The sequence below is a fragment of the Apodemus sylvaticus genome, chromosome X, assembly GCF_947179515.1.
Source record: "Apodemus sylvaticus chromosome X, mApoSyl1.1, whole genome shotgun sequence".
Lineage (NCBI taxonomy): Eukaryota > Metazoa > Chordata > Mammalia > Rodentia > Muridae > Apodemus > Apodemus sylvaticus.
In genome coordinates, this window is record NC_067495.1 from 101,599,998 (window position 1) to 101,888,355 (window position 288,358).

The 288,358-nt window shown below is 38.8% G+C and overlaps 3 protein-coding genes and 1 pseudogene across 3 annotated transcripts; 1 reads left to right on the plus strand and 3 right to left on the minus strand.

The window, feature by feature from the left end:
- Positions 1-7,883: 7,883 nt before the first annotated feature.
- Positions 7,884-58,897, minus strand: Rbm41 (RNA binding motif protein 41). The gene is made up of 7 exons (XM_052171103.1): positions 58,851-58,897; positions 54,950-55,066; positions 53,946-54,138; positions 53,329-53,533; positions 24,857-25,260; positions 13,780-13,927; positions 7,884-11,977 (listed from the first exon to the last, which is right to left on the minus strand). The coding sequence occupies exons 1-7, from the start codon at positions 58,856-58,858 to the stop codon at positions 11,811-11,813; spliced, it is 1,242 nt and encodes a 413-aa protein (XP_052027063.1). The 5' UTR covers positions 58,859-58,897; the 3' UTR covers positions 7,884-11,810.
- Positions 58,898-67,702: 8,805 nt separating this feature from the next.
- On the minus strand, positions 67,703-121,781 carry Nup62cl (nucleoporin 62 C-terminal like). The gene is made up of 9 exons (XM_052170813.1): positions 121,745-121,781; positions 100,036-100,141; positions 95,999-96,155; positions 89,418-89,568; positions 89,108-89,157; positions 88,839-88,973; positions 86,448-86,559; positions 83,015-83,081; positions 67,703-68,763 (listed from the first exon to the last, which is right to left on the minus strand). The coding sequence occupies exons 2-9, from the start codon at positions 100,088-100,090 to the stop codon at positions 68,672-68,674; spliced, it is 819 nt and encodes a 272-aa protein (XP_052026773.1). The 5' UTR covers positions 100,091-100,141; positions 121,745-121,781; the 3' UTR covers positions 67,703-68,671.
- Positions 121,782-129,114: 7,333 nt separating this feature from the next.
- Positions 129,115-163,158, plus strand: Dnaaf6 (dynein axonemal assembly factor 6). The gene is made up of 6 exons (XM_052171000.1): positions 129,115-129,282; positions 132,745-132,817; positions 135,826-135,931; positions 140,418-140,514; positions 159,558-159,643; positions 163,032-163,158. The coding sequence occupies exons 1-6, from the start codon at positions 129,115-129,117 to the stop codon at positions 163,156-163,158; spliced, it is 657 nt and encodes a 218-aa protein (XP_052026960.1).
- Positions 142,602-143,597, minus strand: LOC127675059 (glyceraldehyde-3-phosphate dehydrogenase-like; annotated as a pseudogene).
- Positions 163,159-288,358: the final 125,200 nt, after the last annotated feature.

Genomic DNA, 288,358 nt, shown 5'->3' on the forward strand with positions numbered 1-288,358 from the left:
CTGTGCCTTGCCCATTGCGACAGCATTTCATAGCCATTCTCCCTACACTCTAGCTCTCACATCATTTCTGTCCATTATTCCTCCATATTTTCTGAGCTTTTGCTCAGAAAGAAGAGAAAAAATACTATGTTTAGGGATGAGTACTCTTCCCTCATTCCAGCACCCTGAGAGGCCGACAAGAGTCTCTACATTTACATCCCACTGTTCAATGCAAAAACACACTTGCTTCTCTGATTAAGGCTGAAAGTAGTGTTTGTCCTATGGGTATGGACATAGATATCCAGAGAGTAGTTTGGGGCCATGGCAACTTAGTTAGACAATAATAGTAGGTTCACTTCCTAGGGCCTAGGGCCTTGCCATCCATGAATTTTAAATAGAATTTACAGTACCAAGCATGAATAGTTTTCTATGCAGCCTGTCTCAACTGCAGTCTAAGAGCTGTTGGTTACCTACAAAACAGTTGTGCCACTGTTGCAGTACTAGGCACATGGTGCCTGACGGATGATTATAAGTGTCTAAGGTTCATAGTGAAGATGAGTCATGCCTTTTATCCCCAGCAGCCTGCATGATACCTATGGCAACTGTAAAGGTTAGGAGGAAGTTTCTAGCTTAGATTCAACTTGATTTCTTTATATTTAGCAATCAACCTGTCTAGTAGTGTCTTCAGCAATAGGGAGGGTCTATTAATCAGCTGTAAGGGCAACCAAGAAAAATGGCAAGGGCTAGTATTGTTTCCAGGGACAACAACTCATGAAAAGGTATCTCAAAGCTGGCACTAGGATTTTGTTTAACCACGGCATGGAAGTACCTAAGTTGGGAGATGGTACCTAAGAAGTACCTAAGCTGGAAAGAAAAAACTAGCAAGAGCAACTTTTAGCACTCTCTTGAGCTAAGGAATACTTTGTAGTTCTCCCAGGCACAGTGGAAAAGCCCATAATTCCAAGCTATAAGTTTCAGTGCCCACAAACATATTAGCTCAGTAGTGAAGAGGAAAAAAAAACAGCTCTAGGCTAGAACCAAATAAAGTTTAAAAGCAAGCCTTAGAAGTATAATACAAAATCAAATTAATTGAATAATACCCTAGGAAAAAAAGCTTTTAAAAATTAAATAAATTTTAAAAATTCATCATTCACCACTGAAATGACACAATGGCTGGTATCCAAATAAAACTAGGAGACATTAAAGAGAGTGTGAAAATAAAATCCATGACAAGGATAAAAGTAAATAAATTAGAAGACACAAAAGAAGCCAACAAGACAATTATTAGGCATAAACATTAAGACATACAGTTACTCTTTGTTTTCCAAAAAGGTAGAGAAACATGTGAACACGATAAGAAATGTTGAAGACCCAAGGAATTTGTTTTTTAAAAATGTGAGATGAAAAATATCCTTATATACGAATTAATACTAGATTATGTATTGCAGCAGAAAGATCAGCAAATTTGAAGACAGAAATAGAAAAATCTTTACTGAAATACAGAAGAAAAACAGGGTGAAAAAATTTCATGAAGCATTATTGAGCTCTGTAAGACAACTTAAAGCAGACTAATAGAGCGTCCAATATGAGAACAGAAACATGTTGGCGGAAATAATCACAGAAACCATATGATGACAAATTTATAAATCTCAAAAGCTCAATGAATCTCAAGTACAGGAAATATGAAGAAAAATACACCAAGACATATTTTTAACTGCTTAAAACCAGGAATAAATGGAAAAAACTTAAAAGCAGCCAGAGATCACATTACATACAGAGACACATTACTAACAGAAGAACAAAGAGAAGCACAGCAGAACATTTTTCATGGAAAACAACACAAGCTACAAGAGTGAGGGGCAACATATTTAAAGAACCCAGAGAAATAAAATGTTAGCCTATACTTAGGAAAATTACCTTTCAAAATGAGTGTGAAATAAAAAATATTTGCAGACAAAAAAAAGGACCTCAAAAACATATCACCTATCATTCAGCTAATCAAGAAATATCAAGGAGGAATCCTTCAGATGTGAGTAAAATGGCAGAAAAAATAACTCTAAATAACCAATTCCATGGAAACATTGAAAGAAATAAACAAATAACCAATCCAACACAAATCTGTCAGAAATATCATTAGAATTCTGGATCATGGTATGCACTCACTAATAAGTGGATATTAACCTAGAAAACTGGAATACCCAAAACATAATCCACACATCAAATGAGGTACAAGAAGAAAGGAGGAGTGGCCCCTGGTTCTGGAAAGACTCAGTGAAGCAGTATTCAGCAAAACCAGAACGGGGAAGTGGGAAGGGGTGGGTGGGAGAACAGGGGGAGGGAAGGGGACTGATGGGACTTTCGGGGAGCGGGGGTCCAGAAAAGGGGAAATCATTTGAAATGTAAATAAATATATCAATAAATTTAAAAAAACAACAACTAAACAAACAAAAAAAAAGAATTCTGGAAATCAGTAAACCTTTAGAGAAACCAAGCGAACAGTGAATCTATTCCCTTCCCTGTTCAACACTGGTTTTGAAGACAAGAAGCCAGGTATGGAAACAGTTTCCAGTATGGAAACCTGGTCTATAATTCCAAGGTAAGCAGAACAGATAGACACTATTCACAAAGTAGCATTTGCAACAATGAGTTTCATCATGCTATCTTCATACACCATGTTCAAATTCATGCCCTCCCCCATTTGCCTTCTGCCATGGCTTGGTCGGCCCTGAAGGTTCACTTCACTCCCCTGCCCTAATTCGCCCTTATGCTTTTATGTGGCTTGTTTTCATTTTATTCCCCTTCTTCCTCCCTTTAAGATCTTTTCACTCCCTCTCATGAGCCACCTTGCATTTGCATCCTACAGACACACACAGAGAACTACACACATGCAATACACACATACACACTGTGCATACTGCATCATATTTTCTTTATACACACATCTGTTATGAACATCTAGACTTGTTCCATTTGCTGCTTATTAGGAATAGTGCATTAATAAACAGAGACATGCAAGCATCTCTCTTGTAAGTTGACTTAGAGTACTTGGGTATAGCTCCAAGAATAATACAGTTGGGTCATATGGTCATTGTATTTTTAATTTTTAAGAGGTGTCCAAACCTAATGACTGCATAAGCTTGCATCCTCATAAGCAGTGTCTAAGGACTCTTTTCCCTTATATCCTGCCCCCTCATTTGTTGTTACCTTTTTACTTGATGATACCCATTCTGACTGGAATGAGAATCTCAATAAAGATTTAAATTCCATTTCTCTGATGGTTGAAGACATTGACTATTTCTTTATATATGCATTGGCCATTGTACTCTTTGGAGGACTGTCCACTTAGTTAATTGGCCTGTTTATTGATAGAATGATTTGTTTTCTTTGGTGGTTGATTTTTACAGTTCTTTACATATTCCAGACAATAATTTTACCTGATGTGTGGTTGGCAAAGATTCTTTTCCATTCTGTGAGCTCTCTGTCTTCACTTTGGGAATTGTTTTCTTGGCTGTAGAGAAGCTTTTTAATTTCATATAGTCCTGTATGTCAATTCTTGGGCTTATTTCCCATGCTGTTGGCATCCTTTCCAGAAAAGCCTTGCCTATTTCTGTATCTTCAAGTGTTTTACCCATTCTCCTCCAGCACCTTTACATTTCAGGGCTTATATTAGGGTATTTTGTCCATAATTACTTCGTTCTTCTTATTCTATGTTATTTAGGGTTAAGTTTTTCATTTTTACTACTACAAATTTTAGTCCTTTAAAACATTTTATACTGTGTTTTAATGATTTTAGTGGTTATCCTAGACCAGTGGTTCTCAACCTTTCTAATGCTGCAATCCTTAATACAATTAATTCCTCGTGTTGTGGTGACCCCCCCACCATAAAATTGTTTTTGTTGCTACTTCATAACTTAGATTTTGCTATACTGTTATGAATCATAATGTAAATATCTGTGTTTTCCAATGGTTTTAGGTGACCCCTATAAAAGAGTCATTCAACCCCCCCAAGGATTCTGACCCACAGGTTGAGAAACACTGTCTCAGATCACTGGTTCTCACACATGGTTGATTTTGCCACCCTATATGGCTTCTGGCCATATCTACAGATACATTTTGTCCTCTTATGGGGTAGTACTATTGATACTAGAAAGAGGTTAGGCACACTTCTAACTACTCAGAGAACAGACATTAAGAACAAAGAATTATCTTCCATCATAGCTAATAGTGATAATGTTGAGAAACCCTGATTAGATAGAAATTATGATTAAATTCATACATTCCCATTTCATAAATAAAAAACAATAAAAGTCCCAGGATCTGCTCCTGTCCAGTGTCCTATTCATTTCTACACATAACCCCAGAATCATTGCTATAGTAACTTTAAATAATAGAACAAACATCCTATACAGTTGTCCACATCCTTGTCCTTCTGGTGCTCTTCAACATCTCCTATACTCCTATTCTCCCAACAGTATCATTTTCCTTCAGCCTTAAGAAGTAGTGTTTTTGTTGGCAATTCTTTCTCTCAATGTTTTCATTTCCAAAGGATTTGCAGGGTCCCACAGCTCCGAGCAGAATGACAAACCCGTCAGTTTCTCATAATGCAGACACACAACTGACCATTTTTGATATTTGTTTCTACCTCACAGGACTTTCTAGTTAAAGAGGAAGATATGAAACTCCCAGTCTCAACATAACTAAGTGTGCAATTAACTGATTTTTATTGTTTGGAATTAAAATAATTCAGGCTTGAAGTCGCCCCCCCCCCCACACACACACCTTGAAGAACAATAATGGCTGCTTACAGAATGTTACAAACTAACAATAGGAGAGACGTTTCTTGCTCTGATCAAGTTTATACATATACAACAAATATCACATGGTTTGTGTGTAAAGGATGGAGACAACATGGTCATTTCTCTCCTTTTGTCATGGGTCCTAGGAATTAAAGCCAAGCCTTCAGTAGTTATCCTTTATCCCTTGAAACATCTCATCAATCGGCCTTTACAATATTTATCTATACATCAACTAGTATCTACCTCACTTGATTTTATCTCTTAGCTCTTGTGAAAGGTGCCACAGTGAACACTGCAGTTTTTCCCACATTTTAATTGATATTCTACTTTGTATCTTTATGTTATCTGACTATTAATATAGTACTATAATTAGTAGCTTGTTGGCTTTTTATTCATCATCTTAAAAATATGACTGCTTTATGCACCATGCTTGTAAGAGTAGCACAGTAGCGATTTGGATATTCACTACCAGAGAGCTCTATTACTTCCAGTGTTTTCTTCTTACACACTAGTATCTCTGTTTGAAGCTCCTCTTGTAGGACACGTGTAGTGAGCATACATTAGTTCAGCCATTGTCTGAGATCATCTCCATCTCTCCTTCATGTGGCCATTGTTTAGATTTTTTTCTCTAGCATTGTGAAAACCTGATTTACTTCTAATTGCTTGTAAGGTTTCTGCTAAGAATTTTGTTGCCAGGTGAATAAAGACACATTCATAGGAACTGGGAAGATAAAAAGTACTTGCCCTGCAAGCCAGATCCCTGCACCAGGACCCCTCGAACCCATGGCTGCAGTAGTACAGTCGTCTCTCTATAACATGGGATGCAGAGACAGGACAATCCGGAGAAGTGCACAGACCACCTATCCTGGAACAAGAGGGAAAGATAAGGACCAACACTGAAAAGTTGTCCTTTGACCTCTACACGTGTCAAGGCAAAGGCGCACACTTACATCCAAAAGGATGCTTCTATGAGTTTATTAAAGCCCACTTTTGGGATGTTTCCCATGAGGGTATTTCTTTTTTTTTTAATTTTCTATATTCTTTGTTTACATTCCAAATGATTTCGCCTTTCCCAGATACCCCCTCCCCATATGTCCCATAAACCTTCTTCTCTCCATCCATTCTCCAATCACCTCCCTCCTTTTTTTCTCTGTCCTTATATTCCCTTCCAATGCTAGATCAGTCCTTCCCAGGATCAGGACCCTCTCCATACTTCTTCATGGGAGTCATTTGTTATGCAATTTGTGCCTTGGGTATTCAGGGCTTCTGGGCTAATTAATATTCACTTATCAGAGATTGCATTCCATGTGTATTCTTTTGTGATTGAGTTACCGCACTTAGGATGATATTTTCCAGATCAAACCATTTGCCTAAAAATGTTGTGAATTCATTGTTTCTAATTGCTGAGTAGTATTCCATTGTGTAAATATACCACATTTTCTGTATCCATTCGTCCTTTGAGGGACATCTGGGTTCTTTCCCGCTTCTGGGTATTTCTAGAGACAATTAGTATGTCAAATAACTAAGAGAGGAGGACCAACTTTAAACTGGCACCATCAACAATGTAAAGAGCTTGGGTTGAACAAATGCTAGAGGCGGAAGTATGCCAGAGCAGCGCTCTCCCTGTCTGCGCGCCCTGTCCACTCCAAAGTGAATAGCTTTGTTCTACCCTCTGAAGCCCATCATCTGCTTTACCCAGGGTCCAAAAGCAACAGAACCAGCCAACCGTGAAATAAAGTCAATTGTGAGGACTAATAAATCTTTCTTTATTTAAACTGTTTATCTCAGGTATTTGTTGTTATGGAAACAAAAGGTTTAGCTTAATACAGTTCTCCCTTCTTGGTAGTTTCAGTTTTTGTGGTTCCAGTTATCAGCAGTCAACAAAGTCCAAAAATATTAGATGGAAAATCCTGAAAATAAGTGACTCATACATTTAAACTACATCCTCTTCTGAATATCGTGATGGGATCTCATGATAGTCTACTGAGCAGAATCCATTCCATTCTGCCCACATCATCAAGGGCTATGAATTAATCCTTTGTCCAGGATATCAATATTATATATGCTACCCACCAGCTATTCCCTTAGTAGTCATCTCCGCTAGCAGCTTGTCATAATACTCATGCTTAAGAAAGCTTTACCTTATATAATAATGGCTCCAAATTCCAGCCCCTAAACTAAGGAGGCATATGTTGGTAGTGTATGGCAATGGTTCAGGATATGCAGGAGAAAAATAGAATCAAAATGCAGTAGATAAGGGATTGGTACTATCCAGTGACTCTTTTACTAAAACAAATATTGTACACAAAGGATATTAGTTCTTTGGGCAACATATTATTTCCTAGCCTTTTAATGGCAAAACTGAGTATGCATATACAGATTTGAGAAAAGTTCTAATTTGTAGGATAGGCTGGCTTGTAACTCACCACATAGTTGAAGCTTCCTGCTGTCTGGTCCTGAGTCCATACACCACTTATCTGGATCAGATTTTTAAAATTTAAATTTTAGGAAGTACTGGGGATTAAACCGAGGACCTCATGCAAGTTCAACAAGTGTCCACCTCCTGAGTTATCCTCAGCTGTAGAGATTAGTAGTTTGAGTAAGGTTAGCTGCCATAGGCTCATATGTTTGAATACTTCATCCCTACTTGGTGAACCTATTTGGAAAGGATTATGAGGTGTGGCTTTACTGGAGGATGCGCTTCATTGGAGATGGGCTTTGAGGTTTCAAAAAGACTCATCCCATCCAAAGTGTGCCTCTTTGCTTCCCGTTTACGAACTAGGATGTGAGATCTCAGCTATTTCTTCGATGCCAACCTGTCTGCCTGCTGTCATGATCGCTGCCACAATGACAAGAGACTTGTATCTTTCTACAGCTGTGAGCCCCAAACAGATCATTTCCTTCTACAGGATATCTTGTTTACCACCCCAATAGAAAAGTAACTAATAAAGACATTTTAATTTAGTGGCTTAGGCTCACCTGCGAGACACAAAAGAGAAATACAGTGGCTTTGGGTTTTCAGCAGCAGTTAGAGACCACACAATACTTACACTAATTAATGAAATGATACACTTTCCAAATCTTTAGTTCATTGAAAATTACTTTTATTTTAAAAAATTCACACATTAAAATTCATTCTTTTGGTGTAAATTCTCTGAGTTTTAACAAACACATACACATTGTAACTATAAATAATACACAGAAAGTTCCTATTATTAAAAAGAAATCCCTTTGTGCAAATACTGGTATCTACTGCTTTTTCTGCCTTATTGCTTCACCCTTTCCAGAAAACACACAAATGAAATATAACAGTAAGCAGCCGTTTGAGTCTGCCTTCTTCTACTTAGCAAAATACATTTAAGATTTATCCAAGTTGTTGCATATATTGTTCCTTTGTTTTTTATTGCTGAGTAGAATTTTGTTGTCTGGATACACCAGTTTCTATATCTCTGCACCAGTTGAAAGGTATCCTCTAGTAAATTTTCTCCATTTTAAGTGATCTGCAGGTCTAGTAAGGAGGAGGTAAGGTTTCCCACCTGAGAGGAAGCAGTCCCTTCTTGGAAACCTGGCTGAGAAGTGTATCCCAGGATAACATGTGCAAGAAGCTGTAACCAGGATGGATCCTTCACTTCCCATCCCTTAAATGTTATGAAAAATTGGAGCATTATTTATGTCAGCAATAGAGCAAATGAATCGAAGTTTGTCCTGAGTAAAGTCAGAAATCCTCAGAGTAGGTCTGACGAGTATTTTGGAAGCCAAGTGTTTGTAAGAATAGTTAAAAATTGCTTTAATTAAAAACTAGTGAAAAAGGTAAAAATCACTCCAAATCATACCACCTAAAAATGTTTACAAGGTGGAGGTGTTTTTTCAGCGTGTACAGAGAGCCACTTGCAGGTTTATAGCCTGTTATATACATTTCTTATTTCATTCCTATATTTGTTTGAAATTATCTCTACAAACTATACACATGAACTATTTCCTTAAAAATGTGTTACATACATCTTATACATACATACATACATGTATTTCTTTTATAACTTAATATAAAATCTTGGATATGAGTACAGGTAATAATATATTCATAGATCTAGTCTACTGTTTTAATGGCTTCATAATACCCTACTGAATGGATGTGCCCTAAGTTAGAAGTCACTCATGTTGACAGGTGGACATTTGGATAATGTCCAAGTTCCTATGTTTTTGAGTTTCACTGAGATTTAATTCACATACCACAACATTCATCCACTTGGTATATTCATAATTATACAAACACTGATGCAATTTATGAACATTTTTATCCACTTGCCAAGAAGTCTTATGCACTGTAGTTTTTCCTGCCTATCATTTACCACTATATATATATGTAATTTTTAAACCAACACTGTATTCGACATATATGTGGAATTGTACAATTTGTTATCATCAGTAACTGGTTTCTGTCCCTGAACATACTATCAGGGTTCTCCCATGTGTTACTACTATATCTCAGATTCCCTATTTTTTAATAAACAGTTTGTAGAGTAATTGGATTACTGTTTTATTAAACATTTAGTAGAATTCTAGAATTCAAATCAAAAGCAACTTAAGTATGGGTATTGTTGTGGCTTATCTGTCTTGTTACTTATTTAACCTATTTGTTATTAGGTCTATTCTGGCTTCCTATATTTGGTTCTTGTTCACTTTTAGTAGGTGAATTTATTGACACATGAGCATAATAGTATTTCCTGGTGCACCTTTTAGCTTTCAAAGGTCAGTAGCCACATTACCTCCTTTATTTCTCAAAGTACTGATTACAGTCTACCCTTTTCTGCTACATGGAGCAAAGGTTTGCCAGTTTCTTGCTTGAATTCATTGATTTTCTCTCTTGTACTCTACCCCCATGCATCTTGCATATATTCCCATTTTTTTGTTTGTTCTAGGTGTAGTTTGCTATTATTTTCCTATGGCATAAAATATAAACTGAATTACTGTTCTACGATTTTTCTTCTCATTTAAGAGCCTTATCTCTAATCATGTCCCATATAGACAGAGGTAGCTAGAAACCACCCAGTGTGGATGCTGCAGATCAAACTCAGCAAGAGTTAGTTAGTGCTCCTCTGCAAGAGCACTAAGTATTCTTATGCACTGAGCCATTTCTCTAGCTTCTCTGCTTTTTTATTGAAGTACTTGGTATTTAGGTATCACTAATTTTCACATATTTGTGAGTTTCCCAATTACTGTTACTGATTTGTAACCTGCTTCCATGTGGAAGAGGACATGTTTGACATTACTTTAGTCTATTTGTATTTATTAAGGCCTGTTTTGTGGTTCAGCTCATGATCTAGCCTAAAGATGTTTCATATACAATGGGATAAAAATATATATTCTAGCTGGGCAGTGGTGGCGCACGTCTTTAATCCCAGCACTTGAGAGGCAGATGTAGGTGAATTTCTGAGTTTGATGCCAGCCTGGTCTACAGAGTGAGTTCCAGGACAGCCAGGGCTACACCGAGAAACCCTGTCTCGAAAAACAAAACAAAATAAATAAATAAATAAAATTATATGTGTGTGTGTGTGTGTGTGTGTAGCAATACTCTATAGCTGTCTTTCAGATGTATCTAGGGTCCAGTGTTGAAGCTGGCTACTTCATTGGTTATCAGCTGTGTAGCACTACTTGTATTAGGAAGGAAACACTGAGGATCCACAGTTTCTCCTTTCATTCTTTACTTTGCTACCTTGTTTTAGATTATCTGAGGGCTCTGTAGTTATGAAAATATGTGATTAAAATTCTTACATCTTGACCCTGTAAACACAAAGTAGATCTTTATCTCTCGTATTTTTGTTTGCTTTTCCTCATGCTTTGGAGTCTGACAGCCATGCAGACTCTTCCTACACATTCCAGGGCTAACAGTACAGTGGAATGACCAATAGAATTCTGTTTGTTACTTCTAGGAAGCTGAATTAGGTTTACAGCCTTGTAAAATTTAGCCACCTTATTTCCTTTTGTTTTATCTGTTCCTATGGATTTCCGGTATTGTTAAAGAAACTATAGCATTATTTCCTAGCTTTTAGTCCTGTTATTGGCAGGTCCTAGGGTTTGAACTCAGGTCTTTCTGTTTGGCGGCAAATGCCTTTACTCACTGAGCCATTTTACTCAACCTTTTGCAGGATTTTTATGCTTCTCTCTCCCTTTCTGAATGGAATTCTTATTATAAATTGTTGGATGTACTTAGTGGAGTTCCCTACAGTTCCTTCATTTTTTTTCACCTTGTTCCTTACCTTGGATAATATAATCTGATTTAACCCTTACTCAGGAAGGTATGAAGCAATGTTACTGTTTATGGATGAGATAAGTGAGGCTCAGATTAAGTGTCTTTCTAAGCTCAGGGTGGTAAACATGGGTGACTTTGAGGGTCACAGGTCTGACTCCAAAGCTGGTTCTACTGTGTGAACCATATTAGGTTCCTATTCTTCAACAATTGTAAATGAATCACTAGGAGATTTGAGGCAGGCAGCCTTTTCTCTAAGGAACTTTCTTTCCTTGTCCCTTTAGTATAGATGCAAGTTCATTCCTCTTGAAATTCATACATTAGGCAAATACTCCATGTTTAATGTGTATTGTCTCTAGGACTAAACACTGAAGATTACAAAATTATTAAAGAATTTTTGGATGTAACAGTCCTATGCAATATATCCTGAGAATTAAAGGTTTTCACAAGATCTTAACCCTCAGGGTATTACCTGCCATAAATAGTATTTCGTTATTATCTTTAACACTCAGGACATTATCAATTTTATATAATCTTTTTCAATACTATACAGTATTTAATCATAGAAAATACTTTTATCAATTCTCTCCAAATGCTGAGAGCCATTGTCCTAACTTCTGTCTTTCTTATATTTCCTCTTTAGTTTTCAACAAATTTCTATGAATATACATATTCTTGATCTAAGATATGATAAAAGAAAAGTCATCTGAACATGTATTTACATACATACATACATACATACATACATATATCCCAATGTGCATGTACATGTGTGCGGAGAGAGGTTTCTAGCTGCCACTGCTTTCTGCTCTGCCATCTGTAGCAGATGGTGTAAGGGAAGCCCGCCGAACAGCTGACTTTTGCTTTTTGCTCTTTGAAAACTCTATGACCAATATTTTCCCGTAGAGTTTATATCCATTAATTTGGTGCAGTGCTTGCCATGCTATGTCTTTATCTGGAAAAAATAAGAAAAATGCATCAAATTATATAGAGCTTATTCACTCAATTATATTACAGATTTAATTTGGATTTGTTTGCTATGAAAATCATACTGTTTGATGTTTCTGTCTTGCCTGCAATCCCCAATTTGTATAAGTAAGCAAGATTAAATTAATGGGTAATAAGAGTGACAAAAGACCCTCAAAATGGATATTTGAGTCAAAGATATAGAAGATATAAGGATACATAGGGAGTATATTTAAAACATATAAGTTAAATTTAACTATAAACATGCCTTTACCTTCGATAGCTTATAGATACAAGAAGCAAAGTTTTCTAAATTGTTACACAAATAAAAGAAGTTACCACACTATTAGACACACTTAGCTACTTTTTTCTTTTGAAAGAAAGTAGTTGTGGGACCCATATGGGGATAATGAACTTTTCTTGTAGGTATATAAAAAAGTGTGTATGAGAATATATAGTATATAGCTGGATTATTCAACATATGGGTCTCAGAGACTATATGTAAGAAATGAGGAGGGGTAGATTTCGGACTAGAGTCTATGGAATTATAAGTGGAAAGTGCCATTAGCCTAAGATCACTTTGTCTCAGATATATACCAAATTTTCAAGTGTGCACTATAGCTCTTAGGATTAGTAAACAGAGCTACAAACTCAGAAGTACAAAGCTGGGACTGGGGAGATGTTCTGTAAGTAAAAGGCTTGCTATGTAAGCATGAGACCTTGAGCGTGGCTCCCTGGTACCCATCTACATGTCCAGGTATGGAAGCTCGCATTGGCGAGCCTAGAGCTAGGGAGAGCGCTCCTGCAGCTCACCGAGCAGCCAGCTGACCACATCCATGAGCATTAAGCTCAGTGAGAAAATGAAGGTGGAAGAGCGGCTGAAGAAGACACTTCAAATCACCACATGCATGCACACACATGTGCATACACACATGAACACATACACACATACACTTTACAAACATGTACATATACAAATTTAAAGCCTTTGTATTGCATATCTTTCAATTCGAAGGGTATATATATTTTGTGAGAATACATGAAATTTGTTTTCAAAGGCAATAGGAATTCTCCCTTCAAAAGACTGAAAACCCACTGGTACAGAGAATCTACAAATCTTCAAGGAGACAGAAAAGACAGTACAAGGTTATATGAAAGCAAGGGGAAGGAGATCAGCAATTCTCATGTGTAACATCACTTGCCCACATAAAAGTTGGCCGAGTATTACAATGACAGTTTAGAGGCAATGGAAGGTATAGATCCTATCTGGCTTCTCCATGCAAAAGATATACTAGCTAGTAAAATCAAAATTATAGTGTTTTTCTTGCACTTACATTAGCGCACAAGCCAAATGACATACAAGTCATTTGGAAGAATGTATCATCTTCCAATAATTATGAATTGGCAATGAGTTAATTAATTAGCTTAAAATCACTTAGTCCTAAAGAAATTGGGCATGAGATAAAGATATGTCTTCTTATCACAACACCAACACAGTAACTGAATAATTCTATTATGATACAGTGTAGAAGTAGTACTGTCATCAGAAAGAAAGAAATATTGGTAGGGTAGGAAGGAAATGTCAAAAATGGGGGTAAACTGAGGACCCCAGGGTAAGGTGGTTATGTAGCATTCATAGGAAAGAGGAAGCAAGTGTAGGAAGGAGGGCCACGGGATCCTGGAAATCTATTTCCCACTGGCCCCTTTCCATGTGCTAAGGCTCTACTTAATTCGGTGAGGTAACAAGTAGTCTTTCATGTCCTGAGTAGCTACCTAGGTGAAGTTACTCACTGGGAAAGGTGATGAAAGCCTGTCCCCTCATGCGTCCAGTCATCATTTGGAACTGAATGGGTGGTCCTTTTTTCTCCTGGAATCGAGCGAATAATGAGATAAGGTCTCTTTCTTTCACCCGAGGACTAAGGTTCTTCAGATATAGCACCTAATACAAATTGAGAAATGACAAAAATAATCACATGAGGAAAGCAACTCTTTCATTATAGCTTGAATTACTTTCAGATAAAGATAGGAGACTGAACAGTTACCTAATGCTATTTCCAGAAAACTCTAAAGCTACAAGGCCTAAACCCAACAAGGTTAGAAAGAACTGAGAAAGAAGGCAATAGCAACAATATTCTGGAAGATACAAAAATCAATAGATGAGTAGGAACTAAACACACCAAAGAAGGCTCAAAAGCAGGACGATTCCATTCCACAGGATGGAAAAGTCAAGAACACGTGCAATCTTCTTTTAAAGTCTCCCTAAGTAAGGAATGGGCTAGGGAGGTGGCCCTGTGGGTAAAAGTGCTTGCTGCACAAACATGAAGGCTTGATTTTTAAACTGCTGCTAACCCATGTAAGAAGCTAAGTGGGTCCCCAGAGCTTGCTGGCCAGCCAGACTAGCCAGCTGATGATTTCTGAACTCAGTGAGAGCCTTTCTTAAAAAGTAAAAGGTGGAGAGCAGCAGAGAAAGACACATGACACTGACCTCTGGCCTCTATGAATACACACACACACATACACACATACACACACACTAAATAAATATACCAATAAATAAATAAAATTTCAGAAGTCGGCACAGTGGTGAAAACCTGTAACTCTACCAAATAGGAAGGCAAAGTTGGGACAAGAGTCTAGTCTGGGCAACGTAGTGATATATTGTCTAAAAATCAAATAAATATATAAAATACAAAAATAAGAAAGAAATAATACATACACAAACAGCTTAAGAATTGCTAGCTTTGGGGGGCTCTCGAAGTAGATGTGATTAGATAATGTTGAAATGAAGATTGCAAGTTGAAGACAGTTCAAAAATTAATTATATTTTTAACCCCTCTCCAATTATAGTATTGGGTGAGGGCAACTCAGCGATCCTGGTAGAATATGAAGGTTAATTGTCAGAAAACGTGGAATGTCTTATATAGCTGAGGTCAAGAGTAGTGTTTTTGAAAGCAAGGAGACTGAAAGAATGCATATTAAATACTGGGGACACTCATGATCAGACTGCCATTCCCCCACTAGAATCCTGCTTGTTTCTTCGTAAGAAAGCATAAAGGAGTCTTCTCTAGAGGAACTAAGTCCCATGAAAGACAAACATACTAATTTGGAGTACAGAAGTTCTCCAACAAATGATCTAGCCAGATCATCTGGTTCCTTGTTTTTACTCTTTGCTTATTGTCATTTGGAGCTATATACCCCAGGCTGGCCTAGAACTCAAAATCCTCCTGCTTCAGCCTCTTAAATGCTGGGATTCTAAAACAGCACACTGAATTCAAAGTACACAAAGGGCATGATTTCAGGGCTTTGGAACAACTTTTCATTCTTTACTCAGAAATAAGGACAGGGATGATCAGGCACAGGAGAAAGGCTTCTAATGTGAAAGAAAGAAAACAGAGGCAAAAAGGCAAATGAGAGAAGACAGAGACCAGGAAGAAAACTATTAAAAAAACAACAAAAACTAACCTGTAACTAACACACTCAGTAAAATCCTCTTATCACTTAGTAAAAGAATGCTATTGAAATTTTAATAGAACAAAACAATATCCTATGTTATTTAACTTATATATCATCAGCTTAAAACATCATTTTATTTATAGTAATCACAAAGAAAAGATATAGAGGAAAATGAAAAATAAGGAAACATCCACTGACAAGTGGATGAAGAAAAGGTAGCATATATATAGACTAGAATATTAATCTTTAAAAGGAAAATTCCTATTGTGAAAGAGATTTACTGGAAAGAAACCATGCATTATACTGAACCCTGTAAAAGACTGGAAACTAATTAGAACTTCAATGACTTGTGGAGTTCAGGATAACACAGCTTGGGGCCTAATTATAATTAATTACCTTGGGCTATCTTTAGCCGCCCCAAATATCCATTCCTTGTCTACCACTGTCTAACCCAACATACTTGTGATTAACAAGTGAAATCTATGAAATGTATTAAGAGATCACTAGCTTCCACCCACCAAAACTCTAAGAATGTCATCAAACAACATATGAAGCCTAGAGCAGAAATATCTCCAATTTGCTGTAGTCCAGCTACCTAATGGTTCCACCAGTATACTTGAAATGACTTTGATTTATGATTTTTTCTGTTATTTCATGAAACTGTTACCATGTCGCAACATGGATTGTGGAGGAACCTGAATCGGTGTTACCAGGCCATAGTCACTGATATTTGTCTCAAGAATAACGTGTCTTATTCTCTTTTGAGGTAAAAATTGTATATATTTTTTCATTAACACTATTATATACTGTGACACAGATAAAACTCTAGGAGTATATGTTAAATGACAGGAGGGTAAATAATACCTTATTTTACTTAGACAAACATTCAAGTAGTCCAAATCATTGAAGCTAAAGTATAATGGTGGAACATTATTGGAGCTGGAAAGGGAAAACAGGGTAGTTTAGTCATGGAAGAAAAGAAAGCCCTACAAGCCTACAATAGTGCTTTGGATACTTAAATTTTTTTCCTTAGGAAGGAAGATCCAGTGTATTATTTAAACATAATACAAAAAGAATGGGAGAGGAAAAAACATTTAATATATTTTAAAATAAAACAATATTTTTAAATAGTTTTAAAACAAACTCAATGGTATTTTTGTAAACTTTGTTTGGACATTTTCTAAAAAAATACTGCTAGTCTTTTGCTTATTATATATTATGGTTTCTGACTTTGTGTTCTTATGGGTTTTGTTTGGTGTGTGTCTCTGTGTGCATGTTTCTTGTGCTTTTTCCCTTTTCTTACTCTAGTTTATTTGCTTGTTTGTTTTCTAAAGAGAGAGAGAAAGAATCAATGGAGTTAGATGGGTGGGGAGGATCTGGGAAGAGATGAGTAATGGAAAATAGTAATCAAAATATATTATATGAAAAATATTTTCAATAAAAAATAAAGTTAACGGGCTTTAAAAGAAGTGTGAGAGCAAATCCCAAGTTTCTCAGTAACTAGAAAAGACCCATACTGACTGCTCCATTTGATAAACATATTTTTAGTCTCCAGTATTTAAAAAATATTATTTTATGTGTATGAGTGTTTTGTCTGCATGGAAGTCTGTGTGCCATGTGTATGCAGTGCCTGCAGGACTCTGAAGAGGGCATAAGATCTCCTGGAACTGGAGTTATAGATTGTTTATCAAGTGGATACTAGGAATGAAATCTAGGTCCTCTGAAAGAACAGCCAGTGCTAACTGCTGAGCCATCTCCCCAGTCTTATAATACAACTATTATATAAGAAGAAAAAGGACCTCTGGACAAGAAGTTGTCTTAGGTTTTCTCGGTTCCATGTTCTCTGCATATATGTACAAATATATGCATGTATATATCTAAAACATATATATTTACCATATGCATATATAGAGAATCCCTAAAACAAAATAAACATTCTTATGAAACAGAAAACCAGACTCTCCTGCTCTCACTATGTAATATGTAGCTTTGATTGCACATAGTTTATATTTCCATAGTTTATATTCTCTGCATTCATTTGTAGCCATCCTTTAAAAAGCCTTGTAAATTTGACTTTATTTTTTAAAACAATTTTAGATTTACAGAAAAATGGAGAGTAATATGTCTTTATGCTCCATATTTAGTTTCTGACAAATGATTTTACATTAGCATGTTATCTTCATTATAATTAATAAATGTTACATTATTATTATTATTATTAACACGAGTCCATTGTTTATTTAGATTTCCTAAGTTGCTACCTAATGTTATTTTTCTGTTTAAGTCACCATCTAGGTTACTTAAGTTCCTTTTGACAATTTTTTAGATTGTCCTCATTTTTTATCTTGAAAAGTTTAGGAATACTGGTCAGATTTTTTTTTAAACAGGATACCTCAATACTACCATTTTTCTGTTGATTTTTTTAAATGTTAGACTGCAGCAATGAATTGTTGGGAAGAAAACTATACCAGAAGAGTTCGGCTTTGGTCACACTGTATCAAGCGGAAATACTAACAGCACTGATTGATGGCTGGCTTTTATCACCTGACTGAGGTAGTGGCGGTCAGATTCTCCATTACTTGATTGTCTTCCTGAAGTGGAAAGTTAAGGGTTCTTTGGAAAAATCAGTTGTGTTGGATAATGTTTTGCTGGGATAAACACATGAAGTGGACACAGGGCAAAGACGAAGGCAGACTCTTGAAGGAACATTTGGCTGAAGCAGACACAAGAGAGAGGATGTTCTACTAAAGCAAGCACATTAAAGGACACATGATGGATTCACTGCTAATGACTCCATGTATTGGTCTGTCTTACACTGACAGTGTAACAGTTGACCTCCATTTGTTGGGACTCCATAAAAAGAAACACAGCAAAGAAACTTCTGGCGGTGTGTCGTGGATTCTTGCCACTTCAGCAGACTCAGGCTGATTGGCAGAGAGAGGTCAGCTGAGACAGATGCCCAGGCTGAGGCAAGACCCGTGGAGAGCATGTGATGTTTGGAGGGCGTAAATAGGACTCCACCGACAGGGACGGGGGACTGAGCTTGGCCTGCTAGTACAGCTAGCTGTGCAGTGCTTGTTGGTCTTGTATTTTTGCACATCCTCACTACCCTGAGAGAGGTGTGGTCAAGAACTTCTGGCATCCCTCCCTGGTCCTTCCTTCTGACTTAAGCTGAGGTGGAGGTCTGCTGTGTCTCCTAGGTAGTGCTATCACTGCTGATTCCTGTTTGCTATCCTGACTCTACTGAACTGGACTGCTAGTATATCCATGAAGTGTTTGCAATTGGATCGAGCTATTGCTGCTGACTCCTGTGAACTGAACTGCTCCAGACAATACAGAAAGTATGTAAGAACCTTTCTAAATAGGCCTACTTACCCCATAGCCTGTCTTTTTCCACTATCTCTGGTAGGTGGTGGGCTAAAAGAGAAGTTAAAGCATTTAAGAACCATCATTAAAAATAGGTGTTGAAAAAAATAACGTTATATCTTCCTTTCCATATTGTGCTCTTGGGAAACAAAACAAAACAAGGTGCTTAAAACTAAGCATCAGGGAATTATGTTCCTAAGATTCATCTCTTCTCTACTTCCTCGATTTTTTTAATTCTTAGTGCCTGTATACAGACAGGAATATTCTGTATTTTAAATCACTACTCAAAGTTAATTTGTTTAGTTTATTGCAGCGATAGTTCTTGCTTCAATTATTGGAGTTCTCCTTCAGTCCCTGTGTTTTATGCTGTTATTTTACTTTTCGTACAGAAAGATGTACAAGGCTAATAATCTTGTATATTTCCTGCCTGAGTAATAGGGGCAGCCATTTATTTTTCCAAAAATCTATTGTTACATTTAGTAGAGAATGGTATTAGAAGTAATCCATTCTAAGCAAGATGGGGTTTGTTTCATTGGGGCTTGCTCAACTCAGAGAGGAAAAACATGTTTACAGTGACCTGTATATAAACACAGATAAATACTTCTACATGTGAACTATCTGTTTCTGTATAAGTTAAATATGAATTCACAGTGATGCTCCCAAATTTAAGCTACTACCACATGGATCATTTTAACTTCCTCCCTTTTATTTAACTGAAAATCCATCAAGGAGAACCTTAGCTTCGACTACCTGTCAACCATTTACTTAATGATGCAATATCAGTACTGTTAACCAGGACACACAGCCCTAGCCACCAGGGCACGGTGCTTATATGCACTTCCCATTTACTGTTAGTTTTACACATTACACATTTCCAAAGCCACTTAGGTCAATACTCTTTCTCCCATCTCTTTAGTGAGATTATCATATATAAATGTAATGTAATAAGATTCTCCTTTTATAATCTTTATTTTCTCCTAAAAAAATCACTAATCTCAAATGATTTTTAAATATTTGTATACATTAAGAATCTCTTTATACTAGGTAGCTATATATTTTATATATATATCTATATATATTTTATATCTATCTCTATATATAGATGTTTGACAGAATATATATCTATATTCTGTCAAACATCTAGCTAGCCTCAGCATTTCAGTATCACGTAGAATAATTTTATTCTCCTAAAATGTCCTATGCTTTACTTATTCTCTCCTTTCCTTTAAACATTTGATAATCAAATATCATTTTGATGCTTATCATTCTGAGTTTCCTAGAATATTGCAGAATGAAATAATAGAATGTTTTATTTTCATAGTAGCATCTTTTGCTTACTAGTATGAATCTAAAGTTTGTATATGTCTTTATATGGTTTGATAGCTCAAATCTTTCTGTTGCTAAATTATATTCCATTGCATCAATTTGCCATATCCATCTAATTGGAGGGCATATTGATTAGTTCTACTTTTGGCAATTATGAATACAGCTATTACAAACATCCACATTCCATATATATGTATGTATGTATACATACATATACACAGGCTTTTCAATCAGTTGAATAAATAACAGAGTAAATTCTACATCATAGTGGAAAACAATGTTTTGCTTTGTTTAAGAGTCTTTCAAACTGGGATCTAAAGAGGTTGTCCCATTTTATATTCCCACCAGCAATGACTAAGTACTCCTGTTGCTCTAAATCATCAAAAGCATTTGGTATTGTCAGTTTTATGGATTTTACTTACTTAAGTGGGAGTTTAATTGTAGCTCATTGTTTCATGTTACACTACTTTGGTAACAATGATAGGATTGAATTTATAGGGCTGTCACATTATGATCTTCTCTGAGGAACCATCTACTCTTACCCAATGACCACTTTTTAAAGTGAGACATTCATTGTATTATTGTTAACTTTTAGGACTTCTTTGTATAGTCTAGATACAAGTCCTTTGTTGCATATGGCTGTGCTTTGAACTACCTTTTCCCAATCTATGGTATGTCTTTTTGCATACTTTAACATGTCTCTCACAGAAAACTTTGAAATTTGAACAAATGTTCATGAATGAATGTTAAGGCATTGTTCAAATTGTTTTTCTACATCACATGAAATCAACACATGATTCTTCTTTATGTAATTATTTCTATACATTATGAAATTTCATTTTCTAATATTTTGAGTTAAATAAAAACACTCAAGAAAATATATTAATGCTTCATTAGCATATATTAGTTACATATAATAATGAGTTTCATTATGACACTCAAATGTTTTGATTTAGGATTTTTGTTTTATGTATAAGATAGGAGGTTGCAGTTTTTTTTCTTTTATTGTAATGTTTTTAACTGGTTTCTATAATAAGCTAAGTCTTGTCTCACAAAATGTGTTCTTTCTGTTTTACAGAATGAGAAAATCATTTTCTCTTAACTTTGTGTTTTCCCTTTTCTGTGTTCTTCCTTTACATAGGTCTAGATTACTAATCCATCTGATTTTCTTAGACTCTGGAGCGCAACTTTGTGACAAACTGTCTAGATTCTTGTTTGTCTGAGAAACTGTTACTTTGCTACAACTGTTGTAAAAGGATAGGTTTCCTGGATAAACTTCTGTGTGGGTGGAGTTTTTCTCTCTAAACATGAATATTTCATTACATTTTTTTCTTGCTTATGGTAAGTCTGATGTAATTCTCGTTGATCCTATATAAAGTATTCCTTTTTTCCTTGTCTTGTATTTCTGTAGTTTGACTATATTATGCTTATGTGTAGTTTTTGCTATTCATCTTGCTTAATGTTCTCTTAGATTCCTGGATGTATGGCTAGAAGTCTGCCATTAAGTTAAACAAATATTCAAAAATCAGTAGTCTGAGCCACTCTCTTTGTTCTTGTACCTCCCTCCCCCTTCTCTCTCTACTTCTTCTTTTTGTAAAGATTTTATTTATTTATTTTATGTATATGAGTACACTATAGCTGTACAGATGGTTGTGAGCCATCATGTGATTGCTGGGAATTGAACTCAGGACCTCTGTTCGCTCCAGTCCTGCTCCCTCCTGCCCAGATATTTAGTTATTATTATATATAAGTACACTGTAGCTGTCTTCAGACACCAGAAGAGGGCGTCAGACCTCATTACGGATGGTTCTGAGCCACCATGTGGTTGCTGGAATTTGAACTCAGGACCTCTGGAAGAACAGTCAGTGCTCTTAGGTTGCTGGGATTTGAACTCAGGACCTCTGGAAGAGCAGTCAGTGCTCTTAACCTCTGAGCCATCTCTCCAGCCCCTTCTCCTCTTCTTATACGTCCTTCTTTCTCACACACATTCACAATTAAAAATAAATATAACTCTTTAAACAATGAAAAATAATCCTTATAAATAAGTACAGAAGACAGAAATATCAAATGATGGGTAAAGAAACAGAAAGCAAGCTCACAGAGGGTAGGAAAAAGGCTAATAAATTTAAAAATACATGTGTATCTTTACTGAAAATGAGGAATTTGCAAATATAAAAATAAATTACCTTTTCAAACTATTAAAGTCTAATATAGAATCTTGATTAAGTTGTGAGGGGAATCTCTGAAATACTTGTTAGCCAGGTTGTGGTGGTGCATACTTTATCCTAGCACTAGGGATGCAAAGGCAGGTGTATCTCTGTGAGTTTGAGGCTAGCCTGGTCTACAGAACAGCCAGAATGACACAGAGAAACCTTGTCTCGAAAGAAAGAAAAAGAAAAGAAAATAAAAAAAGAGAAGAAAAGAGAAAAGAGAAAAGAGAAGAGAAGAGAAGAGAAGAGAAGAGAAGAGAAAAGAAAAGAAAAGAAAAGAAAAAAGAAAAGAGAGGAGAGGGAACAGTAGTGGTAAGAGTGCTGCTGGTGGCGGAAGATACAGATATCCTATACCATGGCACCCTAGAAAATCCAGCTCCACTAAGTAAAAAATCTGGTGGGGAAGCCCAGCAGTCTATGTTTTAATAATGTCTTCACATGATTTTCATGTATATTAGAGTGTGTAAACATTACAAGAGAGTGATACATTTTCCAATATTTTGTCTGAGATTCACAGGAAGAACTCTATTGAATACTGTAGCCCACATATACTACTCCTTCATCCTAACATATGCATGCACAAAATACAGTTTAAAAAAGTGATTAACTGTGTGAAATATAATTCTATGGGATACACTATGATCTGTTATTCTATTCTATTCTTCTATTTGTTTCCTTACAAATAAAACCCTACTGGTGTCAACTATGAATTGTGACTTAAGTTTGAAAAATTTTGTCTAGGAGGAATGTTTGTACACGGGCAGTAAGTGATGTATGATATCAATTATTTTAGAAGCCAATGCAGAAAGATTACAAGTTCATGCTTATTTGGACTAGAGAATGAGTTTAGCATTAGCTCATGCAATTACTGAAGTCTGTCTCAACATAAAACATGAAAAAGAAATCTATGGATATAGTTCAACAGTAGAGTTTGCCTAGTATTCACGAGGTTTTAGGTTCAATCTCCAGTACTAAAAAAAAAATATGTACAACGTTACAACTTTATCTGTAGTAGATAATGGGAGGAAACAAATCAAGAAAATGGAGAAATAAATTATAACATATTTCTATAATGAAATACTAAATAATTCCTTGTATCATTAGAAATAAAATTTTAAAATATTGGGTACAATGAGTCAAAAAAGTAAGAAAAATATGTAAAGTATGACATAGTTTCAAAAATGTATAAAACATATATTTATGAATATCTCTGAATATTTATGAATAGGTAAGACATACCTTCAGTTAAGGTAGGGTCATGGCCTTGATGTGCCAGGGTAGGGCCTTCCCCTTCGCAAAGGAGAAGGGGGTGGGAATGGAGGGATGAGGTGGGGGAGGGGTTTGGGAGGAGGAGGGCTGATATTGGGATATAAAGTGAATAAATAAATAAATTTACAAAAAACAAGATAGGGTCATGTCTTGATAAATCCTATTTAAGCTGAAAACATCCTAAATTGGAAACACACTTAATATATATAATCTATGGAGCAGTGCAGCTTAACCTAGTACTCTGGAGTGTCAGTGCTTTCCCTTTACAATATGTAGGTGACTGTGAGCTGTAGGTTACTGTACTGCTCAGAATCTCAATAAAGAACCATAGTACCATAATCCATATTGCTAGCTTGACAAAAATAAAAACAAAATTCAAAATATAGCGTCGGGGTCTCTATTTGTTCTGCCTATTTGGTCTGTACATTGTTCTCAAACCATAAGGAAAATCAAAGTAAATTTAGATATCATCCAGTAGGAACAGTTGTATACAGTTTTAGAGAGTTAATACATAAAAATACCCACAGGAACAGAAGTAGCAAAATTCAAAATAGTATATGTGTGTGTGTGTGTGTGTATGTGTGTATAATAGATAAATGTAGAAAGAAGGAAGAATGGGATTGATGAATGAGATTCTTCAGGCATATCCATAATGTGCTACTATTTTTAAAACTAAGCAAATATGAAAAAATTATTAAATCTTTGAAAAGATAGCTAGCTAAGTATACGAATATTTCCTAATTTACCCATGAGCTATTCAGTGAGAGCTCACGGAAGAAGTAGATGAACTCTTGGAACAGGAGGAACATAAGAGAAGGTCAAAGGACTTCAGCAGCCCTTTATCCATGGGTTTTAAATTAGGGATTGTTATTAATTTTTTACTGTTTTCTAAAATTAATGCTTTAAGGATTTGTGCTGTTAACACTATCCACAACCAGATGGTTAATCACGAAGAAGTCTGTGGTTACATTTCCTATAATTCAGAGATACTAGTGGATATGAGTAAATCTCATTATGATGTTTTAAAATGTCTAAGGAGCTATGAAAGGCACACAGAACATGCTAGGAGATAAACTACTTAAATAGTATGCAGAAAGTAACAGTTAAGGTCAAGGACAAACAATCACTCACTGTACCTATGTCAGAATCTTTGGCATAAGTAAAGGTATTTTTAAAATGCTGCATTAGGAAGAGGGAAATGAAAGTGAAAACAAGCCAGGTTGTTTCCTTGATGTGGCCTATACCTTGTTTGGTTCCCCTGGATTATATGAAGAAAACTTGGGAATGTTTCGGATCTCCTCCTCTGACAAACGATTTCTCTGGATCTCATCTTCTGGGATAAATTCTATTGGTTGCTTCAGCTTCTTAGGCCCAGTCCAACATTGCTCAGGTGGAAAATCAATAACTTTTGCCACATGGAGACTGGGGCCTTTACCCTGTGCTGCCTGTTTTCCCTTGTCCTGGAGGAGTGATGGGTTCTCAGCTGTGCCACTACCACTCACTGATGCAGCTGAGACCAGTGAGTGGGAAGCAAAGGGTTCACCTCTCAAAAGTTGGAACTCTTCAAGACGTTTTTTCATTATAGTCTCGTGGTAAAAATTTTCCAGGTTGTTCATGGGATCACCTTTGTTCTTCTTTGGGGGTTCATCTGGATCAAGACAAAGAGATATGGAAGTTCTACAAAGCCTCCCCAGTACAACTTTTTAAAAATTAATAAAAATTCAATTCTGGATCTCTTTTAGGAAAGGTCTTTATAACATGTAGCAAATACATGTGCGTGCATGTATGTGTGTGCATGTGTGTGAGCATGTGCTTGTGAGTGTGCATGTACATGTATCTTAAGACTGTCCAGCTCAAGCACAGCCTATACATGGCAGAGTAAGTAAGGCCCCCAGAAACCTCAAGCTCATGCAAGTATACATAACTCTAACTCACAACGATATTTGAAGAACAGAACCAGAGTGACATTTTCATATTCATGAACTTAATAATTAATAATTCCTACATATTACTTGATTCCAAGTTTATATTTGAAATACCCTGATTATTTCTGTGACTTTTTTTTTTAAAAAAAAGGTACTAGGTTACATAATCAAGATCTAAATCAGTTTTTGGCTATTAAGGCTTTTGCCTAACTCTTCTGTACCATCCCTTCATCAACTTTTCTCCTCCATCCATTGATATTATAGAACCAATATCTATTCTATGAAGAAATTGGTTTAATGACGTGTTTTCTGGTAATAACTTCTTCCTAATTTCTTGCATTTCTTGACAGTTAAATCTAGTCTAATTCAGTAGTCATTTGTCACTTGTATTTACTATTTTTTAACTATCAATTTGGGTCAAATTTAGTGCTTTTCAAATTCTCAGCAGATATATAATTGCTCTTACATACCAGATTATCAAGAACAGATAGGCACTATTAACCTGTTGTAGAAAGCTACATTAAACATGGTTTCTGTAAAATTTAACTGGATCCATGTTCAATATTTAAGGCAAAACAATTCATATATAGTTGTGTATTTCCCATTATACCATGTCCAAAGGCACATAATATTCACTGAGCACATTTTTGGTGATGTTAAAATTAATTTGTGAATTTAAGTGCCATTTGTACATCCCTCAATTACTATGTACTCGCATACAACTTTTACCTTTTAGGATTTAAATCTTTAGTGATTACTGTTCAGATCTATTAACTTATGAATTATAAAATGGGGCTTCCCTGACTGTTATTTCCTTTGAATTTTTAAATCTGGAACGAGTAATCATCAACTCTTTAGTTTTTCTGAATATAGTTTGTATAAGAAAAGCAGGAAAAATGCTTGATTCTGTTTTTCATTATTCATAAGAGTAAGGAAATACCTAATGCAGAGTGGTTATTTTTCAGTATAATTATGAAATTATGTATTTTTATGATTGCTTGTGTTTTAATTAAATATCATAATTATTTGTGATAGTGGACAAACAGTCCCACTTAGGAGCTATAGGAGTCCCAAGCTGATCTTGCACATTTTCTAACCTGAAACTGGACTAGTTTTCCAAGAATCCCTGGTTTCTTTTAATGAAAAGTACTTGGAAACTACTGTTATTCGGAGTGTTCATTGTTGTTGCTTCTAAGCTTCTGCAGCTGGGACAGTTTATAGGAGAAAAATAGATCTTATATTTAAAACAGAATTTCCAATTCAAATTCAATATGACAAGGTTTGTTCTAAACTCTGATTTTAGACTTGTATCTCTTTTATTTTATTTTGTTTGGAGGGCTGTTTTTGGTAATCCTGAGGATCAAATCCAGGACTGCTTACCTTCTAAGCAAGTACTCTATCACTGAGATTTTATTTCCAATTCCTCTGATTCTAATAATATTATCAAATTGGATTATTAGCTTTCTCTAACAATATACTCACATAATTGAAAAATTTCAAAACAATACTAATAAATAACAATAAAGATACAAAACAAAACCAAAATAAAATACTAATAAAACAACAATAAAATTATTGGGTATACTTTTATATTTGCAGTCCTTAGGGAATATGTTGTTAGTAATAGACATGTATTACTTTAAAGTCACTACAGTATTTCCTCTGGGTTGTTATGCTATTAGTTATGTTTCTCATTGGTTTTATTTGCTTCAGTTATTTATTTATTTATTTATTTATTTATTTATTTATTTATTTTTACTTTTCTAGCTTTCCTCTCTCTTGAGGCTCCAGTGCATGTGATGCTGCAGACTGAACTCAGGGCTTAGTGAATGGGGAGCAGGCACTCGACTGTGAAGAACAGTCCTTCAGCCCTTTTCTGGTTTTGATTGAAGTTTTTATTACATTTGTAATCATGCAAAACCTTTATCTGGCTCTAAATTGAAAAGGATGATACTGTACCTTTATGGAAGAAGCATCATTCTATCTCTGATCCCTTCCTTTCATTCCCTGTGGCCCCTGTAAATACCATTTCTTATTCAGTTTGACTTATGGTTCCAGTGTTGCCTTTTTTTTGAAACTATATGTATACACACATGAAATTCATTAGTTATATTCTTTGCCTATATAAATACTGGTCTGGAGTTTGCTTTTTCTGATTTTAACAATATGCCCTATAATAATTCTATATTGATATAAAAACTATTCTTTTGCCTTCTTACAGTTACACAATACTTTGTGTATATGTACAACAGTTATTTGGATATTTTCCTATGAACAAATCCTAAAATATTGGTTTTATAACTTAAGTCTTATGTTGTTTTGAACTATGCCCTGAAAATTAGCCTTGTGTGTTTTATTTGTATCACACACACAAAATTTGGTATTTTTCAAGCATTTCTTTCAAATAAATTCTAAAAGGTGGAATTGCTGAGACAAAGAGTAAATGTTGATGTACTTCTAATATACAAATTCTACCCTAAGGTAATTGTACTTTTCTGTATTTCTACCAGCAATGTATAAGAATAGTTATCTCTTAAGATACAAAAAGTAAATTCAAGAAAAAGAAGCCACGAATTAGAGAAAAAGAGAAATACATGGGAGGGGCTGGAAGAAAGAAAGGGAAGGGGAAAATATATATTTCAACTTCAAAACTAAAATATTTTATTTTTAAAAGGGTACAAAAGGTATAGTCATTTAGAAAATGATGAACCAATTGCCGAATACAGCAGCATTAAAAAAAAAAAATTTCCTGATCATCGAACGTGTCACAAAATGCATCAACGACAGGCTCAGTGGGTAAAGACAGCTGCCACAAAACCTGGGACCTTAGTTCAATCCTGCGGACCACTTGTGGAAGAAGAGAACTAATTCTTCCGAAGATGTCCTCTGACTTCCACCTATGCTTTGGCACAGGCATGCAATAAATAAAAGAGTCATCAGTAGATAGAAAACCCACAGGATAAGATATTTTCTACACAGATAATTGGTGAGTGCAAATACTGAATGTATGAAATTCCATATATCCATAAGAAACAGAGGTAGGCAACCAAGGGGAAATTGAGGAAAAGAATGGTGAATCTTCCATAAAAGAGGGAAAATATATAACTAATAGATATAGTAAAAGTGTTTAATCACATTAGAGTTTCGTGAAATGCAAGTCAGATGAGGAGGGAGATCCATGGGAAAAACACTGATGTTTGAAAATATATAACTGCATGAGCATTCTAAAGTAGATAATCCACACTACTTAGACCAGGCACTCTTCTGGGTTCTCAGGTGATATCAATGAGCAAAGACCCTAGGAACTTAAAGATGGCTTGGAAACAGGAGGGGAGCACAGCATCAGGAATTAGACGGACATAGATTTCTGTGAGTTTGAGGCCAGCCTGATTTATACAGTGAATTTCAGACTAGCCAAGACTTCAGAATAAGCCCATGTCTGAAATAAAACAAACCAAACCAAACAAACAACCCAAACCAAACAAACAAAAACTTGTTGATCTCACTTAGTACTAGGCACATAAAATACCACACAAATTAAATGCTACCAACCCCATATTCAAGTCTGTCTGCTGTCTGCAAAAATTTGAAGAGAAGAAAAAAAGATTGAAATGAAAAGGAGGAAGCGTCAGCATTCATGGAAATGAGTGATTACATAGGAATATTGTGAAGAACTTTAAGTCAATGAGGGAGAAAATTTATACTGATTGATAAATTCATAAACATAACAATTATCAACACAATTCCAAAAGAGAATGACTTATTAAACTGTAACAAGAGGCTAAATTAGTAATCAGCTAGCTATCCCACAGAAACACCCAGGCTCAATGGGATTCACTGGTGAAATATACCAAATATTCACCTAATCTTCAGAACTATTTTAACAACTTCATCTTAGGACTTCTGACCTCTATATCTATACTAGAAGAAACTTATGTGGCTTTAGGCTATCAGATGTATAGTAATTAATTATAATAACCATAAGAAAGTAATGTACTGCAACAGAGCTTATATAGAAAACCTAGAACTAAGATTAAGGGATTAAAAACAGATGATTCCCCCTGAAGAACGCACTTGCTGCTCTTCCAGAGAAGTTGAGTTTGATTTATAGCAAAGAATTAATAAAAATATTACATTAAAAGAAGATCAGCAAAAACACTAGCTCATATTACTTCCATTGAACAATGTACTAAAGGTTCGGGAAAATAGAAGAAGGAAAAACCAAGTAAACAATAAGTTTCCAGACAAGAAAACACAAGCACAACTGTCTTTATTCATAGGACACACATTTTTTCCTGTGTAGAAGATTCCAAGCAGGCTGGAGAGATGGCTCAGAGGTTAAGAGCATTGACTACTCTTCCAGAGGTCCTGAGTTCAATTCTCAGCAACCACATGGTGGCTCACAACCATCTGTAAAGGGATTTGATGCCCTCTTCTGGTGTGTCTGAAGACAGCTACAGTGTACACATGTACATAAAACAAATAAATAATTCTTTTAAAAAAGATTCTAAGCTACCCATACTAAAACCAATAGAATAAAATAATAGAACATTTAATTAGATCATGATGAAAACAAAAACCAACATATCTCTATATACTTGCAGATAAGAAAAAAATAATAAAACAGAACAATCTTATTTACAAGAGCGTCAAAATGAATAAAATGTTTAGAAAAAATTCATAGAAGTATAGATTTGGGGATGGAGTGATGGCTCAGTGGTTAAGAGCACTTACTGCTCTTCCGGAGGTCCTGAGTTCAAATCCCAGCAACCACATGGTGGCTCACAACCATCTATCATGAGATCTGATGCCCTTGATGCCCTCTTCTGGTGTGTCTGAAGACAGCTACAGTGTCCTTACATATAATAAATAAATAAATAAATCTTTTAAAAAAGAAGTATAGATTTGATACATTATAATATATAATTATACAATATAATATGATATATAAAATATAAATATATGATTATATATAAAATAATGCAGAAAGAAATTATAGCTGATCTGGATAAAGGAGGAGACATTGTGTGTTCATGTACTAGGAAAAACTGTCACTAAATTAAATGACAGAATCAATCCAATCTCCATTAAATTTCAGCATTTATGTAGAAAAATCAACAGAGTGTTGACAAAATTTGCATGGATATATAAGACCTAGGATAGAAGAAATAAAGTTGGAAGAGTTACTCTTGATTGTCAAACTCGCTATAAAGGTCCAATTGGGATTTGAAACATAAAGACATAAATATAGATCAAAGCAATAAAACCGTACAAGGATATTTAAGATGCAGTGTTAATCAACAGGAAATCTTCATATAAAATTAAGTACTTAGATCATACCTTACAAACACAAATTTCCATGCATAATAAACAGATCTAAATATAAGAATGAAGACAGTAGGTATTTTAGAACAAGACATGGGACTATTTTTTTTACTTTGATTCCAGGAAAGATTTTTTAGTTAAGATACCAAAAAGCTTAAATAATAACGGAATAAATTTCTAAATTGGACTTCATTAAAACATTTGGGCTTTAAGACACGATTAAGTACATAAGAAAAGATAGACTATAGATCAGAAGAAAGCATCATGCTTATAAAAGACTTGCCTTCAAAATACACCAAGTAATCTTAGAATATAATATTAAAACTGATACTCCACCAACTTAAAACTTGACCGAAGTCTCAAACACTAAAGAATTTCTTCTTCTTACTGGGTAAGTACATAAAATATGCTTGGCAGTGAAAGTATAAAATCCATATGAATCCCCCAGCTTCAGAATGCCTGTTCTCACTGTACAGAAGTTTGCTGAGATATATAGACTTTGGATGTTGGTTAGACATTGTCTATTTGAGGATAAAAACATAAACGGACTCTATTTTATAATGTAAACATAAATCAGTTCCAGGTAGATTAAAAACTTAATGTGAAGGACAAAAAAGTAAACATTTATAACAAAGAACAAGACCTTCCTACATTCACACTAGGGAGGACTGATTAATTATAATGCCAAAAGCCTTAAGCATAAAGAAAATATTAAAACACTCTGTTCCATGAAGATGAAAATTTTTATTATGTAAGGCAAAGGATATAGTCAACAGGACAAATCAGCAACCTACAGATTGGGAAAAAATCTTCACTAACTCTACATCTGGTATAGGGCTAATATCCAAAATATATAAATAACTCAAGAAGCTAACCATAAAAAAACCAAACAACCCAATTAAAAATGGGGTGTAGAACTAAACAGAGAATTCACAACAGAGGAATCTCAAATGACTGAGAAGCACCTAAAGAAATGTTCAAAGTCCTTAATCATAAGGGAAATGCAAATCAAAACAACCCTGAGATTCCACCTCACACCAGTCAGAATGGTTAAAATCAAAAACTCAGAAGACAACAGGTGCTGGAAAGGATGTGGAGAAAAAGGAACTCTCCTCCTTTGCTGGTGGGATTGCAAGCTGGTAAAAGCATGCTGGAAATCCATCTGGTGGTTCCTCAGAAAATTGGAAAAGGATCTATCATAAGAGCCAGTTATACCACTCTTGGGAATATACCCAAAAGATACCCCACCAGGCCACAGGGGCACGTGTTCCACTATGTTGATAGTAGCCTTGTTTGTGATAGCCAGAAGCTGGAAACCACTAAGATATCCCATGACAAAAGAATGGATACAGAAAATGTGGTTCATTGACACAATGGAATACTACTCAGCTATTATGAACAAGGACATCCTGAGTTTTGCAGGCAAATGGATGGAACTAGAAAATATCATCCTGGGTGAGGTAACTCAGACCCAAAAGGACATGCATGGTATGTACTCACTAATAAGTGGATGTTAGCCAAAAACAGAATGCCCAAGATACATTCAAAAGGTTATTCAAAAAGGTTAACAAGCCAAAGGGCCCAAGTGAGGACTTCTCAATCCCACTTGGGAGGGAGAGAAAGCAATCACAGGAGTGGGGGCTGGGTGGAAAGGGGACAGGGAGGGGAAGAGGGGAACATGATCAGGTACTGGGTAGAGGAAAAGGGCTGAAGCCTGAGAGTTAGCAGAAAGAATGAAAACAGGTAACCTCAGGAGGTAGGAGGTGGGGGGACCCTCCAGAATATACCAGAGACCTGGGAGATAACTCTCAAAGGAAGAGACCTTAGATGAAATGCCTGACAATAGGGAGAGGGAATGTGTAAAGCCCACCTCCAGCGGAAAGACAGGGCGTCAAGTGAGGGCGTCAAAAACTCTAACCCATAAGTGTTCCTGTCTGAAAGAACTGCAGGGATGGAAATGGAGAGGAGCCTGAGGAAAAGAAGGTCCAGAGACAGGACCAAAGTGGGATTCAGCTCAAGGGGAGGCCTCAAGACATGACAATTATTACTGAGGCTATAGAGTGCTCACAAAAAGGGACCTATCATGACTGCCCTTTGAAAGACCCAACAAGCAGCTGAAAGTCAGATGCAGATATTTGCACCCAATCAATGGACAGAAGCTGCTGACCACTGTGTTGAGTTAGGGAAAAGCTGGAAGAAGCTGAGGAGGAGGGTGACCCTGTAGGAGGATTCAATTAACCTGGACCCCTGGGATCTCTCAGGTACTGGGCTACCAACCAGGCAGCATACACCAGCTAATATGAGGCCCCCAACACACATACAGCAGAGGACTGCTCTGTGGTCAGTCAGAGAAGATGCACCTAACCCTCAAGAGACTGGAGGCCCCAGGGAGGGGAGAGATCTGGTGGGGTGGGGGATGGGGACAGTCTCAAGGAGACCAGGGGAGGATGTATGGGATGTGAAACAGTCAGAGGGTAGACCAGGAGGGAGATAAAATCTGGATTGTAATAAAATAAGATAAAAAAATTGTAAGTTAGATCACCATAAAAAAGAGGTATTATAAAGACAGTGAAATGATTAGAAAGAGTGAGAATAGACACTTTAAATACATATAACATAACCAACAAATTAATCCATAGCCATAATGATAAGAATCCATATGCATTTACAGAAAAGTATATAGTATGATTGGGAGATAGAATACCTACACAATACCTAAACATTTGTAGGTTCTTCCTTCCTGTAGTGACAATTAGATAGCTGGAGACCAATGAGATTTACCAAATCAAGGAACTGTGGAGCCAAGCTACATACAGTTTTGATAGAGGCTTAAATTGATTTCTGAACCAAGACTATACCTAACAAGGAACACAAATGAGTACTTAGAAGAAAATAGACACCAGGCAGTGGTGGTGCACGCTTGTAATCCCAGCACTCTGGGAGGCAGAGGCAGGCAGATTTCTGAGTTCGAGGCCAGCCTGGTCTACAGAGTGAGTTCCAGGACAGCCACGGCTATACCGAGAAACCCTGTCTCGAAAAAACCAAATCCAAAAAAACCAAAAAAAAAAAAAAAAAAAAAAAAACCAAAAAAAAAAAAAAAAGGAAGAAGAAGAAGAAAATAGACATTTTCACATTTGTTAAACAAGGCCAATTCACAAAGGAGCCCGCTCATATGCAAGTTGTGAGACAGTGGCCCTCATCACTAGTTATCTAGAAAATGAAACAAATTAAACAGAGACACAGTGAAACTAACAGAAGTTATGAACCAAATGAAGTTAACAGATACTTATAGAACACTTTTTTTTGTTTGTTTTTTGAGACAGGGTTTCTCTGTGTAGCCCTAGCTGTCCTGGAACTCACTCTGTAGACCAGGCTGGCCTTGAACTCAGAAATCCGCCTGCCTCTGCCTCCCAAGTGCTGGGATTACAGGCGTGCACCACATCCGGCTCAGAACACTTCTTCCTAAAGCAAAAGAATATACCTTCTTCTCAGCACTTCATGGTACCTTCTCCAACATTGGTCAACAAGAGAGATAAACCCTTAACCAGACTAACTAGAGAGCACAGAGACAGTATCCAAATTAACAAAATCAGAAATGAAAAAAAAGACATAACAACATAAACCAAGGAAATCCAAAAAAATGATTAGATCAAACTACAAAAACCTATACTCAACAAAATTGGAAAATCTGAACAAAATGGACAATTTTCTAGAGAGATACCAGGTACCAAAGTTAAATAAGGAACAGATAAATCATCTAAACAGTCCCATAACCCCTAAAGAAATAGAACTAGTCATTAATAGTCTCCCAACCAAGAAAAGCACAGGACCAGATGTTTAAAGCAGAGTTCTATCAGACCTTCAAAGAAGACCTAATATGAATACTCTTCAAACTATTCCACAAAATAGAAACAGAAGGAACACTACCCAATTCATTTCTATGAAGTCACAGTTATGGTGAGCATTCTTCCTTGGAGATGGAAGAGTTTCTGTTTAATCAATAAAATTCTTGCCAACCAAATCCAAGAACACAACAAAATGATTATCCACCATGATCAAATAGGCTTCATCCCAGGGATGCAGGGATGGTTCAATATACAGAAATCCATCAATGTAATCTACTACATAAACAAACTCAAAGAAAAAGACCACATGGTCATTTCATTAGCTGCTAAGAAAGCACTTGAAAAATCCAACATACCTTCATGATAAAAGTCTTGGAAAGATCAGGAATTCAAGGCCTATACCTAAACATAGTCAAAGCAATATACAGCAAACCAGTAGCCAGAATCAAACTAAATGGAGAGAAACTTGAAGCAATCCCACTAAAATCAGGGACTAGACAGGGCTGTCCACTCTCTCCCACCTATTCAATATAGTACTCAACATCCTAGCCAGAGCAATTAGGCAACAAAAGGAGGTCAATGGGATACAAATTGGAAAGGAAGAAGTCAAAGTGTCACTATTTGCAGATGATATGATAGTCTACCTAAGTGACCACACCAGAGAACTGCTACAGCCGATAAGCAACTTCAGCAAAGTGGCTGGTTATAAAATTAACTCACGCAAATCAGTGGCCCTCCTCTACTCAAAGGATAAACAGGCTGAGAAAGAAATTAGGGAAATGACACCCATCACAATAGCCACAAACAGTATAAAGTACCTTGGTGTGACTAACTAAGCAATTGAAATTTCTGTATGACAAGAACTTCAAGTTTCTGAAGAAAGATCTCAGAAGATACATTTCCCATGCTCATGGATTGGCAGGATAAATATAGTAAAAATGGCCATCTTGTCTAAAGCAATCTGCAGATTCAATGCAATCCCCATCAAAATCCCAACTCAATTCTTCATAAAGTTAGAAAAAGCAATTCTCAAATTCACTTGGAATAACAAAAAATCCAGGATATCAAAAACTATTCTTTACAATAAAAGAACTTCTGGAGGAATCACCATCCCTAACCTAAAGCAGTACTACAGAGCAATAGTGATTTAAAAAAATGCATGATATTGGTACAGACACAGGCAGGTAGATCAATGGAATAGAACTGAAGACCTAGAAATGAACCCACACACCTATGGTCACTTGATCACAAGGAGTTAAAACCACCCAGTGGAAAAAAGACAGCATTGTCTATAAATGTTGCAGATTCAACTGGAGGTCAGCATGCAGAAGAATGCAAATTGATCCATTCTTATCTCCTTGTACTAAGCTCAACTCCAAGTGGATCAAGGACCTCCACATAAAACCTGACACACTGAAACTAATAGAAAAGAAAGTGAGGAAGAGCCTTGAGCACATGGGCACAGGGGAAATTTTCCTGAACAGAACACCAATAGCTTATGCTCTAAGATCAAGAATTGACAAATGGGACCTCATAAAATTACAAAGCTTCTGTAAGGCAAAGGACACTCTCAATTGTACAAAATGGTAACCAATAGATAGGGAAAAGATCTTCACTAATCCTACATCTGATAGAGGGCTAATATCCAATATATACAAAGAACTCAAGAAGTTAGACTCCAGAAAACCAAATTACCCTATTAAAAAATGGGGAACAGAGCTAAACAAAGAATTCTCAACTGAGGAAACTAGAAGGGCTGAGAAGCATCTAAAGAAATATTCAAAGTCCTTAGTCATCAGGGAAATGCAAATCAAAACAACCCTGAGATTCCACCTTACACCAGGCAGAATGGCTAAGATCAAAAACTCAGGAGACAGCAGCAGGTGCTGGCAAGGATGTGGAAAAAGAGGAACACTCCTCCATTGCTGGTGGGATAGCAAGCTGGTACAACCACTCTGGAAATCAGTTTGGCAGTTGCTCAGAAAATTGGGCATAGTACTATCTGAGGACCCTGCTATACCACTCCTGGGCATATACCTACATGTAATAAGGATACATGCTCCACTCTGTTCATAGCAGCCTTATATAAATAGCCAGAAGCTGGAAAGAACCCAGATGTCCCTCAACAGAGGAATTGATACAGAAAATGTGGTACATTTACACAATGGAGTACTACTCAGCTGTTTAAAAAATGAATTCATGAAATTCACAGGCAAATGGATGGAAGTAGAAAATATCATCCCAGATGGGCAGTGGTGGCACGCACCTTTAATCCCAACACTTGAGAGGCAGAGGCAGATGGATTTCTGTGTTCGAGAGCAGCCTGGTCTACAGAGTAAGTTCCAGGACAGCCAGGGCTACACTGAGAAATCCTGTCTTGAAAACAAACAAACAAACAAAAAATCGTTTGAGCTGGAGAGATGGCTCAGCAATTAAGAGCACTGACTGGTCTTCCAAAGGTCATGAGTTCATATGGTGGTTCACAACCATCCGTAATGAGGTCTGACACCCTCTTCTAGTGTGTCTGAAGACAGCTACAGTGTATTTAGATATATAAATAAATATTAAAAAAGAAATTTGACTACAAAATGTATATTAGAGAAAATTACAGTAGCAATGCAATCATTTCTCAAGGATGATCATAATATTATAGTTGCATTGGAAAATATTTGTTTCCCAGCATACACATCACAGCTCAAAACTGCCCATAACTACAGTTCCAGGAGATTAGATGTCTCCTTGGCTCCATGGGTATCAGGTAAGCACATAGTACAAATGCATATAAATAAGTGAACAAGTGACATACATAAAAATTCAAAAGAATAAATCCTATTTTCATCTGACAGTCATTTCAAATAGTTTAGCAGGTATTCTCCATACTGCAAAACTGTCAAAATAATAGGTTAAATAAAACTTGAATAAGGGTTAAAGTGTGAAGCATAACACTAATAATGTTGATTCTTAATACAGGTTATAAATAAGACAAGGAAACATAAGTAAATATCTATTAACTGGAGTCTGACAGCCCCAGTGTGGATGAGGATATGGCACAACATGAGAATTCTTCCATGACTGCTGAGATGTTAACTTGGGGGACATCCCTTCACATATTAGTTAATATTTATTTATTAAAGTGGAGGATTTGTGAACTTGTCAGCTCTCAATTGTACTCAAGGTATAAATCTTGAGAAACTCGTGTACGTATTTCCCAGGATTTCTGTACAAGAAGCATCATGTAGCAGGACTAATAATGATGCTAAATCCAAATGAAAATATCCCAAAGGTCCCATTGTAACAGAACAAAAAAAAATCAGTGTTCATAAAAATGAATACTATATTTCAGGGAAAAAGAACTTATTATAGCTCCAAACTGTGAAGGGGGCTATGGTTTGTAAGGGACATACAAGGGCTTTTACAGTTTTTCGCTGCTCTATTTATTAATCTCATTGAACATAAATGTCTAAATTACTTTTCAGAACGATCAATCTTATCATTTAAGAAATACAGTTTGTACAAATATGAATGAAAGACAAGGAAGAGGCGGTAATAAACATACTGGGTTGAAGAATATTCCAAAGCTTCAGAATTTCATTTCATAGGAAAAAGAGGTCTTTACAGATACAATTAATCAAGATGAAATCATACTGGCTGGAGAGATGGCCCAGTGGTTAAGAGCACTGACTACTTTTCCAGAGGTTCTGAGTTCAATTCCCAGCAGCCACATGGTGGCTCTCAACCATCTGTAGTGGGATCTGATGCCCTCTTCTAGTGTGTCTGAAGACAGCTACAATGTACTCATATACATAAAATATATAAATAAATTTAAAAAGAAGAAATCATACAGATCAGGGGAGGGCCTAAGTCCAAAGCCTGGTGTTCTTATGAGGAGGCAAATGAAGACACAGTAGCATACTTCCAGAAAGCAAATGCATGTGATAACAGAAACAGTGATGGGAATACTATGACAAGCCAAGGCTTGTGACTAGGAGTTAGGAAAAAGGCATGCAAAGGATCCCCCCACCAAGAGATTTAGAGGGAAGCAACTTAGCCAACATACTTCCATAACCATGAGACACTATATTCCTGTTGTTCTGTTATGGTAACCCTAGGAAGCCAATACATATTTTGGACTGGGAAATGGAATGATGCTGGAAGAATTTTGACATTTGTTGACAGCATAAGCCCAAATTTCCTTTAGGAGTCCACTGGCAGAAACATAGCTCTTAAAAGCAGTCATGGTAAAGGCTTAGAAAACAGGGAACAGCAAACAAAGCTCATATAACCCTAGACACTATGCATATGCATGCATATCCGCATGTATACATTACTCAACATGAATACAATATTGTTACAGATATAAATATTAGCAGAATTTCTAGAGAGACCTTTGGAAAAATTAGTGAATGATAATTGACACTGGAAGAAAGGTGGTGTTTGTTATGCAGTGGCAGAAATTTGGCTGAAATGGTTTCATGCTACTGGGGGTAAAAAAAGCTACCTTGTAAGTAACAAATTTAGATATGTAGCTGATACATCTAAAGTGTGAAAGACAAGGGCCGTTTCTTCTCAATGCTCACAGTCAAATTGTAATGTAAAAGTTATAAATTGAAAATCTAATTATTAGGGAGAAAGAAACCAGCATTTGATAATCTGAAAAATCCTAAACCTATCCAGACAATATGTTCTGGAAAAGGGGCCAGGTCTGTGGCCATATAAACTTCTACTGAAGATACTGGGAATGACTCACGGTTTCAGTCATCACCAGAAGTCAGAGAAAGAGACAAGATTCTCTGAGAAGGATCTGCAGAGAGCCTCCCGTCTAACTGCATGGATCTCTTGACTTCCTCTAGGCTGATAAGGCACCTGATAATTCTGCACCAGAACCAGCTGCAGCCTGGTGGGAGACAGACCTGGGATGAAATGAAGAAAGAATGACTAAGCAAAAAGCCAGTTACAGAGGCCAGAAAAGGAGCTCAGAGCACACTAAGGAAGAAAACTTGCTCTGTTGGGTGATTAACTTGTTTAGTAATTCTTTTATTCTTTCTTTCGTGCCTTTACAGAGTGGGGCTGTCTATCATATGCCTGCCTCACCATTATATATTACAATAGCATGATTTCTTTTTCAGTTATACAAGCCACTGGGTAGGAAGAAAGAAATTTTGTTTCCAGATGTATTATAGCCTGAACCTCATCCACAGCTGACTTAGATTATTTGGAGAGGGCTGTTTTAAGACAGGGTTTCTCTGTTTATGTAGTCCCAGCCATCCTGGAACTTGCTCTGTAGACCAGGCTGGACTCACACTCAGAGATTTTACCTGCTTCTACCTCCTGAGTGCTAGATTAAATGCATGCACTACCACTGCCTGCTTAAATGATTTAAATAATGAAATATGAGACTTTTTGAGTTTACATGTAAATGAGGTTTACAATGGGTTACATGTATATTGCATGTACTGGGAAGAATCTGGATTTTAGAGGACAGAGGACAGAATGTACTATGTTGCACAGAATATCTCTAAAATTTATCTCTACTCAGAACCTCAAAGCCGGGCGGTGGTGGCGCACGCCTGTAATCCCAGCACTCTGGGAGGCAGAGGCAGGCAGACTTCTGAGTTCAAGGCCAGCCTGGTCTACAGAGTGAGTTCCAGGACAGCCAGGGCTATACAGGAAACCCTGTCTCAAAAAAAAAAAAAAAAAAAACCTCAAACTGGTAGTATTTGATAATATTTAAATCTGTTGCTAAACTACTATAAGATAATACTGGGTTCGAGTGCATTCAAAACCTAATGAATACAATACTCAAAAGGTAAAATGAAGATACAGAAACATACAAAGAGAATGCCATTTTGTAGTCAGAGGTAGAAATGAGAATAATGTATCTGTACATATCACAGAAGATCAAGGAGTACTGGCAAGTAGTATAGGTTAGAAAAGGCTAGGATGGATATGCTCTTAAAGCCAACAGAAAGACTAGCCCATCAACACTTTGATTTGCTTCCAAAACTGTGAAGATAAATTTATGTTATACAAAACCAGAATGATTATTGAAAATTCTTCTACAAATTATGTTAGAGAAAGGCATAACTATTGGTGTATATAACAGTGTACCTCAAAAATGTTATGCCGAATTAGGTAAGCTTTATGCAAAGAATAGTTACTATATTGTTTTACTTATAAAAAGTTCTAAAATAGAACAGAACTATTTAGACAGTATAGAAACTAATCTACACTGGGGGAAAAATCAAAGTATAATTCACCTCTGGGTGATTGGGATGGGAGTTACTGGAAAGAAGTGTGAGAATTTCTGGAATGATGGTAATCTATACGATTTGATAAGTGTTGGGTTATACACATGTGCTGTGGAAGGCCTAACAATTGTGTGCGCCCATTTTTATGCTGCGTGATGACAGATTGGTACAGCCTACAACTGTCCACAGTGAAACTATGTAGACCATGGGAACTGGTAAATGATACAAACCAATGCCTGAAGAGCTGATGCATTTTCTTACTAGTATATCATCATTCAGAACCATACACTGTCTATAAATGGGCAGGTGAACAGTTAAGGTTTATATATTTAATAACACGAAAATTTTATGAAGATAGAATCAAAATAAATATTTAACTATAGCTAACAATATGAATGCTGATGTGTTTGGGACTATACATTTATATCAACTTTTAAGATGCATATATAAGCAAAATTTATTAATATATATTTAGAAGTACAAATTAGATATGTGGTAAATTACTTATCAAGGATACAATATAGATTGTGATGTAATGTGTGTTTGTGGGAAATCTTTTTTACTTTTCTGGATGTTTGAAATTGAAAAAAATCAGAAATAACTTCCTATTTAAGATATCAAAAATCTTAACAGATGCATATAATTCTGGCTCTCTAACTGCTACTTATGGTATTCAGTACAGGAAGAAAATCCAAGTGTTCTGTATTTTCAAGAACTTCAAATGCTTAAGGACATCCTTCTGCCCCCAGTTTGCAAGTTCTTTAGAGAGAAGGAGTATATACTCAGGGAAAACTGGCAAACGACCCAATTAAAGTCCTCAAAGGAAAAGAGGGCCATCTGCAGACCCTTGGGAGATAAGAATGGAATCCAGCACTGGAGTATAAAGATTAGCACTAAGTACTAAGAGTCGCCTATCTCTGAGTGAAGTGGGAAGAAAGGGAGAATGAGAAAACACAAACTAGCAGAGTGCTGGAGGACCAAGCAGATGGAAGTTCTTGCTGCTTTGAAACGGGACAGAAAGCTATCTGTTGCAAATAATGAAAGGGTGGGCTGGGGAAAGGAATGAGTGTCTCCAATAGTCCTGATAAGGAGTGAAACAGCTGACTGGGCACTAGGAGATACAGACAGAAGGGGTGAGGGAGCTTTAGATGGCACCAGAGATGAGGAATTTAGTAGAGTACTAATGACCCAAAAGTGATGTGATTTTTCTCCAGTAGAGCTCCCAAGGCTAAAGGAACACAATTAGCTGAAGCTTGTCTAAGAAGGCATCAAATAGAGACAAGAAAGCAAAAATAGATGGATGGATGGATGGATGGATGGATGGATGGATGGATGGATGGATGGATAGATAGATAGATAGATAGATAGATAGATAGATAGATTAGATGGATAGATGGATGGATGGATGGATGGATGGATGGATGGATGGATGGATGGATGGACGGATGGACGGATGGACGGACGGGTAGACAGACAGATAAGTGGTTCCCTGATGTTGAATCTGAATCAGACTAAGAAGGAAGAGGCACCAGGCAAGAGAAGATAGATTACAAAGAAAAAGGTAAAAGAAGTAGAGAACTCAATAGCATGAAGACAGGGCATAACACATACAAGAGAATTATTACAACAGTAAGGTAAAAGAAAAACTGCAGCTGGGCACAGTGCTGCATGACTGACTGTAATATCCACACTTGAGAGGCTGAGATCAGTTGATTGCCAAAAACTCCATGTCAGCCTGGGCTACACAGCAAGTACCAGGCCTGTCAGCATTACAGGGCATGACTTTCAAAACACAAACAAACAAAAATTAACCAAAAAGAGAAAGATCATGGCCAAAGAGTATATTTTAGACTTATTTTCAGGACAATATTTCTAGAAATAATGTATCTCAACTTTTCCATGAATTTCATTTTAAAATGATATTGCATAATTCAGAAGAGAGTTTGTCTCAACAGTTGGAGATCTAGCTCAGTGGCAGAGCATTTGCTTAGTATACAAGAAGGTGAAAGTTCAATGTCCCCTACTGCAAAGGAAAAGAAGGCTGTTTCAAGATAGAGTCCTTTGAAATCATATACACAAGTGCCATGGTCAACACATCACTGATTTTTCTAAAGATGCTATATTTCGGCCTAGTTAATTAACAACTGGTTTAGGGAAAGTAATTCTTCTCAGAAGCTCAGTTTTGTTATCTGTAAAATATGTGTAATAATGTCACATCTTATAGAGCTGTTGCCAGAAGTAAATGCATCAGTTTGAAAAAAAAGGTGTTTAGCACAATGACTGTCATAAATAAGCCTTCAAAAAGTATCAGGTGCTAGAACTTCTGTTTCTAGGTAAGAAAAAATAAAATCCCTTCACTCTGTCTATCCCGTGAAGTACAGTTATAAAGCTTACCTAGTCTAACCCACAAAGTAGAGTTACAAAATTTAAACTCATGCTCAGAACTCATTAAGTTGCTGAAAATAGAAAGACAGCCAGACTTAGCAGCTTAATCCCAGTACTTGGAAGGTGGAAATAAGAAGATCAGATGGTCAAGATTATCCTTGGCTACATAGTAAGTTCAGGATCAGCCTAAACTGCATGAGACCCTTATCAAATACAACAATAATAAACTGAAAGAAAAGTTTATATTTATGGTAAATTGACTTTCTACAATGGTGTCAAGACAATTTTAATGTGAAACGGCAGTGTTTCCATATGCAATGACAACTGTACATTTAATCTATATATAATCTGTATGTATGTATATATGTATGTATGTATGTATATATACATATATATGCAACCAGATGAATATAAATCTCTATCAAATGCCAAATAAATCAAAATGATTCATAGACTTAAATGTGTGTGAGCTGAAACTGTGGTCTTTTAGAAGAGAGGAGAAAATTGATATGTTCCTGAGTTAGAAAGAAATCTTCATCACAAGATCAAAAAAAAAAGAAGTCTCAAAAAGCAGTAGCTTACATGACATCAAAATCACAAACTTCAGAGCTTTGAACTATATGCCATTAAAACAAGGTCAGAAAAAAACAGTAGAGTAGAAACCTTTGAAACATCTCTTCCAAAAAGGCAATAAGAAAATCGTCAGAACCAACTCTTAATTTCTAGAAAATAGTCCAACATACTAGGAAAGATCTCTTAGGAAACATAGCTGGATCTCTCCAAGAATCAGTGCTTTAATCTACCCTACTTCCATTCCATCTCCTATTTTGGTGGTTAACCTTGAAAGCCTCTATTCAAAATCAAAGAACACAAACAAACAAAAACAGCATCAGGGCCACCAGTACAGGGCAAAGAGTGAGGCAGCAGCCCCTTAGAACTACTATTATACCTTCAAGAAATTCAAGGGACACTCCTTTTAGCTGAACAAGCTCAAAGCTCAGAAAGTGATCACAACCTTTTCTTTTAGAAGCTTTTGGCAAAAAATGTTCATAGGCAAATGTTGAATTTCACAGAGGTGAAGATAACAGTTGGAGAAAACACAAGATAGTAAAAGGTTTCAAAAGGCAAAATCTAGGAAATGAGATGTTTGTGAGGCTCTAAAAACATCTAGCATATGTATAGCTCTACCTGTATATACACACACATATATCATCTATACATATACATAATATACATATGTGTGTGTATGTGTGTGTGTGTGTATATATATATATATATATATATATATAGAGAGAGAGAGAGAGAGAGAGAGAGAGAGACAGACAGACAGACAAACAGACGGACAGACTCAGGTTTGTGCATGCTCTGAAAAGACCTGAAAAAGTCCTATGATGTCACTTTTGATTAACCATGAGGCTTTGTGCAAACAAGAAAGGGAAGCTGAGATTGCAAAGTACATAGGTACGGGTTGAAGATATTCTTAGCATGCACACAGAATCACTCAAAAAACACAGGAAAAACTACTTCTAGACATAATGCTCTAGATACAATGAAAACATTATACTGAAGTTGAGAGCACCATATATATTATATGAAACAGTTATATAAAATGTCCCAAATAGGTAAATCCATAGGGATGGATATTTTCTCAGTGGCTGCCCAAGATGCAAATATAAACAAAAACTAATAGCAGTCCTTGAGGTGATGGCAATGTCCTAAAACTAGATTGTTGTTATGGTTGATGAATTCTATAAATTTACTACAAATCACTGAATTGCGTGCTTAAGGAACGAGTTTTACGGTATGCAGTAAATGCTAACTCAATAAAGTAGAAAAAAATGAGCCGACTCCATGCTATAAAAGCCTACTCTTCCCCAAATGCAATAATATTAATAGGGAGAGGTAAACTGATGGTGAGAAGGCAATTCTGGGATGACAGAATGAAAACCCTTAAAGATCTGGGTCCTAAAAGCACAAAGAACACTAGCAAAAAAAAGTCAAAATCAATTCTGGAAGAAAATTAAATACTTACAATAAAACATGGAACAGTGTTTCAAGAAAAAGTAAGATTAGCAAGTAAGGTTTGTAGCATTTCAACTCTCCATAATATCATCTCTTTCTCTACAGCTTCAAAGCCCTAAAAAATTCAACATTATTGTCATTATAGAAGCTGTAACCCAGCAGCATAGCTAAACTTAGAGGGTAGAGCAGTTCTAGAACATTACAAAAAAAAGCTCATCCTCAGAACCTCTGACATCCTGTGGGAAAGCTGCATTTTGAAGATTTGTCTGTTCTTGATCTGACTGATATCCCTCACCTTAGAGTTCATCCCTACGGCATTTGTCAAAATTAATTGGTGGGGGTTGTATACAGTACATCTGCTTGACATGAAATTAACATTGGAGACTAAAAAGGGGCCAACCAAAATATCGCACATAGGATCAAGACAGCCAACATTCCAGCATGCAAACAGGACATGGGGGGGGGGGGGGGTGCGGGAAACAAGCGCCCCGGCCTGAGCTGAGTTCTTGGCAATTAAAGGTTGTTAGGGAAGGCAGAGTCTCTTTTCTGAAAGGGTACGGCCACTGGTAGGTTGCCTAAGCTCTAGTGGACTGCCCTATACTCTATATGCTGCTCATGTGTGTGTACATATGGACAGCGGGAGATTACGTTCATTGCAGTTATTTAAAAAATAAGAGTGCATGAAGATGGGGAGGGTGAGATGTGGAGGAGTACAGGAAGGAGGGGAGGGAACAAAGGGTGAGGATGATGAAAATATACTGAATCCATGTAGAAACTTAAAAGGAAAAGCAGGCTTTCAAAGATTCAGATATGTTCCCAAGAATGTGGGAGGCAATGAACATAAAGAAAGCTGTGTCTGCCCAGGACAGCTGGGATCCGAGAAGACTCTCTTATCTCACTCTGGGCTGACAGTGAGGCTTAGCTTGAGTAGTAAGTGACGTCAAAGGCAGAGGCGGCAAGCCTTTGAGTATTCAAAGAGTGTTCTGAGCTTTTACATAGATCCTTAAGCAAATGATGACCAGCATTCTGGTTCAAGACCTTTACGGAAACTCTTTTCACTCCTTAGATGACGACTTTGCTAAGGAAGCAGAGAGAAGACAACATTCTTAGAATTAAATGTAAAGGAAATTTACTAAGCAATGGCATCAACAAATTTGTGAGGTAGTAGTGATGGTGTACAGATTTTTAGATTTATGGCATTATACTATTTAAAATCTCTTAATTTTCAACAAGATATATAACATATTATAACGAAAGAGGAAAGTATGACCCACACACAGGAAGAGAAAAAAATCAATAGAATCATGTTAGGATAACTAGACAAAAATTTAAAACAGTTATTCTAAGTTCCTTAAACAACCGAAAGAAAAAAAAAACAGACTATATGATAAAATACAAACTAAAAGTAAGCGGAGGACATGAACATGAAGACCGGAGCAGAAACTCCGGAGTAGCATGCAGAGTAACTGATGTGACCACTTCATGAACAGAACTTAACAGATTTGAGCTAGCAGAAAAAAGACCCCACAAACTTGAAGATAACCCCACTATCTACTCAGAGATCAATAATCTAGTTTGGGAAAGAAAAACAAATAAGGACAAAGAAACAGTAACAGCCTTAGAGGATGAGACAAATGATTAACCCACTCAGACAGCGCATGCAGATCACAGGACTCTCAGAAGCTGAAAGAGGGGGCAGGAAAAAAAATTCAAGAAGCAATGGCTAGTAACATCTCCAGTCTGATGGAAAACAGTATCTACACACCAAAGAAGCTCAACAGAATCAAAGTAGAATAGACTCAAAGAAATATCGTCCTACATATATACATCCAAACTCCAAAGGGGAATGAAAAGAGTATATACATATACTTTTTTAATATTTGTTTTTAAATTTGATATATTTTTTATTTACATTTCAAATGATTTCGCCTTTCCTGGCTCCGCAGTCCCTGAAAGTCCCATAAGCCCTCTTCCCCACCCCCCATTCCCCCATCCACCCCTTCCCACTTCCCTGTTCTGGTATTGCCCTACACTGCTGCACTGAGCCTTTCCAGAACCAGGGGCCAAAGAGTAAATATTTGTGTGTATGTGTGTGTGTGTGTGTGTGTGTGTGCGCGCGCGCGTGCGTGTGCGCGCATGTGCATGTGCATGTACACAGATAGGTTTGTATGTAGGCGTGTGGGGGGTAACTCACATGTAACAGAGGCTTGACATGCACATAGGTAAACATGTATGTAATAGGACACAGGACAGGAGCCATCCACTTTGCTGTTTGAGACAGGATCTCTCATTGGCTGGAGCTGCCCAAGCAGTAAGGCTCAGGGATCCACATATCTTTGCCTCTTTAGCCCCAGGATTGCAAGCACCTATCACTATGCTCAGCTTTTTTGTGGGTTCTGGGGTTTGAAATCAAGTTCTCATGGTTACATGGCAAGCACATTATTAGCTAAGCTCTCTCTCTCTCCAGTCCAAAAATGAATTGCTAAAACAGCAACTCATGGAAAGAGGTCCTAGTAAAAATAACAACTGACTCACAGAGACCACAGAGGCCAAGGCAGTAAGATGGCATGTTCAATGTGCTCCAAGAAAGGCTGCGCACCAAAAGTTCTCATCCATCAAAACGTCTTCAGAGAGGAGCAAAAGAGGAACTAGTAAATAACAGGAGGATCACTACAATTGAAGTATCTTATATGCATATAAGATAATGTCATAATGAAATTCATTATTTTGTAGTAATTAATGTATGCTAATAGTGTTCTTTTTATAAAAAACTATAATTAACTGAAGAAGAAATTATCAGATAAAAAAGTAATTACCAGAAGACCTACCCTATAAGAATATAAATTCTTTAAGTCAAAGTGAATCAATAATGCATAGTAGCTCTGATGCAGGGAGGAATAGCACTCATAAAGTTGACTATATAGGTACACAAAAAAACATGATATAAGTGTCCTTTCCCTTCTAATAATTCTTCATCTGATGTGATGTAAAGCACTAATTACAAAAGTGCTATTGTACTTGAAAATCTACACAGATGTAATCTGCATAACGGTATAAGAGAACAGAACAGAAATATAACCACATTTTAGATATGATTAAAATTATGTTGCCATGAATGTGAGCTAATTTGTTTAATCTAAGATGTTAATTGTAATCCATAAGATAACCAGGTAGGGAATAAAAGACACACACACACACACACACACACACACACACACACACACACACACTGGTGGAAGGAATTCCACCAAGTTAACTAAAATGACATACTAGATAAAACTAATTCCATAAGTGAACAAACTAATAAATGTAAACCCTATCTTATCAACATAAGCTAATACTTTAAAATAAGCAAACAAAAAACCTCAATCAAAAAGCATGAGAAGCTGTACCCATACAGTCTAAATAATATGGTTGCCTAAACAAGACCTGTATGATAAAACCACCAGCTGACATGCCAATGTTTGCGACATTAAATGAACTGAACATGTTTTATAGAGAGACCCTGTCTCAAATGAAAAGAAATTAAACAAAACAAAACAAAACAAGACAAAATAGCATGCTACTGTTATAAAGCCAGACACATATGCCACCAAAGAGCCTGGAAATAAACTTTCATCCATATGGTAAATGATCTTTGAACAGAGTAGTAAGATTATTCAGTGCAGAAAGAACAGCCTTCAAAAAATGGTCCTAGGAAAACTCAATAGTAGTATGTATTACTGAAACTGAAGTCTGATCTATGCCATATGCAAAATTTACTCCAAATGGATCAAAGACCTAAATATCAACCCAGAAATGTATCAGCTCAGAAGGTAACATAGACGAAATGGCTTCTGGATATTGGATTTGGTGCTGACTTCTTAGATATGCTAACAGAAGCATAGATTAGATAAAGGAAGGAAAATAGCTGGGCAGTTGTACCTTTGATCCCAGCATGCAGGCCAGAGGCAGGTAGATCTCTTGAGTTTGAGGCCAGTCTGGTCTGCACAGTGTGTTCCATGATGGCCTGGACTACACAGAAAAACCCTGTCTCAGAAAATCAAAATATAGGGAGAAAAATGAGAGAACTCTGTGTATTAAAGGATAGTATGAAAAGCTAAAAGCAGACACAGAACAAGAGAAAATATCTACAAATCATGTATCTGAGAAGTGATTAATATCTACATACTTGAATGGATGTCTATTCATAGATGATACATGGTCAAATAGTATATGGAAAAATATACAGCAGTATTAGGTAGAAAAATGCAAGTCAAAAGTGCAATGAGATAAGTCATGCCTTTTAAAGTAGTAATTATTCAAAAAGAGAAAAGACCAAAAATAACATGTGCTCCTGAGAATTTGGAGGATCTGGAACTTCTGTGCATTGCTGGTAGGAATGCAAAATAACAGTGTGTATAGAGAACAGTAGGGAGGTTCATCAAAAAGGAAACAGAATTATAAGATCCAGCAATTCCATTTCTATATATGTACACAAAGAACTGAAAGCAGATATCAAACATTTGTTTACCAATATTCACATCAGCATTAGTCACAATAAGTACAAAATGGAAGTAACTGAAGTGTCCACGGATGAATGAATTGATTAAACAAAGCAGTATATAAATACAATGGAATATTATGCAGCCTTTAAAAGGGAATGGAATTCTGATACATGCGACAACATGAATCAGCAATGAAGACATTTATGCTAAGTAAAATAATCTAATCATAAAGGATAAATATTACATGATTCTATTTATGTGAGGTACATAGAGTACTCATATTCACAAAAAGTAGAACAGAGGTTGCCAGAAGGCAGAGTGTGTGAGGTAAGATAAAGTAAATTTTAATGTGTGTAACTTTAAAAGATCTGGAGATGGATGCTGGTCATAGTTACAGAATAATGGATATACTTAACACCCCAGAAGTAAATATTTAAAAATGGTTAAATAGTAAATTTTAGATTATGTATATTTTAGCACAATTAAAAACATACTACTAAAAGAATAAAATTACAAGCTCCAGACTGTTAAAAAAAATTGTAAAGCATACATCCTGTGGAGGACTGTGTTTAGCATATATAGAGTAATCTCAAAAGTCAATAGGAAGGAAAAACAACCCAATGAGAAAAAAAACAGAGACATGATGGAAACTTTAACAAACAGAATCTAATGATGGCAGACAAGCAGATGGAGAGATGCTCAGTATCATTAGCCATTAGGAAAAGGCACATTAAAACAACAGCTACCGGAACAATCACAGGAAATGCTGACAAAGATGGAGAGCAAGTGAACTCTCACACACCACTGGTGGGAATGCAAAATGGTACAGCCACTCTGGAAAATGGTTTGGCAGTTTCATATAAAGTTAAATGTGCACTTACCATATGACCCAGTAATCCCACTTCTAGATATTTACCTTAGAGAAATAAAAACTTATGTTCACACAAAAACCTGCACAAGAATGTTAATATCAATATCATTCATAAAGACCACAAGCTGGACAACCCAAATCCACTTCAGTACGTGAATGGATATGGAATATCCACACAATGAAATGGGACTTCACAAAACTGAATGAGTTATTGATATGAACAACAACTTGGATGAGTCTCAGAAGCATTATGCTGGGTGAAAGAAGCCAGCCTCACAATGTCACACACTGCATGGTTCCATTTATATGAGTCTCTAAAAGGTAAAGCAGAAGTCATGGAGATAAGTGAGAGCCAGGGACTTGGGGTGAGCAATGGGGGTGGCTGTAACGAGGATAGTGTGAGAAAGTTGGAGTAATGGAGCTGTTCCCTCTCTTGACTGTGGGAGTGGATACACGAAAGCTACATGATTGACAGTTCACAGAATTGTACACCATAAGAAGACCCCATGCAATTTTACTGTAAGTTCATCTCAAAATAAAATTCTACTTATAATTATTACCACCATCATCAATAGTTACATTGATTAATGATATTCAAAATTATTTGTGCAATGGGATCTAAAAACCAGCAAGGTCAGTAATGTCTGGTACAATAAAGCTATAGAAGTAAAAACAAAACTAAATGTAAAATCTTGACAAATTTAACTCCTCCCTTTAATACTTCATATCAGGCCAGTATGTTCTCTCTGGATCATTTCCTATAAACATTCTCATATAGTGAATATGGAATTAAATAAGTGCTCAACTTAGAAGTCTGGGGCCCTAGTTTACAGTCCTAAATCTAACACTGTAAGAAAACTCTCGACTTGCCTTTTGTGCCTAATTTTATCTTCCTCTTCATTGAGGTCATGTACTTGTCTGCACTTGTCTTTTTGTGGTATGCTGTGAAGGTTTAAAGCAAGGAGTTTCAAAGATAGGAAAGAGAACAGAGACACACACACGCACTCCCCCCAACCCCACTACCAGGCCCTGTCCTGATGCGTTCCCTCAATTCATCCTAACAACTCCACACCATGGCTACGACTGATACTCTCATTTCCCAGAGGAAGCCACTAAATTAGAGAGAGGTAATGTGATCACCACTGCACAGCTAGTAAGTGGGGGACCCAGGTGTGCCCCAGGCAATCTGCTTCCAGAACCCGTGTTCACATTCAGTATGCCCTGTCTCTCCACAGAAAGCCATTCATTCATTGGCTCCTCCCTCTCTTCACCACAGCTCTGGCACCTGCACAGCCTATCTTCACCATGCCATCCCATCACTTAGCATCTCATAAAGCAGATGAGAGCTAGCCCCATGGACCCACTTCTGACTTCTCTCCTCAGCTTCACAGTTTCAATGATGCACCAGAATCTGCATATCCTCATCCCACCATCCTCACAAACTCAACCAGTTCAAATGAAACACACCATCCTTCCTCAAAATGTCCACTAAAGACTTAATGTTACCAAGTGTTAAATTACACAGCCTGGAAATATGTTGCCATATTCCTGTCCACTCCATCCTTAGTCAATGAGTCTCCTCCTGCATCCTCAGTTATATCACCTAAAACTCACTCCACCTCTCACGTCTACTGTCAGCATTCCAGGAAACAAGTTGATAACTCAATGATTTTAATGACACTCTCTCTTTCCTCTCTCTAATTCCCTTTACTGGCCACCACACTGATCATTTCCAAATCCAGTTTTTATCATCTTACTGTATTCAAATGCATTAATTGAAGAAACTTATTCCATATACCTTTGTGTTATCAAACAATTCAGAGCCAAGTATTCTGAGCTACCTTTTTAACCGGATCTCTTAAAATTCACCCAATTAACAGTGCTCACAAACAATTCCTGCAGCGGAAATGCTAGTTCCTCTCTAATAGAAGTTTAAAAGAATATTTAGATCTTACCTCTTCTGAGAGGCCCTCTTCTGTCACAACAATAAAACTTTGAACTTGTGTGGCACTGAGCCAAGTAATCTATCATTACTCCTAAAGGGTACATGTGGGCACCTCTAAGCTGACTTCTTAAACACTTTCCGGTACTTTCTACCATGCAGAGTAAAATTACCTGCTAAACAAATTCTTTATGGTTAAGCACAAACTGTGTATGGAAAGATTTTGCACTCTTACAGTTCAGCCTAAAGACTCATCACAGTCTAGCTATATGTCCCTTTTGTGTATCAGACGCCATTCCTGACCATGACCTGTTTCAGTGCTACACTGAACTTCTCACTGTTCCCTACCCGTACCAGGTCCTTTCACGGTGTGGCTCCTATCCACTCACTAGTGGTAATTAATGTTCTTTCCTCTTTACATTAAAAAAATGCCCACTGCCCTGTTAAGACAGTCCATCATTTTTGTTCTATGCCAGCTTGGTATTTGATCAAACCCTCTATAATAACACTTTCCATGCTAGTAACTATATACATATTTGTATCTCTTGTGGGACTGTATATTTCTCAAGAGTAGTAAAACCTTGTCTTTCACTAATTCCCCATATCTATTGGCCTGATGTTAAACCTTTCTTCCAGTTAAAGAAGATTTCAGTGAGGATCCCATACCTTGGTAATAAAGAGCTTTAAGGAAGGAGTGACGGTCAGTTCCCTGAAATAAAGACTTTTCAATTTCCATTTCTCTTCGGGTCAGCTGTTTGCTCTTTGAAAATCTCTGTGGCAGGCAAAGGATGCGCTGGCGCTCTGAGATTCTTTCTTTAATATCTTCAAGCCGTTTCTGTATTGCTTCAGGAGTTGCCCCCAGCTTTGTCCTCTGAAAGCAGGGAAATAAAGTACTTTATATCAAAAAGGACACAACACAAATGTGAATCTGAGACCTTACATAAGAAAGATGAGAAAGGCCCAGAAATTGGAAGTATTCAGGAAAGTTTTAGATAGGGTAATCAACAGCTTCTCTTTAGCCAATGTTTCTATCTTAAAAATCAAAGAAGATTCAGACCCAACACTCAGTTTTATGAAAACTCAGAACAAAAAGGTTCTGAATGACAAAATGCAGCAAGTGCTATGTTGGGGAGTCCAGCTGGACCCGCTTGTTGATGGTTCCCACACCCCAGCATAGAGCCACAGAATTGGGCATGAGACTTATCTCCTGAGTATCCTGTTGCTCCCTACCAACTGGCATAAATGAAAAGAAAGAAATCTTTTCAAGAAAAGATCCCATTTACCTTTTCACCGGAAACATGGCTTTTCCAGATTAATATTTCAGTTTCATTGAGCCCTAGTTCCCTGAGAGAAGCAGTTTCCTGGTCTTTTTCATGTAGTGTCTGGAACTGGGACAAAGTCATTGTCCCAGCTACTTCCTTCCCAAAGGGCTTGTACATAGTCCCAGGGGCAAAGCTCTTTTTCTTAGAGACACATCTGCAAAACACAAAAGAAGAGAATAAGAACATCTTGTGGTTGAATTCACAGTGATGGGGCCTCCTATTAAAACAAGTCCAATGAAGCTCATAGGCAAAGTCTCTCTTCCACTTTATCACCTAGGTCAAAGTACCGTGGCCGCAAATGGAATTCCCCGACACATCCAGGACTGTAACAAATGTTAACTGAGTACATGCTATACATCAAATGCTGGATTCTGTTCTCACAGTTTAAAGGAAAAAACTCAAGGGGCTAGAGAGATGCCATAGCAGTTAAAGGCTCTAACTGCTCTTGCATAGGACCTGGGCCAGTTCCCAGGGCTCACGTGGCAGGTCACTAGCACCTAAAACTCCAGTTCCAGGGGATCCAAACCCCTTTGGCCTCTGTAGGCACTGGCACACACGGGGTTCACATAAACGAACTAATTCCTCTCCCTCCCTCTCTCTTCTTTTCTGCACCCCCATATAAACATACAAAATAAATCTATAACAATATCAAAAGAGCTGCCACCTATATGAAGAATAGTAGAAAGGAAGCAACTAAATAAGAAATGACCATATAGAATTATAAATGTCACATTAGGGGAAATGCAGGGTGCTATAGTAGGACACAGTAAAAGTAGTTAAACCGGGCTTCGTATGATTTATATTTAAACTTCCAACAGAAAGACCCAAAAGCAAAATCTGATTTTGTCTGAAGAGGTCTTCTGAAGAACATGGTTGGGTGAGAGAGGAGTGCTGCCATCAAGCTTTAAGAGGGATAAACCCACAGGAGAGGGTCTATTAGAATCTGTTTACACATCAATACCCACTCTTCAATGGAGACAGAGGTATCAAGTTGATGTTGAAGGAGGCTCTTCAGCTGCCTCTCACCTTCTGTTTCCAGTTCCTCCAGGACATGTTCTTCGTCCTTCACACAGCTATTTACCCTGGAATAGATGTAAAACAAAAACAAAATCCATAGGAGAAGTAGAAGACACATAAAATCGGAAAATATATTCCCCATTCATATTACCTATTAGTGATCCATTTGTTCAAAGGCATGTCTTCAATATTCTACTGCCCCGAGTATTTGATTATACACTCTCTCAATACCTATGTACACAATCAGCACTGTGTTAGCTATCTATGTACATAATAGGCACTATATTAGCTACCTGTACTGAGCCTATGGTGTGCTCTCTTGATTGATAATTGATATGGGGGAGCCACACTCACAGTGTTCAGTACCACACCTGGGCTGGTGGTTCTGAGTGCTACATAAAAGCAGGCTGGCTGGGTGCTGGTGGTGGTGGTGGTGGTGGTGGTGGTGCACGCCTTTAATCCCAACACTATGGGAGGCAGAAGCAGGTGGATTTCTGAGTTCAAAGCCAGCCTGGTCTACAGCGTGAGTTCCAGGACAGCCAGGGATACACAGAGAAACCCTGTCTTGAAAAAACCAAACCCAAAAACAAACAAAAAAAGCAGGCTGAGCAAGCCATGAGGAACAAGCTGGTAAGCAGAACCCCTCCATGGCCTCCACATCAGTTTCTGCCTCCAGGTTACTGCTCTTGAGTTCCTGCCATGACTTCCCTCCATGATGGAGTATGACCTGAGAGCTGTAAGCTAGAATGAACCCCTTCCTCCCCAAGTTGCTTTTGGTCACGGTGTCTTTTCACAGCAGGAGAAAAATTAACTAAGATACTACTTGTGGAAATTAAAGATATTTTAGGTATAGTTTTGATCACAGTATTTGTAATATATTTAGGGAGAAGACATATATCTTCTTGTGCTGTGTACATGTGCCTATAAAGAGAGGGAATCTAAGTAAATAAGAATAGAGAAACGTGCTCAAATTAGTAAAAGTTTACAAAAGAAAGGGGTAACCTGGGAGCTAAAGTGGTAAAGATGATTTCAGAATGCTATTCTTAAACTGGTATGGGAAAGATTGAATGTGACAAAGAAAAGGAGAAACAGGAAAGGAAATATAATGAGACACACCATGTATTGTGGGATACCTGGAACCTCTAATTAGATTCTCACTTTGAATGGGCTTAAATATATGAATGAACTAAGGGATTTTGGACCAGACCTGAGCATCCAGGAAGCAATTTATCAGTCCACTAGGTATCAAAGAGTAAGCAGTGTTTAAGGCCATGTGGATTAGAAGATAATTCTAATTCGGAAATTATTGAAGTATATGGCAATGAAGGTCCAGACTAGGGCAGTACTAGTAGAAATACAGAGGAGGGAATTCAACGGGAGAGGCCTTTAGGAGAATGATGTTATGAAAGGAAAACAGGCAGACACAAAAATAAAAATTAGCCAGGAAGTGGTGGTGCACGCCTTTAATCCCAGCCCTTGGGAGACAGAGGCAGGCGGATTTCTGAGTTCGGGGCCAGCCTGATCTACAGAGTGAGTTCCAGAACAGCCAGGGCTACACAGAGAAACCCTGTCTCAAAAAAAAAAAAAAAAAAAAAAAAAAAAAAAAAAAAAAAAAAAAGAAAAAGAAAAAGAAAAAAGAAAAAAAAAGACTTTTGATACAGCTTGACAGAATATGGGTATGAAGGAAGGAAAATGATTCTAGATGGAATATATGCCTAGGAAATGGAAAGTCAGTGTCACTAACACCTACACTGAGGGGAGCAGCTCTTAGAACTCTGTAACTCTCACGTGAAGTGCACGTCCAAGGCACTGGGCTGAAGGAGCAGCACACGTGGCTGGTTATGATTCTTACTGGGAGGACAGTCTGAGGCTCAACACAGAGGAATCTAAAGCCATTAGAGAAGAAATTCTAAAGAAGGACAGAAAATATGAAGAATGCCTTGTCTTACCAACTTGTAGCCTAGACACTGTGGTGGAGGAAACTGGATCATGGCTGTGAGCCAACCTCAAATGACTATGAAATCTTATTCAAGTTCCAAGTAATAACACAACCATTTAACCATTAAATGGTTAACACAGTGGAAGCCGGGGCAGTGGTGGCGCACGCCTTTAATCCCAGCACTTGGAAGGCAGAGGCAGGTGGATTTCTGAGTTCGAGGCCAGCCTGGTCTACATAGGGAGTTCCAGGACAGCCAGGGCTACACAGAGAAACCAACAACAACAACAACAAAAAAAACACAGTGGAGGAGACAAATGAACGAACACAAAGATGAGTTAAATCTGTGAGAAACGCATTTCTTACAAAACAGACCTTGTCTAGTGGGGCTTATAATAAAGCATAGAAAATCCCTGTAATTATAAGATTCCTAAAAAAGAGCTGCACCTATATTGAAATATTCTAAAATAACTTTGGAACTCAGTTTTTAAAAACCTTTTAAGTCTCTCTATCTTTATTTACAATCTCAAAAGTTACTGCTAAATTTAATTTGTTAAAAATAAGTAAGCCTGTCAACACACATGACTCTATAGAGAAATACTGTGGTTCTTTTTTTAAAAAAAGCTTATCACAGAAAAAGACAATATAGTACCATTTATATAAAAATAGATGAAACTAGGAATATTTTGTTCAGGGATTAAACTCACATGTGGAAAATTAAGCAAGAAACAAAAACCAAACACTAAACAAACAAAGGGCAAAGGACTAATTGGTGCAAACTCGTAGATAAAAGGGATTGAGAAGCAATCAGAGCCAAAGGTGCTGGCTTCTAAAGGCATGTATGTGAAACATGTCCTACCTCTTAACCTGTAGAGCATACAGCGCTTTACGATCATCCAAGCTAGATTCATGTTTCATGTATAAGGTATCTCATCATAAGATAATTAAAATAATTAAGGCAGAAGAAACATAAAAACAAGACAAACAAACACAACAAAAAACAAACAACAACAAAAACTTTTTTAAAAAATCATGTGCCGGACAGTGGTGGCGTACGCCTGTAATCCCAGCACTCTGGAAAGCAGAGGCAGGGCAGACTTCTGAGTTCGAGGCCAGCCTGGTCTACAGAGTGAGTTCCAGGACAGCCAGAGCTATACAGAGAAACCCTGTCTCGAAAAAACCAAATCCAAAAAAAAATTTAGGCAACTAAGAAAGTAGGAAAAAGCATTCCTAAACAAGTTCTTTGTGCCATTGTTCTAGAGTGAAAATTCTACAGCTGAGTGAAGACAAAACTAAGTGGTTCCTTTCTCAAAGTTTCCGGTCCTGTCAATAACTGTGACTCAATGCTTCAGTCTCAAAGAGGGACCACCCCAGGCTCAAAGGGCCATTTACTACAGAACCAGTAGGGGAAACTGCCCTGAAGCAATACCTTTCTTCTCCAGGAGCACATGGAGCCACTTCTGGGCTCAATTTTGAGAAGCAAACTATCACTCTCTAACTTTAAGTTCTAAAAGCACTACCTGGTGTGGTGGACCCATTGTGTCTTTAAAATCTAGACAAAGTGCCCACCCTATGACCCTCTGGCGGGTGAGACCCAGCAGGACGGGCGGTCCGGGGAGGGGCTGGCTTGTGCATCCGGAGACTTAGGAATGTGAGAGGCCGGGCAGCTCCGGGAGGCCTCTGCCCGGAGGGAGGGAAACATTCCCGTGGAAACCGGCCGGGCTGCGGCCCTTCTAGAACTTCATCCCGGCAGACTGGTCCGGCTGGCCTTCCCTCCTCCCTTCTCCTTTGTCTTCCCGCTGGACAGAACCCGCCCCTCAAGAACGTGACACATCCCAAACAAAAGAAAAAAAAAACAAAAAATTCAAAGTAAATGATAAAAGTTGCCTTCTGCAACCCGGATATGCCCTTACCTCTTCATGTTTCCGCAGGCCCCTATCTCTAACTTGGGTAAATAGGAACCAGACCTCAACTCCCAGAAATCTGTGCGGCAGCCTGGAAAGAGATGGAGAGTGGCGCGAGGAACTCTGGGAATTGTAGTAATACGGGACTGTGTGGTAATGGAAAGAGAAAGCAGGTATTGGGTGATGGGTATATTACAAATTAAGAATTTTTTGGCCCAAGTTAAAGATAGCATCCAAAATATAAAGCTCATAAACCAAGGATTCACTTTTGGCTTCTTGGCTTTTTCTCCAAGTATCATTAAATCCTAGATTGTTTCTAATCATCTTTGTTCTTGTCAGCAAGGCTTCTCTTTTTTTTTTTAAGATTTATTTATTTTTACATGTAAGCACACTGTAGCTGTAGCTGTCTTCAGACGCACAAGAAGAAAGCGTCAGATTTCATTATGGATGGTTGGCCAGGCAGTGATGGCACAGGCCTTTAATCCCAGCACTTGGGAGGCAGAGGCAGGCAGATTTCTGAATTCGAGGCCAGCCTGGTCTACAGAGTGAGTTCCAGGATAGCTAGGGCTGCACAGAGAAACCCTGTCTTGAAAAAAAGAGAAGAAGAAAAAGAAAAGAAAAGAAACCCGTTCTCATTATGGGTGGTTGTAAGCCACCATATGGTTGCTGGGATTTGAACTCAGGATCTCCAGAAGACCAGTCAGTGCTCTTAACCACTGCACCAGCTCACCCATCCCAATGCTTCTCTTTTAAGGATTTATCTGACCTTCCTGTTGTTTGCAGTCAAGCCTCTGGTCTGACCACATGGCTTGCACTGATGTTTTTCTTAGTTGTAACAGAGAGAGATGGCACTTGTTTCTCGTTCAGGGAACCAGAGTTCAGTCCCCACATAGCTGCTCACAATTGTCTGTAGCTCCAGTTCTGAACATCAGACATGTTTCTGGGATACCAAGCACACATGTACAAACTATAGGCAAAATGCTCAGACGCAGAACATGACTTATCTTTTAAAAGCTTCCTATACAAAAGTGTGTAAAAGCATATTTTCTTGGGTTTAGGGGTGCAGCTCAAGGTGCAGGGTGCTGACTTGACATGCACAAAGCCCCTACTGGATTCTCAACGCCACACAAACTGGGAGTGGAATACATGTTCGGTTAGACACTGAGTTCAAAGCCAGCCTGGACTACATGAGACCCAATTTCAGCAATAGCAACAACATGGATTACAAAACAAACAAACAAAAAGGATGTGTTCTTAATGGCCCCAAATGGAAATACAAGTACCTCTAAAGGTAGGAAAATGCATTAATTTATAAGATGGAAATTTCAGGCTACAAAGTTCATTTAATTACATAGTTCAAAGCAAGCCAGGTCTGCATAGAGAATCTCTAAAAAGAAAAAAAAATCAACAACAACAACAAAAAAATCAAAAATATAAAACCAAGGAAGACTACTATCACTCCTCCAAACTATAAAGGGTAAGCAGAAAATTCTGAGACTCTGTCACATTTATGAGGAAACAAGAGAAATATGATTTCTAAATGTATTGTAGGATATTGAAATAGATGGAGGACACACAGTAAAACTAAGTAAATGTAAATAAAGTATATGTTTTATTTAATAAGTTTCATTGTACATGACAAATATACTGTTGTATAAGATATGAAAACTAAGAGAAACAGTGGAGTATATATGGAACACTAGAATATGAAGCTTTAATGTAAATCTAAAACTATGTTAAAATTATAATTTTTATAATTTTTGAGATCTGTGGATTGCATCGGGGTATCGTGTTTTGTTTTTTGGGGTTTTTTGTTGTTTTTCTTGCTAATATATACTTATTAGTGAGTATATACCAGGCATGTCCTTCTGGGTCTCACTCAGAATGATATTTTCTAGTTCCATCCATTTGCCTGCAAAAAACAAACAAACAAACAAAACAGGCAACCTCGGGAGGTAGGAGGTGGGGGGACCCTCCAAAATGTACCAGAGACCTGGGAGGTGAGAGACTCTCGGGACTCAAAAGGAGGGACCTTAGATGAAATGCCCAACAGTGGGGAGAAGGAACTTGTAGAGTCCACCTGCAGCAGAAAAATAGGGCATCAAGTGAGGGATGGGGTTGCCATCCCACAGTCAAAAACTCTGACTCATAATTGTTCCTGTCTGAAAGAATTGCAGGGATGGAAATGGAGAGGAGCCTGAGGAATACAAGGTCCAGAGACAGGCCCAAAGTGGGATCCAGCTCAAGGGGAGGCCCCAAGGTCTGACACTATTACTGAGGCTATGGAGCACTCACAAAAAGGGACCTAGCATGACAGCACTCTGGAAGACCCAACAAGCAGCTGAGACTCAGATGCAGATATTTGCATCCAACCAATGGACAGAAGCTGCTGACCAGTATGGTTGAATTAGGAGAAAGCTAGAAGAAGCTGAGAAGGAGGGCCACCATATAGGAGGACCAAACAGTCTCAACTAACCTGGACCCCCAGAGATCTCTCAGACACTGAGCCACCAACCAGGCAGGATACACTAGCTGATATGAGGCCCCCAACACATATACAATGGAGGACTGCTGGGTCTGGGTTCAATCAGAGGAGATTCATCTAACACTCAAGAGACTTGAGGCCCCAGGGGGGCTGGGGGTGGTATTTGGCATATCCTCTTGGAGACAGAGCAGGGGGTGTATGGGATGTGGAATAGTCAGAGCGTGGGCATGGAAAAGGATAAAATTTGGACTATAAGAAAAAGATTAAATAAAATAAAAAAACTTATGATTTTTTATAAGTACTATAAATAGCTTTTTTTTTTTTTAGATCTTCAGAAAGGTTACCAAAATGACAATACATTTGTTGACTTTCTGGTGAAATAGTCACTCTCAATATTGCTGGTAGGAGGATAAAATTGGTACAACCTCTAATAAGTGCAACTTGATGTCACTATTGAAATTGAACATATCTATAAATAATATCCACAATACAACAAATCCTTAATCAATGTACATTATTGTTCAATTACTGTCTATAACAGAATACTGGGGTGGGGAAGGGTAAAGCTTAATTACCCAAATACATTCAATAAAGTCTATATAATGATGAAAAGGTGGTAAAGTCCTCTGTATTACAATTTTGAAAATATACCTAGTAAATAGCAAGTTTCAGAATAACATAGTACATTTGCATTTGTATATAAGGTGCCTGCATATGCATGTGATATTTCTATGAGAACAAATAACAGTGAGTGTTTCCAATTAACAGAATTCAATGGTTGGGGGACAAGAACAAGGAAAAAATACAGCTCTTTCTATGTTTTGTCTCTTGGTGGCACACGCCTTTAATCCCAGCACTCTGGGAGGCAGAGGCAGGCAGATTTACAGCTCTTTCTAAGTTTTGTCTCTTGGTGGCGCACGCCTTTAATCCCAGCACTCTGGGAGGCAGAGGCAGGCAGATTTCTGAGTTCGAGGCCAGCCTGGTCTACAGAGTGAGTTCCAGGACAGTCAGGGCTAGAAACCCTGTCTCGAAAAACCAAAAAAAAAAAAAAAGAAAGAAAGAAAAAGAAAAAGAAAAAGAAAGAAAGAAAGAAAGAAAGAAAGAAAGAAAGAAAGAAAGAAAGAAAGAAAGAAAAGAAAAAAAGAAAAGAAAAAAAGAAAAAAAAGAAAAGAAAAAAAAGAAAAGAAAAAAAAAAGAAAAGAAAAAAAAAGAAAAGAAAAGAAAAGAAAAGAAAAATTGTTGTGTTGAGACAGGGTTTTGTATGTAGCTCAGACTGGCCTTTAACTTGTGATATTCCTGCCTGAGTCTCCCAAGTACTGGGATTGCAGGTGTGTGCCAAACATACCTTTATGCCCTTTGAATTTTTAACTGCATTACCATCTCACCTAATTGATTATTTTTAATTAAATAGAAACGATCTTATATCAGGGGCACATAAGAAATATATCTTGTAGACTTTGTAGTTCCTAAGATTTGGGTTTAGATTTTAGTTCTCAGTTACTGACATAACATAATAGGGTTTAGGGTTTTGTACCAATCTGGATGTTAAAATTTTGTTTTGGTAAGTTTATGGACTGTGAATTTCAGTAAATTTCTTTAACTAGTTTAATTCAGCTTCCTCTTATGTAAAATGAGGATACTCAGTTTTCACCCTGTGGGTCACTACCTCCTGTGGTTAGAATGACCCTTTCACCGGGTTTGTGTAGCAGACATCCTGCATATCAGATATTTACATTACAGTTCGTAACAGTAGCAAATTTACAGTTATGAAATAACAATGAAAATAATTTTTTGGGTGACCCTCTGCCTCTGGGGATCTTCAGCCAATATCAGTCCACAAAGGCAAAGGGATCGGAGACAATGTTCCGAGGATTTGGAAGCCCTGTGAGTATATATGGAAATGACATATGGATCAGCTATGTGGGGTCAGATCAACTTTACTTGGAAGGCTTATATGGTTTTGGGGACAGGAGTACAAGTATCCAGGAAGGTCAAAGGACACTGGCTGTTAGGGTAATAAGATATCTCATTAGCATTCAGGAATCTCAGGTGCTAGGTCACTTGTTTCTTATCAGGAGAAAGGAAGTTGAATCCTTAATCTTAAGGAAGGCCACCGGACATTCTACAGGTAGAGGCTTGGGGTGGGGACAAGGTCAAAGAAGGTGAAGTCCTGCTAAAGAAAGGATTCCTCCACCTGAAGGGTATTCAGGTGGTAGACTTGAACCTTAATTAGCCGGGTTTTCCCACATTTATGGTTGAGGGTCACCAAAAGATGAGGAATTGTGATAAAAGGTCACTGCCTTAGGAAGGTTGTGAACCACAGCTTCAGAAGAATAGGGAGGCGTTAAGCTGCATGATTTTTAAAGCTTTTGCTTTGCAAAGATATTTAAATATTCCAAGGTTATCCAGTAAGTTCAGACTTGCTCAAACTCTTTGATACCAGGTTGCTGTCCTGTTCAAGTCTGCAAAAGACCAAATTGCTGCTACTGGAACAAAACAGAAGCTTTATACATTTGTACTTCCCGAGAACTTCTAGGTTAGTAGATTAAAATAACATGACACGTATTAAAGTTATCTGCAATCTACCAAATACAAATGTCAGTGGTCTAGAAGCACACTGGTAAATAAATGCAAACACACATTGCTTTGGAGTTCTGATGTAGAATAAAGATTGAGTTTAAGTATAAACAAATTGTGGGCCCCATGAGTCTGTGAGTTAGACATATTTTTTTAAGGAGGTGGGGCTTAAACTCGGGTGCTCAGTTAAACTGTACGCCTGACAAAATTTGTGAATAGGGAAATGGAACACATACCAAGGTTGATAGTGTGCTTGACTTCTTGGAAGGATGGAGCATTTTGTCATCACAGTAAATCTGTCTCATTCTAATAAAACAGTCTATTGATACTGGAGTGATATACACACTACATACAAATCTCCTAGGTGGGAATGATTGGAGAATGGATAGCTAAAAGACAGTTACACGGCTGTGGAATTGCAAGTGGAAAGCTAGGTCGTGAAAAGTGTTCTATGTATCTGTATATAACTGCAGACAGGTTGGAGAGATGGCTCAGCAGTTAAGAGCACTGACTGCTCTCCTGAGTTCAATTCCCAGCAACCTCTTGGTGTGGCTCACGACCATCAGTAATGAGATCTGAGGCCCTCTTCTGGTGAGTCTGAAGATAGCTACAGTGTACTTACATATAACTAAATCTTACAAAAAGAGTGCTGGCCAGGTAGTGGTGGCACACGCCTGTAATCCCAGCACTTGGGAAGCAGAGGCAGGAGGAATTTTGAGTTCGAGGCCAGCCTGGTCTACAGAGTGAGTTCCAGGACAGCCAGGGCTATACAGAGAAACCCTGTCTTGAAAAAAAACAAAAACCAAATCCAAAAAACAAAAAAACAAAAAAAAAAAACAAAAAAAAGGTGCTAGATTAAAGGTGCGTGCCCCTCATGCCCAGCACACTTTTTCTTTCTTTCTTTCTTTCTTTCTTTCTTTCTTTCTTTCTTTCTTTCTTTCTTTCTTTCTTTCTTTCTTTCTTTCTTTCTTTCTTTCTTTCTTCCTTTCCTTCTTTCTTTCTTCCTTCCTTCCTTTCTTCCTTCCTTCCTTCCTTCCTTCCTTCCTTCCTTTCTTTCTTTCTTTCTTTCTTTCTTTCTTTCTTTCTTTCTTTCTTTCTTTCTTTCTTTCTTTCTTTCTTTCTTTCTTTCTTTCTTTCTTTCTTGTTTGATTTTTTGAGACAGGGTTTCTCTGCGTAGCCCTGTCTGTCCTAGAACTCACTCTGTAGACCAGGCTGGCCTCGAACTCAGAAAGCCACCTGCCTCTCCCTCCCAAGTGCTGGGATTAAAGGCGTGTGCCACCACAGCCCAGCACATACTTGCTTTCTAACAGAAGGGAAAAGACATCATTTAAAAAAAAAAAAAACTGCAGACAACCCAAGTGGTAGGTACCAAAGGATATCTAGGGAATTTCACTAGAAGAAATGTCATTGTACTTCTAGCGGTGCCAAGCTAAGGTGTCCTACCTATTACATTTTCCCAGCATCCCTTTTCCTATCTTAAAAGTGTATCAGACAGTCTGTAAAAAGCTTTAAGACCTTTGGTGTCATACACCTTATCATGAGTTAATTTTTAAAATCCACTTCTCAAATTTATGACAAACTGAAAAGTATCCACAAAGGTAATGGTTTTATGCCAAATGTGATGGTTTGTATATGCTCGGCCCATGGAGTGGCACTATTAGGAGATGTGTGACTGTGGGAGCCAGCTCTAAGATCCTCATCTTAGCCGCCTTCCACTAGCAGCCTTCAGATGGAGATATAGAACTCTCAGTTCCTCCTACGCCATGGCTGCCTCGATGCTGCCATGTTCCCACCTTGATGATAATGGACTGAACCTCTGAACCTGTAAGCCAGTCCCAATTAAATGTTGTCCTTATAAGAGTTGCCTTGGGTGCCCTGGTGCTGGTGGCTCATGCCTTTAATCCCAGCCCTTGGGAGGCAGAGGCAGGCAGGCCAGCCTGGTCTACAGACTGAGTTCCAGGACAGCTAGGGCTACACAGAGTTGTCTTGGTCATCATGTCTGTTCACAGCAGTAAAACCCTAAGACACCAATCTACAAGATTAGTTTAATTGAGCCAAAAGTTCCTCTTTAACAAATAAGATATGTTTTCAGGGTGTTTCTGAAGGTGCTTTGTTTGCTGTATGCTTCTGGTAAATACATCAGGAAGTAATTTTAATTCTGCCATATGGAAATTGATTTTTTAAACAAATGTTTTATTTACTTTCCAGCTTTTGCCCCCCCAGTACCCCCTCCCACAGTTCCTCATCCCATTCCTCCTCCCCCTTTGCCTTCAAGAGGGTGATCCCCCCTTCCAGACAGCCCCCTTCCCTGAGGCCTCAAGTCTTTACAGGATTAGGCACATCCTCTCCCACTGAGGCCAGACCAGGCAGTCCTTTGCTATTTATGTGCTAGAAGCCTTGGACCTGCCCCTGTATGCTGCCTGGTTGGTGGCTCAGTCTCTGGGAGCTCCCAGGGGTCCAGGTTAGTTGAGACTGATAGAAAATGTTTTTAAAAATTCAAAATCTTCTCTTGAATCTACCGAACATCTAATATTAAAAGGGGGGGGGGGGAAACCTGTTTGTGGCTTTCAAATTCCTTCTTAAAGAAGAAAAATATCTATGTATTGAGAAAAGGCCATGACATTAGAAATTTAAGAAGTTTCCTTCAGTTAATAGTTAACTATTATTAGCAAAATCGGTTATTTCTGATCTTTAAAATTAACATTGGTTAGAGCAATGTCATGACTTTTAGACAAGTTAGAACCAGAATCAAAGGTTCTTTAGGGGCTATTTAGTGTAAAGCTCCAGATCCCACACAGTACACTGGGCTTACTGGATTAATCTGGGCGCCTCTGGCCACTTTTCTGTGCGGAGGGTCAAAATACTACAAATTCCAGTAAAGATAGTGCAAAGGGACAGAGTAAACAGGACTTTAGCTTCCTCTTTATATAGAAAATTTGCAAAACAAAACCTCTCTGCCAGTGTTAAAAAAGGAGTAAGAAAAGCAGAAAACTATGCAGACTTGAAAAAAACGGTTTTATTCCCACAAAATGGCTGGCAAAGTCCAATGTTGCCCAGGATGAATTTTTTTCTCTCCAGTGAATTAGATAAACAGAACTTTAAAACCCAGAAATCCATATAAAACATTATATTGATTTTACTGAATTTGAAACCTCACTTACATGTGGGCTACCATATGAGAGATTTATCAGAAAAAACACACAAAACAATAAGGATTTTTGTCCTCATTTAGGATATATTGGTAATAATATTGAACCCTAAAAATTAGGGATTACTCAAGATTCTACTCAAAAGCCATGCTTACCTTTAAGAGTCTACAAGATTTAGTAGTCTGCATTATTCTCTCATTACCCTCCCCAACACACTTCAGTATTAAAGCCTGAAGCTTGTGCATTCTAGGCCAACATTCTATCACAAAACTGCAGGCTGACATTGTTTTATTCTTTGAGACAGGGTCATAATTAGTTGAACTCAGGCTGGCTTTGAGTCTGTGATCCCTCTCCCTCAGCCTTCTAGCTGGCTGAGATTATAGGCCTGTGCTACCACGTCCAGTTCACATTGTATACTTCTGAGTGTTGACAGAAACTTACTGAAATAGCTTTCTATTTCATGGAAACATTTGTATAGGAAGTGAATCTATTAAGTTCTAGTGTTTATTCTACTCATAAAACTTAGTACCATTAGTAGTCATTTAAATTTTATTTATTTACTTTTCTGTAACATGAATCCTTCGATGCATCTATGAGTGAGCTGGAGAAAAAAAACTCAGTTCAGTCACTGAAAATCTTTTAATCAGCTTTATTTTTATTTTTTTAGGACATCATATTATTAGCGAGTGGGGTGAAATACAAGAGATGAAGATGCTTTAGAGCTAAGAAGGCTTTTTTTCTTGAAAGACAGAAAACTACACCAAACAGGTCTAAATCATAGGCTAAAACAAAACAAATGATAAAAATCATCAGGACACATAGATATGGTGACACTTGGAAAATTGAGGCAGGAGGATTGCAAGTTTGAAGCCAGCGTAGGCGACAGTGAGGTCTTGATTTAAAAACAAATGTACTGAGGTATCTGTATATTATCAAAAGTAAGTAAATCACTGGACCTTACCCATAATTCAGTGCTGGGTATATTATCCAAGAGTGTGGCACATGGTTTGATCTCTAGTACCATAAGAAAAATAAAAGCCCTAATTAAATCTCTAATCCATCAAAACCATATTACAGTCTGCGAATTCCTGACAGATACTTGCTGTAATTTATGATACACTTCCTTTTCATTGACCATCTTGCCCTTAACAGGTAAAATTATATCTCAGAGAAGATAGTAAATTTCACTCAAGACTTTACGGGATCCAGTACTTTCTGTGAATGGCCACAAACACCTAGTAAAGACTGGGTGACATGTGCATTTTGGCAAACAACTGTGCCCACTATTAAGCTGCAGTGAGAAGTTGGTGTCTACTGGTGACAGTATGTAGAATCTAAGTAAGACAGAGATTATACACACAAAATCAACACCAGTGAAACTGCCTGGGCAAGGTGGTTACTTGATTTCTGGGTAAGCATCACTATCACTGTGTCCAGATTCTATTCCATTCTGAAAGAAAAAAGTGTATCCTTCTCTTCAGGCTATTTAAATGAAAAATAAACACATGCACCAATCATTGCAATTAAAGATGAAGTAGTAACAGAAAATACTACTCTATTTAATATCCTCAGAATCCGGGGTTAATGAAGAATCCGAAAGGAGCAATTTGGAGTGATGGTTATTCAAAGGCAAACTTCGGAGCATCTTGCTCCCTGCGACGGAACTGCTCAAACGCGTATGCGACCTCTTCTACCTTCTTCTGCATCATGCCTAGAGAAGGAAAGGCATGCAATCATCAGTCAAAGTCACATTCTATGGATGCCATAACATACCCTCCCCTCAATTATGACATATGGAACCTGAAAACACAATTTTATTAGGGTTAAGTTTTGCAAAATCCAAAAGAGAAAATTCATCAGTTTGGAAACTATGAAAATAGTAGATGAGAATAGTCATTATTTGTTGTCCTTAACTTTGGGGCAATAAGTTTGCCTTAAATTTGTGTTTTATTGAAGAGAGTATTAACTGTTGGTTTTTACTCATTAATGCCCCAAAGGACAATCAGGGTGGTCAATACATTGAACGCATAGATTTTGGTAGGTCTGAGCTACCTATAAGGCACAAGTCTTGGAGAATATTTACATTTCTATTGTTTCCTGGTTATTTATTTACCTTGGTGGTTCTTAAGTTTGCTCAGGGGCAGTATACTGCAAAATGTCATTAATAGTTACCACATCAAATAGTACTTTTCTGCCAGGCAAAATAAACTGTTGAGGGAAGTATGTTAATCAAAGATTTTCTACAAAAAAAATGCACAAAAAGAACTGTTCATTAGTGTCTAGTAGTGGATAAATAGTAGTTGGCACCCCAAAGGAGAGGAAAGTTTTGCAAAATAAAAACTAAAACTTAATTGGTCCACTTTATTTCTTTCAGCCATCCAGAACAGAGTTAATGTTTACCCAGTTTATTTTTTTAAAAAGCATAATGCCTCATTTTATCATATAAAATACATACATTCTGCAAGATCACACTTTAATAAGAATGGGTAATTTAAATCATGGTTATCTGCTGAAGGGCTAGAACAACAATGAAAAATGAGCTTGACAATATAAATCTCTTCTTTTTGTTATAATAACAAACTGCAGGGTGCAGATTTCCCCCTTAAATAACTGTTTTAATGTGATGGAAGCATAAATGAGCAGTCCGAGCCATTAACTTCAGACGAGAGACTATGTCAACACAAGCACAATTTACTAATTTGCAAAGGAGTACATTTATAACAATCTTAAAGATCAATAAAATGTCAAAAACACAAGTCAGCATTATTATGAGAGGCTTAATATAAACAGTTTGTCATGTCTTCGAATTGAATTCCCAGGACTATTTCTGAATTAACTCACTTTAAATGTTTGAGGCCCTTCATTCATTAAGAGCAAACACTGAACATGGTACTTACTGCTCAGAATTCTGGTCCTAAGACCAGCATCATTGATTGGTTTCTGTCAATATGTTAAGTTAATACATCATAGTAGAACTAGAATTTCAGTAGTAGTCACTTGGAAGGAAATATACCATTTGTCATTTTCCATTCTTAAAAAGACACTCTACATATGAAAATAAAGATTCTATCACTAAACAAAATGTGAGCTATAGAAACAAGTAGATTCAAGGTTTCCTGAGACTTGCTTGGGATAGGAATAGACGGTAACTACCAGTAGGCCAATAGGAAACTTGAGAGCAGAGGAAATGTTAGAATATCTAAATACTATTGGTGTTTGTACAGTTCCACAGACTTATCTAAATCGTCAATGACAATGATTGTATTTAGTAATGAAATTTCAATAATCTATTTTCATAAACACAACCATCCTCCTGCTTCAGCCTCCTTAAACCTGGGATTGCAGACATGAACCACCACATTTGGCCCTTGAATTTACTTTTCAAAGTAAGTGCCTTATCAAAAATCAGTTTGGGGTAAGCTTGAATTTTTGTTCCTGAGGTCTTTATTTTGTGGATCATTGTGTCTTTCCCCTTTAATACACACACACACACACACACACACACACACACACACACACTTGCCTCCGAAACAGTAACACAAAGTTGAATATACTGTGCTGAGTACATATCAGGGAACAAATAAACTGTAACTGTCTACTAAACCTTAAACTAAATCAAAACCTAAGATCAGAGCTACATTTTGAAAATACAGAAAAATTAATGCATAATCTCTACAAAGAAGTTAAAAACTGTATTTTGTATATCATGCCAAGAACAGCTCTTACTGAAAAATCAGGAGTAAGGAGTCTGTAACAAAGGCATAATAATTTCATGAGGATCATTCACACCAAACTGAAGGAGTGTGAGAAGAGAAAGGGGGAGAACATCACTAAGGCTTCTGCAGACTGAACTCCCACATCTGTAAAATAGTTGTAAAGAGGTAGAAGATTAAGTGTACGACAAAAGGCTCGAAATACTTTAAAAATTCCAATGAGTTTTGCACCAAATATGGACTTGGTAGGACTAGATCATTCCAAATGGTGTTCAAAGTGGAGCAGAAAACAGGATGTATGACTCAGAAGCTGACCCTTCCTCTCCTCTATATCTTTACCTCTGGGTAATGCTCCCTATTCAAGCTCTGCAGAAGATTTGCCTTTGACGACTGAATAAGCTAAGCACTAGATCAGAGATATCAGATCAAGTCAAGGACAGGCATTCTGTATTAAAACTAAGGATTAACCAGAAGTTTCGAAGAGCTTAAGTGTGCGCCCACAAAAGAGCATGGAGTGTCTACTTCCTGCTCTAAGGCTGAGAATGCAGGCTTAGCACTGGCCTAACTAATCTACAACCAGGAACTGCAAAATTCTTCTCCAGAGACTTTGACCCCCTAGACAAAAGTCTAAAGATAGTGGCTAGAAGTCCTTCAGTGACAGGAAAAGAGAGGAATCTAATCATATTATCTATCCCACAGCAAGTTAGCAAACCCAGCTACAAGATGTTTCCTGTCGCTTTCTTAAGTATAAGAATATTCAAGAAAAACAATCTGAGAGAGATTCAAACAAAATGGAAAGATGAAAGCAACAAATTAGGAAGAGCAAAATATTTTTTTAAAAAAAATTAACCCACTCAGGGATGACACTGAGTCTAAAAACATGAATGAATTCTCCTAACTTCGCACAGGTCCACTTGTCCTATGACAGCAAGCTCTTGCAACATAAAGGTTACTTTGCAGAAAGTAAAGATCAGCAAAAGTTTGGAATAAGAAGTAGAGAGCAGATCCAGAAAAATTAACAAAAACCATAGAGACACTAAGAAAGAATAAAAATGTAGATCAGTTCAGGGAAGCAAGCATTAGATTAAGCATATTTCCAGAAAGTGGAACAGAGATAACATAAGCAAAGAAATTAGCAGAAAGATCATTTAAGAGCACAGCCTCAAACAGAGAGAACCGAGTTTCTTGACTCATTAATATTAGGCTCAATAGATAAAACAGATTTACATCAAAGCATATCATCCTAAATTTAAGTATTCCGAGGAAGAGCTTAAAATTTTCAATAGGGAAAAAAACCAAAATGAAGAACTTCAGAAAAGGTTCAGAACCACAATGGCCCTCAGAGTTGGAAGACAACAGAATAGCTTCTTCAAAAGTCCAAGGAAAATTTATTTCCAAGCTACCATTCAATACTTAATATCAACCAAGTGAGCTGGTGGGATGCATATCTTTTCAGAGATGCACAATATCAAAATATATGTTGTACACTCTGTAGAGGCTGTGTGTATGTGTGTGTGTGTGTGTGTGTGTGTGTGTGTGAGAGAGAGAGAGAGAGAGAGAGAGAGAGAGAGAGAGAGAGAGAGAGAGATGAGCTATATTGGAACCAAAGAAATGAATCAAGGGATCAGAAATAAGAGGCACAAACATGCTGATGACAATCCTAAAAGGGGGACTTACTTGAAGTCAAGTCAGCAACAATTTCAGAAGTTACAAGAGGAGGACTGAAGGTATAGCTCAGTGGTAGAGCATCTGCTTATCATGCTTAGGTTCTAGTCCCAATCCCAGGAACCACCACCACCAACAACAACAACCAAATAGCAGAAAAAACAGAGTAGAGATTACAAGACTATGGAAGAGACAAGTCTTGGAAGTTGAACTAGATAAATTAAAGGCAGTGATTTGGGTAATGAGTTTACTAATAAGTATACAGAAAACTAAGCAAAAAATAAAATTCAAAAGTAAACAAAAACAAAAAGAAAGAAAATGGAGTATACTAACTAGGCTTTGAACAGCACCGGCATGATCATAATTAAAATAATAATGGTCAAAGTGAAATTTATGATATTTGTGCATTGCAAGGTGGTAGACAGTTAATATAGGAAAACTAAGATGTAAATAGTTTTTGACAAAATTAATTTAATTTGAGGTGCCTCTGGCATATCTGTGTGCAAATGTTTCTTAATGCAGAATTTTGACAGTGAAAATAAAAATAGCCATTTGTGAAATTATGGCTGGAGATGACAACTAGGGTCAAAAGCACTTGCTGGTTAAGAGAAATGCCCTTTTAAAAGAATACCATCCGAATCAAGGAGACGTCTCAAGTCAATATTCTAAGCGCCTACGTTAGAAAAATAGAAAAGGGACAAAGTCAACAGAAAGCAAGGAAAGGGAGGAAGTAATAAAAACAAGAGCAGAGAACTGCAAACCGAATCACCATAGAGAAAAATCAATGAGCTAAAAAGCTAATTCTTTGAGAGAAAAAGAAGTCAATAAAATTAATAAACTTCAGGCAAGAGGGAGAAATTTAAGCACAGAAACCACAAATCGTCAGGATCACAAAAGAAACAGGACATACCAGTGCAAAAATAAAAATAAAAAATAAATCTACAAGACTACTTTGTACTTACAACAGCTTAAAAGAAACACACTGATTATTTGAGAAACAGAAAGTGTTCAAAATGTAACCAAGACAAAATATACAATCAGAATAGTTTTAGAAACAAATGAAACTTCTTCCCTATAAGAATACCCAGGCCCAAACAGTTTCACTGAAGATCTATCAAACATTCAAAGAAGAATCCTAAGAACTAGAAGACAGGGTTGATACCAAAAGCAGGCAAAGACAGTACAATATCAAGAGAAAACTGCAGACCAATCAATCTGCAGAACACCCAAATATCTCATAAATATACATAAGCTTGTAGCAGAGTATTAGAAAAATAGATCCAAAAAGGGTTGGTTTTTATTCCACATATGTATGGCTGACTCTGTATTTAAAAAATAACAATGGGTAAACAAATTAAATACAAAGCTCTTGTAACAATTGCTACCAAAAAAAAAAAAAAAGCATTTGATAAAATCCAGTACCTGCTTATGGTCTAAGTATCAGCTAATTAGGAACAGATGAGAGTTACATGAGCTTGAGGAAGGGCACCCACCAAAACCCTACAGCTCACATCTGCAGATGGAAGACTGAGCACTTTGCATGTATGATCAGAAATGAAAGCACTAGCCGGGCAGTGGTGGCGCATGCCTGTAATCCCAGCACTTGGGAGGCAGAGGCAGGCAGATTTCTGAGTTCGAGACCAGTCTGGTCTACAGAGTGAGTTCCAGGACAGCCAGGGCTACACAGAGAAACCCTGTCTCGAAATAACAAAACAAAACAAAGCAAAACAAAAGAAATGAAATGAAAGCACTAAGTAAACTTAGGGTCGTGTGATATTTAAGGGGAAAGACACAAAAATCCACAAAATAAAGTCCTCAGGAAAAGAAATTCAAGCTTACCCCAAACTGATTTTTTGATAAGGCTCGAAAGTAAATTTAAGAGCCAAATGCGGTGGTTCATGTCTGTAATTCCAGGTTTAAGGAGGCTGAAGCAGGAGGATTGCTGTGAATTATAGATGAATTTGGGTTACAGTGTCAGCCTGTCTTTCCAAAGGAAAGACATTTGGACTACAAGATGACTCAGCAGATAAAAGTGCTTGTCACCAAACCACCACGGTAGAGAGAACTGACTCCAGCATGCTGGCTTTTGACTTTGACATGTGTATTGTGCCCTGTGTTTGTGTGTGAAAACACATACAATATAAACAAACAAACATAATAACAAAAGAAAATAAACTCATTTGACCAAGGATAGCTTTTTCAATGTTGTTGCAAATTCAATTTTTCAACGGAATAAGTGCAGGCAAAAATCAACGAACAAAAAGTCATTGATCTAAACCTAGTATACAAAACCAAACCAAAATGCATCACAACCTTAAAATATAAAATGTAGAAAGATAAAACTTTTAGGAAAAAAATGAGAGAAAAACCTTTGGGATAATAAAAGCAAAACCAAACAATGACAAATTGCCTATCATCAAAATCTGTGACAGGCTGGGTCAAATGTCAGTATCCTGATTACGGTATCATTATACTACAGTTTTGTAAGATGTTATAACTGAGAAAAATAAGGTAATGATGAAAATAAGGTAATAAGAAAAATAAGATAATAATAAGTAGGGTTTCTATATTATTTCTTACAACTCTGTGAGTCTGAGCTGACCTCAAACCAATTTTCATAACAAAAAGCCCAACACATATGCGTAGGCTATTTCGTTATTGCTGTTGAAACAGGTTTTTGTTCTCTATAATTGAAGCTGGCCTGGGGAACTCACTCAGAAGCTCAGGCTAGCCATACACTTAAGGCTCTCCCACTTTAGCCTCCCTAGGTATTCCATATGTTAAGGTTTTAGGTATTGCAGAACATACCCTATATATGACGTTAGGTTGCTTTTGACAATGACTTTGACATTTTAGAAATAATCTTTCCTTGTAATTCAGAAAAGGAAAGTGAAGAGAATAGGGTGGAGGAGAGGAGAGAGGCTATGACATTACCCTCTGACTAGTCATAGCTACTTTCAAGACATTCAGTTTACTAAAATTCAAGTAACAGCCAACTATACTTATGTTCTTGGTATACACTTCTGGATAGAAAAAGTATTTCCCGAAGTAAAACTCCGCGACCCCCACTAGAATGTATCTGCTCTCACTGCGATAATTAAAGCAATGAGAAGACACTATGCTTGCTGTAACACTGCTCTTCACACGCAATTGATGGAAAAATACAGTTCAATGAGAGATTTAGAAAAAGAAAAGAAGAGCAAATGGCAAAGGGGCCCTGAATTGGTGCAGTCAGAGGTGTGTTTCCATGCAGAACCCAGCTTTATGTATCAGTGCTGGGAATTGGAACTCAGGTCCACAAGATGGCACAGCAAGCACAGATACCCACCGAATCATCTCCTAGCCCCAGCAGGTGAGGTTGCCAATGCCCATGGATGCTACTTTGAGTCTCATAATATTCTGTGATGGTAAATAAACATGGAGGACTGTTTAAATAACTTCTCAGAAGCCAAAGCTTATGTGGATTCATAGTTGACTCCTCTCTAACAGTGCTTTTCCTATTACTCTACCTGCTTGTCAGATGCTGTGAAATTTTTGAATAAACAGTGCATAATCCATGTATATATTGAAATATCACGCTGAACTTCACTGATGTGTAGAATGGATACATAGTAATGCTGGGCCAGCAAGATGGCTTGGCAGATACAAAGAACTTGCCACCAAGACTAATGACATAATTTGGATTCCCAGAGAGAGCTGACTTCCTCTCACAAGTTGTCCTTTGAAGTTCACAGAGTCACTATGGAATAGACAGAGGCCCTCCAAATTAATAAAAGTAATTTAAAAACAGCTAAACTAAATCCTGAGCTAAGCATGGTGGAAGACTTGTAGTCCCAGCACGCAAGAGGCTGAGGCAGGAGAACCATCATGAATTCAAAGGCAGCCTGAGCTACAAAGTGAGACCATGTCTCAAAAGTAAAATTACAATAAAATAAGCACTGTGCTTAGCTATAACTAGCACCATAATGGTATCTGTTGTTCCTTCAAACACTAGCATGCTTAATTTCAGGGCTGTCTAGCAGAATACTATACAGGAGGCTCAACTGAAGAAAAGCCATCAGGTTATTTCATATTTGAGTTGTTTATTGAGCATGAACTCCAAAACAGCATTATCATGAGGTTCCAGTGTGTGTGTGTGTGTGTGTGTGTGTGTGTGTGTGTGTGTGTATGTATGCATGCATGCATGCATGAATGAATGTATTTAATCACTAGCAGGAGGAAAACTGCTTTGGAGAAAAAAACCCTATCTTTTTCACAAACAATATAAATTCTGGTGTTTGTGAGTGATTTAAATTATGTTGCATATAATTCATGTGGGGAAGCTCTCCAGCTTGAGGAAATTCACTTGGGCACAAAATGTACAGAAGTAGGATTAGTGAGAAATCTAATTTTGCAGGTGTATTGAGGGTATGTCAAGTCTGGATTTACATATAGAAAAAGAATTCTGAGAATTCAACTCAGAGAATGTTAACCACCATACACTATTTCTTAACAGGAACTGAAGATTTGCTTAATTCTAATGTTAGTCCCCTAATCTAAAGTACAGGACATTCTTTGGAATTAAGGGAAAACATCTGTTCTGTCTATAAAGAATAGCAGAGATGATCAAGTGGATCATTTAAATAGTGGAAAGACACAAAATACCATTCAGCTAACCGCAATGGGAAGACTTAAGTGTCCCTGTGGAGTTTAAAATACACATTCTACATGAGCAAAGTCCACTTGGGTGGCTCTGTGGTGCTGTCACAGAGATAGCAGAAACCATTTAATTCTCAAGTATCTGAAGTGGAATGTTCAGTTCCAGAACATAAGAGATGACCTTATCCACCAATGTCATAAAGAATATAAGGAAAGGCAGAGGCAAAATGATTCTTCCATCTTTACCCCCAAAGGTGCCTGGATTATATGTTTGCACCACTGTGTCTAACTTTAATAAAAAAAATGTTTGTTTGAAACAAAGTGTCACTATTAGACTTGCTTGACCTGGTACTCACTGTGTAGATCAGGCTGTTCTAGAACTCACAAGAGATCCACCTACCTGTGCCTCCCAACTGATGGTATTAAAGGTGTATACCACCATAGGTGGCTAATAAAAATATTTATAAAACCACTTATTGGCTGAATCAAAACCACTTTAAAAAAATCTAACACTAAAAAAAAAAAACGTTTAATTTGAAACTGTCATGTCAAATTATAACTATTTAATATTGGGCAAAACTAAAGCATAATTATAACACATTACGTAAAACAGTTGTTCTAACATGACCCTAAAAGCATTTTATGCAAAAGTTAGTTAGATGCAGTTGAGTGTAAGTTAGTCACAGACATGGGACCATAGTTTGGAAATATAACAACACTCAAAGCCATTTTAATTACTCTAAGGAGTAACTCTTTCTGCTCTAAATAACAATAAAAATGTGAGAATCCATAGGATAACTATGCGGCTCTGCTTTAAGAGCCTGATATAATTATAGATAAAACAGATTTAGTCTTAGATCCTTAGGACACCTCATGAAGGAAGCCAAATGCCACGATACTACTAAAGTTTTAAATAATAAAGTGTTTTTCATGGCCTGCTCCTTTATTATTGTGCTATTTGGTGATTATTAATAGACATGGTGATGATCTGGTGGCATACGAAGCAACAGGAAACATGCATCTCTTATCCCACCTCCGTCCCCCGCCACAAGTAGCTCTGCATACTTAAAACAGATAATAAATGACCTTAGATGGATTGCCAATTCTGTTGTAAGTGGTCCCGGAAGAGCTAGAGTTGCTGCAGCTTCAGTGGCTGCCAACTCAAAAGACAGATGTGGGGCTGCAGCACTATCATCAGGCCAACCTTGAAATAATGCTGTACAGTTTTACAAAAAAAAAAAAAAAAAAAAAAAGGAAGACAAGAGAGGGAGAGGGAGTACAGACTTGCATCTGTGGCTTCCTTCCATTCTCAATCATACTTCTCAGTTGAAAAAAAAACCCACAGACAAGGTCTAACAGTAAATAAGCATCACATTTTAGACCCTGCATGTGTTCAGACTCCCCTTAATTTGATGGTCTCTGATCCCCTTTTATTTCTGCCCTATGCCTATGGACTGTCATAGGAGTTAGCAATCTGAAGGAGCCTGGCTTGCCAAACCTTTGTGGATGTTGAAAAGTTCATTGGACAACGAATGCAATGGGTTCGCATTTAACACACTTAAAATGTATGTGATGTTTAATTTCCAGTTCATCTTTATTTATTTATTTTTCTTTTGAAATACAATGGACTCTTTTGGAGTAACTTGAAATTCATGGAAAATATTGCTCAGATAAAGAGAGTCCTCGTATACTCACTAGACTCAAAAATTCTGCCCTCACAAGCCTCTCCAGCTACCGACATCCCACACCAGAGCAGTGTATTCATTATCACTGATAAACTACCATTGCCACCCAAGGTCCATCCTTTATGTGGAGGATCATGAGCAGTGTTGTGCATCCTACAGGTTTTAGCAAAGGTATAATGATGGGGGATCCATTATTAAAGTACCACAGAAAATATTTGTACAGCTCTGTGACTGTCTAGTCATTACCACACATACCCACTACTTATTTTTTAACTATCTTTACAGTTTTGCCTTTTGCAGAATGTCATATATTTGGAATCACACAGTCTACACAGTCTTTTCATTTTAGCTTTTCTCAGTTAATAATATTCATCAAAATCGCTTTTAAAGAAATGATTTTCAGTTAAATATGTGATCTTTTTCATGTAACAGCTGCCATGTTTTATGATGGAACATTTTTGTGCCAATATTACAGATATTAAGTCACAAAAACATTTCCCGGGAACCTTTTAAAATAAAGATTTGATTTTTATATGAGTTAATGATTTCTTTTTAGTAAAATATAATATTTGTATTGCCAGAAGAATATACTCATTCATTTTTCTATAACTGCTCTCTGGAAGTGAAAAAAAAGACTAATTTAAACTTTCAGTCCACAGACTGTTTCAACAGACATGATTCAATTAACTATTAAAAAGGAAAATAAAACAAAAAGAAAAAATCGTCTCCTGGACAACATAATTAAACCCTGCCATGCTGCCTACCTTGAGCACCTCATTTCCTGATATGAAAAGGAAAGGCTTGTTGAGTGGGGATGGCAAAAAGAAGCTTGTGCTATCAAGAGCTAACAGGCTTTTCTCATGTTTTAGCAGAGCCCGTCTCAAATGAAACCCTCCAGACCAGGGGTTCTCCGTCTTCCTAATGCTGCGACTCTTTAATGCAGTTCCTCATTTGTGGTGACCCCCCCCGCCCCCAACGATAAAATTATGTTACTTCATAAATAATTTTGCTGCTGTTATGAATCAGAATACAAATATTTTTGAAGGTAGAGGTTTGCCAAAAGGGTCATGGCACACAGCTTGGGAACTGCTGCTCCGCAACATTTCTCTGGTTCTTTAGCTCAAATGACTCTTTTGGAAAAAAATAAAAATAAAAGGAATTCTCATTAATCATCACTCTCTCCCGTCTTATTCTTGCTACTAATTTTGACTGAGAGCTTCACCCAGACACCCAAAAATTAACATCCCATCCAAAATATTATCATATTTTGACAACCCTGTCCTCTATTGTTTTGTACATGGTTAAAATTTGTTTTTCTATCTAACGATACCTACATTGCTCACAAAGTACACCAGAATTCAAAAGACTGTTTTCCACATAAGACAACCTGGGTCCAGATCCCAACTGTTCCATGACTGGTCTTAGCTGTGTGTTCTAAAGAAGTCATTAAACCTTTCTGGGCCATAATTTCTTCATTTATATAAAGTAAATCCCTTGCGACGCTAACAACTTTTAATTTTATAAAAGAAACACTGGCTGGGAACCTTGCATTTTCATTTATGACAAAGAGGATCCCTGTCAAGAGAAAAAACACACCAATTTTTCTTTATAACCTAAATTACCTTGTTACACCCCTTCAACTCCACCACAAAAGTACTGTTCACTGTATAAAAATAAGGTACACACAGGATAACTTTGAATAATCTCATTCTTTGTCACTGCATGGTTATTAATATTTTCCTACTTCTTAGCTACTCTATCAACTTCTCAATGTAAATGGTATTTAATGAGAACCTACCTGGAACTAACTTCTTTAGAGCCAATTTAATAGCTACCTTTGAATCCCATGACCTTCCTTATCTCCACTCCCATGCAGAAACAGCACAAATTTTAACAACCAGTAAGTAGTTCTTCCCTCTATCATTTACTGACTACCAACTATGGATTAGACACTATTCAAAGAAAGCTATACACTGCTTCTTTTAATCTTCTAAAATGTTAAGGGTAGGTATTATCTAGCTTTTGGTTTTGAGAATGAAAATAAAGGTTCCAAGAGACTAAGTGTATGCTAAAAAGGAGTAATAACTTGACCTCAATTGTGTATGTATGTGTGTGTGTTATTAATCAATACATGGAGTGATAAATTTTAGGAGTACATAAGTATCTTATTCCTCAATTATCTTAAACATTATAGTTTTACCATTTATTGATGACCTTTGCCTGAATCAGTTACTACGTAACACAAATGCATAATCATGATTTCCCCATTGACTTAAACAAGTAAAATGCTGAATTTCATGGTATGTAAGTTATACCTCAATAAGATATTTTTAGAAAGTTAACAGAATAATCTGCAGTCTTTATTTGGTTCATTTTCTACTAGCATACTTTTCTGCCAAGAAATGACTATCAGTTGAAAGAGTTTATAAACAAGGAAGGGTATTCAAGATAAAGATGAACTTAAACATATTCCATGGAAAACTTGTAATTATAGTTTTCTAATTTATCACTTTCTACAATTATTTGTTGGCGTAATTCTGCTAAGATTTGCCCCCTTACATTTCTCAATTTTCTTTTAAAAGGTATAATTATGACTTCATGAGGTTTGGCCTTTAAAGTATTATAATCTATTATTGCTATTATTTTTTATGTCCAAAACATCTTAACATAGTGTGTAGTGACTCCCATGCAGTAATCTTAATGTGTTAGTGGCTTTTTATAAGTGTGTTGCCATTTCTCTCTTAACCCAGCTGAGCTCCCAAATAATTGAGACTGAACTATCATATTTATTTTACAGCTTTAAGGCACAACAGCTAAGCAGTATTACTGTATTTTAATCCTTTACGTTTATCTGGCTATTTCCCAGCCAAAATCCCCAAGATACTTGGATTTTATGGGTTTCTCTGTTCCAGATGTTTTACCATGGTCTCTCCTGGACTCTCTCCCCAGGGTAAATCCCCACTTCCTTTCTCTCCTTCCTCTGTCCCCTGGCTATGAGGATGTCTAGCCCTATTTTTCCCCTGGTCAGTCATTGGCTGACCAGCTTCTTTACTGACCAATCAGGGAATAATTGGGCAGTAAAGGTTTGCAAGTAGATATGGTGGTACAGAAATGAGCATTCGAATAATCCAGGGATAATCTTTACACAATGCATGATAACCTTATGCCTACACTTACGTTCTATTATAACATTAGTATTAGAACAATGTTTGCTTTCTTGCACACCCCAAGCCTCCATATATCTCTCTCCCTCAGTCCTGAGATCAAAGACCTCCAAGTAGAATAACATCCTTTTAATAGGAATTATCTATAGAAACCGAGATCTCAGTGCTAGATATGCTCATTTATCTGCCAGTGCTTCAAAGCCTTTTGCATGCATACAACAAAAAGAAAAAAATCTAAGTTCATTACTAGAATTTGAATTTTAAATTTATATGAAGATATAAGAAAAATTAGTTATATCTCATTTCTCAATATAAATTCTAATTTCTATTGACAGTAATATATGTATACATTTGGCTTAGTTTGCTATATCTATAAAGTGGTCATGATATGTGTTTTATAATTCTGAAGTTGACAATAAAAGTATTAAGAAAGTTTACTCACTTTTATATCTAATTTTTTCACCTACTAATAACACACTATCAAGAACACTATGCTCTGGGATGCTGGCGATGGCTTAGTTGGTAAAGTGCTTGCTGCTAGTATCACAAGATAAATGACATGCTCCAGGCTCAGAGATTGTCAAAAAATAAAGCAGAGAGGCATAGAGGAAGATATCTAACTTTGATTTGCCCAGTCTCTATGGGCATGCACACATGTGACCTAAACACACATGAACATATACATACATAACCTCAACCACAAAACATTCAAAAAAGAATGTTGTGTTCGATGGTTATCTTCAGTGAGCTAGTATGCTATAAATTGTGTAATTTGGGGGTGAAGAGGGCTTCAGTATTTGTCTTTCCATTTTGGGTCCAATTCTGAGTAATATAAAACACATATGATTCACCAAGATAAAAAATGTATATAAAAAATAAATGTAAAAGTCGTGTTTCATTGATATTGTCAATACCATACCTGTACCCACTCCCTGTTTTCATTAATTTCTAGTTAAACTGTAGAATTTCTTCAGAGCTCAAATGGGCATGAGCTGAACAGCTCTTGAGCCAAGCACTTAAGTCAGTGTGGTCATGAAAGCACAATGTGTGTTATACATTTTCATACCTACAACATTATGTATAAAACAAACTCCCACCTGAATTCTGAGTAATCCACTGCAGAGATTCCATATGAGCATTCAGAATTTTGCAGATCTGTTCCAGCTGAAAATACACCAAAGACTTTTAGATTACGATTATTGTAATGCAGTAAACGAAACAAGAAAGCAACACAGGGAATTGAGATCAGTAAACAACATTTAATTTTGTTCTGGTAAGTGGTGCATTGACAATGAACTGTGTATTAATGGTGCTTTGCCATTTCATACTTATACACTAATTACTTTTATGCATTAGTTCAATCTACTCATTTGGCAACTGTCAAGAAGTAGATTCCTATAAATCGATAAAAAAACTGATACGCACAATATAAAAATGAAGGACATTAGCCGGGCGGTGGTGGTGCACGCCTGTAATCCCAGCACTCTGGGAGGCAGAGGCAGGCGGATTTCTGAGTTCGAGGCCAGGCCTGGTCTACAGAGTGAGTTCCAGGACAGCCAGGGCTATACAGAGAAACCCTGTCTCAGAAAAAACAAATCCAACAAACAAATAAACAAACAAACAAAAACATTAAGAAATGTTTCAAAAGGAAACAAATTAATAAATCCATTTAAAATCAGTAACATCAAATTTGTCAATCAAATCTGTGTATTTTGGGGGACACGGGCTTGTTATGTAGTACAAACTGGCCTGGAATTTAATCATGTAGCCCCGGCCCTTTCTGAGCCTCCTGAGTGATATAGTTACATGCATGGCCCCTCAAATTCACTATTTTAAAAATAATAGCATTCAATAGTCAAGCATAGGTTGATTATTCCTTACTCAAATGCTTGGAAAAGAATTGCTTCAGATTCTCTTTTCAATTTTTGGAACATTGCATTACATATAATGATATATCCCAGATTTGGGAAGCAAGCTTAAACATGGAATTTGTGTCATACATATCTTGCACATAGAGCCTCAAGGTGATGCCATATAATATTTGTATCACACCTGCAGTTTTGTGTGTATGTTGATTTGTTTGTTTGATCATTTGTTTCTCATGTGCTACTTTGACCACTGAGCTACACCCCAGTCCAGCTACGCCCATAGTTTTTGACTATGACCCATTTCATGGGTGTGGACTTTTTTCCACTTGTGCATCATTTCTTCACTGAAAGAGTTCTAGATTTTGGAGCATTTAAAATGTCATCACTGCAGATTAAGAACACTCAATTTGCAAGTAGGAAAAAATCCACATATTAATATATACTAAAGAGTAATGGAAATAGGCCCAAATTTCCAAATGTAATTTTTTATGTCATCTGTCAATAGTTTTAAAATATTTATAGCATTTTACACAGTATACTCTATATCCAGGAGCCTACCCAACTCTAAATGTAACTGATCATTACAAGGCTATATTAGCCCCAAATTTGGAAATAATATCTCTTTCAAGTAAAATGTTAAATATATTATGAAATTCATCTCCTGTGAAATATCTTGGCAGCATTAAAACTTACATTGTCAAAAAATGACTAAAATTTTTAGAAAGGACCCTGTAAACAAGGTAAAAACTCAATGTATTTATGTTTCTGATTTTGTTTAAATAGAAGTACTATTTTGTGTGTGTCAGCAGTGTAAAAAGACCAGAAAAAAATACATCAATGTAAAAGGGAGGGATTAGTAATATCAAAGCTTTAATTTTCTTTCTGGATTTTATAAAAAATATAATTGGGTAATAGACATAATATGTTTGACAAAAATGTAAGTATTATGTGGTCTCTCCTATTCATCGAGACGCACACACAAACCCACACACAAGGGTAATAAGAGTCATTAAATCCCAGCACCGTGAATACTGGAACACCAGAGCTCCTATTTTTGTACCGTGATTGTGATGATCATCACATTATCCATAGGAACATTATCATTCAGTAGGTGTGATTTTTCTCTTCAATGATTTATGCTATCTGAAAAGAGGGATGATCTCTCACTTCCTTTGTCCTGCTATCACACAGTAATTACCCTTAACTCACTCATCTTAAACATCTCCATTATCCCTACCAGGAAAAATGAAAACAAAATACTGTTTCCTAGTCACCAGCGAAACAAAATAATCGTGGGCCAAGGTGAGAAAATGACAAAGATAGATTTTACTAACTCTGTTGACAACACTTCTCAAATTAATTCAGCACTCCAGGACTAGACATCAGTTCTGTGCTGTGTCTAAATCTGCTTATATTTATCTATGCATCAGAAACCTATCACAACAAAACAAGTTTTGAATCTTAGAATCACATTCAGAATCTAATAGAAATGTACTTTGTCGACTCGTGATCATCTTTGTGAACACAGGGCAGATGGAAGCATTGGTTAATTCCAGACTAATTTATATTTGTCATTGTTCAATTTTAGATTGATGCTAAGTAGAGAATAGCACTGTTTTATGGCTGAAAGGGACTTACAGATCATTTATTCTATCCTTGACATTTTGCAAAAGAAGGAGCTGAGACCCAAGGAGATTATGTGTCAAAATTCTAATAGTTTCTCAACTATAACTGGCTGTCTTTTCACAATTAAAAAATTCAGTAATAATATGCATGCACAGAAAGAACTGTCTGCATCTAATTGGACAAAGAGCTTGCTAGAGAATAATCACCACTTATGTATATGTTATTCATTCTCATCTGCCCAGATCTAGCCTCACTCCTACTTATAATTAATGAGAAAAAAGCACAATAGAAGCTCCTACAATGGGAGATTCCTCTTAGCTTTAGTCCCATTGAGCGGGAGTGGGGGAAAGAGGACTTCATTTAGGCTTCCGAGACAATAGGGAAAGATAGGGGAAACACGCTCTTTATAATTGGAGTATAGAAAATTGAAAGAGAACCCCCTACTTCTTTCTTACTGCCAAATTGAGTCACAGAATCTCAATTCTAACAGGATCCTCCAGCCATACATTCCAATAATAAAATGTATTTGCTCTATGAACTCAGTAGGATGCTGTGAAGCAGTTAGAAACATAATGACATTTAACAAAAAAAAAATTCTATGGGAAAACGTTGTCTTAATAGCCAAGTCACCATATTTTAAAGATTAAATTAGAGTGCCTAAATATGTCTAACAGATCTAGACATATCTGTTCATATTTATGAGTATGTAAATAATTATATGGTATGAAAAATTAACTAGTAAGTGAAAAAAAAAAGTACCAGGATCTGTTTAATTATGCAGAAAGTAAACTCTGAATAACATTGAGAGTCATTTATTTTACCCTCCTGGGAATAACCACAAAAACCTCACAACTGTAAAAAGTAAATATTTACTAAATATTTACTGTCCCATTAATCATGCCTAAGGGCTTCATATCTCTAGAGGGCAGATCAGGAGTACTCTGGAGAATAGGAAAATGTGACTAATTAAAAGACCCACAGAGGGCTAATTTGCTATGAAATCCTGGCTGTCTAATCAAAAGAGCAGGGACCATACCGGTTCAGTAGCATCAGCCGGATGCACCAGTGAATTCAGGTAAGTAATGATGTCCTTGAGATCTTGAGACATCCTTTTCAGCTCAGCATCTATAATTTCTGCCAATCTGTAACTGCAAATGGAAGTGGGAGAGAGTAACAAGAAATGTTTTCTCATGTCTACTGTTACTGACATATAGAGATGTAATTGTCAACTAGATCTGCCCTGACTCCCCTACATTCACATTAGTTTCCAGTTATGATCGAGGACATACAGTCTCACAGATTCAATGTTACCACTCTAACATAAGACTGCAAAGGCAAAGGCTTTAGCCTCTGGCTAAATTTCTAATGAGTGTCACAGTAAAGGAATCCTTTGGTAGAATCAAAATATATTTATAGGATGTTTAGATAGATAGAAGACCATTGCTTAGCAATAGTTAGTGAAAGTTGAGATTTCATCAATAATTGAGAATACATTAACTTTTGTAGTAAAACCTTACATGATACACTATAGCAAGTAACAACAGATATTTTGAGAAACAAGCTTCACAACAATAAAGGTAGATATATCTAAGTTTAGTTACAAACTGATCAGTGGCCTAAATTCTCAAATATTCTACTCAAACCATTTATGAGACAGAGCAGGGAGGTGGGAGTGATGGAGAAAGGTTGCTTGCTTGCTTGCTTGCTTGAGTCTGGTCTATTGATATATTTACAAGAATTAAAAGCAAAAAGAAGATTCCTCAACCTTATTATCTATAAAATTAAAGGACTCATTTAGATTCCTTGGTAACTATCCATTGTTTTCTGTGCCAAATCACTTATATGTAATTGGTTGCCTAAACTGTTGAAAATTCTAGTGAAAGTATTATTGCAATGTAAATTTGAGCACAAAAGAGCAATTGGAAAGGAGTTAATGTTTCTAAGGTTTTCTTCTCCAAATCTACAATTAATATATTCTAAAAACATGTTTTGAAAACAAAACAAAACAAACTATAGAATAAAGTTGAACATGGTGACACATTCCTATAATCACAGCACTTGCAAAGTATAGATAGGAGGGTCAAGCTTTTCAGGCCAGCCTTAGCTGTTACATAGTTTGTGCTAGATGAGACCTTCTCCAAGAACAGGTGATAAAAATACAGTATGTGTCAGGTGTAGTGGTGCAGGAAGAGGTAGGTGGATCTCTATGAGTTCAAGGACAGCCTTGCCTATGTAGGGAATCCTTGGCCAGCTTGGTCTATATAAAGAGTCCCAAGCCACCCATGGATATGTAGACAGACCCTATCTTAAACAAGAAAACAATGTGTGTGTGTGTATATACACACACACACACACACACACACACACATGCGCGCATGCGCGTACCTGCCCATGCATGCGTGTTTCACAGAAACAATGCCAAAGAATAGAGCAACAAAAGAAGTAAAAAAAGGAAAGAGAAAGAAAACACAGACAGAAACAGGACTAGAAATAAAATGGAGGTCAGTACAGATTAGCCATACTTATCCACATTTAAGATTCCTACAAAATGTCAACTGCAAGCCTTATAACAAATAAGTTCAGCTGAGCACTTTGCAAAAGCTCAGTTGGGCACTGTGATGTGTGCCTGTAGCTCCTATTACTCACAATGATAACGTGACAGAATTACTTTAACCCAGAAGTCTGACATAAGCCTGGGCAAAACCGCTAAGAACCTGTCTTAAAAACCAAGAAGAAAAAAAAAATCAAAACATAAAAGCCACATCTCAATTCACTAACAAGCCACTGACAAAGTGAGCCCAAGTTAGTCGCAATTTAGATTATGTAGTTTGTTCACACAACGTCTCTTAATGCTTTCTAAAGTGGCCTGATTATCAAATCACAGGTCCAGGGACAGAGTTACCATGGGAACCCTGACAGCGAACAGACACAAAGTAAAAACTGAACAGTACACAAATAAAACATACCTAGCCTGAAACCCTGACAAAAATCATACCATTTTCGAAAGCCATAGTTCAACCTCAAATTGCCAGTCTGTCTTTGAAAAATCAAATAATGTATAACTAAAACCACTGTATGACTATTAGGTTTAATGTGCCAATATAAGGCCAAAAATATTCCATAATACTATGACATCACAAGTGAGCTTTGTATTTCTACTTTAAGTATACACTTGACAAAAACAAAAACTTTATAGTAGACAAACATGAGCCTGAGATTAAAAATAGTAAATGAAACGCTATAAAACAAAGCTGCCAGAATGATTTCTTCATTTGCAAGCATCCATTAAAGAAGAACATGGTACAGCCAAACAAGCTAATGAATACCAACTAGGCGTTGTCCTTCTCTACCAATACTTATTTTCTGCTTTGTTATTCAATTTCTCCCTCCTTTGGCCCAGCTCTTCAATCTTTATGTAGTTACTTACATCATCTCATACTCCTTATTCACATACATCATATTAAGAGGACCATTCTGCTCCTTCAAAATCTGCTCTATAGGAGTCAACATAAGTTCCAGTTCCTTCTGCTGGAACAGGATAATATCCAATTCTTGTTCCAACCTGAATAAAACAAGCCAACAGAAGGGCAAATGCAAGCAATTTTGGGTAACAAATTAAATGCAAATAAATAGCAAGGGGAAAAAGCAGAACAAAAATATCTTGAATTTTTCAACCAAAGATATCAAGGGTCTTACCTGCTCTGATCCATTTTCACTCTTTCCACTTCGTTGTACAAAAGAGCAATCTTTAAAGAGAAATAGGAATAAAGCTATGTTGATGTTCAAGTTTTCTCAGATAATTTAGAACAATATACATGTTCTCAAACATTACTCAACTCCCAAACACTTACTTCCTAATTCAGAGAGCATATTAATTCAGGAAAATTTTTTAAGGTACTCATCAATATTGCAACAGGAAACTAATCACAAATCCAAAGTCTATTCTTATGTGCTTATCTGAAAGTTCTTGTACAGTACAGAGAGATTAATGAGAGTATCTTCTTACCTCATTACCAGACTCAATCAGTGCCTGGTTCCAAACATTGAATTGGTGGGCCTGATAAAAATAGTGTTTTTCTTGTTCTTGTAGCTGATAGTTCCAATTGTTTGCCATGCTATCCAGAGGACCATATGTCATCACAGGAGTGACTATTGAGCTAAAAAAATACCCATAAAAATATGATCATATTTATTAAAGTATAATCATATTTTTAAACAAACAATACAGGAAGACTAGAGGAGAAAAGCCTGTGGAGAGATTCCCCAATCTGCTGTCCAGCAAAATTATAACATGTAAAGATGATTTTAAAACATCCAGTTGAAATCTCTGAAAATTATCCTAAGGATCTAGAACAAATGAATACTTCTTAAGATGGCTACTAAATCAAGATATAAAGAGCTAAGCCAGGGCCACAGTCTGCTTCTGCTTTCTGTGCTGTCAGCACAGTATGATGGAGGCTCCAGAAATTACTCATCTAAGTCAAAGTGTGCTTCTGAGTATTACTCACAAAAGATAGGCATCCCTTACCCTGTAAGGAGTTACTGTAAGGAATTGTGCAGAACTTCACTTCCCCTGCTGATTGTATTAAAAGCTGATCGTTCATATTATGTGATCAGGACAACTAGGCCAAACTCTGACTATAGCAGGAGTAGTATCCGTGGAGCTCAATGGGGGTTAATACTTTGCTGGCAGAAGCATGTAGCATTATCATTTCCTACTGGGTTATTAATGGTGACATATAATGCCAGGGTAAAGCTAAATCCTCTCTCAGACGCAACAAGATTTAACAAGAGTGGGTAAATCTGGATTGATCAGTAGGCCTCTCTGTTTGCTCTGGTATCACGGGGACCCAGTAGACAATCTAACCTCTAAAGACTGAACACTCTAAGACAAATTTGGACTGGTATGGACTCTAATTTCCTCCAAAACCAAAAGTGGAGGCCAATCAAAGAAGGACTATCCTTTCTCTTCCGTGAACCTGTGTCAGCTAGGCCCAGCAGAGGGCCAAGCCACCATGTTAATAGAGTATCCATGAGGCTAAACAAATAGCATAAAGGTAAAGCAGTTGGTATTCTGCGTCCTCTGTCAGCATGGTATAAATCGCTGAAACTTTGCTTACCCCTATATCAACTAAGTATTGAGTTAGCTCATCACTTGTCTGTTCCTCTAGTGCTCCTGACCCCATCTGCGGGCTGGGCTTGCATTCCTACAAGAGCTAATGACTTGGTGTGATACAGTGTCCCACTTTCATGGGGAATGAGTCAGCAGAGCTCAGAGTTGAACTTCCACACCACCTGTGTCCATTGACGCAGTATGACTCAGGCTTCCATTTTTTGCTAGGATGCTTGGGGCAAGGGCCAGCAGGAAGCACAACATAAAAGCACACCCACTCTTCACACTACGTCTCAACAAAGGGGCTATCTAATGAAAATAAAGAAGATATAAATAGGATACAAACACTCCTAAAACAATAGACAAATGTCCCTGTCACAATAAAAAGAACCCATATCAAGAACTAGGAAAATCACCACTCAGAAGAGAAAAGACTAGCGACACAGATGAAAACATTAAGAGGCATCAGATGTTGGAAACTATCTGAAAGGAATTTTAAAGCAGCCACTAAAAATGTCTGAAGAGGGCAATTTTTAATCCTCTTGAAATTAAAAAGCAAACAAAGAAAGGAGGATTATTTTTAAAAAGTGGAAAATATACAACTCAACAATAAAATAACTGGAATAATAAGCCCTCCTGAAAGGTTTTTGACACTACAGCAAGCTTACAGAAAACAAATAAATGTAATGGCAGGTAATTAAAATGTACAGAACAAAGAGAAGACAGACAAATGAAAAAAAAAAAAAACTCCTCCAGGGCACAGGAGGGCAGTAATAGATGAGATAAAAGTATATATGCAAGAGAAGTTCTAGAAAGAGAATAGGCCTGAAAAATTATTGGGAAGAAAACACTGCAAACAGCCTGAACTTGGGAAAAGGCATAAACATGCCAAGTCAAGAGGGCCAGGATGACTCACAAAAACCCACGGTGAGACAGCTGGGATAGCCACTCCATTATGGAAAGGGCCCTAGAAAAATCCATGGTAAGACACAGGGTGATTGGACTTTTGAAAAGTAAAGATATATATATATATATATATATATATATATATATATATATATATATATATATATATATATATATATTAAATCATGGAAGCAAAAACTAGACAGAAAAAATGTGCTTAAAATAGAAGAGCAGTGGAATGACAGCTGGCTTCTCATCTGAAGTGGATAGGTTAGGACGAAGTTGCACACTTGCAAAGTACTGGAAGGAGGGAAAATGTGCTCATCATGACCTTCACATCTTCATAAATGAAGAGGAAATAAAGGTACCTTATGCAAGTGAAAAACTAAAGGTAAGGCCTTGCTCACAAATCTACCCTTGAAGATTAACTCTGCAGAAAGGAATGGCAAGTCTTAGAATGTCACCTTGAAATGGCTGCAAAGAAGGGCAAAGCGTCATTCACTTTCAGTAGGTTTCTGAGATTATACTTGGAATGAAAAAACAAAATCTTCTGTGGAGTTGTGTTCAATGTGCATGAAAGAAATACTTGCGCCAACAACACTAACAAGATAAAAGCAGGAAAAGTAAGAAATAGGTTTCTCTACTTGAGCCAAAATGGTAAAAAGTCAATATGGATAGACCGTTTTAAGTGGTAGATGCATACCGTACTATCCACAGCAACTAGTAAAAATTTATATTAAAAAAGTATTAAAAACACCATATATACAACAAGGTAAAAACTCCCTAAAATTTTCCATCAATCATAGTTAGATTAAAAACAAGGAGAAATAGAACATGTCAGAACTAACAATCAAATAACCAAACAGCGGAGTAAAGCTCTGATAGTCAATACCCACTTTACCTATAAATGGGCTAACTATAGCAAATAAAATACAGTGATTGTTATTGTGATTTAAAAACATCCAACAATATATATACCTACAAGAAGTCACTTCAAGAATATGGAAAAGCTAAAGGTAAAAGAATTGAAGGTGCAAAAGTATTTATTATTTTTTTTAAAGAAAAGACTATGTTCCTATCGTATAGGGTACATTACAGAACAACAAAAAATTACCATATACAAAGTCAAGGGTAATGCTAGAATAATAAAGAAATCAAGGTGCAAGGAGAGAGCTGCCAATCTAAATGTATATGCAACCAAACAGAAAAGCCTCGAAGCCAGTAAGAAAAGATACAGTGCAGAGCTTGAAAAGAGAGGAGGGAACTATTTAGGGGGAAGGGGGGACTACTAACAAGATGTAAATGTGAGAAAGGAGGGGCGAGCAGCAGGGCTGCCCAAAAAGAAAACAGGAATGATATGTATGTATGGAAATGTTTCAGTGGTGACCATTTCTTTGTGTGGTAATAAAAAAAAATTAAAAAACTAACTGTAAAGGGCACTAGAATTTTCTCAAAAGAAAAACTGATAAAGCTAAAAAGAGAAAATAAGACAAATCCAAGATTATTTGGTTGAGAACGTCAAAAAGCTACTTTCCAACAACCAAAGGAACTACTAGACTGGAATAAGACAAAACTCCAAAATCTTTACATATAATAACGGAAATACATAGAACATTAAACTTGATAAAAGAAAACAGAATATTTAGGTTTCTATGGAACAGTATGTAACACAGAGCATTTCTTGATATACAAGAAAAAATGTGAATGAATATAAAATAGCTAAAATCATACAGAGCATGTTCACTGACTATAACTAATTCAAGAAGAAAAGAAGACAATCTCAGAAGACTTGGAAATTAAGTAACATGCTTCCAAATAATCCACTGCTCAAAATGAACTCAGAGCATAATGAAAGATGTGGGCCGCAGGAAAAGCAGTGCAGAGGCTATTTATAGCAGTGCAGGCTGGCGTGAGAAGAAAATGCCTCAAATCAATAGTCTAAGATCAGCCGTTAAGAAACTAGCAAAAGAAAATGAACCCGATACAATCAGGAGAAAAGAATCAGCAGTGGATAACAGTGAACCTGAAAACAGGCAAGTTTTACAGATTAATCAATGAAACAAATGCTGGTTCTTTAGAGAAACATCAATAAAATTCATATAAGAAAGACACAGGCCACCAATATCAGAAACGAAACGAGAATATCTCTCCAAAGTAACAAAGACAATAAGGGAGCAGCACAGACAACTTGATGCTCATGAATTCTGGACCTATTCCTTTAAAAATCACACACTGCTGAAGCTCATTAAAGATGAACCAGACAGTCTGGCTGATTCTGGATCCATTAAATAAGTTAATTTTTAATTTAAAGGATTCTACATGAGATGTATCTGGGCACGGAAATTTTCATTAAAGAAACATTTAGTGAATCAGTACCAACTTGACCATTTCTTTGAGAAAACAGGAATAAGAATGCCTCCCAGAGCATTTTATAGGTTGTAAAACTGGTACTGATTCACTGAATGTGAAATCTGTTCCATTATCAAAACTTAAGAGGAAAAAAACCAAATCCATAAGTATACATACAAATACAGATATAAAAATACAAAAATATGTAAAATACATGTCATTATATCTCTCCAGGATGGAGAGTGTAAGGGACAGAGGTAACAGATGACTATAAGGTCATAGCAAGGCAGCTTCACAGAGCTACTCCCAGCAGTTATGACAGTATACACAAGGCCTGTGCAAGCCCAAATTAGTCGGAACCTCAACATAGAAAGGGTAGGTAGGTATGAAGTCCCATCCTTATCTAGGCTGCTGGGAGAAAACCAGAAAGTATTCTTCAAGAGTAGAGCTGGAAAGGAAGTCCACACTCCAATAATATATAATCAGGATAGATTGGACTTAAAGGAGAAACAAAAGTCGTTTGAGAAAGATTGGGGTGGATCTGGGAGGAGTTGGAAGAGAGGGTGAATATGGATCAAAACATAGTGTATTAAATTCTCAAAGAACGGAAAAAAATTAACTATGTACAACATCATCAGACATTAAAATTCAAACCACAATAAGACCACTTCACATCTGTACATTGCCACTACCGAGCAAGTAAATATGGACAGTCTGGATAAGTGACACACTACTGGTAAGTATACCAGAATGGCAGAGCCCCTCTGGGAAAGTGTCAGGAACCTAAAAATAATAAATAGACAAATGTCACACTGACAAGCACCTACATGCCTAGACATTTACCCAAGATACAAAGGACTTAGGCTCACAAAGGAACATGTTCATGCCAACAGCCCCAAACATGGAACTACCTTAGATGCCTATCAAAACATCTATGCTTAGAAAAACTCCATTATCCCCAGTATGCAATACCACGCAGAAAAAGACAAGAACAAACTTTTGTGTAGAACTGAAGGAATTATGCTGAATGAAAACAAAAGGTCATTTCTTAGAAGACACATATGCCATGGCTCATCTATTTAGCATTTTTAAAATATTGTAAATATGGTAACAAAGAACAGATTAGTTACTGCCCAGTTAATGAAAGGAGAGATGTACTCATAAAAGGGCACCATGTGGACTCCTTGTGATGACAGCTATTTTTCAAATTACTTCTACTTATTTTACTTATTATAAATAAAAATATTTATATCTTATTACACTGTATATTTTTTAAAAATATTTTTATATTTTCTTTTACTTTTATGCACATGTTTCTGCGTGAATGTGTGTACATGTGTGCAGGTGCCCATGGAGATCAGAAGAGGGTGTTAGAAACCCTGGAGCCGGAGCTCTAGGTAATTCTGCACAGCTTGACATGGATACTTAGGCCCAAACACTAGTCCTGCAGAATAGCAGCAAGTCCTCTTAGCTACTGAACTTTCTCTCCAACTCCCTCTGTTGTATCTTAACTGAATCAATGTCAATGTTCTAGTTAGTCCTACCCTACAGTAATATGATTCTGTCATTGTAGGAACTGTACAAAGGACACATAGGATGTTTGATATAATATGCAAGTTTTATATAAGTTCTAGATTTCAATTGCTTGAATTTTTGGTGGCACACACATTACAAAGTGTGTGACCATTAAAGGATTACCTGATCTCTATGTGTTCTAGTCTTCCATAAAACAGGACCTCAAAATAGTATCTATTTCATAGGATAATTATGAGTATTAAATGATGTGATGTTCTTTTGTTTTTTTTTTGTTTGTTTGTTTTTTGAGACAGGGTTTCTCTGTGAAGCCCTGGCTGTCCTGGAACTCACTCTGTAGACCAGGCTGGCCTCGAACTCAGAAATCCGCCTGCCTCTGCCTCCCAGAGTGCTGGGATTACAGGCGTGCACCACCACTGCCCGGCTATGATGTGATGTTCTTAAAGCATTGTCATCTTGCTAAACATGCACAATTGCACAATAAATTATAGCTATTAGTAGTACTAGTAATAACTGTATTGTAACAGTATTACAGAAGCTTGCAGACTGTTCACCTTCTAGAACTACATTAAAAAAAAAATCCTTCCCTGTTCCCTCAACTGATTTATAAAACATTAGTTTAAAGCTACCCATGCAATCATGCTTGTGACATGATAAAACAGAACATTTCAAATAGACAAACTTACTTCACAGTCATGGTAGCAGGCATTGAAGCCACATTGATCAAGCCAGTGTTATTCATCCAGGGTGATGCAGGTGGTCTCACATACAGGTTGAAGCCACTTGTCATTGTGGTAGTGGTATTGGTGGTAACCGTGGTAGTCGTAGTCGTTGAGGTGGTTGCTAGAACATAAAATAGATAGTGTTGGTGAAAATTTATAGTGCTAATAAGGAATGAGAAACTTGCCTCAGTCATTCAAGATTTAAAAGGGGGGGGGAGTCCCTTGTTAATGAGAATTTGAAATCAAAGCCATGGATTTGAACCCAACACTGTTGCAATATGAAGTGATATACTGCACACCACGCATCTAAATTAACCTCTGTGCTGAAAATTAAAGCTCCTGGAGAGATTCATTAAAATATAAAACAACTTAAGGAGCTCTATAACCATTAAGGGAATTCAATCAATTTTCAAAACTCTTCCCATAAATATTGAAAACTCCAGACCCAGATGGCCTCACTAGTAAGTTATACTAAACTTTCAAAGGAGAAAAATAATTGCAATGTACACAAAATCTATGTGCATATTTTGCATAATAACATGACTGTATTTGAGAAATTAATTCTTCCAAGAAAAATTGCTATATCAAGAGGTTACTATGCTTTAAATCATAATGTATCTTGTGAAAGAACCCTACCAAAGTGACTTTGAAAAAGCCGTGGTCTTGTCAATAGAGAAAAGTACCCAATTCTCTACATCTTTGTTAACACTAGGCTTTGCCAATCTCATCAACAAAAAGCCTCTTGAAGTTTTACTTCCATCCAAGAGTTTTTTTTTAAATAACTTTGTTGTTGTATTCTGTCTAGAACGCCTTGCCCTCTCATAGATTAAATCTGAATAAACATCCTAGCTTAAGTCCTATGTTTCCTCTGTTTGTTGCTGACATCTACTCATAATTTTCATAACTTTAATAGCAGTATTGATCCTTACTCTATGCCAAGCATATAAAGAACAATGCAAGAAAATTATCCCTGGTGGGGATTGGGAATGCATTATTGTCTTCTTGTTGATTCTCTGTAGTTTCAAATGTTCTTGGCAACTGAATGGTTCTAATATAACCTAAAAATTATAATAAACATTATACACAATGGTTTATGTTAGTGTAACTTTCCCAATTAGCAGTATGTTCAGGTTAATGGCTGTACTATATATCCATAGAAATAATGGTGCCTGCTAAATGCACAAACTAGTCTAAGAGAGCCCAGTGTTCTCCATTCCTGCTGGGGGAACAAGCTCAGACACCCTTGCTTTATTCCAGGTAACTCTGTCTGTTGCTCGTTGTTCATAGTGCATCTGGCCAGCAATGAGGGTGTGAAGTACAGGAAGCTTCCCTGTACGCCACTGGCTTAAGAGAGGACCCAACGTCAGAAAAAGCTCTAGTTAGACAGGATAGATCAGAATCTCATTCTCAACAATTGAGTGACAAGACTCAAACTCTATGTAGAAATATAGGAACACATACAGAAACATGGAACCAGATGAAACATAAACAGAAAGTGAAAAATGTGTCAAAAATGGGGGAAAAAACAACTTCAAGCGGGGAGAGGGGAGAAGATGGACAGCTGAAGAGCATAACCTGGAATAAACGGGTCATGAACACATCAAAATTAGAAGCAAGACAAAATACAAAGTCAGAAAAAGAGGGAGAGAAACCAGTGAGAAACTTAAGTCTAGATCAAAGGGGAATAACTGAATGAAATGCATGCAATACTTGATGTAGGCATCCCCCAAGAATGCCACATGAATGCTTAACGGTCCACTTTCCCTGAGGTAACAGCACAATGCAAAGTCTGTATGAGATTTTCCTAAAACTCAGTATCCCTTTTGGCAGAAGGAACCTTATGGTAATATTGTATCCTTTGTATTAGCCCTCGTGAGAGGGAAATGAGCAACATGCAGAAGACTGTGTCCAATCACAAAGTATTCTTGGGGTTAGTATCAATAATAATACTGGGAGCTTGGAGGTGGGGCCCCAGGTGGTGTTCTGTATAGCCAGATAGCATTAATTTCTTCTTGAGAACACTAGTAATTATACATTAAAGAAAAAAAAAAGGAAAATGATTCCTAGGGAAGAAGTCTATCTTGTCCAGAGGAGATCATCTAATAAAGTAACTTGAATTTCTGACCTGGACAGATATACACAGACAGAGACCTAAGAGGAACGATAAATTTTGGGACTGGAAATGAAGCCTGGCAGTCTTTTGTCAACTTAAAACAAAGCAAAGCTATCTGGGAAGAGGAAACCGCAACTGAGGAACCGCTTCCATCAGGGTGGCCGAACTTCAAGTACGTCTGCTTCAGGATTTTCATTATTGGTAATGGATGAAGGAGGGCCTAGCTCAGCATGGGAGGTGTCATCCCTCGGCAGGTGGCTCTGGGTTGTATAAAAAAAAAATGTAGCTGAACAGGAGCCTGAGAACAACTTAGCAAGCTGTGGCTCTGCTTCAGTTTCTCCTTCTGGGTTCCTGACTTGAGCTCCTGCAAGCAAATCTTTTCCTTCCCCATGGTGCTATTGGACCATGTTTTGTCATAGTGATAAAGAAAGCAAGCCAGTACAGATAAAATGGTTTCCTTCGTACAGAAAGCAGGTCATTTAATATATTTATAATTTTATATATGGGATTAAGTCTGGAAGAAAAACAGCCAAAATTGTCTTCCTAAGGAAATACTGTATGTGTACATGCATGCATGTGTACATACATATATGCATGGATGATTTTTATAATAAAAAAGCAACCATCTTCAGCCAAAACATTAATAGCTAGAAAAAGCAAAATATCTCTTCAGAGATGCTGAATGATACCTTATAGAAGTAATATCTGCCAACCCAAATGGAAAGGAATCTTGAATCTTATTAAAATGCAATAATTACTTTTTATGACTTTTTATACAATATTTTTAATTTATTTTCTACGCTATTTTTAAAGGTGTAAACTAGTTCTGACATATTTGAATAGCAGTAGTACTACAGTTAGTACCAAAAGAAATAAATAATGAATTTCAGACTTCTATTTTTTTTAAGATTTATTTATTTTATTATATGTAAGTATACTGTAGTTGTCTTCAGACACTCCAGAAGAGGGCATCAGATTTCATTACGGATGGTTGTGAGCCACTATGTGGTTGCTGGGATTTGAACTCAGGACCTTCAGAAGAGCAGTCAATGCTCTTAACTGCTGAACTCTCTCTCCAGTCCAGAATTTTAGACTTCTAATAGACAAAATATGAAGGGCATCAACTGGGCATGTGCATAAAAATACACTATAAGAAGATTCTAACACTTATTATCGTTTTTAATTTGTTACAAACACAATAAAGATTTCTTCTATTCAGGTGTACTTGGAGACCTTCCATTCTTATTCTTTAAAACATGATAGTGTTAGTGAAATAGATTAAAATATGTCATTATAAGCTATATTTACTATGGTGGTCTGAATGAGGTTAGCCTATATAGGCTCTTATATGATTGACTACTTGGTTCTCAGTTAGTGGAATAGTTTGAGAAGAATTAGGAGGTGTGGCCTAGTTGGAGGAGGTGTGTCACTGGAGGTGGGCTTTGAGGTTTTCAAAAGGCCATCCCATTCTCAGAGGGTACTCTCTCTGCCTTGTGGCTGTGGATCATACGTAAGCTCCCAGCTACTGCTCCAGTGTCATGCTTGCCTGCCTGATGCCATGTTCCATGCCATGATGCTCACTGACTCTAACCTTCTGAAACTCTAAGCAAACCCTAATAGACTCTTATTTTTCCTATAAGCTGCCTTGGAAATAGTGTCTTGCCACAGTAATTTAAAGGTAACTAAAACATTAACAATCATCATCATCATTGCTAAAGCCATGATAATGAGCTTTATGGAAAACTACTACTGACATCAATGGTGGTAGATGAATTCAAACATAGTGATTATTTATAAGATTCAGGAAATGTGTAACTTTTATTGGTATACTGAGTTAAGTGGACTCATGCAAGATAACAGTAATTTCTTTAAAGTGAGTAGAACTTACTTGAGAGTTCCTGAGAAGCCATGGAGGCAGGAACAAAGGGCACTGAAGGAAACATCTTAGCGCTCAAAGTCTCAGTGGTGTCCACAGAGTAGAACCTGGGGTAGACCTAAAAATAAGAATAATAAGTAAAATATAACTCTGCAAAAGTAAAACACCAGGTCAAGATCCATGGACATGGGGGGGGCAATAAAAACAGAGAATGTAGAAGCAGTGTACACTGCTGGAAATTGTCCTAAGCATCTACACTGAGTGAAGAAATATTTCTTCAGGAACATCTGCTAAGTCCAGTGATCTAACAGTGATGGTCTACATATGGCGTGTGAGCCATAACTCACTGCCCTTCCTCCCATCCCCTTGCTTGACTTTGTACAAGTAACACCCCAGATAAGAATGGCTTGGAAGGCTGGATGCCCTCTGGCTCTGACTCTTAGTCAAGGAACACAAGCTTTCCATGAGAAAGCCAGCAGCCAGCATTCTCATCACCTCCAGCAGGGATGGGAAGGGCAAACTTCCTGACAAGGACAGCCATAGCTTCTGGAGCTTGTTTCTTTTAGCCAGTTGCCATTCATAGGATAGAAACTCCATGATTCAAAGGGTTGAGCACAGTAGGGATCCAGTCACCCCACTCTGATTCCCTTTGCCTAAACTTCTTTGCAGTTCTTGGTTCCCTGCCAAGTGAAGAGGCGATCAAGATCAGCAGCTGTTACCACTGCCCAGCACCCAAAGTCCCTGATGGGTGAAAGATTTTGCCCCAGAGCTAACAGCTGCTCCTAAGAACAGAGAGCTCCCAAACTGTCCCACAAAGAATTGCCTTTATGTAAAACAGAACTTGAAGTTGTTCCAGTTGAAGGATTTCCTTTTATAAGTGAAGATTGGGTGGTGAGCAACTAAAAGGTGACAGGTAGCTTTATGATAACAAGAAGTCTCACTCCTTCAGTCTACCAGAGATAATATGGAAGCATTAAGCACTGATTTAGCTATAGCACGAACAAATCTTGGCACTAGTAAGCTAAATAAAGAAAACACACACAGAAGGCAATGTGTTCTATAATTTCAATTATATGAGATATCCAGAATAGGCAAAGCCATTGACAGAAAGTGTGTTAGTGGTTGGCATGAGCTGCGGGGTGGAAGGGGTTGGGGTTAATGGAGGATGACCACTAACTGGGCCCAGGGTTTCTTTTAGGGGTAATGAAAACGTTCTCAAGTTACATGCTGGTGATGGTTGTATACTCTGTGGCTATATTAAAAACCACTGAATTGAACAATTTCAAAGAGTGAATTGCAAGATGTGAATTATATGTCAATTATACTGTTATTAAAAAACACATTATCATCTCGGCAAAAGGAAAAAAGAACATTTGATAAAAATGCAATGCCCTTTCATGATAAAAACACTCAACGAACCAGAAAGAGAAGAGAACATCCTCAACTCTTACTAATGATTTTTAATAACATGAAATAGCAAGGCTATTTATTCTGCCATATGTTGTAAATACTCTCCTACCCTAGTTTGTCAATGACTTCTAATTTTCTCACTGCTCTAATAAGTGGCCAAATCTTTGTGTCATTTTTCCATTTATGGTCTAATCTAGGACTCAGTATCACATTTTAAAAGGCCTTCCCTTTTAAATATGAGAAAGTAGTCAATCTAATTTTTAAGAGAAAACTACAAATTGGACCTACATTGAGAGAAATTTCACATAGCAGATGACAAGAACTCAAAAACTAACACACTCTATTCAGGACATCAAGAAAAAAAAAACAAAGCAAAAGCAGGCAGCTTCATGGATTCCTAATGAGAGTGTAAAGTGTCATGGCTTCTGTGGTCATAGTTAAAAATGTGTCAAAGGTATCTACCATCTGAGATAGAAATACTTCTGGAGATGTATCTACAAAGAATGCATTATATAGTTCTGTGAACTATATTCCTAGAAGTGGACCACTGCATAAAGTGATGAAGAGTTTGTTTGTTTGTGCTTTGTTCTTGTTTTGGTTATTTTTTGTTCTTTCAGAGACAGAAATTCTCTGTGTAGCCTTGGCTGTCCTGGAACTGACCCTGTAGCCTAGGTTGGTCTCGAACTCAGAGATCTACCTGTCCCTGCCTCCTGAGACTAAAGGTGTGTGCTACCACTGCCCATGCTAATCTTTTAATATATAGTTTACCACAGCAAATATATAAGATGTTCTTGATTTTTTGTTTGTTTGTTTTTGTTTTTTTCAAGACAGGGTTTCTCTGTGTAGCCCTGGCTGTCCTGGAACTCACTCTGTAGACCAGGCTGGCCTCAAACTCAGAAATCCACCTGCCTCTGCCTCCTCCCAAGTGCTGGGATTAAATGCGTGCACCACCACCGCCTGGCATAAGATGTTCTTGTATACTTGTGAAATGCCACATAAAATGATACCCAAGACTAGAGAGGTGGCTAAGCTGGTGAAGATGCTTGCCATCAATCCTAAAGACCCAAGTTCCATATCCAGTATTCACATAGTGGGGTGGGGCATTTGGTAGAAGAGAAGAATGCCCACTTATCTTTACACAGGAGCTATGGTGCACACATATACCCACAAATAAATAAATGTAATAAAATACTATCCACTACATTACTGTGTGTATCAGCAAAGAGAAAGCTAATGTATCAAATGCCAAGGGGGTGTATATACATATTATAGTACATCCAGACTATGGAATACTATGCTGATATGGAAAAGATACTAAAGGATCTCTCAATGGTGCAAAAGCTTTTAAATAAGTATAGTAAAAAAATTACAAGTTGAAAAAGCAAGCTACACACTGGTATATAGACTATATTATCTACATCTAAAAAAGATGGAAGTTCGGAACCTGTGGGATGGCTCAGTGTCACAAGACAATGCAAGCCTGACAACCTGAGCTCTGCCCCTGCAAACCACTTAAAGGCAGAAAGAGATAACAGATGCAAGAAAAGTTGCCCTCTGAACTTTATATGTAAGCCATGACTTGTGTGACAAGCACATCTCTCTTTCTATTTCTTCCCCTTCTCTCTCTCTCTCTCTCTCTCTCTCTCTCATATATATATATATATATATATATATATATATATATATATATGTATGTATGTATATGTATCACATGCACACACATAGGAATAATAACTATAATAATCATAACTTCTAAAGGTGGGTGGCTAAGAACAAAGATTTTGTCACTGAAAAGGCTCTGGAAGGAGGAACACAGTGACAGTGGTTAGCAGCTGACCATGGAAAACAGAGAGGGATGCAGTGCATGGGAGCACAGTACATTTATTTATAGAATTTATAGTTTTATTTTGAGACCATTAGCCTATATTATTTACGAATTAGAAATAAGTACATGTTCTTGTAGCTGGTGTGGGAAACATTACTTTCATAGTTTCATATTCACCTACACCTTTAAAATATTTATACACTATTTTCCACCTTTAATTCATGCAATATTTCTTATGATTAATATTTTAGGCAAACAACAGTTACCCAGCTATTACAATTCATTTATTCATTATTTTAGCCTCTCCCCTTACGGATTTGAAATGCCAGACTCGTAAGCACGGGTTTGTTTCTCTGCCTTAAAATATTTCACTGATTATTACTTTTTCTTCTTGTGCCTGTTATATGATAGAATCTCAATTATTATAGCCCTCTAATTATTTTTACATTACATAACATTTTAAACTTACAGAAAGAGCATTAACTTATGCATTTTGATAGTGTTTCCCAAAAGCATCCCATCATTACCTGTCTAACACATCAGGGATGGCCAGTCTCATGCATTTATTCCTCCATTTTAATTTTAGAATCTTTTCAAGTTCTTTTCTCCTTTCTGTCTCCCCAAAGAACAACCATGGCTCCACCAGAATTGCATTAGATTTACAGATTAATTTGGAGGTAAATTTTGTTTTGATATTACTGAGTCTGTGCATACATTGGTCCTGTTAATTATTCAGTGTATCTTTTATATGTTTCATTAGAAATTGTGGGTATCTTTCCATCTAAGGCATGTATATTTTCAAAATTTTATTCCTGGATATTTTGTAATTTTGGTTGAAATTGTTAATGGGCCTTTTCTCAGCTGTATTTCCCAACAACTATTGCCTAAACATAGTGAAAATATTGATTTTTTTATATTATTTATTTTGTAAATGGCTGTATTACTGAAACCTCTTCACTAGCTCTAATTAAATTTCTACTTGATTTATGCCCATATTTTTTAAATCCTGATCATTTATCTCCGATACTGGCATAATTTCAGTGCCTGTCCTTACATCACATACCTGAAGATAGCTAAGGAAGCAAATACCATTTAATATGACTTAGTTTTAAGTTAAATGAATCTTACTCTAAAATAGAAAAGGGTTTAAAACACAAAACCTTCTTTTCCTTAATTATAAATAGGATTTCTTAACTTGGCACTATTAATAGTTTGCATCTGATTATATTGTGTCAAGGAAGAATGTCCTGTACAACATGGGACATTTAACAAGCTCTACTTAATACATTCCACTCCTGGGTATACACTCAAAGGACTTTATGTCCTACTACAGTTACTTACACATCCATGTTTACTGCTGCTCTGTTCACAAGCTAGGAAACTGTATTAATATAGATACCCACTGTCTTGGTTAAGGTTTCTATTGCTGTGAAGACACACCCTGACCATGACAACTCTTATAAATGAAAACATTTAATTGGGCCTGGCTTTCAAATCTGAGGTTTAGTCTATTGTCATGGAGGTAATCATGACGGCATGCAGGCAGATATGGTGCTGTAGAAGAAACCAAAAGTTCTATACCTGGATCAGCAGGCAGCAAAAAGAGAGAATGATACTGAGTCTGGCTTGAGTATCTGAAGCCTCAAAGTTGGCCCCCAGTGACAAACTTCCTCCCACAAGGCCACACCTCCTAATAGTGCTACTCTCTATGAGCTTACGGGGGGGGGGGGGGGATTTTCATTCAAAGTTGATTCATTCACATCAATCAACTGACAAATGGATAAGGAAAATGAAGCATACATGATGGACTATGAGTTAGATATTTTAAAAAGTACATAGAAATGGATAGTACTGGAAAAGTTTTACTGAGTGAGGTCACCCAGACATAAAAAAGAGAAAGAAGTTGGGAAGAGGTCCTGTTGGAGGGCTTCAGGGAAATGTGGAGGGGAGAAAAGGTAAATGGCTATGCTCAAAATACATTGTATATGTGTACAAAACAGAAATGGAAAGCAGAACAAGTGAAAAAAGAAAGTGTGGTGGCACATATCTGTGATGCCAGCACTTGGGAGATGGAGGCAGGAGGATCAAGAGTTCAAAGCCAGGCTCAGCTATGTCGTGAACTCAAGCCAGCCTTGGATACATGAGACTATCATCTTTAAAAAAAGAAAAAGGAAAGAAAAGAAAAATGACTATAAAACAAAATCACAGAGAACAAAAGAAAAGAAAAAGAAAGAAGCTACAAGCCAGGCATGGTAGCACATACGTTACATGCTAACACTGAAGCAAATTTATAAATTCCACTCCAGCCTGGCCTACAAACCCAGGCCCTACTTCAAAAGCAAATAATGAAAAAATGGAAATGTCAGATTTCAGCCCTAATAGAACAATAATTAGAGATCATGTTAAGTGATCTGTGTATACCAATCAAAAGAGAGCCTGGTAGAGGGATTTAAAAAGCCATGAATGACCATGTCTATAGTGTATAAGAAATTCATTTCAAAAACAATTACATCTGTAGGCTAAGAATAAAGAGATGAAAAGATGTGTCCCATGCTACATTAATCAACAGACAGGAAGATTCAGTGTATTATTATTAGATAAGTAGACTTCAGATTAAATGAAATTACCATAGAAAGAATGGAAGGTTACATAATAATTAAGGGTCAATCCTGTACAGCATCTAGCAGTTCTGTCAATGCACCAAATAATGGAGCTTCAAAACACAAAAGGTAGAAATGGAAAATACAGCAGGAGAAAATGTCTACATGCAGACTTCAGCACCTTTCTCTTACCAGCTCATATAACTAGTCAGAATATTAGCAAAGATATAAAAGAATTCAAAAACATCATTAACCATCAATTTGCAGTTGGTGTTTGTAAAACAAAACAAAGCAAAAAAAAAAACAAAACTAAACTTTGCTCCCAAATGGTATACATTCTTTTCAATTGTCAAGGTGTAAACAACACACACACACACACACACACACACACACACACACACACACACACACATACACACACTCACAGAGTGTTCTCCAATGGCAATCCAATCAAACTAGGATATAGGTCAGGAAACTAGAAAGGAAACCATAAAAGGCGAAAAGAGATTTTATTGGGGAGGAAGAGGTTAGAGGAACAGATATAACAGGAAAGCAGAGAGAGGGCCTTTGGGAGGAGGAAGTGGAGCATCAGGAAGAGGCAGGAGGGCAGCAGAGGGCAGGGAAGAGGAGGATTAACAAGAACAAAGTATGTTTGGTAAATGCTATAATGAAACTCAGTACTTTGCATGCTAACTCTAAAAAAAACCAATAAAACTTAAAACTAAAAGAACTCAATAACAAAAAGATAACGAAATTTCCCAAACATTTGGAAACCAAGCACACGTTAAATAATTGGTGGTTCCAAAAGGAAGAAATTAAAAAAAAATGCTGGATTGAATGAAAATTAAAATATGCCCTATGAAAATTCCTGGAAAACAAAGCGGCCTGGCAGATGAATTTGAGGTGTAAAATGTGAACATTAAAAGACAAGAAAAGCATAATCAATAGTATAAGCTTCCAACTCAAGAAATGTCAAAACAAACCCAAGGCAAGCAGAAGAAAACACAGGGCAGAAATCAATGACGTTAAACACAAAAGCAACAGGGAAAAAAAAAATCAGTGCTATAAAGTTCTGATTGTTAAAATACATCGATACTATTGAAAGCAAAAGGGATGAGATCGCTTTAGTGGGCACAAGTGCTCCTTACATTACATAGGCCTAATGACCTGAGTGGACACCCCAGACACCAAGAAAGAGACAACTGCATGGTGTGTCTCTGTAATTCTAGTCCTCCTAAGTGAGCCAGCACAGGGAGAATTGACCAGAAGCTTACAGGCCAGTTAGAAATAGCATATGTAGTGTTGAAGCAGGGTAGAAAAGTAAGGACACTGAAGTTGTACTGTGACTTCTACACATACTGTACTACACATAGACTGTCACACACAAACATGTGCACATGCATATCATGCACCTACATACACACTCAGATGTATGTGCTGTATGTGCATGTACACACATAAGTAAACAAACAAACAAATAAATAATAAAAATTAAAAATCCCACTGAATAGCAGCATTTCTGTCTTTTGTAAAATCACATTATGTGCTAACATCCAAGCTCCTATGTAAAAGTATCCATGTAACAATACATTGCCTTTTTTTTTTCTGGCTGAAGCAAGATGTCCACAGACAAGATATATAGATGAGACATTAGCATTGGAAAAGATATTCAACATCATTAGCCATCAGGGAAATTGCAAATTAAAGCCACAATGTGGTATCATTATCTGCAAGGGAATAAAATTTAAAAAGCAAGATAACACCAAATTATAGTGACAATGCAGAGAGACTGGATCACACACATATTGCTGGTGAGTATGCAAAATGGCACGGCCAACCTGAAAATAGTTTGGCAGTTTCTTATAAAACTGAATATGCAACTACCATATGACCCAGCAATTACACTGCTGGGCATTTGTCCCAGAGAAATGAAAGTTTATGTTGGGAAAATGTACAAAAGTATTCATAGAAGCTTTATTTGTAATAGCAAAAGGGTGATTTTATCATTTGAGTGCTCCCCCCCCCCCAAATTTATGTAGTAGAAAATACCTGATACAAACCAAGTGGTGGCCCCTTCAATATGTCATTAGATTTGTCCTTATGAATGGCTTCATGGGTTTTTTTTTTCTAAGAAAGGATCCATTATGTCAAGATGAGCTTGATGCTATTCTGTCTGTCTCATGTCTAGTATTGTGACTTTCATTCTGGGATATCACAGCATGAAAGTCGTTGTCAGATATAAGGTCTCAGATTTCTCTGTTTTCATAATTGAAGGAAAAGCATTTACTATAAATTTCCCAGTTTCAAATACTGTGTAACAATGGGCAAATAGTTGAACTGCAATGCATGTCCATGATGGAATAGTATGCAGCAACAATCAAACAAGCAAGCAAGCAAACAAAATAAATAAATAAAAAAGCCAAAGACTTAATGTACACAACAATCATGGAATTATTATATTAAGTGAAATAAGTTATTTGCGAAGGATGATATACTATGTAGTTTGATGTATATAATTGTGTATACTGCCAAAGATTAAAAAACCATAACCTGTTTGAAATGACAATCATTAATATAGAATAGCTTCGTGATTATTAGGCTTAGTGAGTTGGGGCAGGAAAAAAATAGATGCCTCTATAAAAAGGCACACTGAGGAAGATATCCTTGTAGTGAGAAGGGTAGATATTTACAAAATGACATCTCATGTATATATGTAAGATGTCAGTAATAGACCTAATATTTTGGCAAGAATATACTACAGTGTTTTCATAGTAGTTTAGAAGCAGGGTGTATTGACATATACCTGTAATTCCAATATTCAGGAGGTGACCTAGCTTATATGGTGAGTTTCAGATCAGCCTAAAAAGGGCTACATAACAAGACCCTATCTTAAAAAAAAAGGAATTCATAAAAATGTTAATTTTGGCAGATAATAAGTCTTATAAATCCAGGGGGTGTGCAGCACATGTCAGTTTCTAAGACTGTCTTGGGAGTGAGCAGCATAATTCCAAATGTCCCTCCATCCACACTGTAACCTTACATCCTCTTTCTAAAGATGGAACTGGCCACAGCCCTGAAAAGAACCACAGGCTGTTTTGCTCTCACTCAAAAGAAATGGAGTTTCTACTAAGGTGGGGACGGGATAGCACTCGCTCACTCGTGGCACCATCCTGTTGTCTAAGTAGTTGAGTAAAGGATGATGGGAAATGGATGGGACAGTATCTCAAAAGGAGAACCTGCTGGAGGAAAAGGCAAGCCACCCTGTAGGTGAACTGAAGAATGTTGTCCCTGCAGAGCAGAAAGGGAAACTACCTGGAGGGCATAGCAGGCTCCTCCTAAATTAGACTTAGTGACTCCATACCCTAAAAGGAGTACAAGAGACTGGGGAAAAGAATCACAGGCCTTCATGGTTGAGTATTTAGGATGGAAGCCAAAATGGAATCACCTCCTCTTGATTGAGACACAGAAAGAGACACACAGAGAGACAGAGACACACAGAGAGACAGAGACACACAGACAGACAGAGACACAGAGACAGAGACACAGAAAGAAAGAAACATTCAGGGGCCAGCGAGGTCTTCAATACCTAAATTACATGTTTTTACAGGTCCCAAAGATGGATTAATATAAAGTCAAGTCACAGAACATCCAAGTCAACAGTCTTTAGGACATAAAATGAGAGAATACTCTTCCAATGAAATAGAGACAAGACAGTAATCAAAACAAAGCATAAAAATGTATGGATTACACCCCAAAAGCCCAAGTAAGAGTGTGTCCATATGACAAAGGAGTGTGACAAGACATGGAAGGCATTCAAGAAATGGACATTAGCACTAAAGGAAAAAATGTTGGCTCCAGAGAGCTAGCTTAGCATTGCACAACACCGTAGGCTTGATCCCCAGCACTAAAAACATTTCAAAAGATAGACTTAAATGATAACTCCACATAACTGAAGAGAATATGAACTCACTGAACTGGACAAGAAAATTGTCAAAAGACTGTCAAAATATGGAAATGAGGGAGAAATGAAAAGACTGGGAAAAGGGCTACACACACTTATGACCAGAGATCACACAGGGAATATAGAAGGAATAAACCAGAATGGCTAAGACCAGTATTCATAGCATTAATAAACGTGTTAAGTAGAACGAAAGAAAAGTGATTCCTTAGATTCAAATGGCAGCTAAGTACAAGCAAGCAACTTTATTCCAACACACACTCTCACATACAGTCACACACACATACACACATACACACACACACACACTCACCTACATACATACACTCACATAGGCGCACACACACTCAAACATTCATACATGATACCTTGAAATGCTAGAAAATTATGTACACTCTGAAAAAACAGAAAAAAATGACTTATCTAATATGCAACAACAACCAGATTACAATACATAAGCACGTTCAAGCGCCAGGAGAAGATCATTGTGCATTTGTAATCTTATCGTAGTCGTAAGAGCGGGATGTGCCTAAAACTCTGCTTTTATACAATAGCTATAAAAGGTAGTTTAAAGTAATCAGGTTTAAAAATACTCCATCGAAACTAAGAGTCCCATTATTTTACATGCCGCTAAGGAAGGACAAAAAGCAAGAAAAAAAGGAGACACCAACCCGTCATACTTTGTTAAATTTTACTTTTTCAAAAAGTTCTTTTCATTGATTTTTTTTTTTTTTTTTTTTTTTTTTATCAAACGCAGTCACTAAATAAAAAGTCAGGCATGGTAGCACATGACTGTGATCCCAGAAATCTGGTTGTTAGAGGCAGGATGATCACAAGTTCAACACCAGGCTGGTCTACATAGTGATACCATGCTTCCAAAGAACAGAAGAGAAGAAAGAGGCTGAGGGAGAGGGTAAGCGAGGACAGGAGAGGAAAGAAAATAATACAAAAGAAAAGTAAAACCAAAAAAATATGAAACCACATAGATAATCCCACTTTCATCGCAAATCTCCTGGTACTATTCCAAACTGCACTGTTGAAAATACTAATTTATTTATATTCTCTCTTCTCACCCTCCTTCCTCCCTATGTCCCTCCCCCCTCTCTGTCTCTCCCTCTTTTCTCCCTTCTTCTCCTCTCACTTCTCATCACATTGTGAAATAGGGTGTCACTATGTAGCCTAGGCCGGCTTTGAACTTAAAATCCTCCTGCCCTGGCTCCATAATATTGGGATTAAAAATGTGTACCACCATGCCTGACTGAAGCACGATTTCTCCTCCTCCTCCTCCTCCTCCTCCTCCTCCTCCTCCTCCTCCTCCTCCTCCTCCTCCTTCTCCTCCTCCTCCACCTCTTTTACAGAACTTCACATACTTTTATTATGCACAGTTGTTACTAAAGCAAAGTTTATACAAAATATTTTAGACAGATTAAAAACAGTCCTTGGCTACAAAAGCCATTTATGTATGTGGACATGTGCACAGACACATACACTTACAGTATTTTCTATCATAATATTGTATATGTATACAAGTATGCTGTTTAAATTATTTTACATTTTTCCAAAAGGAGAGGCAATTATCAAAGCAAAAAAAAAGTGAATGGAAAGGTGAAGAAAATAGACATTGCATTTAAAATATCACAAAACTGATCTTTAGAGAAAATGGAGTTATTTCGTTCAGCTATCAAAGCTAAGGTTTCAGTATTAGGTCCCTGTTGCTGGTATCCTTTTAGTTTTGATAACAATTTAAAAATAGATATTCTTACCAGTAGCAAGTGAGGTCAGACCATTGATCTGAATAAGATGAGCATGTAGACCAGTTGAGAAAAAGAATATAGATGGTCATCTAGCTATCAAAACCGAGGCAAAACTCCACCCAATTCCCCACTTAAAACCAAGGCTTCCATGCAGAATGAAATATTAATCGAACTCCATAAAATTGAGTAACTTGTATACATTTTGACTTCCTCATCATGAAGCAGGATTTCTTTCTATCTTTCTTTCCTTTTCTTTCTTTTTCTTTTATAAAATGGTCTAAAAATCACTTTGCTATATTCTTTAATCAACTTCGCAAATAGAAACTAGCATTCCTTTGTCCCCCATTTTATGATACTGATAATTAATCTGTTCAGCATATGCTCCACTCCCCACAGTTGCTGCTTCCTGGGAGTCAATAAGCCATTCCCAGCATCTTGGAGCTTTTCACCCCAGCTGCCTACCATGCAAACGGTGATCCTAGAGATTTTCACATTGCCTGTGTGCACAAGGAGGATTAGGATAGCAAGACTACCACCTGGACAGCAGACAATCTCAACTCATTTCCATTTGTGAGGTTAAAATATGAAGCAGTACATACTTCTTAAAATTGAATATTATTCTCATGGGTTTTAGAAGAAGACAATAGCTCAGAAGGACCATGTTGAAGGAGCTAGTTACCGGATGCTTATTTTAAAGTCATCTATATTTGCTATGACTTTTAAAATGTGATCTCCATTTGGTAATTCCATGTGGAATAAATCAATCTCGGAGAAGGAGATACAATGAGCAGAATAAGAGCACTTGGTACTGTATTTAATTTTATTTCCCCAAATGTACTTCTCTCCTGGGGCTCAAGTGCTATGCTGCTATAAATTATATTAGATTTTTATAGCATGTAATTATATGCTTTTATATTTATAGATTCCCTTTTACTGTCGTGAAATACAGCTATCTATGATAAAATTACAAAAGCTGATGGAAAAAGTCAGCATTGTTAATCGTGATGTTGATTTTGTAGCAGAAATCTGACATATTTTCTCACAAGGTCTCACTCTGCAGCCCAGGCTGCCCAGGGACTTAGATGTATTCCCAGGCTGCCCTTGAATTCATGGCAATCCTTCCATCTCAGCCTCCTGAGCATTGGGATCTAGGGTATGAACCACTATGACTGACACTTTCAGGTTTATGTGCTGTCATTAGTAGCTACAATACACACTGAAAGGAAAAGATAGTGGCATAAAAAGATGGCCTTGCAACCACAGACTTCCTATTCTTTCACAAGTAAGCGAAACGTGATTTTACTAAATTACAGCATTTACCTTTAAATTCTTTCTAGTTTAGAAGCTTGGGGTATAAAATCTTCTCCAAACCATTACTTTGGGGGTTGAAAATTGACTTTTGTCACTAAAAATTGTGGACCAAAGATTATTTCCCTTTCATCTAATATAGATCTTAATGATTATTCTGAAACTGACTTTACTCAACTAGTTTCTGATAAGGATTTTTTTCAGAGCTACCTTCATTATTAAGATTTGTCCATTCTCTCTATAATTCCACTGTGTTTTGTTTCATTTATGTCTGTAAAATCTATACTGTTGAGAACCTACATTGGAACCTGTGCCTATGAGTCTCTTGGTAACAATTTTTCTCTTTCATCAATATGAAGTATCTCTATCTTGCTAAATTTCATTAACTCATATCATATCTGATCTTAGTGTTGCCTTACTTTTTTTTGGTTGATATTTGTCTAGTACATCTTATTCTAACTTATCACTTTTAGGTGTCATTTTAAGATTTTTGTAAAGATCATAGTTAATTTATTTCAAAGTATTTAGAATGGAGTCAGGAATTGTGCTGGTTAAATAAAGTAACAGTGGGAGAGTCTCCTCAAAGATCCAGACTTCACTAGCCCTACTTAGTTGGCTAGGTTTCCAGTAACAGGCCTGATTTCCATGGAAAGGGGGAATGAAGTAATTACATTGTATGATTATTTTTAATTATATAAAATAATATTAAATACATCATGACTATCTCTTAATGAGTGAATATAACCACTTTACATTTAATGAGACTGACACAAGTGAGCTCTTTCTTCAATATTACTTTCTGTTTCTTAGTTGCTAAGACTTATGCACCTTTTATCCTTTCCTCAAATTTGGGTTGGTGGGATTTTCTTTACTTGATTAGTTTTCCCAAGTTTAGAAGATATATACTGTAGTTATATTACTTTCTTTAGGTTCTCCTAAATTCTTTTAATGGGAAATAGTTCCATTTATGGTTTTCTAGCAAATCCTGAAGACAATCCAAAGGTCCTACCTCATTTTGATAAACAAGACAATGGCACACACACTTTGCTGTCCCTGTACAGGTCAGTATTTTCTTTAAAAGGGAAAACCAGGCCTGTGCTCTTTATCTCTGGCCATCAGTGGGAAAACCTGTCTGTCTTCTTTGAGTTACCTTTTCCATGCTGCTCATTTCTCCCCTTTCTGTGCCCACCGGCCCACCAACTTTAAGTAAATTACAGCTTTGCCTGTTGAGCCCAGTTTACAGTTCAGTCTGGGATGACTCACTCAACAGAAGCACAAACATTCAAAGTAATGGTAAACACCTTCTGCAGAAGCCAACTATGCCTGGAGAACTCACCACAGCTCCCTTAGGAGGCTACTGGAAACAGGCAGATGTTCTCGGCCTGGCTATACAATCTAAATAAAGCTTCTAAAATCAGCTAAATTACTGGAGGGAAATGAAACAGCTTCATTGAGTGTAAATACCTGCCAGACTCTGCAGACCCAAATGCATGTGTGCATCTCTTTCCTCATTTCTAAATTTTGCTGGTTCCACTAGGTGAGAAATCAAAATATTTTTTTAAAAATAAATTCACTAAAGACGACATAAACTACCTTAGCTAATTCAATTTAATGTGAAGTGCTATGTGAAAGCTTTCCAAAGACTAATACCGAGTTATCCTGATGTTGTCAGTAAAGGATCAGCAAATCCAGGGTAATTATAGAACACTTTCAGCTGGGCAAGAAATTGAACATAAATTGAATTTCAATTATAAAAATCATCTTATTTATCAGCATGCAAATTAACTACACCATAGCTTACCAACTGTCATATATTGACCTTAGGAACTTTTTAGGGAGTAGGACCCAGATTGAAGATCAATAAATGATGGTAAATAAGACACTTCAGAAAACAAGTCTGTCACTCAAACTCAAGAATCGCCTATAAACAGAGACCAATTAATTATAAAAGGGATAACATAAAATATTCCTTAGCTTTAATAACTTGTAGAAGGGAATTCCGATCACAATTCTATAGCTGAGGAAACTCAGACACTGTAACACCACACACGTTTCCCAAAGGGAAGCAACTATGAAGTGAAGGAAATGGCCATACTAATTGTCTTTTGATAATAACATTAGGAAGATAAATGTGTGCCTCAAATGGAAGAAAGGTGAATTCAAGCCTGGGTACCTATTAGAAGTCATTTTGGCACCAATGTGTAGGGCCTTTTGTCTCTCCAGGTATAAACATTTTGTTTTGGATTATTTGTACCATTATTTCCCCACATCTCTTTGATGATAACTGTCGAGAGGTAACCACCATAGAAACTCGGTCATATAATTTATTAAAAATTGTCTTCACCTTCTTAGAAGCAAATAAGCTATTTTCCTTGGAGATAGCATTTTCTCTAAAATACCTAGTTACTTGACAACCTTCGAGTTCCATGAATACACTTTTCCTCTGCCTCGGAACATCATGATGAAAGGGTCTGGCCAGAAAATGTACAAAATGTGACTATCAAGTAATAAAGCCGTTTCTATGAATAGCCAGCCACCTCTGATGCAGTGTATGATTCTTTAGCATACCATTCATTAGAAAGGCGGGAAGGCAAAAGAGCACAAATTTGCAGAAGAAAGCTCTGATTCTAAGATATAAAGCCTTATAGAAAAAAACACTGAAGAAGAATGTCAGCAAACCTAATTCTCGAAGCAAACTTAAAACTTTATTTACTTCTAATAGTCTGATGACAACTCTGAATATTCTAGAGGATATTTTAAACCCGTCACTGGTAAGCAATGGCTGGAGAAAGGCGAAATTTGTACACACATTTCAAAGGAAATGGGGAAGAATCACATGTATAAAGTTGTCATTTTACTCCACGTCAAAATAAAATACAGGTTTCTGAAAATAGTGTGCCAGTTCTGAGTTCATATTAAATATCTTATGGAGCAGAAGGTTCTTATGATCTCTGGCTCACAAAGTACATTTCCACTCATTTGTACTGGTATGTCTGAAAGCTCCGAGACCAGAACTTAATTTCAAGAAGTAGAAAATGTAAAACAAAAACAAAAGCAAACAAAGCAAATCAAAACCCTAAAGGCCAAGACAATAGGAGAACTATTTCAGGGGTGAAAGGGAGATTGGGGGAGGGGTACTAGGAAAAGAGAGGCTAAAGGGCATGTGTGATTTGAACAAGTTATAATAGGATGGCCATGGAAAAACGTCACAATGAAAACATAAATTGCATGCTATGTATAATAATAATAACAATTTTTTTAAACCTCAAAGAACGAGTCTTCAAAACTGACAAGTGTGGTGCTGGTGGTGTGCCTCAGTGCTATACTGCTGAGTATGTGTAAGGTCCACCTGCACACTAAAAACTAACAGGGGCAAAATGTGTGATATCGAAAAAGCTTGAAAATTGTTATGAAGCAAATCTCGTGTGTGTGTGTGTGTGTGTGTGTGTGTGTGTGTGTGAGAGAGAGAGAGAGAGAGAGAGAGAGAGAGAGAGAGAGAGAGAGAGAGAGTGAGTGAATGACCCTAGCAGTTAGAATATTAGAAAAGGAAAGAACAAAGTAGTACATATCAAGGAAAGGTGGGCAAAACTCAAAAGAGGGAGGTCTTGGAAGAGGGGAATCCACCAGAGACTTTGTAGAGCAGGAAGACCCAGGAGTGCTCTGCAAAGGGATAAAAGGATTGAAGAGAGTGGGCACAGCATATGAAAGGGAAGAGGATGAATTATGAAAAAGCTGGGAGGAGGGGAAGAAAGTAAAATATTTAACAAAACTGGTAAATAAATCAAATGATAAAACACATTAAATAAAGCAAGAGTGCTTCAGAGATGTCTAAATTTAGAAAATTAGTCCCAAAAGTTTGGAGATATACAAAAAGTAAAAATGAAAGAATGAAATGAAGGTAGAGAGTAGGAGGAGAATAAGAACAGACAAGGGAGGAAGAAAGGGAAAGAAAAACAAAAAATGGGGAAGCATGTAGCATTTAAACATCTTAAGAATATCATTTTACATCTGACAAAAACAAAAAGATCAAGTTAATAGAACTTCTTAAATAGGAATATGTATATGGATGCTTTGCCTGCCTGTATGTCTGTGTACCACTTGTGTACCTGGACTCTATGGAGGCAAGAAGAGGGAATCTGATCCCCTAGAATTGGAGTTACAGATGCTGTGAGCTATGACATGGGATGCTGCGACTTGAACCCTGGTTCTTTGCAAGAGCAGCCAGTGCTCTTAACTCCTGAGGCACCTCTCTAGACACAACCCTCATTAAAAAAAAACAGGGTTTTATGTACCCAAGGCTACCCTTCAACTAGACAGCCAAGGATAAAGGTGTAGTTCTGATTCTTATGCCTAATACCTCCCAAGTGCTGAGGTGACATGAATGTGCCACCACATCCATTTTTTTTGTTACTTTATGTGTATTGTCTGGCTGTGTACCACATGCATGTAGTTCTCATGAAGTCCAGAAGAGAGGGTCAAATACCCTGGAACTAGAAGTAGAAAAGGCTGTGCACAATCCTGTGCATCCTGTGGGTGCTAGATATAGAACCTGGATCCTCCGGAAGAACAGCCCATTCTTTTATCCACTAATCCATCTCTCCAGCCATCTCTAACATATTTATATCTAACACACACACACACACACACACACACACACATACATGTATATATGTATGTATATACATACATATACACCCATATATTTATTTACTTTTATTAGCCATCACACCATTAATAAATAGAAAATTAAAATAAACTTGAGGTTTGTTTTTAATTTTAAAAAGAGAAAGGTTGGAGTTGGAGGGTGATAGGTTTGATCAAAATACAGTGCACAAAATTCTCAAAGAATAAAATAAAACAAAAAAATGCATTTTGGGACTTGAGCGATGGCTCAACAGTTAAGTTAAAAGTTTGTACTGATCTTAAAGATGCCCTAAGTTTGGACACCAACACCCAAGTAAGAAAGTTCACTGTTACCCCAGCTTCAGGGTACCTAAGGCCTTTTGGTCTCCTTGAAAATATGTGAGTCCTTGGTGTCATTCAAATACAAAAAAAAAGCATCTAAAGGAAATATGTAGCCTAACTTTAGACATTATTACACAGTGAGTGTGCCTGGGTGATGGAATATCATTGACTATTTTTGCTGTTTGAAGTATCTCATAATTTTTATAAGAGGGATTAATGTTCTAGAATATGGAGGGACAAAAAATATAGTGTGTGTAGTCTGAAAAGGGAGGTGTGCTCTAAGATCAATTATAGTCTTTCTTGTAGTAAACTTAATTTGCTACTTGGTAAAAAATTAAATTAAAAATTAATAGACATGTAATCTTTGAAGAAGATAATTCGTGAATAAAGCTAATCAGTGTGAGTGTTATTAAGGCACTTGAGTCTCCTTGAGTCTTCTATGATTCATATATTTTAAAAATCATTTTGAAAATGTCTATTTGGTTTTTAAAAATGCATCCAACCTAACTCTTCTATAAAAAAGACACCATAGATGATCTGTGCTTCTTGAGTATAATAAACTAGATGGCTAAATTCAAACGTCCGAGGGGGACAGACACTCCTGTGCAAGTTCAGACATCTAGCCTTCCCTGCTGGCTTCTTCTTAAGTCCAAACAGAATGGAAGGCTCAAGTTGTATAAAGAAGCAAGATGCTATACTGTTAGTTTGTAACACACACACACACACAAACTGGAAATTCTGTTGCTGGCTTAGACTAAATAAGTTAAAACCAAGTCACTAATTAGAATGTTGTTAGATTATTAAGGCAAAATTTAAAGAATATTAAAACCACTAAAATATTCCCCCAGGACAATATTAAATAAACAAGTAAACACCAAACTTGTAAACAAGGCTCAAAATAGTGTATAAAATCTGGAGTTAGGTGGAGAAATGTGGGGAATAAGAGTATGATATTATGGTACAGGGACATGAGAAATTTTCATCCTTAATTTCATTGAAATGTTGGTAGTATCAATTATAAAGTGGTTACATATACTCTGAAAAAAAAAACATCTAAGTGATATCCCATTTCTTTAGCTAGAAATCCACAGAAACCTTCAGGTGTATTTTGCTCAATCTTTTATGACATTCAAATTTCATGACTTTAGAATAGAATTAGAAGTCAAATTCAGCTAGCAGTGCTCAGGCTAGGCAAGTAAGGGTAGCAAGCACTCTGTGCTTCTCTCTCCTCTAGATCTGATCTACTATTAAAGCAGGCTTGAAGAGGCAGTGAGTCAAAGGAGTCCTATTCTCTGAGAATCACCCATTGACATCAAGGAATCTAGGCAAGTCACTGAGTGTCTGTCTGTCTCAAGTCACAGAGTTTCGCAACCTTGAAGTTTCTGCCTGCAAGTCCCAGGAGGTTTATCTCAGATCTGGGAGCCACCATTTTCTATGTCCTCAACCTTTCAGAAAACAGTGCTAGGCACTGGACTCCATCTTGCAGGGGCAAACCAAATCTTGAAGAGTTCTTTAAGTCCCTAAAATAAACAGCACTTACTTTTCCAAGTGGGAAGAGGGACTGAACACCTTTACATCTGCCACTGTGTTGTAAACACAAAGAACCAATTTCCAGAGTATTCCAGAACAATCTGCGAGTTTGATAAATTCAGTAAGGGCATACAGAAGTCTCAAATCCAGTGGTGTAAGGCCAGTTTTTTTTTACATTGAAATACAATGTATTAATAGATCATGGTTTATATCTAAAACATATAAATACACAATACTCATTGTTTTACAGACATGCCAATTATATTGTCTATCTGTGTACTACAGATACAATATAAAGTTTTTTTTTTTTTAAAGAAAGCAGCTTGCTACTTAGTCCAGGCTGGCCTTGAGCTTGACTCAGTGTCAAAAGATTTCCAAAATATTGTCTGAATATTACAAATGTAGAATTAATGGAGAAAGGGGCACTACAAAGAGCAAAGGAAACCAACCGAGATAGCAAAACATATATAACACTCTGTAGAAGTACAAAATGAAAAGCATTTAATCTGTGATCATCCACAGTAATAAAGGGAAATATGGTATTGCTTATTTGGCTAAAACATCAATAATTTAAGTACCCCACTCCCATATTTTTGTTTATCTTTCATCAAAACAGAATAATAAATTACTAAAACTTCATTATCACTTCCCCTTTGCCATATGCAGTAAAGTTATAAAAAGCATAGTACCTGAGACAAGGGCTGGGACAAGTTCAGTACCTTCGTACTGATTCCATTCCCTGAGCAACCTGAAATAGTATTAAATTCATCCTGTCTCCTAGCTTACAGCTGGAATCATATATCTAAGTTCATTTTACATCATTTTTCCTACCTTTCTCCTTTACTTAAAATCAAACCAAGCAATTCGTGGGAAATTCCTCTAACATGAAGATACTTCCCTATCAGCGACTAAGGGTACACACACCTAGGCTTCCCTACTCCAGAGCAGGCGAAGCTGGGCTCTTTACCAGAACTTTCCTGGGACTTAGGAGGTATGGTGGTAGCCTCAGGCGATGTTCCCTGGGAGCATTCCCCGGGCTTTTCCCCACCCCAGGCTCCTGGACAGACAGGCTTTCTCCAGGGCACTCCAACAGATGGACAGGCTTTCTCTTGAGCTCCCCCCCCCCGTCCCCCCACCCAGGGCTCCAGTACGGACCCACTTTCCCTCCGGACTCCAGGACAGACCCGCTTTTCTCCCGTGGTCCCGGGACAGACCCTGGACCCGCTTTCCCCCGGGCTCCTGGATGGACCCCGGACCCGCTTCCCCCCCCCCCCGGGGGCTCAGGGTCTAGCTGGCTCTTCCCTGGGCTCCCGGAGAGATCCGCTTTCCCTCCAGGCTCCCGGACGGACCCCGGACCCGGTTTCTCCTGGGCTCCCGGACTGACCCCGGACCCGCTTTCCCCGGGGCTCAGGGACGGACTGACTCTTCCCCGGGTCCTCGACGGACCCGCTTTCCCTCCAGGCTCCCGGACGGACTCCCGACCCGCTTTCTCCTGGGCTCCCGGACGGACCCTCTTTCCGCCCCGCCGCTCCCGGACGGACCCGCTTTCCGCTGGGCTCTGGGACGGACCCGCTTCCCCCCACCCCGGGCTCCCGGATGGACCCGCTTTTCCCCCGGACTCCCGGACTCCCGGACTCTCGGACGGACGAGCTTTCCGCCCCCCACCCCCACCCAGGGCTCCCGAACGGAGCCTCTTTCTCCTGGGCTCGGGGACGCACCCTCTTCCCCACAACCCCCGCGCTCCCGGTCGGACCCGCTTTCCTTCCGGGCTCCTGGACGGACCCGCTTTTCCTCACCCCGGGCTCCGGGATGGACCCGCTCCCCCAACCCCCGGGCTCCTGGACGGACCCGCTCTCCCCCGGGCTCCCGGGCACGCTTTCTGCCCACCGCCCCTGGGCTCCGGGACAGAGCCGCTTTCCCCTGGGCTCCGGGACGAACCCGCTTTCTCCACGGGCTCCCGGACGGACCCGCTTTCTCCACGGGCTCCCGGACGGACCCGCTTTCCCCAGGGCTCCCGGACGGACGGACGGGCTTTCCCACATACGGAATAAAAAGCGCAATCCCACCGCCACTGCCCAGGACTCCGCGACCGCCAAGGTACAGGCTCCCGTGGAACGAGTGTCTAGCAGGGATAGAGTCTGCACAACACGTGTTTCCTTCACGGGAGGGGGCGTGAAGAGCCGGAGCATCGCGGAGACCTAGGCTTTTCCATCCCGGCCCAGGAGTCCTACCCTTCCGTGTCCACTGCTCCCGAACCGCTGAAGGTACTGAGTTCTCAGACCCAGAATTCGCGACCAAGTAAGGGTGGGAGGGGTGCGGAAAAGCTCGCCGCGAAAAGCCTGCGGGACAAATGTTAACGTCCTGCTCTTACCTCCGTGGCTGAGCTTGCTATCCCGTCCACAAAGTGAAGGCGGAGGCGGGGCGAGAGGCAGTCCTAGAGAAGTGGGCGGGCCCTTACTAGGCGGAGTAGCGGAGAACTCCGCAGAGCCAGCAGCCAGAGATCCAGCAGCTTAACACTCGACCTACTTAACTGGAAAGGGCGCCAGAAACCCCGAACGGGACGCGTTGGGATTGGTTGCTGCTGGTATTGTTTCAAAGGAGACTCTTTTGTGATTGGCTAGTAGAGTCAAAGAGGACACTACAGGTGGAAATGGGGGTGGAGTTCAACAAAGTTGTTACCCAGGAAACAGAGAGACGCACAGCAAGCCAGTGGCAGTCTATTTTCAGCGCCTAGGCTGTGACCAGAGTCCTGACCAAGGTGAGGAAAACTGAAACTTAAGGAAAACAGAGGAGTGTGCTCAAAGCTGTGACTGTCAGAGAAACGAGGTAGGATTTAAAATACTTAAAAGCTCAATGAGATAGCTTTGAAAAGCCCTACGTTGCTCAAAATGGAGGCAAACATTCCCAAAGCCCCTCCCACCCTCCTCAACATCCCCCCCCCCAGCAGAATATTGTTTCTAGAAAACTAGAGAAGGGATAAGTGCTAAACCTCTAAATATTTCCCAAATCTCCTTTCTCAAATCTCACACTCAGTGGGTTCCCTCCACACACAAATTTTCATTAAAAAAAAGAGTTTGTAGGTAGGTCTGGTGTTCAAAGTTGAGAGATTCACTGTACCTTCTGTTTTGTGGGAACAAGCAGTATTAATTCTGGACCATCAGGCCTTGGTTGGGAAATGGAGGAAGAGAGACCTCTGTAATGTCTTTCAGACATGAAAAGAAGAAAATAAAGTGGTTCCCACCACTCACTATAGAAAAGTGTATCTGTGGGAGGGCATTTAAGTGGCCTGAAAGTTCTGAGGCTGTTGGTCATATCTTTAAAAATGGAGACAATGGTCACACTCACATTTACTATACCTTAAAAATATTATTACTCAACTAACAACTGATTAGAAGAGTATTTTGTCATTTGACTATAACTTTGAATACTTAGGCAATAAGTTATTGGGATAAAAACCGAATCTGAGAGATGGAAAAGAACTGAGTTTGAGCTTAAAGATAAGGATATTAATCTTAAGAATTTTCCTGTTATGATAGGGATTCAGAGCAGACTACAGAAGTAAACAAACCGTCTTTTTTTTTTTACCTTAGTAGTACATTTCAAGAACAGAAAGAAAAATTACCAGTTGACTCTCTTTTTATATAGGAGTGGAATACAAACCTAAGAACAACTTACTGCCAAGTATATTAAGTTTGTCTGAAATATGATATATAGCACCCCATCCCATTTACTATTTAGGATCCCCTAAACTTAAGATCCTTGTGCCACAGCCTCCCAAGTGCTAGAGTTGCAAGCATACTACACAGCTTTTGGTGACTCAGGATGAGTCCCATAAAAATGAACTTCTCCATCTTAGAATAAAAATTCACTTTCAAGCTCATGTGAGACCAGCTACTAAGGAGGCTGAGGTGTGAGGTTCCTTTGAGCCCAGGAGTTCAAGATCAGCCTGGTGGAGCTAGGAAGATCAAGTCTCAAAAACAAAAGCAAAGCCAACACATCTTTAAAAGGATGGTAGAGTTTAATAGGCAAAGATGATAGTTCTTTGCCTATTAAAACTAATTTGGTTATGGAGTGGGGATGCAGTTTTCAATAGTTGTGTTCTTACGCATGCCGAGAGTTCTGGGTCTAATAGGAAACAACAGTGTTTTATCTTTAAAATATCAAAGAATAGTTTCTTTTTTATATTTTTGACATTTACTACCATAAAAATATTAATAAATGTGTGAGCTTAACAAGGTTTCTGTCACAAAGTTAAAACATAGTTATTGGAAATTGTTTTATTTTTTTTTAAGTACCTGGAATCTTATATACAAATACAAGCCAAGACTTAAAGTACAGCTACTCAGAAGGCTGATGCACTTCAGGGAAGTTTGGGCTACAGAGAGGTCAAAGCCAGTCTGGGCAACTTAGTGAGCCCTTGTCTCAAAATGAAAAATGAAAAGAGGGATAAGGCCTATTGGGGATATTTGTATAGGAGTGAAGCTGCTCATGGAGGCCTGAGCTGTTGAATCTTACTGGAGCTAGAATCACAGGCATTTCCAAGCTGTTTGATGTGGGTGCTGAGAACTAGAGTCTTCTGCAAGAGCAGTAGGCACTCTTAACCACTTAGCCATTCTATCAGTTCCCCCTCCCCTCCTTTACCTACCACAATAATTTTTAAATAGTAGGGTAGTTAGTGTACCATAATAGAACACTTACTTATAATCATAAGGGCCCAGAGTCAATCCTAAGCATCACCAAAAATAGAAAAAAAATAGGCAGAATATTATTATTTAATTCAGACATGGACAGAGATGATACTTACTTTTGTATTCTCAGAAGAATATCAATACCAGAATTGATAAATAACACACTATGTAAGCAAAGTTGTGGAAGAAATGGCAAAATTCATTTGGAGAATAAACAGATTTTGAAATATTTAAAGTCATTCAGTCACCTATTCACGAAAATCCAAACAGGATACTATTTGAGGATTTGTTGTTCTTGCAGCACCTGAGACCCACTTCAGGCCTTCTTCTACATTTAGCATTCTACCCTTGAGCTACACCCCTAGCTATATTTGGTGAGTTTCTTTTCCACTTCCTGGTTTCATTTACTGTGCGTACTTTGTAAAATATGCTGCGGTTGACTCTTCTCCAAGCCGTTAAAAATTAAACAACCATTCTTATTAATGCCATGTATGGAGGCAGAGAGAGAGAGAGAGAGAGAGAGAGAGAGAGAGAGAGAGAGAGAATGATGATGATGATGATGATGATGATGATGATGATGATGATGGTTGTCTCACTCTCAAAGTCTGACTAGATCCCAAGTCTGACTACTGATACTGCCTCAGTGCTATGGATTTCTTGAGCCTTCTTGGAAAACCTTTTTAGTCTCTAACTGTTCCTGGTGTTTTGGCTTGAGATAGTTTCAGACTGTCTGTTCTTTTAGCTGGTTAGCCAGACAGGTCCCCCAACAACATTTTCACTTACGAAGGCTCCAAAGGCTCAGGCTGAAGTAAGGAAATCAAAGCTCTGTCTGGGAACACTGCCTTTGGTATTGGCTGGTCAAAATAGACTGGGAAGTGGAAGAAAGAAAAAATACAATCTTAAAAATATTTTCTGAGTGGCCACATCTCAAGAAAAAGATTCTTTGCTCTTTCTCATGATCTTACCATCCTGCCCCAACCTCCTGCTTGCTGAGAATCAAGCTAAGGGCCTCATACAGGATTTTAGGCAAGTACTAATATTGGCCTATTTAAAATATTCCTATCATTCTTCAGGTATGTAAGGAAAAAGGACTAGGGAGCCCCAATTCTCACTGCCAAACTATTGGATAACTCAAGGAGGGGGAATTATTGATTTTGTGTACCCATTGATGACTCTACCAAACTCCAACAGTTAGTTCAAATTCAGTGGTCACACAGATGGCCCTGGTTAAAATAAAGGCTAAGAAAACATCCCACCCCCCAAACTCATGAAGGAACTGATAGAGAGGAGGAGGGGACGTATAACAGGGATAGGATCAAGATAAGGAAAGATATTGAGGAAAAAGTAATCAGGATTCATTATGTGATCGTATGTATAGAATTGTCAAAAACTTGATAAAAGAATTATAAATGTTGCATTGAAGCATAGGCTCAATAGCTTTAGAAATTTTTACTTTTAAAAAAATCACCACACTAGTCTCCCCAAGTAGTCTAGTAATTAGAAAAACATATTGTGAAATTTAAAGGCTGCAAGAGAGAGAATACATCATTAACAGGATGTAGAACACACATACATATGTATGTATATATGAGAAGATTGTGTGAGAAGGGGTGAAAATTAGACTGAGGCTATATCCTGAAATCACTGATTGCCAGACTTGGAGATTGTATTAAGCTGACAAAAAACTAAAAAGCATGTTTTCTTTTCTAATATGATGATCATGACAAATGAGCTTTGATAATTCTCTTTTAATTTAATATTATTTTTGACTTGCTGGACTTCTAAAAGGTTAGTAGCATTTTCATTTTCATTTTATTTATGACTTTTCCAATATTTCTATTTCATATAATTGATTTCTTTTTGATATTTTGAGTTATTTAGATATTCTCAAAACATTTATGATTCTTTTTTGTCTCAAATTGCATTGTCAAATTTATTAGGACTAATTATTTTCTTATAGATTATTATTACATTTAATATAGTAAAATATTATTTTTGTAAGTCTGTTCATTTTATCACATAGACTCCAGTTAGCTATAATGTGAGTCTATGTGATTTTATGCCAATGGAATTTAGAAGTCCAATTGCAAGTACGTTTCATATATATATAATATTACTAGGAATTCTTGTGAAGGAATTTTAAACACAGACCTATACCCCAAGGTGTGCCATTTCTTCAATGCAGTCACTCTGAGTGGCTAGTGTACTATTCTAATAATGTTGCTATTACTCCAACTGCATTTAAGACCGATATCTTTAGAACCACCTTGAGGCCTGCATCATATTCCTTTTAATATTATCAGGAAAGCAAATCTTCATATTTTGAATGTAGATATCTAGATATATCTGGAGAGCACTCAGAGACAAATCTGATGTGTAATCAAACTGAATGATGCTGTAATGATATCTCTTTTCTTAGTAATATATATGAAGGAAATGCCAAGAGAAAAGATAATTTCTAAAATATTTTGAGCATTGATGGTATAATTTACATCAGTATGTAACCTTCCAAGGTTACTATTTTGAAACACCCCATTCCTGTGAATTTAATCATATTTCATTCACTATTCATCAGCTGCTGGCTAAATTTCACCTGTGGTCTTGAGGATGCTCTTTTTGTGTACATAGCATCTCAGTGCCCTGGCTTCCCACCCCAAAGCCAGTCAGAGCCTTCCCGAGGAACTGGTAGAAATTTAGAGTTCATTTGCTTTTCCTCAACCCTGTATTCCATACACTTTCGGAGCTCTAATCTTCCTTCATCACCTCCCCTGTGGGTGCTGAATGACAGAAAGCCCCTGATGTAGGGTCTGGCTCAGTTACTAGTTTCCCTCTAGAATTTTGATCCCTGCCCTATTCTGAGTATGTATCTAGTAGCTTCCAAACCTCGGACATTTCTCAATAACTAGTCCCTTCTTATACCCCTACATGAGCTGGGGTCCTATGTCACTTTGAATATCTCTCTATATCCAGAAAGTCCCACTAGACAGAGAGGACTATGTGAGTAGCTCTTTCTATGGGTACATCAGATGCTGTATTTGGAACTTCCGAATATCTTTTATATGGCTTGCTTTAATGGTTTGTTTGCTCTTTTCTCTCTGGTTCCCTATTTAAGTCTCAGAAAACTCATGATCATACAAATATATGTAGGTACTATGTTTCAGATAATAATGATGCTGTATATTCATATCTAAGCAACCACTGTCATTATGACTGAATAATTGACCTTCATTTTAGAAAGTTTGTAGAGTAAGTAATGCTGATGTAAGAAACAATTCCATTATATTTGTTTCTTAAACACATCATTGTACAATTTCTAGGCAGGATCCCAATTATATCTGCTATTGGGTGTGTTTTTCCCCTTTAAGTATCAAAGGTAAAAAATATTTCAATAAACACTTTGCTTTCTATGTTGGCTAAATATTTAATGAACACATAATCAAAGAAGAATTTTAAAATATAAACAGAAGCCTTTTTGTTTAATTTCATGTGTGTCAATTATTCATTTCCTAGCAGACCAGACTGTGAGAGAGATTGCTTTGTCACCTTATATTTCAGCTTTTCTGATTTAATGAGTTTCCAATGTAATGAGCTTTATCACTAACTTAGTCTACATCACCATTAAAAGTGAAATTCATGTCCAGGAAAATGAAACTTTTAAAGAAATAATAATAGCTAATGTAGGTTGAGTATTTACTATGTACCAGGTAGTAAGTAGTCCAGACTCCTTTGTATGTATTAAGATACTTAATACTTGTAACAATTCAAAAAGATAGACACTACTATATATTATCCCCTACTTTCCAGATAAAGAAATTTAGGTAGAGAGAATTAAAATAATTGCTCAAAGTCAAAGAGCTAAGAAGTACATGATGGATCAAATTCCAAACATCATAACCCCAGCCCTCTTATTTTTAGCCAGTATGACATTTTGCCTCCATATTAGAAATAGAAGTAGCTAGCATTTCTTTCACAACTTGAATATCTCTAGTAGGTATCCAAATCAGTTATATATTCAACAAAGAAAGTAAAAAATATTTATAAAACAAGATCTGGAAAATATCTTCACTACAGGTCAATTTTGACAATTTATCAGGAGTGTTATTACCCCTCTAAGTAAAATGGAAAATTGTTCATTTATAATTAAAACAGCTAGAGAAATGGTCCCTGGGAGTGAAGTTTATAAAATGATGTTTCAAAAATATCTGTAAAATTGTGGGAAAGATACCTATTTCAGTTTTGCCCATTTTACCAACAATAAGCACAACGCTACAGTTTGTTTCAAGCTCCTCATTAAAGTCTGACACCTCTAAGATATAGTTTTTAAAGATCTTAACTGTCCTGCTGTGGATGTAACTGCAGGGATTATTTTCAAAATTGCTACTAGGATGACAGGATTCAGTATTACTGTTATACTCATAAAAACATGGGCTTCTTTGTTCATGGATTTCACTAAAATAAGCCAGTGCTCATTTCAAATGTCGTAAGGCTAGATCTCATCAAAGGTTAATTAACAGTATAAATGAAGCAAAGAGGTACACACTTACCCGAGGCAAATATATGAAATAAGTAAAGCTTATCTGGGTATATCTCTGAAGCCAACTCTTTTTTGAGGTCACAAATTGGAATATACAGCACATATAAAACATGTTAAAAATAGTCTAAAAACTGTGTCCCCTAAACAAGTACACAGCTTATAACAAGTTGTACTTTTAATCAAATCACATGGTTCAAGTCAATGCTTGAACATGGTAGTCAAGCATTTTGCAGCTGATCCATATCTGATGCTGTTACCCCTAGTCACGCTTAAGCGCATTAGAGATACAAGAACCACTTAGGTAGAAATGCAGTGTGTGCTCGTGAGACTGAATAAGAAGTTTCAGTAAAGCAGGATGAATGCTTGGGTTCTGGGTTCTGGGACTTAGCAAACCACGTGTGTCCAGGAGTTTATAAGCTTTTGCAAATATGACAGAGGCAGTGGAGTGACAGTGAAAGAAGGGATACATGAGAAAAGTAAAAAGTGTGTCTGATCACCCCTCCATCTCCCTGCCAGAATATGGAATCGAAAAAAGCAGAAGCTGAGAAGGTGGAAACAGGGAATTTGGAAGCAAAAAGCGTGGAAGCTAAAAATATGCAATTTGAGATGCTGTCTTCTGCCTCGGCCCTGCAAGCACTGTCCAGACTCCTGAATCCTGATGAAGAGGATGATTTTGATTTTGAACAGGTGATCATATACTTAAAGATACATTAATTGTATTAAAGGAAGTTATGGAACTGTATTTGAACAATGCCTTCCCATCTTGCTGTGGAAACAGAACCGTGTCATCTGATACACGCATAGGAGGCTGGAAGGCTTATTATGCATGAGAATATAACCTCTAGTACATTTCTAGCAAACGTAATTATATTTTTTTCTACACCACCTGAACACTGAATAGGAAAATAGTTCTGTAACTATGGTAGCGGTAGCCACATTTCAAAATGTTTGTCATTTATATTTATGGTCAAAGAATGCTTGACAACCATTGCAAAGAGCAGTAGCTAGGATTGTTTATACCTAGACAATATTTCTACAAAGCAAATATTTTCAATTTTGCAGAATTAATGGATCTTCCAACCCAAGTCTCTTAATTTGTTTTAAAAAGTCTGCATATGAAAACAGCAAAATACTTTGAGCCAAATAATAGGAAAAGTAGCGTCTGTCTACATGCTTAAACAAATATATAGAGTTTAATCAAGTGATTTTTCATTTGGGGATCTGGACAGGTAACACTTTCAAGTCTTGGGGCAGCAACATGGACCTCATTTAGGATAGAAGAGTTACCAATCTAAGACTACTGCTATTATTATTTCCTGGATAACCAAAACAGTGATTGATATATAATGCCCAGTTTCCCCTCCCCTCCTTAAATAGACCAGCTATGATGATGTAAATTCAGTGTATGATTATTCTAATATGTCAGAATAATTCAATTTGTATAAAAGCATTTTAATGAAAATTTACTATGACCACAAATAAACCATGTTCTATGAAAGTATATATCAATTTATTCCCTCCAAATTTTTTGACATAGTATGAAAACCGAGTATTTTATGAAAGGGCCACAAAAACAATGGCCCATATCAGTATCCACCTTCATTAGGAGAAACAGATCAGAATTAAATAAGATATGAAATGGAAATAAAATTTGTAGGAGAGGACTACTAAGTCAATTTGGAGCCAAGGTAAGGAGACATGAAGTTTTAGAGAAAAGCCTTAGTAGAGCCAAACAAAAAATCAAGAAATTGATAATAGCACTAAATATATACAACAAATAAGACACAAAGGAAGTGGGGGAAACTGTTGATTTTGATATCTAAGTTGAAACAGAATGCTAAATTTTCCAGAACACATATCCTGGGAAAGGCAGGCTTATACTACATAGAAAGAGCATATTAAGTATTTGAAAAACAGAAGCCCTTAATATTGTTGAGCAGAACTTGCAATTGGCACTGATGCAGAGATAAAGATCAGCACTGGTTACAAAGCCTCTTGTCTTTGGTGTTTATGTCTAGGGATGTTTATTTGCATCTAGAGGTATTTCCAGGAGGAAAGATGAGTGTTTATGAAAATAGAGAGTCTATAACATCATTTTACTGAATTGCACAATTCATAATAGAAAATTACCATAATAATATATGATTGTGTATATGTGGGTTATAAGCAATTTTGAGATAATTGGTCATTCAGACATCTCAGTACAGATAGCATTAGAGGGTATAGAATCAGAGATTCAGTACGGTGGGAGAATAATTAATGTTCCTACTGAACTATTAGATTTCCCTGGATGGAAAATGCCTTTCATTTTTAACATGTATTAATCCTGAGAACCAGGAAATGATTGCAAGAGTGATGTGTTTTCTAAAATGGATTCTGAAAACAGCAAGAGATCTGTTGCATACACATTGGTTCATTCAGACTATCCCTCTTCTAAATGAATTGTTAAGTTTCTGGGAGATTGAGAAGAGAGTCTATTGTTTTTCAAACTCCTAAGGGGATCTCAAGACTTATGGGAAATAAGATCCCACCAATCTTCAGACACCGTGACAAGGATGTTCAAAATCTCTCCAGTATTATAAAGAGACATGGATTGGAATGACAAATTTCTCTGATAATTGGCTGTGGGTATATGGTACAGACTTAAATGGTGCCCTTATAGAAAACAATTACCAGGTGATATTTTATTATTTCACTCCACCTTCTCACTTGAAATTTTATTTTAATCAGTTATTTCCATTAAGTTAATAAATTGGAACTCCCCTCCGCTTTGATATGCTCATCCAATCATAACTGCCCATGAATAGCATATCAATTTTTGCTAAAATGTTCTCGGTTTCATTTCTACTGATTTAAATTTTCTGTGAAAAGAGACACTGCAAAATAAGAGGCCCTTATGTTCCAAGAACCTCTTTGCTCTGATTGACTATTAGTATTCTGATGATTAATAATTTAATAAAAGTACCACACATTCATGTGACCTCTGTGATTAAACAGAGAAAAAAAAAAAAGGTCCAGAATACTATTGGGATTTTCACATAAAAATATCTGCAGTTTGTTAACTCGTCACACAGAGCTTTTAAATCACCTTTCTGAAAAATGGTAGTTACCATCTCACATACTATAGAGGTATTGCATATTATTTTGTGATTTATAACTGTTGGAATAGTTTAACATCATAAAAACCCAGATGAGCTTTTTTGGCAATATCCAAGGACAGATGTTACTCTTCTCACCCAAACAAGACTTTGCAACTTCTCTACATATCTGAAGTCCTGGATGCTGAGGACAAGAACTAAAAAACGAGTCAGGTAGAGGGGGTACTTTGCCAGGATCCAAGGAAATAAGGATATTTTGACTGTCAGTAGTGAGTACTTCAGAGTCTGATGTTAAAACGAACAATTAGGAAGAATTTAAGTTTGTCTTGAAATATCAAAGAATCCCTGAGAGAAGCCAGTGAAGTGATGAGGTAAATATACATGTGATGTTGACTTGAAAAGAGTAAAGATTGTTCTGTAATGGTGTGCACACCAAAACAAATGTAATGGCCATATGAAAACAGAAGTGGTTTGCCATTCATCTGATACAATGACAGTGGGAGTGGCTTCATTAGGAAGTGTTGGAAAGAGAAATAGTTCATCCCCAAAATAGGAAGAGATAAAAACCGTTACTGGGACTTTTAAATGGTTTCTTTGATGTCAAGCTTCTTAGCTTCTGTTTACTTTTATTTCAGTAGAATGCTCCCATAAGTTTGTCTTTCATCTTACTATAACCAAACACTGAACGCCAAAGTGCCAATGCTTTTCTGCTAACTCTTGGTTCTAACCTTCATAACGATGAATGTGGCTCATTCCTCCACTCCTAAGGGACACATGATTCACTGGGCTGGAACCAGGGATTTAGTTCAACAACAAAAAAATTCTGTTTGACCTCAGAGTCTATTAAGCCAAATACTTTTTTTCAAAAGGACAAGGAAGGCACGTTGAAAATAATAGTTGGCATCTGTGTCTGTATTGTATAATAATAGTGAGTAATTAAAGCGGAACATTTTTTAGAGTGTTTAGAAAATTTAACAGCTTTAAATTATTAGTGATATGTGTTATCCAAGTAGTAGTTACAGAATATTGGACTTCTGTTCTTGTTCCCAAGGGACAATGCTCATCTACTATTAGAGCCATGGGCCCTGGGAATATTGGACCGCCTAAAGCAAAAGAGTCCAAAGGTAAGTTATTTAATAAAGTAATAGAGATAAATAGAATCAATATAGCATTTTCCTCAGCAAAGTCAAAAAGTAATAAAAAACTAATATTTCATAAGAGGAATTCATTAAATGACATTGTATTAGATACTTCAGATTACTATGAAGGTATGTTGAATATTTTTTAATTAAGTATATTCTTTATTTACATTTCAAATGATTTCCCCTTTCCTGTTCCCCACCCCCAAAGTCTGATAAGCCATCTCCCCTCCCCCTGTTCCCCAATAAACCCTCTCTAGCTTCCCTGTCCTGGTATTTTCCTACACTGCTGCATCAAGCCCTTCCAGGACCAGAGGCCTCTCCTCCCTTCGATGTCCAACAAGGCCATCCTCTGCTTCCTATGCATCTGGAGCCATGGGTCCCTCCATGTGTACTCTTTAGTTGATGGTTTCGTCCCTGCGAGCTCTGAGAGTACTGGGTGGTTCATATTGTTGTTCCTCCTATGGTGCTGCAAACCCCTTCAGCTCCTTGGGTCCTTTCTCTAGCTCCCCCATTGGGGACTCTGTGCTCAGGGGCTGGCTGAGAGTGTCCCTCTCTGTATTTGTCATGCACTAGCAAAGCCTCCCAGGTGACAGCTATATCTGGCTCTAGTCAGCAAGCACTTGTGGGCATCCACAATAGTATCTGGGTTTTGTAACTGTGTATAGGATGGATTCCTGGGTGGGGTAGTCTCTGGATGGTCTTTCAGTCAGTCTCTGCTCAACATTTTGTCTTTGTATCTCCTTCTGTGGGTATTTGTTTTTCCTTTCTACTAAGGACCCAAGGATACATACTTTGTTCCTCCTTCTTCTTGGACATCATTTGATATGAGGATTATGTTTTGTGTATTCCAAGCTTCTAGGCTAATATCCACTTATCAGTGAGTGCATACCATGATTGATCTTTTGAGACTGGGTTACCTCACTTAGTATGATGTTCTCCAGCTCCATCCATTTGTCTAAGAATTTCATGAATTCATTGTTTCTAATTGCTGAGTAGTATTCCATTGTGTAAATATACCACATTTTCTGTATCCATTCCTCCGTTGAGGGACATCTGGGTTCTTTCCAGCTTCTGGCTATTATAAATAGGGCTGCTATGAACATAGTGGAGCATGTGAGTATTTTCACTAAAGTGATAAATACATGAAATAATACATATACCTTGACTTAGTCATTCTAGTTTAAAACATCATGTTACACTTGACAACTAATTAATTTTTAATTTGTCAATTCAAAACAAGCATGAGATTTCTAAAAGTTAAAAAGGTGAGTTGAAGCAACCGTTCCCATGGTGAGCTGCAGGTTACATACAAACATATCATTTTTATTTCGGCTGCAGGTTAGCAATTTTCTAATAAGGAAAATAATTTTGCCTCCAGCTGTCTGCATTCCTTGGTAAATTTTTGAAATAGAAGCTTGGGGAGCTCATACATGAGTAGGTTTCACTGTAGGCACATTGTTACTCTTCTGTGGCAACCGTAAGAATCTCAAGCCCTTTAGAGTCTTCATTTTTTCATTCCACTATAGTGTAGCAATTTCCCAAAACCACTTTATTACTACAAGTTCAGTAAATATTTATTGAGAATCTGTTATACACCAGGCAATATGATAATCTTTGTGACTACAAAGGAAATCAAAGATCTGTTCTGAAGAAGAAAGTAAAACAAATAGCTATGTAATTTTACCTTACATGCTTCCAAAGGGAATTCAAGGGGTTCCTTAAAAACATTTCTGGTCCAGGGCCTAGGATTGCAGTTCAGGGTTAGTATTATTAGTCATCTAACACGGTACAACATCACAATTCATGCAAAGAAGAAATTAATTTTTTTCTGACTCAAACATTTTTGTTTATACATGGTTAGAGAACTGAATCTTTTGCAAACCTTTGAGAATATGAAAGCATTAATTTTGTTGTTCCTCATCCAAGTTATCAGAGAATGATCAGAAAGGGGAAGCACATTTTTGCTCATCAAATTAGCTGATTTAAAAGATAATATATAGAAAATTGTTTAAAATAATGGATAAAATGAAGTCTGAGTATGCTTTTAAAATTTCAGGTATTATTACTGTATGTACTCAAGAGGCTCTTTGCCCTCCTCCAGCTATATTCACTACATGGCCGACTAGTTCACATCTGGACTTCTGTACTGCCATATTTCCAGTAATGTGGGCCTAATAATCTCAACAATTGGAGGGCAATGAGTCATATGTAAAATGCTATGTATGAGCCTGCACTTAGGCTTTAAAAAGCTTATGCTAGATAGAAGCAGATGATTTACAAAGAACTGTGGAATTGAAAACCTGACCATCAGGTGCATTTCCAGGAAAGCTTAAAAGGACTAAAAGTAATGTTCTGAACCTAACATAGGTCTCCAATTGATGTGCCAATGAGACAAATGCATGCCGCCTGGGGTCTGTATATTTTTAAACACTTAAAGATACATAAAAAGAACTTGCTCAGCACTGCAAAAGGACAAGTGACAGAGATTTTCTTTAACGTGCACATGTGTAGTAGGAAAATACTGCATTAAAAAGTTACGATCTTAGCCACCGTTTTCTGTTTCTTTAATTGGCATTGTTTTGTAAGATTATATCACACACTCATGAAATACATCAAAGGGCTTTTATGGTAAAACACAATGCATGATAATATAACTCTGTCCAAATTAGATTCTTGAGCTTCAGTATTTTTATATAAAAAATTTACACAAGACCATATTTGTGCTTTGGAAAAATATGTATACCACCACCATAACTATCTGATTATCTCCATGCCATCTATTTAGAGATTATCTTATTTTCTTCTTTTTCCTTAGGTGCTTTTTTTCTTAAGTTATTCTTACATTTATACAATGTATTGATGTATATTGATATTAAGGGTAAATTGCAGTTTAGTTTATGTGGACCAAAAATAAGTTAGTGATTACAAGTAACAATGCTTCTGATCAGCTTTCCCAACAGCTGCAGTCATGTCTTCTCTTTTCTTCACAGCCATTCCTGAACCCAGGAGTGATGAAAATGAGAACATCTGGAATCCAGAAGAGGTTCCGGAAGGAGCAGAGCATGATGATATATGGGATGTTCGAGAAATCCCAGAGTAAGTCATATGACACCAGGAATGTGTCTAGATACTTAGGTTGATGTGTCATCTGATGCTATTATATTTTTATAAAATTCATTAATGACTTGTACCACATAATAGATAAAAACTACAGTGTCATACAGAGATTATGCACAATTGATTGTTTTTCCTGTCCTTGAACAAAAACAAATAATTAAACACAATGCCTTCCTATTAGTTATTATCTAGCAATAGCGAAATTTATATTCAATTTTAGTTTTGTTTAATGAAGAACTAACAGTAATAGAAAAAAACAGCCATTAAATTATAAAAATTCATACGAACCAAATTACAATACCATGTTTGTGTGTCAAAGCCCTACTTTTAATTACTCAGTATTCTGTAGTTTCAGTAAAAGGCTATGTCCTCACTCCAATTATCAATTATTATGCAGACATATTCACTAGATCTTTCAGGGCTATGCTCAGTATTCAGTATATTCTGCAACTGCAATTCAAGCTTTGCTTTGCAGCTTTTTTATACAAAGTCTTTTCATTCTGATAAAAATTCACTCATTTATGGAACTGAAATAATATTTACATACATAGATAAAATTCATGGTTAGGGCATCTTTAAACATTTATGTTTTATAATCTTGAGCATTTAAAACACCTAGAAATATAAAACAAGTATTGCTGGCTTATAATGTATTGTGTTATAGTGCATCACACTAGTCTTATATAGTACATTCTACATATACATAACACGTTTGCATTAGTTTTAGGCATTTTGTTTTAGAGTGGATAAGGCTCTTGCCCCTGAGCTAACCTCAAACTAAGATCTTCTCTCTACCTCTAAGTGTGCATCTTCATGTCTTCCCTACATGATTGTGAAAGACTTTTATGACAAATGGTCTGACAACATTTTTAAGTCTAACTATGAAACGGTCCAATAAATATTTTTAAAATTACGATTTAATGTTCGTTTTGAAAATAAAAGCAATGGTATATCACACATAATTACCTGAAAGAAAGGATACAGCTTTCAAATAAGTAAATCCATGATTTAAAATCATTTATCTGACTAGTTTTTTTCCCTAGGTCCATGTCCTAGGGTTACTATTGTTATGAAGACACAAGATGACTAACGCAGCTTATGGAGGAAAGGCTGCACTTGGCTTACACTTCCACAGCACTGCTCATTATCAAAGGAAATCAGGACAGGAATTGTAGGACAGGAACCTGGAGGCAGGAGCTGATGCAGAGGCCATGGAAAAGTGCCATTTCATAGTTTCAAAGCTTGCTCAGCCTGCTTTCTTATAGAACCCAGGCTACCAGCCCAGGAGTGATACCACCCACAATGTACTGGATCCCCCCAAATCAATCACTAATTAAGAAAATACCCTGCAGGCTTGCCTATGGCTTCATTTTATGGAGGCATTTCCTCAATTGTGCCTCTCTCCTCGCCAGCAATTCTACTTGCATTAAGTTAACATAAAACTAGTCACCCCCACATGAACATTCTTTAAAACTTGCTGATAAAGGCATCTTAAAATTTACAGATAATCTTTTTTATTGAATGTATTCTTCATTTACATTTCAAATGTTATACCCTTTCCCAGTTTCTCCCCTCCCCGTAAACCTGCAACCCATCTTCCTACCCTCTGCCTCAAAAGTATATGCCCCTCCACCAGAACCACTCCTACAACCCCCACCTTGATTTTCTTAGTAATTGTCAACACGTTCAAGAGGAATAAAGTTTTAAAAATGTCAAACTTCTTATCCTCCTCTGGATACCCCATTTAAAAAAAATCTAGATTTTCAATTGACAAAATTTACTTTAAATCTTTCAAAAGAAAATTTATATTTGGATACCTATATTGTAAATCCAATTTTTAAAATTGAAAGCTCATTTTTTTCATATAATATATCCTGATTACAGTTTTCCTTCACTCTACCTCCCAGTTCCTCCCAACTTGCTCTGCAATCCAGATCCATCCCTTTCATATCTCTCATTAGAAACCAAACAGCCTTCTAAGGGATAATATAATATAAAATATAATAAGATTTTAAAAATGTAAACACAGTGGAATAGGACAAAACAGAAAAAAATGCACGAGAAACATACAGACACTGAGACCCATTGTTGACACATTCAGGAGCACAAAGCTGGAAGCCATAATACACAAAAGACTTCTGCGTAAAAATGAGAAAAACCATTCAAAAAATAAAAGAGGTAAAGTTAAAAGAAAAGAAAAGGTCTTGGGTATGACAGGTTGAGACAAAGAACCTCCAGAGACACCACCGAGTTTGTTGTCTGTTAACTTCTATCACTGGGCATGGGACATATTTCTATGTCTAAAGAATGATAAAGAAACCCTGAAGTTTTGTGGTACCCACATATCTATATAAAAGCCACCCATTTGTCATATTAGAGAATAAATGTCTCACACCCATATGCAGCCAACTCCAAACTAGAGTCAATGTCCACTTTTTATCCAGACATTTGAAGTTCTCCAGAGAGAGCATCCATCAAAGGTCAAAGTGACTAATAACTCCAGGTGCTCTACAAGAACTTTTATCTTGATTTTTTTTTACCTTGTGGATATACACTTCAAAAATGTCCTAATACAGAAAGAAGAAAATGGATAACGAATATGGAGGTCACAAAAAGAAGAATGGCAAGTGACCAAGGGGAAAATAATAAGGGCCTAACCTGAGTCACTGGCTTGAATGGAGAAATATAAAGGTCAATTACTTCAGGGAATATGAAGGAAGATTTAGTGATTGATTAGATATGACAGATGGGAAGAAAACATTTAAGAGGATGAGAAGTTTATTATTTAGGATTATAGATGGGACAGTTTGTTGTTGGATATATAAACTCTGATGTGCCTTTGGGGCCTCAAGGCAAATCTACATTGTATGAACTAGGAAAATGTACCTTTTGCTCAGAGTATGTGCAGAAACTTGAGAAATTTCATTTTGAAGGCACACACATGCAATTCAGTTTCTTCCATTTTATTTTCACCTGGATGAACCTGTATAAATACTTGGTAGACATTCCAGCTTATTAAGAGATTGCTACTCTCATTCAAAATTGGGAAGATCTACTTCATTCCTGTGCTTTATTTACAAACTGTTAAGAAATTAAACATAGTTTGCAGCCTTATAATGTGCTGTCACACTATTTCACTGGGTGGAATTGACGATTCAAAATAGCATATAGGTTTCTTGCCCTCTTGTTCTTGCTCTCTTCTCCTCTTGTTCTTACCCCTTCCCCTCTTCCCCTCTTTCCCCATTCCCCTCCCCACTCTCTGCCCACATGCTCATGGCCTACTTCTACTCTTCTACTTCTCTCTCTCTGCCTCTGTCTCTGTCTGTCTCTGTCTCTCTGTCTCTCTCTGTCTTTCTGTCTCTCTCTCTCTCTCTCTCTCTCTCTCTCTCTCTGCCCTTCTCTATCTCTATTACCCCCAAAACTCCCTTCCCCATTGCCCTAAATAAACTGTTCTATACTATAAAAACATATCTTATAGATCTGAGAGTATAGGTACTTAGTAAAACACTCTCTACCATGTGTGTATGAGGCCACCATTTAGATCCCAAACACAGAAAGGAAAGAGGGACAGGAAGGGGAACAAGAAGGAACAGGAAGGGAAGAAAAATAAGGAGGGGAAGGGGAGAAAGATGAAAAGAAAAGCCTTGTAAATCATTGTTTTAGTCTATTGGAAGAACTAGAGTACCTTCTAGGTGGGAGCTTCTATCCATTTTATCCCTAGAACAAAGGAAGTGTTTGTGAATTGTGTGTAGGGGGTGTGTGTGGAAAGGACAGCCTTTCGTTTATAAAGAATTCCATTGGACTTGAATCTCAACCCCATAGTCCAGCTGCCACAACTATACTACCACTGTTTCTCTTGTAGAAGCTTAGAAGCACAAACAACAGTAGAAATCAGGTAGCTCACACCTGTGTCTCCTGTAGAGAAGCCTGTGCATTTGCAATGTCACCAAAGTCACATAGTGACTGACACAAAGTCACATAGTGAATGTACTGAATCTGAAGTGTCTCTACATTGTAGTTTAAAGTGAGCAAAGGAAGTTTTCTATCTATACATCAATCCTGCGGGTATGGGACTAGTATTTTCTTGAACCAGTATATTGAAAGAATTTTGTTTTGTTTTGTTCTGTTTTGTTTTTATTTGTACTATTATTGGGCATGTACTACAAGTTCCTTCAACCCACTTATTTGGGGTTGAACTGAAGCAGGTAAGCTTTATTTTAGAAAACAGTATGCACAGAAAATACAGCCCTACCCCTCAGTGTTTTGACTGAATTTCTAGACTTCTATTCCTTTGTGAGCTACTACATATTTGAAAAATACTGAGTAATTAATCCATTTTAGTCCTTTGCATTCTTTATGTTTTTGTGCTAACATAACCTCAAAAGTCTTCTGTTTGTTTTGTGTGATGTGACAGGAAATTGTTTTTTCACCTGAATATTGTCATTGAAAATTATATTTTTTTCAGTTATGAGATTGTATTCCAACAAACTGTGGGAACTGAGGACGTATACCTAGGGTTAACAGGAAAGGATCCTTCAACAGCATGCTGTGAGGAGCTGGTGGTAAGCATCACCTCTTTTTCTCCATTTTGTATTGAACAGTATAGATAATTAACTACTATTTTCATAATATTGTAAGCAAATATATAAACTACAAATGGTGTTTGCTATGCTTAAGATACCAGGACATTAATGAGTTAATTTAAAATGAATCACTTCCAAGAATCACCTAAGCGCATATATGTTAGACAAAATTAACAAATAGACAAGATAAAGTCATATAACCCAATATGCCATTTCTAGTCCCATTGACACTATTTTAATAGTACTGAATATCCTTCCATAGTTCTGTCTGCTTATCTGACCAGTTACTACCTTCTGATGTGCTGACAATCCAAATAGGATAAAAGATTTCCTTTCCTGAATTGGCTTTTTCTGTTATTTCTCTATTCTTGGGATGACTCAGTGTGCAATGAGGAGCTTTGAAAGGTGTTTTCTTTGTGATTTTCAGATCTGACATTTACTGCTAAAAATAACTGTAAAATGTTGCTTAGTTCCATTATTTGAATGATGACATAACACATAGGGACCATGTAACCATTTCTGTACCCACAATGGGAATGCCGGTAATAGGAAATGATTGTACTTCAGGGTTGCCTGTTCGATCCTCAAAATGATTTTGTTGAAAAGTCTGACTCAACCCTAGAATGTGAAATTCAACTCACTTTGGCAACATGTACATGTAATTGGTGTTTTAATTTTATTTTTCAGAGCAGGGACTATTCTTTTTTTTAATCCTTTTTCTTCTCTTACATGATCGAATGCTGAGGTACCCTCAGGAGATGCTTAATATCTTTTCTCAAGAAAATGATAAATGGACTCTTCTTTTGGCAGTAGCTTCAAGTTTTCTCTTATTAACAAAATCTAAGACATTCAATTGAATCAAGTAACATAATGGGAATAGTGACTTTAAGTACCTCAGGAGAATTTTCAAGCTCTAATGAGTTAAGATTTCAAGTGATCTTGAAGAAATTAGCTCCCAGGGTCTTACCAGTAATATTCAAATTTCTCTCCCTTAAATTACTGTAAAATTATGTTTTTGATGTCTAGTGTTGGGGATAGCCCTAAGCACTGGAGAAATTCTAGGCTCTAAATAAATAAAACTGTTGCTAGTCTATCCGTTTTTCTTATGCAAATTGCTATTAGTTTTAGTATTAAGGATATCCTGAATAAAGGATCTTGGAAACAAAATCACATCTTCTAACAGGAATATACAGTTTACCTAAAAGCAAATAAAAATATGTAGAGAATATTTGTGCCTTCCCTCAAGTGAATTTATAATGTATAATCAACTAGGGATAAAACCTAATAGAGATAAATTGATTTTATTATTAGCATTTAAATTCAATATAGGCATAGACCCCAGTGAAAAGCAACATCACAACATGAACTAAAACATTCTTTGTGTCATGGCCCCCCCCCCTCTCTCTCTCTCTCTCTCTCTGTGTGTGTGTGTGTGTGTGTGTTGGAGGGCAACAATTGGTGGTGTCATTCTTATTCTCATCTCAGGAACACCATGCACTTCCTTTGAGACAAAACTTTCATGGCCTGGATTTTACCACTTAGGCTAGAGTGGCTGCTAAGAGAGCCCCAGGGAGGCCTCCTGTCTCATCAGCACCTTCAGCCTTGGAATTAAAAGCATGAGCCACCATGCTTGGCACTTCTATGTAGGCTCTGGGGAAACAAACTCATGTCTTGGTGTCACCTGAGCCATACCACAGCCCCACTCTATGCCACTTTCCTACTTCTTTTTTCTTATTTCCCTTTCTTTTCATATTTATTCTACATCTTTAAATACCAAATGAATTCTACTACATACCAAACTTTGTCCTAAGTGCTAACATACATATAGGAAGCAGAAATAGTCTATATATTGATTTTTTGGGGGGTGCAGCAAACTTTTATCAATGATATTCAGGAGAGTAGGTAGGACTCCCTAGGCCCCTCCTGTTATTATGGGGGTCTGGGATGGAAATTGTGAGGGAGATGCTCAGTGTTGGGGGCAGAGTTTGGACAGGGACTCCTCAGCAACTGAGGGCTTCTCTTGGGCTCTCAGTGTCCTAGCTGGTGGGTGGGTGGTCCAGGACTTCTTACTCCTTGGAGGCAATGTAGGCCACAAAGTTTACCACCCTGTTGCTATAGCTGTATTCATTGTCACACCAGGAAATGAGCTTTACAAAGATGCCATTGAGAGCAATGCCAGCCCTAGCATCAAAGGCAGAAGAGTGGGAGTTGCTGTTGAAGTTGCAGGAGACAACCTGGTCCTCAGTGTAGCCCAGGATGCCCTTTAGTGGGACCTCAGATGCCTGCTTCACCACCTTCTTGATGTCATCATACTTGGCAAGTTTCTCCAGGCAGCATGTCAGATCCACAATGGATACATTAGGGAGTAGGAACACGGAAGGCCACGCCAGCGAGCTTCCTGTTCAGCTCTGGGATGACCTTGCCCACAGCCTTGGCAGCACCAGTGGATGCAGGGATGATGTTCTGGGCAGCCCCACTGCTATCACGCTGAGCTTCCCAGAGGAGCCATCCACAGTCTTCTGAGTGGCAGTGATGGCATGGATAGTGGTCATGAGCCCTTCCATAATGCCAAAGTTGTCATGGATGACCTTGGCCAGGGGGGGCTAAGCAGTTGGGGGTGTAGGATGCATTGCTGACAATCTTGAGTGACTTGTCATATCTCTTGTGGTTCACACCCATCATAAACATGTGGGTATCGGTAGAAGGGGTGGAGATGATGACCCTTTTGGCCCCACCCTTCAAGTGGGCCCCGGCCTTCTCCATGGTGGTGAAGATGCCAGTAGACTCCACGACATACTCAGCACCAGCATCAGCCCATTTGATGTTACCGGGATCTCGCTCTTGGAAGATGGTGATGGGCTTCCCATTGATGACAAGCTTCCCATTCTCAGCCTTGACTCTGCCATTGAACTTGCCATGGATGGAGTCATACTGGAACATGTAGACCATGTAGTTGAGGTCAATGAAGGCAACAATCTCCACTTTGCCAAGTGCAGAGCAGAAGGCATCCCTGGTAACCTGGCACCCAATATGGCAAATCCATTTATACCAACCTTCACCATCTTGTCTATGGGACGAGGCTGGCACTGTATAAGAAGATGAGGCTGTCTCTGGAACAGGGTGAAGCAGAGAGTTTATATATTGATTTTAAAAAGATATTTACAGTGACAGTAATAGATGTCTTTTTTTTTAAAAAAAATCCTTGGAGGTCTGTATGGTTAGTCTATATGTGAAGGAATGTAATGGGTGCAGAATTATGATCAGAAAAAAAAGATCAGTTAAGTCCATTTGGATGAATAGGATTCGGACAACATGCAAAGAAAGGTCTCCTAAACAGAGATAAGAGCATTTGAGAAAGTGTACAAGCATGATATATTTGAGTAAATGGTGACTATAACAAGAATCAAGAATAAGTGTGGGCAATATTATATTGGTACACTGACTCTCAAAACAGACTTTTTTAAGAAAAAAATTTAGTTCCCTGTCTTGGGTTGGAAATGCTTATGTCATAAATAATAAAAGAAATAGAAACATGCAGAAGGTCATGGGTTTGATTTGCTGCACAGAAAATAATCAGACTCCCAAATTTTAGCTTGTATTTATTTCTGTGAGTAAATGAATAGTGACCTCCATTTTTATTGCTTAACTCCACTGTCAAGACTCAGAGTAAAGAAACTGTTGACCTCATCTGTGCTGGTTAGATTTTTTGTCAACGTGGCACAAGCCAGGTTCATCTGAAAAGAGACCTTAGTTAGAAAAATGCCACCATCAGATTGGGCAGCAGATAACTCTGTGTATGTATTTTCTTCAATTGATGATTGATGCTGACAGGCCCACCCCACGGTGGTACCAACCCTAGGCAGGTAGCCCTGGGCTGTAAAAGAAAGCAAACTGAGCAACCCAGAAGAAGCAAAAGAATAAGAAAGCACTCCTCCATGCCCACTGCATCAATTCCTGCATACAGATTCCAGCTCTGACTTCCCTCAATGATAGAATCTGACACACCTCTTGCAACAAGGCCACACCTCCAAATCCTTCCTAAACAATCCAAAAAGTTGGAACCATATATTCAAATGTATGAGCCCCTGGGGGGCCATTATCATTCAAACAACCACAGAAATATTTCTCTATACCTCATGAGTCCCTACTTTTTAAAAAATTGCCCTTTCCTTTCTTTCTTTTTCTTTTTGAGACAAGGTATCTCTGTGTAACAGCCCTGGCTGTCATAGAACTCACTATGTATTAGGCTAGCTTCGAACTCACAAAGATTCTCTTGCCTCTATTGCCCAAGTGCTGGGATTAAAGCCATGCACCACCACTTCCTAGCTCCTTTTCATTCTTGATATTCTTTATCTTTTCCCTCCCTATGGTCTCCACTATATGGATTTTCTATAAATATCACTGACTATATTATCTTAGAATACTTGAATATCATTGTTTGCTATAATTTCTTAATTCAACAAATACTCAGAGACCTTACTATGTGCCAGATGTTATTGATAGACCACACAGTGGATAAGTAATGTTGAAAATAATAAACAAATTTCTCCTTCTAGCTTACTGACAAGACCAAGCAGTCCCTAAGCAGCAGTGTAGTTGGAGCTGCTAGGCAGACTGAACAGATTTTTCACAGATTCATCAACAGGAAAACAATGACACCACCCCAAGGGAAGGAGATTATTACTTATGCAGACAGTGCTAACAAGATCACTCTTCAATCAGTTCCTCAAATCCTTTGCTCACAGGAAAATATCAAACTAAAAGTGTCCAGATGGCAGGTAACCTGAGCGGTAGGGTAGACTGTTGCTGTAGGGGCAACTCTGCACTATAGCCAACTACTTTATAGCCTGCCTCTGTACTATATACTTGGTGTGTGTGTGTGTGTGTGTGTGTGTGTGTGTGTGTGTGTGTGTGTGTAAAGTATGTATATATATTATATTTGCTATATAATAAAGGCTATAAAGTATCTGTATATATATATACATACTTATGTATATATACTGTATACTTGTTATATACTGTATCTGTATTCAAAATAAATAAAATGGGAACTTCTGTGCTTTTCTAGAACTAAGAAGCACTGTGAAAAACTGTCTCCTGGCAACCTCCTACAAGACTGAGGGCCTCCTACAAGGTAGAGAGACAGATAAGAAATAGCAGTGGGGCAATTCCTCAAAGGTTACTTATCATCCCACATTTCCAGAGGATTCTAATGTGTTCTGCCTAGACCTAGGTCACCCTCTAGTCTTACCTTGCTTACAAGGCCTATGTGGATACTTCAAGGTCGCTAGGGTGGCATAGTAGAGACATTTCCATACACTATAAAGAAATGATTTTTGTCTTGCAGCTTTCTTTTACTCAATAGTAGGAGAAATAGCTCATGGTTAATACAATGTTTATTATGTGCTAGGCATTTATTTCTCTAGAAGTGTCACATACTGCCTTCTTAATCACCACACCACAGCTGACATAGATGTTGTTATTAGTCCCATTTTTACTGATTAGGGTATGGAAACACAAGCAGTTAATTTGTCTAATATCACACTTGTAAGGTCTGGCGGTTCTAAGGCTGTTGGGATCTGATTGATGTAAGGGCAGAGTGATATGAGTGCAAGGAAAGGAAATGCCACGTTATTCAGCATGGAGAAGGCATGGAAAGACAGATAATGTTCTGTCAGGCAACAAAGGATGGAATGCCTTCGGAACAAAGTGATAGGTAAGAATAAAGCCATGACACAATGAGAGGAGGTGGTGTGTTTTCTCTTACTTTTTTTTTTAATTTTTCAAGTTATAATATAAACATTTCTCCTTTCTCTTTCCTCCCTCCAAGCCCTCTCATATACTCCTCTTTGCCACTTATTTTCATTATCATTTTCAATTGTCATTGTATACATATGTGCTTTGAGAACTATTTGTGAAATTCTTAGCACTCCAGAATACTTGTAGACATGGAGAAAATAAGACAGTATAAAAGATATGGAGCTAGATGTAAAAACCCTTGAATGTCATTCTAAGTGCTTTGGCTGAATAATGTACCCCTCGAATTCCTATATGGAAACCCAGTTTTAAGCATGAGAAAATTTGAAGATGATGCCTTTAGGAAATAGGTTCAGGCCAAATCGTGGGCTGTCAGGACAGGCTGAGTGACCTTGTAAGAAGAGACACTGGAATGTTTGCTCACTGGTTTTCTACCATGTTGTGACACAGGGACCACCTATATATTAGGAAGAAGCCCCTCACTATAACCAACCCTACTCTAATTTCTGATTTCCTGGCTTTAGACTTGTGAGAAAATAAAAAGTATTTTTCTACCGTTTAAGTTACCAAGTTATTTCGACATGGAAGGGAAAGGAGAAGAGCCCGTTAGATTTCAACTTTCCTGTTTAATGAATAGGGGTGTTACAATGGGTGAGTTCAATGGTGGCAACTGTATTTCAGAACTCCAGAGGCGGTGTGAACATATACCTCCCTCAGTTTGGTGATGGTGATAGGGAAAAAGGGTGACCTTGGGAAACCTGGTGATAGTGTCTCAGCTGTGACAGTGAGGTTGGAAAGCAAAGAGTTCAGTAAACGTTCCGATGGTAATATTAATAAGGCATAGGCTGGGCAGTGGTGGTACATGCCTTTAAATCCCAGCACTCAGGAAGCAGAGGAAAATGGATCTATGTGTTTGAGGTCAGCCAGGTCTACAAAGGGAGTTCCAGGACAGACACGACTACACAGAAAAACCGTGTCTTGAAAAACAAACAAGCAAACAAATATTTTTAGGACCTGAAAAGTGGTTGGTGCAATATTTAAGGGAGAAATAGGAGCCAGTTTTCTAGCTTGAGGGACTACAAATATGATGATGGCTTTAACCAAGGTATAGGATAGTAATGAGTTATCTGGAAACGATACACTCAGACAGTGATACCTCTTTCTCTTACAGCTCACCTGATTTTTCTACAGTTTAACAATCACCACCCATTACTTTGTACTATTTTGTTTGCATGTTGCAAGGCGAAGTATGGAATGGAAATCGAAGGAAACAATGTTCTAAGACTGAGTTATATTAAGCTCTTCTTAGTTTGAATTTAAAACACAGTGGGAACTCTTGTTGTGAGTGAGTTTCTAACAGGCTATTAAATGCAAATCTATATGGAACTCAAAGAAGAAAGAGACTGGAATTGTTGATTTTCAGACTTGATTTTGATCTCATATATTTCTCTTGATCTCATATGTTTCTCTCAATATATTTCTCCTTGGGTGGTAGAATGTGTGATCACATGTGCAGAAGTATGGGTAGCTGTGATATGTAGGGAGATAGTCTGACCTCCGCAAAAGAAGTAGGTGACTACACTGGCGATTTAGGTCCATAAATTCCCATTTTCACTCATCTCCATTTTTAATGTCCCAAACTGAATAGGCCACAGTTATTCAGCTAAGTGATTCATTATTTGTTCCAGAAGAGGGAAAAAGTCTGCTGGTAGTTTAATATTTCTTTTGAACTAGAATCGATGCAAAGTCCTTTTGTTCTCCTATTTTGAGGGTTCTATTTGCTTTGTTTTTCATGGTCGTCTCTTCAGAGCTTGAACTAGGAGTCTGCTTCCCATCCACGAGCCTCACTGAGAACTGAGAGGGATTCAGGGGTAGACTAAAAGTCAGTCATCATCCAGTCGATACAACCAGGAATCATATGTTTATCACATGCACTGATTTTTACAAATCTGTCAATCATTTTAAACTGTTTACTGAGATTTTTTGAATAGTGTACTTCTTGAATTCTTAAGGTTAAAACAGTCGTATTCATTTACTCCTAATAAATAAATAGATTTAGTCTCTTTAGTAATGAAGTTGATTATCTTTTTCCATTTAAGATTCTAGAGGACAGAAACCTATTTTGTCTCATTTTGTTGAGCTTCCTGATTATGCTGACCTTGTTTGATTAGTTACGTATTAAGCCATGTATCAGGGAGAAGGATATTTGAGCTGTAATAGGATTCCTTATTATCAGCTTGAGGCAGCACAGTAAACCTTCAATTAAATTTCTAATAGTTCTTTCAGTAACATACATGCATTTATAGTTAATATTATAGCATTACTTTATAATGATCATGGTGGTGGGAGAGGATAACAAATATCTTCTTAAAAGGTAATATAATTGTATTGACTTAATATATTTCTGATTATGAAAGTAATATATATTTATGATGATAAAAAATACCAGTATTAGCAATGTGAAAAATAAAAGCCCTTCACAGTGAGATACATAATAACTCCAAGAAGGCCTTAAAATCATGAATGGAATAAGGGTGCAAAATGTCTTATACATATTATGTAGTAATAAGAATCACCAGTAATTTTACATTTCAATGAGGCCCTTTTGATGTAGTTTCATCAAATGATCAAAATCACATGCCCCATAATTATTGTGGCAGAAACATTTGATTACAGACAAGCAGTTTCATAACTTGAAAAACATCAATGCTTAAGGTAGGGATGAACAAAGGAAGATACATAGAATATAAGCAATTTTACTGTAAGAGTAGAATAGTTATTTACCAGAGGCTGTAGAGAATGGAGGGGGAGAAGAATGGGGAAAGGATGGTTAGTGGGCAGTAAATTATAGTCACACAAGAGCAAGGAACTCTGGGATCCTATTGCACAGCAGGGCGACTACAGGCAATAATTACGGACTGTACATTTCAGAAGGTTAGAAGAAAGGATTTTCAGTGTTTGCACAATAAAGAAAGGATATGTATTGGGGAAGAAAGGTTTAACTTGATTTAGACATCACATAGTGTATAAATGTATCAAAACACCATGTGGTACCTCATTAATAGGAATACTTTCTAAACATTTGTGTGTGTGTGTGTGTGTGTGTGTGTGTGATTTGTATGTATATGCTGTGTATAAGATGGGTGAGGAGGTGTGGTGTCTGTGGCACACATGTGAAGATCAGAGGACAATCTCCCATGTTGGGCCTTACTTTCCACTTAGTTTGAGACAGGCTGGTCTCTTTGTTGTTTGCTTCTGCATCAGCAGGCTGGAGATACTTGCCTTTGTCTCCCATCTTGACATAGGAGCATTATGATTACAGACATACTTCTGTACCTGACTGAAGATGGGGGTCTAAGTATTTGTACTCAGGTTCACATGAACCCCTTTGCCCACTGAACCATCCCCTCAGCCTAATATGTACATTTTTGTTCATAAGGTAAATATAACGTAGTCAAAGTGGAAAAAAGGAGAAGGGTTAAGAAGGATACTTCGAATTACAGGGAACACCATTATATTGGTTAGATAAAAAGTGGTCAGCCAAACAGAAACAAAATAAAAAGCTCACAAAAACCAGGAGTCTGCTTTCTGCTGGCCAACTGCTTCTTGGCATTTGACCTGCTTTGGGGTGTGGTTGACATAGCAAGTGACACTCTACTGGAGAAAATTGACAATGAAACCAACTACAAGTAGGATTAAGGGTGGGACTTGGTGTCCCCTTTCTCCTTTCCCTTCCCATTCCCCATGCAGTAATTTTGTGAGTTTGGTGTGTGCTGCTGCATATTCTATGAGTTCATACATGTATCACGTCTGTGGTGTCTGGATGACATTGTTTCCTTGGGGTCATCTACAATCTCTGACTCTTACAGTCTTTCCGCCTCCTCTTTCACACAGATCCCTTGAGCCTCGAGTTTGACAAGCACATCCCATTTAAGACAAAGTGCTCCAGAATAGCTCAGGCTCTGCACATTGTTAAGGTGTAAGTGTCTGTGCTAATTCTCATCTACTTTGAGAAGATTCTCTCATGAGGGTTGAGCAAGTCTGTCGCTTTGTTATTAGGAGCCGGTTCATTGCTATGATCCTTCAACACAGTGGATCTCAACCTGTGGGCTGTGACCCCTTTGAAGGTTGCCTGTCAGATATCCTGCATGTCAGATATTTACATTATGATTCATAACAATAGCAAAATTACAGTTATGAAGTAGAAATGAAAATAATTTTATGGTTGTAGGGTCGTCACAGCATGAGGAACTATATTAAAGGGTTGCAGCATTAGGAAGGTTGAGTGTTAGGATTCTGTCTAAGGTCTACCCTGCAGTTACCTGGCAACAGCCAGGTATGCCTGGCCTACTATAAAAGGGGATGCTCAGCCCCCCCTTATATCTTTTGTATCTCTTATTCTCACATTCTCCTAGCTCTCTCTTGCCCCCTCTTGGGCTCTCCTCCCCTCCCCCTCTCTACATGGTCATGTCCGGCCTCTGTTTCTCTACTCCCTCCCCCTCTCTGCCCCTCTCTGCCTCTACTACCCTATTAACTCCCATCCCATGCTCTGAATAAACTCTATTCCATACTATACTGGCATCTATCTGGTCCCTCAGGGGAAAGGGATATCTCAACATGGGCCCGCAGAGGCACCCCCTTCCCCCACTCTGCTGTAGAACATATTCTCTTAGCCTCTTTCTCTTTTTATGATCACAACATAGAGTACCACTGTTTAAGCCCAATAAAAGTAGTAGGTTTTCCCCTAGGGGACCATGACCAATCTGGTCTTGAGGGTGCTTGGTTTTTTGTTTTGGGGTTTTTTTTTTGTTAATTTGTTTTGATTTTTAATTGGGTGTGGTGTTTTTGATAGAGATAGAACACTGAAGCCCATGAAGTTGGTTAGGTAGTGAGGTGGTGAGGATCTGGGAGGATTTGGGATACAGGGAAGAATATGAGCAAAGTATATTACATGGAAAAATTAAGAAGTGGCCAGCTTGCCAGGCAGTGGTGGTGCATGCCTTTAATCTCAGAACTTGGGAGGCAGAGGCAGTCGGATTTCTGAGTCCCAGGACAGCCTGGTCTACAGAGTGAGTTCCCGGACAGCCGGTGCTACACAAAAAAACAAACAAAAAAAAGTGGCCAGCTCTCAACACATATGCATATGAGCAATACTAAGTGGACTCAGCAGACCTATATTCACAGGCATACACATATGTATAGGTTGTGTGTGTGTGTGTGTGTGTGTGTGTGTGTGTCTGTGTGTTTGTAACAGTAATAATTAAAGAAGAGTTCGTGAATTTGAGAAGGAATGGGGAGACACAGGAAGAATTGCAGGTAGAGAGAGAGGATGGGGTATAAATTATGCCAACTCATGGATGAGTCTCAAGAAAAAAAATAAGTGTGAGAAAATAAATAAATAAAAAGAACCATTTGTTGGTCTTTGGAAGACAGCAGCTTCAGTGTCCTGAGCAATGGCCACTTGAACAGAGCCATGGAAGCAAAGACAAAAGGACAGCAAAAGCCATACTATTCTATAAGAGAGTTTGGTATAGAAAAGGGAAGAGAAGTGGAAGCATACATAGAACTTGGAAAACATTCTAGAAGAGGATTGTTTTAAGTATGATTCAAGCTAAAGACAAATATCTATTCTTTTATTAACATGTATTTTTTCCCTATTGTGTATTACTGGGTCAAATAAACAAACTCTAAAATGTATTCAAGGATGCCTAGGAAAGAACAGATGCATTTTCACTTAAGATTCCAGGATATTATCCTTTGTACTCGGGAGGCCAGGGATTATTAACTCCTGCCTTAAGAAGGTCAGTCTTGAGTGGGTAGTACTCGCTGAGAACATGCCAGGCCCTGAGAGCCATCCTTAGCAACCAGCCACTAAAGGATAATCTTGAAAACTAAAGAATTTCTCTACACAAACACACCAAAATTGCTTTCCTCTACTTTAGAGACCCTGATTAGAAACGGACAGTTTGTCTGGGTGTGGTAGTGCATGCCTGTAATTCCAGCACTTGGGGAATGGAGACAGAAAGATCACAGGTCTGAGGCCAGCCTGATCTACATACTGACCATACTTTGTCCCTGAATAAATAGCACAGTGGGAGAGAGTTTGGAGCTACTACGGGGTGACCACACAGAGAGAGTTTGGAGGTATGGGGTAACCACTCAACAGAATTCCCTGCTGGTGGCTTTTTCCTCTTTGAAAGAACTTTTCTCTCTCCGTTGATGATCTAACTCCTGGTTTTCCTCTCGCATCACTGCATTCCTCCTTCCCTTTGCTCCCATATCACTGTTTGCAGTTCCCTTGAGCTTTGACCTATGTCCTTTTCCCTCTATCTGTTCTCCTTCGGGTTAGTCCCTTGGCTTACTTCCTGCTTTTTTAGTAGGTGACAGAAACCCAACATGTCCATAAAAGAACTCATAATTGTGCTCTCTGACATCCGTCTCTTCTGGCTTTCTCATAGCAATACTATTTACTAGAGCTACGAGATAACAGTCCTTGCCTAGCACATAGCAGGCTCAAGCTAAGACCCTGACTCAGCACTCATTCCTCTTTCTTTGATATTTCAGGGTCAAGGCATCAGTGAGTCTTATTTGTTGTACTTCCAAAATATATTTTAAAGCCCCACTAGTTTTAATTACCACAGCTATTGATTTTATGTTCCAAAGGACCACCAATTCTTGCCTGGTCCATTTTTGATTTTCCTCTGACTCATCTCTGTGCTTCAACTATAGCCTTTTGACACACATTGTAAGAGATCTTTAAAAAGTAAGCAAGTCCCAGCCCTTTGTAAGATAAACTGGGAGAATGGTGAGTTCAAAGTTAGTGTAAGCTACTCAGTACATTTGAGGCTAGGCTGGACTATATAGCAAAATTGGTTTTTTAACAGAAGATAGCAAACAAATACAAAACTAGATCATGCCTTTCTTTACATAGGTCCCTAAATGCTGTCCTTTTGCACTTAGGTCTTTATCCTGATCTGTGAAGTTCTGTGTGTTCTCAGTTTTACCTTCCTTTAGTTTCATCTCATGTTCCATTTCCTTACTTGTTCATTAGTTTCTGCTTGCTCTAGCCGTATGGTTCTGATGCTTCTGTATACCAAGTTATTTCATTCTATGTGGAATGTTCGTTTCTCATATAGTGAGTTTATTTCCCATGTTTCCATCATTTTACCACCTATCTCTTTTTTGTTTGTTATAGCAATAATACTCCCAGATCCATAGTATGGAATAGTAATAAATAATGGACACAGCTTCTTATGAATAGCTCCTTTTCTGTTTATTTTTTAGCTTGTCATTTAGCTGTGATGTTTCTCCCTTCCCTTCCCTCCCTCTGAACCCTCCCACAGCCCCCACACTCTATGAAAGAGAGACAGAAAGATTGTTAGATCACGGAGTTTCCTGAGAGATTGTGTCTCCTAGCAACATCAGAAGCTGTGCTACCAAAGTCTCACCAACAGGACTACCCAATTGTGAGCAGAGTAAAGATGACACCAGGGAACATGCCAAACTGGGCGGGGACAAACCCACAAGGCCTCAACCCTACATAAAGAACTACAGCAAATGAATAAAGCTGCTAGTGGGAGAAGTGATCATGCTCAGGAAAGAGCACATCAATTAGGTGTCTGTCCCTTGCCAACAGTCAGCCCTTTTGTAACATTATATGGACTAAATAGATTTTATTTAGGAATATATGCATATACACAGTATGCACACAATAACAATTGATGAATAATTCCTTGATTGGAATAGTTGTAGTATAGTCAGCAAAGGCCTCTCAGGAGGCACTATTTGAGCAAAGATTTACAGGAGATGAAGGAGTGAAATTTGAATATCAGAAAAATCTGAGTAAACGTTTGAATCACTAAGGTTGAAGACAGGAGGTGCTATTGGAAATATTATAGAGAAAAAAAGAACTATTTAGTGAAATCAAAACCGTCCTGGAAATTGGTAAATGATTTGAATATAAACAGTAATGTGCAGTATAGTGCCACGATATGGAAATTTTAATGACATATATTTAAGATGGTTTGCTATCCATACACATAATGAAATGATTACTACAGTCAGTTCAGTTTTTATATACCTCATTACACATGTTACATTTTCAGGTGTGTTTGTTAAGGGTACCTAAAGTTGAATCTCAGGAAATATTTGTTATTAATTATAGTCTTCATGCTGTATTTCAAATCTCTAGGTTTATTCATCTTATGTTATTGAGACTTTGAACTCTTTTTACTTGACTCTCGCATTCCTCTATGTCTGGTCCACTATTCTCTCTCTACACATTTCCTTTTTGAAAGGTTGCACCTATAAGAGAGATCACACAGTACTTTTCATTTTTCTGTCTGGTTTTGTTACTTGGAAGGCTATAGGGCATGGAATTCTTTTAATGAAACAGAAGGGACAGACAGTCATATAAAGGAGATATGAGAAAATACACACAAGACAAACAAACAAACAAAATAGGAACCAACTGAAAAGACCGTGGGGAAAACAGTGCCCTCATTTTGTCAGAAAATGCTGGGAGTATTCAAGGAGATAAGCAATGAAGAAAGAGTGAGGCACTGTGTGGTCCAATGGACCTAACAGAAGGCATTGCGGAATCCTGGATGTGTAGGACACAGCAGCAGAAAGAGATAGGAATAGCCGTATGATAATTATTAGGTTACAAAGAAGAAGGCTTCTTATTGTTGTGAGAAAATGGAGATAGAAGCAGAATGGCTTGGCTTTGGGTTATATCAAGACAGATAGTGGTGAGGGACTGACTGATAGTGGCGAGGGACTGACCGCTCAGGGGACAATTGGGCGACTGTGTGATTATGGAAGTCTGTGGATGAACTGAGCTTTTTTTCTTTCTTTCTTGTCTCATTATGTTCCCTACTCTGGCCTTGAACTCCCAATCCTCCTGCCTGTCTTTCAAGTGCTGGGGTTACAGGCTGCCCCACCACACCTGGGTCCAAGCTTGACTCCTATGATAAGAGAGGAGTTGTATTTCTCGGACATATTTTAAAAAGAAAAGGAAGGAGTGGCAATGTCATACTAGAATGTTTCAAAAGATAATGACATTATAGAAAGCATACATTAATTAAAACTATGCTTTATTGACTTTTGTGCCCTTGTTTTGGAGAACACGTTTCTAAGTACTTATTCTTTAGAGATGAATAGTTATGTAAATTCAAGGTAGGGATCCTTCATCTTTGTTTTGTTTTGTTTTGTTTTATTTTCATTTTCTGTGGATTACTGTTGTTCAAGAGGTTTTGTTTATAAACTACTGTGGTCGTCTGGAAAAAAAATCTCATCTGTTTTCATAGGTCAACAAGGGGAAATTAAATTGTTCAAGCAATTCAAAATAAAACTCACCAAGCCTCTCCAAACACAATTACCTGATGTTATTTTGTTTCATAATGAAACTCAATTTTAACTTTTTTAAAGAATCAAATATATCAGGAATAGTGTCTATATTTTTGAAAATTGAAGTATTTTGTTATATCCACAGTCCTTAAATTAATTTAGAACAGTTTTCAAAACACAAACAAAATCATCTGTATATACTGAGTTTTACTCAAATTTCAATAAATAGTATGTACTAGCCAAGTTGCAAAAAATAATTTAAAATTATTCTTTGATTCAAATTTGTTTTTAATTGAAATGTTTTACATTACTTTGCCCTGCCCCTTCCCCCAACTCCTGCCATGTGCCCCCTGAATTTGCTAGCCTCTTTGTCTATTATTAATATTGTTGTTGTTTATTTTTAATTATTGTGTGTGTGTATGTTTTTATCCACAAATATATATAAATACAACATGCCGAGTCCATTTTCATTGTTTGTATGCATATGACTTTAGGGCTGACTGTTTTGCATTGGGTAGCTAATTAGGGGGCACATCCTTCCCTCTCAGCAGTCATTAATTGCTTGTAGTTCCTTGTCTAGGGTATGGAGCCGCATAGAATTTCCCCTCTTAGCATTAGCATGTCTATTGATAATGTTAGGATCTTCTTTGGTTAGTCCTTTCTAAATGAATTCAGTTCCTACACTATGTAAAAGAAAGATCCTAAATGCGTTTGTTTGGTCAGTGGTATTCCATACTTGGCAATTTTTAACAAGGTAAGTCTTTCGCACAATTGGAGGTCAACTATTTTCTAAGTATTTATTGACAAAACCAATTATTAAACAAGTCTAACTCATGTTTCAGTAGGAGTTTACTGTTAAGATTACAAGAGATAATTTCTTTCTTTCTTTCTTTTTTTACTTTTAAAGATCTAAACAGTTCAAAGTAAGAAAACAGTTGTATCTCTTGATCCCCATGACAAGTACAAGCCCTTCCAGTTTTCAGGAGGGGATTTTCTGTTCAGAGCCCCATGGAATCCTTATCTTGTGAGATATTGGTGTGCTCCATCCCACTTAAGCTGTCTTTACTCTTGTCCCACCTTTGAAATATTGTAGCAGACACTTTTAATTTTCTTAAGAGGAAAAATTAGTGGGCTGTTTCTTTGAATTATCTTTCAGTGGAACCACAGGTTATTATAATAACCACTTTGAAGTTCTGCCTAGGAAGTCTATCTAAACTTCCCATACATCATCATTCTTTCCTTCCTCGATTATCCTTTCGACATGCATGAGATACCATTTTATTCTCAAGATCTAAACATTTCAAAGTCAAGAAACAAATAGTTCTATCCCTTGATCCATTTGGCCAGTACAAGACATTAAAGGGCATCTCAAATTGACTATCGACTGGAAAGTTATTTCAGTAAAAGTGAGACCTTTTTGTCCAATGTAATGCTCATTTGTTTTGAGTCAGAGTGCCTCTAACTGCTTCTGTGAAATATGTGCTATTTGTTTCACTAAGGCATCTCTAATTAGGAAGATTTAATTACTAAAATGTATTTTAGAAGTTAATTGTTTGAGTAAAAAGTTAAGCACTGCATGTATGAAATGCTATCACCTCTCAATTGTTATCTCTCATACAGATTTAATAAAGAAAATGTAACTCAGAAGCATGTATTGATCCTCATACCTCACACTATGGAGCCACCGTTGTGTGCATTGAGCATGTTAGGAGGAAATGACAGTATGTCACTATTTCATACCCATTTCCTTTAAAGCTTGCATTTACCCAGGCAATTACAGCAATTGGACTCTCCAAATAACTAAAATGTCAGGTATCCTAGGTTATCTTAGAAACCTTATGAAGAAAAAGCTTCATAATTTACCTGAACTTTGGATACAATTTTTGTTCCTTTTTTTTTTTTTACAGAAATTATATGTCCTCACACATTTGTGTGTATATCATAATTTATGTCATCTACCATTACAAAAAAAAAGTAGATGTTCATCCGGCTAGTTTATGTCACCTTGACACAAGATAGATTTTTTGAAGAGGTAATGTCAATTGAGAAAAAATGTTCCCACCATATTAGCCCTTGGGAAAGCCTGCTGTACATTTTTCTCTATTTATTATTGACATAGGAGGGCTCAGCTCACTGTGGATGGTGACATCTCTGAGCAAGTGGTCTTGGGAAGCAAAAAAATAGCCAGCCGTGTGGACCAAGCCAGTAGAATCCTTCCTTATGGCTTCTGCACTAGTTCTTGCCTCCAAGTTCCTGTCCTGGTGAATAATGAACTACAGAATCTAAGATGAAATAAGCTAACATGTTCTTGCTCAAGTTGTTTATGGTCATGTTGTTTTGTAACAGCAATAAAAACTCCAACTAAAATAGATGTAAATTAGAGAAGTGCAAATTTGTGGTAAAATATACATTTATCATTGGTGACACTTGGTGCATTCACAGTGTAATATAACTTTCATTAATATCTATTTCAAAATTATTTTCATATACCTAAAAGGAAACCTCACACATGTTAAGCAGACACCAGTCTTCTCTACTCCCCAACCACCATCAAACCCCAGTCTACTTTCTGTCTTCTGGATCAGCCTATGCTTAACACCGCCATCTAAGTAGAATACTACAAAACACACCTTTTAATGCCTGGCTTCCTTCCTTTTGTAAAATGTTTTCAGGATTGATCAATAAAATGTACTTTGTCTGGCTAGAGAAATGACTCAGCAGTAAAGAGTACTGGTGTCTCTGGCAGAGGACATGGGTTTTATTTCTAACAGCCACAGGGAGGCTCACATTTGTGACTCCAGTCACAGGAGATTCTATATTTTCTTCTGATGTCTAGACACAAGGTATACATGTGGCGCACAGACAAACATGCAGACAAAATACTCATACACATTTAAAACACATTAATGTACTCTGTCTTTTTTTCCAGCAGAATAATATTCCACTGTATGGACATGTTACACTTTCGCTATCCATGTATCAACTGATGCATATTTTGGTTTTTCTACGCCTTTCAAGTATGATAAATACTGCTGCTATGGACAAAACCATGTGCAAATTTTTGAATATATTTCCTTTTCATTGCTATTGTGTTGAGGCAATATCTCATGTAGCCCCAGATTTCCTCATATTCAATATATAGCCACAATTGGCCCTGTGTTCTTGTTTTCAATGCTTTGGGATATACCATCTGATATGTGGAACTGCTGCTGGGCCCTCTGGTAATTGTGATGAGACAATTGTGTAAGTGAAATCTTGCTGAACTAGTAGGTAGTCCTTGGGAGGTGGAGATTATGTTATTGTTTTTCTTTTGTTAATTTAACTTTTCTAGAGACCAATACTTTCATAGGAAATGTGGTATGGGTATTTTCTCCAGGAGACTACAAATTGGCATCAACAACCTACACCTAACATAGTTTATTCATTTATATGAAACCCACTTACATGAAGGTGGTCAATGATTACCTCCCCAATCTAATGGTAAATCAGAAGTTCTGTTCCATTACTGATGGCTGCCCTTTAGCCACTTACTAAATTCCTCAGTCTCTCCACTAGTAAAACGGGCCTAATAACCTGTTCCATAAGATCAATAAAAGGGCCTGGCAGTGGTGGCAGCGGTGGTGCACGCCTTTAATCCCAGCACTTGGGAGGCAGAGGCAGGCGAATTTCTGAGTTCGAGGCCAGCCTGGTCTACAGAGTGAGTTCCAAAACAGCCGGGGCTACACAGAGAAACCCTGTCTCAAAAAAACCAAATCAAAAAAAAAAAAAAAAAAAAAGATCAAGAAAAGGAAGGCACAGAGCCTGGTACATAGTTGGCGCCTTCTCGAGTAAATATTATATTGCCACTCCACATACATTCTAATGGTTTTAAAAGTATCTGTTCTCCAAAATGACAGTATTTTCTTATTTTATCTTAGGTGAAAATTAAACTGCCCAATACAAGCCCTTCTGAAATTCAAATTGACATCCAAGAAATGCTCCTTGATCTTCGTACTCCAAAAAAGTGAGTGAGACATAAGATTGAAATAGAATATTATGATAATAATGACTCATTAGATTGTTGCTTTTTAAAGTAGGGCTAGTTTTCCTCAAGCTTAAAACTCTAAGGAAGGTGAAATTTCCATTGATAATTCAGAAATTTGATCTATACAATAAATTGAATGTGGGGGGCTAGGATGGAACTCTGGGTTTAAAATACTAGCTTGGAATGCAAAGGACTCAGTATTCAGTTCAAAGATGTTTGCAAATACCTAGCTTTCATATTTTGCCCCTGCATGTTAGATGAAGGTTGACACCACTGAAACATAATCCTTGACAATCTAATATAGCTCTGGCTATCAGAAAAAGTTTAAAAACAACTAGAAGTGAAATTCTGCTGAGCTATAAGTCTTGCTTTTATACTAATATGGAATTTGGTTATATAAAAGAAGCATTATCCTTAAACATTTTGAATGGTAGTAGGTCTCTATGATAAAATTTGAGTGTGTGCATTTTTAAAAAAATGCACAAAGTCTTTCTTTGCAGTATATAGGCTCAAATCATGTTCCTTCAACTACATACACAGGAAATTTCTTACAAAACATTTCATCTGACGCATAGATGAACGAGTCCCGCTTCTCAAAACTCTTTACAAAGGACATTGCTGGAACCAGATGTGTATTAAACAAAATATCTCACTGTCTCCTTGTCTTACGGACTTGCCTCATTTCCATGTGACTACACAGTAGTGAGCACCCCCAAGGGAGCATCTACGAGTGATTGCTGTGGGCCCTAGCTCTGGAACTCATCACCATTCCCTACTGGGATTGGGAAGCAGGTAGTTCCTAGAACATTCTTTCCTTTTATTATCAATATTTTCTTTTGTTGAGCTTGAGACTTTGAGAAGGTTTCAAAAAGGAAAGTCGTCAAAAGACTATTTTATTTGTGCAGTAGATTCATTTAACACAAAATGATCTTCGGTTGAATACTTATCAAAAATTTCTTCTGATCATTCCCACCACTTAAAAGAATGTATTCGCACACTCATAAACATGTTATCTTACAAAAACTAGATTCACTATTCTTACTATCATTCTAAGGAGTGGTTAAGCTTTATGCTATGTTTTGTATGTATTCATTCTCCCTACAACCTTTGTAAGGAGACTTAGTTAAACGAATAGCAGTCTTCTGCGATATTTTCATGCTTGCTGACATCACACGCATATCTACAGCCTGTGCAGTTAATTTCCGTTTCTCTAGCAGTTCTCCCTGTCTCCATCAATCTTGAGGCAGCTGTTGTAGCTCTGCCATCACTCCAGATACCCATCAGAACTCACTAAATGAAAGTCTCTCACAGAAGTACTTTTCCACATAGAACTTGGGCTGCACTAGGTCATTTGTATACTCCATTTGTATGTTAAATTATCTAAAGCACATGTACAAATAAAGAATAGTATATATACTGCCTGAGTTTGCTTTCTGTTGTTGCAGTAAAACGCTGACCAAAAACAACTTGGGGAGGAGAGGGCTTATTTCATCTTTATGATTCTCAGGTCATACTCCATCATTGAGGAAAGCTAGGCCAGGAGGAGTCTAGAGGCAAGAACTGAAGCAGAGGACACTGGACACCGAGGAGTGCTTCTTATTAGCTTTTTCTGTATGGCTGGCCCAGCCTACTTTCTTATGCAAACCAGGACCACCAGCTGTCCAGGGGTAAAACCACCCACAAGTGGACTGGGCCCTGGGCTCTCCCCCATTGATCATTAATTAAAAAAATGTCCATAGCCATGCCCTGGGCCACTCTGAGAGTCAATTCCTCAACTGAGGTTCTTTCTTCTCAGATGACTCTACTTTGTGTCAAGTTGACAAAATTAACTAGCACATGTACTGTAGTTATATATAAAATATTCAGTAAAGGGAGAAACATATCCCCTATGCAAACTTAACTAAAATAGAGATAACTTTAGAGTTATTTGAGTATATTTTAAATTTTGCTTACATATTGAGGATTCATTAGTTTTATGATTTAATTCTTTGAATATTATAAATTCTTTAAATATGATCATCAAGCCCATTATAAAGAGACTTATAAAATTTAGTATCCAAGTAGTATTCCACCACCCCCAAGAGCCAGAAGCTGGGGAGAGAGCATGAAGACCTCTGATCTGATCCCACATAAAAGCCAACGACAGAACTTGCAGGCCAGTTCTAGGCACAGTGGGAAGCCTGTCTCAAAAAAAAAAAAAAAAAACCAAGCAAAAAAACCCCCCACAAAACCAAAAACAACAACAAAAATAAACTGACCAAAGAAAGGAAGGAAGGAGGGAAGAAAGGAAGAACATGAAAAGCAATTGAGGAAGGCACTTGATGCCAACCTCTAGTCTCCATATGCATTCCCTTGCATGTGCACCACCACAGACAAACACAAATACATACACCATACACACACAAGCACACACATACAAAATGCCAGGTTTCTTTACTGAAATGGATCCAGGAGAGTTTTTCTGTCAGCCTTTTGAAAAGACACTCAAGCCTTGTCTCTACTGTGTGTCTGTACTGAGAAAGTGAGGGTATGTTTCACATATTTAAAATTGCACGTTTAAATTTGCATATTTAAATTACATCTATTTTGCATATTTGAATTTCTTCAGGCATCGGCATGTACTGACCCTATGCATAATTCGAATTCATACCACTATGACAGAATTATGATTAGCATATTGCAGTGATACATCTAAAATCATACAACTGTCCGGCAACTGAGCCATAAACAGCAAGATAAACTCTGCAATCTATCACAGCAAATTTTTGTCAATGTGTAGTAGAAAGAACCAGAGGCAAGCAGAAAGAAATATTTTCATTGATTTGGCATTGAAATCATTCCAGGCTAAATATCCAAAGTCTGCATTCATAGTAGAGTCTCAGCCTAAGGTGGTATTCAAAGAAGTGTTAAAGAACCATTCCAATTTCAGATTTGTATCTGCTGGTTTCATTCCACCTACATATAAATTAGATTGACACCAGATTAGCCCAACAAACTTAAGAGGCATGGATCTATTTCTATGCCTAGAGGCATACCCTGAGATTGTATACAATGTAAAATGAGCCAATTTAAAGAAAGAGAGACGATCGGTCAAAACAATTGCTTAGATGTTTTAAAAAAAATGAGACAGGTTCTTATTTTGTTGCCTACACTGACCTCCAACTTGGGGTCTTGTTGCTTCCACATTGAATGGGTTTAAATTCCACATGAAGCTGGCCTGCTTAAAATTATAAGGATCCAAACTGGCATATGATATGCGTTACATAATTATTTTTTATCACACACTGCCTTATTGAAAATTACCATTTACTTTAGGAAGTTAATCCCAGGTTCTAATCTTATTTTGTTTATCTTATCTCATTTTTAGGAAGTTGTTAGTAAACTTTCCCAAGCCTGTGGAACGTAACAGCGCTAAAGCGTCCTATATCTGTGAAGCTGAAACACTTGAAGTCAGGATGACCCTCCAAAGGGATTTGGATTTTAATGTTTCCTGAAACAACATGATTAAGAAGAGATAGAAAAAAATCATGACGGGACTTTTTTTTAAACCTTTGAATACTGGTTGTTTATTCTCTTTTTTTCACCCTGACATAGAAAGGTTTAGATTTTTAGTGGTGTTTTGATCATATACAGTCAAATCTATTACTGTTAGAATATGTGGTTGTTTCATACAATAAGGTGCTGTTCCATTTTTATAGTGAGAGCTGAATAAAATATTTTCAGGTTAGCCATCCAGATTACTACATGGTCAATTGCACAGCAGAGCTATGATCATAAAATAGGTGATTCACTTAAATCAGCAGTTTGAAGATCTTAAGCTAATTAATTACACTACTATACAATCTGCTACATAGGGATTTGTCATTATTATCACCAGAAAAATTCATTTGGTTGCTTTTTCATTGATTTTATCAAATGATTTAGGATGCTTTCAATCTAGGTCCTCAATATTGTTCTGGAACATACAAGTAAGAAAACTATAAATAATTTGCTCTGTCCTATGAGACTCATGCTTACTTGAAAAAAGTAATACTTATAAATATATTTGTAGATTCATTTTTCTCTCATTTTTATCTTCCTAACTGGACATTCTTATTTTTTTAATAAATTATCCCAGTGTTCCTTGAAGTTTCTGTACTGTTGAATGAGTTTATTTCCTTATCATTTTTTTAAAAGTTATGTTTTGTCATTGTTGTAACTTGACATCATTGTATATCTGTGAGATTGATTGGGAGCAAATTTTGAAAAAGAGATAACGAATTGAAATGTGTTAACCATTACAAGACTATTCAGTAAGATATTTCCTGGAGTCAATTGTGTATATGGCTACCAGACATCTAGTTTGTGACTACTAATGGAAAAATTAGGCTAAAATCTTGGAAGAATTGATTATCAAAGCACAAAACCAAGAGACTCTAAGTGACCACCATGACTGTGTTCTGGGAGGGAAACATTGAAGAAGGAAGGGAGGGAGTTAGGAGGGAGGGAGGGAAAAAGGGAGGGACCCAAAAGAAGTTAGTGTCACCCAGGCCAGGTCTGGTGGCATATGCATTAATCCCAGCACTCAGGAGGCAGGGGCAGGAAGGGACACAGGCAGCCAGGACTACATAGAGAGATCCTGTCTCAAAAAAATATTTAATATCACAACCTAAAATTTCTGGGGCAAGACTAAGTAGTAACCAATATTTTTCTTCTCTAGAGAGCACTGGTTACTCTGAAAAGCATGTCGAATCTCTTTTTGTCCCTGGAACACTGGCACTAATTATGGAGACAATTATTACTCAAACTAACTAAATGCATTCATTTGTCCCAAGAAGAGAATATAGAGCATATTTAGGCTGACATGACTTGGCCTTTGGTTATGTTGTGCTGTATCAATTATATAATGAAACAGAGCTCGAAGAACAGTGAAATATGCTCTATAATTATGCTTATCTAGAAACCATCCTCCTTCACTGTCCTTGGCCTTAGAGTAAAAATGGCATTGGTAAAACTGTTACTTTGTTTTAAAGGAAGTTCGCAAGACTTTCTTCATCTTTTTTCATTATTCTTTTTTATTATATGTGTGCCAGTGTTTTGCCTGCATGTATGTCTGTGTGAGTGTGTCAGTTCTCCTGGAACTGGAGTTACAGACAGCTGTGAACTGCCCTGCGAATGCAGAGAATTGAACATGGCTCCTCTGGAAGAACAGTCAGTGTTCTTAACCACGGAGACATCTCTCCAGCCCCAAGACTCTCTTACTTTAAATAGAAATAGCCCACTAAATAAGATAGAGAAGTGACAATACAAAAGCACAAATTATCTTGTCTCCATTTTTTTTTAGTAACTCATAGTTGCTTTTACAACTATGATTTAAAGCCACAACTGTGACATGGCATAGCCTACTATGCTGGCTTGCTTTCTCTTGCTATGATGAATCACCATGACCATAAAGTAACTTGGCAATGAAGGGGTTTATTTCATTTCCACTTTTGCATCACAATCCATCATCTAGGAAAATCAACGTAGGGAATGAGGCAGGAACTGAAGCAAATACCATAGAAGAAAGTGCTTACTGACTGGCTCTCCACTGGTTACTCAGCTTGCTTTCTTCTGCCATGAAGAACCACTTGACCTGGGGTAGCACCACCTAGAGTGACTAGACCCTCACATCAATCAGCAAGCAAGAAAATGTCCCCCACAGACATGACCAATCTGAAGGGCAAAATCCCCAAGGTTCCTTCTAGCCAGATAACTCCAACTTGTATCATGGTGACAAAAAAGTCAGTGCAAATACTAATACAAACACAGGACTCTCAGGGTCTTGAGGAAGGGATAACAAGAGTCTTTTCAACACAATGGATAGCAGATGTGAATACCTAGACCAAAAGAGCAGTGTGCTGAAAGGTAGGAAAGACATGGTCCTGGGAAACTAAGATTGGAGAGAAGGCTGGAAATGTAGGCTAGGGAAGTGTCTTGTAGACCTTTAGAAGCTATGGTTAAGAATTTAGATTCAGTATATTAAGAGATAAGAGCAGAAAAATAAAAAGGCAGTTGGGATGCTATTGTAGTAGCACAGGGAAATTATTATTGCATATTTTGTAATTTAAATAGAATAAAGCACTGATTGTATTTATTAGGAAAATATACATGATGATATATTGCAAGTAGGAAACTTTAATAATATACGAAACACTTTGAAATTAAAGGAAAACTAGAAAGTACGCCTAAGATGGTGCCGCTCTCCAATTTATTTTCCTCAGTGCATAAGACAATGGTTTTCTCAAAACAGAATTTTCAAAAGAGGAAATTCAAATGGTTGAGAAGCACTTAAAGAAATGTTCGGCATTCTTAGGCATCAGGAAAGTGCAAATCAAAACTACTTTGAGATTTCATCTTATACCTGTTAAAATGGCTAAGATCAACAAAAAAGTGAGACTATTGCCTGTTGTTGGTGAGACTGCAGACATGTGGAATCACCATGAAAACCAGTGTGGCAGTTCCTCAAGAAGCTGGGAATTGATCTACCTCAAGATCCAGCTGTACCAGTCTTGGACATATAACCAAAAAACACCCTATCCTACCACAAAGACACTTGCTCAACTATGTTCACCGCTCCTTTATTTATAATAGGCAGAAATTGGAAATAATTTAGATGTCCCTAAACAGAAGAAGAGATAGAGAAAATGTACATTTACAGTTTGGAGTTATTACTCAGCTATTAAAAACAATGAAATCATGAAATTCACAAGTAAATGGGTAGAACTAGAAAAAAATCATGCTTAGTAAAGCATCTCAAACATAGAAAGACAAATATGGCATGTATTCACTTATATGTGGATATTATCTATTAAGTCAAGAATAACCAAGCTATAATCTGTATTCTCAGATGTAAAGGGCAGGGGGGGCCAGATTTCATTAAGAAAGGGAAATAGAATGGACAGTTGTGGTGGTGGTGCTGGAGCAAAAGGATCTAGTAGGGAGGGGAAAGAGAGTGGGATCAGGGAGTGATTATAGAGAGAGACATCTATAAGTAAGGGTCATTTTCAGGATAGTATGGAAACCTAATCCAGTATAAGCTTCCTAGGATATGTATACATATAAAAGCAATCTAATTATCAAATAATGTGGGAACAGAGCCCCAACTGGCTATCTCTTATCACTAAAAGCAGTTTCCTGTCCCCAGATTGGGAAGGATTTTATTGAGGTTTTGTCCAAAAAAGTCCAGTCAGAACTTACAAACAACCTAGGCTGTTGTTGCCAAGACTATAGATTGTTCTCCACAAACTGACCACAAGGTCCCAATGAGTATGGAGAGGTTGAGCTGGTGCCTACATAGATTCTTCATCCATCTGTTCTAGCATCTTCTGTATAGGAAAGTACCCTGTAGACAACCAAAAAGTGAAATGTAAACCCCAACCCAGTCACAAGCCCTTGAATCAACAATGCTGTCCTGCCAACAAGATATGTCAATGCAATGCGTGCCACAAAGCTTTCAGGAATAACCAACCAATATCTGATTTGGGTTAACTCCCACACCACCAGATAAAACCCATAATTGATACTGCTCAAGTGACCACAAACCTGAAACTAGATAGCCAAGAACTTAGGGTAAATGGAATAAAATGACTCCTAATGACATTTTGTTATATCCATAAACCATAACGTGCTCAGCCACCATCAGAGAAGCTTCCTCCTGCATCAGATGGGAGACTCACAGCCAGACAATATTGGGAAAATGAGGGGCCTTGGAACGCTCAGCCCTAAAAGGAATGTCTTCAATAATTCTCTTTTCTCAGGGCTTAGGAAATCCTGCTGGAGAGGAGCCAGAAAAGGGATTAACAGCCAGAGGGGATAGAGGACACCAAGGAACCAAGTCTCTCTTAAACCAACATGATCAAAGCACTTCTGCACCATGTCCTTTATGTATATATTATAGCTTCCAGTTTAACGTTTTTATGGGATTCCTGATTGTGCGAACAAGTGAATCTCTGTTTCTCGTGCCTTCTCTTGGGTTCTTTTCCTTCTGTGTTTGTGTTACCAAATTCCAGTGTGTCAGTTTTATCTTATATTTTATTTTATTACTGTCCTTGAGAAGCGTGTTTGGTTGTTTTTATTTTATTTTTTACAAGAAAAGGAAATGGAATGATCTGAATGGGGAGGAACTGGGAGGCTTAGGGGGAAAGGAAATCTTAATCCGGATATATTATATGAGAAAAAAAATCTATTTTCAATAAAAGAAAAAAATAAATGCATAAATAAAGGATGCACTGCTAATTATACTTATAGTACAAGGAGTTAAGTCAAGCACATAGTCTGATGACCTCACAAGTCAACCACATTTAATTCTAACTTACCCAGCAGGGCTCAACAGCCTTTCCCTAATGCCCCCTACTGTTTGAAACCCAGTGATATGTACAACTCTCAATGTGTAAGTTTTGATATGACATCCCCAGGAGGAAACAGAATTTTTTTTAATCCATAAACAAAGTTAAGTCATTGGAGGCATCTCCTTAAAAATGATTTGGGTTTGTGGCATCTTCTGTCATTTCACTTTCCAGCTGCCGTGAGGCCAACAGCTTTCTGTCACCATATACTTGCACCAGGACTTATCACAAAAATGCAGCAAGACCAAGCAAACAGACTGAAAACTTACCAGTTTTCAAGGTGAGATGACTTGTAAGTTGATCATTTCATATATTTTGTACCACTGACAGAAAACTAACACCCCCTTCGGTCCCCTCATTCCTCACTCTGCCTTCTGCTTATGGATCTGACTTAAGCTCTGAGTTACTACTCCAGAGCCATGCCTGCCTGCTAGCATACTCCCCACCATGATGGTCATGAACTCATCCTCTGAATCTGTAAGCCAACCCCCAACTGAATGCTTTCTTTTATAAGTTGCCTCGGCTTCTTATTTATTATGAAAATCAAACAGCAATCTGTAACATATTTTAAAACTTTTTTTCTGGATATATTTTGCTTTTAAAATTTGTTCATACAATTAATTTTTGTAGGTCTGGAGATTAATCGTATGGCCTTATGTTTGCCAGGCAAGTCATTTTATTTTTTACATTCCAGTAGCAGTAGACCCGATAAGCTCTGTGTTTATATGACATTCTTTGGTCTGTTCACTTTATTTTCATCCTAGCATCTTAAGGTTTTTATCTCTTATTTCCAACTGTATCCATCTGGAATTTATTTTGGAATAATTATTTTTTGGCCTCCTAATTCTAGACCTGAGCATAATAAAATATGTTTAAAACATTCACTGTCACACTCTGCCTTTTTCCCATTTATTTTTACCATGAAGTCACCCATAAATTTTGCTGCTAGAAGAGCAGTTGATGATTTGTGATGTATAATTTGTAATATATTATAAAGCAAGGGAATTTGAGTGCAATACACTTTTAGTCAACTCCCCTGACATGATAATTTTTAAATGTTTTTATTTGACTTTAAAATAGATTGCACCCATACTCATGGGTGCATGCGTGCGTGCACGCACACGCACGCCACACACACACACACACACACACACACACACACACACACACTCCCATGCACACATTCCCACCCGCACCGTCACCCCCACACGAGTAAGTCTTACAATACATTTGTACAAATCCAAATTTTAGAAGTATCATTGACTTGACAGATGCTAAAAATAGAACTGTTTGCCTCATCCTGTCAATCATTTAAATGGTTATTATTTCAAATATATTATATGAATAATACTGCATGAATGTGCACTGAGGATAACAGAATACAGAGAAAGGCAATGGCAAAGTTAACATATAAAAGGCCTTCCTTCCTTCCTTGTTGACAAAAGGTCACCATTCACCAACAAATTACAAAAAAAAGATCTTCTACCATTCCAGAGAGGTGAACTGAGGGGAGAGATAATCAGGAGCAAATGCAAGGCAATTTTGACTGTGCTTCTCCATCTCACTCAGATGCTGTTCATCCTATGTGACCTTCTCTGTAGCCTCCTTTTAAAATGTCTTGTTCAGTGCCTGCTACACTCTAATCTTTAAAGGTCAGTTGAGAAGTTTGAACAAACCTGCAATTTAGTTACTGGTGTTGTAATGATGTGAATTTTTCAGTTTTGACTATCATTTTATGGTTATTGCAGATATTGATAACAGGGTAAGCAGAGTGAGAAGAATATGACAACTCTGTATATATTTTGCTAATTGGTGTCAGTCTGATATCATTTAAAATAATTTTTGAAAATTAATAGATGAAAATAATCAGCTAGAAGATTTTTTGACTCCAGGACCACTGTTTCCTTTGTAGAGCTGAACTCTATCTTTTTGACATCCTCACCTTTCATATAGGGCATGATGCAAGGAGTTTGCTTATAAACCAGCTAACTTTACTTTCCAAATGGTCTATGCAACCTAAAGATGTAAGCATTAGATACAATCTCAATTCCAATAAAGTTCCTTAATCAACTTTGCCAAACACTGTGAGAAGTATGCTGTCAAACAATATAGTCTGGAAGATGTGATTAGTGTACAGAACAAAAGAAATCAAGAAAATGTGTAAATGGTAAATTGGACACTGTATGGAATTAGCCAAGGTGGGGGTAAGAATATCTGAAAATCTTTTCTTACATAAAAACAAATAGAACACTATCAAACTCTAAAGTCAGTTTTAGAACTCTTGAAGTTAATCAGAATCTTCTCACAATGTGGAGAGTGTTAACTATAGATAGATAGATAGATAGATAGATAGATAGATAGATAGATGGATGGATAGATAGAAAGAACCAATCAGATCTGAGTAAAAAGTCAGCAATATTCATGGATCCTCTATATTATCACTTCAAACCCTCTCAGTTCTATGGCAGCTCAGGAAAAGGGTGGACCATTTTTTGTGAGAAATCAAGCATGCTGGAAACAACTGTAGGGAGCAGGATGTGATGACCAGATTGATATTCATATGTTGAACCAATATTCACCCAAAACACCAGCAACCAAAGACAAATTTAAATTGGACGTCATCAAAATTAAAAATATTTGTGTTACAAAAGACATTAGCAAGGAAGTAAAAAGATGGGACCAGGTAATAGAAACACAAGACTTTAATCCCAGCACTTGGGAGGTATAAGCAGGTAGATCTCTGAGTTTGAGACCAGCCTAGTCTACAGAGTGAGTTCCAGGACAGCCAAGGCTACACAGAGAAACCCTTCCTCAAAATAAATAAATAAATAAATAAATAAATAAATAAATAAATAAATAAATAAATACTACAAAACAAAAAAGAACCAAACAAAAAATACAAAAAAGTGAAAAGACAACACACAGAATGAGTGAGAGTATTTGCAAACTATGTGTCTAATAAAGAACTATAATCCAGAATATATAAGGGACTGTTATAACTCTTTGCAACATATGGAGACCATTATAGAAAACCACTACCAGTCAAAAGGCAGAAATGTGAAGCACAATCCCAATACATCTCCAAAACAACTCCAGCACCTAAGGCTCAGAGATGATTGTAGAAGACCGGGGAAAGAGTGCAAGAGCCTTAGGAAGAAGAGTTTGCTGTGATATTGCGTCTCCTTGTAATGTCAGCAGTTGTACTCATAAAGTCTCACCACCATGAGCGCTTAACCTAGGCTGAACAAGGGTGGCACCAATACACATGCCAAAGTGGACAGGGCGAAAAACAGGAGGCTCGAGCCCTAAAAAGAACTACAGGCAGGTAAGCAACTCTGCGAGTAGGAGAAATAGTCTCCCCTAGGGAGACTATTGGTAACCCAATATCAAATGGTCAGCTCTGAAAGCATACATACAGATAACATTATACAAACTGAGCAGATTGTATTTATGAATATATTTACATACATATATGCTTGGAACAGCAATTAATAGAAAAGGGGCCATTTTTTGAAGGAGCTATTTATATGAGAGTTTGGAAGGAGGAAAGGGAAGTCCGAAATGGCATAACTATACTAATCTCAAAAAGTAAAGGAAATAATAATAATATCTAGAATAACAGAGACCTGTTACTGAAGTGTGACTCAGACTATTTTTATCATGATCACAGTACCTTTCCTACTTCAGAGCATTGACATTGCATCTTTGCCTTTTAGTAGGGCAAAGCTGTATCACTTTCTCAAGCTAACTATGCTTTTTGCTTGTTAAAGATATTTTTCTTGAAAACTGGGACTAGTTCTACCTCAAGACATTGCTATACCACTCCTGGATATAGACCCAAAAGATGCCTCACTGTACAATAGGGACTTGATCAACTATGTTCATAGCACCTTGGTTCACAATAGCTAGAAACTGGAAACAACCTAAAGGTCTCTCAACTGAAGAATGGACAAAGAAAATGAGCTGCATCTCCACAACGGAATAATATTCAACCATTAAAAACAGATATCATGAATTTTGTAGGCAAATGTATGGAACTTGAGAATATCATCCTGCGTGAGGTAACCCAGACACAAAAGGGCATGCATGGTATGTGCTTACTTGTAAGTAGATAGTAGCCATAAAATACAGGATACTCATGATACACTCCACAGACTCAAAAGGAACTAAACAAGAAGGAAAGCCCAAGTGAGGATGCGTGAATCTCAGAACAGTGAATAAAATAGTCATAAGAGGCAGATAGAGGAGGGAGGGAAATGGGTGGGGGAGGAGAGAGGGAGGGGGATAGAGTTTGAACAGATTTTGGAGTTTGTGGAGGGGAGAGAGATGTAAATACAGTGTTCATATACAAAGTTCTTAGTATTTTGAAAAAAAATGTGTGCATTTTGAAAAGGGGTAAGTTAAACTGAGCTAAAAATTTACCTCCAATTGATTTTCTAGAAAATAATGATAGGAAAATGATATGATACACAAGAGTACTGGGAAATTAACTTTGTGATTTAAATTTTTTAAAAAACTTTTATATATGAGTATTGTATTTGGATCATTTCTATGTCATCCTATATTGATTTGGGAGCCTTTTGAACTCACATGACCAACAAGGGAAGGTTCCCAAACCAGGAAGGTAAAAAAGAACAGGTGGGGGCAGGAAAAAGGAGCTCCAGAGATAGAACTGGTGGGGCACAGTGCTGGGGGTGGGGGATGGGAAAAACAAGAGGACTTTAATCAGGGAGGAAGGTGGGAGTATTAAGTCAGGAAAAAAAAGGGAGGATAAATAACACTAAATGTCATAAGACAACACAATTTTTATATTTATTCAGAGTGTGTGTATGTGTGTATGTGTGTGTGTGTACATATGTATATAGTTTAAATGACAATTCTCTCCCCAAAAGCAACAGACTAATGAAATTCCCAGTGTCATACAGGGATAATTTTATGAATATTTTTGACACTATTTTTATTTTAATGTGAAAGGTAGAACTATATACTGATAGCTTCATTAAAAGATACCAAGTAGGAAGCATTTTCATAAATCTATGTCAACAATAAAATATGTAATATGGATAACCACAGGAGTCTCCCCTTTATACATGAAAGATATTTCCCAAGATTCCTTCTGGATCCCTTAGACCCCCATAGTACCTAACTCTATACAAGCTATTGTTGCTGATATGTCAATTCCTATGATAAAATTTAATTTAAGAATAGTGAGATATTAGCAACAATATTAATAAAATACTGAAGTTATAACAGGATAATAAAATTTACATGAACATGATTGTTCTCTCAAAATATATTAATGTGAGTGGGATAGACTATAATAATGTAAGATTTTATCATGCTACTCATAACAGCAAAAAATTGAAAACTTTTGAGTTGTTTCCTTCTATAATTTTTCGTTTTTGCTATATCTCTTTTTTATTAATTAACTAATTTTTTATACTCCATATTTTACTCCTCTCTCACCCCCGAGATATCTCAAACACTGGACCACAAACCAGGTAGCATTCACCAGCTGATATGAGACCCCCAATACATGTATAGCAGAGTAATGCTGGGTATGGACTCAGTTAGAGGAGATGCACCTAACCTCAAGAGACTGGAAGCCCCAGGGAGTTTAGAGGTCAGGTGGGGAAGGGAGTGGGGACATCCACGTGGAGATAGGGGGTGGAGAGGAGGTATGGCATATGGACAATCAGAAGGAGGATGGAGGTGGGGAGAATAAAATATGGGCTGTAAATTATTAATTAATTAAAAAAGTTGAGAAGTACCACATGTTATAGTCACACCATGAAACTGAAAACAGAGACTATTGCTTGAATGAAGGGATTAGGTAATCACCTTAGGGAAATGCTGTGGGAATGGACAGGATAGATGAGTAACAAGTCTGAAGTTTGGAGAAAATTGGGAAGAAAAAAGAAGGGGCCAAAGTTTTGGGGAGGAAAGTAGAGTAAGGTTTTGGGGGGAGTTCCTTTTATAATTTTTATTTTCTTTTGTCTTGGAATATTTTAAAGATGGATACTTGAATACTGACTTGAGAACAGAACTTGAACTAACTGCTAGCTCTCATTGACATCACCATGACAGTATCTCTGTCACTCTTGTCTATAAGGAATAAGCATCTGACTTTAACTTCATCACTAACATTCTCTTGAATTCTATTTCCTTGAATATTAGTATCTATTTGTTCTGTATTTCTGATAGTAGGTCAAGACTATCCTGGGTCTTGTGTGCTCCCATGGGATATTTAAGATTCTTTTTTATCAATTTATTTTAAGAACTATATTGGAATTTTTATGGAGATTGTACAGAATCTATACATTGCTTTTGATAGGATGGATATTTCACTATATTAATCCTACTGATTCATAAGCATGAGAGGTCTTTCCTGTTTTCTGGTATCCTTTCCAATATTTTTCAGTGTTTTAAAGTTTTTGTTGTATAAGTCTTTTACTTATTACAACGTAGACTAAATCTACCTTGGTTAGATTCCATCTAAGATAATTTATGAGGCCATTGCTAATTGTATTATCTTCTTGATTTCTTCTCAGCCTTGATATATACAAATGATAAAACCTCTGGTAGTATCTTTAGGGTCTTTTATAGATACAATTTTATCTTCAAATAAATATACATAGTCTTCTTTTCCTATTTGTATCACCTTGATCTCCCTCATTTGACTTTATGCTCTAGCTAAGAAATCAAGAAACAAGTTGAACAGAAATTGGGAGAGTGAATATCCTTGTCTTATTTCTGATTTTACTGGAAATACTTTGATTTTGTCTCTAAGCAGGATGAGGTTGGCTGAGAACTACCTATATATATTGTCTTTGTTAGGTTAATATTCATCCCTTGTATTCCTAGTTTCTCCTGGACTTTGAAGAAATAGATACTAATATTCAAGGAAATAGAATTCAAGAGAATGTTAGTGATGGAATTAAAGTCAGATGCTTATTCCTTATAGACAAGAGTGACAGAGATACTGTCATGGTGATGTCAATGAGAGCTAGCAGTTAGTTCAAGTTCTGTTCTCAAGTCAGTATGAAACATATGGTATTTAACCTTCACTTAGGCCCTTGGAGGATGAGAAGATGGACCGACACCAATAGATGTGGTTATCTGTTCAATATTACAGGGCTAATAAGCATGAACAGAGGGACTGAACAACAGACAATTGGCCTCAACACGTATAACTAAGAGAAATAGGCTGCATATAGCCTTGCAATTGTGGAATCTGTGGGGACAAAGTGAGATCAGTAAGAATGGTATTGGAAGCTCAAGAAGAGTGGAAACAGCTGCTCAAAGTCCACGAGTAAGGAATGGAAACACTGCTATGGAAAACCTAAGGTAGAAGACATGAAGCATGCACTGGGCCTGTCACTTGTTTGCAGTTTTCTTCAGTAATATCCCAGGAGATAGGATTTGGTTGCAAGAGCCAGGAAGATTAGAGGACAAAGGATTCTAAACTGTTACTAAGTACCATTGTTGAAAGAACTCAAGAAGTTAGACTCCAGAAAACCAAACAACCCAATTAAAAAATGGAGTACAGAGTTAAACAAAGAATTCTCACCTGAAGAAATTCGGATGGCTGAGAAGCATCTTAAAAAATGCTCAACTTCATTAGTCATTAGGGAAATGCAAATCAAAACAACCCTGAGATTTCACCTTACACCAGTCAGAATGGCTAAGATTAAAAATTCAGGAGACAGCAGGTGTTGGAGAGGGTGTGGAGAAAGAGGAACACTCCTCCACTGCTGGTGGGGTTGCAAATTGGTACAACCACTCTGGAAATCAGTCTGGCGGTTCCTCCAAAAACTGGGCACCTCACTTCCAGAAGATCCTGCTATACCACTCCTGGGCATATACCCAGAGGATTCCCCACCATGTAATAAGGATACATGCTCTACTATGTTCATAGCAGCCCTATTTATAATTGCCAGATGCTGGAAAGAACCCAGGTATCCCTCAACAGAAGAGTGGATGCAAAAAATGTGGTATATCTACACAATGGAGTACTATTCAGCCATTAGAAACAATGAATTCATGAAATTCTTAGGCAAATGGATGGAGCTAGAGAACATCATACTAAGTGAGGTAACCCAGACTCAAAAGGTGAATCATGGTATGCACTCACTAATAAGTGGATATTAACCTAGAAAACTGGAATACCCAAAACATAATCCACACATCAAATGAGGTACAAGAAGAAAGGAGGAGTGGCCCCTGGTTCTGGAAAGACTCAGTGAAGCAGTATTCCACAAAACCAGAACGGGGAAGTGGGAAGGGGTGGGTGGGAGGACAGGGGAAGAGAAAGGGGCTTATAGGACTTTCGGGGAGTGGGGGGCTAGAAAAGGGGAAATCATTTGAAATGTAAATAAAAAATTATATCGAATAAAAAAAAAGTAAAAAAAAAAGTCAAAAAAAATATTTGCTGGGATGATGTCAATGAAAATGACAGAGGTGGGAATCTTGAAAACTCCACCTCTCCATTAAAACAATGAAATACTGGGAAAAAGCAACAACCTCAGAAATACACATTCATCACCCCAGTAAGAACAGTGCAACTAATCTGATTTTAAAATGAGCAAAAGACCTACATAAACATTTCTTTAAAAGATGCACAGTGGGTGGTGGCACACCACCTTTAATCCCAGCACTTGGGAGGCAGAGGAAGGCAGATCTCTGAGTTACAGGCCAGCCTGGTCTACAGAGTGAGTTCCAGGACAGCCAGGGCTACACAGAGAAACCCTGTCTTGGAAATAAACCAAAACCAACCAACCAAACAAACAAATAGATGCACAGATAGCCAGTAGTTATACAAAAAGTTATTCATTATCAGTAATCATCAGGGGAAAAAAGCTAAACCAAAGCATAAAGAAATAGGCCTTACACCTCTTTTTTTTTATTTTATTTATTTTCTAAATTCTTTTTTTTCCTTTTTTTTATTCGATATAATTTATTTACATTTCAAATGATTTCCCATTTTCTAGACCCCCACTCCTCGAAAGTCCCGTAAGTCCCCTTCTCTTCCCCTGTCCTCCCACCCACCCCTTCCCACTTCCCCGTTCTGGTTTTGCTGAGTACTGTTTCACTGAGTCTTTCCAGAACCAGGGGCCACTCCTCCTTTCTTCTTGTACCTCATTTGATGTGTGGATTATGTTTTGGGTATTCCAGTTTTCTAGGTTAATATCCACTTATTAGTGAGTGCATACCATGATTCACCTTTTGAGTCTGGGTTACCTCACTTAGTATGATGTTCTCTAGCTCCATCCATTTGCCTAAGAATTTCATGAATTCATTGTTTCTAATGGCTGAATAGTACTCCATTGTGTAGATATACCACATTTTTTGCATCCACTCTTCTGTTGAGGGATACCTGGGTTCTTTCCAGCATCTGGCAATTATAAATAGGGCTGCTATGAACATAGTAGAGCATGTATCCTTATTACATGGTGGGGAATCCTCTGGGTATATGCCCAGGAGTGGTATAGCAGGATCTTCTGGAAGTGAGGTGCCCAGTTTTTGGAGGAACCGCCAGAATGATTTCCAGAGTGGTTGTACCAATTTGCAACCCCACCAGCAGTGGAGGAGTGTTCCTCTTTCTCCACACCCTCTCCAACACCTGCTGTCTCCTGAATTTTTAATCTTGGCCATTATGACTGGTGTAAGATGAAATCTTAGGGTTGTTTTGATTTGCATTTCCCTAATGATTAATGAAGTTGAGCATTTTTTAAGATGCTTCTCAGCCATCCGAATTTCTTCAGGTGAGAATTCCTTGTTTAACTCTGTACCCCATTTTTAATAGGGTTGTTGGGTTTTCTGGAGTCTAACTTCTTGAGTTCTTTATATATATTGGATATTAGCCCTCTATCTGATGTAGGATTGGTGAAGATCTTTTCCCAATTTGTTGGTTGCCAATTTGTCCTCTTGATGGTGTCCTTTGCCTTACAGAAACTTTGTAATTTTATGAGGTCCCATTTGTCAATTCTTGCTCTTAGAGCATACGCTATTGATGTTCTGTTCAGAAACTTTCTCCCTGTACCGATGTCCTCAAGGGTCTTCCCCAGTTTCTTTTCTATTAGCTTCAGAGTGTCTGGCTTTATGTGGAGGTCCTTGATCCATTTGGATTTGAGCTTAGTACAAGGAGACAAGGATGGATCAATTCGCATTCTTCTGCATGCTGACCTCCAGTTGAACCAGCACCATTTGTTGAAAAGGCTATCTTTTTTCCATTGGATGTTTTCAGCCTCTTTGTCGAGGATCAAGTGTCCATAGGTGTGTGGGTTCATTTCTGGATCTTCAATCCTGTTCCATTGATCCTCCTGCCTGTCACTGTACCAATACCATGCAGTTTTTAACACTATTGCTCTGTAGTATTGCTTGAGGTCAGGGATACTGATTCCCCCAGATTTTCTTTTGTTGCCGAGAATAGTTTTAGCTATCCTGGGTTTTTTGTTGTTCCAGATGAATTTGATAATTGCTCTTTCTAACTCTGTGAAGAATTGAGTTGGGATTTTGATGGGTATTGCATTGAATCTGTATATTGCTTTTGGCAAAATGGCCATTTTAACTATATTGATTCTACCGATCCATGAGCATGGGAGGTTTTCCCATTTTTTGAGGTCTTCTTCCATTTCCTTCTTCAGAGTCTTGAAGTTCTTGTCATAAAGATCTTTCACATGTTTGGTAAGAGTCACCCCAAGATACTTTATACTGTTTGTGGCTATTGTGAAGGGGGTCATTTCCCTAATTTCTTTCTCAGCCTGCTTATCCTTTGAGTATAGGAAGGCTACTGATTTGCTTGAGTTGATTTTATAACCTGCCACTTTGCTGAAGTTGTTTATCAGCTGTAGGAGCTCTCTAGTGGAGTTTTTTGGGTCACTTAGGTAGACTATCATGTCGTCTGCAAATAATGATAGTTTGAGTTCTTCCTTTCCAATTTGTATCCATTTGACCTCCTTATGTTGTCGAATTGCCCGAGCTAGTACCTCAAGTACAATATTGAAAAGATAAGGAGAAAGGGGGCAGCCTTGTCTGGTCCCTGATTTCAGTGGGATTGCTTCAAGTTTCTCTCCATTTAGTTTGATGCTGTATATTGCTTTTACTATGTTTAGGTATGGGCCTTGAATTCCTGTTCTCTCCAAGACTTTAAGCATGAAAGGATGCTGAATTTTGTCAAATGCTTTTTCAGCATCCAATGAAATGACCATGTGGTTTTGTTCTTTGAGTTTGTTTATGTAGTGGATTGTATTGATGGATTTCTGTATATTGAACCAACCCTGCATTCCCGGGATAAAGCCTACTTGATCATGGTGGATGATCGTTTTGATGTGTTCTTGGATTCGGTTGGCAAGAATTTTATTGAGTATTTTTGCATCGATGTTCATAAGGGAAATTGGTCTGAAGTTCTCTTTCTTTGTTGGATCTTTTTGTGGCTTTGGTATCAGCGTAATTGTGGCTTCATAGAAGGAATTGGGTAGTGTTCCTTCTGTTTCTATTTTGTGGAATAGTTTGAGGAGTATTGGTGTTAACTCTTCTTTGAAGGTCTGATAGAATTCTGCACTGAAACCATCTGGTCCTGTGCTTTTTTTGGTTGGAAGACTTTCTATGACTCCTTCTATTTCTTTAGGCATTATGGGACTGTTTAGATGGTCTAGTTGGTCCTGATTTAATTTTGGTATTTGGTATCTGTCAAGGAAATTGTCCATTTCCTCCAGATTCTCCAGTTGTGTTGAGTACAGTCTCTTGTAGTAGGATCTGATGATTTTTTGGATTTCCTCAGTTTCCGTTGTTATATCTCCCTTTTCATTTCTAAGTTTGTTAATTTGGATACTTTCTCTGTGCCCTTTGGTCAGTCTGGGTAAGGGTTTATCTATCTTGTTGATTTTCTCAAAGAACCAGCTCCTGGTTTTGTTGATTTTTTGTATGGTTCTCTTTGTTTCTACTTGATTGATTTCGGCCCTGAGTTTGATGATTTCCTGCCTTCTACTCCTCCTGGGTGAAATAGCTTCTTTTTGTTCCAGGGCTTTCAGGTGTGTCATTAAGCTGGTAATGTATGCTCTCTCCATTTTCTTTTTGGAGGCACTCAGGGCTATGAGTTTTCCTCTTAGCACTGCTTTCATTGTGTCCCATAGATTTGGGTATGTTGTGTTTTCATTTTCATTGTGTTCTAAAAAGTCTTTAATTTCTTTCTTTATTTCTTCCTTGACCAAGGTATCATTGAGTAGAGTATTGTTCAGTTTCCACGTGTATGTGGGTTTTCTGTTGTTTCTGTTGCTATTGAAGACCACTTTTACCCCATAGTGATCAGATAGGAGGCATGGGATTAGTTCGATCTTCTTATATTTGTTGAGGTCTGTCTTGTGACCAATTATATGGTCGATTTTGGAGAAGGTACCATGAGGTGCTGAGAAAAAGGTATATTCTTTTGTTTTAGGATAGAATGTTCTATATATATATCTGTTAAATCTAATTGGTCCAAAGCTTCAATTAGTTTCATTGTGTCCCTGTTTAGTTTCTGTTTTCCTGATCGGTCCATTGAGGAAAGTGCAGTGTTGAAGTCACTCACAATTATTGTGTTAGATGCAATGTGTGCTTTGAGTTTTAATAAAGATTCTTTTACGAATGAGGGTGCCCTTGCATTTGGAGCATAGATGTTCAGGATTGAGAGTTCTTCTTGTTGTATTTTTCCTTTGACCAGCAAGAAGTGTCCCTCAGAGTCTCTTTTGATGACTTTGGGTTGAAAGTCAATTTTATCTGATATTAAAATGGCTACTCCAGCTTGTTTCCTGAGACCATTTGCTTGTAAAATTGTCTTCCAGCCTTTTACTCTAAGGTAGTGTTTGTCTTTGACCCTGATGTGTGTTTCCTGTAAGCAGCAAAATGTAGGGTCCTGTTTACGTATCCAGTCAGTCTGTGTCTTTTTATTGGGGCATTAAGTCCATTGATGTTAAGAGATATTAAGGAATAGTGATTGTTACTTCCTATCATTTTTGACGTTATTTTTTAAATTTGATTGCTTAACTTCTTTTGGGTTTGATGAAAGGTTACTATCTTGCTTTTTCCAGGGTGAAGTTTCCCTCCTTGTATTGGTGTTGTCCTCCTATTATCCTTTGTAGGGCTGGGTTTGTGGATAGATATTGGGTAAACTTGGTTTTGTCATGAAATATCTTAGTTTCTCCATCTATGGTGATTGAGAGTTTTGCTGGATATAGTAGTTTTGGTTGGCATTTGTGTTCTCTTAGAGTCTGCATGAGATCTGCCCGGGACCTTCTAGCCTTCATAGTCTCAGGTGAAAAGTCTGCTGTGATTCTGATAGGTCTTCCTTTATATGTTACTTGGCCTTTTTCTCTTACTGCCTTTAATATTCTTTCTTTGTTTAGAACATTTTGTGTTTTGATTATTATGTGACGGGAAGTATTTCTTTTCTGGTCCAGTCTGTTTGGAGTTCTGTAGGCTTCTTGTATATTCATGGGCATCTCTCTCTTTAGGTTAGGGAAGTTTTCTTCCATAATTTTATTGAAGATATTTGCTGGCCCTTTAAATTGTAAATCTTCAGTCTCATCTATGCCTATAATCCTTAGGTTTGGTCTTCTCATTGTGTCCTGGATTTCCTGGATATTTTGGGTTACAAGCTTTTTGCATTTTGCATTTTCTTTAACTGTTGAGTCCATGGTTTCTATGGTATTTTCAGCATCTGAGATTCTTTCTTCTATCTCTTGTATTCTGTTGTTGATATTTGCATCTCTGTCCCCTGATTTCTTCCCAAGGCTTTCTATTTCCAAAGTTGTCTCCCTTTGAGTTTTCTTAGTTGTTTCTACTTCTGATTTTAGATCCTGGATGGTTTTGCTTAGCTCCTTCACTTGCTTGTTTGTGCTTTCCTGTAATTCTTTAAGAGATTTTTGTGTTTCCTCTTTCATGACCTCAGCCTGTTGACCAAAGTTCTCCTGTATTTCTTTAAGTTTTTTTTTGTGTTTCCTCATTGTTGGCTTTTGTATTCTCCTGGATTTCTTTCAATGATTTTTGTGTTTCCCTTGCAAGGGCTTCTAACTTTTGATCCATTTTCTCCTGAATTTCTTTAAGTATGTCCTTCACGTGTTCCTGTACCAGCATCATGACCAGTGATTTTAAATCCAAATCTTGTTTTACTGGTGTGTTGGGGTATCCAGGACATGCTGGTAGAGGAGAATTGGGTTCAGATGTTGCCATATTGCCTTGATTTCTGTTAGTGACGTCCCTGCGTTTGCCTTTTGCCATCTAGTTCTCACTGGTGTTACTTGGTCTTGTCAGTGCTGGACTCACCAGTGCAAGCTGCCCCTTCCCCGTTGGCCTCTGGTGCACAGCTTACCCCCTGCACTGCCTGTAGACAGGGTACTGCTGCCCAGGCAGTTCAGATCCCGAAGCAGGCACCCGAAGGCTCCCGCTGGGGCCCGCTGGATTCACCGGAGCACACTGACTTCTCCCAGCTGGCCGCCTGGAATCCCCTCTAGCCTCTTGCAGGACCTGGAGATGTGGTGCCGCCGCCCAGGCTGATCTGGATCCGGAAGCGGAGAGAGTTGAGCTGAGGTCTCCCGCATGAGGCCTTGCCCCAGATTGTGTCTTTGGACCAGATGGAGCCCGTGTGCACCCACGGGGAGCGCCGACGGTGTATGCTGCTGGGACCTCCCCTGTGTTCAGATCACTCTGCTCGGCAGCTGATCCTCCAACCGGGCTGGCGCACACAAGGTTAGCCTGGTCGCCCAGGCCTTGAGTCCAGGCAAAAGCCTGGGAGGCCAAGGTCCGAGCAAAGTTCCCCTAGGGCTATGACTGTTAATTGGGTCCGCCAGGTGACCAGGATGGCGGGCGTGTGCGGGAGAGTCTGCTGGGCTAACAACCTCCTGGGCAGGTTGACTCACAGATGGCCAACCAAGCCGCCCAGATCTTGGGGTCAGTCCTGTGCCTTTTGGGGCCTAGACCCCCGCTTTGTTAGCCTCAGGCTATGCCTGTTACCGGCTTGCCTGCTAGAGCTCTCTGTAGTCCTGCAGGCAAAATGGCGGCGCGCGCCTGCAGGCCCGGGCAAAAAACCTCCTGGCTGGGTTGGCACCCCGATGGCCCCCCGAACAGCCCAGGGCCTGGGTGCAGGCCAACACCCGTAGGGCTCAGACCCCCGCGGTGTTGGCCTCGGATTATGTTTGTGTACCTCAGACGCGGTGTTGGCCTCGGATTATGTTTGTGTACCTCAGACTGTCCGATGTCACTGGAGTCGAAATCAAGATGGAGAGGCCGAGTTCTTTTTTTTTTTTCTGCAGTTACTTTTTTTTTATTTTAATATTTTTTTATTCGATATAATTTACTTACATTTCAAATGATTTCCCCTTTTCTAGCCCCCCCACTCCCCGAAAGTCCCGTAAGCCCCCTTCTCTTCCCCTGTCCTCCCTCCCACCCCTTCCCACTTCCCCGTTCTGGTTTTGCCGAATACTGTTTCACTGAGTCTTTCCAGAACCAGGGGCCACTCCTCCTTTCTTCTTGTATCTCGTTTGATGTGTGGATTATGTTTTGGGTATTCCAGTTTTCTAGGTTAATAACCACTTATTAGTGAGTGCATACCATGATTCACCTTTTGAGTCTGGGTTACCTCACTTAGTATGATGTTCTCTAGCTCCATCCATTTGCCTAAGAATTTCATGAATTCATTGTTTCTAATGGCTGAATAGTACTCCATTGTGTAGATATACCACATTTTTTTGCATCCACTCTTCTGTTGAGGGATACCTGGGTTCTTTCCAGCATCTGAGAGAGGCCGAGTTCTGAAGTGGCTTCCGTGCAGCAAAAGGCGCCGCAAAACCGCAGCTGCTTGCAGCCCGGCTGGTCAGCGAAGGTCAGTGGTCGTGGGCACAGGGCCTAACTGGACCCTGTGTCGCCTAGGTTCCACTGCTGATGGCCCTTCAGCTGGACCAGCCACTGCTGTACTGCAGCCGCCACCGCCGCCGCTGCCGCCCGGTTCCGACCTTACACCTCTTAAAACTGCTATTATCAAAAAGTCAGGCAATAAGGGTGTTAGTCCAATGACTGGTCTAACTTGAGGCCTATGTCACGAGGAGGCCATGTCTAGCACTGACTGGATTGCCAGGAATCCGAGGCTGTATAGCAGAGAAACATAGGCTAGAACCAAACACAGACAGACATAAAAGGCCAATGAAATGATTCCGAATGATATTCTGCTCTACTCAATAGACTGGATGGAGCCTAGTGCAATCATTATCAGAGAGGCCAGATTCTCCAGTTGTATTGAGTATAGGCTTTTGTAGTAGGATCTGATGATTTTTTGGATTTCCTCAGTTTCCGTTGTTATATCTCCCTTTTCATTTCCAAGTTTGTTAATTTGGATACTTTCTCTGTGCCCTTTGGTCAGTCTGGCTAAGGGTTTATCTATCTTGTTGATTTTCTCAAAGAACCAGCTCCTGGACTCGTTGATTCTTTGTATGGTTCTCTTTGTTTCCACTTGATTGATTTCAGCCCTGAGTTTGATGATTTCCTGTCTTCTACTCCTCCCGGGTGAAATAGCTTCTTTTTGTTCCAGGGCTTTCATGTGTGTCATTAAGCTGCTGGTATATGCTCTCTCCATTTTCTTTTTGGAGGCACTCAGGGCTATGAGTTTTCCTCTTAGCACTGCTTTCATTGTGTCCCAAAGATTTGGGTATGTTGTGCCTTTATTTTCATTAAATTCTAAAAAGTCTCTGATTTCTTTCTTTATTTCTTCTTTGGCCAAGGTGTCATTGAGTAGAGTATTGTTCAGCCTCCATGTGTATGTGGGCTTTCTGTTGTTTTTGTTGCTATTGAAAACCACTCTTACCCCATAGTGATCTGATAGGAGGCATGGGATTAGTTCCATCTTCTTATATTTGTTGAGGTCTGTCTTGTGACCAATTATATGGTCGATTTTGGAGAAGGTACCATGAGGTGCTGAGAAAAAGGTATATTCTTTTGCTTTAGGGTGAAATGTTCTATAAATATCAGTCAAATCCAATTGGTCCAAAGCTTCAATTAGTTTTACTGTGTCCCTGTTTAGTTTCTGTTTTCCTGATCGGTCCATTGAGGAGAGTGGAGTGTTGAAGTCACCCACAATTATTGTGTTAGGTGCAATGTGTGCTTTGAGCTTTAGTAAAGTTTCTTTTACGAATGAGGGTGCCCTTGCATTTGGTGCATAGATGTTCAGAAAACAGAGAGACCTTCTTCTGGCAGCTGATGAAAGCAAATGCAGAGACCCAGAGCTAAACATTAAGCAGAGCTCTAGGAGAATCCTAAAGAAGAGGGTAAGGAAGGACTGTGGGAGCCAGCGGGAGCCAGCGCACCAGGAGAACATGGCCTACAGAATCAACTAAGCAGGACTCATAGGTCTCCCAGAGACTGAAGTGACAATCACAGAACCTGCATGGGACTGTGCTAGATCTGCATATATATGTGTGGGTGTATAGCTGAGTGTTCTTGTGGAACTTCTGACAATGTGAAGAGGGACTGACTGTCCTTGACTCTTGCCTGTGCTTGGGAACTTTTTCCTCTTGCTGGGTTGCCTCGTCCAGCCTTGATATGAGGGTTTGTGTCTACCATGATTGCATCTTTCTATGCCATGTTTGCTTGATATTCCTGGGAGCCCTGCTCTTCTCTGAAGGGAAATGGAGGAGGAGGAGTGGATCTGGGGGAGAGAAGAATTGAGGGTGGGGACTGGGTGGAAAGGGCTGTGGTCAGGATGTATTGTATGAAAGAGGAATTATTTCAAAAAAGGCTTATGTGAGGATAAAAAAAAAATAAAGGTGTTGGAAAGGTTATGGACAAAAAGAACCTTTGTATTCCGTGGGTGGGAATGTAAATTGGTACAGTCATTATGGAAAACAATATGGAGTTTCCTCAAAAATTTAAAAATAGATCTACTATTCAGCAATCGCACTTCTTAGTATATATTCAGCAATCTCATTTCTTGGTGTACAGCCAAAGGAAATTAAATCAGTACCTGCAAGAAATATGTGCATCCTTATGCCCATTGCAACATTATTCACAATATCCAAGATACAGAAACAACCTAAGTGCCCATCAACAGAGAAATGAATAAAAGAAATGTAATATATAATGGAATATTATTCAACAATAAAGTGACAAGTAAGGCATTAAGGCAGAGTAAAACAGTAATATCCAACATCTGGGGAGAGGAAATAAAAAATGTCTGCCAACGGGTGCAGGCTTTCAGGGACAAGATGAATAAGTTCCAGAGATTTTATATGCAGCAGGATGATAATAGTCAACAATACTATATTAGTTACTTGAAATTTACAAAGAGGGTCTTAATGGTATTTACTGCATGCATGCACACATGTACACGCACACATGCGTGGGCGCAAGCACACACACACACACATACACACACAAGATTAACTGAAGGTGGTAATATGAACCTTGGTGTAGGTTTAATCCCAACATTCCGTGTACTAGAAGTTTGTTATCCCCAATATGGCAATATTGGTGGTGTGGACCATTAAGAGGCGGGGCCTACTAATGATCACTGGATAATTCAAGGATGTGCCCTGGGAGAGGATTAATGTGTTATTCAATTGAGTGTTGTCATGAAAACAACAAAACTGGGTAGGATGTACCTCAGTTGGTAGGGTGTTTGTGTAACACGCAAGAGGCCCTGGATTCGATCTTTATTGCTGTGTATACTAGCATGGTAGGCCATGCTTGTATTACCAATACTCAGGATGTGGAGGTAAGAGGAACAGGAATTTAGGATCAACCTTGGCTATATAGTGAGTTCAAGAATAGCTTGGGATATATGAGTCTGTGTCTCAAAATCAATAAAAGTAAAGAAATAAAAAGCAAAAAAGAACAACCCCACCTAACACTCAGCTTTTTTGTCTGACTATAGATTTCCTCATTTGCCCACTAACTATAGCCATGATAACATTTACCATTAAGCATTCACCAAAGTAACTATTCACCGTTGGACATTCAACCAAACTTATGAAGTAAATAAGCCTTCTTTTCTTTATATTTATTCCACCCTGGTTATTTCAGTATAGTAACAGAAAATGGATAGAATGCTAATTAATTCTATGGTGCTGTTCATGTCACTATGTATGTGTATATACGTATATATGTATATGTGTATATGTGTATATGTGTATATGTGCATATGTGCATATGTGTATATGTGCATGTGTATATGTGCATATATGTATATATGCATATGTACATATGTGTATATATGTATATGTGTATATGCGCATATATGCATATGTGTATATATGCATATGTGTATATGTGTATATATGTGTATATTTGTATATGTGTATATGTTTATATGTGTATATGTATATATGTGTATGTGTGTATACGTGTATATATGTATATATGCATGTATATATGCAAGTATATATGTATATATATAATATGCATATATGCAAAGATGCATGTGTACATACCTGTATATATGTATATATGTATATGTGTATATGTACATGTATACATGTATATATGTATATATGTTTATATGTATATATGCATACATTCATATATGTATACTTGTATATAGGTATGTGCGTGTATATATGCATATATGTATATGTGTATATATGCATACATGCATATATGCATATATGTATATATTATCTGTATATATGTGTATATATATACATATATGTATATGATTTGGTTATGGTGTTTCATTGCAGCAGTAGAAGCCATAACTAAGATACCTCCTGTATAGTAGGCCTCAAATCTGATTAAGAGAACGGTGTCCCCTCTTTTTGTAGGAAAGAATAAGATGATCCTAAAATTTTACATGGTAATTCAATTTTAAAATTCCAAATAACCCAAATATTCTTGAAAAAGAACTAAGTTGGACAACAAACACCTCTCAAAACACTACACACCTGGGCAGATGTCACAGTGGTTAAGAGTACCTGCTGCTCTTCCAGAAGACCTGGATGCAGTTCTCAGCTCCCAAGTTGGATAGTTGACAACTACCCAAAAACTTCCCCAACATCCTCTTTTTCTTTCCACAGGCAACTGCACTCATGTGTGACACCCATGCATGTACATATACACATATATAAAGATGTTAAAGTCATTAAAAGTAAATATTTTAAAACTGATTACAAAGTAATAAAAATAATATGATCCTGACTTAAGAACAGACATAAATATGAACAGAATATAACTGAGATTCAGAAAACCATATATCTAAGGTCATTTGATTTTCAAAGAGGTACCAAGATCATGCATGGATTAAGAATAGTCCCTTCAGTAAATTGTAGCTGGAAAAATACACAGAGAAAATATTTGTAAATCAAATATATGATCAAGGCATAGAGTGCATATTATATGAAGAACCAGTATTACTAAACAGGAAAAGGCCAAGCAACTCAATTTTAAAATGTTAATGAGAAAGCCAAATCCAGGCTTCTGATGGTAAGAGTCAAGTCATTCCATGCTTCTGATGCCCAATATCAAGTCAATCCATACTTCTGATGGTAAGAATGAGGTAGAGTAAAACAGTAGCAGGGAATTAATACTGACATTTGAGAAGAGAAGGCAAATCTGTTCATTGGTACAGCTGAAATTCAAACTTTTTTCAAACAGATTTTTAAACTTTAAAACCTGTGTTTTTCACCACTATATCAAATGCTCTCAGTTTTGGTGTGCAGTAACATTACCTGGGTAGCTGGATAAGATGCACTTTCTTGAGAATTTATATCGGTGTGTAGAATTTGGGATGCTAACAAGTTCTTCAATTGATTCTGAACCCAGTGATCCAAAGATGACATGGTAAGTGAACAAACTCAGGCACAAAATTTTGATATAAAGCCTTAGGTCTTGCCAAGTCTGGTACTCTATGTTTATTAATCTTCCTGGAGAAGAAGAGAAATCAAAGATAGCTCTACAGAAGTGGCTGGGATGGATGAAGTGACTGCTGAAGAAAAGAGTAAGATTTTCAAATATAGCAATAGGAAAGACTGATTTTCTTTTCTTTTACTGAAAATCTATTCTCATGAAATATATCCTGATTATAGCTCCCCTCTCTCTATTCCTCATAGTCCTTCCTCACCTCCTCTCTCCTCTAGATCCACTCCCTTTCTGTCTCTCGTTAGAAAAGGCTCCTAAGAGATAACAACCAAACATAATGAAATAAAATATAACATGAAGCCAAAACTTTCATATCAATGTTGAACATGGCAAACCTACAGGAGGAGTCCCAAGAACAGGCATAAGAGTCAGGGACCCACTGGATCACACATACAGGAGTATCATAAAAATACTAAGCTAATAACTATAATACATATGCAGAGGACATGGTATAGACACATGGAAACCCCTTGCTTGCTGTTCTAGTTTCTGTGAGCTCATATGCACCTTGCTTAGTGGATTCAGAGGGTCTTGTTCTCCTGGTATCTTCCAACACCTCTGATTCTTACAATGTTTCTGCTTCCACATTTGTGGGATTACCTGAACTTTGAGGGGAGGGATTTGATAAATACCTCCAATGTAGATTCTCTCTGCATGGTGTCTGGGTGTGGGTCTCTGCATCTGTTCACATCTAATGTCATAGGAAGCCTCTCTGACGAAGACTGAATAAGGCACAAATCTATGGGTATAGCAGACTATCATTAGAAATCATTTTATTGATATTTTTCAAGACCAGTTGTGTTTGGTTTTATCCTGGGTCTATGATTAGCTAGTCTCTGGTTCTTGGTTTTCCAAGTAGTGTCAGGTATGAGTTCCTTCACATGGAATGGGCCCTAAGTTAAATCAGACATTGGGTGGCTATAGCCACATATTCTGTACCAGCATTGCCCTAGCATATTTTGCAGGCAAGAAAGAGGTCAAAGGTTTTGTGGCTGTGTTGGTGTTCATGCTTCCCTTTCAGTTGCCTACAGAGTTCCTTCCCACATCAGACACTCAAATGTAGTGGTGAAGGCTCCATATAGCCTCTTGATTTCTTGATGTTCAATGAGTTGTGTGGGTATTGTCCCTAGCAATGGGGCCCAGCTGTCAGATTTCAGGGAGCAATCCTCTGTCTTGGCAACAACTTCAGTTGTTTGAGGATTTCCATGGGACCACTTTGGCCAACAACTTAATTGGATGTAACCCAGCCCCACCACTGGAAACCTTGCCTGTCTAAAAGAGTTGGCCAGTAGAGACTCCTTATCCCTCATTACTAGAAGTCCTCATTAGGATCACCTTCCTACATTCTAGGAGTTTTTATTGCACTCCTGGAATAAAAAAAATATTGTTTTTATTGTAGGTTTCTACAGCACCCATCAAATCCACCCCACCCCTGCAATTCTAGCAACCTGTCCTTGGGCTCTCTCCTTCCATCCCATTTCCTGGCCCCCCACCTGATACCTCTGTCTCCTGCCCCGATTCACTGCCAGTCCACTTCCCAAATCTATTTTATTTTCTATTCTCAGGTAGATCCATGTGTCTGTCCAAGACCTGTCCTCTTATCCTGACCTCTCTGGTTCTATAGATTGTATCTTGATTATCATCTACTTAATGGCTAACATCTACTTATAAGTGTATACACACTGTATTTGTCTTTTTGGGTCTGAGTTACCTCAGTCAGGATGATTTTTTTCTAGTTCCATCCATTTGCCTGCAAATTTCATGATGTCATTTTTTAACAGCTAAGTAATACTCCACTGTGTAAATGTACCACATTTTCCTTATCCATTCTTCTGTTGAGAGACATCTAGGTTGTTTCTAGTTTCTGGCTATTAAGAACAAAGCTGCAATGAACATGCTCGAGGAAATGTCCTTCTGGGGGGCTGGAGAGATGGATCAGTGCTTAAGAGCTCTGACTGTTCTTGTGAAGGTCCTGAGTTCAAATCCCAGCAACCACATTGTGGCTCACAACCATCCGTAATGAGATCTGACACCCTCTTCTGGAGTGTCTGAGGACAGCTATAGTGTACTTACATATAATAAATAAATAAATAAATACATAAATAAATACATAAATATCCTTTTGGTGTTGGCATATGCCCAAGAGTGGTATAGCTGACTCTTAAGGTAGATCAATTTGCTACTTTCTGAGGAGCCACCATATTGATTTCCAAAGTAGCTGTACAAGTTTGTACTCCCACTAGCAATGGAGTAGTGTTCCCTTTGTTCTAAATCCTCACCAGCATAGCTGTCACCTTCATTTTATCTTAGTCATTTTGGCAGGTGTAAGATGGAATCTCAAAGTAGTCTTGATTTGCATTTCCCAGATGGCTAATGATTTTGAACATTTCTTAAAGTGTTTCTCAACCATTTGAGATTATTTTATTGAGAAATCGGTTTAGATTTGTACTCCATTATAAAAATTGGATTATTTGGTGTTTTGATACCTAGTTTCTTGATTTCTTTATATATTTTGGATATTAGTCTCCTAAAAGATGTGGAGTTGGTAAAAAAAAAATCATTTCCCCTTCTGTAAGCTTCTGCTTTGTCTGAGTGACAATATCTTTTAACCTACTGAAGCTTTTCAGTTTCATAAGGTCCCATTTATTAATTGTTGATCTTAGTGCCTGCCCTATCACTGTTCGGTTCAGAAAGCCTTCCCTTGTGCCAGTTCATTCAAGGCTATTCCTCACTTTCTCTTCTTTCAAGTTCAGTGTATCCTGTATTAGGTTGAAGCATTTGATCCATGTGGATTTGAGATGTGTGCATGGTGATATACACATGGATACATTTGTATTCTTTAAAATGGAGACATCTAGTTTGAGCAGCACCATTTGTCAGAGATGCTGTCCTTTTCTCAGTGTGTATTTCTGGCTTCTTTATCAAAAAATCAGGTGTTCATATGTGTTTGGATTTATGTCTGCATCTTTAATTCTAGTCCATTGATCAATGTGTCTGTTTTGTTTTGTTTTTTGACAATACCATGAGGCTTTTATTATTAGAGCTTTGTATTACAGGGGTGGTAGTAGTTCTTATATTCAGGTTTTAGCCACTATGGGTTTTTTGTTTTTCCATATTTGAAGTTCAGAATTTTCTTTCCAAGATCTCTAAAGGGCTATGTTGGAAATTTTATGATGATTGCATTGAATATGTAGATTGCTTTTGATAGAATGACCATTTGTACTATGTTAATCCTACTGATACATGAGCAAGGGGGTACTTTAGAACTTCTGATTTCTTCAATTTCTTTCTTCAAAGACTTGAAGTATTCATCATCAAGTCTTTCACTTGCTTGGTACGAGTTACCTCAAGATATTTTATATTATTTGAGGCTATTGTGAAAGGTGTTGTTTCCCAGATTTCTTTCTTAGTCCATTTGTCAATTGTATATATGAGGGCTACTGATTGGTTTTTTTCTTGTTTGTTTGTTTGTGTTTTTATTTAATTTTGTATTCACCCACTTTGATGAAAGTGTTTATCAGTTTTAGGAGTTCCCTGGTGGAATTTTTATGGTCTCATATGTGTACTATCATATCATCTTCAAATTATACCTTAACATCTTCCTTTCCAATTTATATATCCTTCAGTTGCCTTATTGCTCTAGTTAAAACTTCAAGTACTATATTGAGTAGTTGGAGAGAGTGGACAACCTTGCCTTGTTCCCAGTTTTAGTGGAATTATTTTGAGTTTCTCTCCATCTAATGCTGGCTATAGGTTTGCTGTAAATTGCCTTTATTGTGTTGAGGTATTTCCCTTGTATCCCTAATCTCTCTAAATTTTTTATCATGAAGGCATGTTGAATTTTGTCAAAGGCATCTAAGGAGATAACTGGTCTTTTTCTTTTAGTTTGTTCATATGGTGGGTTACATTTAGTGATTTTCCTATGTTGAGCTATCCCTGCAGCTCTGTGGTGAAGCCTGCTTAATCATGGTCAATGATGTTTTTAAGTGTTCCTGGATTTGGTTTGTAAGTATTTATGTATTTTTGCATCTATATTCATAAGGTAAAGTGGTCTGTGATTCTCCGTCTTTGTTGTGTCTTTATGCTCTTTGGGTATTCAGGTATCTGTGACTTCATAAAATGAATTGGGCCATTGGTTTTTTGTTTTGGGGGGAATTTTTGTAGAATAATTTGAGGAGTACTGATTTTAACTTTTCCTTAAAATTCTGGTAGACCTCTTCACTACAACCTTTTGTGTGTGTGTGTGTGTGTGTGTGTTTGTGTGTGTGTGTGTGTGTGTGCTGGGAGACTTAATGACTCCTCTTTCACTGGGGGGTTAGAGATCTATCTAAATTGTTTATCTGATCTTGGTTTAACTTTTAAGTGGTACCTGTAGAAAAATTATCCATTTCTTTTAGATTTTCCAATTGGGTGAAATACAGGCTTTTAAAAAAATATGTCCTTAAGATTCTCTGGATTTCTTTAGTGTCTTTTGTTATGTCCCCCTTTCAGTTCTGATTTTGCTAATTTTGATATTATCTCTGTCTTTTAAGTTCATTTGAATAAGGATTTGTCTATCTTGTTGATTTTCTCAAAGAACCAGCTCTTGTTTCATTGATTCTTTGTATTGTTCTCTTTGTTTCTCTTTGATGGATTTCAGCCCTGAGTTTGATTATTTTCTGCCATGTACTTCTCTTGGGTAAGCTTACTTCTTTTTGTTCTAGAACTTTCAGGTGTGCTGTTAAGTTGCTAGTATGAGACCTCTAATATTTGCATGAAAGTACTCAGTGCTATGAATTTCCCTCTTAGTCCTGCTTTCATTGTGTCATTGTGTTTGGGTATGCTGTGTATTCATTTTCATTGAATTCTAGAAAGTCTTTAATTTCTTTATTTCTGTCTTGACTCATTTTTCATTCAGTAGATATTTGTCCAGTTTCCATGAGTTTGTAAGGTTTCTGTTGTTTCTGTTTTTGTTTATATCCAGCTTTAATTCGCAGTGTTCTGATAGGATGCATGGAGTTACTTCACTTTCCTTGTATCTGTTGAGACTTGCTTTGTGACTGAGTATGTGTTTAAATTTTGAGAAAGTTCCCTGAGGTGCTGAGAAGGTATATTCTTTTGTTTGGGTGAAATGATCTGTAAGCATCTGTTAGGTCCATTTGGTTTATGATACCTGGTAGCTCCAGTATTTCTCTGTTTAGTTTTTATCTAAATGACTGGTCAAGTCGTGAGAGTGAGGTATTGAATACTTCTTCTATCAATGTGTGAGAATCAATATGAGATTTAACCTATAGTAGTATTTCTTTTACAAACTTGAGTGCCCTTATGTTTGGGCTATAGCTGTTAAGAATTGAAATTTCATCTTGATGGATTTTTCCTTTGGTGAATATATAGTGCCCTCCTTCTCTTTTGATTTGATGTCTATTTTGTTAGATATTAAAATTGTTGCATCAGCTTGGTTCTTAGGTCCATTTGCTTGGTATATCTCTTTCAACCCTTTATCCTGAGGTAATGCCTATCTTTGATATTAAGGTATATTTCTTGGATGCAGCAGAAGGGGGTCCTTTTTTTCCACATCCTTTCTGTTAGTCTACATCTTTTTATTGGTAAACTAATATTGAGAGATATTGATGACCAATGATTGGGCCGTGTGTGAGTGTGTGTGTGTGTGTGTGTGTGTGTGTGTGTGTGTGTTCTTTTGGTTTTGCTGTTATAATATTATTCCTGTGTTTCCATGGGTATAGTTAACCTCTTTGATTTGGAATTTTTCTTCTAGAAACTTCTGTATGGCTGGATTTGTAGATAGCTATTATTAGGATTCTATCTAAATTCCACCCCACAGTTACCTGGCAACAGCCAGGTAGGTCTGACCCACTATAAAAAGGGATTCTTGCCCCCTCCTCCCTCTCTCTCTCTCTCTCTCTCTCTCTCTCTCTCTCTCCCTTTCTCTGCCCCTGCTACCCCCTTAATTCCCCTCCCCTTGCCCTAAACAAACTCTCTTCTACACTATACTGTTGTGTATCTGGTCCCTCAGAAGGAAAGGATACCTTGGCATGGGCCCGCTGAGGTACCCCCTTCCCCCACACACCCATAGAACATATTCTTACGCTGCTTTCTCTTTTTATGATCACAACAGATATTATTTAAATTTGACTTTAGTGTGGGATATCTTATTTTTCTCCATCTATACTATATCCAGTCTTGCTGGGTATTGTAATCTGGGCTGGCATCTATGGTCTCTTAATGTCTGTAGAATGCCTACCCATGCCCTTCTGGCTTTTAGAGTCTCCAGTGAGGTATAATGATAATAGTTCTCCCTTTATATTTTCCTTGGTCTTTTTCCCTTGCAGCTTTTTATCAGTCTTTCTTTGTCCTGTAAGTTTAGCTTTTTAAAAGTATTATGTGGCAAGGGGGACTTTCTTTTCTAGTCCAATCAATTTGGTGTACTGTATGCTTCTTGTACCTTTATAGCTATCTCCTGTTTAGGTTTGGAATTTTTCCTTCAACATCTGGGATTCTCTCTCCCATATCTTATATTCTGTTGGTGAAGTGTGCCTCTGTATTTCCTGTTAGGATTACTAAAATTTTCATTTCTGAAATTCCTTCAGTTTGTTTTCTTTTTATTTTTAATGATTCTATTTCCATTTTCGGGTCTTAAACTGTTTTTATCCATTTCCTTCCATTGTTTGTGTTTCCTTGGATTTCTTTAGGAGATTTATTCATTTCCTCAAAATTTTTTGTTTGTATTTTCCTGGATTTCTTTACAGGATTTGTTCATTTCCTTTTTAATGACCTCTATTATCTTCATATTGAGGGCTTGCGTCTGTGGGAATAACAAGCAAGGTTTAATGTATTTTGCTTGTGTTCATGCATGTTGAAATATTCTGTTCCTGTTATGTTAGGACAGCTGGGCTCTAGAGGGAAAAACTTGCCCTGGCTATTACTGATTGTGTTTTTACACTGGCATCGAGGCTTCTGAGTTTAGGATGATTACATGTCTGGGTGCCAATTTCTGGATTTTTTTGGGGGGGGATGGATGTCTTGCTCCTTGGTTTTTGTTTCTTCTCTGGATTTATGGAAAGTGTGATGGCTGTGTGTTGCCCATTTTCCTGGTCTGCTCAACTGGTGTGTTCACAGGAAATGGCTGTTGGTGTTTGCATCTGGAATACGATGATGAACTGAGTTAGGGGAAGGAAGGTTGGAGGAGAAGGTCTTTGTGATCCACTGGGGATGGTATCAGAGAATAAAGGAAGATCACAGCAGGTTTCCTGCTACAGAGCTGGAAATGAGACTGGGGAGTTGGGCCTGGGAGAACAGAGAGAGGAGTAGTTCTTTAGGCAGCCAACATGGGTTTCTGGCAAGTATGGCGGGTAGTGGAGCAGGGGGTGCCTGCTGGAGTTGGAGGCTAGGATACAGCAACAAAAGGGGGAAGGAAGGGTAGGGGGAATGGTATGTGGGATCCACTGGAGATGTGGATAGCCGGGAAGGGAGACTCCAGTTGGTGCTCTGTCGCAGTGCTAGAGGTAGAATGACTGGGGGATTGGTCTGGAAGAGCAAATAGCAATAGGAAAGATTGTTAAAGAAGCAAGCATTAGTGTGAGTTTAAGGGATGGTTGCTACATGGTTTACATTTGCCACTTGAGACAACCAGGGGACTGGCCTTCAGTTGTATCTTCATTGCTTTCTAGTTTCCTCTCAACCTGTACTATTTATTCATTTATCTGACCCATCTTGGCTTTCAACCTCATCTCCTTTTGCTATTGGCTTTCTGTGCTTGCTGCATCCCCAACTCCAGTGTAGACAGTCTTTGTGCAAATCTGTGATCCTTCCTGACCTTTCCAGACTAACTGCCCCAGTGATCTTGGCAATGATAATTCTATGTTGAACTGCTTTCCCTGCCCCCCCCAACTTCCAAACTGTTGTTCACAGTAGTTGTGCCACGATACAATCTCAGAGTCCTGTATGAAGGTTCTATTTTCTTCACTACCACTTACTGTAAGGCACAGACAGAATATGTACTGAAAATAAGCCTTTAGTTAGTTGACCCCCATCACCCTGGCTTATTTAAAACTAAAGGTTATGTTCTTAATTGTGTACATTTCAACCATGAAAGCTAAAGTGCAGAAACCGGACTGCATCTTAAGCTGCAGTGACAACTAAGAGGAAAATCTTTGAAAGAATTGGGGATGATTGAGGAAAGAAACTGGCATCCTTTGACACCCTTTCATTGACAGAATTCAAATTTATCCCCGTGACAGGATCTGTAGCCTTGACAGAAAGGATAACATTTCATAGATCACTTAACAACATTGGCCATAGCTATTGAATGAAGAGGTCAGCAGACTGAGAAGAAATGACACTATGCCGCTCAGTCTGAGGAGCTCCTTTTAGTTGATTATTTTAGAACTTTCTGGGTGATACAATTTGGCCATTTCTCCCTATTTTTAAAGTACTCAAGCAATTTAGGCATTTAAATGTTCTTCCATCTGTAAGAGGTTTAATCACTTAGCCCTGCATTTTCAATCTTCTTGAATCAATTGAGGCCTTACAAAGTGTTCTTTTGAGCTGAGGTTGGAAAGAGAACAGCAGCAGCTGAGCCAATGCTATTATTTGGGATCAGAATGGAGAACAGCTACTAAAGTATGTTGGGGTGCCACCAAGCCTCTAATCCATGGTGCATGGGACTCGAATCCTAGCCTGGGATGTGTATTAAAAACACCTCAGGGTCTTATCTTAAAATTATTCACCCCAGAAGTAAGCTAATCAGACATCAGGGTTTCCCTAGAGCTGAGTGATTGCTTTGTTCTTAGTCATAGAACTGGGAAATACCTGGACACAGCGAGATTCCTGGTTACCTTACCTGGATACCCTACCACAGGCTTACAATGAGTCAGAGTCACTGTTTCCTTATAAACATTAAAGTTTGAAAACTACTCCAGTGACCAAAGAACCCATTTCCCCTCCCCATTAAGAATCAGTTTCTCAATGTCATTGTTATCCTACAGTTTCCTCTGATATTGCTTTCTCTAACTACCTTAACACTTATCATCTTCCATTAGCTCACGTGGGCAGCATGTGTTCTTCATTTGGAGGGCAGTAGATTTATAAATGTACTCTGAAATTGGCTAAGCAGATAACAGATCCATCACTGTTGTTTGTGTGTGAGGCAATTGTAGTGAACTCTCTCTTCATAATTCATTCCATGGCCATTGATTAAGAAACTTTCTCTGTACTATATAAGTTGCTTAAGTGTAAAAGGGGGACTAATGTGAAATGTGAGCATATGCATGCATATAGGAACATATAGCTAGTATATGGTGGATGCAGATGAATACAGATGGAGAAATAGACATATTCCAATGGTTTTGAGGGATATTTTCAACTCAGTCAGTATATATTCACTTTGTGTCTTCTGTGTGCCAGTACAGTTATGGGTAGAAGGAAGTAACAGCATACCAGTCAAAGTCCCTGCTTTCGCGGAGCTTGAATTGTGGTATAGAAAGCAAGATAAGGATGGGAAGAAATATATAATGATACATACCTTGATAACTCCTATTAGGGTGGGAATATGGAGTGTTGGGGATGGAGCTTGGTGATAGAGCATTTTCCTAGTATGCATAAGGCCTCAGTTCAAATTCCAACACTGACAATACAAAGAAAAGGCAACAAAATGTTGATGTGACTGAAATGATGAATTTGGTAGGTACAGGAAGGAGGTGATGTTTGGGTCAAGATTTGGATGATAACATTGAGCTATTTGAAATCCCCTAAATAGTCTATGGCATAACTACTACATGAGCATGAAGGGAGAAGAGAACTTGATATACTTAAGAAATTTATGGAAGGTGGGTTTGAAAGAAATATCAGGAACAGTGGGGTAGCTTATCAAAGAAGAGGTTAGAGAGGAAAGTCTTCATCGTGGAAGTCTTGTGGGTTTTCTTCAGGGAAGCTGCTGGCAGTCTTTTTCAGAGCATTTATTCAGGGGAGATCCTGGAAGGTCTCAGGCAGAAGAATATGGTAACAAGCTTTAGATGTTTTAAGATCTCCCTGATACATTTGGAGAATAGACTGTAAGAGATTGGAAACAAAAGTAGTCTTTGGGAGACTATTGTCGGTGGACAGTAGACAGATGGTTGTGGCTTTGAATAGGTGGTGGGAAGCACAGTGAAGAAAAAGTCTATGTGCATTTTGGAGCTACGTCATTGGTTTTTAAATGTAGGGTATATAAGGACAGAAAGGACCTTAAGGTATTCCCAAATTTGGGGAAATTGTGGGGTTGTTTGCTAAAACACAGAACACTCAAGAAGAAGTGCCTTGGGAAAAGCATAGCCAGGCACTGAGAATTCAGATTTAGATAAGGAAAAATTCAGATGCTTGAAAAAAATTCCCAAACTGAGATGTTAAATAGTGAGGCATACTATTTCAAATTCAAGGTCATCTGCAAACCAGAGATATTAATGACTTTTGAAGTCTGTGGCATATACATAGCTTTTAAACTATGAATTGAAGAACATTAAAGACTTAAACAAGGAAGACAGTTCTACAAGCCAGACTATTATTATTTCCATTATATGGCTAAGGAAACCAATTCAGTAGCCTAAGAGTACAGCTCATAAATGGCAAACAAAACCTTAATTAAAACATATCTTGGAGGATTAGGGATATGTCTCAGTGGTTTAGAGAGCTTGTTGCTTTGGCAGAAAACCTGTGTTCAGATCCCAGCACAAACAGTGGTTCACAATACTCCAGTCCAGAGACTCTAATACCCTTTTCTGTCTTTTGCATGTGCTATGTGTCTGCAGTCCACAAACATACATTTAGGTTAAAAACCTCTCATACACATCATAACAATAAATGTAAAGAAAAGTTTAAACCTGTGTCTGCCTAATTCCAAAGCTTCTGTTCTCATTAAACATACTCTAAAAATGACTAATATAAATTAAATATGGCATACACCTTTAATCCCAGCATTACAGAGGCAGGAGCAAACCAATCTCTGTGAGTTCATGGCTGGCGTGGTCTACATAGTGAGTTTCAGGACAGCTGGGCCTACTTACGGAGACCATCAAAAATGATTAAAATAGAAAAAAAAATTGGCCTGGACAAGTAAGTTTTACCAGATCCAACCTGAGCAGAGTAGCCATGCATTTCCATGAGATAGTATTTTCTGTTTTTGTTTTTTTGTTTTGTTTTGTTTTTGTTTTATTTTGCTTTTTGGTTTTTTCAGGCTAGTATTTTCAACACTGATATTATTTTCCATGTTTCCTGGTTTTATTTCTTTAAAAAATAAAAAGACAAACAGATCACCAGTATGAATACCAAAATCAAAGTAAGTGTGCAAGGTTATGGAAATGAGTTTTAAAATGTTGTATATCCAACACACAATAGCAAGTTAGACTAACATTGGAAAGTGGGGGAATGAAGGAAGAGAAATTTGTGGAGAAAACCACCTGTGCCGAACCATCAGGACATCTGGAGGAAGCGAGGCTGTTCAAGGTCCCCACTAGTGGAGGACTGGTTACTGAAGAACTCTGGAGGCAAATGGGATCCAAGATCATCCTCCCCACTCCTGATATATTTTTACAGCTTTTTCCTAACCTTTTATTTTTGTTGAGATTTTAATTGAAAACCCATCGCTTTGTATAGTTATAAGAAAACAATAGAGCACACATACACTTTACCCAAATGGTAACAACTTTCAAAGATGCGGTATAATACCACAACATTGATATAAAGCCTGCTTTGAGTTTTCCATTTTGCCTGTCATCGTTATGTGTGCCAGTTTTGCCTGCCTTCTAACCTTAGAACTTGTGTAGGTCCATGTATCACCACTATGCAAAAGAAATCTATTATTTGCAAGACACGGTCTTGAGGTTCTTTTTAATAACAGCACAAAACAGGTGAACACAGTGCCTTATAAGCAACAGAGACTCTTTTCTCATTGTCCTTAAGGCTGGACATCTGAGGTCAGGCTGTCAGGATTGTTGGGTACTGATGAGCCCCTATCTAATTCAAACACTGCCAACTTCATGTCTCCTCGTGTACTTATAAGGCAAAAATGCATGCCTCTCAGGTGCATACATCTTATTTATTTGAGGACTACCCTCATGACCTAATACCTGCCAAAGGGCCCATACCTCTTAAAATCAGGGTTTTAACATACAAATTTGGGGGGGCCTCATACATTTATCCCCTTTTCACTCCCCCCTTGGACCCTTTCCCCCTTGTTGTACTTTAACTTTCCAAGGTGACTGTCCCATTTTCCATCCTTCCCAGAAATAAGGGATCCAGTTTCCCTCCATCCTTGCCAACATTTTCACTGTCGCTATTTTTAAGGTAGCCATTTTGATTGGTATGTAGTGATAGAAATCTGTTTTTTTTAAAAAAAAAAAAAAAACAGAGGCAAATTGGTGAAGAGAAACTGTTTTGAAATTTCTTTAGATTAAGATCTCTTGTTGTTTTCAATTTAAGCTCCTCCAAACTGGTTTTGCCTGGAAAACCATTTTGAACTTTTGTAATAAAAAGATCTTCATTCATCTGGGAGGCAGTTGCCCTAAAACCACAAAGCAATTACTTAGCTTTACCCAAGACTACAAAAAAAGCCAAGAAAGCTAAGGAGATTCATCTGAGGAATCTAGAGAAGGGATAGAAAAACTTCTGGGACAGTATTTGCAAATAATAAGGTATTATTATTATTATTTACATTCCAGTCGTTATCCCTCCCCCCCACCTTCCCCCCTCCACCCCACCAGACCTCTCCACACTCTGGGTCCTCAAGTCTTTTGAGGGTTAAGTGCATCTTCTCTCACTGAGGCCAGACCCAGCAGTCCTCTGTTCTATGTGTCTTGGGGGCCTCGTATCAGCTGGTGTATGCTGTCTGGTTGGTGGTCCAGTGTCTGAGAGATGTCAGGGGTCCAGGTTTGTTAAGACTGCTGGTCCTCCTACAGGGTCTCCCTTCTCCTCAGCTTCTTCCAGCCTTTCCCTAATTCAACCACAGGGGTTCCCAGCTTCTGTCCATTGGTTGGGTGTAAATATTTGCATCTGACTCTTTCAGCTGCTTGTTGGGCCTCTCAGAGGGCAGCCATGATATGCCCCTCTTGTTGAGCACATCATAGCCTCACTAATAGTGTCAGGCTTTGGGGTCTCCCCCTGAGCTGGATCCCACTTTGGGCTGGTCACTGGACCTTTTTTTTTCCTCAGTCTCTTCTCCATTTTTTTGTCCCCACAGTTCTTTCAGACAGGTACAATTCTAGGTCAGAGTTTTTGACTATGGGATGGCAACCCCATCCCTCGTTTGATGGCCTGTCTTTCTGTTGTAGGCTCTACAAGTTCCCTCTCCCCAATGTAGGGCATTTCATCCAAGGTCCCTCCCTCTGAGTCCTGAGAGTCTCTCACCTCCCAGGTCTCTGGTATAGTCTAAAGGATCCCCCCACCTCCTACCTCCCAAGGTTGCCTGTTTCCATTCTTTCTACTGGTCCCCAGTGCTTCAGTCCTGTTCCCCTCCCCCAATACCTCATCATGTTCCCTTTTCTCCCCCCTGCCCCCTTTCTCATCCAGGTCTTTCCCTCCCTCTGCCCCCCCTCCCCGTGATTGCTTTCTTCTCCCTCCCAAGTGGGATTGAGGCATCTTTACTTGGGCCCTTCCGGCTTGTTAACTTTGAATTCTGTAGATTGTATCCTAGGTATTCTGTACTTTTTTGGCTAATATCCACTTATCAGCAAGTGCATACCATGCATGTCCTTTTGGGTCTGAGTTACCTCACTCAGGATGATATTTTCTTGTTCCATCCATTTGCCTGCAAAACTCAGGTTGTCTTCATTCTTTTTTTTTTAATTCGATATATTTTTTTATTTACATTTCAAATGATTTCCCCTTTTCTAGCCCCCCACTCCCCGAAAGTCCCATCTTAATAGCTGAGTAGTATTCCACTGTGTCAATGAACCACATTTTCTGTATCTATTCTTCTGTCATGGGACACCTTGGTTGTTTCCAGCTTCTGGCTATCACAAATAAGGTTACTATGGAAATAGTGGGAAACATGTCCCAGTGGTCTGTTTGGGGTATTTTTGGCAAATAATAAGTTTCACATTCTGTTCTATGACTTTATTTAAGGCTACAGCAGTATGATAGAAATGACCCAGGAACAAGCTGAATTACAGACACGGAGAGATGAGAGCTGATTATGCACATCTGTTTCCAACTCTGAGTTCTGTGCTCACTTTAGCAGCATGTATATCAGCTCTGTGTTCAGTGACCATACATTGGTAACTTGACATCTGCAATGATGACAAAATTTACAACATGGGAATTGACAAACACTGCATATCACTGAACTTTATCTTTTAGGTTCAAGAAGTTAGTTAGTAAATATTTACTACTGCATTGCTGTGCAGTTCATCCCATAACACTAATATTCCCTATAATGATAACCCAAATGAGGATGTACCAATAGCCATACTTCATTGACCTCAGAAAGCTCACAGGGACTGAACCCTAGACAAAGAACTACAGGCACCCAGGGACTGCTCAGAGTGGGAGAAGTTATCTTCTCCTTGGTAGAACATACCAAGGAATAATCCAATACCAAATGGTCAGCACTGAGATCTATACATACAGCTAACATATACAGATGAAACTGGTTTTATTTTTGTGTTTAAAAATATACATGCACACGCTCACACACACACACACACACACACACACAGTACCAGCAGCAACAACAACAACAATTAAAGAAAAAGAGGATATGAGTTTCAAAGAGAGCAAGAAAGGACGTGTGGATTTAGAGGGAGGAAAGGGAAGAGGAAAATGATATAATTTTAGCATAACCCTGTCCAAAAGTTTTAAAGGGTGAGGGATTTATTGGGCACCTATTAGGTAGATTGCCGCACATAATTCTCCTGACAAATTTGTAGATGTTCTTCTACCCATATTGTAGATGAAAAAACTGAGATTCAAACCCTTAAGTATTTTATCAGTGTTTACTATCAGACAAATGGCAAAGCTCATATTTGGTGTTGGGTTTGAGCTGGATATAAATCTTTTCTTCCCTGTACACTACATTGGCTCATTAAAGGGGAGGAAAGATTGAGTCAGAGAAGGAATGGTTCCGAGCTTGTATTTTAATGGCTGAGCCATCTCTCCACCGTGAACCAAAACCTTAGAAATATTAATTTGGCTAAAAAGAAAGAAAACTTAATCCTCAAAAGAGGTCATTGGCGTTATGTAGCACCTTAGCTTATCTAAAGTACACTTACATTTTTATCTTAATTACATTTACCTATGTACAATCTGTTTACTGTACATACTGATTTTTGCCTTTCACATATGGTTTCCTAATTCCTCTCTAAGTGACTCTAGGAAAGTTTGCAATTAGAGAGCTCTGACCTCTGCAGCTTCAGGTCCCACCATCACACACGCCAATTAGGATTCTCTCTTGGAATTGTCTGCAGAAGCTGGAGGGCGAATGAATGTCTGATTTTACTGTTTGGCTTGCTTACCTAGGGCACTGTGAGTCTGGGGCTCAAACAGAATCAGGAGTATTCAGGCTGTCTCTATTCTTCATTTGTCATAGTATCTGAGGTGGCATCTGAGAGTTTCAGATCTGTTATATAGAGGTGTCAGTTATGTGAGCCAATAAAGTCCCCCATCTTTCTATGCACACCACACATGCGTGTTTGATGAAGCTGGACTATATTGTTTGCATCCTTTGTGAACAAGTTTCCCATCTCCTCTGGGATTTTCCTAGTTCATTAGATTTTCTTTATTTGAATTCCTATAACACATTATTCATACAAGCTCTGTTCAACAGGATGATCATGTGAGCCATATAAATATCTTTATCTAATAACCACATTTTAACATATGAAATGGGTGGAATAAATTTAATAGTATATTTTCTTTAATCAAATATGTTTACATTTATTATTTCAGCATAAAATTAGTGGAAATAAATCTGTTTGTAGTCATGGTGATTCAACGGAGGGCTATGTGCATGCTAGGCAAACACCATACTATTAAGTTATACTCACAGCTTTGTTTTTTAATAAAAAAATTCTCATCACGAAGTTCAGACTGTTTTTGAACATAATAGGCAGTAGGGAACTCAATGTGTACCCTAGGCTGTCCTCAACCTCTTGATCTCCCTGTCTCAACTTCCTAAGTGAAGCCACCACACCATCAGCCAATATAAAAATCTTAATATTTCTATGTTCACTTATTTATTCTATTCTACGTTTGAAATCACCCAAGTATTTTACATATTTTACCGAATGTAGTTACATTTCAGTTATTATTTAACTATTTAGTGGTCAAGGCTGTACAACCTGGTCAGCAGATAAAAGTTAAACTGTTCTTGTAGAAGACTTGAGTTCAGTTCCCATCATCTTCATCATGTAACTCTAGCTCTATGGAATCTGACACCCTCTACCAGATACTGCAGGTACCTATGTTCACATATACATACTCTTACAGAGACACACATATACACATAATTTAATAATAATAATAATAATAAACATTTTAAAAAATTAGTGTCATTCATGAAAGCATAACAAGCTTTTATTTGAGAACATTGCAATGGTACAAGTCTAGAACAAGTGGATTTTCAGTGTGTATTGGTGGAGAGATTAGGTTTGACTGCGAATACAGTCTGGGAATTTAGATCCAGAAAGCAAAGGGACAATGGATGGAAAATTACTCGGTTGAATCATCAGAGGTCTGGAGGATTCTGGCCGAACCAATATAACAGGATTCTTGCTGAAGAGGATTCTTGCTGAAGAGGATTCTTGCTGCAGAGGATTCTTGCTGAAGAGGCTAGGTGATCAGACACTTGAGTTACCAGGTTACTTTGCTGAAACTGTAGTTTACACATAGGCAGATGGGCTGAGAGAGTTCAGAATTCTGTCTACAGTTTGCCAGGCAGAAAATCTTTGTCAGTATCTGATGTAGAAGGTGGCTACTGTAGATCCAACAGATTTACGCTGTACATATGGATTTTAATGATTCATCATTATGTTCTATTGTTAGAATTGTTTGTATATAAATGTCTGCTGTTCCCACCCAACATAAACCTGTGTGGAACAGAAATATCACCTTTAAATTCTTCTGTGACCCTCAAATTTTAGTATGGTATCATACAAATAGTAATTCTATAAATATGTGATTTCCATTACTGCATTCTATAAGCAGAGGATTATAATCCATGCCTTAGTAAAGAAATGTGACTGATCAGAAGAAAACATTGCACATCCAATGGAAATATGTCAGGTATCTGCATATGACTTTAGCAAATATTTCTCTGAGAGTAAACTATTACACTCTCAGCAGAAGAAATAAGGACCAAAGTACTAAGAATGCCTGACATGTCTCAAATGAAAAATGTTAAATTCAAAGTGTAAAATGAGTACAGGTTTAGTACCCTTTTTCCAAAATGCATGGGACCAGAAGTGTTTTAGATTTTGGAATAATTGCATAGGCTTTGGAGCCTTACATCATTTTGCAAACAAACAGTTTTGGGTTCCAGAGCATGTCAGACTTCCAGATTTTGGAATGCAAATGCTATTCCCAGTACCATTCTGTCTTTCAGATGATAATATTAATGTGTAATATGAGTGATTTCTGCCTCTGGTAGCATGTAACCATTAAATAATTAGCATCTTAGCAGAATCTCTTTTGCTATCATCTAGTCACTGCTCTGTGTGTGTGTGTGTGTGTGTGTGTGTGTGTGTGTGTGAATGATATGGAACAGTGAGAGATGGAGGGGGAAGAAGAGGTAAGGAAAGATCTAGGAATCATCTTTCCAACCTTTACCACAAAGTTCTACCTCCTGTCCTCACTCCAACACACATAAAACACCAGCATTTTATCTGAGTATAATGGAGATCTCCTATATCTAGAAATCTTTCTGAATCCCCCCCAAATCCATATACCCACTCAGTGTCAAATGATCCATTAAATCTCTTGGTCTCTCTTTCATTGAGTGAGTATTGTGTGCAAACCACTCTTAAGGGATAGAGAGATGAAAGACTCAATATTTTCCCACATAAAGTTCAATCTATTGTGACCATATGGGAGATAATAAAAAGCAAATGGTGGAAGAGTGGATTGCTACCTAGAATGACACAAGGTAAACATGATAGATTGGCAATGTATAAAAATGCTACTGTGGAATGCTATCCAGCAGTTTTAACAATGTAAGGTATTCACAGAAAAATCTCCAAGTACTCTGTTTGAATTAGTCAGCTGTTCTGGAAGTATAGTCCTTGGACCAGCAGCTCCAGTTCTCTGGAGAATATTTATGAAAAGTCAATTCTTGAGCCCTAAGCTAGACCTACTGAATAAGAAACTCTAAGTGAGAACAGCTTTAGAGCTGCAAGACACCGAACTGGATAAAGAGTCTTGCTGCTAAGCCCAAGACATGAGTTCTATCACTGGAACCTCTATGATGAAAGGAAAGAATTTGTCCTCTAACTTCCACACACAGATTCTGTGATATTCTCTCTCTCTCTCTCTCTCTCTCTCTCTCTCTCTCTCTCTCTCTCCCTCTCTTCCCTCCCTCCCCTCTCCCCCAGTCCTATACACACACACACACACACACACACATGCACTCACATGCACACATAAAGTAAATAAATGAAAATTTTAATTAAACAATAGAAATCTGTTATTTAACAAGTAAGTCTTCCAAGTATTTCTAAATCCCACTAGCATTTAAGAATCACGAAGTTTTTTTTGTTTGTTTGTTTTTTGTTGTTTTGTTTTTTCAAGACAGGGTTTCTCTGTGTAGCCCTGGCTGTCCTGGAACTCACTCTGTAGACCAGGCTGGCCTCGAACTCAGAAATCCACCCGCCTCTGCCTCCCAAGAGCTGGGATTAAAGGCGTGCACCACCACCGTGCGGCAAGAATCACGAAGTTTTAGAAAAGGGAAATGTTGTAGAATGAAATGTGATAGTATTTATATGAAAAACATTGCAATATAGCTAGATATAGATGCGTGTCTGGATAAACATAAAGAGAACCTTGAGGGATATATACCCAACTAATAACAGGGGTTGATCTAGAGAGGGCTTCAGGATTCTGGGGCAATATAGAAAGAAGGAAAGTGCCATTACCTCTTCCAGAGAAAATCGGCGTTGAACCTGCCTTTGAGGGCAGCCTTAGCCTTGCTTCTCATCCGCCTCTATGGGTTGCTCGTGTCCAGGACATAGGTTCTTCCAGATAAAGGAGAGCAGCTCCAGAGAAGCTGCTTTCTGGTCTCTGAAATGTAGGCTATAAACTGCTTACTCTCACCTCCTAGCCTCCCCAGTCTCAAGCCTCAGCAAGAGCATTACACTGAGATGCCGAGGTAGACTGAAAGGAGCTGGGGTGAAAACGTGACCATCTTTCCAACACAAAGAATTTGCCTTCCTCCTCCTCCTCGTGTTTTAACAGCAGTGTTGATCTGAGAAGCATATTAGGGCAGCTGAAACGCATGAAGCAAAGATCACTATTGATTCGCCAGCAGTCAGGCTCATTCAAATTCAAGCTACAAAGGCCCTGGAGAGCCATCCATGTCCTTGTCTTCTAGCATCCAGTGACAAACCATTTTTGGTGAGGAAAAAAAAGCTATGTCCTTTAGAAGGCCAAGGCTGCATGCTATTGACCTTCTCTCTCAATCTCTCTCTCTCTCTCTCTCTCTCTCTCTCTCTCTCTCTCTCTCTCTCTCCCCTCTCTCTCCCTCCCTCCCTCCTTTCCTCCCCCCCCCTCTCTCTGTTTGGATCTTTTTAGTTGATGACACTGGTGGGAGGTGACAGAGGAAAAATAAGAATAGTAAGATTCAGCCAGAGTCAAGCAGAACATGTGCATGGCCTTTTCAAATTATAAAGATAAATAACTCTCTAAGCAGCATTCTGGGGAGTTTGTTTCCAGTAAAGTGAATCTGTGGAGAAGGAAAAAATAGTCACATTAACCTCTGACACAACTTTCCAGGCAAAAGCTTTCATAATTAAGGGCCAATCTTGTGATGGTAAGAAGAAGCACTGTAGAATGGGCCAGGTTGCCCTAGATAATCAAAAGGGGGTAAGGAAACTAACAGACTAGGGAGCTATCTCTATCATTACCAGTCACTCTCTGACAGTCTAGAAACTGGAGGAGTGGGTTGATGTGTCCCCATGATTACTGAGTTGAAAGGCTGTAGAGAACTGGTGAAGTGCAAAGTTTCTGTTTCATTCTGTAAGGTCAGAGATGAAGAATCAACACTTAATGTTCCAGACACGTTGACTTTGAATCCAGGGTTCTTTGGGCTGAAAGAGCATCCAGGAATTATGATCTAGAAGAAAGCATCAATGGGTTAATAGAGAATAGTAGAATTTGGAGATGTAGTTCTTCTTTGAAGGAATGTATTTTTATTTAAGAATTTTGCTGCACTGTAAGCATTATATAGGACTTTACTCTGTGCTGAAGCATGCCGAAGCCTGTAAAAGAACTAATGGTTTGCCTTTACATGGAATTTCTGGAAGAATTACACAAAATTATGGCAGGCATAGGGATTTTTAACACATTAACTATGTGCTGTGGGTAATCTTAATAGTCAACTTGACAGGACTTTAGGATCAGCATGAAAACACAAGTCTGAGTGTGTCTCCAGAGACGTCTAACTGACCAGACAAGATCCACCCTAAAGAGAGATGCCACTATCCCATGGGTTGAGGTCCTTTCCTGAACAGGAAATAGAAAGAGAACACATCTTCAAATTCTTTTTTTTATTACATATATACTTTATTTACATTTCAAATGTTATCCCCTTTCCTAGTTTCTCCTCTGAAAACCACCTAACCTATCCCCCCCTCTCCTCACCAACCCACCCACTCCTGCTTCCCTGTCCTGGCATTCCCCTACACTGGGTCATCAAGCCTTCACAGGACCAAGGGCCTCTCTTCCTTTTGATGCCCGACAAGGCCATCCTCTGCTACACATGCGGCTGGAGCCATGGGTCCCTCCATGTATACTCTGGTTGGTCGTTTAGTCCTTGGGAGGTCTGGGAGGTCTGGTTAGTTTATATTGTTTTTCCTGCTATGGGACTATAAACCCCTTTAGCTCCTTGGGTCCTTTCTCTAGCTCCTCCATTGGGGACCCTGTGCTCAGCCTAGTGGTTGGCTGGAGAGATGGCTCAGAGGTTAAGAGCATTGACTGCTCTTCCAGAGGCCCTGAGTTCAATTCCCAGCAACCACATGGTAGCTCACAACCATCTGTAATAGGATCTGATTCACTCTTCTGGTGTGTGAAGACAGCTACAGTGTACTCATATAAATAAAAATAAATAATATTTGAAAAAAATCTTCAAACTCTTATGACTGTGATTTCTCTGCCATGATGGACTAGAACCTCTAACGTGAGCCCAAAGGAAACCTTTCCTTCGTTTAGTTACCTTTGTAGGGTATTTTGTCATGTAACCAAGAAAATCTAGATGTCTACCACATGTACATCACATCACTGAATACAATAACAAAGACAATGGCATATATGTCAAAAATACTCTCAAGGAAGTTGTAGAACAAGAATCGAAAAACAGCACAGGGTGAGTCTCTCTCTCTCTCTCTCTCTCTCTCTCTCACACACACACACACACACACACATTTACAGTGATGGAAGAACCGTTTATAATTTAATGACAAACTAGTAATACAAACAAAAAGGTAAAGGAAAGAGAAATTTTTGTTGGTTGGACAAGCCTGAAAATTTTGAAGAGGATGTAGGAAATAAAATGTCCCCCTAGTAAGCAAAAATGTATATCTTGAGTCGTTGGGTTTGTATTTGAAAGGCTCTCTATGAAGTTTGGTCATAAATGATGGCCACCGGTGATTGATCTAGGACATGATTGTAAAACATGAAAGACTGTTTTACTTGCCTTCTCATCCTACCTCTTTAAAGGGTACTTAGTAGTGTTCCTGATGTGGCGGATATAAGGATTAGTACCCAAGTTGTCCTCTGCTTGATCCAACTTACCTCTCCCGTATCATGCTCCTCTCAAAGTCTGCCTTCTACTTAAAATACAAGTTTATGCTTAGATGATAAGGATCCATGATGTCTTAGCATGAACACATTTCATGACAACCTGGGGGAAATACACTGTATTCCTTCCATGTGCCATATGAACAGAAAAGTAAAGTCGACAAGTTACAGGTAGGGTTTTTCCATTGACAACATTGCTTCAATGACTTGACTTACCTGGCCTGGAACATTCCAAACACTTAAATATTCACATTAGTTTTTCCAAAGAAGTTGCAAATGTATCTCTTAAATAAGGAAAAAATATTTTAATTAATTAATTAAATGATTAGTTCATTTGCTTTTTTTTTTTCTTGAGACAGTCTTACTCTAGCCCCAGCTGGTCTGGAACATACTATGAAGCCCAGGCAGGTCTCAAAATGGCTGTCATATTCCTATATCTCAGCTCATGAATTAATTACTAGCAGTCAAGGCTCAATCCATATTAAGCAAACAGACAAAGTTTATTAATTTAAATATAAATATATTTTATTATTAAAAAAAGACTTTAAAAATCCAAATAACGACAGTGAAAATGGCAAAAGAGCAAGGGACTCTAATGGCTCTTTCCCTACATACAGGAAGAACAATGAAGAACTGGAGAAGCTATCCTAAGTAACTTGGTTGGACCTCTAAAAATTAAGCAATTGCTCGTAAATAGCAAGCAGGCCAGTGTTTAATAGAGAGAAAGTGGCTGCATTGTGAAAGGAGAGTTTAAAGATAATTGTCCTCACTAACTCAACATCAAGATAACTTAACAAAGCCTTTTGTTGCCTGTAAAGCCAAAAAGTATAGACTTCACAAACTCTAAAGACGAGCCACAAGAAACAACAACAAACCATAAAAATTAAGGATAGTATGAGTCTCATAATTATCACATAATTTTTGAAAAAGACAACAAAGAAACAAAGTAGTAAGATTCATACCAAAGGGCAAAGAAACAAATTGAGGCCATTCTTGCGGGTGCCCAAATATTGTATTTCGCAGAAAAAAATTTTTTTAGTCAATTATCATAAGTATTCCCCCCAAAAGAAGGGGGGCAATAGGATTCAAGTGACATTGACAAAATGGCAAGATAGAACATTTAAGCAATCTCCCAAAACATTGATTTAACTAAATATGCACAATATATTCTTATGAGAAGTCCAGAATTTAATTAAGATGCTATGATACCCATCAGGTTGGTTGTGATAGAAGACAAATATCAAAACTCAGGAGGTTGTGGCAGGTAGGATATTAAGTTCAAGGCCAACTTGAACTTACATTCATGACCATACATAACCCTACCCTGTCTCAAAACCCAAACCAAGCCAACAAACAACATAAGTCATCAGGTGTGCTATCCCAGACAAACACAAAACAATGAGCAGCCACACTGAAAGAAGTCATTAGTGAGAAGAACACTTTAACTTGTCCTGTGCCAGCCCTGTCTCAAGACAGAAAACTGAACATCAAGACAGATCAGCTGGGCCCATGCTTTCTCCCTCAAGGGAAAAGAGGCTGTTGAGTAGGTGTTCGGTCTTTTAAGTTGCTTCCATAGGGACATACACACACAAACACACACATATATTTTTCATATATAGTATCTAAAATGACATTGATGCACCTTGAAACTATTATGGGAATGAAATGAATCCAGATACAAAAAGGCACATATTGTGTGGTTCCAGGAATTGTTCAGAAGAGGCAAGGCCGTAAAGGAAGTTAAGCAGATTGGGAGGCTAACCCAGGCTGTAGGAAGAGAAAATTGAGAACAACTGCTTAGGTGCACAGGTTTATTTGGTGGGTGATCAAATCCTTTTGAAGTCTGTCTTGGTTGTTGCACAACATTGTACCAATCCGGGAAACCACTAGACTTGTACACTTCGGTGTGGCTAAAGTAGAAAACTCCATCTTGTGCAAAGTTTTCACGTTTTCATTAGCGTATTTTTATTGTTTGAAGTGATAGGATTCATAACGCTTTTTATTCAAGTATTTTATAGACTTCATGTGAATCTTAACCCCAGGAGATGTGTAAAGATGCAGGGCCTTCTTCTGGTTACCGTGCTGAGGGGCTAGACTTTCTGACCAAGGAAATCTTTCCAGACACGGAAAGAGGAGCTCAACAGTTCCAAGGTATGTTAATCATCTGGGACAGAGGTTCACCATCTGCAGCCTGCAGGCCAAGCCTGTCCAGTGGCTTCCTTCATCAGGCCTATGAGCAGCAGACAGTGTTTAACTCTTTCAATGGTGGGGAAAGGCAGTGAGAGTAACAAATAAGGCTCTATGATACAACCCTTTTTTGGGGGGGGGGGGCACCAACATTTCTTACTATCTATCCTTTTACTGAAATCAATTGCTGCCACTGGCCTTTGGTAATGATAAACAGTAAGTCTTTATATTATATTAAGTATTTCCCTTTCTAGGTGCTTCTATTTTTTTTTTTCTCAGCTGACTTTCAAACCAGGCATGTGAGGTGAATGAGGCAGTGTTCCTCCAGGTGGCAGGGAGAAAATGATGCCTTGTCACCTATCAGAATCCACATGGTCTGTGTGTTAGTCCATGTTCTGCCCTGCAGGCCCCCTCCCTGCCTGTCTTCAGGAGAGTGAGTAAAGACTGAAAAATGCAATATGATTTCCCCTCAACAGTTGCTTCCAAGGCCGGGGGAAAAAAAGGCCAAGAGAGGTTTGCCTAACTGTCACTGGGATCTCTTTCAGTTTTATATCTCCTCTGCCAAGGGTCATATTTTTTTTTCCTAAATGAAATGCCACCCATATTGAAAAGCTCCGGCACTGTCAGGCCAAATCTTTCAAGTGCCATAGAGTTGGACAGTTAGCTATATTTCAAACACGTCAGGACAAACACTATAATAAAAATGGACTCATTTGTGATGTGCCCCTCTGTCAGAGCTCTGACACTCACTCCGTCCCTTAATATCCTGCATCCAACCTGCAGACAGCTTATCCACCGCTTGCTAGTCCGGCTTCCCACCAATCTACCGGGTGTCATGTTTCCTGGCCTAAAGAAGCAAGGCCGATCTGTGCAGTTGGGAAAAGAGCCCTGCTGCGTTGATGCAGGCCATCTCTCAACAGCTGTTCGCACTGGCCTCCAGGGCAGAAGGAAATGCCTGGTCAGTCCCACGACTTCAGAAACGGTCTCTTCCCCTGAAGAGCCACTGTTTTCTTCCTCTGTTGTTCATGCCACAAGTACCTGGCTTAGGACAGTTTCCATGTGCGGCTTAGATCTGATCTGAAGTGATTTTCAGACAATTTTACAGCGTGGTTTCATTTGGAGGGACTAGAAGCAGCATATGCAAAGTTGGTTCAGGGGCTCAAGGGCTATGAAATAAAAGAACTGTCCCCGCCGACGGCACTGTGATCGAATTGGAGGGGACTTATAATTATGTCCTTCCATACAATCCAGTTAATTAATCAGCACCTTCCCACACACTGCCATTATTAGGTTCTCACTAGGCAGGCCATTTTACTCGCAGCATGTAGCTTCTACATTCTGTTCCCTTCCTGCCCTCTTCCTGGGGCTCCTTTTCACTCAGGGACCAACAGAAGCTCTCTCCAGGCATTCCTTTAAAAAAAAAAAAACTTCAGAGATGCCAGATTACTGGTTAAGGCCCTTGTGTTATGATTTTAATCATGTGGCCAAACTCTGATACAGCGACTTCACTCCCCTGATTCTGAAGAAGTAACTAGCGTTTTAACCGCATCCACAGCCTGCATGTTAAAGAAATGAGTGTTAAGCCATTGCCTTGCCTTTACCACGACACCATAGGCCCCCTGGCCAGCACACTGCATTCTAAGTGTCCATAGGGAGGCAAAATATTAATGGCCCCCTTCTTCTAGGATGCAGCTCCGAAGCACGGCCTTTTTGCTTCCTCTTTTTTTTTTTTAATTTATTGATATATTTATTTACATTTCAAATGATTTCCCCTTTTCTGGACCCCCACTCCCCGAAAGTCCCATCAGCCCCTTTCCCTCCCCCTGTTTTCCCACCCAACCCTTCCCTCTTCCCTGTTCTGGTTTTTGCCCTATACTGCTTTATTTTACACGTAAAGACCCTATCTCACGACAATCACCAGTACTTGTTTTTCGACCTATTACCACAGATTCCTGGCTTTCTGCTTTCCAGCATCCACCTGGACTTCCTGCTTACTGTTTTTAAACCCTGCCTTATCTGTCAGGGCGTGACTCCCTTTTTGAGTAGTCATAAAGCTTCTGTCCTTGCCCCCCCCCCCCCCATTGGGGGCTTGGGGAACAGTCTACATATTCCCTACTCAGTGATATTCTATCTCGCTTTGGCTCCAGCAGATAACAATCTTTTTTATTTACTCTAAGCAAAAAAAAAAAAAAATCATAACGCTAAAGTAATGTTCCAGCAGGACTCCATTCTCATCTCTCCTAAGACTTATTTAAGAAAAATTCTGTGTTGCCCCATAGAGCACACAGACTTGTTCTGGTGGAAGTACAGTTGCCAGGGTGTGAGGCCACCTGGCTGAGACGTGCTAAAAACAAGACCAGGTTGTTGGACTGCTTTTTTCTGTAGTGATTTTTAGAGGAGAAAGAGATGCACTGTGGACAACTTTCTGCTTAGCGTTTTTCTCTTCCAAACTCCCAAATCTCAAGCAATTGAGCAAGAGATTTCAGGCAAGATTATTGCCCACTAGGAGTGAGCAAAAAGTTAATTATACCTTACTTGTGAAAAGCTGTTCTAGTCCATTTGTGGATGGCTCTTCTTCCCTCCACCCTTCTTAAGAATCCAGCTGGGACCTAGCTTGATTCTTTAGGTTAAAGGTCTCTTTTTAAAGGGGCGTGGCTTCCCAGACCATCTGGAACTTTATGCAAACCTTTCTCAAGGATATGCTGCAACTCTGGTTTTTTTGGTCACTACCCCGAGTGTGGCCAAAGTAGTAGGTTTCACGATAGCTTTAAATTTGCATTACTGATAGGAATTCTGGTTGCTAAGCTTGTAACAGGCTAGTGAGCTTTTAAAAACATAAATCAAAACTGATCAGGCTCCTACTGAAAACCCTCCAGGGTCTCTCTGATATAACTTGAAGAGGATCCAAGGAGCTTGTCCTGGCTCTGCCTACCTTCCAGAACTCGCAAATTCTTCAGATCCACAGAACCAGTTGTCCTCAGCAGCCTGCCCCTGTTTCTACCTCATTGACTTTGGACATGTCCAGTGTCTGCTTTGGACTTGTGCTTCTCTGCCTTGTGCTTTCCTTCTTATTTACATATCTGAGCCCATGCTGTTCTTTTTTTCCTCCAAGGCAACTAAAAGTTTTAGTAATCACATACATAGTTGATTTACAGTATATCACCATATAGAATATAGTATATCAGCCAGTTATTACAGCAAGCACCCCAAAATTGCCCGGAGACATCCATAGTTCTAGTAATGTCTACATACTAACCTATTTTTTTCATATGTATTTTTTATTCGATATATTTTTTATTTACATTTCTAATGATTTCCCCTTTTCTGCCGCCCCCCCCCCACTCCCCGAAAGTCACATAAGCCACCTTCCCTCCCCCTGTCCTCCCATCCATCCCTTCCCACTTCCCCGTTCTGGTTTTGCCTTATACTATTACACTGGGTCTTTCCAGAACCAGGGGCCACTCCTCCATTCTTCTTGTACCTCAGTTGATGTGTGGATTATGTTTTAGGTATTCTAGTTTTTCAGGCTAATATCCACTTATCATGCCATTCTTTAAAAAGACTTTTTCTGACTACCCAATCCAAAATTTAAAATATGCCTTGACTCAAGATCTCTACCTTTATGTTATCCTGTTTCATTTTCTTTGTAATAATTGTCACCTCTGGCAGTTGTTTTTGCCTTGGGCTTATTGTCCCGCTCTATCTGAGGAGGAAAGTAGAGATCTGGCGCGCATTGCTCATGACTTTGTGACCAACGTTTGGCACATTGTAGATCCTCAACAAATATTTATTGAATGAATGGATGAATTGATCAAACATGATGTTACGTCTTACCTCACTATAAGCTTGACTAAAGGACTATTGATTTTATTGTCATATAATTTTCAAGACTACAGGGCTTTTGTTGTTGTTTTTAGTAACAGTTCCTGGATGTTTGTCTCTAGGCCTTTGGATAATTCACTTATTCAAATATTTACTAAAGATCGGGTGCTGTGCTAATCTCTGAGAACAGGAAAGTAAATAAGACTATAGTCTCTGTCCTTGAGAGTCTGTAGTTTACTGGGAAAATGAACATATGCTACTATAGTAAAGTGGGGTAGGTGCTGTGCTAGACAGTTGAATTGAACACTGTAGGACTGAAGAAAAGAGGTCTCTTTTTGGTGGATGTTGGAACATTAGGTGAGGTGGCCATTGAGTTGTGGCTTTACTGAGACATAGGGGCAGGAAGATATTCTAATATTGTGAAGTATGGGACAAAGAGAATATGGAGGTGAAAGGTTAATGGGCAGACTGGACTGCAGAGAGTGGTGGTAGTAGACAATGTTGGGAAAGGAAGCAGATACCTCTTAAGTTGAAAGTAAATTCCATTCATCTTTACAGGAAGATGACAGCTATACAATGCTCCCTAAACAAACTCCACTATCTCACAGAAAGGGAAACAAAGTCAGAGGTAATGGTTACCAGTTTTGGTAAGACTTAATTTTTTTATGGAAATTAACCATGACTTTGTACATCCGTGACTGAAAAAATCTGAGAGCCCTCATAACTCTGTTCAAGGAGAGCTAGGGCAAATCTGGGGAAGCAGAATTAAAATGCAATTGTGATTTTGTAAGGAGAAACCAAATTAATTGTACTATAGACTGCTTGCAATAAATAGAAAGTAGTTGGCTAGCTAAATGCAAAGTTACCAGCCAAATTCTATCCAAAAGAACGATCTTGGCTACGTGGACTCAACATTATGGGTTTCTTGGCAAGGCTGGCCCTGTAGTTGATGAGAGTGCTTCAAGTTGCCTAACATGAGAGACCATTCTTAAGATCAACTAAATTTCCCTGTTCTGATTTTATGCTCACCAAGCAATCTGTACATAATTTGTTTGGCTCACCATACAACTTGCCTACAATGAAAGAGTGCACTGATTGGACTACTTAACAGTTTTGGCCTGTTTGACCATTACATTTCTCATTGTAAATTAACAAACTAGCAATGACATATTTTTTTCAGAGACTCCTTACATATCTTGACAATAGACAGATTATAAATATATGAACGTGAATATAAACACACACACACAATAAAATAAATGTTTTATTGCATTTATTCCGTCCAGGCTCTGCTCTTTAGCCTTGAAACTCAGAAATCCATTTTGATGTCTAACTTGAGAGGCTAGCAATCACCTCCAAGGGTTTCAGGAGGAGCCAACTAGCATAACATTCCCTAGGTAAATGAAGCCTCAAGCTATGCTAAGTCCTCCCTTCCAACTTTACCAAAGGGATAATGTTCACTTCCCAAAATGTCATCAGTATTAGGCAGTTAAATTTGAGAGAGAATGAACATTGCCTTTAATAGGTGTGTGGATAGAAAACCTTTTTGCTTCATTTTTTTTCTGAGACAGGGTCTCTCTGTGTAGCCCTGGCTGACCTGGAACTCGCTCTGTAGACGAGGCTGGCCTCGAACTCAGAAATCATCCTGCTTCTGCCTCCCAAGTGCTGGGATTACAGGCGTGCACCACCACCGCCTGGCTATTGTTTGCATCATTTTGATTGTGTGTGTGTGTGTGTGTGTTGTGAGATTTCAGTTCTCAAAATCAGGCCTTAAGTAAAAGATTTAGACACAAGAAGATGTTTCAGAAGTAACTTCAAAAGCACAAGAAGGAAACAGGGAAATTAAAAAAAAAGAGAAAAGAAAAAAGAAAAACCCTAATGATCATTGTGTTAAAGAAGGGACTACCCCTCCCATGCATGCTGAGAACCTACTTTGAAGACTTAGGATCATTCTACAAAATGATGGAGAGTTTCGAGTACTTAATCTAGTACTTACCGATGGAGTTTCATCCCCAGTTTTTATGCCAGCCCTCAGCCCTTGGAGTGGTATAACATTGCCTTTCTAACACTTCCAAGTTGTAACTGGTGATAAGAACCTGGTATTGCTCCCCAAAAAGCCCTCAGGAAAAGAAGAGAGTCTAAGCACCTGAGATAGAGCACAGTTGTGGGGATGGAAACTGAAGCAGGAAGTAGGCCAAATGAGTAAAGGGTGGCTCATCTACAGTATTCAGTTCATTATTAGAGACAAGCACAATGCCCCCAGAGGGTATTGTAGACAAATAAGCAAAGGACATGGCCTGCTAAATTGTACACAAAAAATAAACATGGCCAACAATTAAAGTTTTAAACACTTAACCTTGGTAGTAATCAATACGTTATAAATAAAGATGAGATAATATTTTTTGCCTGTCAAGGGTGCAAAAGGGTAATTTTAATTAATAAAACTCATATATTGAATGGGGTACACTTTCATTAACTGTAAATGAGATTGTCAATTGGCACAACCTTTCTGAAAAGCAAGTTTTCAATACAGCAATCCATCAAATCATGTTTCCAAATATCCTGTGGCTCTGAAAATGCTCAGATTATAATATTTAATTAAAGTCACAATACAAAACTTATAAAATGGCCTCAATTGTTTGTTAATCCAAATATGATAGAGATTGTGGGACATTGATTTATCCGTAGCTTTTGGGAAAAAATACTACTTGTTTGTTTGTTGAGACAGGGTTTTTATGTGTAGCCTTGGCTGTCCTGGAACTCATTCTGTAGACCAGGCTGACTTCAAACTCACAGAGATCTCCTTGCCTCTGCCTTCAGAGTGCTAGAACTAGAGATGTACATCTCCACTGTTCCGTGGAAAATAATAAATTTAATGCACCCAAGTTTTATTAAGCTATCAATAGCATATATTTGTGAATATATACACTGACATGGTTATATTACACTTTCTTCTTCAATAATGTCACCAAAACTAGAGTCTAAGCTTTCTTCATATCTTATGGCTGATGAAATAAATATTTTTTTCAAAATTGATTCAGCTCGCTGAAGGGTCATGTGGATCCTTCTCAAAACCCTGACTAGTGATGATATAGCAAAATAATATCAAAGTATACAGCAGAATCCCAGGGACTCATCAACCTATTTGGTTAAACTCATAATTTCTTTTCTTTGTCTTGTTTTTTGATTATTATGTATTATTCAATTAGATTAGCTAGAAACAAGCCCATTATTCTTGAAAGTTACCAAGAAGCTTCTGACAAATAGCTATTGGTGCTTAAATGATAGTCACCCACACTGCATGCAGTGGCCATGCCAACCTTCCCTAGGTTTGAAATTTTTATGCTCTCTTCTAAGACATTTGACAATTTCTACTGCCTTTCATTGCATTGTGTCTTGTATGTGACAAGAGATCTCCCACAGACAACAATAATTTTTCATTTCAATGATGCATCGCAGTGTAATTTTAGAAGACATTTTAAATTACAATTAGGGAGAAGGCAAAATTAAGTTAAAATTTTAATAATGAGAATACCTCCCAACTCAAATAACTCAATTGAAGTGACAATCAGATTGCAAATTCTCTCTCAGTACACCTAAGCCTGCACACATATAAGCAATAGCAATAATATCACACTAGGTTCCACTATTTGCTGGTCATTTTTGCCATCCATTATGAAATTCATACTGATCTCACATAGGGAGAATATGTATACTAGAATGCAGGAAATGTATAAAATATGTATACACAAATATACAAAGAACTCAACATAGTTATCTGTGAATGCTTAAACTATTAGTTGCATTTATTTTAACTCATTTTTAGTGTTAAGATCTCTGAGATAAGCCTATATTAGTGTTATATTGTGAAATCAAGAAAATTTAGAACGAGCTTTGTATTTTAGATGCTCTTTTTCTATGTTGATGGAAAAGAGGTTGAAATGAAGAATGAATCCTACTTGCAGGGCCATAATAACCTTTGGATCAATTGCCATCGTGCCTGTAAATGGAAAACTACTGTATATCTTTCCTCGTCTTTACTACGGTAAGAAGGGGGTTGAAATATTTGCTAAAGTTTTTAGATATTTATTTTTCTTCTATGCGTATGGGCGTTTTGCCTGCATATATATCTGTGCATGACATATGTGATGGCCAAGAGAGTGAGTGAGTCCCATCTCCCAGAACTGAAGTTACAGACAGCTGTGAGCCGCCATGCTGAGAAGGCCTCCGGAGGATCAGCCAGTGCTCTTCACCACTGACTCATCTCTCCAGCCCCTTACAAAAGATTTAAAAATACAGCTCTAAAAATCATTTCATAATCATGTGTGGCCATAAGCAATTCAAATGTCTTAGAAAAATCTTATCAGGAAGGATAAGTGGGTGTGGGTGGCAGAAAAGAGGGAAGGAGGGAGAGAGGGAGAAAGTATTAGGAAGATGATGCCTAGAGAGACACAGACTGACAATCTGCTTTGGGGGCTTGGAAGAAATGTTATAATTTCTGCTTCTGGGCACAGGTGAATGGGTTCTATACTGGTAGCCCTTAGGGACATTATCCAGCTGACAGAACTTCAATTTCAACTAATTAAAATGGTCCTGGACACCCTCTACCTACTGATGGGGAAAGGGACCTGGGGAATGGCCTCTACTGTGCACACATTGCGTTTTTACTCCCAGTCCTGACTTCCAAAAAGAAAAGAAGAAAAAAAAAGAAAAAAAGAAAAAGAAAAAACCCCAGGTGACAAGGAGATAAGCTGTCAGTGAGACACAGTGACTAGATGGAGTGCAGCTGCAGTGGGAAGTGATGCTCCCAGCGCCTCGCCCCATGCAGCCCTCAGGAAATACATGTTGCAGGATCACAATATCTTAGTTCACAAAATCTTCCCAACAGTTAGAGGAGAAGCATCACGGAAGTTGGAGCGGCCTAAACTGCTAACATGGTAGAAACAGTGAGAAAGCAGGAGTTACTATCGTTCTCATCAACAGCATCATAATTGCCTCTAGTGAAAGGGCCTGGTGATCAATACTTCTTCTAGGCCCCTGTGGATGCAATGACTACCCTCGCTATTGCTTCTTCATCTGTACTCCTCAGACCTTAAAGGACTGTTTTTGAGATAGAGCAGTAAAGACTCTGTTAAGATACAAATGCTTTATGAAAGATGACCTATCTCAAGCCTTTCTTATACAACAGATTTCCAGGGGGAAGCAGTAGGCATGATTTTTTTGTTTGTTTGTTTTTTGTTTTTGTTTTGTTTTTTGTTTGTTTTTGTTTTGTTTTTTGTTTTGTTTTGTTCTTGGCTCCAGAAAACCTGTGCCTCAAGACAGAGAGGTCAAAAAAATAAGGATGCTTGGACGCAAGACCTCACAACTCAGCAAAATCAATCTAGACTACAGGTAGCTGAGCAGTGGAGACGACTAGACCAAGATTGCAGTCCAGATTGGCTCATTGCCCCAAGATATAGGGATCAGGAGGAGGAGAGAGGGGAAACTGTGTGTCAGGAGAAGCCTTGGTTCTAAGCTTAAAGTCAAGAGAATATATGCAAGCTACAAATCTCTAATCCCAACACTCAGGAGGCTGAGGCAGGAGGATCACAAGCTCCTGGCTACATAGTGAGTTCAAGGCCAGCCTGGGTTAGATAGTAAGACCCTGTCTCACAAAATAAACCTGACCCAGAGAAAGTAAATTTCCTGGGTTCTCAAGTACCTTGAGGCCTGGAGTCTCAGTCTCTCTCTCTCTCTCTCTCTCTCTCTCTCTCTCTCTCTCTCTCTCTCTCTCTCCCCCCCCCCCGTGTGTGTGTGTGTGTGTGTGTGTGTGTGTGTGTGTGTGTAGAAGGGGATGTCAGTGGGAAAGGAGGTTTATATTCACTAACAGCAAGCTGGATGGAGCTTTGGACAGGCTGGCAAGACACAATAATTGATTGCCTTCTTGCTGCAAAATCAAAATGGCTTTTGATGCTCAGCCATTCGTTGCCATAACTGAAATAATAATACAATTCATTTTAGCTGCAGCCCTGCAAATGGATGACTTTAATAATAGCTAATTTGGGATGATGAATGTGCCATTTGGGGGTGACATTAGTGCTGAATAAGGAGAAGGGTGTACAAGGCATATAGGAAGGAAGGGATGAGCTATACTAGATTAGCCATGTTTGCTGACTTTTGAGACTGCCAGTTCTTCCATTCTACTTCTCAAGTATTAATTCAGCAAGGCCCTATTCTCTACCTAGGATGAGATTCAGGAAAGGCTCTGAAGATACATCTACATGGGTGACCACAGGTTCTGTTTCCCAGGGAAAGCACTATCTTATGCTAAGATCTGGTACAATTATTAATAGCATCTGACCCCTGCTGTCAAAATGGTCTTGGTTTGTATAATAAATTATATTGTCATTTTGTGTGCTTCATGTTATTTTTCTGGGTACACAGCTTTTCTGGGAAGATGTTGTATGTGTGCCCCTGGAGCAAAGCTAGCATATCAGACAACACTATATAATCCTTGAACTAATCAAATAAGCCCAAGCATATCACGTGGAGCTTCTGAGTTCCAAAACATGGTGGCTGTGATTTGATGCCGACGTTGCATGTTTGGCATTGATGAACTCCAATCTTTCCAGAACATCACAGCTGTTACGTTATCTTACAGATTCGTGAAAGAAGCCCACAAGATGAAGATGAGTGTTTATGGTTACATAAGGAGTTTCAATTTGGAGCCAGTATTATTTGAATTGAGTTTTTGTATTCCTCCTTTAACACGGCCTGAATAGGCATTTGTGATAGTCATTTCTAGAATGACTAAGGAGACACATAGAAAAAATGGCTTATTTTCAAAAGATATCCTCTAGTAAAGGTGAATAAAGAAAAAAGTTAAAGGTGTAAAATTGACAAGAAATGATTAAAAAATTAAGAGTGATGATGATAACAGGGATGAATTGTTTGCAAAAACGTTGGGTTTTTGCCCTTCAAATTATTGATGAGTATATATTAGATCTAAGAAATGGCTTTTGTATACTAGGAATGATAAATTAACTTCAGAGTGTGATTTTCTTGGAACATGGAATTAGATGTGAACGAGCCAAAAGGAGATAATTAGTAAGGTTTTCATTCTTAAATATAGTGATTTAAAACAATGAGGTTTTGCTCATCTATTTTCATGGATGCTCTAGTCACAAGATAGAAGCAACCAAGGTGCCCATCAACAGAGGAATAAGGAAAGTATTGTACCTATACATAATGAGATTTTATTTAGCCATAAAGACAAGTGAAATTGTGAAGTTTGAAGGTAAATGGGTAGAACTGGAATTATACTGGGTGAAGTAACACAGACCCAAAAGGACAAAAGCTGCATGTTTTCTCTCATACGTAGGTCTTAACATCAAAAATTTAGATTTGTGAGTGTGTGTGTTCACTATGTACATCCCAAGTTAAACACAAAGACACACACAGAATCTGAGAAAGTAGAAAGAGAACGTTCGTGAGAAGGACAAAACATATCAAGAAGCGTGGTTTAAGTCAGGGAGAGGGACAGGAAATCAGAGCAGAGGAGAGGAAGGAATAATTAACACTAAAGTTGTTTGAAAAATCCATATGGAAACAAGCTGAGTGCTTTCTCTACCTCTCTAAGCTAGCAGACTTTCACTCCAGCATCTGTAGAAACTTGTTTTGTAAGCCACACACACACACACACACACAGAGAGAGAGATAGAGACACGCATGCATGCACGCACACACACACGCACACACGCATGCGCACAAGCACACATTCATATAGAAAAGTATTCCTACACAGGAAATACCATACCTCTGCAAGAAGCCATAGATTGCAAAATAAAAACCCCAGTGCCGGATGTGGGGTAGTTCCACTTGAGTTTTCGATCAGGGGAGTCCCAGAGAGTTCCTACAAACATTATAGGTTATTGCCATTGCTCTTGGTTCTTCATCAAAACTTGATGGTAGGACCCTAGTGTTGAAGGTACTGCATACCTTAGTTATAAGACGTAGAGACTAACGTAAGATGTTAGTATTAGCCAGGAATCTTCCAATGTACAGGCTAGCTTTCATAGTACCTGAGGTGCTACATAGTATCCTGAGAGGGAGAGGTCATCAACAGTCCTGATCCAGCTGTGAGCACTGTGAGTTACAGTAACTACCAGCAGGCCAAGAGATGCCCATGAATACAATAGTAGCAGGAATGTTAGGAAAGTAACCAACAGCTTTCTGGTTAATTTAACTTCCAGCTCCAAATTTACTAGTGCTATAAATATGACCCCAAAAGCATAGTTGAAGGGTTCATATAGGTCCTAGGGATGAACCTACTATTATTATTTTGCTAACTGGACACAGTTTCAGACTGCCCTCTAAATTGGAATCTTTACACCCACACATTAGTGTAGTTCAGACTTCATCAGAGAAATTTCTTTGTGCAGTGGACATTGTTTACCCTAGAAATCCACAAATGGTCAAAGTTCAGAGAATAAGTCTGTAAAATGTTCAACCACAGATGAGATGTTTATATCATACTCCTTCACCCTAAGGCTCAAAGACCATTTCGAAAGAGGGGATGGGAAGATTGTAAGTCAGAGGTCAGGGAGGACTGAAGTAAATTAGTGTCTCCCAGACCTGGCAGGACCCTTGCATTCATGAACTCAAAGCAGCTGTGGTTTTTCTACAAAACAATTTTATCAATGAACTTCCAGGATAGGGGGTTGAAGCGACCTTCACCCCTAACTGGGGAGCAATTCACAAATGATGGCTTCTGGAGAGGGAAGAGTCTGTTTACCTTTAGGGTGTGGCCCAATAGTTTCGTGACACTCCACTAGATAGCTGTACACTCATTAGTATGAAAGCAGCACAAACTGAATTCAAGGAGCGGGAGAGGCTGGAGAGCTGTCTCAATGGATAAGAGCATTTGTTGTTCTTGGAGATAACCCAGGTTTAATTCTTAGCACCTATATTGTGGCTTATAGACAACATGACTGCTCTGTGGTATGGTTACGGGGAAGGTTTTCATTGTAGATGAGAGAGGGTTGGGGAGAGAGGCAGAGACAGAGAGACAGAGACTGAGAGACAGAGAGACAGAGAGACAGAGAGACAGGGAGACAGAGACAGACAGAGGCATCTTGAAGAGTCCAAAGCAGAGGAAGAAAAGAATAGACTGAACATGGCCAGCAGACTAGACCCAGCCAGAACTAGCTGCAAGAGAAGGGAGAGTAGGAGGGGATAAAGAATAAAGAAAACCTAGTGAAAGAAGCAGGAAGAGAGCAGGGAGATATCGCAGTGGGAACAGCAGGGTTATAAGGAGAATGAGTAGCTAGGGGGTAGGAAGCCTGTGAGCTGGAGGAAGTTTAGGATAAGGGAGGAGGTGAGAGGGTAAAGGCCATAACATGGGAAGACTGGGAAGATGGCTCCGCAGTTAGGAACATTGACAGCTATTAGAGATGACCCAGACTCAATTCCCAGAACCCATGTGACAGATCACAATCATCTGTAGATCCAGTTCAAGAAGACCCAGTGTCTGCTTCTGGCCTCCCTGAGCACCACACACAGACACACACACACACACACACACACACACAGAAAGAGACACACACACAGACATACATGCGAGCACTCGTGCACATCCAAAAAATAAATTAAAATTTAAGAAATTAAATCCATGATGTGAGAGTCATTATTTCCTTTTGCCAATTTCAAACCAAAACAGTCTAGGCTCCTGCAGCAGCTGGTATATTTGCTAAGGAAGATGGAATCTGGAGTAAGGGGTTGGCTACTCTGTTAGGACCAGGAAGTGTTTCTGCAGTGTGTGTTTGAGCCCTGGAGAACCTCTGCTAGCCTATGTCCTGAAGCCAAGCTGTAGGCATCGAGGCTCAGCTTCCTCCTGCTTCAGGGCCTTGGATACTCTGAGCCATCTACTGCCGGTTACAGCTTTCAATTCCCCAGGTTAAAAGCTGAGAGAACTGCCCCATGGGAGCCACACACAAATGTTGGCATTCACAAGCTAAGCCCCATGGTGTGGGCAAGTTCTTCCTATCCTGGACTGACCCACTCTCTAAGGTCCTGTGTCCTGTATGAGTGGACATCCTGAAAGCAGAGAGGTATCAGACTGGGACATCAGCCTAGGCTTGGTTCAAAGGTTATGAGTTCCTGTCTGGGCTCCTCCCCTGAATTAGCCTGTGAGCTTGGAGACTTCTCACAGGCTATATTCCCAGGAAAGCAGGCTAAGCCAGAGCTCTATGGGTAGGAGACTGCAAGGAGTCAAGTTGTGAACTCTCTGAATTCTCTGAATTGAGGGCCAGTTTCTCCCTCTAGCCTCATCCTTCCTTACATCAGCCACTCGATGAAGATTCTGTTCCCATGACATCATTCTCTGAAATCCCCCTTCCTTGGCTCTGTTCTTTCAAGCAGGCCATGTCTTTTTGTGCACTCAGGAACAGGTGTGGGAAGAAAAGCTTTGGAGCCAGGTCTCAGCTGAAATCCAGATCCAGCTTTGATAAACAGTGTGGCAATTGGCAGGTGACTGACTGAAATTCCCAGAGGCTGTCACAAGAAATGCAGCTATTGATGTGTGCTCCCCACTGGGTTGGTGGGAGAAGCAAATGGGGTAACTTTGGGAGAAGCGCCCCCCCCCCCACACACACACATGTGGATGAGTACCACATGTAGGAAGAATGTCTTGTTCTCCCTACCTGAGGAGAGGGTGGTAGAGGAAACTGAGGCACTGATCGTCCCTGGAGCCCCATAGTCCTGGAATCCCTGGAGACCCTTAGAACTCAGTGAAAGGGAAAGCATAGCCTGAGGGAGGGACAGCTGGGAGACTCAAGAGTAGACTTGACCTGAAGTCTTGTGAGGTGGGGCAGGGAGAGGAGACAGAGAGGCACCAGGTGCAGGAGACATAAGGGAAAAAGGTGAAAAAGAGTGAGGTTACCAGATAGCTAGATTCGATAGGAAAGAGTCTACTGGGGCAGGGCAACATGACCGGTTTAGGGAAGAGGGTAGGGTGAAGGGACTCTAGCCAGCCCATGCATCGCACACATGGCTCTGAGAGGATCATTGTATGCTTTGGCCACCTCCTCCTCCTGAGGCTGACTACCAAGGTCCAGCTATCACAGTATTGAAATCCAGCAATTAAAAGCAGCCATTAGCTCACCTAATTAACCTGTCAAATCAAAATTAAACACCTCATCCTAACATGGGATTTCCCCTTTTACCTTTATAAACGGCCATCTTCCTATGGGCCATGTCTGTCTCCTCTCTATTCAGAGAGGGTCCTTTGTCCTTTCCCTTCCTCCTCCCCCTTTCTCCCCCTCCCTGTCCCCTTCCCTTTCTTCCACTTCCTCTACTTCCTGTCTTTGTCTCTTATGCCTGCTCTCTGTCCCTATGGGGCAAATAGTTCTCCTTTGGGTGGAACACTTGGTCTTGAGGTGTCTTGTGACTCTGAGGGTTTCTACATAGGGCATACCAGTCATGCCCTGTAAGAGGGCGAGACTGGGGGATACAAGGAGATCCTGGCAGCCAGGTTCAATCTAATCTGTTCAATAGGCACCTCGGTTAGCCTTTGTCCCAGGTTTGAGACCCAACACTCAGTAACTCCCAGTTCTCTTCTCCTCTGAACCCAAACTACCCAATCCAAACAGTGAATTGAAGACTAGTTTGCAATGAAGAAATGTTGTACGTAAATCGGCATAGTTCTTAGGAACTCATAACTTTAGAAAAATGAAGTCACTTCAAAATCTGACCCATGGCAATGAAATCCCTAGTTTATATTCAAACTGTTCCCGGTCTGCCTGTCTCTCACTGTCACAGGCCCCTCAGCCCTAAGGACACAGATTACTTCATATCCCCCTGTGTCAAGAAGCACCAGTCAGCACTGGTTGGGCTTTTCAAGGACACGTGCTCTCAGCCACCACCACTTGGGGCCATCAGCCTGAGAGTTACTGTAGGGAGTTCTCAACTGCTACTGCTCTGAAACTCAGGGCTCATCATGGACCACTGGCTCCAGGGAAGATTGGAGCTACAGTTTCCTTCACCACTCCCTCCTCATGTGGGAAGAATGAGACATGACAGCAAGAGTTAGAATAACTCCACACAGAGCGGGGCTTTTGCCACGAGGCCTTGAATGTAACTTGTACTCTACAACTACTGAGACCCAGGAGCGGGCAGCTGAGCCCTGCCTGTAGCCAGCTGACTCTTCCTTGAATGATGCAATCCTTGTCTCTAGCACGAGTTCCCCTGGGTCCAGAGATCCTTAGCCTTCCTGTCTCCTCAGCACAACCCTTAAGGCTGTGGTTCTCAACGTGTTTACACCAGTCCAACAGCACCTGTACCACCTGGGGAAGTATGTCACAAGTGCACATTCTTAGACCCTCTCCACATCATTTCATGTGCTTCTGATAAGGGTCCCAAGTTTAGGACTGGACACAGGCTCTAGTTGTGTAAATCATCCTACAAGCACAGGGTGGATATAATTTGCTTGCTTTGGGGTGAAAGAGGAAAGGCACTTGAGGCAGGGTCTCTCATAGCTCCAAGACGGCTTGGAGCTTGCCACACAACCAAGGATGACCCGGAACTCCTGATCGCCCTGCCTCTACCTCCCAGGAGCTAGAACTATAGTTAGTCATGTACTTCCACCACGCCACGCTATAATTTGCCTCTCCATCTTCACATTTTCTGGCACCTTCTTTCTTAATACACAGAAGGAATTACAGAAGATGGAAATACACTGATGGAGAGGGTTTCTAATGCCACAGTTCCTAATTAGAAAGCAATGCCTTTCCACTTTATTTCAAATTTATGTCCTGACCAGTGATTCTGTATCAGGCTGGTGGCTGATGCAGCTTGATTTGTACTTAATGCTTATTTCTCCAGTGGCTTGTTGCTACTGGAAAAGCTTTGGCATCCAAAACAGAACATTTGGAATATAATATAAATAAACACTTTGAACAGAGATTTAAAGCAGTTTTATTACAGCCACTGATGTGGTATGTTTTACAGCTTTGATTTCAATTCTGGCTGTGAAGACTCAGAGAAAGCAAACATATCTCAGAACAGAAATAAAATCACAGGCAGACATGGGATAGATACCTTCTCTGCTAACCCTTCCACTCTGCTGAGATAGAACTTTATATACTTCCTCTGCATGAACACATTCTTGGGATCAAGCCAAAGTTGAGGTACAGAGAATGAATTGTGACTTACACAAGGCAGATCTAAATGAGGAAGGTAAACCCAAAGGTTCCACAGGGTAGATAGAAGAAGTAGAATCTAGCAAGGCAAGGAAAACATGGGCAAGAATGATAGTGAAAAGATTATTTAACATGGGCCTTTCTCCGTGGGACAATAGGCCTTCTTACCTATGCACAATTTCATTTACCATCTTCTCAGTTACTCATGGGTATCTGTAGGCTGAAAATATTAAATAAGAAAGTTCCAGAAATAAAAAAAAATACCTAAGATTTTTTTCTTCACATCAATCTGAGTAGCATGAGGAAATCTCCTGGCATCCTTCTATCTAGTATATCCATTCTATATATGTCCCAATAGTCATTCAGCAGCCCTCTTAATTATCAAGTCTACCATCATGATTTCACAAAGATCAAATATTGGGTTCAGAACTCTCTGTGGTTTTAAGCCTCTACTGAATGTCTTGGACCATATGCCCTTAGAAAAGGTGGAGGGATAGTGCATAGAAGAAAGCATGGGTCAGATCTCAAAGGACCTAAATTCTAGCTTGTCTGATGTACTTCAAGGTTCTTTCAATTTGAGATAATACGTTTTCTGGTTCTTAGTTTTTTCATATCCATGGCAGTCCCTGGTCTCCCTGCCTCACAGAGCTACTCTAAGGTTCAATCAATTTAAAACAAAACAAAACCCAAGGTCTTACATAGAGTGCTTGATGCAGTAGCAGTGAACAGCTAGCACTACCTTTTGTAGGGCTTACTCAGGGATGTCCTCTACTGAAGTACAATTATAAAAACTATCATCTGTTTATAAAATATGAGAGTTGGTTTTTAATAGGCATGGACCAAGTCTATTAGTGTTCCTGAGTCTGAGGTTACAGCATTCTCCAGATTTGCCTTCCAACACTCACCAGTCAGGTAGCAGCCTGGTTTCTGGGTCTAGCAGAATATTGAAACACGTTCAACAGACTGATGAGATTTGATCTTTGTATTGATTTAGGAGTCAATTCCCACTCACATCTTGCCTGCTGTAACCATCTCCTGTTTCTGCACTTGGCTTATGACTTTGTCTATATTTTCAACCTCACTTTGCAAAGGTTTTCCACAAACTTGAGAATCTAACTCCTTTGGGTTATTGAGTCACACAGGTTTCTAAGACACTATTTGGATTATGGTGTTCTAAGGACTTAGGCAAGATAATCTCCAAGTTAACAGCATCTGGATATCTCCCTACCCCGTCCTACCAACTTTTAACTCTCTTGCTTCTATTTCTCTTTCTAGTATAAGTTCTTACATCTTCCCTTCCTTCTGGAAGCACTCTGCTCCTAAAGATGGCCGAGGTGTCCCTCTTCTAATCTTACACAGTCACGTGTGCCTGTTCCTGTCATGGCAGTGGTCATGCTATATCAATGTTTTCTGTTCTTCTAAACCTTGCACTTCTTAAGGGCAAGACATGTGCTTTATCCCTGTCTCTGTTCCCATCACCTTCCCCAGGAAACTGTTGCTGGATGGACCTGCATTCTGGAACGTGAATTGTACAGCTGGAGAACTTTGGGAGTGTGACTATGACTCCCCTGTCTCATACCCAAAGGACACGGTGCTGATTTAATTACTCACATGTGGGGGTTTCACACAGATGTTATAACAGCTCACTTAGCAAAGGACAGTGATTAGGGTTTTCTTTTATTAACTAAATAGACAGCACCCAAGTGGAATATTAAAAGACAGATGGCACAACTTTAATCTTGTGTGTATCTGCAAGGGAAGCACAACGTGCCAGCATTGTCCTGTTTAACCTTAAAAAGATATACTTAGCCACTTGTAGGTCACTCACTCAACATCCATATTCTCCCTATCAAAGTTGGGAGAAAGCCAAAAGAAAACACAACTGGAGGTCTGTTATTAGCTGAATTGTGTTAACCCAAAATTCATATGTTAAAGCCCTAACCTATCAGTACTTCTGAAATGTGACTGCATAGGAAGATCAGGCCTTTTAGGAGATAGTTAAATTAAAACAAGGCCATTAGGATGAGCTCTAATCCAATTTCTCTGGTGTCCTACAAGATAAGAAAATTGGACTCACAAAAGAGACACCGGGGGCATCCGTGCATAGAGGGATTATCATGTAAAGTGAGAACAAGAGGGCAGCCATTTACAAGTCAGAAGGGAGGGTTGTGCAGAAAACCAACCCTGCCAGCATTTTGATCTAGATCACAGGCTTCCAGAATGGTGGAATCAATGATGTAAACCACTGTGCCTGTGATATTTTGTTATGGTTGCTCCAGAAAACAAAGGGATAGTCTGTCTTAGTTATTGTTCTATTGCTGTGATGAAACTCCATGACTGAGGCAACTCATAAATGGAAGCAAGCGTTTAATTAGGGGGTTGCTTGCTTACAATTTCAGAGAGTGAGTCCATAACCATCATGGCGGGGAAAGTGGCAGCAGGCAGGCATGGCACTGAAGAAGTAGCTGATTAGGAAAACAGGATGCAGAGGAGGAAGGGAGGGAGGGAGGAAGAGAGAGAGGGAGAGAGACAGACAGACAGACACACAGACAGACAGATACAGAGACAGAGACTAGGTCTAGTGTGAGCTTTGGAAACCTCAAAACCCATCCCCAGTGACACACCTTCTCCAACAAGGCCACGCCTCCTGATCCTTCCCAAACAGTTTTATTAACTAGAAGCTAAACTTTCAAATATATGAACCTATGAGGGCCATTCTCAATCAAACCACCAAAAACTTTAATCACAATGTAGCATTGAGATGTCTGGCATATCTTCAGACAATCTCAGCCTGAGTTAAATGGGTCCAGATGTGGAGCTTCATCGGAATTATGCCTATCCCCTTAGCCTAGGCCCATTGTCAATTTCCTTATAGTTGAAGTCATTTGCATTTTCTCTTCCTTCAGTCTTTGCTTCACTCATTCACTTCCTTAACAGTTACTGAGAGATGCTGACAGGGGATATTGTACCCTGCCCTCAAAGAACCTAGCGTCATATAAAAGGCATGTATCTACCGCAGTGAGGTTAGAGACCGCCCAGGTGTGTGGCATCCTTTCTAGCATGGGCAATGAAGCCGATCAGTAAAGGAAGAAAAACAATCTGCATAAAAGAAGATTCGAGGCTGGCAGTGCAGTATAGCGGGGCCGTTAGGAGCTTAGCCTCTGAAACCAGAGTGGATGTCGCAATTAAGAGAATAGGCTCTACTCAGTGCATAACGCCACAAGACCTTCTCAGAATACTAAATCTCTCCATTCCTTGGTTACCTCATCCAAAAGTGAGACTAAACAACAATGTTTATACTCAATTTCATGAATTCATACAAACTTCTTAGAACAGTGCTTGGCAAGGAGGAGTTACTTAATAAATTTGCTGTTTTTAGATTGGGGGGAGGACAAATTTTGGATTTCAGTCTTTTGTTTATTTGATATGTATTCCTAGGACAAATACACATCACCCCAGCTGGACTATCTTTCTATCTGACAAAGTGCTTGAGAGAGTCAAGTGAAATAACCAATATTTAAGTGCACTGAAAAACAACACCGGCACAGGGATTTTATTGTTGCTGTTAAGTTGAACATTGAAGGATGGTGAAAATTTGATGTGAAAGTTACTACTCATTGAGCACTTACACAAGTGGGGTGTGTGTGTGTGTGTGTGTGTACATGAAGAAGTGAGGGCAGATATTTCCCGATTTTCTTTTCTAACTCCCTAGTTCCCAGGGCAGCAGTATATGCCACATACTGGCAGAGGTAATGTTCTTCAGAAGGCTCTAAATTTGGAGGGATTATCAGAAATTCAGATGCAAGTGATGAATATCTAGCTGGTACAGTGAAATGGTCCCATAGGGTGGTGACATTTTGGCTAAACTGAGCCTGGGGGTTAAGCTAGTTGGCAGTCACCTTATACAACCTCTGCTGATGCCTGATCACTTTCTCCACTCAATAGCCAGTACTACCATTGATTTGATGAGCAATCTGCTATTCCCAATAATAACTTCTTCGGAGCAGGCAGGATAGCTCAGTGGATAAAAGACCTGCCAACCCTGATGACCCAAGTTCAATCCCTTAGACCCACATGTTGGAATAAAGAAATTGTCCTCTGATATCCATGTGTGCAAACTGAAGTTTAGTGGAGGATGATAGAACTTGCCCCCATATCCCTCTAATAGTAAATGAGATGTGTGGAGTTGACTCTTGGGATGTTTTTACTAGTACTTACCACTGCCGTACAGTAGGGGGCGAAACTGGCAAAAAATAGTTGACGTGGGAGGAATATCTAGAAAAACCCAGATGGAGGAGGGCCTGAGGAAGGTTCAGAAGATTGTGAATGTCCAGATGGGCAAAGGTAAAATGATCAGAGCAGAGCCAGTTAAAAATGGGAAAGGCTAGGTGTGATAGTATGCACCTACAATCCCAGTACCTGGGAGACTGGGGCAAGAAGATTGTATGAAATTTTAGAGCATCGTAGGCTATGTACTGAGTTAGAGGCTAGCCTAGGCTACAAAGAGCAGAGCTCTGGGTTTCATTCCCAGAACTGGAGTGGGGGAAAGATCCTAATGTTAATGCGGAGACTCACACCTATAATCACAGCTCTTGAGGCAGGAAGCAGGGAACCCCAAGTTCAAGACCATCCTGGTGTACAGATTGAGACCTTGTTCATCTCACAAACAGAAGAACAAAATTAGGATGAGACCTTGAGGTCAGCAGTGTGAATTTCATTTACTGGACATGAAGAGCCACAGGAGACATCAGGCTTTCAGAAGCTACTGTGTTAGTCTATGTTTGTTTGAGGTGATGGGAACTTAACTGAGAAACATGGCTTTTGTGGAAGGAAAAAGGTCACGACTAATGAATGATAATTGCTAAGGAAGAGTCTGATGACTGCGAAGCTGTTGACATCCTTGACCAAAATAGTGAAATCTGGCCCTGCAGTGATTTGGTGGTGACAGGAGGATGGGGCAGCTGTCTCTTTAGAAAGAAATGCCTTCTTTCTGCTGTCATAATTCCTAGCTTTTCAGCCTCTTATTTCAAAGCCGCTTTCCATTGGCCTTTTTTTTCCTCTGACACTGTTTGATCGGACTCTGAGTTCACTCTGGGAATGACATGACTACTTACAGATGTGAAAACCAATTGCTCATGTGAAGGGAGAATCCTAGCCAGCTGGAAGCAGTCACTCCTTTGGTCCCGTGGCCTGCTTCTGGTTATTGATAACTGATGGTTCTGCCATCTTTGGTTCTGAGCAGCCCAGCAGGCTCTCATCCTCTTCTATTCTTTTTGCTACAACTGCCACTGGTGTCTCAGATGACAACCACTTAGCCTACATTTCTAGCTATCTCCAAGGGTTTCTTCAACCCATTCCTTGATCTAGTTCTGCCATGGAGATGAACAAGGGCTGAACTCTACTCTCCCTACTTTCTTTAAATAGCATCAACCTAATGTGGAACTTATCCTCTCTCTCTCTCTCTCTCTCTCTCTCTCTCTCTCTCTCTCTCTCTCTCTCTCTCGCTGTCTCATCTGTGTCTCTTCCACATTTACCCTCTTGTTTGTCCTTTGCATCCTAGCCTTCCTATTATTGCTTCAGCTTTTGCTTCCCTTCCTTTTTTTCCTGCATGCAATAAAAATTTCTACCTGCAAGACCTGTACTAAGTGTTGGAAGAATACAAATAAATAAAATACAAGCTCCATTCTTATGCCAGATCGAGTACTTCTAAAGAACATATAAAATAGTAGCAATAAGACCAGGATATATAATGATAACCCACTGGACACGTTTATTCAATTAGAAATAAGCAAGAGCACAAAAAGTTTCTGTAAGGAAATTATGCCACAACCGATTTTGAATTTTATCCTGGCACACATTATTTGTGAGTATGACTGAGAAGAAGGTATTCCAAGCATAAGGGGCCTAAGCAAACACATATGGGGTAAGAGAAACCCCCTGCTACATAGACAAAACATATAAAGTAATGGCATTGGGATGAAAAATGCCAGTAGATGAGCTGTAGCAGAAAGCAGCATCCTTGTATGCCATTTTAATCACTTGGTCTTTGTCTAGTAGAGGGTGGAGAGTCACCAAAACCATCTAGAAGAGAGAGCACAAGAATGGTCATGTATGTTTCTTTCTGAGACTGAGTCTCACTATACAGCCCTAAGTGGTCTAAAACATTCTGCAGACCTTGTTGGTCTGGAACCAATAGAGATCTGCCCCCCCCCCTTCACTCTCAAGTTGCTAGGATACCTGGCATCATGTATGTTTTTAGGAATACAGGTCACTACCCCTTTCTAGCGGTGTGAAGGATGTGTTACACAGGAACAGAAGCACACTAGGGGAACCCAATTGTTATTGCCATCCAAGTGAGAGATGACAGTGGCTTAAACTGGAAGAGGAAAAGGTATAATTAAGTTAAGAAAGCAATCTTTGTGATGAATTGGCTATAAATGATAGGATATGTATGATGGAGATATCAAGAATAGCACTTTACTCTTTTGCTATTTAGATAGGAATACTAATAAAACGAATGAAATATTCTTGAGAATAGTGGTGTCATCAACTATGAAAAAGGACTCAGGAGAGAGTGCAAGTGCAGAAGAAAATGGATAATTTCTTAGGACATGTGAGTTGAAGGTGCCTAGCAACATACAATAGGAGATGTCTAGCAGGGATATTGAGAGTTTAAGACTCTAGAGAGCTTTAAACTTAAGGGTCGGTGCTAAAGGTTTATAGGGTTTTGATTTGGGATTATACAGAGATATCTGTCACAGCCTGCTGGGATCCTAACATTCCTCCGAGAATCACTACACCCGATCTGCGTGCTGCTCGCACACTTTCGCCCTACTCCTTCCTCTTGCCTTTGTTTCAACTGATAAGACCTCGTCTGTCCACAATTCAAAGGCAGAGATATATAAGGAAGATATGCCTGGAATTTTGAAAGTTGATAGATGAGCTGGACCATTTAGAATCCTCTCATTGTTTTGAACTAAGAACTGCAGAAATAACAGATTATTTGCCACTGACTGGAAGTTGGACGACTTGAAAACTTGAGACATGGGCACGTGAAACCCTTTGAAGCCTAAGTAAGGAGGAGATACAAACCATGGGTTAAAAAAAAGGGTTGGAAGTGGTAGACAAAGAAGAATGAAGATCGGAGATAAAGAAACAAAGCAAGACCAAGAAAGGTAACTACACTGCAATAAAGATGGAGAGATTTTCCGATTGTGAAGCAGCTCCACTACCCGATAGAAGTGCCTCCTCTGTCTATGTGGTCTCTGTTTGAAGGCCAGCCATCTGAGGATAGCATAAGTGGTGGTATTTGTTTTTCCAAACAAAAGAATTGCCAGAGTGAGATCAGTCAGGAAGAAACAATCATGAAATAAAAGCAGTAGGCTGAATTGCAGCAGTCTCTCTCTCTCTCTCTCTCTCTCTCTCTCTCTCTCTCTCTCTCTCTCTCTCTCTCTCTCTCTCTCCCTCTGTCTCTCTCTGTGTGTGTGTGTGTGTGTGTGTTGGCAGGAAGAAGAGGAAGAGGAATCTACACATATGCAGAGGGAGGGACATGGCTCATAGAACACTGGCCATTAAAGCCAAGTTGTCTTCTTATCTCATTGTTGTCTGTTTTCATTAGAAGAAAGAACACACATGGAATGCACTCACTGGTAAGTGGATATTAGCACATAAGTTTGGAATACCCAAGACACAATTCACGGACCATTTGAAGCCCAAGAAGAAGGAATACCAGAGTGTGGATGCTTCAGTGCTTCTTAGAAGGGTGAACAAAATACCCACAGGAGGAGATACAGTGTGGAGCAGAGACTGAAGGAAAGGCCATTCACAGACTGCTCCACCTGGGGATCCATCCCATATATAGTCACCAAACCTGGACACTATTGTGGATTCTGGAAAGTGCTTGCTAATAGGAGCCTGATATGACTGTCTCCTGAGAGGTTTTGTCAGAGCCTTACACATAGAGTGGCCTATGCTCGCAGCCAATCATTGGACTGAGCTGCGGGGGTTGGAGGGGTGGGGGGTGGGGGGTGGGTGTCTCCAATGGAGGAGTTGGAGAAGGGACTGAAGGAGCTGAGGGGGTTACAGCCCCGTGGAGGGAGCAACAGTGTCAGCAGACCAGACTCCCTGGAGCTCCCAGGGACTGGACCACCGGCCAAAGAGTACACATGGAGGGACCCATGGCTCCAGCTGCATATGTAGCAGAGGATGGCCTTGTTGGACATCAGTGGAAGGAGAGGCCCTGGGGCCTGCCGGTATTAGATGCCTCAGTGTAGGGGAATGTCAGGGAAGGAAGAGGAGAGTGGGTGAATGAGCACTCTCATAGAGGCACGGGGACAGGAGATTGGATAGGGGGTTTCTGAAGGGGAGACCTGGAAAAGAGAAAACATTTGAATTGTAAATAAAGGAAATATCCAATAAAAATATATATTAAAAAATCTGCAGATGGATCTGATCAGGACTTCACTGTGTCCACAGGGTTGAATATTAGTAGGTAACTGGTGATTTTAGTGAAATCATTTAATAAAGTGGTAGGAGAGAAAAATCAGGCTGAACATGGCTACAAATTCTATATATACACTAATAAGGAGGTAGCCAGTGTCAAATGCTCTTGAAAAAAAATTTGATGATGACCAAAAGGGGAAATCATTTGAAATGTAAATAAAGAAGATATCTAATAAAAAAATCATTGAGAAGGCATGGGAAGCCAGAGGAGGTTTTGCTTTGATTCTGCTTTCATTTTTAGAGAGAGAATTGAATTTGTATATTAAGAGAAAGAATTTTGTTGAGAAGGAAAGAGGAGGAAGGGAAAGAGAGAGAGGGAGATAAGGGAGGCAAAGAAACAGAAGAAGGGAGGGGAAAGGGAAGGCAAAGGGAGGAAGAGAGGCAAGGGAAAGGGAGACGGGGAAGAGACTGTGCACAGTGCAATGGTGCTTGCTTATATCAAACAAATAAACACACCATACAGACACCCCTGGCAAAGGGTGAAGAGACACACTTTGCTGGTAGTGTTATTCTTGTATTAGTCAGGGGCAAAACAGGAGAGGGGAGAATCTAATTTAGCAAGGATCTTAAGGAGGGGAGACAAGGTCCAGCTGAACTGATTGTGTTAGCCTTAAAGAGGAAGAGAGCACCCCATCTTCTGAAACTGCGAATAGGAAAGATGCAAAGATCCTTGCAGTTCAAAGACTGCGATCTTGTATTCTAGTCTCAGGTCTACCATCAACAAGCTGTACACATCTCCTTCTCTCTGCGCTTCTTGTTCATCTATAATCAAAGGGGAAGATTGCTGGCCAGGCTCTCTTTTTGAAGGTGGCTGTGAGGGTGAAATGAAAGCAGGAGGGGTCAGTGTGTGAAGGGGGGGACGTATTTACAGACCTGAGGAGTCTTCACGGGTGATCTAGAAAGAGAAAAGTGTATGGTGGGCAGGATGGATCGCTCTTTCTAGGGTATAGCTAGATTTACCCATGTCTATTTTTTCTATATTTTGTGACAACAGAATCTTCCACCTGCTTTCCTCCTCATTCCCAGTCCCCACATGCTGCAAGTTCCCCAGAGGTCAGGCGTGGTGGGAGCTGAAGGTACAGCCTCAGCAGCTCTGTCTCGGATGATGAGCTGAGAAATCAAAGGTTCTTTGTTTGCCAAGGAAAGGGCTTTCTTTGCTTTTTCCTTCTCTTCAATAAATCTGTCTGCCTCCGCTGTTCCATGACGAGGCTGATTGGCCTTGCCCTTGGGACGTGCAACTCAGCATGGGAGAGAGAGATGCTGCGAAAGTTGGCACCTCCCTTTTCGATACATGTTTAATTCATTGCTGCAAAGACTTGGATAAGTAAAACACTAAGCTCCTTCTGACCGGGCTTCCTGGAGAGAGGGATTCCAACAGCTTTTAAAGGAAATGTCAAACTGTTAAGGGTTCAGGCTTCAAGCAGCTTAATGCTTCCCAATGTTTTGGAGTGAGCAGTCTTGTGGCTTCTTAATGCCTGGGTTATTTAGAATTGAAAATTACTGATTTGGATTGTCAATCTGGTAAACACAAGACAACCACAGCCCACTCTGGAGAAGTGTTCACCCATTTTACTCATTAGTCTATAGCTTCTTCCTCAACAAGCCTTCTAGCCCGTTACTAATCAGTCAATGAATATGAAAGAGCAAATGAGACATCAGCAATATGTTCATTTCAGTGTAGAGTATGATGAAGCTCATATCAAGATAAATGAAAAAAAAACCAAAAAAAAAACCCCAAAAAACAATGTATGGACCCCCCGCTGGCAATGGGTAGAGACACCTTGTTGCTGCTGGTGTTGTTCTTCTATCAGTCAGGAACAGAGCAGGTGACAGTCCTTTGTTCATCCTAGCCTGATGCCTGTCCTGGTGTCCAAAGCTGTCTTATGCCTAGGACTCATACAAATCAAATCAAATCTAGGCAGCACAGCACAGGAGGAGGAAGACGGACAGCAACTTTTGGACCACCATGCCACCCCCAGACCTGCCATCCAGCACACTGCACAGGTGGGCCATAGATACCTGCTTGCCACCACGCCACACAACATAAATGGAGGATGCTACTCAGGGGCTCTCCAGGCGCATGGCCAGCTTGCAGCAGTAGCCAATGTCCATGTGCAAATATGTGGTGGTCAGGTGGGAGAGAAGAGAAGTGGACAAGTTTGAACATTATGAAGAGGGATGGAACTGGAAACTTGAGGGTACAGAGGAGTAGCCAGTTGTGAGTGGCCAGTCCTGCCACCTGGGGCCATAGTGATGTCCAAACCCAAGCTGCCGCTGAGGGTCATGTCTGAGTCTGTGACTACACAGTGGCAGGGGTTGGTGCCATTGTTTGTGGCTCATATTACACTATGGTGATGTCCCTGGTCAGGACAACCATGTGGATGTCCATGGGCTCTGTAACTGGCCCTGACCCTCAGTGGATGCAGCACTCTGGAGAGCAGGTCCTACACCTCATCTGGGCAGCACAGTAGATCTGGCCCTGGTGGAGGGCTTCCAGGTGAGCCAGCCGCCGAGCTTGACAACATGAGACAGCTAGGCCCACCACTAGCCCAGTATGAGGTGGGGTGGGTGTGATGCCTCCCTCCCTCTGTCCTCCTCAACACCTGCAATAGCCATGAGAGCTGGCCCTGGGGACACGAAGGTGGGAGAGCTAGCAGGGGCTGTGCTGGAGAGCTCAACCTGTCTTGTAGATGAAAGCCAAAGGGATGACCAGTTCAGCTACCTACCATCCAGGCCCAGATACAAGGTTCTATATTAGCCTACCCAGAAATCTCTATCACCTACAAATGGTTGGGACATGTAAAAGAGCCCATTGTGCTGATCTCAAGCTGTAGGATCTCCATGATGCAGGGCAGCAACAGGATAACCGGAAGTCCCTATGAAGACCCAATATTGATGGTGTCACAGAAGCCACAGATCTCAAACCAGACCAGTGACTCATTGCAATGAACATGTTTGGACAGAGGGATATACATACTATGACATACTACAGCTTCTACTATGAGGTGTTTTCTATGGTGTTGTTTGTTGGTTTGAGTTTTATTTTGAAAGGGAAGTTACAAGGGCAAAGGGTGGATATGAGAGGATGGGGATATCAGTGGGACTGGGGTGCATGATGTAAAGGTCACAAAGAATCAATAAAGTTTAAAAGAAGGCCACCTACCCCACCCCACCCCCCAAAAAAACCCTGCATACTCTTATAGGCTCATTTGTACCTCTCCTGTTTCATAAGTTAAAGCCTTAACTCCTAGTCCCGCAGATTGCAGTCTACAGGATCTTAAGGTACTGAGTTAATATGATATCAATCAGGTAGGTTCTAATCCCACATGGGTGGCATTCTTGTAATAGTAAGATATTAGGACATAGACAGAAGCTATCAGATACTTCAGAAAAAAGGACAACTATATGAAACTAAAAGAAGACAGCATCGTCTACATGCAAAGCAGTGATCTCCTGAGAAACACCCCCTGAAAATTCCCTGACCTTAAACATAACAGTTTCCAGAAGCGTAAGAAAATACCTGTCTGTTGGTTGAGCATCCAGTCTGTGGAATTTTCTTGGTAATATCTGGAAGGTTATAGATACACAGATTTTCCCCACAGATTTTTTTTAAATTACCAATCACAATTAAAATGGGGTCAAAGGATATAAAAACAATTCTTTGACATTCTCATCACCATGATTTAGGGGCTTCAGGCAGAGCACATGGGTGACATATGGTCTGTCAGTCCAATCTGTCTCTTTCCTCTCCTTACCCGTGGATCTTTTGCTCTTTTTCTCAGCCTCAGGTTCCTGCCTCCATCAGGAAGATTCTGGTGACATCCTTTAAGTACTGTTGGCTCCTTAAAGACTTCAGAACTATCTGGGGTATCAAATGTAAAGTGCACTTAAGAGACCACATGCACCACTAATAATTCAGGCTCAAGAGGCCTGCACAGAACCTAGACAAGTACCCTTGAGTTTTATCATTGGGAGATAGGTATACAAAAAGAAGTGTTCATGATACCTATTCACAATTAAAATAGTAATAAATTAAATATACAGGAGCTGGAGGAAAAGAACCCACATGAGATGGTAACTCCAGCTCCAGGGGCTCAGATGCTGACTTTTGGACTCGGGAGGCACATATCTCCACACACATACACATGACACATCCATCATACATATACATAAAACCGAAAAAAAAAAAAAAAACTTCTGTTAAAAAGGAAAGGAATGTCCGTAGATACAAATATCTGAGTACTCCCTCCCCTGTGGCACAGCCCTCTCCTTCAGTGACAAGCCTTGACTGACTTTTACAGCACTCATCTCTTTGCTTTTTCTTTATTGTTTGCTATATGTGTTTGTGTCCCTGAACAAGAGCAGGACCATTTTTAGTTTGATTGCCTGCTGACTTCATATAATGTGTCACGCTGTGTGTATTCTTTAGCAACAGAATCTTTAATTTAATTATGAAGCACCGGTTCTCAGTAGTAAAGGGGTTTGGTAAAAGAGGAAAGAGAAGGTAGCTGGGAGTGTAGGAAGAAATTTTCCATATGTCACATATACTACACCAGAGAGGAGGACCATATGTTACAAACATTCAACTATGTGGTACAGCTTATCATTTTATAGATTCTTAGGTGTGCATTTTCAGGTGCCACGGTCAACTTGGTCACATAATAGGTGTCAACTCAATCACTCAATGTTGAGAACATTTGAGTAGATTGAACCAGCAAAGACTTCCTGGAGAAAATCCAGCCAGTGGTGGACTGGTGGACCTTGACTGATGGGAAAAGTGGAAATTGGGACAAGAAATAGAGGAGGTGTCAGTTTATGGCTAGAGTTTGCTATAGAAATGGAAAGCCAGGAGTACAAGGCAAATTGGGAATGCAGAAATGTGGATTTCCAGATTGGAGGGGGGTGAGTGCCAACAAAAGCCTGCCAAAGGCTGGGGTTGCAGCTCAGTGGCACAGTGGCACGCATGTGCAAGGCCCTGGGCTCTATCCCTAGCACTACAAAAAAAGCCTGGTAAATGTAGTTCTTTTCCGAAAGTACTGAGATTCCAGGGGATCCTATCTTGGGAACTAAAAAGGAAGGCACAGCTTGAAAATTTTAAGATGGGAGATCTTGAGAACATCAGAGCAGAGTCCTTGTAGAAAATAAACCATGAAAAAGTAGTCAGACAATAAGGCACCCAGGAGAACAGGGCAGCCAGAAACAAACAGGAAATTACTTCAGACCAGTAATAGAGTTCCTCTCAGGTGTCCAAGACTCCTTTTCGTTTTTCTTGTTCTTCAAAAGTCCAGCTTCTTTCTTCTATGTATCGTCTACTGTTGTTGTGAGCCGAATGTGAAATGGCCTCCTGGGCTTACATGATTTAAAACGTGGTCTCCAGAAGACTTGATCAGAAAAACTTTGTCTTGGCTCCTTATTTCTCCCACCCGCCCTGCCCAACCATTCTATTTCCAGCCCCAGCTTTCCTTCCAGGTGACCTCGCTTCCCCATAGGCGCAGGCAGTTACAGATCAGCGCCCAAACGCAGGGCTAGGAAACGGAGAGAGCAACCGAGGGACGCTGTCTCAGGTACAGCTCCACAGGAACGAAAAAAGTTATGTATTCAGCACGGTAAGCAACATATAGCATTAATGTTAGCGCTATAAATGTCATCTTTTGAAGGCTGTTGTTGCAGGGGTGCAAAAGGGATACGGGCTAGACTGAATCAGCATAGGCCCAATGCTGAGATCAGCTAGGGTGTGACAGTGAATTGGGGCAGTAAATTTTATTAGACAAATTGTCTGCAGTCTAGAACTACATCAGGCGAGAGGAATGGGGCATAAAATAAAATAAAATAAAATGAGTAAAATAAAATGTGGTCTCCGGATGGTCTACATTAGATTAATTGAGATGGAAAGACCTGTCTTAACTGTGAGCAGCACCAGTCCATGAAATAGGATTGTGGACTAAGTAAACAGGAAGACAGGAGCTGAGCACTAAGCCTCCATCTCCTCACCCCCCACCTTCCTGTTATCCCTGCTTCCTGATAACTCATACAATGTTGCCAACTGTCACAGTCCTAAGACTCTGACCTCTCCAGGTATAAATGACTGTACCCCAGAACTATGAGCTAAAATAAACTTTTCCTTCTTAAAACAAAACAAAACAAAATAAAATAAAATAAAATAAAATAAAATAAAATAAAATAAAATAAAATAAAATAAAATAAAATAAAATGTGGTCTCCAGTTGATGGCACTGATTTGGAAGATTTGGCATCTTTTGGGAGGTTGAACTTTGCTAGAGGAAGTATCAAGTATAATGCATTGCCAGGAATAAGCCTTCACATTCTAGAACCTGACCCTACTTCTTAATTGTGCTGTACTTCCCGACTGTAGACAGATGCAATATGACTAGCCACCTCACACTCTTGTTCACCAAGTCTTTCCTGGCTCACTAGACTGTATTCCCTCATACTGTAAGGTAAAAAATAAAAATAAAAATAAAAATAAACTCCTCCTTCTTTGAGCTACTTCTTTTCAAGTGTTTGGTCACAGCTATGAAAAAAGTAAATAAGATAAGCACCCATCTCCAGTCTCAGCCAGAGACTCCCTACCTCACTGAAGAGAGCGTAGTGACCTGAGAATTCTACCCCACAGGCACCGTATACTCCTCTCCCTATCATTATCCTTGCCTTTCTGTTAGCTATGTTGAATGAATTATTCACTGTCAACAGCTTCCACTGCTTCTCCAGATGCCATTCCAATCAGCCAGGATCTAATCTAAGATCAACAGCGATTCAAAATTATAGTGCAAGGAACGACAGCACTTAAGTCCTCACACATAAGAAGGAGGCAGTCTGAGCTTGGTACGATGACCCAGATTTTCAAAAGCCTTCAGGAGCCCAGGCACCTCTCAATTCACCACATCTCATCTGTATTGTCCTTGTCTCCAAGGTCCAAGATGGCATCTAGAGTTCTGGTTATTTCATTCAAAATACAGGCAGCAGGATGAAGAAGAAAGGACAATGCGCTCGTGCCGGTCATCTTTCAAAGGAGGTTCCCAAGAGCAGACACAGGATGCTTCTGCATACATCTTACCAGTCAGAGGCAGTTATAAAGTCACATCTAGCAGCAAGAGATATAATGTTTGTTCTAGAAAATGGCAAAGCTGGCTATGAATTGGCAATTTCATTGTTATGGAAGAGAAGACAGAAATCTACCACACCATTATTTCTTTCCCTCATAATGACTTTATTTCTTTTCTGTCTTAACACTTTCCACGAGTAATCCATACTATCGCACAGACTGATTTTAGCATTTACTATTCCCAAATAAACCATATCGTAACACCATTAGCAGCAAATATTCTCCAAAGAATCATGTATACATGCAAACTCCTCTTCCTCGCCTCCTATTTAGTCTCCCACCTACTCCAGGCTGGGTTCCATACCCATCAATTCACTGAAAACTCTCTTGTCACAATCCCCTAGAGTCCTCTGTGTTGCCAAATCCAATTATCACACTTCTGTCCTGAATTTAATAGCCCTCTCACCAGCATTTGACATAGATGGTCTTTAAAATCCTTTAAAAAGTACTTCTTTAAAACAGTTCCTGGCTTAGATTTGTTAATGTCATCCTTTTACTGCTTTCTCTCCCAATGTGTTCCTCTTGAATCTAAAGACTCAAATTATTCATACTGTACCCTGAGACTTCTCCTTTTCAAAACCTTCCTTGAGAAGCCTGCTCCACTCCTATGGCTTTCAGCACCATATTTATGCCAATAGCTCCTAAATAAGACTCCAAAAGGAGTCAGAAATGGATAACCACATGTCTGCATCTTATTTGTTTATTTAAATTAGCCACTCGGATACTTATCAGATATTTCTAATACAATACCCACAAAAGAGGACTAGGGGCTTAGAGTTCATCCAGTAAAAACTTGCCTTAAAAGAATGAGGATCCAAGCCAGCTGTGGTGATGCCCATCTGTAATCCCAACACTCAGGACACAGAAGTACCCAGGTCTCTGTGAGTTCAGTGCCAGCCTGGTCTATAAACTGAGTTCCAGGACAGGTATGGCTACAGAGTGAGATCCTGTCTCAAAAAAGAAAAGAAAACAAAAAAAATAAAAAGAAAAGAAACATGAGGGCCTGAGTTCAATCCCCAGAACTCACACAAGTAGACATGGTGATAGCTGCTTATAATCCCAGCACTGGGGAGGCCAAGACTTATAGATCCTTGTGTCCTGGTCAGCCAAACTACTCAGTAAAATTCCAGGCAAATAAGAGAGTCTGTCAAAACATTTAGGGTAGGACTTCCTTCCTTAGTTAAAATTTTTCAAATGCAAAAACATACTCAGAAGTGGATTTCCTAGGTGATTGCAAATTCAGTTGATAATGAAGATTAAACATCACAGTAAAGTGATCTCTTAAAAATAATATCTATGTTATGCAATTTTCCCGATCTAAATTCTCTAGTGCATGGTCGAGAGAAATAGCTATGTGGTTACAAGTACTTATTGCTCTTGTAAGGGATCTGAATTTAATTTCTAGCACTCAGATGGCAGCTCACAAACCATCTGAAATTCCAGTTACAGAGGATCTGGCGCCCTCTTCTGGCCTCTATGGGCACTGATCACTCACAGTACACTGATAAACATGCAGACAAAACACTTATACACATAAATGTTTACACACACACACACACACACACACACACACACATCCTTTTCTGCTTTCTCATCAATCTGTTAAGAAAGAAAGGCTCACATAATTTAGACCCAAGGTCTGTATGATCCTTGGTCCAGTCTTTTTTTTTTTTATTCGATATATTTTTTATTTACATTTCAAATGATTTCCCCTTTTCAGCCCCCCCCCCACTCCCCAAAAGTCCCATAAGCCCCCTTCCCTCCCCCTGTTCTCCCACCCACCCCTTCCCACTTCCCTGTTCTGGTTTTGCTGAATACTGCTACACTGAGTCTTTTCAGAACACGGGGCCACTCCTCCGTTCTTCTTTTACCTCATTTGATGTGTGGATTATGTTTTGGGTATTCAAGTTTTCTAGGTTAATATCCACTTATTAGTGAGTGCATACCATGATTCACCTTTTGAGACTGGGTTACCTCACTTAGTATGATGTTCTCTAGCTCCATCCATTTGCCTAAGAATTTCATGAATTCATTGTTTCTAATGGCTGAATAGTACTCCATTGTGTAGATATACCACATTTTTTGCATCCACTCTTCTGTTGAGGGATACCTGGGTTCTTTCCAGCATCTGGCAATTATAAATAGAGCTGCTATGAACATAGTAGAGCATGTATCCTTATTACATGGTGAGGAATCCTCTGGGTATATGCCCAGGAGTGGTATAGCAGGATCTTCTGGAAGTGAGGTGCCCAGTTTTTGGAGGAACCGCCAGACTGATTTTCAGAGTGGTTGTACCAATTTGCAACCCCACCAGCAGTGGAGGAGTGTTCCTCTTTCTCCACATCCTCGCCAACACCTGCTGTCTCCTGAATTTTTAATCTTAGCCATTCTGACTGGTGTAAGGTGAAATCTCAGGGTTGTTTTGATTTGCATTTCCCTAATGACTAATGAAGTTGAGCATTTTTAAGATGCTTCTCCACCATCCAAAGTTCTTCAGGTGAAAATTCTTTGTTTAACTCTGTACCCCATTTTTAATAGGGTTATTTGGTTTTCTGGGGTCTAACTTCTTGAGTTCTTTGTATATATTGGATATTAGGCCTCTATCTGATGTAGGGTTGGTGAAAATCTTTTCCCAATTTGTTGGTTGCCGATTTGTCCTTTTGATGGTGTCCTTCGCCTTACAGAAACTTTGTAATTTTATGAGGTCCTATTTGTCAATTCTTGATCTTAGAGCATACGCTATTGGTGATCTGTTCAGAAGCTTTCCCCCTGTACCGATGTCCTCAAGGGTCTTCCCCAGTTTCTTTTCTATTAGCTTCAGACAGGAGAAACCCAGCCATCCAGTGTTGTGGAAATAGTCCTAGAGCCTCACAGGAGGCTCAAACACCAGCCAGAGACAAGACCAACTAACGCCAGAGAAGAAGATGGCAAAGGGCAAACACAGGAACGCTACTAACAGAAATCTAGGCAATATGGCAGCATCTGAACCAAACTCTCCAACATCAGCAAGTCCTGGTTATGCCAACACACCAGAAAAACAAGATTTGGATTTAAAATCACTGGTCATGATGCTGCTAGAAGAACTCAAAAAGGACATAAATGAATCTCTTAAAGAAATACCGGGGAACATGAATAAGCTAGAAACTCGTATAATGGAAACACAAAAATCACTTAAAGAAATTCAGGAGAATAAGGCTCAAGAGATAGAAGCCAATAAAGAAGTAACACACACACACACATACACACACACACACACACACACACACACACACAAAACTTAAAGAAATGCAGGAGAACTTGAGTCAAGAGTCAGAAGTCATGAAAGAGGAAACACAAAAATCTCTTAAAGAATTAATGAAAACACAAACAAACACATGATGGAACTGAGCAAAACCATCCTGGATCTAAAAACAGAAGTAGAAACAACTAAGAAATCACAAAGGGAGACAACGTTGGAGATAGAAAACCTTGAGAAGAAATCAGGGGCCATAGATGCAAATATCAACAACAAAATACAAGAGATGGAAGAAAGAATCTCAGATGCCGAAGATACCATAGAAACCATTGACTCAACAGTCAAAGAAAATGCAAAATGCAAAAAGCTTGTATCCCAGAACATCCAGGAAATCCAGGATACAATGAGAAGACCAAACCCAAGGATTATAGGTATAGATGAGAGTGAAGATTTACAACTGAAAGGGCCAGAAAGTATCTTCAACACAATTATGAAAGAAAACTTTCCCAACTTAAAAAGAGAGATGCCCATGAATATACAAGAAGCCTACAGAACTCCAAACAGACTGGACCTGAGCAGAAATACCTCTCATCACATAATAATCAAAACCCCAAATGTACTAAACAAAGAAAGAATATTAAAGGTAGTAAGAGAGAAAGGCCAAGTAACATATAAAGGAAGACCTATCAGAATCACACCAGACTCCTTGGTCCATTCTTATGTCCACTGCTCTTATCCCTCCAACTTACTATGTTACACCCACTTTGGCCTTTCCTATTCACTCTGTGTGACACATTTTTCACACTTCAGAGCTCCCATTGTAGTTTTGCCTGCCTTTGGCTCTTAAATCAAGTCTTACCTTCTTACAAAGGTATTTCCCAACTACCCCACCTAATATTTCTTCTTACCATTTCATTTGGTTTCCTTCATTAGCTTTATCTCAAATTTGCAAGTCCACGATGTGAAGGGACCTTCATGTTCCTTACTGTCCTTGTATTCTTAGCATAGTAGTCCCTGACACTGTTACCTTCCACTAGAATTAATAATAGGCATATAATAATTATCTGCTGAGTGTCCTCTTGATAATTGGGAGCTAATAAATCCATAGGGTGGATCCTAGTAAGGTTAACAGTACAAGGCTAAGAATAGAACTAAGGTCCTCACAGAACAGATGGATGGAATGTGGTGCATCATGCTTGAGCCAAGATCAGCTGAGGTTGAAGACTGTGTCAACAATCTACAAGCAAGCAGCAGAGAAGATAAGTCGTGGGACTGCTTTGGGATCAAAGCTCGCAAGGCAAGTGTAGCCAGGTCTAGGAATATATGTCAAAAACATAATAGACATGAAAGGTAGGACCACATACTGTAAGGATAAAGAATGAAGTCAGGAATTTCAGAGGTAACACAATTCTGGTGGTGATGAGGCTTACAGTGTGGCTAAGGCAGTGGCTGAACTGGAGCAGAGATAAAGATAACTTGAGATGAGATCCGGGAGTGCTGAAAACAAGCCATAATTCCAACACTTTAGAGACTTAAGCAGGAATATGCCTGTGAGTTTGAGGCTAGCCAGAAATAACAAGTAGCACCTTGTCTCAAAATACCAAACTGTTTGGAGCAGATAAAAGAAACTTAAGTACTGTCATTTTGACTTTAGACTCCATTTTACCTTAAGCTGACCAAGACTCCATTTTACCCTAAGCTGACCAACTCCTCTCTGAAGCAACAATAGTTCCCCAAAACATGCCACGTGTTCAACCATCGTTACTCAAAACTTACTGCCCATTCATAACAACAGAAAAAATAAATAAATTTGATTAGTTGGGCAAAAACACTCATCTTCAATGTCAGTTCCCAATGATGGAACACTGGAGAAAGTCCCTAATCCCAGAGTTCTGGTAGGTGGAAATTTTAACTGTATATTTGACTCAGATGTTTGCAGAGTCTATGCTTACAAGCCCTGCTTCAGTCCCTCAGGGCTTGAAGCCAGGCTCCTGAGTCCTCTTCTGGTGGCCCTGAAAAATCAGCAACTATGCTTTTTTTGGGGGGTGGGGGGGTTTGAGACAGGGTTTCTCTGTGTAGCCCTAGCTGTCCTGGAACTCACTCTGTAGACCAGGCTGGCCTCGAACTCAGAAATCTACCTGCCTCTGCCTCCCAGTGCTGGGATTATAGGCATGCGCCGCCACTGCCCGGCTTCAGCAACTATGCTTATTTGGTGAGAATAATAAATGATTTTGTTGTTTTACAAGTCAACTGGTGTTTTGTCTTCCATCCTTTGTGGAGCACAACGGAGATACTGTAACAAAACTAAACCAAGCCAAACAAAAGTAATTCTTGAGGTAAGACCAGTGATATGAGAGACTTCCATATGGAAATGCTAAAACTGACAGGATTGGGAGTAGAGAAGTTCACCAGAACCTTCTGTAAGAATGGATGCCCCAGTATAGGGGAATACCAGGACAGGGAAGCCGGAGTGGGTTGGTTGGTGAGCAGGGGGAGGGGGGATGGAATAGGGTATTTTTGGAGGGGAAACCAGGAAAGGGGATAACATTTGAAATGTAAATTAAGAAAATATCTAATAAAAAAAAAGAATGAGGTAGCAAACAAGATGTCAATAAATCAAAAGGAGTAAGCAGAGTAAAGGAAGAAGGAATGTTGAATGAGCATACAACTAGGACACTATGAAATTCTAGAATTTGCTCTCGGGGAAGAGATAAGGAACAATTCCCACAGCGGGCGGAGGGCTCCATGGAAGGGGTGGTAGTCTGGACATCCCCAAAAGCAGAACTGAGATGACCTTCCAATGTGTGTACATAGTTCCGTTTGGGATGGGGCTGCAAGAAATACAAAGGAATTGGGGAATGAGACAAAGGAGGAGTGAAAGCCAACGGGTGTGCTGAAAACCAGTTACCGCTGTGGGTAGCTCGAACTCAATCCTGCTGGAGAACTCTAGAAAGTGGCATAGAACGTTCATCTCTGAAGTACCCTCCCCCTGTGGGATAACATATCCATAGAAGTTAGTGCTTCAGAGCTGTCCTAGGGAATTCTTTACGTATCTTTCACGTCTGGACTCCTCTAAGCCTAAGAAAAGTGGGCCCTAGAAGCTGGGGTGGGGGATTCCAGCCAAAAAGACACAGGTGCTAGGGATTTGAAGCCAGGCTGGCCTGGGTAAAAATGATCCTTGTAATCCTTATCAAGGATTACATCCTTGTCATATGCTCAAGTGAAATCTAAACTTTCTCAACTGCACTGGAAATGTTGACTACAGCTGGTTTGGACTAGATTCAATCTGAATTCATTCCTTGGTCTGGGTATAACCTTTCTATTTCTAGAACTTGAGAATAACTTTTTTTTTCTATTTTTCAATATGCTAACTCAAGAAAACAGATTAGTTGTTCTGAAAGATGGTCCGCTTTTTAGACTGCCTAGATACTTGTTGGTTTGTCAACCTCATAAATTCCCTGAAAATTGGAATTTAGACTGGAAAGCTTGATACATTCAAGTTAAATACCATTAGCTAAAATGCATCAACACAGCAGGTATTGAATACTGCGGAACATCTGAAGACACATAATGGTATGTGGTTGCCTCCATTTATAATATTGTACCTGACCATTACATCAGCACAATGGCAGAAAAATCATTTGTACAGTTGCTTTGTGTGTGTGTGTGTGTGTGTATGCACACCTATGTGTGTTTAGTCTGAATTATCTTCAAAGCAGCCTCTTTGAGGTAAGAGTTCCATCATGCACAGTTTGAGAGGTGGTTGCAAGAAACACAGAGGAGTCATTAAGTAAGACAGAAGACAGATGAAAGCCAACAAATGGGTGTATTTTAAAGGAAGTTACTGTTATAAGTAAGTGGAACTTAATCATACTGGATTGGGGGTGGCGGTGGGGGTGGTAGTGGTAGTGTGTGTGTTGGGGGTGGGGTTCACAGCCTCAACAATCTTTCTCTCTCCACTATAGTTTTTGAGGCACCGTCTCTCACTAAACCCGCCATTTTGGATAGACTGGCTGGCCAGTGAGTCTTTGTGAGCCTCTTGCCATGCACACCCTGTGCTGGGTTTGCAGGCATATACAGTAACGCTTGGGTACAGAGGATTCAAATACAGGGTCTCCTGCCTGGGCAGCAAGCATTTAACCATCCTCCCAATCCTCTGGAGGCTTCCTCCTGGCAACCAGGAAGGAGTCTGTGCTGGTATGTTAGCAGCTTATGACCCACTCCCTACCGGTTCGGTTATTCATTCACCTAACAATTTTAATTTTATCTGACAACTCTTGTCTGAATTGATGTTAGGTTTAAAAAAATGATTTTTACCTCAGTGTTGGGAATTTTAACCTGGGGCCTCATGTATATTAATTAAGGATACTGGACAGTATCCTGAGCCACTAAAATAGCTTTTGAAAACTTGGTGAATTTACTAGCCAGCATGGTCAGGAAAGCAGAGCTTACCTTGTATAAACAGTGACTTAGCACATCTGGAAGAGCATGGATTTTGGCAACTGCCTGAATTTGAATCTTAGTCCCATCTCTTGCTGCCAGTGTTATTATTCCTTGGGGTGTCAGTTCCTAATCTGTAAACTGTGGTTGCTACGAGAATGAGAAAGAGGTAATATTGGTAGAGCTATCAGAATAAGGCCTGCTGCCTGGTAAATGCTATGTAAGTGTTAAATAAATAAAGAGCAAAACTATGGCAATTTGATTATACTGAAATATAGTTCCTACTGGAAAGGCAGGATAAATGGTTAATTCTTTCCCTTTAATTACCAATTCTCAAAGTAAGGATTTGGTTTAATAGCTGCCACAAGGGGTGACAAATAAGCGGAAAGCACATTAAAGAGCTCAGGGAAAGATTTGGGAGGGAGGGGAGCTGGGAGGGAAGCCCAGAATGAGGATCTTTAGAGCAGTCAAGGCTGGGAGGCACAGAGGCCTGCAAACAGCTTGCCTTGCCTTTTCTCTCTTTTTTTTCCAGAGGTTGGACCAAAACCACATCAGGCCAGGGAAAAGAAAGAGGAAACATCTCCCGCATAAATTAGTGACATTTACACAAATCTGTAAATGTCACTAATACTTCTAATACTTCATCTTCATTTGCTGTTATGCAGATCCCATTATAACATTTTGAATATGATATAGACGAAGCAGACAGCAGAAGGACTGCAAGTTCTATTCATAGCAAATTCCAGGCCAGCCTAGGCTATGAGACCCTGTACAAAACAATCAAACCCCACAACAAATTGTCAACCATCTCAAACCAGAGAATCCCACATTTTTATTTCGCATGAACTTGGGTCCTCCTCCTAGAACTTTCTTGAGCTCAAGCCCAGCCATCAATCTGCACGCAGTAGAGAAGAGCGGAGAGAGAACGCCTGCATCTCTGTTCTCATTAGGAAGTTTTTAGCATAGTTTGTGAAGCAGTTCTCAAACTGTGGGTTGCGCGGCCCTTTTGGGGGTCAAAGACAGGAGTTGCCTAAGAGCATTGAAAACCATGATATTTACATTAAGATTCATGAATGTAGCGGTATTACAATCGTGGAGTTGCAACAAATATAATTTTATGGTTGGGGAGTCAACATAACATGAGGATCTATATTAAAGGATGGCAGCATTAGGAAGGTTCAGAGCCATTGTTATAAACTCTTTGTGGGGCAGAGGGCTTCTGTAAGCCTTGGTCTTTTTTAAAAATATTTTTATTGAATATATTCTTCATGTACATTTCAAATGTTATACCCTTTTCCAGTTCCCCCCTCCCCCAAAACCCCCAACCTACCCTCCCACCCCCTGCCTCCAAGAATATACCCCTCTGCCCAACCTACTCCCACCTACCTCCCCTCAATTTCCCCACGCTGGGACATTTATTGAGCCTTCATAGGATCAAGGACCTCTCCTCCCACTGATGTCTGATAAGGCATTCCTCTGCCACACTTGCAGTTGGAACCATGTGTACCCCTTGGTTGATAAGCCTTGATCTTCTTCCTGGCAGCTCTCCAACTCAGCAGATTTTCTAACTTCTTTCACCCACTGCCTGCCTCCTCCTGGGGTTCGTTTCTTCTCCAGGCCCATTGAAGAAATGCACTTCTCTGTGGGTGATATGCTCCCTTGTCCCCCAAGAATACACTCGTTCTTGAAACTGCAATGATTGTCTGTCATGTTCTATCTCCTCAATCTGAGCATCCTCTGTATTGCTAGTTGCATGTTATTAAAATAAGATGCATGTCAAGAAAAAGACTGCCCAGGTTCCTACCAGAGAGTTTCATCTGAGGCTCTCTGAGTATTTGAATAATGATGGGGGCCAGGTTTGGGAGACAGAGAAAGCCAAAAATAAATAAATAAATAAATAAATAAATAAATAAATAAATAAATCCAGGCTCTCTTTCCTAGCTCATCCAAAATCAAGCAGTAATCTTTAAGGAAAGCAACACTGTGAGGATTTCATTTATAAACGGGTGAGAATGCTCTGTGACCTTAAAGTTAATTTCCTGTCACCGAACACCATGCCATAAATGATTACTATCACATTTTAACATACAAACTGTAATCTTTATCCTTTCCCCACCTGCCATTTCCAACCTATGATTTAATTTGTGCTTATCCCTGCCCCCGCTCTGCACCACCTACATGCATCAGCACTGTCCTAGTTACATGGGAGGCATGTCTGACATCATGCCTTTTGCCCTTCCCTCTCTGATTCATTCTGTTGTTGTTTTTCTTTACCTTGAACACATCTTCTCCTCTTCTGGGTTGGATAATCCTCAATATGGCTTGGTTTTTTTTTTTTTTTTACTTTCTTCTTAAGTGTTTTACACACACACATACATGCACACACACACAGCATTGTATCATATATATGCATACATACATATACACATACATACCCAATAAAAGTATTGTATTTCGATAGCAAGCCAGTTGTAATCCTTATATCAGTAACACACCTTACCCTCAAAGCAGTTATGTTTGAATTTAGAGAACAGGGGTGCCTATGGCACACTAGTCATACTAATGCTTAGCCACAACTACCCCAATGTCCTGTTTGTATAAAAGAAAAGTTGATAGCATTTTCCTGTGCTCTCACAAGACTGTATTTATTGTCTTGTATACACAAAATTGACACTCTTGATTTACATTCAGACAGCAAGTACTGCTGCATCCTCCCCCTCCCCCCGCCCCAGTCAGCCCATCCTTTCCCTTCTTGTTATATATTGGCTTTTGCTAGCTGCTTGTCAAGAAGCTGTTGTGCCAGACATCTCTGCTTGACCCTCATTCTTTCATTCCCTGAAGCCTCTTAAAGATCTTTTTAATGTCCGCATGCCCTAGTCCATCAATTTCTATTTTATGAGCCTAAGCCTCTTTTCATAATTCTTTGTCTAGCACTTTCCCGGCCTTCCCTTTAGGTCTTTGCCCTGCTCTTTGCCATGCCCTTTCCCAGGTCACCCTTTCCCAGGACCATATATCCTGCTTGCAGCGACATGGGTTCCCTCCCATTCGATTTTCACTGTTAGCAGAAGGAATGTGAAATCTGCCCTCTGCCTAGTTGGCCTCTTCTGGTATCTTACTTTGAAACACAAAAGCACTAAATTGTAAATCAATTCTGCATTGATCAAGGCTGGCTACTGTCCCCACTCCTGGATGCTTACCGACCTCTGAATGCTGAAACTGAGTTTTCTCCTGTGCTCACTCTATTGTTGCACAGGGCCAAGAAAAGGTCTTCATCAACGTAGTTGCACACCCTGTTGGCAGGAATCAGGCCAGAAAGCTGGCAGCCAAAACTTGCTCGGCTCTGCCTTTCTTTTCTGATGATAACTTTAATCTTTGATGTGCTTCCTTTTGATTTCTCTTCTGCAATCGTATCTTATTCTTTCTCTAAGCGTAGTCATAAAATCCCTGTCCTTCATAGCTATTACTTCTTTCCTTTGCTTATTCTGTGCACCGTCCCTTTCATGTGACGCTCGTTCTAATCAGATCCCTCTTTAAACAGTGTTGAAGAGATTCAGTAAGCCCATATTGAGCAACTACTGTGGGCCAGGTACTAAAATAAATACATGTGTTCTCCTGCAGTTGTTGACAACATGATGCATCCTGCACGCATGTGAATGGAACACTTCTTGTTTCCTAGGTTACCCCCTTTTCATCCTAGCACTTCCTCGCTCCTTTGTATCCCATAAATTTACTTCTCCTGAGCTTGTATCACTGCCTGTATATTTAATCAGCATTTCGAGCTCACCAGGCCCTGATCTCCAAACCTATGACTTTGCTGTTCCTCACCACCTTGATAAGTATCTTCCTGATTCACCTGATCCCTGAGGCCCAAAGAGCTGACACTCACTTTCACATGCCATCCTTAAGCAGATATTACTAGCTTTATCTGGCATGACCATTGAAATCTAAGTTTAGATTTGAAGAACTCAACCTGCCCACCTGCTTCCCCTCGTTGTTAATCTCATCATTTTTAACCTGGACCAAAGCAGTAATCACTCTCCTGCTCTCCCCACAGACATCCATTCTTAAATACTTAAACATCAGCTATTCATTGTATATAGTACTAGGTTTCTTAAGGGCATTTATATGCAAGTATATCCTGTACTTTGCCCTCCTATATTCCTTTTCCTCCCCCTCCCAGGTTTGCTTCTATTTTCTTGTCATATATACATACATAATTTTATATCTATTTTTTAATCTAGGATTCACACATGAGGAGAAAACAGCCAATATTTATCTTTTTGAAACTGAAGTACTTGGCTTGATATGATAATCTCTGGTTGTCTCCACTCTTTAAAATATGTATTAGTGTGTGTGAAGAGAGCCAGAGGACAGCTCTTTGGGAACTGATGTGCGCGCGCATATTACACACACACACACACACACACACACACACACACACACACACACTCCACTTTGTTCTGAGGCTAAGTCTCTGGTTTCTGTTCTGTGGAATTACAGATGCACTCCATGCTGGGCTTTTTACAATACTGCCAGGCAGCTAACTTAGACTTGTGCAGCAAGCGATTTTACCCACTGAACCAACTCTGTAGTCCCTGTGTCCATTCTTATTCTTTCTGCTTGATTTTCTATTCAGGAAGTGACCCTCAAATGGTAAATCTGATCCAGTCAGTGCTTTCATAGAAATACTCTAATGACTCTATTACAATTAGGAAAATGCACGGTTTGTAGCTCAGTCTCCAGGAGCCTTGTTCAGCTAGGCTTTTCACTACCTCTTTGGCCTAACTCTCTACCACTCATTCCTTACCTCACCTTAGTTCACTAACCTCCTTGCTGGTGCTAACATACTAAATACCCGCACACTTTCATACTCTTTGGCCTTTAGTATTTTTCTGCTTCCCAAATCTTCAGGTGATGTTAGTTCCTTGAGGTCTGATATATTCCACAGGAGGCCTTCCTTGGTCAGACTACCTAAAACAATATCCCTAACTTGTTCCTTTCTGTCATATGCATGGGCTCTGTTTTCCTTCATGCCTTTATGAGATGAGATGACATTATGCATATTTAATCTCTCGCTTATATCAATTTCTCATTGGAATGCAGGCTTCAGAGGGACAGAAAGTTTTGTTTCATTCACTTCTATATTCTCATCTCCTATGAGTGTGTTCCATATGGAGCAAGAGGGCTGTATTTGTTCAATGAATGATTATACGGAATGGGATGATCCAACTTTGGCAGCCTAAGTTGTATACACCTTAATATTCATGTAATTCTGGAGTCTCTGCAAGGTAGCAAAGGTGAGCCTGCGGGGAAGCTGTTTGCTTAGAGTAGTCCAAGAGCCTCTTTGAAAGGATTATATCTGATTGGGAGAAAGAAGAGCTACCCAGATCTCCTCTTACTGCTTAGGGCTGAGGGGCTGAGGGCTGAGCACTTTCAGAATCCCTGTGTCTGTCTTTCCTGTTCATTTCTGTTTTCTCTTTTACCACTTGTTTAATTTCTCTTGATGGAAACTTCCCTGCATTGCAGGGGACATGACTCCCAGTAGCCAAAGTTTGCCATTAACCATTTCCATTTCCCAGATTCCTTGGTTGTTGTCATTGTCCACATTGCTAGGTTTAGAATCACCTAGGAGACACACCTCCATGTGAACCTTTGAGGGAGTTTTCAGAGAGGTTTAACTGAGGAGGAAAAACTGAATCTGAGCACACATGAAACAATGCTATAGGCAGGGCTTCCAGATGAATAAAAAGGAGATGGTAAACTGGGTACCAGCACCTCTCTCTCTCTCTCTCTCTCTCTCTCTCTCTCTCTCTCTCTCTCTCTCTCTGCTTTCTGAAGATGGATGCGATGTGAGCGGCTACCACATATTCCTGCCACCATGTTCTCTGTCTCTCTGTCTCTCTGTCTCTCTGTCTCTGTCTCTGTCTCTCTCTCTCTGATAATCTATACCCTCAAACTGCCAGCTCACATAAACCTTCCCTTCATTAAGTTATTTTTGACAAGCATTTTGCCAAAGCAATGAGAGAAAGTAACTAAAACTGATGTAATCTAAGAAACAATTCTCGCTGCTCTTTCTCAGTCATGTGTCCATTGTTTAGTGCAATCACTGTTGCTAGGAGAAGAAAAATAGTCTCTGATTGGTTAAATGTAATTCACATACTTAGCCTTAAGTTCTGGAGTACAATCTGTAAGCTATTGAAGGAGGGTGGAAAACCTTGCTGGGAAGACCAAAATGCAAGCAAACAAACAAATCAATCCAACAAAACAATGCCCACCAGGGATCTCTATCCTGGTTGTCTTCTGATCCAGCTCCCTAATCTCAAATCTAAGTTCTAAGTAGAGAGAGCTTTGTAAGAGTAAGTACCAGTTTAAAGGACCGGGTTTGCTAAAATCTCTGTGGGGCGTTGAATACAGAAGACCACATCAGAAGCACTGGCTTTAGTAGTTTCAGTTGGGAGGGAGGCAGCTTTGTGACAGCAGCAGGAGCAGCAGCAGCAGCAGCCACCTCAATGCATCAATGCCTTTGTTAAGGCATTAGAAGCTTTAGCAGCAGATTACCATCCCCAGGGAGTTGGTGGTAGAAGCCACTGGGGAGGTGAAAGGATTCTGCTAATGAACCCATGCAACAGACCTCTCTGGGAGACTCAGAGAAAGAGTTGGGTTGGTGGAGTGTTTTGAAGAAGGACAATATGTAGGCAGGGGGAGAGCAGAGGAAATTCTTTGATTTTTGAACTTGATTCTATTTGAAGCCAGTTTTCAAGCTCACAAGGACATTCGCTGACCACAGAAACACAAGGCACAGTGCATCATCTTCCAGCAGAGCTGCATCCCCTAGAGGGCACAGAACTGTGCAGAAGTCACGAAAAGCTGCAACATTGCCTCTCTCTGCAAAGCTTGACAACAACAGAGGGCAGGTGGGTGCCATTTCCAGAAAGCACTGAAATACCACGGTCAAGCTATGGTGTTCTGGTTCAAGAGCTCTATTTTGCCTCTGATTTTATATCCACCTATTTCCCTCTGCCTGGCTTCAAGCCCAGCCACAGACCGACATCATTAGAAAGATTTTTTTTCTCCTGTCACAATAGCTCTCCTGCCTGCCTCCCATCTCTGCAGCTTCGCTCTTGACTACACACTCAGCCCTGTACCCTGCCTCCAGTGTGATGTTACACTCTGAATTCAGACCTTTGCTTTATCTTCATAATTCATCGTAACGAGCTCCTGGTAATTTGGGCTCAAGTTTCCCTATTTACCTGCTGGCCTAGCTAGGCTGTGGTCCTCACTTGCATGGTCTGGCAGCCACCCATGACCTAGCATTGGCAGCATTCTTTCACCCTGCTCCCCTTGTCACTCGAATTGCCTTTTCTTTAGAATATAGAGATGCTGCACACGTTGCTATATAACGTCTTCATATTTCAGCAGCTTGTCTGGCTGAAGGAACCTTCATAACCTCCTCTGCCAATCCATCCCACTTCCTAATCACCCTGATAGTCAAAGTTCCTCCCTCTGTCACACCGTTTAGTAGAATCCTGAGTAGTGCTGAACAATAATCATTCTAAATGTCACCCACCTGGGAAAGATGAGAACAATGATCCTCATAAAATGTATTATTTAGAGTGTGCCTAGACTGTAGAAAAATCTGTTTGGAATGGAGACCACGGTACTTTGAACATATGCTGCCGATAGGCCTGGGGAACTGTAATAGTCACTCTCGGAGCTTATTGGGATGAGACAAGGAGCCAATGGGCTAGTTTTGTGGCTCCTGCGAAACTGATATTCTCAAGGAAGAGTGTCTCAAACTGAAAATGGAGGAAGGCAACTTCCCACGGCTGAATACAGTCAATGAGCTTGCCCAATAAATTCTGCTTGTAAACACCCAGACTTGTGCCTGGTAAAAAAATAAATTCTCTTTCACTCTGCTTTACATCTTTCAATTTTAATTCTTGCCTGAATTTAGGCACCCATCCTTCTGCCTAGACTATCTCGCGGTACCTCTTGGGTTTTGTACCTTCACGCTTGCTATCTTCTGCCATATATTCCTCACAGCAGTCGAGGAAAGACCCAACCAAAATCTTTGAGAAATGTTAATTATACCACATCACTCTGGTGCTTAAAATCCTTTGAAATTTTGTTTAACTTAGAGTGGAATTCAAGCTCCTCATCACGGCTTATAAATTCCTACAGGATCTGACCCTTGGCCACTTCTCACAGCTCCCTGGAGACTAGCATCTCCCACACTTACTGTGCTCCGGGCATACTGGATGCACTTCGCTTCTTCCCACATGTGAAGCCCTTCCTTTTATTGAGTGCTTGCTCATGTGGCTACTTTGTTTGGAATGCTTTTTCCCAGACTTTTTTTTTTTTAAAACATGGCTAGACTTTCTCAGTTTTTAGTTCTCAGCTAAAATGTCACCTCCTTAGAAAGGCTTTTCCCTTCCCACACTTGCTAAAGAAGCTCTTTCTCATACTATTTATTACTTTGTCAGTCCTAACTGCAACAGCAGTTTGTAGATGTGTCTATTTTTTATTGATTCAATGTTGATCTTCCTCATGAGAATGTAAGTTCCAAGAAATCAGTGCCACACTACCCTGAGATATAGCACAGTGCTTGGCACAAAATAGGTATTCAGTAAATACATGTTGATTACTTTTGTTTTTATGAGATAAAATCTATAGGTAGCCAAAGCTGGCCTGCAACTCCTGCCATTCCTCTGGCTATATCTTCTTAAAATACTTGAATTACTGGTAGTGCAGCTGGAAATTTTCTTAATAATAAATAAACGAAACATACTTTTTGAATTAATCAATTAACTAATTAATTAATTAATGGTTTCAGCGTGGCTGAGACTTCATAGGCTTTGGAAAAGAAAGTCAAGGTCTACTCCCAGGAACTTTATCCACCGACAGGAAGCTTAGATGAAGCAACTAATTTCTCAAAAGGCACATCTTGAAATATTCAACAACAACAACAACAATAACAGATTATCTGAATAGACTCACATCCATTAAATAAATTGAACCTATACTTAGTTACCTTCTAAAACATAAAGTATCAGGCCAAGAATGGCTCAGTGGCAGACTCTATGCTGAAACACTTTAGAAAAGAAATAATACCAATTCTCTGCAATCTTCTCTGTAAAATAGGAGCCGAGAAAACACTTCCTAAGTCATTTCAAGAGGCCAGAAATGGCCTAATGCTATGTCCTGCCAAAGATATTTTAAAAAGAGAAAACCATAGCCTCACAAACCTTTTACACAAAAATCATTAACAAAACACTAGCAAGAAAAATCCAACAATATATAAAAGGCATTATACCCTGTGACGAAGAAGGATTTACTCCAGGTATAATGGGGGTGGGGGGCTGATATCCAAAATACAATTGACATAGCAGATCACATGGTCAGATGATCATGTCAAGAGATGCAGGAAAAGCATTTGACAAAATACAGTGCCCATCCACAATAGATTGCCAGAAAATTTGGAATGAGAGGAACTCAACCTACTGAAGAACACGCACAGAAACCTATAACTAACATACTCACAATACACACACACACACACACACACACACACACATACACCAATTGGAAGTTTCATTCAATGACATGGAAAAATCAGAGACATAACAGCTTAACTGTTTTTATCCAAGAAGTGATAGGTATTATGTCATCACAAAGAAAGGAAACAAAAGGGGAAAATAAAAGTCTTTGCAAAGGTATGGTGCTTTATACTAATGGTTCTCAACCCGCCTAATGTGCGACCCTTTGATACAGTTCATCACGTTGTGATGACCCCCCCCCCAACTGTAAAATTATTCTCATTTTTAGTTCATAACTGTAATTTTGCTACTATTATGAGTCATAATGTAAATATCTGTGTTTTCTGATGATCATAGTCAACTCCTATGAAAACGTCATTCAACCTCCTAGAGGGAGGGGTCACAGTCCACCCACATGTTGAGAACCACTGCTTTGCCAGGTGGTGGTGGCACACGCCTGTAATCCAAGCACTTGGGAGGCAGAGACAGGCAGATTTCTGAGTTTGAGGCCAGCCTTGTCTACAGAGTGAGTTCCAGTACACAGAGAAACCCTGTCTTGAAAAAACCAGAGAGAGAGAGAGAGAGAGAGAGAGAGAGAGAACCACTGCTTTATACAGAAACTCTCAAAAAACCAACACCATCACCCTTAACAAGAAACACCTTCTTTGGAACCAATAAACAATTAAAACAAGGTTTTAGAGTACTAGTTTTAATATACAAAAATAAATTGCTCTCCCATATTCTGGTAATGAACAATTGGGAAAAACACATTAAAATAAAACATTATTTATAATAATAACCCCGAATGAAATATTCTGGCAAAAAAACCTAACAAAATATATCTGAATAAACTCTGATGTAATAAGCAAAATAATATATAAATAAGCAAAGAGGAACTCCATATTCTGAGGTAGCTCAGTAGCTAAAGGCATTTACCACCAAGATGGACAGCTTAAGTGCAGTTCCTGGAACCCACACAACCAGAGGAAAATGACTCCTAATGGTTTCCCACTGACTGTCACATGTGTGTGTGTGTGTGTGTGTGTGTGTGTGTGCATAAACACACAGACACACACACATGCACAAATAAATAAATAAATGTAATAAAGTTGGCTTTTAAAATTAAATTTATTTATATTTTTATTTATTTGTGTGTGTGTGTGTGTGTGTGTGTGTGTGTGTAGCATGGAGATTGGTCCCAATATTAAATATGTATTCTACCAGTAATACATTATTTACATGATTGGTTGAAAGAGGCTCTTGATATATTTCCCACACTGGCACCAAACTTTGGGCTGAAGTGATCTCCTTGCCTCATCCTGTCAAGGACCTGAAACTACAAGTAGACATCATGGTGCCCAGTGTAGTCTGTGGTGTTTTCTTACAATAATATAAATGGACTAAGACACAGCTCTACCAAGAGAAGAGTGGAACAAGGAGGAGAGAAAGGAAGGGAAAGGGAGCAGAGGGGGATGGGAATGAAGCTTCCACTAGTGGTAAGAAACAACTAGTGAAAGCATGTTGGTCATTTTACAGCTGACTTTGGTGCTGTTTTTCCATTCCAACAAGGCATGGGGTATTTGTATATATCTTGACAGATAGAATCTTCTAGTTCACAGGAAAAGATATGGGTGCAAGTTTGGGATAAGTTTGGGTGCAAGATAAGTGGCATAGGACAATTACGAAACATTAACACCTATATTCATTCTTTAGATAATTCGTATTATCTCATCCTGTGGTCATTGTAGGTTGCTATAATGCTGAATTAGTAGAGTGCTTAGTTCTCTATTGCTTCAATTGTCCATGGTCTAATATGCAAAATGATGTTTAATATAAAGCACAAACCACATGAGAACATGGTCCACAGAATCAACTAACTTGGGCACAAAGGAGTGCACAGAGACAGAACCAACAATCAGGGAGCTTGCATGGGTCTAACCTAGGCACTCTGCATATGTGTTATGGTTGTGTAGCTTTGTGTTCTTGTGAGATTCCTAACAGTGGGAACAGGGGCTGTCCCTGACTCTTTTGCCTGCTTTGGGGACCCTTTTCCTCCCAACTTGTGCCTAGTCTCATTGGAACTTGTTAGGGCATGCTCAGTCAATATTCCTGGATGCATGCTCTTTTCTCAAAGGAAATGAATGTGGAGTGGATCTTGGGAAGACGGGCAGTCAGGAGTTGGGGAGACTAGGAGGAGTGGAGGAATAGGAAACTTTGGTCAAGATGTATTGTTGAAGAGAAGAATAAAAAAGTATTAAGTGCAAACAAAATCATCTTTAGAAAACAGCATGCCAAGTAGAAACCTTTGCTTTTTTGCCAAGACAAGTTCAAAACAATGCCTTTGTTTCTTTTCTCCTTCAGCTGAAATGATCCATTCAAACCAAAGTCCTATCTATTAACTATAAAAGAACTGCCACATCTATAAGTCACTCTATCCCCATTGACTCCAAGGAAAGTTACCCATCCTAGTGTCCTGTGAAGAAGAGGAGAAGAGAATTAGGGTAGTTAGTGACTTCCCTAGTTCATGACAGATTTGGTGTGAGCCATTAACTACGTCGAGGGAACTATGATCAGTATTGCCTTAGTACTAATCTTTATCCATAACAGGAATCAGAGTAACATGGGAAAGCACTGAGATTGCAGATCTTCCTGGAATCTTTGCAGAAAGCAAAACAATGCTAAAAGTCAAGACACATTTTGTGTTAAGCTGGCTTCTGGGGTTGTAAACCAATGGCCAGAAAGTCTCTACCTCTGTGATGCGACTCTGGAATCACTGTTTCTTAAAGTGTAGTTTAAAAATTATCAATGTTCATCACTTGGAATTCTTGAAAAGAAAAATGGATTCTTGAAGCTGAGCGTGTAGCGCAGTGGTAGGGTCTCTGCCTAGAATGGGCAAGACACTGTGTACCATCCTCACTATCACAACAAACAAACAAGCAAACAAGCAAATAAATATTCTTAGAGTCCACTGCAATCTGAGTATGAGCGAAAGTCAGCTATGGTGGGTGGGGCACTCCTTTAACCACAGCAGTTCAGAGGCAGAAGCAAGCAATCTCTGAGTTCAAGGCCTGTGCCAGTGTGATCTACATAGCAAGTTCCAGGCCAGCCCGAGTTACACAGTGAGATCATATCTCAAACAAAACAAAACACAGCAGTTTTGAAACATGGTGAATGTGCTCCTGGAATGAGCTCCCCACATGACTGCCATGCTCAAGCAAGTGTAAGAAAAAACTCTGGGAATGGAGGTAAGCTGTGGATTTTCAAGGATGCAAGCGTTAGAAGCAAGCCTATTATGAACCTGGCCATCTCCAAAAACACTAAAGCCAGACCCGTGTACAACTATGAGACACTAAGTGTGCTAAAATGATTGGATTCCCTTTTATTTCTAGGATGTCCTGCTTTGACTGTCAGGAGATGAAATACCCTACCTCTGAGTTTGATTTGGAATGGGGCTACATCTCCAAACATTTAGCCCCTCCTCTATCTACCTCACTCATTCAGATTGGTCCTCTTCAACCAACCTTCTGATGCACCCATCACTTGGTCAGACTCCCTTAGTGTACAAAGATTCTTTTCCTCACACAGTCAGAAAGAAACTCATTTCTGGGGCCTGCTTGGTGGGCTTGCAGTAGGAAGCCTTGTAAAGGCTTTGCCACTTCTGGGGTCAATACCTTCCTGCATTGCCTCGAATCCCCCCAGATGTTGGCAGTTCAAGTGGTAGAAGATGGTCCCTATCTTTTTCACAGACATCTTTCGAAGTCTTTGAAGTGGTGTGGACTCCCTCTGGCTATAACACAGTTCATAAATATAAGATGCTATTATCTCACTATTAAATAAACACTATGACAATTAAGTTTTATTAGGAAAAAAAATGAATCAGCTTCCTCCACACGGCTGGAAGTTCTTAAATGAGGTGTCAAACTTTATTTTTAGTGCCCGTTGAACAAACAACTCACTCAGCTGCCTTTCTCCTAGCAAAATCTTGCAACTTTGAAATTCTGGTCACTTTCTCAGTTCTGCTCCTTCTGCCTGAAAGAGCTAAGAGATCTGGCACGGGGGCTGCACTGTCAGCTCAAAGGTTGCAGGCTACAGGCATTGTCAGGCAGGATTGTCTAAAGTCACTCTGGGGAGAAACATCAGAGGCTTCCTGGCTTACGCAGTCTCCCAAATGTTGGCATCACAGGCATGTACCACCACATCTAGGCAAACAGAACTCCTGTAAAGGGTTTGCACCTGCCCGAAGGGAGGGATGCCCTTTGTCTCATTCAGAGAGAGAGAGAAGTGTTTCTAATTTCAGTTAATGAAATCTGTTTAATTCTAATGCATATTGGTTAGCTGTAGCCCTGACTAGGGAATCTCTAGGCATGTGTCATCAGAGGATTAGGTTGTCATTTTATAACCCATTCACCATGGGAAAAGAATGTGATAGAAGGGTGCACCGACACACTCTGACTGGTCACATAGCTCTTCAGGCTTCCATTCACACCTAAAGGCCAGTTGAATATGCTCCCCACTCTTGACATCCCTACTACATACTCCAATGCGCTATCCATCAATTCATAGTATTCTTACTCCTTTCAATAATTAGATTGCAATCTCTTGAAAGGCAGGTGTCAGAATGAGCTCAACTGTCCAGTTGACACAACCCAGGGTCATTTGGGAAGAAGGAAACTCAATTGAGGAATTGCCTGTCGGACTGGTGAGTGTCCATGTCTCTGCGGCATTTCAGCATTTTCTTAATTGCTAATTAGCATAGGCGGGCCCAGCCCACCGTGGTGGGCAGTTAGCATCCATGGGCTTGTGGTGCCAGGTGCCAGAAGAAAGCAGGCTGGACAAGCAAACTGGTAAACAGTACCCCTTTATGGCATCTGCGTCAGCTTCTGCCCTCCAGGTTCCTGCCTTGAGCACTTAACCGTGACTTCCTTGGTGACTGGCCTGGAATCTGCAAGCTGAAAGAAGCCCTTTCCTTCCCATGTTGCTCTCAGTCACAATGTTTATCACTGCAACAGAAAACAGCTGCCATATAGGCTTTTTTTTCTTCTCTATATTTGCATATCATTTCCTCTTCCTTTTCTCCTACCCAGGACAGTCTGTGGCTCCTCTAACCAATTAAAGGCTTCTAAGCTTGACTGCTCCCTCTCGCCTTCCTTCCCTTTCCTAAGACCTAATGCTGAAGCTGTTGGGGTCGCAGAGGGATCCTCCAGGAGATCATCAGGAAGCACCCATTTCCCAATGAGTCCCCTCTTTGGCTCCTCTGGGTACTGATGCTTCCTTCCTCAGAGACTTGAGATTAGCTAATATCTGAAGTCTTTTCTGTTTCCAGCTTCCTATGAAAACATCCTAGTTGCCCTTAGTAACCAGCTTTGCATAAATTTATGAATGCATCTAACCCTTTCTGAAAGGTATTTATACATAGTTTTAGCTTCCATTAACTCTTGAGGATAATGAATTCCATATATTTGTTTCCTGTTGCATAAAATCATTTTGATTTGCGTTTTTCTAAGCATACTCCTTTCAAAACCTCAAGTGGGCTATAATGGTCTCCTGGGCCTCATGAACCGTATCTCCATTCACCATCTCCATGGGCCTGCCTCAGCTCAGCTGTGTCTCCCTGTACACAAAATTCTGAAGCAGGTATTTTTTGTGCAAAGGAAGAAATGTGTGGGTCCTAAACAGGCCCAGCATTTGTTTTACTGCCTGGATCCCAGTGGTAGGTGTGTATTTAGCTTTTGCAAGGTGGCCTGTGACACCGTGCTTTTGTTTGCAGACATACCTCATGAAATCTAGCCCTTTGTGATGATGGTGAAGTGGGTTTTGAAAAGGACAAAACAACCTCCCCCAATAAAATCTAGACAACTTTCCTAGGCCATGGAAGGGTCTCTGGTTACATTCCAAGATCTCACAGCTCTTGGAAAGACCATGTTTTATCATATGATAAAAATTCCCTCCTGCTAGAGAAGCATGGAGTCTAGGGCATAGCGACAAGATCATCTTTACCCCACCCCCAAATTACCCATTAGATTATGCATAGCTTAGAACCTCACTATAAGGAAAAATAACTACCCTGTAGAAAAGTGAGCCTTGGTATCTAATTCTGGATCGCTATATGGCTCTTCTGCTGCTTTCATATTTCCACATCTTTCTCATAAAAAACTATGAGGATAAATGATATAGCAAAAATAAATAGCTATTTATAGTTTTACATCCTTCTAAATAGGAGGGCTACTGGTACAGAAAGAAAAGATTCTTAGTTCTGTCAAAGACTTGATGGAATGGTTTGTTAGATGCTCTAATAGAGGGAGAAGAGACTGCAGATGGGGTAGAAACACAGTCTTGGGTGGGGGGTGGTAAATGTGCAGAGGCTGAGGGAGAATGAGCTTGTAAGGACTTCCAGAGTGAGTCCCTGCCCCGCCATATCCCTTTCCTTCACCGAGGTACACATCGACCTTCATTTGTTTGACTACGGGAAGCTACCCAAGGGATTTTTGCTATCATAAAGTGAAATGAAATAATTTAAAGTCCACAAGCTGAGGTGACATGCAGATTTGGCTACAATAACTTCTTAAATGTCACGTTACAGGTTCCCAACAAAGTGCACATACATTGTTTTTTTTTTTTTTTTTCAGTACTGAGGACTGAACTGAACACCTGTGGCAGCTAGGCAAGCGCTCTGCCACTGAGGTACACCCAGCCCCAGGCCACCTTTCAGTTTTTGAAACATCTCTCCCTTAGATCTACTTTTTCACGTGCAGATACAGCCAGTGCAGAGGTGAAGGGAACTTAAATGGATCTCTAGGTGTAAGGAGGCCCCCTATCTTTTTCTTTGTAACAATCAGACCACTAAGCACAGCTAAAATGTAATGCTACAGTAAGCTTAAGATCCAGGCCCAGTGGTCTATCTGGCCCTTGATGTCTTTGAGTGCTGTGAAACAGAAGTATGGGGAGGTATTGTTCATGCTAGGGCTGAGACATTAAAATGAATGGACAGTCATGCTTATTACAGAAATTAAAGGGGAAGGATGGTCTTAAACAGGAAGGACACTATAACAGCTTCAGCTGCCTGCTGTCCTCTCGCGCCTTCCACGCCTCATTTGCCTCTTTTCCAAACCGACAAGCTTTCCTCTGAGTTCTGAAGAAATGGGTGCTACCGTCACCACATCCCTCTTCTGACAATCTATTGCTTTCCTATCTAAGCTGGCCAGTTGTGGACAAATCCCTCAGCGGGGCAGAGATAAGGTTGGAATTAGAAATCACATGCAAATGCACAGAAATGGAGGGTTGAAAGCACAAGCATCTTTAGCCGAATCCGCAAAAGGCTATTCGGATCTTTCAAGCCACCTTGCCATTCCTTATCCTCCCTAAAACCTTACTTTGCCCAAAGGGTGAGTATTAGGCCAATTCACACAGGCATAGATACCCAGCCAAAAGACTTTTGATTGGGTTCAGTAGTCATTGCATAGGACAGTGAAGATATACATATGGAAAAGATGTAAGCACGTGTCAGCTTACATCAAGTATGTCAGCTACCATCACAAATGAACCACAGGACTTTGTGCAATTAATGCTATCACTTCAATTAATGGTACCAGTGGAAGAGTGAAATATTTTTTGTTCTGACAGTCAAGGGCCTGTTTGACTAAAGTGATGTGGATAGACCCTCCCTCCTGTGCGCTGTCTGACTTGCTCTTCTCTTGGTTGATGGACTGACGTCATTGGGGCTTCTTGGCCAGTTTTGGTATTGAGCATTGTCCTATGGCAGAAGGTTTATCTGCTTTGAGATAGTTTGCTTTTGGATTTTGAAACAGCCATACTCCTCTGAGAATTATGGGTTGCTTCAGATATAAAAGCTTCAAAGAAAGCTCTTATTGGATCTGGATTTGAGCCACTCCTGGAACTGCTTGTCGCTCTGGGTCCATCATTCCGCTCGCTGCCACCTACGCAGAGAGGAAATGTCGCCTGGGACTGAAATCAGCAGGCCTCTTGCTCACCATTGAAACTGCTAGATCTTATTTTCTGAAAATTAATGTTTATTATTGTTACAACATTGTGCACATAAGTTGCATAAATGCTGTGAGCCAATGAAAAACAGCTATTCTAGAGCTCTGGGTTGATGTAAGCTTGAAGAACAGACAGGCCACCATCTAGTTAGTCCAGAGAAACACAAGGTTCAGTCATGTCTCTAAAAGGAGTCAGGAAGGAAGATCACTATGAGCCTAAGGATAGCTCTCAAGGAGAAAAGAAACATGCCAGGCATGCAATAATTTGTAAGATGACTCATCTGGTGTTAGTGGCACAAGTCTTTAATCCTAGCCATTGGGACACAGAGGCAAGTGGATTTCTGAGTTTGAGGCCAGCCTGGTCTACAGAGTGAGTTCTAGGAAGCCAAGGCTACACAGAGAAACCCTGTCTCAAAAAAAAAAAAAAAAAAAAAAAAAAAAAAAAAAAAAAACCAAAACAGAACAAACAAACAGCCTCATACTGAGGTAAAGCTACCATCAGTTAATATGTAAGCAATTCATACAACCCCCTAAGCTGAAGCACGGGCAGTTTCTGTGAGTTTTAAAGAGGTCCTGGCAATACAGTGATATGATGGGCTGGGATACAGAATAAAAAGGTATTACAAAGCAAAACAAACTCAAAACAAAAATAAACCTAAATCCACTGAAAAGAAAGGTAGATAGATGTGTCTTAAAATTCTACCTTGAGTCACTCTTTGTAATTAGATAGAGCCCCAACAGACCTGTAAGAAATGCAGTGTAAAGTGTGCCGAGATGCTTGGGTTCAAACCTCCCTTGAAGCTTTTACCTAAATGCCATTTTGGAAATCAAACAAGAGAGTGGGCTGTGTCTCTTGTTTACATTAAGTCTCTCTCTCTCTCTCTCTCCCAATTTATAAAATAGGGATAGTAATGATACTTGATACAGGTGCCATTTACATATTAGTCACAACGCATTGTAAAACTTCAATAAACTCTGCTTATTATTTCTTTTAGTTTCATGGAATTCATGAATCTATACATGACATAGTTGGAGTCTAGATTCTATAATGGCAAAGAGTGTGATTCTTTGGACTCCTAGAGAAATCTTAATAGAACCAATATGATAGAAATGGTACAGATAAGCATATATACAGAACACTTCTTGAACTGAGCACTGGCCTCATTTAGGAGTTTGTTACAACAGATTCATAGACCCTACTTTTACCCAAAAATGTCTGTTGAATGAAGGCTAAAAGTACCTTTGTAGGGGTGGTGAGCTGTGCTGGGATTCAAACTCAGAGCCTTGTATATTGTAGGTAAGTACTGTACTGCTGAGCTATACCTAGACCCAGATTAGAAAATGTTTTATATAAATATGTTAAACTTTGAGAGCCACAAAGCTACAACTAGACAAGTTTCTTTTTGTTTTGTTTTGGTTTTGGTTTTTTGGATTTGGTTTTTTTGAGACAGGGTTTCTCTGTATAGCCCTGGCTGTAGACCAGGCTGGCCTCGAACTCAGAAATCCATCTGCCTCTGCCTCCCAGAGTGCTGGGATTACAGGCGTGTGCCACCAACGCCAGGACAAGTTTCTTTTTAAGAGTCCACTAACGAGACACAATCTGGGGCAAGGCCTCAGGCAGAAGCCCTTAGCTCTACTCTCTCCGATTCCGGATCCAGATCAGTCTGGGCGGCAGCATTACATCTCCAAGTCCTGCAAGTGGCTAGCTGGGCTTCCGGGCGGCCAGCTGGGAGAAGTCAGTGTGCTCCAGTGAATCCAGCGGGCCCCAGCGGGAGCCTTCGGGTGCCTGCTTTGGGATCTGAACAGCCTGGGCAGCAGCACACTGTCTACAAGCAGTGCAGGAGGTAAGCTGTGCACCAGAGGCCAACTGGGAAGGGGCAGCTTGCACTGGTGAGTCCAGCACTGACAAGATAAACTAACACCAGTGAGATCTAGATGGCAAAAGGCAAACGCAGGAACGTCACTAACAGAAATCAAGGCAATATGGCAACATCTGAACCCAATTCTCCTCTACCAACATGTCCTGGATACCCCATCACACCAGTAAAACAAGATTTGGATTTAAAATCACTGGTCATGATGCTGGTACAGGAACACATGAAGGTCATACATAAAGAAATTCAGGAGAAAATGGATCAAAAGTTAGAAGCCCTTGCAAGGGAAACACAAAAATCATTGAAAGAAATCCAGGAGAATACAAAAGCCAACAAGGAGGAAATGCAAAAAACACTTAAAGAAATACAGGAGAACTTTGCTCAACAGGCTGAGGTCATGAAAGACGAAACACAAAAATCTCTTAAAGAAATACAGGAGAACTTTGGTCAACAGGCTGAGCTCATGAAAGAGGAAACACAAAAATCTCTTAAAGAATTACAGGAAAACACAAACATGCAAGTGAAGGAGCTAAGAAAAACCATCCAGGATCTAAAATCAGAAGTAGAAACAACTAAGAAAGAGTCCACTAACCTAGCTAGGAATGGTGGCACATGCCTTTTATCCAAGAACAAAGGAGGCAGAGCAGGAGGCCAGCTCAGTCTACAGAGCAAGTCCTCTGACATCCAGTACTACACAGAGAAACCCTGTCTCAAAAGGCAAGCAAGTAAATGAACAGAAAAGAGTCCAGTAACTTGAGGCTGGAGAGATGTCTCTGTTTAAGAACTCATTTTGCTCTTGCAGAGAGCTTGATTCAGGTCCCAGAACCTGCGTGGTAGTTCACAACCATCCATAACTCCAGTTATAAGGTGTCTGGTACCCTATCTGACTTTGTCAGGCACGAAGCCTGCATGTAGGGAGCTGGCTGAGCAGATAAAGATGCTTGCCATCAAGCCTGGTGACATGGGTTTGATGCCTGGTGACATGGGTTTGATTCCACATGGTAGAAGCAGAGAACCAACTTCTGTAAAGTTAGCCTCTGACCTCCACATATGCACTATGCCACTTGTACACATGTAAACATACCTAAGTAAATACATATATATGTATATGTATGTATATATGCATGTGTATATGTATATGATGTATATGTATGTGTATATGTATATGTGCATGCACATGTATATGATGTATATGTACATGTATATGATATATATATATGATGTATATGTATATGTGTGTGTATGTATATGATGTATATGTATGTGATGTATATGTACATGTATGTGTATATGTATATGTGCATGCATATGTATATGATGTATGTGTATATGATGTATGTGTATATGTATATGTGCATGTATATGTACATGATGTATATGTGCATGTATATTACATGTATATGATGTATCTGTGCATGTATATGTACATGTATGTGTACATGTACATATATATGTATATGCATATGCATATGTGTATGTATATGCATGTGATGTATATGTATGTGTATGCATGTGTATATACATATGATGTATGTATATACATCATGTATGTATATACTTCATATACATGAAGTCAGAGGAGGGGTGTTTTGAGGGAGGAGGGTGACTAATAGGAGAGGAAAAGAGACAGTAATAGATAAGATGAATATATGCAAGAAACAAAATAAGAGCATATACAAATCATTTTTAAAAGAACAATACTTTGTGTTCTGTTAAGCTGCCAGATTTGACTCCAACATTCTTCTCTGAGATATTCTGTAATCTGGGTTGTTTTTGATAGTATCTTGTTAAGAGATATCATTACACAAGGTCCTGCCATACATCATAGATGGTCAAACTTCCTATCTGACTATAAGATGTATAACTACCATCACCCCAAGATGACCAGTCTGTACAAAGAATTTCTGACCTGTACAAGATCTGTATTGGAATTGGTCCTGGGAGTAGAAAGGAGACTGGTATAGACATTGAATAGGAGACAGTGGGGTTCTAGTGTGTTATACTGAAGAATTCCATATACATTTTATCTTTCAGCATACAGACTCTGGAACTTTCCACACATATTCAGGCATAATCCTACTAGCAGAGTTTATCCTGTCTCCTGCCTTTCAGAGAATAAAGGTATAACTTGGAAGTGACTTGATCTGTTGGCCCATGAAATATACAGAAATTGCCAAGACTGAGAATTTTTCAAGGTTTTTGTTTTTTAAGTACATAAGAGAGTGCTGTTTAGGGAATTGCTTAGAAATTGCCTTGATATATCTTTGACAGTTGGATGTATATGTAAATATATGTGTGTATTTACAGGCATGTGTATGTATTCCTATTTTTGTTCTTTTATTTCTCAAACAATATCCATGCTGCACTGTGTTTGTTTTCTTGTTATGCACCATATTTCACCATGGGAACTGTGAAAATCAAACAGCAATCTTGAAGCCACGAAGTCCATAGAGACTGACAAATATACTAGTTTACCATAGGGAGAGCCCAGTGGCTCTCAGAAGCAAGACCATCCCTTTACCTAGAAGTTTTGATCTCAACTAAAATGCAAATGTTCCTGCGCTTTTCTTCTTAAATTATTAGTCATGCGTACCTCAGAAAGAATGTATAAATGTATCCATCCAACAAATAGTTTTAAGATTTATGAAAGGAAAACTTGAAAATTGAGGAGGAAGAAGTATTAAGAAAGAACCCCAGAGAGAGTCTGATTGGAAAAAAAAAGGAACTGAGTTCTTAGCTTCTCCCTTGTCCAGAAGTTTGTTCATTTATTCTCATTTGTTCAATAACTGAATTTTCAATCCCTACTCCATGTGGTAACTAGTAACTAAGAACAGAGAACCAAACATTGCAAAACAGACAAGCATCTCATTTCTGGGACAGTGGGGGAGAACTAGACAGAAAGTAAGTGTGGAAATGGGTATTAAATTTGATCATTATAAATGCCTTGGAGCAATAAACCAGGGCATAGATATATGACAATTGCAATTTTAACTGGGATATGGACAAAGTGGACCTGCATTAAAAGCATGGCATTTGAACAAAGACTTTAAGGAGGCAAGGGAGAGAACCGGGTGAAATTACAGGAAGAACTTCAAAGGCAGAGAAAAAGAGCGAGGGTGGAAGTCTACAAGGGAGGTGCTCCTCTGGCTGCCCTGTGTGCAGAGGGAAGGCCAGTGAGATGGGAACAACAGAAGCAGGAGAGTGAGGCAGGTGACGTCAGGGAGATAATGACAGAGCAGGAGGTCAGATCATGAAGACCTTGCCAGCCACTGAAAAGTCTGGGGCACTTATTGGAGTTGGAGGGGAGGACTACTGAATTATGAACACTGACAGGGCCTGAGTTTATCAGATCATTTCCTTAAATTTGAAAACGAAAGTTGTCTATGTGTTGCAGGTAGGGGTACCAAGGTCATTCGAGATTTAAGGCCACACTAAATTTTCCCTAAGAAAGGTTATCTATGTGCATAATTTAAACATCAAACAGTATGCAAAGGTATAAAATAAAAGGCCAAACTCTCCTATCTATCCCCATTAGGTTCTTTCTCTGAAGATACTGCTTTGTGTGTCTGCATATATGGAGAGAAGGGAAAAGACTATATGTACTTTTTTTTATTTAGAAAAAAAATGAATTCATGTTTTATATAGTTCACAGCTTAGAAATTTATCTAATTTGTCCAAATATCACCACATCTCTTTCCTTTTAATGGATTCATCACTACAGAATGTGAGTATGTCATCATTTTTAAACAAGTTTCTTTTTTATTCATTTTTTAAAAATTAGCCCGTCACTGTCACATTTGTTGAACAAAGTACATTTTTAGATTCTCCCTCCTCATCTTTTACACACAGACCTCCTGCTCCCGCCTGACTTTGTAACCTCCCCCAAATCTCCTTTTGACTTTTGTAACGTACGTGTCCTTTCACCCTTCCCACCTTTCTTGGGCCGATTTCTTATGCGTGGATATTTGCCTTATTTCTATCAGGAAGTATGAGCAGTCAAAAATAGTACTGCAATGAAAATACCAAGAATTGCTCTTGGAGTACAATAATAAGCAAAAAGAGGCCACAAGTAAGAGCAACACCCAGTTTTGATGCTTATTATGTGCTAGACATTATGCCTTAATCTTACTTTATCTTTATAACTCTATGATGCAAATAACCATTGTGTCTATTTTTCAGAGTCAAAAACTGATCCTCAAGCGGTTGGATGGATTTCTTAGGGCCTCAATGAACATTGTAGAGACATAACCTGAATGTGTGCTGCCTTACTCCTGAGCCTATGCTCTTAACCAGCTGTGAAATACAAGTGCTACCCTAGATCAGAGGCCACGTGCCTTCCCACACACCGTCAATACTGGATATTACCCATTTTGTTAAATATGTGTCGGTACAATTGGGGAGAAGTAACAGCTTGCTGTTTGGATTTGCATTCTTTTGTTTACCAGCAAGGTTCACCGTTTTCCGTAGTCTAATTGACACTCATATTTCTTTTCCTTTGAAAATGCCTATTCATATCATTTGCTCATTTGTCTTCAGGCTGTTAATGCTTTTCTTGCTGATTTGTTTGAGCTCTTTGGAAATTAAGGAAATTAGTCCTTTGTCTGTCATAAGTGTTGCAAGTACCTTGTTGTTCCCAGTGTCATTTGGCTTTTGACTTTGTTTTTGTATATTCTTGCTACAGTTTTAAATTTTGATGGAGACTCATTTATCTTTTTGGCTATGGTATGTGCATTTGTAGGTTGCTTTAAAAGGCCTTCCTTTTCCAAAATTGTATACTTTAAGTTCTCCTATACTTTCTTTCAGATCTTTTGTTTCATATGAAACAGAGTCAAACAGTAGCCCAGGCTGACCTGCAGCTCACTCTGTGACTCAAGCTGGCCTTCAACTCATGAGTCTCCTAACTGTTGTGATTACAAGTGGGTACTGTCACATACAACTATTAGTACTCTTTTCCTTTTTTATTAAGATTATTTTTATACACTCCATATTTTATTTCCCACCCTACCAACCCCTCTCCACCCTCCGACTGTTCCACATCCTATACTTCCTCCCTACCCCCTGTCTCTACATGGATGTCCCCACCCCCACCTGACCTCTAAACTCCCTGGGGCCTCCAGTCTCTTGAGGGTTAGGTGCATCATCTCTGAATGAACACAGACCCAGCGGTCCTCTACTGTATGTGTGTTGGGGGCCTCATATCAACTGGTATATGCTGCCTGGTTGGTGGTCCAGTGTTTGAGAGATCTCAGGGGTCCAGATTAACTGAGACTGCTGGTCCTCCTACAGGGTTGCCCTTCTCCTCAGCTTCTTTCAGCCTTCCCTAATGCAACAACAGGGGTCAGCTACTTCTGTCCATTGGTTGGGTGCAAATATCTGCATCTGACTCTTTCAGTTTCTTGTTGGGTCTTCGGGAGTGCAATCATGATAGACCCCTTTATGTGAGCACTCCATAGCCTCAGTAATAATGTCAGGCCTTGGGACCTATTGAACTCCACTCAATAACAGTGGGAGATTTCAACAATGGACAGGTCATTGAAACAGAAACTAAACAGAGACATAGTGAAACTAAGACAGGTTATGAAGCAAATGGACTTTTGGTAGTTTTAAGATTTTACTTTTCACATTAAGATACTTTGCTTCTCTGTATTTAATTTGCATATAAGTTGGAGAATTCAGCTAGTCTGTGAACCCAGGCATAATTTTGGAATGATTAATCCTTTCCCCTATTAATATGAGAGGCCAACTTTAAAAATATTAATGTATATATAAACATTGTATAGTGTCAATAAACATTGGTCTGTTTTTTTCTATAGAACTCAATGACTTTAATGTAGATCATAATATATTTTAATATATGATGAATCTTATTCCTCTCCCATACTGATTTTCATGACTTGTTATTGATTCTTCTTCCCTGGTGCCTTTTCTCCTCCCACACTCACTGTCTTTCCATTTGTTCAACAACCATTTACTGAGTTCTGTTCATTCACAGATATTGTCAGCGACTTGAGCCATAATGACAAATAAGGACATAATCCTTGTCCTCAGGAAACTAGCATCCTACTGGGAGATTCGGAGAAGTCAATAAGTAATTATAATAGAATTTAGTTAGTGCCTAAGCGCTGTGAGTGTGTAGCTGAAACGTAACTAACTCGGGAGGCTTGAGGGGAAGAGATCAGGAGAGACCTGGAAGGACATTGACTAAATCTTGAAGGACTGGGGAAGTAAACTACGTAGAGGCAAGAGACACAGAAAGATGTTCCAGAGGAAGCAAGCTGTCTGTGTAAAGTGGAAACAGGAGATGCCGGAAAATCAAAGGAATAGTTAGTTGTGATTAGAGGGTCAGATGTGGGAGAAGTGGAGAAGTGGGATGGGAGATTGACATATGGCTAAAGGAACTGGGTCATGTGAGGATGGTTTTGGTTGCTATGCTAGGTAAGCTGTCAGAGGGAAGCCATTAAATGTGTCTCTAGCAGAAGAGCAGCAAGTCTGCACCCTTCATGACTAGCTGGACTTAAATAGTGAGAGGAAGCGTGAGGAATATAAAAGTATTTAAGTATTTAAGAGTGATTGGCCAGAGGTTGGGAATGGAAGGGGGCAGGAACTAAAAGGTGAACAACAGGTACCCAAACACAGTTAGATAGAAGAAATAAATCCCTGTTTCCTATAGCACAGTAGGAGGACTACAGCTCACAATAATCTATCATGTGCTTTATGAATAACAAGGAGATAGGCACTCAGTGACTTCACACACAAAATAATTAATGATAAAGGGATGGGAAATGTTGATTACCATGATTAGATCCGTACATATTGCATATATGTCTCGAAATATCACACTGTACTCCATGAATATGTACAATTACTGCACTAATGAAAAATAATAGTGTTTAAAGAGATACAACTCTTAGTAACTCTGATTTGACCATTACACGGTGTCTAAATTGCACCTTGTAAATGTGTACAGTATAACAACAACAACAACAAATGTTTTCAAGCTAGCTGAACTAGGGCAAAAGAAAGATAGGTTTATAAGTAATATGAAGACAGTGGATATAGAATCCCTGGTGTTACCCTGCATCCAAACTGACCTACCTGTGTTCTGGGCCCTCCAAAATCCTGTTCTCTACAATTCATTCTTGCATATTACAAGCTAGTTGTTAATACTCTACACAGGGAGCATTTTCATTTGGCAGCTGTTTTCAAGGCTTTCATCTGTTAAAATGGTCCTAATAATAGGAGCTTCAGGCAAGCCAACTGGGGAAGAGACTTTCAGCAGAAAAACTTCAAATTATATCCCGGTCCTCAGTAGACTCCCAAAAGAAATTCTTAAACCTGTACTCTCTTAAAAGTCAAGTGTGGCGCCAGGGTAAAGTGGAGAGAGGAGAGGTATGGACTTTAGGCTGGTCAGAGGCTGGCCCTGACATCAGTCGAAATAGTTCACATGCCTAACTGGAACAGTCTGTCTGCCCTGGTATAGTCTTCTACATGTCAGGCTCCCTTTTGTCCATAAGAAATGTGACCTTAGGCTTCTGGAACAAACAGTCCTGAGAGACAGGGAGTTATTAGGTGAGCCCATCATTGAGTCCTTGAAACCAGGCACAACATTTACAGCAGAAAGAAAACTGGCATTCCAGTTTCCAAAGGAGGAGGGAGAACCAGCTGACATCAGAGGAGAGGGATTCACGTTGTCATGGCAACCATAAGAGTTATACTGTATTGTTTGTAGCCAGAATTTAAGAGATTATCCTTGGGCTAAAAAAAGTGTCACCTCTTTCAATTCAACATCACCATCTCAGGACACCCACCACCTTCCTCTGAGGGTTTTTTATTTGTTCATTCGTTATATGTCTCTTGAATATTTATTGATTTACTAATCTGCCTCCCTCCATTTTTTCCCTTCTTTCCTTCCTTCTCTGCATCTGGCCAGCACAGCCAGAAGGGGCCATTTGTCTTCCCACAGATGGTGCCGGTAAATCAAACTTCTGGCTGGTAGAAACTGGGACCTGGAAACCCTCCCAACTTGGGAGGTGTCCTTCCCACGACTTAGGGCGGCTGCTTTTCTGTCCTGGGAGAGAGTGTGGAGAAGAAAGAGCTGCTGTGAAAAGGCTCTGGGTCCAGAGAGATAACAGAAACTCACAAGCTTATGGACTTTCCATGGTCATTTCCTCATCCTAAGTCTGTGCTAAGATGACTGCCTTAGATGAGTTTGGCTCCATCCGCTGTGTATGGCATAGTCTCAGTTTATGGTTACAGCACAAAGCATTCACTTAAGTTACACCTCCGAAGCAGCCTGAGTGGCATGGAAAATAAGGAAAGACCCTTTTAAAATGTTCACATATGCAAGCAGGTGTTTCCACAGCATCATGTGTTTCTTCCCATGTCCCAGAAGGAAAAACCGAGAAAAAAAGAACGGATACACTGAGCCAGTTTTTTTTTTTTTTAAGTGAATGCAAGATGGATCTGGGGGCAGAGACAGGGGGATTGCTGCAAATTAGAGGCCAGCCTGGTCTACATAAGGAGTTCCAGGATAGCTTGAACTTCATGAGGCCTTGTCTCAAAACAAAAACAAAAACAAAAAACAAACAAACAAAAAGCTAGGCACTTCACCTCCCTTCCCCACCTACCTACAAAAAAGAGGACAAGGAAGAAGACCTGGAAACAACACAGTGTTGAACTCCCTGGCTCCAGTTAACCCAACCCCCACTAGTAATACTGACGTCATCTAGCTTTTTAGTCAAAGGCCTAATTGGCATCCTGTTTATTAAGCGTTAAAAGTCATTTTCTTTATTTCTCTTTCTTGGCTCAGTAACTCTCAGTTTGGGAATCTCTGGAGATTTTAATTTCCCAAAGAGCCCCCTGTCATCTCTTACAGTAAAGTCTTTTCATTTCACCTCGTTTAAGTATATTGGCTGGTTTAAAGGCTTAATTGTGATGAAGAAGATTAAGTACAAATTTAATAAGCATTAAGAGTAGAACACTATCCCTTATTTCCTCTGGTTTCAATAATCATCGCGTTTGGTTTTTTATTTGAAATTGAAATGCTTAGACATCCAAACTGGGGAAGAGAGGCAGGCTAGGAAAAGAGGGCGGAACGGTGATGTTTAGTTGGCCTTTTCTAAAGTCTGTGGTTCTTGCTGCCACTGTGGCAGCAGACAAATGGTTGCAAGGTGATGGGCTTGGAAATGATCCAAGAAGAACGCCAGATGATTCAGGCAGCAGGGAGGAAGGAGCACCTCCAAGCTCTTCCCTGCTTTCCAAATAGGCTCTTTACTTTTACCAGAACTATTGGCTTTGAGAACACTCTGGGTTCTCCAAGTCTCTTGGCACGAGTGGAGACAAATCTCTTTTCCTGTTAGTACAGCTAACACCAGATTAGCATTTTTCAAAAAGAACTCGACTAGAAAATGAAGAGAAACACAAAGCTAAAAAAAGAAAATGTAAATGCATAGAAATGAGCACAGATTCTAAGATAAAGTCTAGCCCCAGATTTACTGCACTGGCAGAGACTACCAGGCACCCACGTGCACACACACATATACACACACCTGGTCCTTTCTCCTCCTTCAAGCCTGCATCAATAGACCCTGTGCCTTAAGGCCTTGATTGCTTCTCTTATTGCAGTCTTGGCTCTCTCTTCTTTTGTATCTCTTATCCCTGTTCCCTGATGATTTCGGTACGTGATTGTCTCTTTCTAGTGGACTACAAAGCGCTGCAAAGACAAGGACTAATCACAGTCATCTTTGTATCCAAAGTGTCTGGCATGTGCAATCATCCATAAATGATTGTGGAACACAAGCGCACTGAATTAGATCCTTGCAGCCCAGAATCATGTCTACCCTTGGAAATCAGCACTTCTAAAAACAAGGTCCTATGAGCAGACAATAGTTTATACCCACAAGCTTAGGTCTGTTTGACCCGATGTAAAACAATCTGGGAAATTAAGATGAATAAAACTGCCATAAAATTGTATAGGATTCTGGTTTTCCAAACACATATCACACAACGCCACATTTGATTCTCAGAAAAAAAAAATCGTGGAAGGAAATGAAATTTAGAGGGATTAAACCAGCTAGCAACAGGGGGATTAAATAACTGTCTCAAAGTCACAGAGCAATATTATAATACACTTGGAACTAGATCCAGATCTCTGGATGGCTAATCCATTAGTCCTTCTGGTTTTATGTACTGCATCCCCAAAGATGCCTTTGGGAGTTGGGTCATCAGTAACCACAGAGAACAATTCTAAAGCTTGCTTCACACCTTCCTCTCTGTCTTCCACCCACTAATTATGGCACTGACCCAGAGAGAGAGTCCAGTCATCATTCCAGGGCAAGCAAGTAGCAGAACCTTGCCAAATCAGAACTAAATGCCAGAAGACCTGCAAATCCTATTCCTAGGAATGTATACAAACAAACCTTATAAATTCAAAATTATATACCTATGTAATAAACCTATGAACAAAAATCAATTATTGTGTTGATAGTTTGATACTTCCGGAAATATTGGACAGGTATTTAAAGATATATGCATAAGGATGTCTGTGAAAGCCACGTCGCTGTGTCTAACAGCAGGAATAGGATAAAAACAATTGTCATATCCATACTATAAATCAAGATAAACTCAATAAGAGCAATGATTTAATGTACATCTATATTTATTGGATGAAACAACATTCAGAACATTGTGACGATTTTTTTTTAGAAAACAAGATACAAATCAATATTATAGAATGACATTTATATTTCAGAAAATAGTGTGGAAGGACTCTCTTTTTTAATATTTTCAGTGTTGATGGTACTGGAATGTATGACCTTGAAACTGAAGGAAAACCATGTGATCTTTGTTTGGGCTTGCATGTATTTTTCTGCAATATTATTTTTGTGTTAAGAAAAATACAAAACAAACAATTTTCAATGAAAGAAATGAATCCAAACCATGACATCTGTGGTCAATGGATTTTTGACAAGAGTGCTGAAACATCTGAATGGCTCCAGAATTATCTTTTCAACAAATGATGCTGAAGAGGCGGAATATCCACAAACAAAGGAATGGATTTGAAGCTCTAGGGAAATAGTTTAGGGGATAAGAGCACTTATTGTACAAGCATATAAAACCTGAGTTCAAATCCCCAGAAAAATATGAGAATGATCCTGTGTGTCTGTAACCTGATGACAAGAGTGGGGCAGGAAGAGCAGGAACTGTGCCTTACAGGCTGCCCACCTAGGTCCTGGCTTGGTGGGAAGTGATAAAGTTAGAAGGTCAAAGTCCTGCTCTGTCATCAATACTGACACAGTCACATCCAATTGCATACAACTACACTGATGCACATTCGTATGCACACAGAAGAATGAATTTGAACCCTTACCTACACCGTACATAGAAACTAACTCAAAGTGGGCCTCAAGATCTAAAAATAAGAGGTAAACGATAAAATATTGTGCATGAACTATTTATAAATGTTCTTATTCTTGGGGTTTGAAATATTGTGTTCCATGTTTGTAATTTTTCAGGATTTCAGATGTCTAAAATAAAATATTCATATATTTGGCTATGATACACAATTCTCCCTCTCTTTTTCTGTGCATATATATACACATGGACGTTTGTGTTTATTGGGAATAGGTATGCAACGATTATAAAGGGACGGCTACTACCAGTCTTCTTCATAGTACATCTATGAGCAAAGTGCTGTTTTCAAGGCTTATTAGGCCAAGAGTTTATTTTCATAAGGAAAAGGAATAGTAAGGTTATTGATTGTGAGCTTATAAGAGTCTGGTATCACCTAGGAAAAGAGCCTCTGCATGTGCCTATAGGGTCTTGTCTTGATGACATTAGTTGATATGGTATGTTGGAAGATCCATCTTAATTGTGGATAGGCCCATTCCCTGGGCATGGCTTCCCTAGATGGCATAAAATGAAGAAAGCATATGAGTGTTTTACCTGCATGTATGTGCATGCCTGGTGGCCGCAGAGATCAGACAAGGGCATCAGATCCTCATGGAACTGGAGTTACAGACTGTTGTAAGCTGCTATATGGGTGCTTGAAACATAAGCCAAGTCCACAAGGGCAGCATGTGATCTTAATCACTGAGCTTTCTCTCCATCCCTTGAGATAGAGCAAGTGAACTAAGGAATAGAACAGAGCCAACCCTCTCTGCTTTCTCTCTGTGATGTGACAAGCTGCTTCAAGCTCATACTACCTTGATGCCTCTGTCATGATGGACTGAAACTTTGCATTGTAAGCTGGAGTAAACCCTTTGTCCTTTGAGTTATTCATGTTAAAGTGTTTTATCAGAGCAACAGGAAAAGAAGCAATGGTTAACTTAGACTGGATAAATAACCATGGGCCTAGCTCATCAATATCTTAAGTACTCTTATTTTTAGTAAGCAAAGATGAAATCATTCTTAGCTCCAATCGTAAAAGTATAGCATCCTCTATTCAGTAAAAGCTTCTCTCTTTTTTTCAGTAGACATCAATTAACACAGAGACTCACACTAATGATGTGCAAAGAGGAAAATACTGTGGGATTTTCAGTCCTGAATGGGACATGTATATCATAACCACGTGTCCCAAGGTTTTAGGATCACCATGGAAGAGGGGACTGGAAAGATTTAAGAGCTGTAGATGCCTACAAAAATGTATGTTTCCCAGACACAACAGGACAGTTGCACACAGCATAGCAATTGCAAAGGCACACACAAGGCCTTCTTGAGATTAATCCACACAAAATACCAGCATGGGGGAGTGAAAAGGACAGGAATACTCATGCATATCTATAGAACTATTGCCAACTGCTGACTGAGGAAAAGTTGGTTTTCCTTAAGGATGATATCCCTGAGGTGCTACCCATGTTCCCGTAGATGGTTCTACACCCAGGCATGCTGGCAGCACCAAGTAAACTCAGTGAATTAAAAAAGAAGATAACACATGAAACTTGGAGGAAACAGTTCATAAGGGGAGAGTAGTAAGATAAGGGATGGACAGTGGACCTAATCAAAATACATTATATGCTTGTGCAAAAATTTCAAACTATTAAAAATGTACAGTCTTCTGAAATTATCACTTGAGCTACAGGCACCTTCCTTTCTTCCTTGTAAAAAAAATTGTTCTACCTTCCTCTATCCTTCCCTTAAATTAAGAGAATAGAAGAAAACTCATTGTGTTCAAGCTTGTGTTCTTTGGAGCTGCCTCTTTCTTCCCCACCTAGGAAGATACACTCGAAAACTCACTTTAGGTTTCCTGGAAATAGATGGATTCAAAGATGTGAATACAGATGATGATGGGAGGAGGATTGGTTGGTGGTGAGAGTACCAGTGAGGAAGTGGGGGAAAGCAGGGTCAGAGCATGGGAGGATGGGAAACTGAAAGCCTCGAGTGTTCCTAAGGGAGTTCCAGAGCTGTGGTGGCGTCTCTGATAAGCTGTCTGAAGTTGGTGTGGAGCCTTTGTGCTCTCATTAGGTGCTGCTCACTGTGTCTACTCTCCAGTGTTAGACACAGTCACCTGTGGTTAAGAGCAATGTCCAAAGAGAGACATAACTGGGAGCCATTGGCCACTACTTCCAGCAGCAGAGGGGGATCTACAACCGTCACTGGACTCACTTCCTCCCTCGTTGAACTTGGAGAAGCCTTCAGAACAGGTTGCTGTGAATTCTTCAACCTACCTTCCCCATATGCTTCCGTGGCTCGAATTGCCAAATGTGAAGTAAGTTTAGCATTCTCAGATTTTGGATGTGAGAAATTGAGGACTGTTTTAAAAAAAAATGTCACCAGGACCAGGGAGATGGCTCTGTGGGTAAAGGCACCCACTGGCAATCCTGACTACTTGAATTCAATCCCTGGGAGTCATATGAAAGAAAGATAAAACCTTATTCCCGAAGGTGTTCTCTGACCTTCACATGTTTGCCCCAGTGTGTTTACACATAGACACAGTGAGAGAGACACAGACACACACACAAAGAATACTTAACTTTTTAAATGTCCCCAATTTGAGTAAATGAATGGATGCTGGTGGAAATGATTAGGACAGATAAGGAATACACTTGAGGCAAGAAGAAACTAAGATTTCGTCTTAAACAAATGAGCTCTGCAATGGCTATAAAAATGTTCAAATGGAGACATGTGCTAGGTAATTAGATATATGACTGGAACTTAGAGAAGTGGAGGATATGTCTGCTAACTGGTGTTGAATATAAATCATGCTGAAAGCTATAGGAATGGATGAGGCCACTTAAAGGGGGAACATAAAATGAGGACTGAAAATCTAAAACTGAGAGTTTATGGGATGACCAACATCTAATGGCCAGAGGGAGGAGGATGACTGGGCAAGGGTGGAGTCATAAAAGAAGTAGGGGGCTGACGAGATGGCTCAGTAGATAGGAGCACTGACTGCTCTTCCAAAGGTCCTGAGTTCAAATCCCAGCAACCACATGGTGGCTCACAACCATCTGTAAAGGGATCTGATGCCCTCTTTTGGTGTGTCTGAAAACTGCAACAGTGTAGTCATATACATAAAATAAATCTTTGAGAGAGAGAGAGAGAGAGAGAGAGAGAGAGAGAGAGAGAGAGAGAGAGAGAGATGTAGGAAAAGTAACAGCAAGTGTTGTGTCACAGAAGCCATACAAAGAGAATATTTCAAACAATAAGGACATGGTTAATGGTATTAATTATTGCTGGAAAATCAATCAAATTAAAGATAGCACACAGAGAGAGACACACATATTGCCTTTGGGTTTAACATGAGAGGAAATTGGTGATCACTGTGAGAAAAAGTCACAATAGAGTGACTTGGGAGGAAAAGTCACAATAGAGTGAGCTGGGGAAAGGGAGGAAATGGGAAGAGCAAGTGTAATAGATTTCAGAAGTTGGTTGTGTGTGATTAAGGAAGAAAGGGATGCTGGATAGTTAACAGAAAGGATGTGTGGGCTTGAGGGGTTTGTTTGTTTACTTGCTTGATTGCTTGTTTTGGTAAATTTTAATTGAAGTACAGCATACATACAGAGAAGCAAAAAACAGGTGTACATCTTGATGGAGTTCCACTATCTTAACATACTTGGATAACTAGCATCCAAATTGCGGGGAAAAAAAATAACACCTCGGAACAGCCCTTGTGACCCATTCATTTAATGAGCCCCAACAATACTCAACAGTATCCTAACGTGTAAGAATGCAGAGTAATTTTCCTTATTTTTGAACTCTAATAGAGCCATCCAGTGTGGGATCTCTTATGTCTGGCTTTTATCAGTGCGGCATTGCTTATGAGACCTATATAATTGTGTGTAGGAGCCGTGCATTCAGTCTCACTGCAGTATATTTATCCATTGTGTTAATTTATCCGTTCTCCTATTGAAGGACATTAGAGTAGTTTTCAGTTTGGCACCATTACACTGTTGTGTATTTCTCTTTTTAAAAAGACTCTGGTGGCCTTTAATGTGTTTCAAGCAAATAATTTTCTATGAAACATTCAAATTTCTTTTTTTCTTTTACTTTCTTTTCTTTTCTTGTCTTTCTTTCTTTCTGTTTTTGCTTGTTTACTTTGAGACATGGTCTCACTCTGCAGCCTAAGCCAGCCTAGACATAATTACATAACACAGGC

Excerpts from the sequence above, each read along its gene's own strand:
- Rbm41 (XM_052171103.1), bottom strand. Across the intron at positions 25,261-53,328 it reads TAAAGCTCTTTATTACCAAG|ATGAACCCCCAAAGAAGAAC; the intron begins GTATGGGATCCT and ends GTCTTGATCCAG. Across the intron at positions 13,928-24,856 it reads ATCCAGGGGAACCAAACAAG|GTGCTATATCTGAAGAACCT; the intron begins GTATAGGCCACA and ends AATTTGTATTAG.
- Nup62cl (XM_052170813.1), bottom strand. The coding sequence starts at position 100,090 with ATGTTTCCTTCAGTGCCCTTTGTTCCTGCCTCCATGGCTTCTCAGGAA. Across the intron at positions 96,156-100,035 it reads GGCTTCTCAGGAACTCTCAA|CAACCACCTCAACGACTACG; the intron begins GTAAGTTCTACT and ends TTTATGTTCTAG. Across the intron at positions 86,560-88,838 it reads AATAAGGAGTATGAGATGAT|TTACAGATTGGCAGAAATTA; the intron begins GTAAGTAACTAC and ends TTCCATTTGCAG.
- Dnaaf6 (XM_052171000.1), top strand. The coding sequence starts at position 129,115 with ATGGAATCGAAAAAAGCAGAAGCTGAGAAGGTGGAAACAGGGAATTTG. Across the intron at positions 132,818-135,825 it reads TAAAGCAAAAGAGTCCAAAG|CCATTCCTGAACCCAGGAGT; the intron begins GTAAGTTATTTA and ends TTTTCTTCACAG. Across the intron at positions 159,644-163,031 it reads GATCTTCGTACTCCAAAAAA|GAAGTTGTTAGTAAACTTTC; the intron begins GTGAGTGAGACA and ends TCTCATTTTTAG.